This window comes from Oncorhynchus tshawytscha, linkage group LG12 (assembly GCF_018296145.1).
Source record: "Oncorhynchus tshawytscha isolate Ot180627B linkage group LG12, Otsh_v2.0, whole genome shotgun sequence".
NCBI lineage: Eukaryota > Metazoa > Chordata > Actinopteri > Salmoniformes > Salmonidae > Oncorhynchus > Oncorhynchus tshawytscha.
The window spans coordinates 64,535,205-64,823,562 of NC_056440.1; the positions used below are offsets into that span (position 1 = coordinate 64,535,205).

The window sequence follows — 288,358 nt, forward strand, 5'->3', positions numbered from 1 at the left end:
GAAGCCTGGTGCGGGTAGCTGCTACCGGAGGGCTGGAGTGTGGATGTGGCACAGGATGGGCTAGACCGTGAAGGCGTACTGGAGATCTTGAGAGCAGTGCCGGCACAGGACGTGCAAGGCTAGGGATGTGCACAGGAGGCCTGGTGCGTGAGGCTGGCACCAACTTCACCAGCCGACTAACACGCACCTCAGGACGAGTATGGAGCGCTAACCCAGGTGCCATCAAATCCCCGACACGTTCCGTCGGGCGAATTCCATGCAAAAAGCACCAACTCCCTCATTTCTCTCTCCTCCAATTTCCCCATTAACTCCTTCACAGTCTCTGTTTCGCCCATCTCCAACACCGGCTCTGGTTCTGGTCTCCTCACGATAAACAGGGAGAGTTGGCTCAGGTCTGACTCCTGACTCTGCCACACTCTCCCTGAGCCCCCCCCCAATACATTTTTGGGGCTGACTCTCAGGCTTCCTTCCGAGTCGCCGTGCTGCTTCCTCATACCGGCGCCTCTCCGCTTTCGCCGCCTCCAGTTCATCTTTGGGGCGGCGATATTCTCCAGGCTGAGCCCAGGGTCCTTCTCCGTTTAGGATTTCCTCCCATGTACAGAAATCCTTATAGCGCATCTCCTCTTTGGGCTGCTCCTGCCTGTTGACACGCTGCTTGGTCCGTTGGTGGTGGGTGATTCTGTTACGGTTTTCTAGGTGTGAAGGATAGTCGGACCAAAATGCAGCGTGTAGATTGCGATCCATGTTTAATGAACAACGTAAAACACGAATCAATAACAAACACTACAAAACAAAGAACTTAACGAAAACCGAAACAGCCTATACTTGTGTAAACTGATACTGATCCAGGAACAACGACACATAGGACAATCACCCACGACAAACTCAAAGAGTATGGCTGCCTAAATATGGTTCCCAATCAGAGACAACGATAAACACCTGCCTCTGATTGAGAACCACTCCAGACAGCCATAGACTTTGCTAGATAACCCCACTAGCTACAATCCCAATACATACACACCAAAACCCCAAGACAAAACACACCACAATACAAAAATCCCATGCCACACCCTGGCCTGACCCAATACATGAAGAAAAACACAAAATACTTAGACCAGGGCGTGACATCTACGTCACTACTCATACCTAATAAACGTTGTTCAAGATCAAAATACAAAAAATAAAGATGTTTCTATGTTAAATGCACATGCTTAATATTAGTGGATTGAATGCATATCTTTGCTTAGCTTTACTTCCTAAAGTGTTTCCATTCCCCTTTAAACAACAATGAGCCTTTTAGTGGGTCAAAGGAGTAAGTGAACCAGTATTTCCTCAGAGGGAAACATCCATGTTTTTATTTGTTTGTGGGGTAAAAAAAATGTTTTTATTTTTTTTACTGCTGACCAATAGATGGCAGCATTATCCCAGCTTAGTGATGACCCTGCATCTCTCAGTTTGATGTTACAGTACTTGGATAACATGATATAGGTTTGAGGGTTTTCCCCACCTGTAAACATGTTTTTTTTTAAACTGACTGTGGACACAATCATTAGAATATTCTATCACTCAGTGTATCTCCATTTAAAATATTGTGCCATTTGGATCTGGATAGAATGTGGAGTGGAATGGAACAGCAGCCAGCATTGCAGCGTTGTTAATAAAGTAGTCTCCTACAAGATATGAAAGACTTGATATTCTGGATCATATTATCACATTCCTATATGTGGACAATACAGAAGACATTCAACTGCTATACCCCCTCTTTTTTACACACACTCACACTCACACTCTCACACACACACACACACACACACACACACACACACACACACACACACACACACACACACACACACACACACACACACACACACACACACACACACACACACACACACACACACACACAACACACACACACACACACACACACACACACACACACACACACACACACACACACACACACACACACAAACAAATTGTATTCCATAGCAGTAATTGAGGTGAACACTGAATGCAATCTAAATGCTGGCCATGGGCCAGTGAAGAGTCCACTGATTCTCTGAATGGCAGTGAGAAAGTGTGTGCAGGTGGTTTGCAGCAGAGTGAGTAAGGGTACATCTCTTCAGTCCGCAGACCGGAACTTACTAATGAAAGTGACAGCTTGCAGGTCACAAGAGAAAGGGAGGGGGAATTGTGCTGACCGTGTGTGTGTATTGGGTTTGGAGTGGGGAGAGTTGGGAGCTGGGACAAGACTGCAGTTATGAGAGAAACCTGACTAGAGATAAAAACTGCAGGACGAACAAGTCTCTCTTCACTGACACTTGGCTCATTGGTATTGTGCCTACACCACCCCACCAGCCTCCCCCTCTCTGCAAGGGAGAAGGGATTACAGTCCTGGGGAGATTACAGAATAGAAAGAGGGTATTGTTGAGAAGTCATCGGGATATCCACATCACATCGCCATAATGGCCCGGAGCACCTGCCACTTCACTGAATGAGCGATTATTTCAGCTGTGGAATGGAGCAACTCAGCATGGGTCAGCCAAAACAACTACTTTGTGGACTTTGAAAAGAGTCAAACAAGAAAATGCACATTCAGAGGCAACGTTTGTTGTGGCTGGTGATTTTAATGCAAGGAAACTGAAATCCGTTATCCTCTACAGGATTGGTGGGTCCCACGCGGGACTGTTGAGCTAACGTAGGCTAATGCGATTACCATGAGGTTGTAAGTAACAAGAACATTTCTCAGGACATGGAAATATCTGATATTGGCAGAAAGCTTAAATTATTGTTAATCTAACAGCACTGTCCAATTTACAGTAGCTATTACAGTGAAAGAATACCATGCTATTGTTTGAGGAGAGTGCACAGTTATGAACATGAACATGTATTAATAAACCAATTGGGCACATTTGGGCAGTCTTGATACAAAATTTTGAACAGAAATACAATGGTTCATTGGATCAGTTTAAAACATTGCACATACACTAGTGGCCAAAATCTAAATTGCGCCTGGGCTGGAATAATACATTCTCTTGCATTTCAAAGATGATGGTACAGAAAAATACAAAAAATGCATGTTTTTTCTTTGTGTTGTCTTTTACCAGATCTAATGTGTTATATTCTCCTACATTCATGTCACATTTTCACCAACTTCAAAGGGTTCCCTTTCAAATGGTATCAAGAATATGCCTGTCCTTGCTTCAGTCCTGAGCTACAGGCAGTTAGATTTTGGTAGGCACATTTTTTTTTTAAGGGGCCGGATCCTTAAGAGGTTTTAAACAACATTTTTACCAGCATGTCACCTGTGCAACTAGAGGTGATAAAACTCTAGATCACCTTTATTCCACATACAGAAACGCATACAAGGCCCTCCTTCTCCCTCCCTTTGTGAAACCAGACCATATGTCTATCCTCCTGCTTCCTGCTTACAAGCAAAAACTCAAACAGGAAGTACCAGCGATGCGCTCAAAATGGAAGTTGTCCAATGAAGTGGATGCTAAGCTACATGACTGTTTCACTGGCACAGATTGGAATATGTTCCGGGAATCGTCCGATAACGTTGAGGAGTTTACCAAATCAGTCACTGGCTTCATGAATAAGTGCATCAACGATGTTGTCCGCACAGTGACCGTACGTAGATACCCCAACCAGAAGCCATGGATTACAGGCATTACAGCTAAAGGTTAGAGCTGCCGCTTTCAAGGAGCGGAACACTAATTGGGATGATTATAGGAAATCGCGCCGGCGAGCCAAACAGGCAAAGTGTCAATACAGGACTAAGAACGAATCCTACTATGCCGGCTCTGACACTCAACGGATGTGTCAGGGCTTGCAAACCTTCACAGATTGCAAAGGGAAACCCAGCTGTGAGCTGCCCAGCAAGGCGAGATTACTAGATGAGCTAAATGCCTCCTATGCTCGCTTCGAGGCAAGCAACACTGAACCATGCATGAGAGCATGAGCTGTTCCAGACGACTTGTGTGATCGTGCTCTCCGGAGCTGTTGTGAGTAAGACCTTTAAACAGGTTTACATTTAAAAGGGCATGGGGCCAGATGGAATACCAGGACACATACACAGAGCATGCACTGACCAGCTGGCAAGTGTCTTCACTGACATTTCAAGCAGACCACCATAATCCCCGTGCCCAAGAGCGCCAAGGTAACCTACCTAAATGACTATCACCCTGTAGCACTCGCATCTATAGCCATGAAATGCTTTGAATGGTTGGTCATGGCCCACATCAACGACATCATCCCAGACACCCTGGATCCACTCCAATTCGCATCCCGCCCCAACAGATCCACAGATGACACAATCTCTATTGCACTCCACAGTGCCCTCCCATAGTGGGGTGGCATGTAGGCTAGCGGTTAAGAGCGTTGGGCCAGTGAAGACACCCTGGTTTGAATCCCAGAGCCGGCAAGGTGGAAAAATCAGCCGTTCTGCACTTGAGCAAGGTAGTTTAACCCCCAACAACAACTGTTCCCCGGGCACCGATGATGTGGATGTCAATTAAGGCAGCTCCCCGCACCTCTCTGATTCAGAGGGGTTAGGTTAAATGTGGAAGACACATTTCGATTGAATGCATTCAGTTGTCTCTGAGTAGATATCCCCTTTCCCATTGACCCAGCTAGACAAAAGGAATGTCTATGTAAGAATGCTGTTCGTTGACTGCAGGTCAGAAATCGGGCTGTGTGGTGCCAGGACATCAACCTCTCGCCCATCGTCAGCAAGACAAAGGAGCTGATCGTGGCTACATGAAACATTGATTGGGCTGTAGTGGAGCGGTTCGAAAGCTTCAAGTTCCTTTGTGTCCACATCGATGGAGCTGTAGTGGAGCGGGTCCTCTCTGTAGTGGAGGAGTTCCTCTCTGTCCACATCACCAAGGAATTCACATGGTCTTCCAAACAGTTGTGAAGAGGGCACGACAGCACCTCTTCCCCCTCAGGAGGCTGAAAAGATTTGGCATGGGCCCTCAGATCCTGGCTGCACCATTGAGAGCAACTGGATGATCTACAGCTGCACCATTGAGACCATTGAGAGCAGACCTCTGCTACCGAAAGACTCCAGCCACCCAAGCCAAGTGGTACCAGTGCACTAAGTTTGGAACCAACCCTGAACAGCGTCAACCCTCAAGCTATATGACTACAAACAAGCTACCCTTCTTTTAACAAACTCCCTGGCACTGACTCTATGCACACCCACTGGACTCTACACACACACAGTACTTACACTGACACCCCACACACACACACCCACACACACACACACACACACACACACACACACACACACACACACACACACACACACACACACACACACACACACACACACACACACACACACACACACACACACACACACACACACACACTGCTGCTACAGCTCAGGCTATTATCTATCCTGTTGTACATCCTATATGTATATAGCTAGCTCAATTGCCTCGAGCCCATGCACATCAATTCGGTGCTGGTGCTCCCTGTATGTAGCCATGTTATTTTTACCCGTTATTGTTGTTTACTACATACAGTGGGGCAAAAAAGTATTTAGTCAGCCACCAATTGTGCAAGTTCTCCCACTTAAAAAGATGAGAGAGGCCTGTAATTTTCATCATAGGTACACTTCAACTATGACAGACAAAATGAGGAAAAAAAATCCAGAAAATCACATTGTAGGATTTTTAATTAATTAATTTGCAAATTATGGTGGAAAATAAGTATTTGGTCAATAACAAAAGTTTATCTCAATACTTTGTTATATACCCTTTGTTGGCAATGACAGAGGTCAAACGTTTTCTGTAAATCTTCACAAGGTTTTCACACACTGTTGCTTCTATTTTGGCCCATTCCTCCATGCAGATCTCCTCTAGAGCAGTGATGTTTTGGGGCTGTTGCTGGGCAACATGGACTTTCAACTCCCTCCAAAGATTTCTATGGGGTTGAGATCTGGAGACTGGCTAGGCCACTCCAGGGCCTTGAAATGCTTCTTACGAAGCCACTCCTTCGTTGCCCGGGCAGTGTGTTTGGGATCATTGTCATGCTGAAAGACCCAGCCACGTTTCATCTTCAATGCCCTTGCTGATGGAAGGAGGTTTTCACTCAAAATCTCACGATACATGGCAGATACATACATTTTTGGACTCACCTTGTTGTGCTTGTTGTGCTGTGCTCACTTGAACAGGAAGGAGGTGCGGCGGTCCTTCGTCTGGGATTCTCTGGATTTATAGCTTAAAAGGATAAACATTCGACATTGGCCATGCTGTCAATCCAACATGACTTCTATCGTGATCAAAACAACTGGAAATCCAGAACTGGGAAATCTCAGACTTCAGTGAGTTCAAGACAATTGGAAACTCAGAACTGGGAAATCTCAGACTTCAGTGAGTTCAAGACAACTGGAAACTCTGAAAAAAACAAAGACGAATTATGAGGTCAGTGATCTTCAGGTCGGAGCTCTAAAAAGAGGCCCGAGTTCCCGACTTGGAAGTCCAAATTGGATGACCGTTCAAAACGTATTTTCCCAGTCAGAGCTCATTTTTTTCAGAGTTCCCAGTTGTCTTAAACTCACTGAAGTCTGAGAGTTCCCAGTTTCCAATTGTTTTGAACACAATATAAATCATGCTGGATTGACAGCATGGCCAATGTTGAATGTTTATACTTTTAAGCTTGGGAAAGAGACCCTTAAACACAAACTTGGACCACACACCCACTCCACTGAATAGCAGGCTAGTGATTGCTTTGCAATGCTTGCAGATACCCACTGATTCCTTCCAAACCACTCATTGTGGAATTTGCGATTTCCAACTTGTGTAATGTTTATGTCCAATGGCCGATTGAGCATCGATAGGTTTTATCTATAATTTCTCTTCGTAATTTTCTTCATATGACAAGGATTGAAAAGGATTTGTCAGTAGATTGCTGACTTGATTCATGATGATGACTACTAGCTTGCTAGCTAAGATTTTGAAAGTCAGTCCAATCAAAGCTAATGTAGACATAACAAGATTTTACGTAATATTATCTGTGGCCAATGAACTTGAGCACCCAAGGGGCTTGAATATCCGAGCTCTCCCCGTAGATTTTGTGGTGACGTAATGTCCCAATCAATGACAGAACACTGAGCCAATCACGGCCCAACAAGAGAATATTACCAACCCATACACTCTGTATTTTCTGCTGGCTGCCCCACCACCACAGAAAGCACTGAGCTAGGCTGAAACACCTGCATTTTGGGCTGCCTTACTCAAGAAAGCAAAAAACGGACCATGTTGGTATTTTTTTACATTGTTTGCAAACTGATTTTTGACAGCAACAAATTACATATGTACCAGTCAAAAGTTTAGACACACCTACTCATTTCAGGGCTTTTCTTTATTTTTACTATTTTCTACATTGTAGAATAATAGTGAAGACATCAAAACTATGAAATTACACATATGGAATCATGTTGTAACCAAATTGTTTTTGAATCCAAAATATATTTAATATTTGAGATTCTTCAAAGTAGCCACACTTTGCCTTGATGACAGCTTTGTACATTCTGGCATTCTCTCAAGCAGCTTCCTGAGGTAGTCACCTGGAATGCATTTCAAATAACAGGTGTGCCTTGATAAAAGTTCATTTGTGGAATTTCTTTCCTTCTTAATGTGTTTGAGCCAATCAGTTGTGTTGTGACAAGGTAGGGGTGGTATACAAAAGATAGCCCTATTTGGTAAAAGACCCAGTCCATATTATGTTGAGAACAACTCAAATAAGCAAAGAGAAACAACAGTCCATCATTACTTTAAGAGATGAAGGTCAGACAATTCAGAAAATGTCAAGAACATTTAAAGGTTCTTCAAGTGCAGTCGCAAAAACCATCAAGCACTATGAGGAAACTGGCTCTCATGAGGACCACCACAGTAAAGAAAGACCCAGAGTTACCTCTACTGCAGTTGATACAATTATTAGAGTTACCAGCCTCAGAAATTCCAGCCCAAATAAATGCTTCACAGAGTTCTCAACATCAACTGTTCAGAGGAGACTGCGTGAATCAGGTCTTCATGGTCAAATAAACCACTACTAAAGGACTCCAATAATAAGAAGAGACAAGCTTGGGCCAGGAAACATGAGCAATGGACATTAGACCAGAGGAAATCTGTCCTTTGGTCAGAGAGTCCAAATTTGAGATGTTTGGTTCCAACCTCGGTGTCCTTGTGAGATGCAGAATAGGTGAATGGATGATCTCTGCATGTGTGGTTCCCACCATGAAGCTTGGAGGAGGAGGTGTGATGGTGTGGCGGTGCTTTGCTGGTGACACTGTCTATGATTTATTTAGAATTCAAGGCACACTTAACCAGCATGGCTATCACAGCATTCTGCAGCGATACACCATCCCATCTGGTTTGTGCTTGTTTTGTTTTTCAATAGGACAATGACCCAACATATCTCCAGGCTGTGTAAGGGCTATATGACCAAGAAGGAGAGTGATGGAGTGCTGCGTCAGATGACCTGGCCTCCACAATCACCAGACCTCAACCCAATTGTGATGGTTTGGGATGAGTTGGACCGCAGAGTTAAGGAAAAGCAGCCAACAAGTGCTCAGCATATGTGGGAACTCCTTCAAGACTGTTGGAAAATCATTCCAGGTGAAGCTGGTTGAGAGAATGCCAAGAGTGTGCAAAGCTGTCATCAAGGGAAAGGGTTACTACTTTGAAGACTCTTCAATATAAAATATATTTTGATTTGTTTAACACTTCTTTGATTACTACATGATTCCATATGTGTTATTTCAAAGTTTTGATGTCTTCACTATTATTCTACAATGTAGAAAATACTAAAAATAAAGAATGAGTAGGTGTGTCCAAACTTTTGACTGGTACATCTTTTTTTGTAGCTAAACAGGTGGGGCTTGAGCGGTGGTGTAATGTACTTCAGTAAAAATACTTTTAAGTACTATTTATTAAGTCTTTTTGTGGGGTATCTGTGTTTTACTTTACTATTGATATTTTTGACAACTTTTACATTTACTCCATTACATTCATAACGAAAATAATGTACTTTTTACACAATACATTTTCCCCTGACACCTAAAAGTACTCGTTACATTTAGAATGCTCAAGCAGGACAGAATTATGGCACCTATCAACATAAAGTTTTGTCATCCCTACAGCCTCTGTTCTGGCAGACTCACGAATACAAATACTGTGTTTGTAAATGATGTCTGAGTGTAGGATTGTGCCCCTGTCTGTCCATAATTAAAAATAATATGAAAATCGTGAAGTCTAGTTTGGTTAATATAAGGAATTTGATGTCGAGCATTTACTTTTACTTTGTACTTTTACTAAAGTATGACACGTGAGTACTTTTTCTACCACTATACTTAAGTACATTTAAAACCAGATACTTTTAGATTTTTAATCAAGTAGTATTAGTATCAGCAAAACTCAAAATTATGGAATTTCTGGTGGAATAATCGTGCCAAGGCGCTGTTCTGGTGGCTCATGGTCGCCCAAAGCCCTATTAAGAAACTTTATATTGGTGTTTCCTTTATTTTGGCAGTTAACTGTAGATTCAAATAAAGTTCCTATCTATTAAATTAGGCAGAATTCTGTTTTTTTGGCTGGTGTCAAAATTACCCCAAAGGACTGTTTTTTTGTGTTTTTTTTTTTTTTTTTTTTTTTTTTGGGGGGCATATTTTTGATTCAGAAACACTAAACAATGATTTAGATATATTATTAACAAGTTAATTGACAAAGTCAAGAAATTTTGAAGAATTTGGACTATGATCAAAAACGTGCCTCTGGGATCAAAATTACCCTAGTTGGTAGTATGAGTGTTAAATTAACTAGGCTCCTGGATATTTATAACACCTGAAATATTGTTGATATTGCTCTAATGTGCATGATGTACCTTTCACACAACAGTGACTGCTTGTTTGGAAGCTCTGCTGATTGTGCAACAAGAACAAACATTTTACTCACACTGTTAAACATAGCTGAAATGGTTAGAATTAGATTTATGCCTGCCTATTCATCTGTACTCACTGAACAGATTATCTAGCTCCCACGCAAACGCTTTTCAAAAAGTTCACAAAATACTTCAGGCAAGGCAGTGTTCTTCTGTTGATCTATTCTGATTGAATGTTTTTACTATATGGCCGTGATCATATTCAAGGGATTATATCCATAGCACAACACACATGCTTCATAGACAATCAAACTCTAACTTTAAACCATATGATGTGTGCTGCCATCAGCAGGCAGGCTTGTGCATTCTTTCCACTAAGGTCATTAGAGATAAGGGAATATTGACCTATTCATCCTCATAAAGGTTTACAGAGCATGAAAGTGGATGTGGTTGGAAGGAATCTTCTTATGAAATTAAAATAACCGTACACTAGTTGCTTGGGCAACTGCAGTCTAGAAGGCTGGACAGTGGTGATGGCATATGAAGATGACATGATGGATTGTCTTCATGTGAATACGTGATAACTAATTGGATTTGCTGTGTCTTACATTGAGAAATAAAGAGATCTGAAAGGGACTGACAACACACCCAAGCATACACACGCACACTCAGGCAGACTGTTACAATGATTACTCATCCACCTCTCAAAGAGTCAGGGAATCTTCTTCACAAAGAGGAGTAGGAGGCATTTTCTGCCCAAAGCCAAGAGCCTGCATACTTTAAATAGATATTCATCACTGTCTTTCCCTATACAAGGGGGAGATACATTAGGAAGGGGATCATACTGCATGTGTGTGTGTGTGTGTGTGTGTGTGTGTGTGTGTGTGTGTGTGTGTGTGTGTGTGTGTGTGTGTGTGTGTGTGTGTGTGTGTGTGTGTGTGTGTGTGTGTGTGTGTGTGTGTGTGTGTGTGTGTGTGTATGTGTGTGTGTCCATGTTGAATGTGAGAGGGAAATGAGGAGGGGGTTGACACAGGACAGAGAGTGGGAGAGGTAGTTGCAGATGATGGGAGATGACCATCTCGAAGTAATGGGTACCTTGTAGGCAAAATGCCTGTACCATTTAATAAAGGATAAGTGAGATCTGAGGAAAGACAGCTTTCTTGGCGCAGCCTTTGGTCTTTCTCTGTGAGTCATACACAGAGTGTGTGTGTGTGTGTATTCTCTAATGAGGCTACACTATTTAATGATTATTGAATTGATGTCTTGAAATGTCAGATGATGCTTCATTAATAACTTTATCTGGCTTTTTGTATCAAGCTACGTTTGTATTAGATAATATTGTCAACAAGATATCCGATGCTAATTAGCAGCAATGGTTTACTTTTAGTCCAACATATCCTCCCACGGACTCCCACGTATAGAATAGGAATAAAAGCTTAGTCACCGACTCCTCTGATTGGCTTAAAGGGCCGGTCTGTCATGTCAATGCAGTGACCCACTGTGCTAAGGAAATTCCCAGGATAAAGCGGGAATGGATCTCACGCACAAACCGCGTTCACATTGATGTCGGTGGAATATAAAAATAACATCTAAAAAATGACGCAATATGTTCTTGGAGGTAAGAAACGTAATTATAATTTTGGTCAGTTCTGTTGTACTTTGAAATTCAAGTTAAATTGATACGAATTATGTCTTATTGTGAATTTGCTTGTCTTCATCTCAAGATGGAAACAAATGACAAGCTTAATACTTTATGAAAACCAGATCTCAATTTATTCATTTATAATTCAACTTCTGTTAAGGTGGTGCATAGTTTGCATACTAATAGATACACAATTTTACGTGGCTTTGTAAATATTATTTGATGAAGACATCGAGGACCAACAGGTTGCAAACAGCAGGAAATACCAACAGCATGAAGATGACGTCTAATACAGTAACAATGTGGTACACCTTTTAATGGATTTAATTTAAATTCGATTGTGTAAGCTAAAAATGACTAGTGGAAATGTTCTGGTGTAGTTTATATACATCTGGTTATAAATGCATACATGTTGCTATATAAAATAATGTATTAAATAGTATTCATTTGATTTGTTTTTTTTTCTGCCTCTTTTTGATATGTAGTGGTTTAGCAGGCCATGTAATGCAAAGAGACACAGGAAATCTGTTGCTCTCTGTTTTAGAATTTATAGAGACCAACAGATTTCCTTGTAGTCATATTAGCATAGGAATTAGCTGGCGCAGTTCTTTATAAGAGGCATTGCCTTCACTTTAGAGATGTATGTAAACTGGCTAACAACATCAACCCTGACCCTGTAATGTCTAATAACACTAGCTTGAAGCATACTGTATTTCATTTGTGGTAACAGACTGCATAACAATTTTTATATTAGGCTAGTAGCTGTCTTATCAATGGCTGTGTTTCAGCAATGACTAAAATGGACCCGTGCAATAAATTACACCAGGCAATAATATTTTTCCTGATAAGGATCATCGGCTCACTGTCCACAGTAGAGAGCCTTCATCTTTTCCATCCACCATCTGGCCATGATAATGTCTCTGAATGGCTCATGCCCTGGTGAGTCTCGATCAGAGTGATCTCTGGTTCACATTCTCCTTGAAAATATATATATATATTTTTTAGAGCTTCTCATTCTCAATCAAACAGATTGGGCCTGATGGATGAGTCATAGTCAGAGACTGTCTGTCACAAAGTGTTTATGTTACAGGACAAGTTACTTTTTGGTGTCTGAAATGGCACCCTATTCTCTTTATAGTGCATTGATTCTGACTAGGGCCCTGATCAAAAGTAGTGCACTAAAGAAGTAATAGGGTACCATCCCTTGGTGTCCCAATTACATTGCTTATAAATCTGTAGTCAAGTGAGATGAGATGAGAGCTGATATCGCCTCCTACACATGTACTAAGCCTCAGGAAAGCAGGAAATGTGACTCCACCGCATTCAGTTCAGTCTGCTGCTCTGGTTTAAATCAAAGCCCATAATTTCCATTTCCAATAGAGGACAATTAGTTAGGATTAGGACCCAAAACATTTCCTGTTTAATCTCATAATGGATGACGGGTGTAGAAACATAATAAATTAAGGGCTGTATTGGCAAATAAATAAGGTAAATATAATTATGTTCAATGATTTATAATGAATAGGAGAAAATTGATGGTGGCCTCTCTCTCGCTCTCTTTTTCACTCTCTGTGTTTTTCAGTCACTAATGTAATTGAAACGTAACCCCTCCTGTGTCCAGTCCACCTGCAGATTCTGCTGGCAGTGGGTCTGGCAGTCTTCTGCTTCTGCCTGGTGCTGGGCTGTCTACTGTGTTGGCGGAGAGGGAAGTATCATCCACCAGAGGACAAAGAGGCAGCAATATCCCCTTCCTCAGCCACTTGTGAACGGGTTACCGTGTCCCTGACCCGCTCCTCTGGCACCTTACCCATCAAGCAGCAGTATGAGGAGCTAGACGGGGATGTCCTGGACCTCCCCTCCCCCAATAGCAGCTCCTCCCCCTCTGAGGATGACCTCACTGCCCTGCCCTTTGAACCTCGCCCCCGGTCGTCCTCCTCCCAGCTGAGGTCCTCCCCCAGGTCCTGCTTTCCCATGCGTCGCCTCAGCACCCCGAGTGTGTCCTCCTCCTCCCACTACAAGCCTTCAGGCCATGGCCGTGCCTCCCTGCCCTCTATCTCCAAACTGGGCCTAGTCTCCAAGACCCGTCGGGCGCTGGAACGCCGCTGCACCGTGACCGGTGACAACTTCCTGTACAGCGAACAGAGCCGCCTGACCAGCCCTGGCAATGCCATGCAGTCTCCTGGCCTTCAGGGGGAGCTGTCCCAGCCACAGTACGGCTCCAGCTCCCTATCCATCCCCACCAAGCCTGCTCCTCTCCTGCACTTCTCCCTGCTCTTCTCCCCGGCACGGGGCACTCTGACCACCAACATCATGGGCCTGTCCGGGGCGGCACGGCGGCGCAGTGGGGTGTTCGTACGAGCCAGCCTGCCCCCGCTCTGCCCCTCACCCCAGCAGGGGGCGTCTCGGCGGCTTAGCCTCAGCCCAGAGATACAGTGCCAGAGCCTTGTGCTACAGGTGGGCTCTGTGGAGGAGCTCCGTGCCTGCACCCTCCGGCTGGCTGTGTTCAGCAGGGACTTCTCAGGCCTGAGAGAGACAGCGCTGGGGGAGCTGGAGATGCCTTGTGGGGAGATGGACTGGGAGCCAGACACAACTGTCCCCTACACCAGGGAGCTCACCCCCACCAGGAGTAGGCTGAAAAAGGTAACACGTCATTTTACAAGCCTAGGGCACTATCATAGAAATAGAACAATAAGATAGATATACTGTAAAGTCATTCTATTTCTATGGGCACTATAGCCTCACAATCACTATCTATCTCCCCACCATCTTAGACCACTTTTTTCAGTTAACTTTAAGCACAGAAAAACTACACACACTGGGGCTATTAATAGTCCATATCGTGTTTTATCTATGAGGGAATGTGTCAGGCTAGTCTAATCAGAACAAGGTCTGGGCCATTAGCAGCTTTTCCACTGTTGTTGGACCTGGTGACATTGTAGTTTGTGACTGGAGAGCAAACATGTGGAGTGCAGTGAGCAGTGGGCCGTGTCCTCTGTGGTGCTGTGGTGGCTGTGCCAGAAGGCATTACTGACAGCCTGAGCTGGCGAGGGTGTGGGTGAGAGGGACAGAGCTAGGCCTCAGGCGCTGGGCTGAGCGAGCATGGTGATGTATGAATGGACATTATGTAGACACCATGTCTTATCAGTGGATCTCTGCGTGAGGCTGGGTGGCAGCATGCAGGCACCTCTGATCTCAGCTGCAAGGCACAGAGAGATGTCATGCATGCTGTACATGTATGAAGCTCAATGAGTTATCACCCAATGAGAAAACGAATAGAAGTAGAGAGATGGTAGCTGATAGGTGGTGTGAGGATGTAGTTGTGATCTCTAATGGTACTGTAGTGGTGCAATGAGATCAGATGAAAGTTGCCATATTACTGTAACCTGTTAGCATTATAACACTATTGTTGACATGATGTGGGAGGCCAGGGACTGATGTGGCAGGGTTTGGAGCTGGTGCAGAATACAGACAGGATGGTCACTTTAGTTTGTGACGTCCGGAATCAATGGGTTCGTCAGCCCACTTACAGGTTACTCAGCATTTGACTCTGCAATGTCATGCTTTAGCCTGATGGGACATACTGACTGAGAGACAGATCAAGTGATGTCTCCCTTGTTGGGTGATCTCCCATTAGACTCCACTGGTCTCACAAACACAGGCAGGCTTACAGCTGCATGCTCACTAGGTCTGGGCCCAGGGTGCTGTCGGCTCTAAATAAGCAACTAATGAGATTCGTTGTGCTTTTTATGTCATGAATCTCATGGAAACCTCATGGGGTAAAAGACGAGATTCTTAAGGATGATAATTTAGCGGCAACAACATGTCGTTCTTTTTACGCTGTGTGTTCTACTTTAGTTACCTCAGGACACAAAGAAGAACATCTGCTTAATAAAACAACAACACACTGTGCTCGTCTCTTCTTCTTATTAACTCAGCCTCTCCCCTCCCAGAGTATGAGTTCCCAGGAGACGTTGGGTCGTAGGAAGAGTTCGCTCTGTGCTGCTCCACGGGCCCTGGGTCAGCTCTTCATTCTGCTGCAGTACCAGACACTGGCCCACCGCATCAAGGTGATGGTCCGCAAGGCTGAGAACCTGGCCAAACTCTCCCGGATGCCAGGAGCAGCAGGTATGATAGGTCCATTTAGCTTTCATCCCAAGCAACATACAGAACTGTCGACATTGACAGTGATACACATGCAGGAATCAATACCACAACTCTGGTGTTGCCGGCACTATGCTTTAAGCCACTGAGCCATTATTTAGAACCACCCCAGTCAAGCCCTCAACCTCACAATCCCATATCCAGTCCCAGCTTTAGTCACAGTCATATTCCCAGGCCCCTGCAGCCCTGATTGAGCTCCTTATGAGATTACAGATACTGATGGGCCTCCTGTCATTTCCCCTCTCTCTCTCGCTCTCTCTCTCTCTCCATTTTTCATATTGATTGTTGCTCTCATGTCCCTACAGATCACTACGTAGTCATCAACCTGCGTCAGGATGGGAAGGTGATCAGTACGAAGGAGACCAAAGGGGCGGGGGGACAAAACGCTGTGTGGAACGCTCCCTTTCTCTTTGACCTGCCTGTTGGTGACATCACTCAGCTGCCTCTTGCTCTGGAGTTCATCATCATGCAGGTAGGAATGACTCAGTGGTGAAGAATTAGGAGAGTGCAACCACGGATAATGTAATAACAGATAATGTAATTACTTGTTTGTCCACAGTTTATTACATCCTCAATTATGTTACAAGTCTTCCATCAAATGTATCTTCTGTGCATTTGCGTCTTACAACTATCTGTATGTTATTTTTCTACAAAAGACATGTCTCAAACTACTTCACTGTATGGTCAGAGAGCAACCAACAAAACATCTATCTTTTCAACAGGGGCGGCTCTACACGAAGAGCAGCATGCTGGGCCGTGTGTTGATTGGCTGCGAGGCCCCGGAGGCAGGACAGGGACACTGGAGGGACATGTGCAGGCAGGGACAGGTGGAGACAGCGCACTGGCACCCCATCACACCAGCAGTCTTTTAGGACTTTATAGCTGACCTCTACCTGTGTCAGGAGGGTCAGGGCGTTGCTGGAGAGAGGACAGGTGATAGAGGGCTTGCCAGACTAATGGGACACGCACAAAGGACGAACAGCAAATGGACTATCAGTGGTGGCACCTGTAAACATATTGTGACGTCATTGCTTTTAGACTTGTAGTATCTGATACTTACTGTTCCACACTGCCCTAACAGTGAGATACAGGCCACAGGACGGACTGCCACTACGGCTGTATGATACGAGTTGCATGGATTTGTGTTATGTGTTGGTGCTGTTTGTATCATAGAGGACAATCTGTCAGTCCCACACATCTTTAAAGCTGGAATCCTTAATTGAAACAACAGCAAAGCGGACAACCCACCTGTGTTTTGGTAAAAGGCTGAGGGATGAGCCTGGAGAAAGATAACCGCTCTCAAATTCATAGTCACGACTGAACATCCATGATATCAAAATGATAGTTTTAACCATGTTTTGAGGCTATACAGTGTTTGTTTACATTTGCATTGTTTACAAACACTGACGTAAAATAAGCTTGTATTTTGGGTTATGATGGAGTAGGACAGTTGAAATAAGCTCATTGAGGCATTACCAAGTTAGATTTTTCAAGAATCAATGGGTATATACTGTATCATTAATTTATAAGTCCAAAAATGGGTGTAGCAACTAAGGATTCCAGCTTTAAAGACCATTGTCTGAATTTGCTCTACTGTCAATGATTATTAAGTCATGGCCAAAACACTTCTAGTTGTGGTTTACTGTGACGTTCTGTGTCAGTATTTGTCCCCAGCATTGATCTCTGTTTGCTTTGTTTGTGTTGTGGTACTTGTGGTCTGTGCTACTTGCATGATTGGGATCTTTGCCAGACATTAGCGTGATTGAAAAAGTGATATTGATCGTCATGCGCTATACTCTGTCATGGACTACTCATCCACCATCCACTGTGGCAGGATGATAACAGACATATGTGCAGTACTTGTATAGGTGTTGGCCTGAATCATTACATACCATATATCTTTACCTGGACATAATCAAGCCTGTACCAGAGAAGCCCTCTAAACACCTTCATGAAGACAGGAGTCTGAAAAGCCATTTGCGTACATCAATCAGCCATCAATTGATTACTGTAACTGTGTAGGCATGCTTTTTAAGGGACGTATAGTGTACACATTCTGTCATGGGACTTTCAATTCTTTTAATCAGCATTGACAAATGGAATGCCTGTCTTGTCTAGCTAAAACTGCATATTTCTGCTTTTTAACAGAGAAAGCTCTCACAGTTGACATGCATCTCTGAATGAAAGTGATGTGATGAAGATACCATAGGTTCTGTCATATTTATAGATAGTATATGTTCCATGCACTAGAATATTACATGCACCTAACATTATTACAAAAAAAATACCACCGTTGACTAGTGGAGTAAAATGCCTGATATGGAAAGACTTGTAGAACTCAACCTTCAGTCGTTGTTTCTTATGTATTTCTGATGGCCCTTTTGATGGTTATAAATATCCATATGTAACAGTGTTGCTGCCGTCCCTCTACTTGCTCCAACCTGGGCTCGAACCAGGGACCCTCTGAACACATCAACAACTGCTTCGCACGAACCATTGTTAGCTATCGCTCCACAAAAGCCATGATGTTTGCAGAGCAAGGGAAACAAGTACTTCAAGGTCTCAGAGTGAGTGACGTCACCGATTGAAATACTACTAGCGTGCACCGCTAACTAGCTAGCCATTTCACACTGGTTTCACACGTTGTGTAACTGCTGCCCTTTCTACTACTGTATGTGTCACTGAAATCATGGTCCCGGATATCAATTTATAGCTCAATCACTTATACAGCACTTATACAGTCCTGTCTGTCACATATTGAATGTGACAGACAGGACCTCTTTACTGTTGAATGGTCTATGATGGAGTAGGAGTTGAGAGTTAGAAGAAAATATACATTCTGTATGGGTTTAATCTAGTAGAACTAAAACATGCCAATGTAAACAGTGCGATAAGGTTTGATCTGTGATTTCTATGAAAGCCCTTCACGTGATACCACAATGGCACGTGATACCACAATGGCACGTGATACCACAATGGCACGTGATACCACAATGGCACGTGATACCACAATGGCACGTGATACCACAGTTTCATTTTAAAAATTTCTCTAATCTGCCACTTTCCCAGACAAGGTATCTTAATGGGTGTTTGATCATCTGTTCTCATTCCCTTAAATCTGTGTGAACCCTTGCTGATCCTGCACAGTATAAACATACTGTTGCCTGCACTACATCTAAACAGGAGTACAGGTTTCAGGATTATGGTCAAATTAGAGAGATTCACAGGATTTGAGAAAGTAGCATGGAATGCACATACCTCCAAAAGGTTTTGGATATCTCTGCTTATTTGTCAAGCCAGTATCAACTATTGCTGAAGGCTAAGTCACTGTCACCCTCAAGAGGGTTCACCCATTAAAACAGACAGCAAAGAAGGAAATGTCTTCAAATTTAGCTCATAAAATGTGTTATTCATGTGCTCTAAGAGTCAACACACTCATATAACATACAGTACGTCATGCCCACCTTTCAGTACTCTCACATTGCGAACATCACCCATATCTATCCATAGCAACATACCAATTATCATAATTTTGAGTTCTAGAGTGACCATAATAGGCTGTGGATCCAGTCCCTGGTAGCTGTCTGTCCATTAGCCAGACTCATACAGGCAATACAGACCGGCTGGAGCTGTACCATACTCTACAATTGTGGACAGGAGGTTTAGCCATCAGTGAAAATCAGAACATGATTCTTTTCACTGCTTGCGAACATCACGCCTATTGATCATGGTTATGAGCGAACGCAGAGCAAGGGAAGATCAATATCCTTGGCAAGGCGGGTAAAGACACAGAGGGAGGTGACTCACCTTGAGGGGACAGCTGTTTTTAAGAGAGTTTGCTCCCCCCAGAAAGAGGCTGGTGGATGGAAGTAAAGGTCAGTGAGTGAGACTCTCAGGGGAGACAGAGTTAGGCTGAATAGTAGAGGACGCGGTCCACAGTTTTGGTTTTTGGATATTAGGACCCCCATTAGCTACTGCAAATGTAACAGCTACTCTTCCTGGGGTACACATAAAACATACAAATACGTAACAAAGTACAGAAGAGTTATATATAGGAAAGACACCAAGAGACAGCAAACATTATATTTACACTCTATTCATATATACGTATTCATATTATTATATACAGTACAGTTAAATTAGATCTTTAGAAAGAGGTGCTATGATATGTTTTAAAAATATTTTTTTTAAAGCCAAAATAAATTTTTAAAAACTGCCACCTCTGATGGTTGAGCACTCCATGAGGACATGGCGACGCATTAAATACGTTTTTGGTTTATGTATGTGTGTCTGGTGGGGTATGTATGTGTTACTGGCCTCAGTCTGTAGCTGAGGTGGTCTGTAACAGTAAAAAGAACTTCTTTTCTGTTCTGGCGCTTAATTTATTCTGAAGAATGATGCGCGCGCTTGGCCAGAATTTGCTGTTCTGAACTACACAGCGCAACAGCGCCATCTATTGGCCTGATGTACTACTAACGCTAAAGCATGTAGAATATACCATTTAGATTAATTAAGACAAATACATAAAGAAATTGGTTTAAAAAGAAAAAAAATAATAAAGGAGTGTCTGTTTTTAGTGACTTTGTTTTCAGCTCATTACACATGTCTGTTTGAAGTATATGCAGATAGATTATACAAGCGGTTAGGCATTTTCAACACACAAATGTTTCTTAAAAAAAACTAGAAGAGAAGTAGTCAATTTCTCCTCAAACCTCAACCATGAAATACTATCATCCATGTTGTTGATGTTAGTTCTGTGTGTGCAGTTCAGGGCAGTAGCGGTGCATGGGTAAAATCACTGGGGAAGCCAACCTAGAAAGAAATGCCATATTAAAACCTGTGTTGTGATAATTGCGTTGTTTGATCTATAACCTGTTAGTTCATATGCTTTGCGACTGTGATATATAGGCCAAAGGCCGAGACAATGAGATGCAACAGAGGCAGAATCAATTCAACCACACCTTTGTTTCATCACAAAACCAGAGAGCAACCGTTGTCCAGTGAAGTCCACAAAGCATATTGCATGTAACAAACAGTTACACGACCTATGGTCAAGCAAGTTAGTGTTTCCGACATTTTGGGACTACTAAACAACTATTGATTTACAACCCCGGAGAGTTACAGCAAGTCGCAAAGAAAACAGGAGCTGCCTCCACTTTTCCAGCACCATTTCAATTTCAACATTTCAACATCATCAAGTCACCTAGGCTTAGCTTAATACAGTGACAACTAAAAGATACCAAAAACAATTGAGCCCAATCAATGTAAGCTAAATATGATGTTGCTGTCCATGGTTCTGATTTCTGTGGGTGTATGCGTGTGCAGGTAGAAAAACATGTTGACTCACCCTACTTGTAGAGAAACGCCAATGCCATCCTCCTCTTTTTCACAAGTACACACTTTTATTTTTTGTTGCCCTAGGCTACCTGGCTAAAATGCTTGCTCGCTAGCCTAACTTCCTTTAAGGGCAACGTTAGTTAGCTAACATTAGCCTTCTACATATAGCTACATATTGAACTTACCTCTCAGACCAGGGGCACAATATATGAATTAATGGTTGGATCAGAATCGCTGTTATACTGATTAGCCAGTACAGAGAATTAAGTAAAACCACCAATCCAAATCCCTATCTCCATCCATGGCAAATTTAGCAAAGGGACCATTTTAGCTAGCTAGCTACCCACTGGAGGACAACAACACAAAGAGATGCAACAATTCAAGTTCTTTCTGTTAATGACGTACACTCTCGATGTGATGTGATTGGTGTGAAGCCAAATCAAAACTGGCTTCCCTTGACACTTTATTTTGGTATGCCAGGACCATTCACAGTTGAGCTCAATGCTGATTGTCTATTATTTTATACTATTTTATATCAAGGGAGGCCAAATGCTCGCTGGCTTCCCTTTCATTCGATACTACAGGAGGCAAAGTCATTCTCTTTTTGACCAGACAGCATCAGAAAGATGGCCTACACATACAGAGACAGAGGGGTGCTGTTTCACTCACTCGGAAGCTTTCTCCAGTGAGATATATTCAGCCTCTTGTGAATTGAAGGACAATTCTGAAACACAGAGTGACAAAAGATAATAATAATTTTTCTTAGTGAATTTATTGGGGAAGCCTGACTTCCACTGGCATCCATGAATACACAACACTGGTTAAGGGCAAGGCATGCTGCTTGGTCTTGAGCCAGCTGCAGCTTTGCTAGGTCTTTGCTGCATCTGACAATATTACTGGACAGGAATCAAGATTGGACAAAATCGAAGCCTGAAGAACTAGCGCAGTTGATCTTTGTGTCAAAAACACAGATCATCTTGTTATAACAGACATACCTCCCCCCAGCTTCACAAAAATTGTCAATTAGACTTGACCATGATAACTAACCATCCAATGGTACTCATAGGAGTTCAGCTTCTTCAACTTGAATGGTCACACCATTTATGCACAACTCGATTTGAGGTTTAGGTCTAAGAGAATGCTTTGAACCAAATACAATGCTTTTGGTTTTAGGTTTATTTAGGACCAGTTTATTGTTAATTACCCATTCTGACACTGACTGTAACTCTTTGGTAACAGTCTCTGTGAGCTCACTGGCTGTATGTGCTAATGTGTACATTGTGCAATCATCCGAATACATAGTAATTTTAGCTTTATGTGCCAGATCATTTGCACAAATAGAGAAGAGTACTGGCCAAAGGCAACTGCCCTGAGTGATACCGCACTGTAAATATCTGATGTAAGAGAAGAACTCTCTGAGTTCTATTGGATAAGTAACTCTCCAACCATGTGATGGCAAGTGTTGTAAAGCCATAGCAAGCAAGTTTTTTCAATAACAAATGATGATCAATAACATCAAAGGCTTCACTGCAATCTAGCAGTACACCTCCAACTACCATATTACCGTCCATTTATTTTAGCCAATCATCAGTCATCTGAGTCAGTGCAGTACAAGTTGAGTGCCCTTCCATACATGGAAGCTGAAAGTCAGTAGTTAACCTTTTTAAAAAAGTAGCATTGTATTTGTTCAAACACAATTTTCTCCATCAGTTTACTAAGACCAAGCAGCCAACTGATTGGACGGCTGTTAGAGCCATCAAAGGGTGCTTTACTATTTATATATATTCTTTGCAACATCATGGATGGATGCTGCTTGCTTTGTTCTTACTGCAGAGTGGGGACAGTGTTACAACCCTAATATGCTTATTTGACAATCACTACATCCCACAAAGTTCCACAACCTCGGCACAAACTCGCACAGGGGACATAAAACATCTACTGTGTCTTTGGTGTGATACGAGTCTAATTGGCAACTTCTCCATACACATTTATTTGCACTGTGTTATCTGTGTCACTTTCATAGGGCATGCAATGAGTTTTCAGTCATGCCCTTTTTGGTATGCATTCAATTTCTCTGGAGTCGAGCAGTGGAGAGATGTTTAGTAGTCTGTTTAATGTCTAAAACACACAAGTTTAGTCTCATAGACATACTGTATGACAGGCAGCCCCTCTGTCTCAATGATGTGCTTGTACATGGAATGACTCTGCCAGACAGTATAAAGAGTGATTATGACTAATACATGATGACATATAGCCTGAGGAGGTCAAAGACAGGTTGGACGACAGGTAGCCTCTCCCTGTAGATCGAAGGCAGGACTCTGATGACAGCCAGAGGATTGAGGGAGAACTGATCAGAGTATATCAGCCAGTAAGTGTTCTTTAAAGAACAAAGCCATCTACAAAGAGAAAATGAGGTTCCAGCTGCCATCACTTACAGCAGGAGTGGGCAAAGTTTTTGGCTTGAGGGCCACATCAGGATTTCGAAATTGTCTGGAGTTTTTTAAACCCCAAATAATTATTTCTAAAAAACAACCACAAAAAAAAGTTTTCAATATTTATTTTGATACAAAATCCCTCGCGGGCCAAACTATGATTTAGTGTAATCCACAACATATGTCACAATAACTCACAATTGCCCATATATTGATCTTTATGTATTGTTTTGGATAGAATTGCCCCAAAAAATGTTATGACATGTTTTGTGAGGGGGAAGTGGGTGTACAGATCAGATCACACAGAATATCCCCCTTTTTAAAAATGGAAAAATATCTTATTTACTGACCTCCTTACAGTAAGTATTGTACTATTTTATAAAAGAGACCGCGGAAAATACAGATAGTAGTAGTAGGGATAAAGACAAAAGGTCTCGAAATCCCGTCACCATGGGGGTATGTGTGGTCCAGACTCAGAAACGTTACCTCTGCACAATACAGTAGAATCTAGATAACTTGGATTCTGTTGGATCCCCTAGCCCTAACCTCAATCACAACCCTAACTCTAACCCTAGCATCATGTCCACACCCCAGTTCAACCCTAACCTTAGCCTCAACCACAAGCTCCACCGTAAAGCTAACCCTAACCTTAGCCTCAACCACAAGCTCCACCGTAAAGCTAACCCTAACCTTAGCCTCAACCACAAGCTCCACCGTAAAGCTAACCCTAACCTTAGCCTCAACCACAAGCTCCACCGTAAAGCTAACCCTAACCTTAGCCTCAACCACAAGCTCCACCGTAAAGCTAACCCTAACCTTAGCCTCAACCACAAGCTCCACCGTAAAGCTAACCCTAACCTTAGCCTCAACCACAAGCTCCACCGTAAAGCTAACCCTAACCTTAGCCTCAACCACAAGCTCCACCGTAAAGCTAACCCTAACCTTAGCCTCAACCACAAGCTCCACCGTAAAGCTAACCCTAACCTTAGCCTCAACCACAAGCTCCACCGTAAAGCTAACCCTAACCTTAGCCTCAACCACAAGCTCCACCGTAAAGCTAACCCTAACCCTAGCTTCATGTCCACACCCCAGTTCAACTCTAACTCCAGGTAGCTGCAAGTAACTGCGCCTAACTTTTATTGGCTCAGAGTGAGAGTGTTGCTTGATATTTGCTCCTTTTATAATTGGTGAAACTGCTGAGAAAACAATTAATATGATTAACTTCTGTCTGAAAGTGAGCGGTAACTATACATAAATGTGTGATTGTAAAAATAAAAATAAATGTTGGTGAAAAGCATTTCTTGCTGCGACTCCATGAATACAAATGATCTGTGAGGCTTTGTGACCACTAGGTGTCATGATTGGCACAGATTAGCAAGCACCAGGCTCAGTACAACATGGAATCTAAATAAGACAATGGTCAGAACATGGTTTGTGTTCACTGAAGGTAGCAAAGGGATTTGTGTCATAAGTGATGACTTATGACCTGTTCTGAATGCTTTGAAATGTCTGTTTCTTGACAGTTAACCTATTATGTGTCAAAATGACTTCGATAATATAGTACCCAATATATTAGGGAGTTCACCTGCAGTTTGATTCATGGTTTTGCTTGGTCCTTTGGGCTGCAACTGCGACCTGGCTAAGATAAAGCAAAGCAGTGCGACGAAAAACAACACAGAGTTACACGTGGGATGAACAAAAGTACAGTCAATAACACAATAGAAAAATCTATCTATACTTTGTGTGCAAATGGAGTAAGGAGGTAAGGCAAATAATAGGCCATAGTAGTGAAGTAATTACAATTTAGCAAACGAACACTGTAGTGATTGATGTGCAGATGATGATGTGCAAGTAGAAATATTGGTGTACAAAATAGCAAAAAAAAGTAAATAAAAACAATATGTGGATGAGGTAGGTAGTTGGATGGGCTATTTACAGATGGGCTGTGTACAGCTGCAGCGATCGGTAAGCTGCTCAGATAGCTGATGCTTAAAGTTAGAGATATCTCTGAAGTCTCCAACTTCAGCGATTTTTGAAATTTGTTCCAATCATTGGCAGCAGAGAACTGGAAGGAAAGGCGGCCAAAGAGGTGTTGGCTTTGGGGATGAGTTTGATATTTTACTGTCCCAGCAAAACCGTGTGTTGCCAGAACATGGACCAGGCAATTACAGTGTGAATACTTAGGCTGGGTTGATGGATGAGATCAGACAGACTCAAATGGAAGAAGACTGAGGTTTACATTTTGTGACTGTTGATGGCTATTCCACTTTAATTATATAAGTCTATCCTACTGCCACTCTGTTGCTCATGTCGGCCATGTCTGAAATATGAGTCCTCTAAAATGTATCTTGGCCATTAATAATTATTGGAAAACAAACCTCTTGCTTTTATGTTCAAATTGGTCAAATAGAAAAATGCTCGGTATTATTTGCAACCATCTCATGACCTATTCCCAGACCCTCTGAAATCTAAGGGACACCAATGTTGCTTTTGAGGCTTGAATTATTGCTTGTGCTTCAAACAGAAGAGATATATGGTAAGTTCCCCAAACTACTGTATCCCAGGCATCAGTTAAAAAGCATGTTGACAAAGTTGCTAGTTCTCATAAACCATGGACAGCTACAATGATGCATCATTTAAGCTGCACACATGACATGCAGGGCCCAGGTCTCTTTATCAAGAATGGGAAGACGGGACAATAACATCACTGTGTTCCTGGCATCTGACAGGGGAGGCGCCCTCATACACACCTTTCTGCCCCCCTCTCTTCACTGGAGCGTCTCCTCCTTCCCGCCTGGAGTCAGCGGTAACAAAGAAGGACTATTAAACTATCTGAAACTATCATATGTGGGCATCAGATGCAGCCAGCATCCATGCTCCCAATGGGGGCCTTGACATCACGGGGCAAAACGCAGTACTTTTTGCCATATTCTACGGGAACAGACAGTTCATCCCAAGGCCAGAGGGTCAGGATTGACAACAATGACAGGCATCCAATGCACCAATCTGACAACTACTACTACCACAAGCCAGTCAAGGCCATCAATGGAGATAGGGACCTGCACTAGCTTGGGCAAAAGACAACACATAAAAATTACAGGCCTGTGCTCTCACTCAGAAACTGAAACTCCAGTTCTTGGTTGTCACATCAACCTGGAATGTGGCACATCAAAAGATAATGCAACAAGTTACACCAGCTCCATTTATGGCATGGTTTGTTTGTATGATTGGCCATCATTCAAATACTATACTTCAAGGCTTTGTCTTTCACAATGATGATGTTTGAATCAGATTGCTGGGTCCCTGTGAGCTTAACTTTTTCCGTAAACTTTTCTATTTTTGTCCTGAACACAATGACTGATAGGATCCAGCAGTAAATGGACAAACACCACTACACAGAAACATGTACTTCCTTAAATAATGTTTTACAACACCGTTTTTGGACCCAATGTTTAATTGCCTTTGAATATTAATACACTGCTCAAAAAAATGAAGGGAACACTTAAACAACACAATGTAACTCCAAATCAATCACACTTCTGTGAAATCAAACTGTCCACTTAGGAAGCAACACTGATTGACAATACATTTCACATGCTGTTGTGCAAATGGAATAGACAACAGGTGGAAATTATAGGCAATTAGCAAGACACTCCCAATAAAGGAGTGGTTCTGCAGGTGGTAACCACAGACCACTTCTCAGTTCCTATGTTTCCTGGCTGATGTTTTGGTCACTTTTGAATGCTGGCGGTGCTTTCACTCTAGTGGTAGCATGAGACGGAGTCTACAACCCACACAAGTGGCTCAGGTAGTGCAGCCCATCCAGGATGGCACATCAATGTGAGCTGTGGCAAGAAGGTTTGCTGTGTCTGTCAGCGTAGTGTCCAGAACATGGAGGCGCTACCAGGAGACAGGCCAGTACATCAGGAGACGTGAAGGAGGCCGTAGGAGAGCAACAACCCAGCAGCAGGACCGCTACCTCCGCTTTTGTGCAAGGAGGAGCAGGAGGAGCACTGCCAGAGCCCTGCAAAATGACCTCCAGCAGGCTACAAATGTGCACGTGTCTGCTCAAACGGTCAGAAACAGACTCCATGAGGGTGGTATGATGGCCCGACGTCCACAGGTGGGGGTTGTGCTTACAGCCCAACACCGTGCAGGACGTTTGGCATTTGCCAGAGAACACCAAGATTGGCAAATTCCCCACTGACGCCCTGTGCTCTTCACAGATGAAAGCAGGTTCACACTGAGCACGTGACAGACATGACAGAGTCTGGAGACGCCGTGGAGAACGTTCTGCTGCCTGCAACATCCTCCAGCATGACCGGTTTGGCGGTGGGTCAGTCATGGTGTGGGGTGGCATTTCTTTGGGGGGCCGCACAGCCCTCCATGTGCTCGCCAGAGGTAGCCTGACTGCCATTAGGTAGCGAGATGAGATCCTCAGACCCCTTGTGAGACCATATGCTGGTGCGGTTGGCCCTGGGTTTCTCCTAATGCAAGACAATGCAAGACCTCATGTGGCTGGAGTATGTCAGCAGTTCCTGCAAGAGGAAGGCATTGATGCTATGGACTGGCCCGCCCGTTCCCCAGACCTGAATCCAATTGAGCACATCTGGGACATCATGTCTCGCTCCATCCACCAACGCCACGTTGCACCACAGACTGTCCAGGAATTGGCGAATGCTTTAGTCCGGGTCTGGGAGGAGAGCCCTCAGGAGACCATCCGCTACCTCATCAGGAGCATGCCCAGGCGTTGTAGGGAGGTCATACAGGCACGTGGAGGCCACACACACTACTGAGCCTCATTTTGACTTGTTTTAAGGACATTACATCAAAGTTGGATCAGCCTGTAGTGTGGTTTTCCACTTTAATTTTGAGTGTCACTCCAAATCCAGACCTCCATGGGTTGATACATTTGATTTCCATTGATCATTTTTGTGTGATTTTGTTGTCAGCACATTTAACTATGTAAAGAAAAAAATATTTAATAAGAATATTTCATTCATTCAGATCTAGGATGTGTTATTTTAGTGTTCCCTTTATTTTTTTGAGCAGTGTAGATTTGCTGATAACGTTTATCCAGTTAAAAGTTATTGGATTTGGCTATTTCAGCTACACCCTTTGCTGACAGGTGTATATAATCAAGCACACAGCCATGCAATCTCCATAGACAAACATTGGCAATAGAATGGCCTTACTGAAGAGCTCAGTGACTTTTAACCTGGCAGCATCATAGGATGCCACCTTTCTAACAAGTCAGTTTGCCAAATTTCTGCCCTGCTAGTGCTGCCCCGGTCAACTGTAAGAGCTGTTTTTGTGAAGTGGAAACGTCTAGGAGCAACAACGTCTCAGCCGCGAACTGTTCATCGGGAGCTTCATGAAATGAGTTTCCATGGCGGAGCAGCCATGGAAACAGCTATGGAAACAGCAATGCCAACTGTCGGTTTGGGGGTTGTAAAGATTGCCACCATTGGACTCTGGAGCAGTGGAAACACGTTCTCTGGAGTGATGAATCACGCTTCACCATCTGGCAGTCCAACGGACAAATCTGGGTTTGGGGGATGCCAGGAGAACGCTACCTGCCCCAATGCATAGTGCCAACTGTAAAGATTGGTGGAGAAGGAATAATGGTCTGGGTCCGTTTTAAATGGTTCGGGATAGGCACCTTAGTTCTAATGAAGGGAGATCTTAACGCTACAGCATACAATGACATTCTATATGTTTCTTTGTGGCAACAGTTTGGGGAAGGCCCTTTCCTGTTTCAGCATGACAATGCCCCCGTGCACAAAGCAAGGTCCATATAGAAATGGTTTGTCGAGATTGGTGTGGGAGAACTTGTCTGGCCTGCACAGAGCCCTGACCTCCACCCCATCGAAGCGAGCCAGGCCTAATCGCCCAACATCAGTGCCTGACCTAATTAATGCTCTTGTGGCTGAATGGAAGCAAGTCCGCACAGCAATGTTCCAACATCTAGTGGAAAGTCTTCCCAGAAGAGTGGAGGCTGTTATAGCAGCAAAAGGGGGACCAACTCCCTATTAATGCCCATGATTTTGTTTGTAATGAGATGTTCGACGAGCTGGTGTCCACATACGCTTGGCCATGTAGTGTATCTAGCAAAGATGCAGCTGGCTCAAAATAGAGCAGCACACCTTGCCCTTAACTGAACATAGAGAACATGTGAAGCATGTAGGGACAGCAGACTTGGATAAGTAAATATTGAATATGTCCGTAAACACACCAGCCATCTGGTCTGCGCATGCTCTGAGGACGCGGCTAGGGATACCGTCTGGGCCGGCAGCCTTGTGAGGGTTAACAGTTTAAATGTCTTACTCATGTCGGCCACAGAGAGGGAGAGCACACAGTCCTTGGTAGTGGGCCGCGTCGGTGGTACTGTAATATCATCAATGCGGGCAAAGAAGGTGTTTAGTTAGTCTGGAAGCAAGACGTCTGTGTCCATGACGTGGCTGGTTTTATTTTTGTAGTCCGTGATAGACTATAGACCCTGCCACATACGGCTCGTGTCTGAGCCATTGAATTACGACTCCACTTTTTGTACTGACATTTCGCTTGTTTCATTGCCTTGCAGAGGGAATAACTACAGTTTTTATTCGGCCATAATCCCAGTCACCTTTCCATGGTTAAATGCGGTGGTTCGTGCTTTCAGTTTTGCACGAATGCCGCCATCTATCCACGGTTTCTGGTTAGGGTAGGTTTTAATAGTCACAGTGGCTACAACATCTCCTATGCACTTCCTTATAAACTCACTCACCGATTCAGCGTATACGTCAATATTATTCTGAGGCTACCCGGAACACGTCCCCACATGACATGCTACCAGGCATTTCTTCACCGTCCCCATGTCCAAAACTAATTCATGGCAAGGCACAGTATTATACAGAGCTATGAACGCATGGAACTCACTTCCATCTCCAATTACTCAAGCAAACCGCAAAATGACCTTTAAAAAAACCAGGTTAAACAACAGTTCATGGAACGGCGGAGGGGACACACACATTTTGGTGTATTGTTTGTATGTTGTTGTATTTGAAATTTGTGTGAACGTCGTTGTCAATCAGTGTTTTGTTACTTGTCATGTGTTGTGTTTTTGTGGACACCAGGAAGAGTAGGTGCTGCATCAGCAAAAGCTAATGGGGATCCAAATAAACAAATAAATCTAATATCCAGATGTGAAAAATGCAGGCAGGTGATTCAGCAGGGATTCAGGCCGTTCTCAGTACTCACCGTCGGGGAATGTTGGACTTCATCTCTTTGACTTAATTGCATTAGCCTCTACATTCCAAAAATAAGGCAAAAATATCTCTGACCCGTCTAACCCCGTCTAACCTCGGCCCCACGTGTCTTAAAGAACCTTAATACCCGCATCCAGCTTATCTGACGCCTGTCCAACAGATTCTCATCTCAATAGATTTGAAATGGGAACATTCTTTCGGATGATCTGGTAATGAATAAATCTCTTGCAGATGCCTGGTTTCTTGTTGAAATGTCTCCCCAGAGTGACCTCACAGCTCTGACTAGTGCACATGGTGGACCCTGGGCTCTGTAGGGTAGAAGTTAGGGTCACTAACAATGTGGGTGGATTGACATAAGTGCATGGATGGCCTCAGACAAATGACACCAAGTAGGCAGAGGAAAAGCCAACACAGAAAACTCGTCTTACCCCCCAAAGCCAAGGAGAATCTGCCTATCATGGCTATAAATTAACGTTAAAATCATGCTCCAAATAGGGGTCGAGGGGTGAGGTCCAGATAAGAACATTCCATGATTGTCCTAATGATTCACAAACATGATTTCCCTGAACTGGCTTTGTCATACTGAAATAGCCAGTTTTGGTTAGTAGTGAACTACTAGAAGAAATTTCATCACAGTTTGCTGTAGCTTTGTAGTAGTTGAACTAAATTTAAATATTGGTAGTGTTTTCAGTAATTCATACATTTTTTACCATGTAGCAGTGTAGCTGACTACTGGAATTACACACTACTTTTTTTGCAGAAAGAAAATAAAATATGGGTAAAGTAGTAGGCAAGATTTTATTTTTCTAAATCTGACCTGCCTAATTCTCACTTGAAACATTGTGTTTTTTATGCTAAATTATATATTCTATTTAACATCTGACTCCAGAGTGATCTGACCTTGCAATTTCAGATTTAGGTATGATAATTTAGTTTGGATGTAGTAAACTACTTTTTCAAAGTAACTTTAGTTTCTTAAGGGTCGCTTTAGTGTAGCTCAACTTCTTCCAGGACATGCTGATTGCTGATGTGCCCTGTAAATGAAAAACAGCCATGGGGACTTGGGGCCAATAAAAAAACATTTGTTTTGTATTTATCGCCAGTCGATAGGGAGTTATTTTTAGGTTCATAGTCCTACAATTATAACTTATATTTAGAATTAATTTCTTGGGATGGGAGCAAGAACTGTAACTTACGACACTAGATATGATCCAAATTAAAATCGGAATCTTGAACTTGCAGTAGGTTTTGATTTCCATTCTGATTCAAGGGATTATTCTCCGAAACCACCAGGACTAATTACTATGAGCTAATGTGGAAAACATTCAGAAAGCACAAAACTGTAATGATATCTTATAGTATTATATAACTTTACAATTAAACACCGTTTGTCTCAACAGTTGCAGCACAAATAATCATTTTTTGTTGTCGCACCTTTTGCAGTTACAGCGCCCCCAGACCCGCTTTTTTCCCGTTACAGCCTTATTCTAAAACTTATTAACCCCAATCTAATGACAATATGACAATGCAAAAACAGGTTTAGATTTTTTGCAAATGTATTCAAAATAAAAAACAGAAATACCTTATTTGCTATGACTCGAAATTGAGCTCAGGTGCATCGTGTTTCCATTGATCATCCTTGAGATGTTTCTATAATTTGATTGGACTCAACCTGTGGTAAATTCAATTGATTGGACATGATTTGGAAAGGCACACACTTATCTGTGTAAGGTCCCACAGTTGACAGTGTATGTCAGAGCAAAAACCAAGCCATGAGGTCGAAGGAATTGTCTTAGAGCTCCGAGACCGAGGATTGTGTCGAGGCACAGATCTGGGGAAGGGTACCAAAACATTTCTGCAGCATTGAAGGTCCCCAAGAAAACAGTGGCCTCCAACATTCTTAAATGGAAGAAGTTTGGTACCATCAAGACTCTAGAGCTGGCCGCCCGGCCAAACTGAGCAATCGGGGGAGAAGGGCCTTGGTCAGGGAGGTGACCAAGAACCAGATGGTCACTCTGACAGAGCTCCAGGATCTTCCAGAAGGACAACCATCTCTGCAGCACACCACCAATCAGGCCTGTATGGTAGAGTGGCCAGACAGAAGCCACTCCTCAGTAAAAGGCACACAACAGCTCACTTGGAGTTAGTCAAAAGGCACCTAAAGAACTCTCAGACCATGAGAAACAAGATTCTCTGGTCTGATGAAACCAAGATTGAACTCTTAGGCCCGAATGCCGAACATCATGTCTGGAGGAAACCTGGCACCATCCCTACGGTGAAGCATGGTGGTGCCAGCAGCATGCTGTGGGGATGTTTTTCAGTGGCAGGGACTGGGAGACTAGTCAGGATAGAGGAAAAGATGAACAGAGCAAAGTGCAGAGAGATCCTTGATGAGAACTTGCTCCAGAGCGCTTAGGACCTCCGACTTCTTCCATTTTAGAATGATGGAGGCCACCATGTTCTTGGGGACCTTCAATGCTGCAGACATTTTTTGGTACCCATCTGTGCCTCAACACAATCCTGTCTCGGAGCTCTAAGACAATTCCTTCGACCTCATGGCTTGGTTTTTGCTCTGACATACACTGTCAAATGTGGGACCTTTACAAATAATTTCCAATCAATGTATTTGTAGAAATCAAGTTGTAGAAACATCTCAAGGATGATCAGTGGAAACAGGATGCACCTGAGCTCAATTTCGAGTCTCATAGCATAGGGTCTGAATACTTATGTAAATAAGGTATTTCTGTTTTTTTATACTTTTTCAAAAATGTCTAATAACCGGTTTTCGCTTTGGTATTGTGTGTAGATCAATGAGGAACATTTGAGAATAAGGCTGTAACGTAACAAAATGTAGAAAAAGGGAATGGTTCTGAATACTTACCAAATGCACTGTATACTGTTGCATCTGGAGAATTGTGTAACATTAACCAGGCCTCATGTCCTGCTCAACCTCATGTAATAGATTATTTACTAACACAGACAATCTATTTGTGAAATAGTCATAGAACAGTCAATGAACTACAATCACAGCGGTGAACCAGTGAATTTGGATTCATCATCGGCCTGTTGAGTGAGTTTTAAACCACTAACTCTCCTTAAGGGACTGAGGAGTCACAACGGCTCCATTCCTGAAAATCCAACCGGAACCCCACTTCCGCCTCATCCCTCTCGTCATGGGCGGAGGCGTAAATCCACTCCTCCAGGGGGCAGCTAAATATGGAGAGACCTGCCAGAGAAGCGTCTGTCCAGATGTTAGCCAGCACTGCACCTGCTCGCAGTACAAGCCAGCTGGGAGAGAGTGCTCGGGATCAGGAACACGTCCACAATGTCTTCTAGAGAACTTCAGTTTAGGGCTTTCCCGCCTTCCTGCTGTGGGACAGGTCTCTTCAGGACCAGGAGTGCCTTCGAGTCTCGCCAAGCCGACGCCAGTGGCTCTGTGTTGGGTTTCTCGCCCAGTTCCTTACTCATTGTTGGAAGTGAAACATCCTTGCCAAGCCCAGTTTTTGGCTCGGGCCTTATGAACTATTCTGCTGGAGTGGTGTCTGCTTACCTTTCATGAGAAAAGAGAGACTATTTTTAACAAGAGGAGAGGTGGCTTAGGTGGCTTTCAAGTGGCTTAGGTTAGGTTCAGGTTTGTTCCCTATATCTTGTGACCTATTATCTGCAAATAAATGAGGTATTTTGCAACCTACAATAGAGACTTACTGGCGCCTGAGTATACTCTCATCCCTTTTAGATGTAGGTGGCATCTAAAGGGCTATTATTGTCAGATTGAAAAAAAAAAACACTCGTCAGAAGCCACATAATTCATCATTTGTAAATTATCTTAATCTCAAATATGCAGCCGTCATATCTACTGTAAAATAATCACACCAATCATCTGGCTAGTTCAAGTACTCTTGATTTATAAACAAAACCAAACATTAGTATCAATGCAAAACATGGTACAAAAGACACAGTAACATATAGCTTCTGAAATGACTTTGATTCTCTTCTTTTGCTTTGTTCTCTGGAAGGTGCAGACAACAGATGAAACAAACACCGTCTGACTGATTGATTTAAAAGTCCTTACGACAGAGCCTTTCTGGATATCCTGAGAAAGAGTCGACTCCTCTTCATCTAAAGACACAATGGCTCAGTCAGTCTCATCAAAGATAGGAAACAAGGTTGCTATATTGGCACATAAGACATGGTCTAGTACAGTCTCAGTTAGAAAAGCATACACACGTTATATATCAAATCAAATAAAAATGGAATATCACATGAGTATTTACATAAAACATTAAGCCACCACACTTTAACAATGAGTTACTCTTTTAATAAAAAAAATAATTTACATCACAAGAACAAACAAACTGTTATACATGAGTAAAAACATTCATAGTGTATGTTTAAAAATAGAGGACATCACTTAAATATAAAATGTCAGAAACATGTTTTGAACTTTATAGTGTTTTTTCTCTCTTCCAATTTGTCTTGATAAGGAAAAGGTCCTTTTATACATCGTTATAAAGTAATGCCTTTTGCCTGGCTGTTCGCTTCAGTAAGAAAATCTATCATTCTATATGGAGTGCATATTATAGAACTAAGTGCAAACAAATTGCCTTGTCATATTGTGCATTTTCAAAACCTCCGTTTTTGGTGGTTTAGACCTTTTGTCAAGCAGCAACACCTTTTCCTCATTGTAAAATATCTAATATAAATTCTCTTGTATGTTTTATATATTTTCGTTTATATATTGAACCCACAGTTTAAAATGGCCAGTGCTATTGCTTTTATCTATTTACAACTGAAATGGCATAAACTATCCTTAGTAGTGCTCAGCCATCTGTTTCAGCCATTTACTTTTCACTATAAGTGTTGATCCCTGTAGCAGTAACAAGGTACAGTACAGAGAGAGCTGACGGCAGAGACCAGGACACATTCATCAACTCCTGCTAAAGCTGTCAGGCAGACAGAGTGAAGACTGCCTGGGTCCTGCAAGGCAGCAGGATGGATGGATGTACGGCATAGCCTCCACTAACAGGCACTTAGATCACTGTGGTCCTCATGTTAAAGCCACTCCCATGGTGACTGAGCTGAATATGTACTGTATATATGTGCCCACAGTCTCTGCCCTCATCCACCTTGCTGCACTTAAGTGTTAATGCAGTGACCTGACCACATCCCGACCACGCCCTGGCTGGGGAGTTCAGAGATCACGCGTCGGAGATGCAGCTCTGGATCTTATCCATCCACTGATGGGCGCTCTGGGCATCCGAGGCGCAGAAGTTGTACACTCGCTTGGTGGTCTTCAGCTGGAATGACAACACCCAACCAATGGTTCAACAGTGACAGGAGAGGTGGGATGTGACATACAGAGCCTGATACTGCCATGGCTGAAGTGTATTCTACCACAGAACACAAGAAAAGATCACAAGATCACAAGCAGACAGAGGAATGGAGAACCAGAGAGACACTCACGTCAAAGAAGGCCTTCTCACTGATGTGTTTAGGAGCTCCTATGGTGGGGGTGGCGATCAGAGCTGACTCCACCTCCGCCAGGTCAATGTGGCCCCGGCAGTTAGTGTCCTCCCCCGTGTCGTAGTACCTCAGCTGGGACAACACACACACACACACATATAACACCGCTGGCATAGGAGTGGAGACATTGTCTGGAACAGACTGGTAGCAACATGCAACATGCTGTAATACTCACTTGGTGTTTTGTAATGTCCAAAACAAACCAGCGAGGTTTCCATCCTTTCAGCAGTGCTCCTCGTTTGTAAAGAATCCCCTCAAACGATCTGAATAAAACACCATTAAGATGAATTTAAAACATCTGCTTGGTAGAGAGATTCTGTCTGTGTGTCAACGCTTTACAGAAGAGTTGGGTGAGGAAACAGGACTAATTGGAAGTCCCGGTCCCTGTTTGCCGTCTCAGTGCTGGGAGTGGAGACCCACCTGTTTTCCTCGTTCTTGGGGGTGAACTGGTTGTAGAGTGTGGCGGCCCGGCGGTTGACCCCGTTAGTGGCAGTGGGGCTGGTGTCCTCCCCCAAGCCAGTGTCAGGCAGGTGCAGTATGGAACGTCTCTGGAACGCCTGCAGACTGGACGTGGGGATCAGCCCCGAGGTGGACGCAGACTGCTTGCGGAGCTGCAAAAAAGACAAGACAGATGGAATAAGAAAAGCCATGAAACATTAGACAAAACATCTTCCCGATGGTCTGTCACAGATTGACGAGTCAAACAGTGCTGTCTAGCTGAACCGTCCAGTAAATGAGCGGAGTTCAGGCTAAGTGAGGTTTATGGGAAACAGGAATCGGGGGAAGAGGAGAAAACATGGGAAAGTGTGTTGTGTTTGTCTTACATTTCCCTCCTGTTTGAGGTCCTCCTGGATACTGACTCGGACTCTCTCCAGAGTGGCCTGCCACCTCTCTGGTGCTTGGCTCATCTCCCCCTCCAGCCGCTCTATGTCCTGCAACAACAGGGCTCTCATCAGTGTCAGGCACATAGTCAGGCATGGATAACATCATCCCAACTCAGACTTTTAGAACTCACAGCCAGGAGCTTGGTGATAGCGTCAGGCTGGGCGCGCCCCACACTGCTGTAGCAGGGCCACACGATCCTCCTCTTGCTGGTGGCGATGGTGTCCGTCTCCTCCATGTTCTCCGACCTGACAGCCAGCATCCTCCAGTCATAGGACGGGCCTGTGCACAGGGTCTCCCCCGTGAAGAAGTCCCACTTCCTCAAAGCAGGGATGCTAATAGAGGGCTTGAGCACCGGCTAAATAACATATGAAACAACAAAAAACGAATTATGATAATCTGATATGTTTACACATGAGACAAATATCTATTTTGGCTAGTTTGAAATCAAGTGTGTAGTGTAGAGTTCTCTCCCCAATGATGTGAATCTGTCCAATCTCTCAGTGAGCACACCACTGAATATAGCCAGTGGGAAAGAATGTGGCCCACCGGACCTAACACTTCCCCGAACACTTAATCACGTCGGGGCCCGGGGTGTATAAACACGCAGGCTGTTTGCCTCCTACTGATTTATACGCCCCTGAAATAATGGGTACAGCCGCCGCGATCGCTGGCCAGTGGGAAGAGGATTTACGGTTCCCATGAACACAACTAACCCATTGGGATGGACTTTGAAGTTGAAGACCAGACATATGCCAAGACAGGGTTAAACAGCAACATCAGAAAGTCCCTGTCAGGGAGTTGGAAGAGGCTAAGCGAGACGCTTCCTTTACGACCACAGATATTAAAAGATCCCGAACAACACTGATAAGAAACTGCTAACAGAGTTCAGCTGGGCTCTCCTGGGCCTGTGACTCACGGTCTTCATCGACATCAACAGTCTGCTACAGAACATTCAGCAGGACTGGGAGAGGAACACTGGAAGGTCATCGCAATAAGGCATCATCTGGTGCAAGAGAGTGGCAGTCTGGCCATCCATCATTGTGGATGTCATCTGGGAGCGATCTGAAGTTTTAGCAGCTGGACTGGCTGCTCTGGAAAGTGTGAAGATCCCTGTGTATCTCTACTGAGGACGTCCAGAACAGGAGAACATGGGTGTGCGCAAGTGTGAGTCAGTGGGTGAACTAGAGAAAAGGCCATTGGGGATCTGGCTGACATACACAAACAGAATGAAGTACCAACGCTACGTATCAGAGATGGCAGCAAACTTGCTTGGGGAGTTGCAACATACAAGACAAACAATGTATACGAAATGCTTCAGTCTGATTTTAGACCCCATCATAGCACTGAGACAGCACTTGTGAAGGTGGTAAATGACATTTTAATGGCATCGGACCGAGGCTCTGCATCTGTCCTCGTGCTCCTAGACCTTAGTGCTGCTTTTGATACCATCGATCACCACATTCTTTTGGAGAGATTGGAAACCCAAATTGGTCTACACGGACAAGTTCTGGCCTGGTTTAGATCTTATCTGTCGGAAAGATATCAGTTTGTCTCTGTGAATGGTTTGTCCTCTGACAAATCAACTGTATTTTTCGGTGTTCCTCAAGGTTCCGTTTTGGGACCACTATTGTTTTCACTATATATTTTACCTCTTGGGGATGTTATTCGAAAACATAATGTTAACTTTCACTGCTATGCGGATGACACACAGCTGTACATTTCAATGAAACATGGTGAAGCCCCAAAATTGCCCTTGCTAGAAGCATGTGTTTCAGACATAAGGAAGTGGATGGCTGCAAACTTTCTACTTTTAAACTCAGACAAAACAGAGATGCTTGTTCTAGGTCCCAAGAAACAAAGAGATCTTCTGTTGAATCTGACAATTAATCTTAATGGTTGTACAGTCGTCTCAAATAAAACTGTGAAGGACCTCGGCGTTACTCTGGACCCTGATCTCTCTTTTGAAGAACATATCAAGACCATTTCAAGGACATCTTTTTTCCATCTACGTAACATTGCAAAAATCAGAAACTTTCTGTCCAAAAATGATGCAGAAAAATCAATCCATGCTTTTGTCACTTCTAGGTTAAACTACTGCAATGCTCTACTTTCCGGCTACACGGATAAAGCACTAAATAAACTTCAGTTGGTGCTAAATACGGCTGCTAGAATCCTGACTAGAACCCCAAAATTTGATCATATTACTCCAGTGCTAGCCTCTCTACACTGGCTTCCTGTCAAAGCAAGGGTTGATTTCAAGGTTTTACTGCTAACCTACAAAGCATTACATGGGCTTGCTCCTACCTATCTCTCTGATTTGGTCCTGCCGTACATACCTACACGTACGCTACGGTCACAAGACGCAGGCCTCCTAATTGTCCCTAGAATTTCTAAGCAAACAGCTGGAGGCAGGGCTTTCTCCTATAGAGCTCCATTTTTATGGAACGGTCTGCCTACCCATGTCAGAGACGCAAACTCGGTCTCAACCTTTAAGTCCTTACTGAAGACTTATCTCTTCAGTGGGTCATATGATTGAGTGTAGTCTGGCCCAGGAGTGGGAAGGTGAACGGAAAGGCTCTGGAGCAACGAACCGCCCTTGCTGTCTCTGCCTGGCCGGTTCCCCTCTTCCCACTGGGATTCTCTGCCTCTAACCCTATTACAGGGGCTGAGTCACTGGCTTACTGGGGCTCTCTCATGCCGTCCCTGGAAGGGGTGCGTCACCTGAGTGGGTTGATTCACTGATGTGGTCGTCCTGTCTGGGTTGGCGCCCCCCCTTGGGTTGTGCCATGGCGGAGATCTTTGTGGGCTATACTCAGCCTTGTCTCAGGATGGTAAGTTGGTGGATGAAGATATCCCTCTAGTGGTGTGGGGGCTGTGCTTTGGCAAAGTGGGTGGGGTTATATCCTTCCTGTTTGGCCCTGTCTGGGGGTGTCCTCGGATGGGGCCACAGTGTCTCCTGACCCCTCCTGTCTCAGCCTCCAGTATTTATGCTGCAGTAGTTAATGTGTCGGGGGGCTAGGGTCAGTTTGTTATATCTGGAGTACCTCTCCTGTCCTATTCGGTGTCCTGTGTGAATCTAAGTGTGCGTTCTCTAATTCTCTCTTTCTCTCTCTCTCGGAGGACCTGAGCCCTAGGACCATGACCCAGGACTACCTGACATGATGACTCCTTGCTGTCCCCAGTCCACCTGGCCGTGCTGCTGCTCCAGTTTCAACTGTTCTGCCTTATTATTATTCGATCATGCTGGTCATTTATGAACATTTGAACATCTTGGCCGTGTTCTGTTATAATCTCCACCCGGCACAGCCAGAAGAGGACTGGCCACCCCACATATGCTCTCTCTAATTCTCTCTTTCTTTCTCTCTCTCGGAGGACCTGAGCCCTAGGACCATGCCCCAGGACTACCTGACATGATGACTCCTTGCTGTCCCCAGTCCACCTGACCGTGCTGCTGCTCCAGTTTCAACTGTTCTGCCTTATTATTATACGACCATGCTGGTCACTTATGAACATTTGAACATCTTGTCCATGTTCTGTTATAATCTCCACCCGGCACAGCCAAAAGAGGACTGGCCACCCCACATAGCCTGGTTCCTCTCTAGGTTTCTTCCTAGGTTTTGGCCTTTCTAGGGAGTTTTTCCTAGCCACCGTGCTTCTACACCTGCATTGCTTGCTGTCTGGGGTTTTAGGCTGGGTTTCTGTACAGCACTTTGAGATATCAGCTGATGTATGAAGGGCTATATAAATAAATTTGATTTGATTTGACAAGACACACAAACAAACAAGCAGTCACCTCAGCCTCTGTGGGACTGTACAGGTAGTTGAAGAACAGTGGACTCCTCCGGTGCATTCTGCTGATACACTCCCAGATACAGACCCCCCTCCTGGCCTGCTTGTCTCCCGGCTTGTCCTCGAACAATGTGCCTTTTGAAGAGTGAGACAAAGACGAGGTTGTTCAACAGGCCGAGACACACTACCACTATTCACTGACAAATCCCTGATCTAAGATAAGAGATAGGATCTAGGTAATTTAGAAGTGCTTCACTGCAACATGTCAGTATCCTGAAATACCTGACCCATTACACTATCATTACACACTATCATTTCACAGACAGAACAGTAGTTTCAACACTCTGCCTGTTGAATCCCGCAACTCTGCCAAAGACTTTAAATACACGTACAGATGTTAATGGCCTTACTGTTAAATCATCCCTTTACACTGTATTTGTACTATACCGACCATGCTCCAGGCGTTCGTAGTCGGAGTCCAGGAGGAAGTTCTTGAAGCGGTTGGAGATGTAGTGGTATGCCAGGAACTTCAGATAGTGCTGATTAAACTCAAATTCCAAGGGGCACTGGTCCTGGATCTGCAATGAGGAGAAATGGCGAGAGAGATGGCGATGGCGAGAGAGAGGTGGCGAGAGAGAGAGAGAGAGAAAGGTGACACATTGTGATGGCTGGAGCATGTCCCTGTGTTATGACTACAGATGGGTCCGTTATGACTACATACACTCCCCATTACTGGCAGAATTAAATGGAGACCAGGGAGCAAAGGCCAGTGACTGACATCATCACTCTCAGACAAAAGCAGGGCCGAGCTAGAAGGCAGCGGTCCAGCAATGTGCAGCAGTGGCCAAGCGAGAGGACCTTGCCGCTCTTTTGCATGTTTTGGGCCACCTGGGCGTACTGGCGAAAACAACAGCTGTGTCTGAGATGAGGAACTTCTATTTTCAGAAACTCATCAAACTCCCTTTCCCCCTGTTTATCGCACTTCGGCCCTAGAGAACCTCTGTAGGGCCTCCTTGGCAGACGCCCCTCCAGTTACAAAAGACAAACTCAGAAACTATGTGTTGATGTAAGTGTATGGGAGTTGGCCTGCCGGACCCTGGGGGAGACAGAAAACACAACGTTCTCTAAAGTTAGCATTTGAGCATGTAAAACCCAATCCACTTCAGCTGCACCCTCCTCACCCCGCCTTCCGAGGAGAGAGACTTTTAATCCCCACAACTGCAATTTTCCCACTCGGTGCTCTTAACACTGAGGAAATGCATAGGGGATGGTGAAAAACACTAGCATGGAAAAGCACAGCACTGACCGTGGGGTTCACAGACCATCTGGGCAACAGCCCTGCAGCTGAAACTCCCCAGCGTACAACTCTGTCTAAATTACTTATCCGATGTGGGGATTGCAGAGTACAAAAAATCAACCGAGTCCATAGATAATGACAGCTGAGTCTCTCTCCTCCTCCGCCTCCTCTTCTCTTCTCTGAAGGAATGTGATGAGCTCACGGAGGAAGTATGGTGGGAGGGAAGGGGTTGAAGAGGGGTGTGGACGGGGGGTAATGAAAGGGGTGTGGGCCTCGGAGGTGGGTGTGCAAGGCTTGCCTGGTGCACGCAGTCCAGGAACTGCAGAAAGATGGGCGTGAAACCACTGCCCTGGCTGCTGGGGGTCAGGATGGAGCGCTGGCTGAACTTGTGGCCGAAGGACAGCCACTCCTTCTCCAGCAGCACCTGGAAGCCCTCCAGAGTCCGGTAGAACGGGTCACTCAGCAGCTGGACCAGGGACACCACCTGGAGAGAGGGAGAAAGAGAGAGAACATCGGCAAGAGAAACACAGAGAGAAAGAAAAAGAGAGAGAGAGAGAGAGAGAGAGAAAGAGAGACACGGGGGGAGTTAGAGGGTGGGAATGAAATAAAACTCTTGAAGTCTTTTAAAACTCCGAAGACTGACTAAGCTGCCAATGGCGTGACAAGGACTTAGGATTTCTGTGACAGAGGGGTAGGTGACGAGGAGGTCTCCATTGACCCCGTTTTCCAAACCAGTAACCTCTGTTCTCCCTGGTCTGTGGTTACACTACCTTTCCTGTCTATGGTTTGAATCCTCTCCCTCTATATGCAGTGGGACGGTTATGGCTGATATTTGTAAGAGCGTGTCGTCTGACTGCACACATGCTGCCGGCACTTGGCCTGGATCCCTCTCTGTGTCAGCTAACCGATGAACCCTGATGCATGTGGAATGAATGAGGGAAACAGATTGCACTCCCTCTCTAGAGCACCACTGTACCCTCAAAAAAACAGAGCAGGCTTTGCAGGCTTTCTAGAGTTGGTGAAAAGTCCTCTTCATCACAGCCCAGCGGTCCTCCCCAGTACAGACCTAAGCTCCTAAATGACCATAGCACCATCACTGAAGAGGGGGCTATTAGAAAAGAAAGAGGGGAGAGCGAGAAACACAGGGATCTGCTTCTCCTCTGCTGGGTGTCTATGAGTTGGTCAGGAGATGAAGAGCCAAGGCATATGGAGCCCATTTCCTGGAGCAAGGCTGATCAGGCCCCACCGTGATGAGTAAGATGTTCTGGGCCTGACACGTGCCAGGCACGGGAAGCGAGGCTACACCAGTGCTTTTACACGACAGCCATGGGCTGTAAACACATTGGGAGGCCACGCGCACAATGCCATCCCCAATAACACACGCTCACGTAACAGGTCGGCATGGAAAATGTGAGCTCACAGTGCAAAAATGTGACAAAACGCTGAGCGAAAAGGAAAAGAAAAAAAGATGAGGATAAAAACAAGCCTGTGTTTACTCTCCTAAAAAACAGAATCAAGCACTTTCACGATTGAAATCAGCATACAGTGACATAGGGCCCTACAGCCTCAGCATCGTTACACCACATTTCAGCATGTTGTACTAACCAGGTTGTCTGGTAGTGTAGTGCCAGAACAACTTTGGAAATAAGTCGTTGAAACTAAAGGCGTAGCTGTGTGTTAGACCTGATGACGTGATGACCTATTTCCTTACCTGTAAGTGTAGACCAGGGTTGTCAAACTCATTTTGCCATGAAGGCTGCATACAGTCTTCAACGAGGTCCCGGAGGGAAAATGTGTTATATTTAGTCAAAATTGGCCCCTATAACCATCGTGTAAAAAAAAATTCTACGCTCCCCGACTGTCTAGCTTTCATTTCATTGATTTACTACCGTTCAAAAGTTTGGGGTCAAGTAACATCAAATTGATAAGAAATACAGCGTAGATTTAGTTAATGCTGTAAATGACTATTGTTGCTGGAAACAGCTTATTTTTTTAATGGAATATCTACATAGACATACAGAGGCTCATTATCAGCAACCATCACTCCTTTGTTTCAATGGCACGTTGTGTTAGCTAATCCAAGTTTATAATTTTAAAAGGCTAATTGATCATTAGAAAACCATTTTGCAATTATGTTAGCACAGCTGAAAACTGTTGTTCTGATTAAAGAAGCAATAAAACTGTCCTTTCTTAGACTAGTTGCGTATCTGGAGCATCAGCATTTGTGGGTTCGATTACAGGCTCCAAATGGCTAGAAACAAAGAACTTTCTTCTGAAACTCATCAGTCTATTCTTGTTCTGAGAAATGAAGGCTATTTCATGTGAGAAATTGCCAAGAAACTGAAGATTTCATACAACGCTGTGCACAACTCTTCACAGAACAGTGTAAACTGACTAACCAGAATAGAAAGAGAAGTGGGAGGCCCCGGTGCACAACTGAGCAAGAGGACAAGTACATTAGAGTGTCTAGATTGAGAAACAGATGCCTCACAGGTCCTCAACTGGCAGCTTCATTAAATAGTGCCCGCAAAACACCAGTCTCAACGTCAACAGTGAAGAGGCGACTCCGTTATGCTGGCCTTCTAGGCAGAGTTGCAAAGTGCACTTTTTGCCAGTCCTGTCTGGTCCAGCAACGGTGGGTTTGTGCCCATAGGCGACATTGTTGCCGGTGATGTCTGGCGAGGACCTGCCTTACAACAGGCCTTACAAGCCCTCAGTCCAGCCTCTCTCTGCCTATTGTGGACAGTGTGAGCACTGATGGAGGGATTGTGCGTTCCTTGTGTAACTCGGGCAGTTGTTGTTGCCATCCTGTACCTGTCCCGCAGGTGTGATGTTTAGATGTACCGATCCTGTGCAGGTGTTACACGTGGACTGCCACTGCGAGGACGATCAGCTGTCCGTCATGTCTCCCTGTATCGCTGTCTTAGGCGTCTCACAGTACGGACGTTGCAATTTATTGCCCTGGCCACATCTGCCGTCCTCATGCCTCATTGCAGCATGCTTACGCATGTTCACGCAGATGAGCAGGGACCCTGGGCATCTTTCTTTTGGTATTTTTAGAAAGTCAGTAGAAAGGCCTCTTTAGTGCCCTACGTTTTCATAACTGTGACCTTAATTGCCTACCGTCTGTACACTGTTAGTGTCTTTAATGACCGTTCCACAGGTGCATGTTCATTAATTGTTCATGGTTCATTGAATAAACATGGGAAACAGTGTTTAAACCCTTTACAATGAAGATCTGTGAAGTTATTTGGATTTTACAAGTTATCTTTGAAAGACAGGGTCCTGAAAAAGGGATGGTTTTTTTTGCGGAGTTATATATACAGTATATCACAAAAGTGAGTACACCCCTCACATTTTTGTAAATATTTGAGTATATCTTTTCATGTGACAACACTGAATAAATGACACTTTGCTACACTGTAAAGTAGTGAGTGTACAGCTTGTATAACAGTGTAAATTTGCTGTCCCCTAAAAATAACTCAATACACAGCCACTAATGTCTCAACCACTGGCAGCAAAAGTGAGTACACCCCTAAATGAAAATGTCCAAATTGGGCCTAATTAGTCATTTTCCCTCCCCAGTGTCATGTGACTCATTAGTGTTACAAGGTCTCAGGTGTGAATGGGGAGCAGGTGTGATAAATTTGGTGTCATCTCTCTCACACTCCCTCATACTGACTGGTCACTGGAAGTTCAACATGGCACCTCATGGCAAAGAACTCTCTGAGGATCTGAAAAAAAGAATTGTTGCTCTACATAAAGATGGCCTGGGCTATAAGAAGATTGCCAAGACCCTGAAACTGAGCTGCAGCACGGTGGCCAAGACCATACAGCGGTTTAACTGGACAGGTTCCACTCAGAACAGGCCTCGCCATGGTCGACCAAAGAAGTTGAGTGCACGTGCTCAGCGTCATATCCAGAGGTTGTCTTTGGGAAATAGACATATGAGTGCTGCCAGCAATGCTGCAGGGGTTGAAGTCAGCCTGTCAGTGCTCAGACCATAAGCCGTACACTGCATCAAATTGGTCTACATGGCTGTCGTTCCAGAGGGAAGCCTCTTCTAAAATTATGCACAAGAAAGCCCGCAAATAGTTTGCTGAAGACGAGCAGACTAAGGACATAGATTGCTGGAACCATGTCCTGTGGTCTGATGAGACCAAGATAAACTTATTTGGTTCAGATGGTGTCAAGCGTGTGTGGCAACCAGGTGAGGAGTACAAAGACAAGTGTGTCTTGCCTACAGTCAAGCATGGTGGTGGGAGTGTCATGGTCTGGGGCTGCATGAGTGCTGCCGGCACTGGGGAGCTACAGTTCATTGAGGGAACCATGAATGCCAACATGTACTGTGACATAATGAAGCAGAGCATGATCCCCTCCCTTCGCAGACTGGGCCGCAGGGCAGTATTCCAACATGATAACGACCCCAAACACACCTCCAAGACGACCACTGCCTTGCTAAAGAAGCTGAGGGTAAAGGTGATGGACTGGCCAAGCATGTCTCCAGACCTAAACCCTATTGAGCATCTGTGGGGCATCCTCAAACGGAAGGTGGAGGAGTGCAAGGTCTCTAACATCCACCAGCTCCGTGATGTCGTCATGGAGGAGTGGAAGAGGACTCCAGTGGCAACCTGTGAAGCTCTGGTGAACTCCATGCCCAAGAAGGTTAAGGCAGTGCTGGAAAATGATGGTGGCCACACAAATTATTGACAATTTGGATATTTTTTTAGGGGTGTACTCACTTTTGTTGCCAGCGGTTTAGATATTAATGGCTGTCTGTTGAGGGGACAGCAAATTTACTGTTATACAAGCTGTACACTCACTACTTTATATTGTAGCAAAGTGTCATTTCTTCAGTGTTGTCACATGAAAAGATATACTCAAATATTTACAGAAATGTGAGGGGTGTATTCACTTTCGTGATATACTGTATATACACACAAACACACACACACTTTTTAAATCAAACCACCCGTGGGGCTGGATTGGACCTCGGCCCGTATGTTTGACACCCTGGGTGTAGACGTTTCACTTGTCAGTTTCAGCCAAGATGTCTCTCTTTTCCTTTTCTTCCCACTCTCTCCTACCCTCCCAGTCCCTCTCCTACCCTCCTACACCCAGTCCCCCTCTCTCTCCTACCCACCCTCCTATATCCCCAGTCCCTCTCTTCCACTACTCCTGCTGGGGGAGAGGCCGTGTGTGTGTGTGCTCGTGAGGCTCACCTGTGTGGTGATGTCCCAGCCATCCTCCAGACTCAGCAGGACGGACGAGCCACTGTCCAGCAGCTCCACCAGAATCAGGGCCAACTGCAGGAGCTTGTGAAGCTGCAGGGAAAACACACACACACACACACACACACACACACACACACACACACACACACACACACAGTTCACACACACACACACACAAGACACACAGTTCATGCCGTTAAGCTGTTCCTGTGAAGACTGTGTGGAGCAGGGCCAGATAATATTGTTCTGTAGTTTATGACACATTTAATGCAGGGCCAGATAATATTGTTCTGTAGTTTATGACACATTTAATGCAGGGCCAGATAATATTGTTCTGTAGTTTATGACACATTTAATGCAGGGCCAGATAATATTGTTCTGTAGTTTATGACACATTTAATGCAGGGCCAGATAATATTGTTCTGTAGTTTATGACACATTTAATGCAGGGCCATAGGCTGCGAGGGTCACTATGATAACAATTTGGTGGTTCTCCCATGTCTGTTTATATCATTATAATTTCCCTTGGAAAATAAGCTTATTGGATTCGGAGAGAATATAGGATGAGGTCAGAGTCACACAGAAAGAACATGGAGAGCACGCCGCTGGCTCGTTGTCACAGATCTCTCACTGAGGGTCAGTGAGTTGTTGTGTAAACCGTAGCAGGGTGTGTATTTGATGGGAGCTCACCTGAAGGATCCACTCAGAGTCCTCCAGGGCTTTGAGGAAGGAGTCCTGTGTGTCTGAAGACGTAGCGCTCGGAGCACAGGCCCTCAGCAGCTTCTTAAAGGCACCTTTGATCTGGCGCGTGTCAGCAAAGTCCACAGGCACCAGTTCACAGTTCAGAGTAGAGTCCAGTTTGAAGCCCTGACAAAACAGGAGAAATGTCAATAAAAAATTAAAAGTCCCCGAGAGTCAACTATCACAAGTAGACGCAGACATTAAAATAACACTCTGAAAGACCGATTAAAAGACACGTAAAACTGACTGACAAAAATTTAAAAATGTTTAAAGCAGAAGACAAAGATAGGGAACATATTAAATACTTGGGACGTACTGTATGAGGTAAAAATAGGGCTTCTGTTATGAAATGAAGTAGAAGTTTCATTTAAGAGAAGACTGTCTCTGTCAATGTGGCCACTGGCCAATCACAGCCACCCGCACAGCTGGCGACTCTACCACACTCACATTTATTTATAACCTCTTCTAGCCAAGGAAAATAATATCAATTTCACATTCAACACACACACACACACACACACACACACACACACTGCTCCACTCGAACAAGTCACTGAAACGAGCAGAACGTTCCAACAACAGTCCACATGTAATATTATCAGAGATGTGGGACTGTATTAATAATAAATCATCATTTTGATTAATTGCAATCAAGAGTCCCCTTATCAGTTTGGAAATATATTCTGCTGGAACAAAACAGTGGTTACACATTCTAGACTGGAGTGACCTGATTCCCCATCCTGTAAAAATGTACCAGCCCTCGCATAGACAAATACTCCATAACTCTGTGGCACAGTCTAGCCAGACCCCTACTGAGAATTTTACCTGAAGGTCCCAATAACAACAAAGCTTTACGTTGAACACACACACACACACACACACACACACACACACACACACACACACACTCTCTATGGACTCATCATCCCCTAAAAGTTTGGACCCAGCTCTTGTCTTACCCTGAGGTGGGACTTCTCTCCAAAAATGTAGAGGGCAGCCTGCTGTTTGAGGAGCTGGGCATGCAGGCTCTCGCTGCCTGCAGGGGGCGCCAAATCCTTCCCTGCCAGCCTGGCACCAACATCGGTTGCAGAAGGGTGCTGGCTGAAGCGGCTGCTGGAACGCAGGCTGGCCCAGACACCTGCAACAACACAGAGAGAGAGAGAGAAGTACAGTTAGAGTTGGCACTGCAGGCCTGTAGAGGGCTGGAACACACAGGCGCTAACTAGCCTGGTTCAATACTCAATACTCACTTTGACATGACAGTGTATGACCACAGAGAGGGGTTGGTTAAGCACAAACAGCCGAGACCACCATACCGGGGAAACAGATAACGGAATGATAATGACAGAATGGCACATAGCGACATGAAGACTACAGCATATTGACACATTGAAGAATAGAATTTGGACTCAAATCTACGGGCACAGATCTATTCATTCACTAATCCAAGGGGAAGAAACTGAAGGATGCTCATTTCTCTTTGACAAACCACTCCCACCAAGATACCTACAATAAAGATCTGTATATGATAGAACCTTTTGTGATAAACCATACTTCCTCTGCTTTGCTTATGCTGTTGTTACTGCCCCTAGGGGCCCTGTCTGAGCCAGGCTGTAGATCAGGAAAAGGACACCACATTTAGCGTTTAAGCAGCTTTGGCATGGAGTACATCGTCCAATTAAACTGCCGGATATCAATTACAACAATTTATAGTGAGCTCTCAACCAATCAAACCATCAACCAATAGACAGGTAACTTACATTCTAAATCCTATCTCGGCTTGAGACGGCTAGACACACATTGAATACACTGCAGAGGTTAAGCCACAGAGGCCTCCTTCCCGAGCTGCCTGTCATGACTGAGCTGGGCCAACAGTACCTCCCTTAGGGCCAAGACTGCTGACTGACCACATCCACAACTGCTGAGACATCACATTCAGTGACAAGTGGCCCACATTTACCCTGAAGTGGACCACAGTCAGATTATTTTCCAGCAGAGAAGAACCACAGCCTTGCCCAAGCGCACCAAAAGAGGAAGCAATGGGTGAAACTAGGAATCTCTACAGAGATACTCCTTATTACTCAAAAGAGAGATGAGCACACCGGACACAGGATACGTTTTTAACTGTTACAGAGGCATGAGTGTGGGTTACATAGAATCAATGACAAGGAAATAATAAGATGATGTTAATGAACAGGGTTGGAGAAAGAGAGGGGGGAGATCTGAAGAGAGTAGACATATCCACTATACCTTGATTTTGGATTCTCCCCTTAGTGGCAGGTTTTTGGTTTGAGTGAGTGAATAGCTTATCTCTGTACCCAAGCACTGGCAGGTAATGGATGCGGGGTGAGGGGGGCACAGAAAGATCACAACATCAGATGGACATAACATACCAGCACACACTCAATCCCCCAACCGTAGGGGCAACATAGTGCCACACACAGTCATAAGGTTACCTGGGGGGTTACATCAAGGGACCAGGACATGGGTTGACTATGTTTGTTTATTCCATGTGCAACTCTGTGTTGTTGTTTGTGTCGCACTGCTTTGCTTTATCTTGGCCAGGTCGCAGTTGTAACTGAGAACTTGTTCTCAACTGGCCTACCTGGTTAAATAAAGGTGAAATCAAATTAAAATGGGGAGCTAGGCTCCAGACTTAAGAGACCAACAGGGTTGGATGGTGGAAAGATATGAAAACCAAAGGAAAATATGAATTTGCAATTCAGTCTTGAGATGAACAGGATGGAGGTAACATGCATGACATTGTAGACCATTGAGTTAAACACTTTATAAACTAAACACGCTGAAAATAAACAATGACTTCTGCAGCATAGCACACGCAATCAAAATGTCGTGCCAACCAAGAGTTCCCTTCCAGAGAACTGAAAGAGCTGTCTTTATTTCCTCCTTCCTTACTGCTGATGCGCTCTTAAAAGTGGCAGCACATGTTGAAGGCTCCGTGCAGGGTTCCACCACAATGTTGCTTAAAAAACGATGATGAATATCCCACAGAAGCCATGCTACTGGAAATATTTGAAGATTATTAAGAAGACAAATCAAACTCCACTTAATGCTGCTGGCAATGATCTTGAAAGTCACCTTTGGGTATAGCAATCTTGTGTTTAAATATTACAGGAACTGTGGCAACTAACCTAACAATACACTTATGCACTTCAACTTCCAGAGAAGACCTCTCTCAAACCATGATGCAGACAGCTGCATGCCAATAACAGACATCTTATAATTTCCAGAAAATCTAGGACACATCTTCACTGGGCATACCAGACTACTAGGTCACATTTATTTGGTAAGATACAACTAGGCCATGTTCAATAAGAGTTAAGAGATCAACAGATGAATTAGCATGAATCAATAAACAGATCAACCTCCTTGTTAATATTACACTACGATGGGATGTCGGAGACCACAGCATGTGCTATATTTGAAACGGAAACTGCTCAGTGTATTGAACTGGGCCATGCACAGTCATTTGCCTAACGTGTCATTCCACCCCATACCATTACTGTAAACGGTCAGAAAACTCCAGTGAAATCCACGTGCATCATGTGCTCCTCCTATAGGATGTTTACCATGTTAAAGTGGAAATGTGTCAATCTGTTCATATGAAGTTGTGACCTACTAGCATAGTGCACGAGCGGGGCACATCTGCTACCCTAATGAACATGTAGCACACAGACCATCACCATGTGTATTAATGACAAATAAAGCTGAGTCATAGACCAAAAGGGGTCCAGTTTATTTCCAGAACTGCGGTTGCAGTGTGATATACTGGATTTTGAGGAAGTGACACGTGGGCACAACACTCACCTCCTCTGGCAAAGCTGTTGGAGAAGGGCATGTCCAAATGGACGGGAGCCATCTTTGGTATTCTAGATGTCCTCCTTTCACTGCCTGAAGAGGACACACAGGCATGAAACGGGGATAACACCACCATTCAGCTGTAACCAGGACAAACACAGTAACACAGACCCAGAGAGGACAGGGAATGAAAACCATGCCTGGATGACTAACCATCTATATTTGTCAGACACAGCATCTGAGAACATAACTACCCAACAGTGTGTCTCAGATACTTCCCAAAATGGACACAGACCTGGGAGATTAGGCCAGATTGAACGCAAGCAGGGATTATTTAAGAGTTAAATGAGGCGAGCAAACAGAGTTGCATTACCTACATTTAGGAAAAATACTGATTGCTGTGTTTCAAATTAGGCCTAAGCCTTGGGCTCACACTCGACAATCGTGTCCCGTTGCTTAAGTTCCAATCAGCGGATCTGAACATAATCAGAAAGTCTGAAGCTATCAAGCCTTGCGAATCCTATTTCTCTCTTTAAGACAATTTGATCCCTGCAGACGTAGATCTTAAAGCTGGAAGATGGATGCAATAGACATTGATTCAAGGTGTGTTTTGATCCAGTTCCCAGAGACTAAAGATCTATTGTGGTTACATGGGAAACAGAATCCCGCTGACTTTGCGTAGGGTATGTGCTGGTCACACAGCTCTCTGGACTTCCACTCGGCGGTGGGGTGAAGTCTGGGGAGATGGATGGAGGGTGACCCCTGGGTGTCCTGTTCCTCTTACATAACCACAACATTGTGCCGCAGTTCCTTCCAAACACAACGGATACAACATAAATAACAGGCAGCGGCCCAGAGGAAACCTCACTAAGATAATCAGCAGAATAAAACTGAAGGAACGAGAACAAACACACAAAAACAATAGTGACAGAGTGGGAAAAATACCACCAGTCTAGAGCAGGACAGAATCCAGAGCGGAGCCCATAGCAGAACAGAGCCCAGAGCAGAACAGAGCATGGGATACCTGGTGAGAGGCCGATGAGAGAGCGGTTGGACAGAGTGTTGCTGCCGTTCAGTTTGAAGTAGACAGGGATGGAGTTGAGGATGGCCTGTAGATACTTCTCCTGCTCCAGACTACTGGACAACTCTGAAGAGTTGGCAGGGGCTAGAGGGAGAGGACACCAATCATTAGACATATTCGTCATCAATGGTCAAAATTGTATAACATGACTGTGTAATGCAAGTCCTTTAAATTCCATACGGTGTACGCCTTACGAGAATGGTATCAAAAGGTTTCTACAGGTGTGTGTAAGTAATGTACAGTACCAGTCAAAAGTTTGGACACACCTAATCATTCAAGAGTTTTTCTACACTGTAGAATAATAGTTCTAATTCTAATCCAAGATGGCGTAGTCAGACGTCTTTTGTCTTGTCGTGTCCCGTGTACATATTTTTTCTACGCATATATTTTGTATATTTTTCTTAACGTCAACTTCAACATACTCTCCTGCAATCCGCCTCACCCAATGTGGTATAGATCTGCTATTTTCTTTAATTTTGAACCGGAACCCAACAGAAGCTAGCCAGCTAACTAGCTAGTAGTCAGCTAGCCACTGCTAGCGGTCATCAGCTACCTTTAGCCCGGACAACTCTCGCCAGTCTGCACAGCGCGACTCAAACCAGAGCAAATCTGACTTTTCTCCATATCTCTGGATTCCTACCGCAAGCTCTGAACCTTTCCACCTGGATCATCGCAGCTAGCTATCTGCTATCTGATTGGCTTCTCCTGGCTAACGTCTCTGTCCCGAAGCAAGAACCAATTAGCCTGGAGCTAGCCTATGCTAGGCCCATCTACCGGCTAGCCAACGAGGTCCATCAGCCACTCCAAGACTTCTTCCGTCGCAACGTCCCTCGGCCCGCTAGCTGTCTGAATTGCCGTGTCTCCGGCCCGCCGAGCAACTCACTGGACCCCTATGATCACTCGGCTACGCATGCCTCTCCCTAATGTCAATATGCCTTGTCCATTGCTGTTTTGGTTAGTAATTATTGCCTTATTTCATTGTAGACCCTCCAGCCCAGCTCAATATGCCTTAGTTAACCTTTTTGGGATAGGGGGCAGCATTTTCACTTTTGGATGAATAGCATGGCCAGATTGAACTGCCTCCTACTCTGTCCCATATGCTAATATATGCATATTATTATTAGTATTGGATAGAAAACAGTCTGGCGTTTCTAAAACTGTTTGAATGATGTCTGTGAGTATAACAGAACTCATATGGCAGGCAAAAACCTGAGAAAAAATCCAACCAGGAAGTGGAAAATCTGAGGTTTGTAGTTTTTCAACTCAGCCCCCATTGAAGATACAGGGTGATATTAGTTATGTTTCACTTCCCAAGGCTTCCACTAGATGTCAACAGTATTTAGAACCTGTTTTGAGGATTCTACTCTAAAGGAGGGGCTCATAAGGGCTCTTTCAGTGAGTGGTCTGGCAGAGTGCCACAGCCTCAGTCTGGAGCGCTCATATGAAAGGTAGCTACGTTCCACTTCATTTGTACAGACAAAGGAATTGTCCGGTTGGAACATCAAACATATCAAAATATAGTTTTTATTTGAGATTCTCTAAAGTAGCAACCCTTTGCCTTTGCACACTCTTGGCATTCTCTCAACCAGCTTGATGAGGAATGCTTTTCCAACAGTCTTGAAGGAGAGCCCACATATGCTGAGCACTTGTTGGCTGCTTTCCCTTCACTTTGCGGCCCAACTCATTCCAAACCATCTCAACTGGGTTGAGGTCGGGTGATTGAGGAGGCCATGTTGCAGCACTCCATCACACTCCATCTTGGTCAAATAGCCCCTACACAGCCTGGAGGTGTGTTGGGTCATTGTCCTGTTGAAAAACAAATGGTAGTCCCACTAAGCGCAAACCAGATTGGATGGCGTATCGCTGCAGAATGCTGTGGTAGCCATGCTGGTTAAATGTGCCATGAATTCTAAATAAATCACACACGGTGTTACCAGCAAAGCACCTCCACACCTTCTCCATGCTTCACGGTGGGAACCACACATGTGGATATGATCCGGTCACCTACTCTGTGTCTCACAAAGACGCTGCGATTGAACCAAAAATCTCAAACAGACTCATCAGACCAAAAGACAGATTTCCACCGGTCTAATGTCCATTGCTCGTGTTTTTTGGCCCAAGCAAGTCTCTTCTTCTTATTGGTGTCCTTTAGTCGTGGTTTCTTTGCAGTAATTTGACCTGATTCACAGTCTCCTCTGAACAGTTGATGTTGAGATGTGTCTGTTACTTGAACTCTGTAAAGCATTTATTTGGGCTGCAATCTGAGGTGCAGTTAACTCTAATGAACTTATCCTCTGCAGCAGAGGTAACTCTGGGTCTTCCTTTTCCTGTGTCTGTCCTCATGAGAGCCAGTTTCATCATAGCACTTGGTTTTGTGACTGCACTTGAAGAAAATTATTGAAATGTTCCGCATTGACTGACCTCCATGTCTTAAAGTAATGATGGACTGTCGTTTCTCTTTGCTTATTTGAGCTGTTCTTGCCATAATATGGGCTCGGTCTTTTACCAAATAGGGCTATAATCTGTATACCACCCCTACCTTGTCACAATACAACTGATTGGCTCAAACACAATAAGAAGGAAAGAAATTCCACAAGTTAATGTTTAACAAGGATCACCTGTTAATTGAAATGCATTCCAGGTGACTACCTCATGAAGCTGGTTGAGAGAATGCCAAGAGTGTGCAAAGCTGTCAAAGGGAAAGGGTGGCTACGTTGAAGAATCTCAAATATATTTAGATTTGTTTAACACTTTTTTGGTTACGACATGATTCCATATGTGTTATTTCAGAGTTTTGATGTCTTCACTATTATTCTACAATGTAGAAAATAGTAAAAATAAAGAAAAACCCTGAAATGTGTGTCCAAACTTTTGACTGGTAATGTGTGTCATGTACCTGTTGAAGATTGGTTCTGGGACTTAAAGAGTCCCACCACACTCTTGCCGTGGAAGCCTCCGGATCGCAGCAGCACAGCTTTGGTGCGGGGGTGTTTCCAACACACCACTGGCAGGCGGTTGTGTCTGTAACAACGGGCCACCTTCTGCAGGCTGCTGTCCTGCACCGACTGGGGAACCACCAGGAGCCCTGGGTAACTGTGGGTTACACACACCATCAGCCCATTCAGCATGGAGACCACTACTGGGACACCTATGATGGCAGTTTAATCTGATACAACCAATACATGAACATTGAATACACCTCTGAGCAATACACATTGCTCATGGCGCCAACTTCTTATCTGATTATGACAAAGTGCGTTGTGTGTACCTGCGACAGAGGGAGTAGAGTCTGTTGACTGCAGTGACTCTAAACTGCTCTCCTGTCTTAGAGCGGGAGGAGCTGGCTGTGATGGTGCCCAGGCCCAGCCGCTGGTAGTCACGGAAACACGCCCGCTCCACCAGCTGCTCCATGGTGGACTTCTCTGACGCCCTCAACGTGCTGATGGGGGGTGGCTCACCCTCATCTGACACTGGAACACACAAGCAGGTCAGGAAACTCTAGCTCGTCAAAACTCCTCTTCTTCCTTGTAGGAGTTCAACATCAGTCTGCTCCTACCTGAGATGTCATCATCCTCGTGCCAGGTCATCCGACTCCCTCTGTCGTTCTTCTTCAGCGTGGTCTGACTCTGACGGCCCATGGTGATCATCCCAGCTCTCTTGGCTCCTTTCACAATGGTCTTGGACAGCGTCCTGTGAGGAGGAGGAGGATAAAGAGGAGACCAGAACATCATTTATCATGTCTGATTCCAGCGTCAGATAAGGACGATTTCTAAACACTTTCAGGCAGTGTCTGTTGTGAGAGGTATTACAGGAACCTTTCAAACACATAATGGGATTTGCCATCCAAAACAACTTTAACAGAACATTGACGAGTTGACTAGAGTGCGTCACTGTGCGCCACTCAGACAGAGGTGGGACTGACCTGAAACCTGTGTTCCTCTCCTTCTGTTTGGGAAGGATGAGTTTGGGAGCGGTCTGGCCTGCGTCACTGTGCGCCACTCAGACAGAGGTGGGACTGACCTGAAACCTGTGTTCCTCTCCTTCTGTTTGGGAAGGATGAGTTGGGGAGCGGTCTGGCCTGCGGCGAAGGCAAATGTGCTGAAGATGGACTGAGGGTAGCGGATCCTCTGGACGTGTTTCCTGAAGACCTCCACCATCTCTGAGCTCACCTCCTCGTCAAACGCCACCTTGATCAACTGGAGGGGACACAGGACGCACCAGGGAACCTGTGAGCTCATTGCCTCCAGATTAAACATATGGCTTTCCATGGAATGGCTGGAAAATAATAATGCATTCATAAATCAAAATGTCTTGGCAGATATGCACATCTGTGAAGCCCCAAAAACTCTGCATATTTCTATTCACATGTTGTTGTTTTTTTCCTCGCAGGGAAGCAAATACTAATAATTGCAAATCGGAAACAGAATGTACGGAATGTTCACATATTTCACACAGACTGTCTTTCCAGAGTGAGGTCCGCTTCTCATTGACCGCCCTGACCCATCCATCCCTCCTCTCCCCATCCATCCCTCCCCCAACATCCCACCAGTTCCTGCCTGAGGAGAGGAGACCTAGCCCCCCCCTGCTCTCCTGTGGATCCCCAGCAGCCTGCAGCTCTCAATAAAGGCCTGATAATGCACCCCAGACTTAGACACAGCCCTCTGGCCAGGCTTAGCAACACACTCACACACTCTTGCTCGCTAATACACACACTCACACACCCACACGCCCAGCTAGGCCAAGTGACCCCCTCGCCACATAAAGGCCTGTTTTATTGTCCGTGTTACTAAAAAGATAGGAATGAACCACAGCAATTTTACAGCACTACATGAATTGTGAAAGACCAAAAACATGTGCACGGTTGCCTTTTTTCCCTTCAAATCAAACTCTACATAGGTTACTCATATAACTTCCAAGAAATGTAGTGATATCAGCCTGGATATAGGGCAGAGTCTGTAGCATATACATTCCTTTAATCTCTCCAAATGTCACAACTGATCAGTAATTCTGGCTTCTCTGTGAATCTGTTGTACATGTTCTGCATGAATGACACATGGGCGACACATTTCAGTTAATTACTACAGCTCCCGCCTTGGGCAATCAGTGTAATTTTGTAAATGGTGGATCTCTATGGCAAGACACATCATTCACCCAAGTTACGTCAAAATCGGCCCAGTGCGGTCTGAGATAGACTAATGTACGAATGAGCGGAGACAGATCCACGAACGGAGACAGATACCTCCACTATGAAATCAATAATGGAAAGGCCCATAGCATCATAATCACCTCTTCAATAATGTACCTTCATCATCATCAGGAGTAGGTGTGTGTGTTACCTGGAAGGATGCCGAGCGGAGCTGCAGTCCCTCCTGCATGTTCTGCTGCAGTTGGTTCTGGACGCTGATCTTCTTCTCCTTGGTCAAGGTGGACACTGGGAAGCTCCTGATCACAGCCTGCTCCCCCACTACACACACACACACACACACCACCTCAACATACACTTCTATGCTAATGTACCTCATCCACACAACATAGTCCAAAACAGGCTTCATCTCAAATGATACCCTATATACATTGGGAATCCCAAAGTGCACTATCAACTTCTTATGCGGTACCTCAAGAAGGAAAAATATAATTAGATGCTAGCTGGATGATTTACCTAGTGGGTCGTGTGGGGAGCCCTTGAAGATGATGCGGTAGGAGGTGAGGAAGAGTGCTCCCTCTGCTGGCAGGATGTGCGGTCCCCCGAGCATCCCCCCCGTAGCCTCCTCTCTGCCATCAGGGTCCAGGACCACTCTAAGACCCTCCGACACAAACTCTTCACCAGGGAGCAGCGCTGGGCGCAGGATCTTAGGCTGGGTGGCGTAGAGGATGTACATGTCAAACACACTCCATCAGAACATACTGTATGTACTGATACCTGCACGCACACCATGTACTTAAGCATGTCAACTAGGGCTGACCCCATTTAGTTGACTGGTTGATTGTCTGGTCGGTAGGCTGTTGGTTGAACGAGATTTCTTTAGTTGAGCAGTCACTATTTTATATTCTTCATGGTGGACAAGAAACCTGTCTGATTTGCGCCTGTCTCAGTGGACTAATTCATTGCGGAAGATACGGGATGGCACCGTCTATCACTCTAAGATATTTGATACTGAAATTGTATATGATCATATTAGTGCAACAATAATAAATCAATTGAATATTATTTTATAACAAATTCACATTCTCCCGAATTGGATACAGTCGCTGTCCGCGGTCCTGAAATAATCTTCAATGCAGAGTAGAATTGAAATGTGCCTCTTTATAAATCATCCATATATATCTACAGAAATAAGACAGGTCTTGCTTCTGTTGCCTGTTTGAGTGATTATTTAATAGCCTAATGATTCCCTGAGCACCAAGCCTCATGCAACAGCAAAATTTCAGATGAAGCAATTTCACAGATTCGGCTGTTTTTAATCTTTGCTGTGCTGTAATTTAAGCTTTACATTTTTTGGGGGGGTTAGTACAGACTGGTATTACTTATAATGTATTTAGTGTTGTTTACACTCTTCCAAACAGGCAGAAAAATGATATTGTAATCTAACAGCACCTGTTTGTCACACATAATATGTACCCTGCTCTCACTCCTGTAGCCTCCTTTTCCTTGATCTCCTTACTGTTATTATTACAATTATTATTATAATCATCATTATAATAATAAGTAATGTCGTTATCATTAGTGGTCTTGGTATAGTAGCCTTGTATAACCACCATCGAGCTGTATGCAAAAGAGCGAGTCCTGTTTAGTCTTAATACCATAACTTACTTAGGCCTATATTTCAATATACAGTATAGGCTATTGTATTAATCAATCATTCGTTCATGCCATCACAGCATATGATAACATTCATGTTTTGAAATGCAAAAAAAAAAAAAAAAAAAAAAAAAAAAAAAGCATTTTCGTTTTAAAATTAAATAACAAAGGAAGCTTTCAATAATTAGCCCAAACAACAAACCACAATTCATGAATGCATGCAACTGTTTTTAGTCTGCTGTAATAAAGGCTTGATACAGACTCTCTGGTCCACTTATTTAGTGTTGTTTACACTGTTCCAAATGGTTAGAAAAAATGATATTGTAATCTAGCAGCAACTGTTTGGCACACATAATACTGACGCAACACTAAGTCAAATGTCTTCCACAGATCTGACTTCCCCTTTCCCTCCTGAGCAGCCAGTAAACATTCACCCGCTTCTAAGTTATTTTTTCACGTCCTCCACATCCATTTTGCTGTCACATGTATTACATGCTCAGAGTTTGTTATAACCAAATATTATTGTGATTATGATAGGTTATAGGTCAGGCCTTATTGGTTGCGTGCATGCGATGCATACATTTTTCACACAAAGAGAGCAAGGGTTGAGGGAATGTTTTTCCTAAACAAATGAGGTATTTCGGTAACAGAACCTTTCAGTCAGAAACAAGAAAGAAACAAAATGGCTGTAATTATGTTGCAGCTTCAGCACAGACAGCGGCGATAAACACTTGCTGTGGTGCCTGTTCGCTGCAGCAGGGAGGAGAAAAAGACAACGTGCACCAGTCACCCAGGCACTCATCGTCATTTCATTTTAACACAGCGTGGCTATCGGGCTCCCTTCTTGAGTCATTTGTGTGTCTTATTTCATCAAATAGTTTAATAAAACACCAGACAAACTCAGTACATATACAATGCCTTCAGAAAGTATTCAGATTACTGGACTTTTTCCACATAACAGCCTTATTCTAAAAGGTATTAAATAAAACATTTTCCTCTGCAATCTACACACAATACCCCATAATGACAAAGTGAAAACAGGTTTTTAGAATTTCCTGCACATGTATTAAAAATAAATAGAAAAACCTTGTTACATAAGTATTCAGACCCTTGCATTGAGACTCGAAATTGAGCTCAGGTGCATCCTTTTTTCCATTGATCATCCTTGAGATGTTTCTATAACCTGTGGGAAATTAAATTGATTGGACATGATTTGGAAAGGCACACACCTGTCTATATAAGGTCCCACAGTTGACAGTGTATGTCAGAGCAAAAACCAAGCCATGAGGTCGAAGGAATTGTCCAAGAGCTCCGAGACAGGATTGTGTCGAGGCACAGATCTGGGGAAGGGTACCAAAACATTTCTGCAGCATTGAAGGTCTCCAAGAACACAGTGGCCTCCATTATTAAATGGAAGAAGTTTGGAACCACCAAGACTCCTAGAGCTGGCCGCCCGGCCAAAATGAGCAATCAGGGGAGAAGGTCCTTGGTCAGGGAGGTGACCAAGAACCAGATGGTCACTGATATAGCTCTAAAGTTTCTCTATGGAGATGCTAGAATCTTTCAAAAGGACGACCATCTCTGCAGCACTCCACCAATCAGGCCTGTATAGTAGAGTGGCCAGACAGAAGCCACTCCTCAGTAAAAGGCACATGACAGTCCACTTGGAGTTAGTCAAAAGGCACCTAAAGACTCTCAGACCATGAAAAACAAGTTTCTCTGGTCTGATGAAACTAAGATTGAACTCTTTGGCCTGAATGCCAAGCATTATGTCAGGAGGAAACCTGGCACCATCCCTACGGTGAAGCATGATGGTGGCAGCATCATGCAGTGGGGATGTTTTTCAGCAGCTTTCACTGGGAGACTAGACAGGATTAATACAAAGATGAACAGAGAGATGAGTACAGAGAGATATACTTGATGAAAACCTGCTCCAGATCGCTCAGGACCTCCGACTGGGGCGAATGTTCCCCTTCCAACAGGATAAAGACCCTAAGCACATAGCCAAGACAACACAGGGGTGGCTTCGGGACAAGTCTCTGAATGTCCTTGAGTGGCCCAGACTTGAACCCGATCGAACATCTCTGGAGACTTGAAAATAGCTATGCAGCAACGCTTCCCATCCAACTTGACAGAGCTTGAGAGGATCTGCAGAGAAGAATGGGACAAACTCCCCAAATACAGGTGTGCCAAGATTGTAGCATCATACCCAAGAAGACTTGAGGGTGTAAACACTGCCAAAGGTGCTTCAACAAAGTACAGAGTAAAGGTTCTGAATACTTACATAAATGTGATTTCCTTTTTTATTTTTTTATAAATTAGCAAACATTTCTAAAAACCTGTTTCTGCTTTGTCATTATGGGGTAGTGTGTGTTGATTTTGGTATTTTTTATTTAACCCTTATTTTACCAGGTAAGTTGACTGAGACCACATTCTCATTTACAGCAACGACCTGGAGGAGAGGAGATGAATGTGCCAATTGTAAGCTGGGGATGATTAGGTGTAGTTAGTGACCACAGAAAGTCAGGACACTCGTTTAACGACCCATCCAAAAGACGGCACCCTACATAGAGCAATGTCCCCAATCACTGACCTGGGGATTTGGGGTAATTATTTAGACCAGAGGAATGATTGCATCCTACTGGCCCTCCAACAGCAGCATCTGGTCTCCCATCCAGGGACTGACCAAGACCAACCCTGCTTAGCTTCAGAAGTAAGCCAGCAGTGGTATGCAGGGTGGTATGCTGCTGGCACTAAGGATTGATGAGGGAAAAAAATATATTTTAGAATAAGGCTGTAACATAACAAAATGGGGGAAAGGTCAAGGGGTCTGAATACTTTCCAAAGGCACTGTAGTTGATTTATTCAAACACATAGGGTGTGTCTATATATGGACAAATACACATTTAAAAATGTAGACCAATAGATAGACCAATAATTAAAAGAACAGATGACCCTCAGCCCTAACGTCAACATATCAGTGCATTAGATAAGGATAGACATCAACACAAACGTTGCACCTAAACAACAGCTGAGCATATCGAAGACAAACGTATCACACACACACACACACACACTATGACATAAAAGCAACACATCACCAACACACTGTGTGTTACACGGACACTCAGCATCAAATAGCATATAACACAGCTTCCTAGTTACTAATGCGATGCCAAGAAAAACAAAGCATGTGTTCCGTAGAGACTAATCATCAGTAAAACTCCCAAGTTAATAATTTGGTCCTACATTTTTTACTACTACAATAATTCATTTAGTTCATTTTGATATATGCATTGAGTGTAGTCTACGCAACATCTTTCCAGTGACCTTCTGAATTATTAACTCAACTTTTACCACACACTACTACTATATGTTGATTTACATGCTTCAAGAAATGCTGGAGGATCCAAAGCAAACCCCTCGTCAATGAGCACTGACAACCGCTGAACGTCTGCTTTGAGGTGCTTTGAAGGAACCTGCAAATCCAAACTCCATTCCACTGTGTTGGAAGTCGGTTTCTCATCAGCTCCCCAGCAGAGCCAGATCTGAAAGCAGCTGGTCTAACACTGCTTTGTCTCTCTAGCTCATCAAACTGTAGCCAAGTTGAGCACTCCTGTGTGAGGGGGCCTAGACAGTGAATGCCCTCTAATCAGAAGGGCATGGTTCTGTGCAGTGTTCATATCTTCCATGGGGAACAGAATGGTGTCACTGGTCCATCAGATGATCACAGCCTTGGTGTGTGTGTGTGTGGGGTGCGGTATTTTCTGTTTGCTCTCTAGCAGAGGAAAGCTCTGCTCTACCTGAAGGGACATCCATGCTAAGGTCAGGTAGGTCCAGAGGCTTTGCGGTTGAGTTCTGGCCAATAGATAAGAGGAACATGGTCCTGCTGGTGTTGGATGGCCCAGGGCCAGGGGCCAGTGTGTTAAAGGCCCCAACAGTCCCCTAGCACCCCAATGAGGCTGCCAGCTGGAACTCAAACAAAGTATTCACCCCTACACACACTAGACATTAGAGCCAGCGATAGCTACTTATCACAGTGACCATTTTCACTGCTTGTAGCTTGGAGTGCCCAAGGTACACCAGTACATCCAGCTCCCTTAGCTGATTGTTTAATCCCGACAGACCCAACAGCGCTACCTCCTCCTCCCCCTGAACCTTGGGCCAAAGCAGTAGCAGGTTCCACATAGAGGCAAGGAGAGCTCCAACTCTACGAGTCATAAATCTCTGTGCTGATGGCCCACCAGGGTCATTCCTGCGCTTGTTTACAGAGTTCATAGGATTGAATGTGCTGCTGGCAGCAGAGATGTGTACAACATGGCCTCAGCCATAAATGTCAGACAAACTTACAAATCAATTACACCTGACTGGGCCCGCAGAGACCTATCAAGAGCTGGCAGTGTGGTAAGGAGCACAACAGCATCCATGACTACTGGAGCCTGGCTTCACTGTAATAACCCCAGTCTGATGGTTGATGAGTGATGACAATCTGACGACTGCAACATTACTGGATGATAGGCACTTCAGCTACAGCACACCACTTCCAGGAGAATAGGGGTTCTAACACCCCTTCCAGGAGAAAAGGGGTTCTAACACCCCTTCCAGGAGAAAAGGGGTTCCAACACCACTTCCAGTAAAATAGGGGTTCCGACACCACTTCCAGTAAAATAGGGGTTCCAACACCACTTCCAGTAAAGTAGGGGATCTAACACCACTTCCAGGAGAATAGGGGTTCTAACACCACTTCCAGTAAAATAGGGGATCTAACACCACTTCCAGGAGAATAGGGGATCTAACACCACTTCCAGGAGAATAGGGGATCTAACACCACTTCCAGGAGAATAGGGGATCTAACACCACTTCCAGTGGAATAGGGGTTCTCTAACACCACTTCCAGGAGAATAGGGGATCTAACACCACTTCCAGGAGAATAGGGGATCTAACACCACTTCCAGGAGAATAGGGGATCTAACACCACTTCCAGTGGAATAGGGGTTCTCTAACACCACTTCCAGGAGAATAGGGGTTCTAACACCACTTCCAGGAGAATAGGGGTTCGAACACCACTTCCAGGAGAATAGGGGTTCTAAACCCACTGCCAGTAAAATAGGGGTTCTAACACCACTTCATTATCAAAGGACACAGGTTTACTTCAAAAGGCACAAAACAATTACTCCAATAATTAACCTCTTTGGGCTAGCGTCCCACCTCGACAACATCCGGTGAAATGACAATGATTTTGATGACAGATTACAGAGTTTCAAATTCTAAACACCTCTTTTTTAATATTTATAATTATTTTACCCCTTTTTTCTCCCCAATTTCATGGTATCCAATTGGTAGTTCCCGTCCTGTCCCATCGCTGCAACTCCCGTACGGACTCGGGAGAGGCTAAGGTCAAGAGCCGTGCGTCCTCCGAAACACAACCCAACCAAGCCGCACTGCTTCTTGACAACGCCCGCTTAACAAGGAAACCAGTCGCACCAATGTGTCGGAGGACACACTGTACACTTGGTGACCGTGTTAGTGTGCACTGCGCCCGGCCCGCCACAGGAGTCGCTAGACCTCAATGGGACAGGAACATCCCTGCCGGCCAAACCCTCCTCTAACCCAGACGATGCTGGGCCAATTGTGCACCGCCCCGTGAGCCTCCTGCGATAGAGCTTGGACTCGAATCAGGATCTCTAGTGGCACAGCTAGTACTGCGATGCAGTGCCTTAGACCACCGCTGTGCCTTAGACCACTGCGCTACTCGGGAGGCATGTTTCTAAACATGTCTACATTAATGTGGTTGTTACCGTGATTCCGGATAATCCTGAACGAATCGTGAATAATGATGACTGAGAAAGTTGAAGTGTTTAGAAATATTCTATTTTTATTTACAATACAATAAAATAATCCAAATGGTACTGATATTCATGGTTGATAAACTCCATTTATATTCAGACAGACATATTAGAGAACTCTGTGGCTCAGTGCAGGGCAGCACCTACCTTCTGGATGGGTGGCCCAGTGCAGGGCAGTACCTACCTTCTGGATGGGTGGCCCAGTGCAGGGCAGTACCCACCTTCTGGATGGGTGGCCCAGTGCAGGGCAGCACCTACCTTCTGGATGGGTGGCCCAGTGCAGGGCAGTACCTACCTTCTGGATGGGTGGCCCAGTGCAGGGCAGCACCTACCTTCTGGATGGGTTGCCCAGTGCAGGGCAGCACCTACCTTCTGGATGGGTGGCCCAGTGCAGGGCAGTACCTACCTTCTAGATGGGTGGCCCAGTGCAGGGCAGCACCTACCTTCTGGATGGGTGGCCCAGTGCAGGGCAGTACCTACCTTCTGGATGGGTGGCCCAGTGCAGGGCAGTACCTACCTTCTGGATGGGCGGCAGCCTCCTGCTCTCCCTGTGGACTGCCTCCAGAGTTTCCATCTGCATGGCCACGATGCCTGGGGTCAGAGGTCATGACCAGTTAGCACAATGTCATGCACACACAAAAACACGTCACCCAACCCAGGTAAACATAAACACATGCTTCTACACCCCTAATTACAACCCCAGGAAGCCTATATTTACAGATTTGAAGACCACCACCTACAGTGAGATACACAAGTACCGGGATGATACAATGACTATGAGGTTAAACTGTCAGCTTTAATTTGAGGGTATTTTCATCCATATGGCCTTTGGTAAATAATGTATTGTGTCCTTTTTTTGTATATAAGAACATGATGTTTCTAAACACCTAATTTTTAAAATTATTATTTTACCCCCTTTTTTCTCCCCAATTTCATGGTATCCAATTAGTAGTTCCCGTCCTGTCCCATCGCTGCAACTCCCGTACGGACTCGGGAGAGGCGATGGTCAAGAGCCGTGCGTCCTCCGAAACACAACCCAACCAAGCCGCACTGCTTCTTGACAACGCCCGCTTAACCCAGAAACCAGTCGTGTTAGTGTGCACTGCGACCGGCCCGCCACAGGAGTCGCTAGACCTCAATGGGACAGGAACATCCCTGCCGGCCAAACCCTCCTCTAACCCAGACGATGCTGGGCCAATTGTGCACCGCCCCGTGAGCCTCCTGCGATAGAGCTTGGACTCGAACCAGGATTTCTAGTGGCACAGCTAGTACTGCGATGCAGTGCCTTAGACCACTGCGCTTAGACCCCCACAGTGCCTTAGACCACTGCGCTACTCGGGAGGCATGTTTCTAAACATGTCTCCATTAATGTGGTTGTTACCGTGATTCCGGATAATCCTGAACGAATCGTGAATAAGGATGACTGAGAAAGTTGAAGTGTTTAGAAATATTCTATTTTTATTTACAATAAAATCAAATAATCCAAAGTGCTGGAGTACAGAGCCAAAACCACAAAAAATGTGTTACTGTCCCAATACTTTTGGAGCTCACTGTTTGTCAAAGAGTTAATCTGCTCAGAGGCTGTAGGACTCCACAGCGCTACAGGCCTGCACTCAGAATACACACTTCAATCAGCTTCCAGGGATACCTTGGCAAAAAGGGTTAACTGATAAAGCTCACAGAATTAGGACAGTGGGAGTTTGCTACTGAAGTCAGAGGTCACGGTGCTTGCTAGCTACAGAGCTCCTGGATAGAGGTGTATTGGGGTTTAATTGATGTTGTATTTGGTAGTATTGAGGTTGACTGGGGGTCGTACGGTACCTGGGATCATGCTATGCAGACTCTTGATGTGGTCCTGGCTGACGCCACTCTCTGTGCACACCTTGTCAATGAAGCGGGCGATGAACCGTACCACAGAGATGGCCACGTCGCTGTTCTCAGAGTCCTCAAAGCCACTCTCTGTGTCAAAGCTCTCCGCCACACTGCCTGCAATACTAAAAACACACATTTACATTTGAGATATATCAGATTTTAGTCTTCATTAATGGCATGAGAATAGAACAGGCTGCAGAGAGGGACGCTTGAAGTTTTCCCAGAGATGCACATGACGATATAGCGTGTCTGAGGTCTGTGAGCATGGCACACCAGCAGTCGGGCGAGAGGTCAGCTGTGATGCCAGGACCTCTCACTCGGTCTCTTGGCCACGCTACACTTTTCACATGGGACGGTGATGTAACGTCCCGTGGGGTTTACAAACACACAGATCCAGAAGTCTCTCTGTGAGAAACAAAATAAGTCTGGGGCAAGAACCAAAAGAGAGAAAAAAAATAACCAAATGAACACAGTGTGGCCATCGCCTTTCCCCCCCTACTCATGAAACTGGTGCCAAAATAAGAACTAAAGGATTCATCAAGGTGTAGTCTTCAACATTCTCCATGTAAACAACTTAAAGGGCCTAAACTCTCCAGTAATACACTTCAGAGGGGACTAGCTAGGGGGCTACTGTGTAGCAGCAGTGTATACACAAAGTGAAAGTGAGAAACTCTGGAGATAAGGCCTTGGCAGACCCTTCTCCATTTCTGAGAAAAGCCACACGTGCAAATTTTCCAAACTTGGTACACATTACATTACTCTTAGTGCGGAGCACTGGAAATCCCAATCTTTGTTTTTTTTGTCGCCCCCTCTGGCAGACCTGAGGCTAAAACTCCAGCAGGTGATCGGACAGCCAACAGGATGGACGTGGGAGTGGGCAGGATATGGCTGAGGAGGTGCTGTACACTGATCCGTTTTAGAGGAGAGGAGATCATGTACACGGTGAGTAATGCCATGTCCGCCCACAGACTTATCGTCACCTTTATGACAAAGAACAAAATACTCCCCAAGCAAGAGCGCTATCGTCCTAGAGAACAACCTTACATTTCAGCGCCTTTTCTCTTTCCGATCGAGTGCATTTCACTCTAGGTGGCCATGAGCTTCTGTGTACTGTGCCAAACTAACTGTTGATATAGCTGTGGTGAATAGCTAGGTGTCAGATTGAACTGACTGAGTATCAGTGGGGTGCAGTGAGGCGCAACCAGCTGCTCTGCTTGCCTGTTGGTGACGATGCTGTTGCTGCCGCTCTCCCAGTCAGCGACGGGGTTGGCTCTGAGCAGCTTGTTCTTGCTGGTGTCCAGGGGGACCAGCAGGTAGACCAGGAGGCTGGCGTAGTGGATGGCCTGGCTGAACACCGTGCTCTCCTCGTTCTTCACCAGCTCCTGCTGCTTCTCCTTGCTGAGGCAGGGCCAGGCGCGCAGCTGCTCCGCCGCCAGGTCCATGGCCGTGCGCTCCAAGGCGCTGGGGGCCGTCGGGGCATCGGACCTTGTTCCTGGGGGGGAGAAAGATATGGGGGTGTTCAGTGTCATTCTGCATACGGGCCTAAAAAAGTGAGAGAAGAAAGACCATTGTATGGAACCTCTCATTCTCTTACCTTTAGCCTGGCACTGATGCCTAGTTTGTCAGGGGCGGTGAGGTACAGGGCTCGGATCTGGTTCTGGACCTCGCTGTAGAACGTGGCCTCCCAGAACTGCTGATTGGTCCAAATGGGATGGTCCTGGACACAGGTGTAGGCAAACTGGCTCACACCAGCTGGCAGTTTCTGCAGAAACGAGGGAATATTTTGACAGTAAGAGGCTGAGGAGTCGACGTTTTCAACAGTTTACACTGAAGCGCTGACCAGCCAAACGTTCAGACCTGCTGACTGTCTGCTTTTGACTGAACGTACAAGAGAGTAGTTTGGGCTCAACGTCTCACAACTCGTGAAACTAACTGGGCTGTGGTGAGCATAGCTTGTAAAGACGACCATTAAAACCTGGGTGGAAATAGGAAAAGAATCCAAAGCTGCCAAAGGTTTCAAGTACAATCAATCATTTCTCGAGGGCTGTAAGTTTTTAACACATACAACACCACACCAAGAACGTCAGGCTCCCGCTTTCTCTCTGGATGAGCACTAAAAACAGGGCCCTGAGGGTTTTTCCACGGTATGAATAGTGAAGTGAAGCACCTGCACACAGCACCTAGAGGGAGCAAGCAGCTCTGCAAAAGCCATGAAGACTGTTCCTATGTCCCGATATAAACAAATGAATGTTTGGCAACAGCTGTAGCACCTACCAGTCCCAAACCCAAGAACACAACACTGTTTATAAATGAACATCCTTACACCCCCCACCTCTATGTTCCTCTCTTCCCCCTGGCCAAGTCTGAAGGCCATGTGTCTTTCTTTAGCAACGCTCAAGCCTCTTATTAGATTAGCTTCTGATTTCTTCCCTCTGAGCCTGACACAATACAACACGGCGCTGTTCATTATCGTCTTGGTTCTCCCTGAATGACCAGCGGCAATGGGGCTACTGTAGTTACGAGGAAGCAGAACTAAAATAGCTACAGTCCCGGCACCCTGCTGAGGCTTAACCGAGGGCAGGGGTCCGAGCACAGAGCCCTGGGGGAGTGAGAGAGCAGTGGGCGGAAGTTCAAAGGTGAGACTGGGGTTGGATGTGATTCTAGTGTACGATGGCCTGTGTAGCTCATCGTCTCTCCTCTCCAGAGAGGTTTGAAGGCCGTTGGAGGGCAGCAGTAGACCGCCTGCTCTGCTTCCTCCCTGCTCAGGACAGCCCTATCCCTCTGATGTAAATGATAAATCCACTCGTAAGCCTCCTGTCTAAACCACTGTCACAAATACATAATTCACCTCCAAATGTACGCAGTCCGTCAGAGTGCAGCTTTATATCGTTAGGGAAGTAAGGAGGATGACGCCAATGTCAAAGCTCGTACGGATAGTTTCATTTCCCCGGGAATGTTTTATACACATTACATCTTCACAGGAACACGGTGTCCTCCACACTCAGCCATTTACAGGGAGAGTAGGGGGCTGGTCTACCAACCCTCTGCCGACAGAGACAAATCTGACACGGCCGCAAGTGTTTTCAGGACAAACCGTGGCGCTAATAGACTTACAGATTACCTGATTGGATTAACGAATTTAGACTAAATGCACAGGGGTCAGTGTTAAAGGATGGAAATTAATGAACCGTGGCCATTCATGGAACATCGACCAATATGAAAAACAAGAACAGTAGACGCTTTAATGCAGCTGTTATTCTGGGACCTGCACCAGAGAACAATATTTACAATATTAGTCATCATGCTCTCATGTCATATGGTGTGGGGGTTTTGCAGCACATTGAGTGGAGGTGTGTGTGTCCTCTCCTGTTAAACACACAGCCTGCTCAGTTGTCTGGAGGTCAGGTTGACCACGGCCGGTTAGCTCTCCCTGCTCTGATAACAGAGGGGAGCCAGGGTCTAGGCTCCAGTCATAACCTACTACACAGAGCAGAGGGACAAGATAAGACAGATGGAGGTAGACGACCCTCAGAGGCCCATATGAATGTTCCACTTGCCAAATGTAGAAAAGGAATGCAGGGCTGGAAGAGAGAGAGACAGACAGACAGACAGACAGACAGACAGACAGACAGACAGACAGACAGACAGACGAGAGAGCAAGAGAGAGAGAGACAGAGAGACAGACAGAGAGACAGACAGAGAGACAGACAGACAGACAGAGAGACAGACAGACAGACAGACAGACAGACAGACAGACAGACAGACAGACAGACAGATGACACAGAGAGAGCAAGAGAGAGAGAGACAGAGAGAGCGAGAGAGAGAGAGACAGAGAGAGCCCGAGCCAGAGACCGAGACCCAGACAGAGTCGGTGACTCCAGACAGACAGAGGCCCAGGCAGAGACCCAGACAGAGTCGGTGACTCCAGACAGAGGTAGAGACCCAGACAGAGACGCAAACCGAGACCCAGACAGTGACCCAGACACAGACAGGCAGAGGATAGACAGACAGACAGGACACAGAGCAAGAGAGAGAAAGACAGACAGAGAGCAAGAGAGAGAGAGAGTAAATAATGCATGCAGAGCAGAATTAGGCCGATACCCACTAATTATCAAAATCCAGAAAAGAGCCGTTAAATTCTATAACCACCTAAAAGGAAGCGATTCCCAAACCTTCCATAACAAAGTCATCACCTACAGAGAGATGAACCTGGAGAAGAGTCCCCTAAGCAAGCTGGTCCTGGGGCTCTGTTCACAAACACAAACACACCCTACAGAGCCCCAGGACAGCAGCACAATTAGACCCAACCAAATCATGAGAAAACAAAAAGATAATTACTTGACACATTGGAAAGAATTAACAAAAAAAACAGAGCAAACTAGAACGCTATTTGGCCCTAAACAGAGAGTACACAGCGGCAGAATACCTGACCACTGTGACTGACCCAAAATTAAGAAAAGCTTTGACTATGTACAGACTCAGTGAGCATAGCCTTGCTATTGAGAAAGGCCGCCGTAGGCAGACATGGCTCTCAAGAGAAGACAGGCTATGTGCTCACTGCCCACAAAATGAGGTGGAAACTGAGCTGCAATTCCTAACCTCCTGCCCAATGTATGACCATATTAGAGAGACATATTTCCCTCAGTTTACACAGATCCACAAAGAATTCGAAAACAAATCCAATTTTGATAAACTCACATATCTACTGGGTGAAATTCCACAGTGTGCCATCACAGCAGCAAGATTTGTGACCTGTTGCCACGAGAAAAGGGCAACCAGTGAAGAACAAACACCATTGTAAATACAACCCATATTTATGCATATTTATTTTATCTTGTGTCTTTTAACCATTTGTACATTGTTAAAACACTGTATATATATATATAATATGACATTTGGATTGTCTTTATTGTTTTGAAACTTCTGTATGTGTAATGTTTACTGTTAATTTTTATCGTTTATTTCACTTGATATATTATCTACCTCACTAGCTTTGGCAATGTTAACACATGTTTCCCATGCTAATAAAGCCTCTTGAATTGAATTGAGAGAGTGAGAGAGAGAGCGAGACAGAGCGAGACAGAGAGAGCAAGAGAGAAACAGACAAAGAGAGCGTCCGAGCGAGCGTGAGACCGAGAGAGAGACCCAGACAGAAACAGTGACTCCAGACAGAAACAGTCACTCCAGACAGAGACAGTCACTCCAGACAGAGACAGTCACTCCAGACAGAGACAGTCACTCCAGACAGAGTCAGTCACTCCAGACAGAGACAGTCACTCCAGACAGAGACAGTCACTCCAGACAGAGACAGTCACTCCAGACAGAGACAGTTACTCCAGACAGAGACAGTTACTCCAGACAGAGACAGTCACTCCAGACAGAGACAGTCACTCCAGACAGACAGAGACCCAGACAAAGGCAGAGACAGAGACCCAGACAGAGACCCAGACAGACAGAGACGCAGACAGAGACCCAGAGACCCAGACAGAGACCCAGACAGAGACACAGACAGAGACACAGAGAGACCCAGACACAGAGAGACCCAGACACAGAGAGACCCAGACACAGAGAAACCCAGACACAGGACCCAGACACAGGACCCAGACACAGAAAGATTCCCAGACACCCAGACAGAGACACAGACCCAGAGATACACAGAGACCCAGACAGAGACACAGACCCAGACAGACAAACAGAGACAGACACCCAGAGAGAGAAGAGAGAGAAACAGACACAGAGACACAGACAGAGAGCTAGACACACAGCCAGAGAGCCAGAGACACAGCCAGACACACAGCCAGAGAGCCAGACACACAGCCAGAGAGTCAGACAGCCAGACACACAGACAGAGAGTCAGAGAGCCGGACAAACAGACAGACAGCCAGACACACAGCCAGAGAGCTAGACACACAGCCAGAGAGCCAGACACACAGCCAGAGAGCCAGACACACAGCCAGAGAGCCAGACACACAGCCAGACACACAGCCAGAGAGCCAGCCAGCCAGCCAGAGAGCCAGCCAGCCATCCAGCAGGAGAGCCATCCAGCCACACAGAGAGCCAGCCAGCCAGAGAGCCAGAGACACAGAGAGCCAGCCAGCCACAAAGACAGCCAGCCAGCCAGAGAGTAAGCCAGCCACACAGAGCGCCAGCCAGCCACAAAGACAGCCAGCCAGAGAGCCAGCCAGCCACAAAGAGAGCCAGCCAGAGAGCCAGCCAGCCAGCCAGAGAGCCAGCCAGCCACAAAGACAGCCAGCCAGCCAGAGAGAAGCCAGCCAGCCAAAGAGAGCCAAAAAGAGAGCCAGCCAGCCAAAGAGAGCCAGCCAGTCAGAGAGCCAGCCAGTCAGCCAGAGATCAGCCAGTCAGCCAGAGATCCAGCCAGTCAGCCAGAGAGCCAGCCAACCACAAAGAGAGCCAGCCAGAGAGCCAGCCAGCCACAAAGAGAGCAAGCCAGCCACAAAGAGAGCAAGCCAGCCACAAAGAGAGCAAGCCAGCCACAAAGAGAGCAAGCCAGCCAGTGGGTCAGCCAGTCAGATACCCAGCCAGCCAGAGAGCCAGCTTGCCAGACAGAGAGCCAGTCAGACAACCAGAGAGTCAGACAGAGAGCCAGACAGAGAAACAGCCAGCCAGACACACAGAGAAACAGCCAGCCAGACACACAGAAAGCCAGCCAGACAGGCAGAGAGAGCCAGACAGGCTGAGACAGCCAGACATAGCTCAAGGTCTGGCTAGGGGATCCCATAAGGACCTGAAGGAAGAGGTGGTAACTCTTCAATAATACAGTTTTGCCCATGGAGCTAGATAGACAGTGAGAGAGACATATACAGAGTGATCGCTCAGGGTGTGTTCATCAGCTCTAAAGGGAGGTATGATGTCTCATAGCTCTGCTGGTTGACATGTATCTATCGGGACACTGGAGGAAAAGTGTTGTGTTTGATCCCTGACCAGCCTTGGGCAACAAAATAGTTTGTCTGTTTTGGAACAAATCACTTGGCATCCATGGCCAAAAAATAGACATTTCTTTAGGCCCTTTGTGACAGAGACTCTGGGGGAAGAAAATATCCCGACTTGGACCAATCAATCTTTCTAGATTTATTCCTCATGAATCACTATTGTGTCAGAGGTATTTGCGTCCTGTAGCACTGAAGACGTCGCCATCCAAACAATGTATTTACACAAATGACTGAGTCAAACAAACAGACAACGTGGAAAAGCGTAGAACAAACAAGTCCATCATGCCATAAGTATTCACGCGGGATGTACTGTTAACATAAATGGTCTACGATGCAGAGTAAACAGAGACGAGTCCAGCTCTAGACGTCTCACAGGGACACAAAGGTCACGACGTAAATCATCTGCTCTCCCCAGGACCAAACGTAAAACAACTTGACAGCGAAAACCTTCCAATCCCTCCACGCATAAACTGGGGCAGAAAGAATTTAAACAGTCCAACGGTTTTCTGTGTTCAGTCCAGAATCATCAGCTGCCACGGCACATCCAACTAGATTGTTACCTCAGAGAGCCAAGGAGGTAGGCAGAGCTCTACTTTCGCTCTACATTCAACTGCAACAATCAAAACATGAATAAAAATGGGAGTTTATTAAAGGGCACAATAACACTGACCCAAACAGTGCTGACGCTTGTAGTAAAGAAGGGTTTTTATCAGAAGTAGTATATTTGCCTATGAATTCAGAAACATTTATACAGAGCAATACAACAACCTGTCACTGCTAACTGAGATATGGCCTGTACAAAAGGTTGCATGCAGTTTAGGTAAACTACTTACTGAGCACAAGAGAGCACGCCAACCCAGTTTAACCCAGAAGCTTCTGTCAAACACAGTTCAACCTGTTGGCTGCATTATGACGACTTCACCAGACACAAAGCCCTCTAAAGTAAAGAACATATGTTGTTCCAAGAGTGGTTAGTTTCGCAGACCTCACTGTGCAGCCTGCCAGACACCAGACAGACCGAGGGAAGGAAGGGGCAGAATATAGAATATAGGTCAATGAAAGGCGGCTCTTCAGTTTGAACATTTGCCCAAAACACAAACCAAAAACACACACGTCTCTCCCACAAACACTCTGTGGGAGCGGGCACATTGCTGGGAAGCTTCCCACATTCTGTAGTGAGGAGAGGTTGGGCAGCAGCACTGTGGGCTGAAGACAGTCCACTGTGGAGGGAACAGACTAGCCAAACACTGTGGGAGTGGGCACATTGCTGGGAAGCTTCCCACATTCTGTAGTGAGGAGATGTTGGGCAGCAGCACTGTGGGCTGAAGACAGTCCACTGTGGAGGGTCCAGACTAGCCAGGCTAAAGCTAAGAGAAAGAAGACCACCGTGACAGGTAAGTCTATATTCTTCAGATTAAGTTGAGAAAAACGTCTTTCATGAATTACCTTAAGAACTACCTTAAGACTTAGGAGATTTACTAGAAATTTGTGACTATAAAAGGGTCATGTTAATTTAGGGTCTGATTCTGGGGGCAGCCTTCAGATAGGGGCATTGTGATGATTGAACACATTACATACTGTGGTGATGAAACCCAGAAGGTGAAGCCCTGACCTAATTTCTTCCAGACCCGATCGTCTCGTTGTAGTTACTGCGGGCAGCAGAGGTTGACGGGCCGAGAGGCTCTGGAGAAGACGTCAATGAGGAGTGATGGATGACAGGTACAGGTGAAGCAGCGGTTTTAATAGGAAAGGGCCTTAAAGCCAACTGACCTTGTTGGGAAGGGTTGAGGGTGGAGGGGATGTAAAACTATATACTCCTGTGGACTGAGCATGAGGACTGGCTGAAGTGAAAAAATATATATATATAAAAAAAATGATACGGTAATCAGCAAAGCGCATGTTGTCAACGGCAACGCCTTGCCACCGCAAGACTGTATATTATGTACAGTTCACGATTTACACGGGATGGAATTACACTTAAGGAATGCAATAGGCCTGCACTACTCCAAAATAAGAACATGTTTATAATGAAACTACGCAGCAAATTCACGAGGCAAGCCAGGGTTACCGTGGTTACGGAAAAAGTGTAAAAGAGTAGCCTAATCACTCAAAGCCACTTGAGCACTGATTAACTACGTCTTTCTATGGAGATTACAGACAGGGTTTGTGTGTGTGGGAATCCCGCTGTCCAAATGCCTTTCCGGGGATACCTCTGGCCCAGTTTTAACTACCATTGTATTAAAGGTTCTCCTCCCCTGGCGTGACCCACAGGTAAAACACCTGTCAGATCAGCTTCACCTTCTAGGAAATATAAATGGGATCTACCGACAGCAGCTTGTCTTGACTTAAGGACAGTGTGCTGTTGTAGTAAGGCTGTGTTTGGAGGGCTTAGCAGTTTAGTACTGAAGCTAGGAGGTCAGGAGGACTTGGATGCAGATGTGTAACAAGTACCCGAAACGGGTTGTTTTTCTTGGTAGTGTAATAAAGTCCATGATGAATGATATCAGAGCTAATCTTCCATGAAAAGGTACAAATATAATCTTGACCAGAAGACCCGCGTCAAAACCATTGCATTGGAAAAGAAACAAAACGGTTCTGGTTGAAATGTTCTCTTTTTGGCTTCGTAACAAAAACACACGTACCACTGAAAACAGATTGCACATTTCATCTGCTATTTTGTCACGATTGTCACCTGAATACAGACAGAAGACACTCCTTCTGTTCCTTTACAAATGGTTCTCTCAGCAGTGTCCTACAGTAGACTGACATGGTCCTCTACTATAGCGTGGGGGTAAACCCAACACTTACAAAACCACTGGTTCCTTCATCTGCTGCCAGGCATGCTTTGAACAGCCCCATAACAGTCCGTGTGGTAAAGTCAAAGACTTTGGGGAAATGTGGCAGGATGGGGGGGGGTGGTAGGGTAAAGCAGGCAAGCAGACATTTTGCAAAAGGATGTAATTGACTATCGTGCGATGCTCCGATTATCCCGAGAATCTCTGCGGAGCGTTGTGAACCATCACAAGGTGCTCTGTTTTTTTGGGATACGTTGTTTTTCCAGCATTTTTTTCATCACACAAGAGATTACACAATATGGACCGTGGTGGATTCCTGTGCTCTTGCTTTTCGCCATTTGCGTGACCACACGCTGGACTCGACAGTTAATGCCATTCCTTTGGAAATCTGGGAGAAATCTGTTGCGTTCTGGAGCTCACGATATCATTCCTTCTCATTCCTCCCGTGCCAGAAACTGCTCCGTCGAGAATGAGACGCCTCTCAGGATTCGTGTCTCTTTCTGAAAACCTGGTGATAAAGGTCCTTTAACGTAATCCTTTAATCAGATTTTATGGTTACGTAAAATGGGGAAATGGGGTAAAAAAAATATACAGGAAATCCAATGCGTTTAGGCAATGGCTTTCAGATGTCTTAATGAAGAGGCAGAAAGCTGGAGCCTAGGGTCACAGTGTTGTGTTGACAACTTGACGGTCACAGAGAGACACTGTTACTCCGTTATAGCAACAAACCAAACTATCAACAATGTGGTGTAGTGGGGTCTGTGACCACTACACTTTACTCAGGTTGTGTACAGAGATAACTCTGCACACCTGTATCAACAAACAGAGACAATTCCCTTGGTTTTATTTAGATAACTTACTATAAGTGTACATTTCCAATGGTTACCCTGGCTGGGAAACAAGAGAGCAGGCTTATCTCAGAGCGTTACATCAGCCTATCCTGTAAGAACAGGGTGAGACATACGATGGCAGAGAGTGGGCGAGGTCCACATTCTGTCTCCTAGGGTCTTGTACCCAATGCAGGTCAACAGCTCACAGTTGTGTCGGTCACCGTGGCAACTGCAGAGCGTTGGGGACGGATTTGCGGTGCGCGCCGCAGCAACCGAGTTTGATCACGAGAGGTTGGAAACCACAAACCCACAGTGGCCCTCTGGGCTTTGGTGTGAGGTACAGTTCTCACCCTTTTACCCTCATGTGGCTCGTCTGAGACCAGCGGGACACTCCTCTGTCCCCTCCCCTGTCCCCGCCCCTGTCCCAGAGCTGCATGGACGGAGGCCTGGGAAGTCTCTTGTCCTGCCTGGAACACAGATCCTGACTTGAGGTCAGAGTATGCTGCATGCACCAGAGGCAACCTTCAGAACAGGACCAGCGCCAGGACAGCTGGGTAATCACACCCCATCCCTTTTCTATTATTGCCCCCCGTTATAAATACCCTCCATTAGGACGGCCAGCTTGCGGTGAATGCCAGGCCGTCCTGCCCTTGATTGAGCAATATAGTCAAAAGGACCTGCTGGCTGACTCTCTATCTGCTCTGTCTGTGTGAGAGAGGAGAAGAGCTCTGTGGAATGGAATCTCCCAGTCAGTCACTCACCCGGTAAAAGGCCGTCGTCAGGGGCAGCAGGGCAGAGGCGACCGTGTACTCTTCAGAGCTGGAGCAGTCCTGTGGGTCACACAACGGGGGAGAGATGAGGTCAGGACACAGCATGACAATGTTATATCGCTATGGGCCAAGAAGGTCTGGGCAGTGCACCAGTTATATCTCTAAGGGTCTCTCTATGGGTCAAGAAGGTCTGGGCAGTGCACCAGTTATATCTCTAAGGGTCTCTCTATGGGTCAAGAAGGTCTGGGCAGTGCACCAGTCTGGGTCAGTGCTGGGCAGTGCCAGTTATATCTCTAAGGGTCTCTCTATGGGTCAAGAAGGTCTGGGCAGTGCACCAGTTATATCTCTAAGGGTCTCTCTATGGGTCAAGAAGGTCTGGGCAGTGCACCTGTTATATCTCTAAGGGTCTCTCTATGGGTCAAGAAGGTCTGGGCAGTGCACCTGTTATATATCTATGGGTCTCTCTATGGGTCAAGAAGGTCTGGGCAGTGCACCAGTTATATCTCTAAGGGTCTCTCTATGGGTCAAGAAGGTCTGGTCAGTGCACCAGTTATATCTCTAAGGGTCTCTCTATGGGTCAAGAAGGTCTGGGCAGTGCACCTCTCCAAAAAACATAAAGTACGAGCAAAATCGGGTAGTCGATTGCAAAAATTACAAGTAATTTAGTGTAATTTTATCTTCAGGGTTTGCACCAGCCATACTTTCCCTATCAAGGCCACTGCAGCGTTGGGACATATGCTTCCAATAGGCTTATATAATCCTGACAATTGTCAGAATGTTCCAATTTCTCAATTTATTGGTAATTTCATGTTTTGCATTCCTGTTCCAGATTACATCCCGGAGTTTCCGGGATCAACATCTACAAACGTATTGAATGAAACCATGGGATTTTGTTGCATAAAATCAAATTGTCTTGGCTTTAAAATGCAACATCTATTAGCCAAGCACCATGGCGAATCCAAGAAAACTGACATTTAATTTCTGAAACAGCTAGAGCGCAGCTGACAATTTTTTTCTCCCATTTTTACGACACTCACAGAATCTGTACTGGGGTCTGTCTGAATATAAAATAAGTTGTATTCAATGGAGCATTAGAGATGAGCACGGCATTCCGGCAGATAGTACAATACATCCAGTAGAACTGGGGACTTAAGGGCCAAAATAAAATGGCTCATATTGAAAACAGAGAGACTGGATGGGAAAGGAGAAAATCTGAAAATGACCCAAAAGAGCTCCACACACAGGAAATTGGTACTTATCTCCATGAGCTTTGTTGGGATTTATTTGTTCAACTGGGAAAATCAGAATGGCCGCCGGAAACTTGATTTAAGTCCATGTCAAAACAGCAGAGCTGATCCTGATCTGGTGCTGTGTCTCATAACCCTCACAGGGACCCCAAGGGCAGGGAACATCATAAATCAAATACATGCACACACACAACCCTAAACACATCACATTCACAATCCAACTTTCACACACACACAACCCTAAACACATCTACATTCACAATCCAACTTTCACACACACACAACCCTAAACACATCTACATTCACAATCCAACTTTCACACACACACAACCCTAAACACATCTACATTCACAATCCAACTTTCACACACAACCCTAAACACATCTACATTCACAATCCAACTTTCACACACATACAACCCTAAACACATCTACATTCACAATCCAACTTTCGCTCACATACAACCAAACACTTCATAATCACGCACGCATTTGACAAACTTAGCATTTTCACAAAGACGCACACACACACACACACACAGATACACACACACACACACACACACACACGATCAGAGCCTCTCATTTTGGCAGGAGAGGGGGGGGGGTAAAGGGATTGTGACAGGAATGCTGGACTTGCCAATATTGGATAGGGGGCCTTTTTCATGGATAAATCCCCCATTCCCTCATACCTCACAAAAAACAGAGGAATGTACAGAGAGGAGCAAATGCAAAACATACGGTCTTCAGCTAAACATGAAAGACTGGCCCCCCATGGACCGAGCGATATACTTTGTTTTCCCCTTGCAGTTGGTTTTCAGTTATTTTGGGTTGCGGTTGAACGCTCCAGTTTGGAGAGCCACCAAAGCTTTGTTTACCGGCATCCTTGACAATGCCGCAGGTCATAGAGGTTCAAAGAACCCAGTGAAAACTCTCCAAATAACCCCAGGAGCAGAAGCGCAAGGGCAGAAAAATGGAAACATTTAACAGAGACGTCGTTATTCAGACAAAAAGACCACAAGGTCAGAGGAGCCAAGTCTGGGCTAACATTTCATAAAGCATCGTTCTACAACACTGTGCTGTAATGCCTTGAGCCGAGCCTGTCAACATCAAAAGGCAGAAGCATTGATTCAGAGCATGAAGAAGAGTCATAAGACCAAGCAGTGCTCTGCTATCTGTAGGAAAACAGACCCATTGTACATGTTCATATTTCATTCTGATACAATCCCGTTTACTTCAGGCGACCTCAGTATCATCTACAAACAGGGCAGCGCTGTAATCTGACAGGGAAAATGCTACGTTTAGGGAAGACATGATGTCTTAGAAGCAGTTATCCAGGTTGGCGCCATGATTTACTGTAATTCAGAACTTCCTAGGCCAATAGGTCACAACAAACCCTACTAAGAGTATAAAGACGCCGAACAGTCCGGCTGAAAGAAGGCAAGGAGTGAGGGAGACCCTTTTGTCTGCTGGCCTGCATAGGCTCAACCGCATGTGCTTGGGAGTTATTCCTGGTTTACCAGCAGCAGGTATGCCTGTTTACATTGAGACAGAGGAATGCTGCCGTTTATGATCCGGGACACTGCAGTCGCCGTAGCGCATACGAGCACATGCAAGAGTGCAGGGGCGGGGCGTGCGTGTATAAATGTATGTGTGTAAGCGTATCTGTGTACAGAAGGGTGAGGAGAGCAACGTGCACCCCTGCAGCTCCGCTTAGGAAGGAGGAAGCCGTCTCCCTTCCTCTTTTCTCCGTCTCTTTCGTTCTCTCTCAAGGCTGTGGTTCATGGATGACTCATGGAGTTTTGCCCCTGATAAACACGTAGGTCTATACTACGTAAACAAAGACCCTGGACCCGCACGTTTGACAGACCCCCATGACAGGAAGTGATCAGAGAGCATCTTCCTGCAGACTCCAGACACCTCTCTCCCTTGGCGCTTTCCAGGAACCGTCCGACTGAGACCGGCTTTTAAAGCAGAGAAGGGGAGCTGGAGGAGGCTTTTATGAGGCTGCAGTGCTGTGGAACCATAGAGCACGAACCATACTCACTCATCATAAGCTGACTCATTGACAAAACAAGCAAAATACTGCACACAGCCATGCACACAGACACATACCATACAAACAGACAAAGACAGACTAGAAACTATGGTACACTAATCAAATTGAATGTCAGAAGCATGGGATAAAATCAGTGTTTGCTTCCTGGCCTGTACTGTGTTCCCAGGCCATGTTTACCTGGTCCTGCTGGCTGACATCCAAGGGGAACGGCTTTATCTGTACATGAGAATGATGCTCGAGAGAACTTCCCAGTGCCTTCGTTATGTTAGCCTGTCCAACCAGTCCAGAGACGGACCCATCTGCAACCCCAAGCAGAGCAGAGGGAGAGCTTTTTCACAGCAAGAACCCACTACTCGTCTCACAGAGGATATTAAAGGAGAGCAGGAGAAGTGGGGGGCTCTAAATTAAACCTTAACCAAGTTACTGTCCAAGTCCTGGAGGGAGGTAGGCTGGGGACGCTGTGTGAGACTGTCAAACACACAGCAGACCTCCTAGTACAGAGGAGGGCAAAGAAAACAGCACATGATCTTGCATGAATGGGAATCTGTGGACACTGCTCTCTTTAGCAAAGCAAAGCCATGAGTGCTAAATATCTCTAAAAACGAATCATCTGCTCAACGCTAAAGCTCATTTAGATCTATTTTTGAATAATTTGGCGACTGAGAAAGTTGAGGAGACTAAACTGCTGGGTGTAACCCTAGATAGCAAGCTGTCATGGTCAAAACAAATAACTCAATGGTTATTAAAATGGGAAGAGGTCTGTCTATGAAAGGGCGTTGTTCTGCCTTCTTGGCATCTCAGTCGACCAGAGGGGTCTAAAGGCTCTAGCTGGACTACTGGACTACTGCCCAGCTGTGTGGTCATGTACAGTCGTGGCCAAAAGTTGAGAATGACACAAATATTAATTTTCACAAAGTCTGCTGCCTCAGTTTGTATGATGGCAATTTGCATATACTCCAGAATGTTATGAAGAGTGATCAGATGAATTGCAATTACTTGCAAAGTCCGTCTTTGCCATGCAAACGAACTGAATCCCAGAAATACATTTCCACAGCATTTCAGCCCTGCCACAAAAGGACCAGCTGACATCATGTCAGTGATTCTCTCGTTAACACAGGAGTGTTGACGAGAACAAGGCTGGAGATCATTCTGTCATGCTGATTGATTTTGAATAACAGACTTGAAGCTTCAAAAGCAGGGTGCTTGGAATCATTCTTCCTCCTCTGTCAACCATGGTTACCTGCAAGGAAACACATGCCGTCATCATTGCTTTGCACAAAAAGGGCTTCACAGGCAAGGATATTGATGCCAGTACGCCAGTGCACCTAAATGAACCATTTATCACATCATCAAGAACTTCAAGGAAAGTGGTTCAATTGTTGTGAAGAAGGCTTCAGGGCACCCAAGAAAGTCCAGCAAGCGCCAGGACCATCTCCTAAAGTTGATTCAGCTGCGGGATTGGGGCACCACCAGTACAGAGCTTGCTCAGGAATGGCAGCAGGCAGGTGTGAGTGCATCTGCACGAACAGTGAGGCGAAGACTTTGGAGGATGGCCTGGTGTCAAGAAGGGAAGCAAAGAAGCCACTTCCCTCCAGGAAAAACATTAGGAACAGACCGATATTCTGCAAAAGGTACAGGGATTGGACTGCTGAGGACTGGGGTAAAGTCATTTTCTCTGATGAATTCCCTTTCCGATTGTTTGGGGAATCCGGAAAAAAGCTTGTCCGGAGAAGACAAGGTGAGCGCTACCATCTGTCCTGTGTCATGCCAACAGTAAAGCATCCTGAGACCATTCATGTGTGGGGTTGCTTCTCAGCCAAGGGAGTGGGCTCACTCACAACTTTGCCTAAGAATACAGCCATGAATAAAGAATGGTACCAACACATCCTCCGAGAGCAACTTCTCCCAACCATCCAGGAACAGTTTGGTGACGAACAATGCCTTTTCCAGCATGATGGAGCACCTTGCAATAAGGCAAAAGTGATAACTAAGTGGCTCGGGGAACAAAACATTGATATTTTGGGTCCATGGCCAGGAAACCCCCCAGACCTTAATCCCATTGAGAACTTGTGATCAATCCACAAGAGGTGGGTGGACAAACAAAAACCCACAAATTCTGACAAACTCCAAGCATTGATTATGCAAGAATGGGCTGCCATCAGTCAGGACGTGGCCCAGAAGTTAATTGACAGCATGCCAGGGCGGATTGGAAAAGGTCTTGAAAAAGAACACTGCAAATATTGACTCTTTGCATCAACTTAATGTAATTGTCAATAAAAGCCTTTGACACTTATGAAATGCTTGTAACTATACTTTAGTATTCCATAGTAACATCTGACAAAAATATCTTAAGACACTGATGCAGCAGACTTTGTGAAAATGTATATTTGTGTCATTCTCAACATTTTTGGCCACGACTGTACTGCAAAGATGGTACATAAGTCAATTGCAGTTGGTCCAGAAAAAAGCAACACTTAGATGAACACGGTAACATGCGTGTCAGTCACGCCTGGCTCAAAGCTGAGGATTGATTGACTGCATCACTACTGGTCTTTGTGAGAGGTGTTGAAGGTACCGAACTGTCTGTTCAAGCAGATGGCACACAGTTCAGACACTCATCGGTACAACATAAGATATGCAATCAGAGGTCTCTTCACAGTCCCCAGGTTCAGAACAGAGGCTGGGAAACACACAGTACTAAAAGAGCCATGACTACATGGAACTCTGCCACCCCAGGTAACTCAAGCTAGCAATACAACCAGAAAAAAAGGGGCACAAAAGGGGACTGTGACGAGACACAGCCACTTAATATATCTTGTATTGTAATTTGCACTTTATTATTTAATAGACCTAGATAGACTCTGTACTGATACACTAGATGATCACAAGTATAGTGGGGCAAAAAAGTATTTAGTCAGCCACCAATTGTGCAAGTTCTCCCACTTAAAAAGATGAGAGGCCTGTCATTTTCATCATACGTACACTTCAACTATGACAGAGAAAATGAGAAGAAAAAAAGTCCAGAAAATCACATTGTAGGATTTTTAATGAATGTATTTGTAAATTATGGTGGAAAATAAGTATTTGGTCTAGAATGGATGGACCTACAACTTTTCTCCTTTGCCCAACAACCCCCTGCAGGTGAAGGAGCACATGTGTGAATTACATTTTGACAGTGTTTTTGAGCACTATAATTCTCTCTGATAGGAAATGTTTGGGATGCCAGGATGAATATACCCCTTTTCCACAGCAGGACTCTGCTCGCCTGGCCTTGTGCAATGTCCACTTCCAAACCTGCAACAGCTGGAGGGGGAGAGAGGGAGGAGAGGTGCTCTGCACGCACACAGAAACAAATAGGCCCCCCCATTAGTGCAAATACTCCAATTAAGGTCAGTCATGTCTTTTGAGTCATGCGGCTGTCAAGTAGGAGATAGGACTTAAAACAGCTGCAGAATGTTTACCACATACACAGATAAGATGCGTCCAGCACCGATAGCACTGGCATCCACTTTGGACAGTTTAGTCAGCATCTTACTGTAACAGTTGAGGTCAAATCATTTGAGGGATGGATGAGTAATGATTTGGTCAGAGCTCAGTGGTTTTCAAAGAAGTGGTGTTAAATGTGTTTGTCTACATGGTCAGGAAGTAGTAACACTGCATGGTCTTCATCTGATACCTCTGGTGATGGCTCAATCAGCCAATCAAATCACTCACACCACACAGACAGACCAGCAGGCCTCCAACGCACTGACGGAAGATCGTATCTCATTAAAATAACAATTGACTCAGAATGACAGTATGGTAAATATTTACTTTGAATATGTCAAATACTTGCAATAAATGAAAAAAAAACAGGGTACGGTATGTAAACAAACCTTGAAGCAATTAATGAGAGCAGGGAAAATGAGTCACTAACAGGTTCACTGTCTCTCCAGTAGGGACAAACATGGGGATGTTCTGCACCAGAGAATAACATTACCTCAGAAAAAAAGAAAAAGCAAATCTGATTTGTAAGAAAACACAAATTACAATAATGTCCAGTCTTTTGAAGGCTCACTTGGTCCTCCATGGCCTTACAAGTACATGAGGTGACTTATGTTCTGATTTGAGTGCACTGCTTCAGGAAAGTGTGGAGTTGAGGACGGCCAAGCTGGGGCTCAGTTAATGTACACAGACATCCACTGAGTTACAGTATAGCCTGATTTATAAACTCAGCAAAAAAAGAAAAGGTCCCTTTTTCAGGACCTTGTCTTTCAAAGGTAATTTGTAAAAATTAAAATAACACAGATCTTCATTGTAAAGGGTTTAAACACGGTTTCCCATGCTTGTTCAATGAACCATAAACAATGAATTAGCGTGCACCTGTGGAACGGTCGTTAAGACACTAACAGCTTACAGACGGTAGGCAATTAAGATCACAGTTATGAAAACTTAGGACACTAAAGTGGCCTTTCTACTGACTCTGAAAAACACCAAAAGAAAGATGCCCAGGGTCCCTGCTCATCTGTGTGAACGTGCCTTAAGCATGCTGCAAGGAGGCATGAGGACTGCAGATGTGGCCAGGGCAATAAATTGCAAAGTCCGTACTGTGAGACGCCTAAGACAGCGCTACAGGGAGACATGACGGACAGCTGATCGTCCTCGCAGTGACAGACCATGTGTAACAACACCTGCACAGGATCGGTACATCCGAACATCATACCTGCGGGACAGGTACAGGATGGCAACAACAACTGATCGAGTTACACCAGGAACGCACAATCCCTCCATCAGTGCTCAGACTGTACACAATAGGCTGAGAGAGGCTGGACTGGGGGCTTGTAGGCCTGTTGTAAGGCAGGTCCTCAACAGACATCACTGGCAACAACGGCGCCTATGGGCACAAACCAAACATCGCTGGACCAGACAGGACTGGCAAAAAGTGTTCTTCACTGACGAGTCACGGTATCGTCTCACCAGGGGTGATGGTCGGATTCGCGTTTATCATAGAAGGAATGAGCGTTACACCGAGGACTGTACTCTGGAGCGGGATCGATTTGAAGGTGGAGGGTCCGTCATGGTCTGAGGCGGTGTGTCACAGCATCATCGGACTTGTCTCAACGCTGTGCGTATCAGGGAAGACATCCTCCTTCCTCATGTGTTAACCTTCCTGCAGGCTCATCCTGACATTACCCTCCAGCAGGACAATGCCACCAGCCATACTGCTTGTTCTGTGCGTGATTTCCTGCAAGACAGGAAGTCAGTGTTCTGCCATGGCCAGCAAAGAGCCCGGATCTCAATCCCATTGATCACGTCTGGGACCTGTTGGATCGGAGGTTGAGGGCTAGGGTCATTCCCTCCAGAAATGTCCAGGAACTTGCAGGCACCTTGGTGGAAGAGTGGGGTAACATGTCACAGTAAGAACTGGCAAATCTGGTGCAGTCCATGAGGAGGAGATGCACTGCAGTACTTAATGCAGCTGGTGGCCACACCAGATGCTGACTGTTACTTCTGATTTTGACCCCCCCTTTGTTCAGGGACACATTACACATTATTACATTTCTCTTAGTCACATGTCTGTGGAACTTGTTCAGTTAAAGTCTCAGTTGTTGAATCTTGCTATGTTCATACAAATATTTACACATGTTAAGTTTGCTGAAAATAAACACAGCTGACAGCGAGAGGACATGTTTTTTTTTTTTTTGCTGAGTTCAGTACTACTCTGAGTGATGAAATCCCACACCTACTTCCATTAGAAAGGACAATCCCCTCTCTCACCTGGTTGTCTGTCAGTAAGCAGAAACTACTGTACTGTATACACACACTGCTTTGACTCATAATGTAGTACAGAGAAACTCTGCAGAACAAACACCGCACCCTGTGGACGAGTGCCCTTTCAAAACAGTTTGAACCGCTAACGCTAGCCTTCTAACAGTCAACAGAGCCAGAACAACACAGGGGGTGGCAGAGAGCATAGCCTAAGAGTGTTGGGCCAGTTACCGAAAGGTTGCTGGTTCAAATCGGGCCATTCTGTCCTTGATCAAGGCAGTTAATCCCCAACAACAACTGCTCCCTGGGCACCGATGACGTGGACGTCGATTAAGGCATCCCCCCGGTTATATGCTGAAGACACATTTCGGTTGAATGCATTCAGTTGTGCAACTGACTAAGTATCCCTTTTCCCAGTACGCACCCTTACGGTTAGCCCCAAACTGACATGTTACATGTGGCCCATAAACTCTTGATTGGCCTCAGGATGATGATATCATCAGGAATGTGAGATGTTTTTAGATCGAAAAACACATGCCTCCTGTCCCGTTCTAATGAGGCATCATTCTGTCACTGTACAGAGACTGTGGTGCATAGCACACTGTAGAGGTCAACACCCCTAGCTGTGTGGGGTGTTGAGGGATCACACACACATGCACACACACACACACACACACACACACACACACGCACACACGCACACACACACACACGCGTAGCATAATCATTGGCATCGGTGCAATCTGTGATATCTCCAAGGGCTTTTTGACAGGGAAGGGCGTTGAGAGGAGAGGGGTGCAAGTGAAATACGAGAGTAATTACTGCCGAGGCAATCTGCTATTTCTGTTCCTTTTACAGCCCATCTGAGACAAATCCATGGACCTGGGCTACGGACCAGGACACAGAATCAGGACCAAATAACTGCAAAATGGATGGACCTCTGGCCTGTTGTTGCCTTGGTGAAAATATAGGGGAGAAATAACAATACAGTATTACACCGTAAAGCTAAATGAAATTATAGAGAAATGCTCGCTATATTTTATCTAACCATTTGGCAAGGAAACCCTCGTTCTATTTTAAATACCAGCTCCATGAGTAAAATTGTTGCTTATTTGGTTTTGAGAGGCAAAGCAGAGATTAAATCAAAATAAGACAGGAATGTCTGGTGAAATGAGAACCCTGAAGGTTTGGAGATAATATACACACTGGCCTCCATCCATCTACCTTAAAAGGTGAAGTCACTAGGTCACCCGTAGTGCAGTAATATGCTGACAGGCAGTTCATCTCAGATGGGGATGTTTTGGTGTGGAGATGTCCATCTCTAATGGTGGACTCTATCTGCAAGTCACCATCTGTTGTTTGGGTTTGAATAGTGGTTGTTGAGGAGAGACAGGCGCCCCGGACTGATGCTGATCCGAGTCTTCGTGCCACAGCCAGACAGAACCCCTCTGCTCCCCTCTCTCTAGTCCGTCACCCTCTCCCTCTCCTGACATGTTCCATGCTGTTATGGGAAACCCTGCCAAGTGCCCCCTGGACCAAACACAGTCCTAGAGAGACAGTCTGTATAAGTCCACACGAAGTCACTCCGCAGCACTTGGCTCGAAATAAAAATCCTCTGGTCCAGAGTACACACACTCACACGTGGTTGTTATCCTGACTAATCAACTCTGAAGGTTGGCATTGAATGCATCTCACATGCTTCGCTTCATAGCATCTGTCTAGGGACTCAGTATTCCCAATGCAATGTCACTGAAAATGCTCACGTCCAGTTTGAGGGGGGAAAAAATCCTTTATCTGCAGAAATACTATTAATCGGTTCCTTGAAAAAATAAAAACCTCCACATCAGGATCCCATTTCGGGGAGAAACACAATACATGTCAGACACGCTCGTAGGCCAGCTATCAGATAACACAGCCACATTAAGCAACCTAATAGACAAGCATTTCTACATTGTTCTGTACATTCCAGAACAGTCCAGTATTCGCCAGACAGACCTTGCAACAAAGACGACTAATCTGCAGTTATTATACAGAGTGTCCGGGTGTCATTGTGGTGTCTTTCAACCACTCTGTACCACAGGGAGACTACTGTTAGACCAGCAGCTTCATCACATCACTACCTTGGCTTGGACAGAGTGGGACGTATAAATTACAGTGTCATGTCTAAATTACACAGCCACTGGTTGGCTGGCTGGCTCTTGACCTATTTTACAAGTGGGGAGGCCAGTGACACGTCCAGTGACCTCTGCACACCCAGGCTAAAGGCAGATGGTGAGATTAATTGGCTCGCCGGCCTCGATCATTTGGCCAGAAGAATGCGTGGAATCCAGAGCCACTCCATAAAAGTCACTCTCTGTGAACACTGCTCCGAATCATTAAATCCCCGTGGCAACGGCCATGTGAGGCTGTAAAACATGAGGAACTATCACTGAGGCCTCAGCTCTGAGCTCCGAGCCCTCCTCTCCGAGCCCTCCTCTCCGAGCCCTCCTCTCCGAGCCCTCCTCTCCCACCTGATTGATGGCAGAGTGAAACTTTATGGGGCGTGTGCAGCACAGGGAGAGCAGAATAAACCACTAATCGCTTTGTCTAATAACCGAAGTGATAGCGCAAAAACCCAATAGCACCCAAGTAAATCAGACACCAACCTTTTACTAGATATGTGGGGCGCAGCGAGCACTCACTCTTGACAATCTGTCAAACTACTGTAAATGAAGACTAACTTGAGCATAAATCACTGGGAAAAATACATGATTTGGCCATTCTTCCACCAGCAGCCAAGCATGACTAAGGTAAGGGAGAAGGGCAGTAAGAGCATGTATGGTGGAGTAGCAGCACGTGTTGTTGCCAGAGGCCTGTGTACCCTAGGCAGAGCTCTACATCACATTACCCTGCCAGAGCTGTCTGCTTAGCGCTTGGTTAGCCGGCACATTCTCTCGCTGACTCGTACTGTTTCCATTACAGACAACTTCAGACGCGCTAAATTAGAACCAGTTAAAGCCCATGAAAACACGTCATCGCATCCAGAGTGGGGTTGTTTTAAGGGTAGAGCCTGGAAACAAACTACTGCTTCCTGCTCCTCAAATATTTTGTGGTTTACCTGTTATTGCCTCTGCTAGGGAACACCCAAGAAAAAAGGCTGCCACTGACATCTGGATACTTACTGTACATTAGCTATTAGAGAACAGTGTTCCATCCTTTGTAAAAGCAGTACGTTGACATTCAGAGAGACTTTTAGGAGGGATGTTAACTACCTCGTGGAGGGACATACCGTACACTGAACTTTAATAACAGAGCCAGTTGATTTGTTCTGAAAGAGTCACATCACAGACTAGGACAGACTGGCCGAGCTTTGACCCACCTGGAGGGCACAGTTCATCATGCGGATGACGTAGTCAAACTGTTGGTGGTCCAGTATGGCCCGGTTCTGCTGGACGTGCAGACTGAGCTCCTCAGTCAGACACTGGCGAGCCGCCTTGCCTTTCAGAGCACGCAACGCAGCCGGCAGGGTCTGGGAACACAGCACAGCCTGTTTTTAACACAAATACCATGTCACACCACAACATACATGAACAAAAACAGTGGGGATAATCATCTTCTGAATTGATTTCTCAACTTCCCAGAACGTTATGTCCCAGAATTCTAGAACCAATCAGGCTACAGCCAAGAAACATAAGCTGGTAGCTCTGCAGGAGCTCAGAGACAGGTACAATAGCAGCTACAGTATTACCAGTCCAAACTGTGAATTGTTGACCTCTGGGAAATATTAATAATACGACACATTTCATACTAATGTCAAACAATGAGAAAATGTGATGGTCATGCGTCTGGGTAATGGTTTTCACATTGGCTGTATAATGTATATTGAGGTGAAGGGTTTATAGGCTCGGGGGGATTATAGCTGGATGCATGTCTGCCTTATATAACCTGGTTATTACAGCCAGCGGTTCAGGCATAAAGAAACTGGCTCCCTTCCCATTTCATATAGTGCACATGGGACACCCCCATCAATGTTCCTATGGGCTATAGGGGGTGCCACGGTGCGGGGAAATCAAAGAGCATCATTTACGTGTAAATGCTTTATGGGAAAAACAGAGAGCAAAACAGCTATGCCATTAACCTTGGTGTTAAAACAATGGGGTTATTTCTGCTGATAACGAGGAGATTATGGGGCTAGTCTAAGTGTTTGATTATCTGTCTCCAGTGTGGCCATGTCTCCCAGCTGGGAGGTATAATTAGCCTGATAGAGTTGAGTGCGCTAACTCCAGACAGACACACACGGTTGCCTGCCTGCTGTAATCGGAGGGATGGATGTCTGTCCAGATGTCTGGGCCATTACAGACGTGGCTGGTTACGCTGTGCTGAGAGACAGGGATTAGGGAGGATGCCGTGCGTCACCTTCTCCGTCTCCTGGGTCTTGTTGTCGAAGATGAAGGAGATGCAGCTCCTCACCACCTCCAGCCTACGAGCGCTGTTGAACACTGAGCCCATCTTCCCCATGATGGACACTGCACAGATGAGGGGTGAGCAGGTTAGGAATACAAGAGTGGTAGAAATACTAGCTACGCTAGTACAGACGCCATTCAATACTCAGCAACTAAGTACTTACAGCTATTAACACATTATAGACAGACTCCTGCCAAGCCATGTGTCTCACACAGGAGCAGACATAGAGTAGAGCTGATGTTTGTGTCTCACGTACCCACGGGAGGGCCGGCGGGCACCACACACTTCCTCTCTGCGCGGGTGGTGGTAGTGATGGCAGCGGCGCTGGGATGCTTGGCCAGGCCCTCCGCCAGCAGCCGCTCTACCTTCTCATCGTCCAGCAGGGGGAAGGGCAACACATGCACCCGCAGGTGGGAGCCCTCTGTGGGCCGAGGCACTTTCTGGAACGCCATGTGGGGGTTGGGATTCTCCTGTAACGGACCATTAATAAAACAATAATAAATAATAAATAATAAAACATACAGACAAGCACAACACTATCAACATCTGTGACGGCCATAGGCCATGCTAGAACACTAAAGAAAGTGCCTAATGTGAACACTATAGCATAGAGGCCCAGTTAACTCACGTTTTTGTACAGTTGGTCAGAGAGTTCCCTCATGTGCTTCTGCAGCTTGGCAGGGCTAGCCGCCCCCTCCTTAAAGCGCTCCATGTCAAAGGCCACCAGCTACAGAACCAACAACAAGTCAGTCAAGCTGTTCCCAAACGATACAATCTCTCAACAAGCCCAGTTTCACACACAACAGTGAAATTAGAAAAACTGTTGCCAAATCAGACTAGAGCTGCAAAACATACTGTCTGGTTACATTAGCCATGTCTGACAGTACCTCATCAAAGAGATCACAGGCTCTGTAAGGCGGACCCCTCTCGGACACGAAGCCAGCGAAGGCCATGCCATCCAGAACCTTGGTCAGGAAGTCATTCTCGATCAGGCCTCTCTGGCCCAGGAAGGCAGTCTGTAGGGGGACAGGGTCAAAGGTTAAATAATGGTAGGTACATAAAGATGTACGTTTAGGACTAACAGCTTTACTTTTCTGAGCTTCTCTTTTCTTTATTGTTATCATTTTCTTATCACAATGATCCCAGTCACAAAAGTAAAACCAATGACTGAAGATGGCTATATGCTGAATTAGCCCTGTGGTTCGTGCTAGTGGGTGAAAGAGATAGAAAATGGGGGGCAGGTTTTCATGACTCCCCAGTCATCGCCTCTCCGATAAAAAAAGCGCAGAGTTTCTGTAGATTTGTGATGAATTCCTGGCCCATAATCCGAGCCATGTGGGGTACTTTGAGGGGGACGTGCTGAGAGGTTACCACGGAGACGCCGCAGACACAAACAAATACAAACCCAGCGATTTTTTTTATTTTAATTTGATACATTTCATATGGCTCATCGCGAGGCCATTGGCCAAGGCTGACAGCACATAACACAAACAAGCAGATAGCATGGTGAAGAGTCATACGGTCAGTCACTAAAGCGCATCAAAAGAACACACACATGCTGAAACAAAAACACCTCCAAACAGCTTTATCAGACAGGATCAGACAGGATAGGAGAGAATCCTCTTGTTCTTGGATTCTCTCCAAACATTCTTTTACAGGTTGAGAGAACAAGAGATAAGATAAACATCAGCCTGCACCTATCAAATGTTAATGGGGACAAACAAATTGAATAAGAAAAAGGTAACCACCGTCATTGCAGTGATCAGTGAAATGTGATCTTTTCCTGGGATTACAGCAGCATATGGGTGACAAACGTGCGTCATAATCAGGAGACACATTGAGGGTGTGATGGGGCACATGCCTTCAGTTGGCAATAGGATTTTTGACCCACCCAGATTGAGTTGATCTCACCTTGTGAAAGTGGATAACAGGTTCGGAATGGATGCGGATGAGCTGCAGGCAGGACCTGTAGCCCTGGAAGAGTTGTGCAAACAGCCTGAGGAACACGGCTCGCACCTCCTTATCCTGAAAACACAAGGGAGAGAGGGGAGAGTCACCTCACAGACATGCCATGAATACCACCTTGATAATTCAGTCAGGTTCACATCTTAACGTGATTATTGTACCATCTGAAGAAATGGAAAACCCCACTAAAGTTCACATTTCTGTGCTATTCATAGGTCGGACAAGAGATGCGCGTGCTACAGGAGATATCTCAGAGCAGTGGTGTCCTCCTCATATCACAAACACATGATGTTCTGGGAAAAGGCTCCATCTATTACAATGAGACATGGCCAGGGGTAAAGGTTAAAGACACTGTGTTTACTGGAATGATGGGCCTTACCAACAGTTTGAGGTTGGAGGGGGCTGTGCGAGGGGGTGGGAAGGCATTGTCAGCTATCTCCAGATCAGGATGCAAAACCTGAAAATAATAAAAATGCCTCTTAGTCTTGACTTATTATTTTGTTCGTTCCTAAGTACACTTTTATTGTTCAGATTACATAAACAAATACCCATTACAATAACTTAGACAAGTTACATAAGGACATTCTACAGCTGGTTGCACCAAACCACATTCTCATTATGATCTAATGTGAAATATCTAATGGGGATTTGTTATTTACAAGGGTGAGCATTCAGCCTTTACAGACAGAGGCTGTGGTGTGTAACAGGTACGTACCAGAGACAGGGAAGTCTGTGTAGTGTGTAACAGGTATGTACCAGAGACAGGGCAGTCTGTGTAGTGTGTAACAGGTACATACCAGAGACAGGGCAGACTGTGTAGTGTGTAACAGGTACGTACCAGAGACAGGGCAGTCTGTGTAGTGTGTAACAGGTACGTACCAGAGACAGGATAGTCTGTGTAGTGTGTAACAGGTACGTACCAGAGACAGGGCAGTCTGTGTAGTGTGTAACAGGTACGTACCAGAGACAGGGCAGTCTGTGTGGTGTGTAACAGTGGTTCAGGGAGCTGGGACAGGTGGATGCACTCTGGAATCTTTATGGTTCCTCCATCCAGATCAGCTATGATAACGTCCAACTATAATACAGACAACACACATCACTAAACAATCCTTTCCAATTAGTTATATTCCGATTTTAGTTGTAGAGCACATTCTACATTACTATGGCAGAGCGTATAAGAGAAGCTAAGGCTGAAACCTGCCAAAACAGGCTCTTGGCCAACATAGTGGAGGAGTCACAACTCCCTGAAACTAAGGGACTCAGGAGGCCGTGTTAGTCGGCACTTCTCTGTATAAGGAATGTCAGCTCAACATAACATTTCCTTAAAATGTACAACGACTCATATATAAGGCTACATGATTCATAGGCAACATTGGGCAAGCTTTAAATGAATCAGTCTAAATAAAGGTATGTTTCCCTGGTGTACTGTATTGAATCAGGGTCAGAGGTGGTTCATGTCTGGAGAAGGTGCTAACGATCCCTCACCAGTTCTTGGATCTCGCTCTGGAACATGGAGTGGACCCCGATGATGAAGGGGGTGGGTGAGCTCAGCACCTCTAGCAGCCGTGACGGCAGGATGGGGATGTATGGGTAACTGAGTTTCAAACAGGAGACGACAGTGAGAAAACACACCATTTGCCAGGTCAAATTCTACATCTATGTGTGGTACTCAGTACACCAGAGAATAATCTTTCAAGTACATTTACATTCCAGTCATTTAGCAGACACTCTTATCCAGAGTAACTTACAGGAAGTGTATTCATCTTAAAGACATATGAGAACAGATAACCAAGACCACTTTGGGAGGTTGTTCTGTTTTGTCACAAAATGTCAAAAAGTCAGATGGCAACGCCATCAACATGAACATCTTAATATGTTTGAACTTTCAATGGACTCATAATCAAAGCCAGCCTAAGTGTAACAATTTTTACTGAGAAACAAACAAATAACGATAATAAGAAACATTATAATTTAATTTATACTTGGTGCAAGGCAAGTCGTGTCAATAGCCGAGGTGTAATGCAGACTCATGGGGGAATGTGGAGACTGACGGGCCAATCACGTACCTGTATTTGAGGGGGAACATGAGTGCCTCCAGGGCACGCGACGCCTCCCCTAGTCTCTGGTAGCTCGTAGAATGGAACAAAACCTTGTGTTCGGTCAGAACCGCACAGAAAAGACTCAGAACATTCTGGATTCCTGGCAGAAGAAAGTAGAGAGAATGTGTAATTAATGAGGTATTCGTTTGGACAAATGATAAAAAAAATTAAAAACTGTTGGGGGTGGATTTTATTTCTAAGCTGAGCAAACAATACTCAGTAAATGATATTTCTTTGGGATGTTAGAATGTGGTGTTTTCAATCATATGTGACTAGTTTGTTGAAATTATTGGAGTAAAGATCTGTTTTGCAGAAGAGCCCGGATCTCAATCCCACTGATCACGTCTGAACCTGTTGGATCAGAGGGTGAGGGCTAGGGCCATTCCACCCAGAAATGTTTGGGGGGAATGGCAGGTGCCTTGGCAGAATTTGCAGGTGCCTTGGCGGAAGAGTGGGGTAACATCTCACAGCAAGAACTGGCAAATCTGGTGAAGTCCATGAGGAGATGCACTGCAGTACTTAATGCAGCTGGTGGCCACAGCAGATAATGACTGTTACTTTTGATTTTGACCCCCCTTTGTTCAGGGACACATTATTCTATTTCTGTTAGTCGCATGTCTGTGGTACTTGTTCAGTTTATGTCTCAGTTGTTGAATCTTGTTATGTTCATACAAATATTTACACATGTTAAGTTTGTGAAAATAAACACAGTTTACAGTGAGAGGCAGTTTATTTTTTTGCTGAGTTTATTATACACAGGTGTACAAAACATTAGGAACACCTGCTCTTTCCATGACAGACTGAATAGGTGAATCCAGGTGAAGCTATGATCCCTTATTGATGTCACTTGTTAAACCCATTTCAATCTGTGTAGATGAAGGGGAGTAGACAGTATAAAAAAGGATTTTTAAACCTTGAGACACAGAGATTGTGTATGCGTGCCCTTCAGAGGGTGAATGAGCAAGACAAAATATGTAAGTGCCTTTGAACGGGGTATGGTAGTAGGTGCCAGGTGCACCGGTTTAAGTGTGTTAAGAACTGCAATGCTGCTGGGTTTTTCCACACTAAAACAGTTTCCCGTGTGTATCAAGAATGGTCCATCACCCAAAGAATATCCAGCCAACTTGACAACTGTGGGAAGCATTGGAGTCAACATGGGCCAGCATCCCTGTTGAGCTCTTTCAACACTTTGTGGAGTCGATGCCCTGACAAATGGAGGCTGTTCTGAGGGGTAAAAGGGTGTTCCTAATGTTTTGCACACACCGTGTATATAATTAATGATAAGTAAATACAATCTCAAAAATAGCCAGAGGAAATGACACGCTATGAGACAATATAAATAATATGTCAAATACCAATATGACAGTCCAGTCATTCTCAATTCTCAAGTTTACAGTTCCTGTTATTGTTTCCTATCAACCTAGTGGTAGACCCATCCATCACTCATTACAGAGATAAAGACAACGGCACACTGGCAGACATATCTGCAGTCCGCAACAAACTGAGGTCCCTGATTCTGTGTCTGCCTCCAGCTCAGATAGACCCTGATAAACAGGAATGGGAACATGAACATTGTCTGTTCCGTTGTTGACTGACCTGGATCTCTCACAGCGACATAGGCTGGTTACATTCTATGTCACCTCAACATGACTTCCTGTGTGGAAGTGTATAGGTCTGAGGGGACTGACCTGGTATTTTTGCACTTGGCAGCCAATTAGGTTTCACAATGGCCTCCTGAGGTAAGCAGCCTGGCTTGTTTAGTGCCCTTGAGGTGTTTACATATCTATGGGAAACAGCAACACATTTCCGACCCTAAAAAACAAGAGACAGACCGGGCCAAGACAAAGGCAGCAAACAACAAACAGCCCAGCAGCCTGTCCAGGGCCTGTCCATTCTATCCCTTTGGGGGCCACACTTCCTGTGCAGTGTGACATGTTGGACGGACATTCCTCTGGGATGACCTCTGGACACAGTTGTGGACATGCTACACGTTTCCTCACCACCCACTAGGTCTGGGCCTTTTCCCCAGGTCTTGTTTGGTCATAAGGTGGACAGAATAACTTAGTACCGGACAGGCTGGGAGAGAGACAAAGTCCATCAGCCTACTGTAAGTTGTACTGTATTTCATGTTATAACTCAAATCTGTGTTTAATCATTTGTTCTGACAGATTTGTTCTGACGGTCATGATGAATCACATGCATTTAGCATGTTACACTAAACACATGACTTTAAATAGACCCTCCAAGCAGAGGAGGAAAAGAGGACACAGGCCAGCCCACATGGAGAGCAAATCTGTTGCTGATTCATGGAATAGAATCATGGAAGTATGAGAGATTATGAATAATGAGAGAATATGTTCTGACATATGATCCGGCCTTTGGGCTGTGCAGCGGTTGCATCATCACGATACTCAAACACGCGCAGTGTTTCCCCTATCATTTTTTTCCGGCAGCAAAGGTCGAACGAATGTGAGAAGGTCACTAGTGATGACATTTTGAAAGGACATTCTACCCCAAAAAATGAGGAAAATAAAACATGTAAATGTTGACACCATCTGAAATAACCTTCAGCTCAACTGAAGTAGCATAGTGGCTTTAAAGCCCCCATGCAGTCTTTGAAAAAACAAATCAATCAATCACCACTGTATGTCTAATAAATCACTGTGTTTTTATTTAATAACTACAAAATATATTTATACGTTTTATCCCTGAGGCTCCTTTGGCCCTTGGTCTGAACGTGTGGATGTTAGGAAACAAATTTGACGATACTGTATTTACATACACAGCCCTGATTGGGCAGATAGGATGGTCTAGACTCGAGCCCCGCCCCTTACCTAGACGAACAGTCATTGGTCTATTATAATCAGATCACATTGTGATGTAATCATGTGGACCAAAAAGTTCCACCTGAAGACGCTGAAATTCCAGGAATATTTCCCCCCCAAACAGCTCTTACATAAAAGGCCATTATCATAATATTCACAATTTCAGAGTGTTATTTTACCTCATAGTGTGGAAATATATATATTTTAAAAAGGATAATTACATTTTTAACTGCACAGACCCTTTAAATGAATAGGCTGAAGCATGGGGTTGCCCATCTGCATTTACTTAATTGAAAAATCTCAAGACTCTAAATGCATCCAATGCTACTTGGTACAAATAAACATTGTAACTAATCACACTCCGATCTTAAAATTGCGTCTCGGCAAAGATAAAATCAAAAAACGTGGCGGCAACAAATTAACAGCAGCGGCCCGCCCCTGCTAAATTAATATAGGGGGATCACTGATTCTGCACTCAGAACATACTCTCAGCCTGCATTGTATAACAACAGCGGATGGATGGGAGATGCAAGGTGCTTCGCTTACATGAGACGCATGATCTGATCACTTCTGGTGCTGTTGGAATGCCTATCCTTCATATGATATCATGCAGTACTGATCAGTTCTTACAGGACATCGGTCACATCACCTGTAGCCCAAGAACATGACAGAGAGCATCTCTTAAGAGTTACATGCAGTCCTATACAAGGGTACTGTAAGCAAACAGCAGTGGCGTGAGGTGCCCAGGCCTCTCTGTCTGCCCGTCATCTTCATCGGTCAGGGGCCATGTTCAGATCCAGCATAGAGGGGAATGGACACACTACTGTACACATCACAACACACAGAGACATTCCTCCTGATGGTTGGACTGAGCTGCACAATAACAAGCCCCATGTCCTCCTGTGACTCCAAAAACAGCTGTCTAGACCTGAGGAGTTTAGACCTATCCTCTATCAATCTCCGGGTAAGTTCAAAACTTTGGAATGTCAAATTGAGAGAGAGACGTATGAATTGGGTCGGTTTTATTAGCTTTGTGGACTGTTCCTGGATAACATGTGCAGTATTTGGTAACAAAAACAAAGAAGGTGAGGACTGACACAAACCATGGCTGAGGACAATGTCAAGGTACAGGCCATCTCTGTGTTTATCCAGGTTGGCTACAAACACATGACTTGAACATGACCCTGCTCACTTGTGTAACGGTAAAGTGCCCCCCCAAATTAAACACAAAGGAGCATGCAAACTATTAATTGAATTCCTCAAGGGGTTCAGGGCCTAATGCTTACAAAACTAAATGGATTATGTTTCTTGTAACACATTCTTCTAATCACACTAAATAAGGGCCTATTTCCCCTTACAAAAAAAAAGCATCAGAAAAATTGGATTAGATTTCACTTATTTACGAACTCGCCCCCAACATCAGCCCCTGGAATGTAGACTTGACTTCTGCAGTGATTTGTGTGTATTAGAACCACATACTTGAGTCCAGTGTATGCACGAATGCAGTGAGCAGGAATTTGGGACAATAAGGTAACCACGTGAAGCCACCAACCCACAGCAAAGCTATGTCATGTGTACAAGAATGCAAACGCAAATCCTAGTAAAGGAGTATACATACAGTGCCTTGAGAAAGTATTCACACCCCTTGACTTTTTCCACATTTTGATGATACAAAGTGGGATTAAACTGGATTTAACTATTATTATTTTCAAAATTCTTCAAGCTCTGTCAAATTAGATGTTGATCATTGCTAGACAACCATTTTCAGGTCTTGCCATCAACTTCAAGCAGCTTTAAGTCAAAACTAACTCGGGAACATTCACAGTCTTCTTGGTAAGCAAATCCAGTGCATAGTTGGCCTTGTGTTTTAGGTTATTGTCCTGCTGAAAGGTTAATTCATCTCTCAAAGTCTGGTGGAAAGCACACTGAACCAGGTTTTCCTCTAGGATTTTGCCTATGCTTGGCTCCATTCCGTACATTTTTTTTACAGTGAAAATCTCCCCAGTCCTTAACAATTACAAACATAACATGATGCAGCCACCACCATGTTTGAAAATATGGAGAGTGTTACTCAGTAATGTGTTGCATTGGAATTACCTCAAACATAACACTTGCGTTCAGGACAAAATTGAATTGCTTTGACACATTTTTTGCAGTATTACTTTTGTGCCTTATTGGAAACAGGATGCATATGTTTTGGTATATTTTACTCTGTGCAGGCTTCCTTCTTTTCACTTTGTCAATTAGGTTGGTATTGTGGAGTAACTACAATGTTGTTGATCAATCCTCAGTTTCCTCCTATCACAACTGTTTTAAAGTCACCATTGGCCTCGTGGTGAAATCTCTGAACGGTTTCCTTCCTCTCCGGCAACTGAGTTAGGAAGGACGCCTGTATCTTTGTAGTTACTGGGTGCATTGACACCCCATGCAAAGTGTAATTAATAACTTCACCATGCTCAAAGGGATATTCAATGTATTTATTTTTACCCATCTACCAGTAGGTGCCCTTCTTTGCGAAGCATTGGAAAACCTCCCTGGTCTTTGTGGTAGAACCTGTGTTTGAAATGTACTGCTCGACTGAGGGACCTTACCGATAATTGTACGTGTGGGGTACAGAGATGAAGTAGACATTCAGAAATCATGTTAAACACTATTATTGCACACAGAGTGAGTCCATGTAATGTATTATGGTTGAATACTTATTATGGTTGAATATTGACTCAAGACATTTCAGCTTTTCATTTTTTATTTATTTGAAAACATAAAAAACATAAAAAATAAAAATCCACTTTGATATTATGGGGTATTGTGTGTAGGTAGGCCAGCGACCAAAAAAAATCTACATTTGATCAATTTTAAATTCAAGCTGTAACACAACAAAAATGTGGAAAAAGTCAAGGGGTGTGAATACTTCCTGAAGGCACTGCACATGTTCATTTGTACAGCATCTAACCCAACTGCTTAGTGGCTATTCAGTTTGAGAGTTTAAAATTGTGATTTGGACAGATGCTTTATTCATAACCATGTGATCATCCGCATAGTAACTCTAAACCTCTTAATGTTGGAGTTGGACCTAAAAAGGTTTAATACCATCAAGGATCAATACCGGATAACCTGTCATACAACTAAGCTACTTACTAAAATAAACAAAGAAAACGATGCAAACAATATGATTAAGAGGGATGTTCCTAATATCTGGTACTACAGTTCGTATTCAGCTGTCCGGTTATTTGAGCCGACCCGCGTAAGCATGTTACCAGGAAGCATAAGCTAAATTACAATGTGAGCTGTGTATACTGTGACTGTACGTGACCAACAGGCAGAGCAGCATAGAGCTACTGTACTGCAACTAAGTAGACCCGATGCAGACCAGACTAAATAACGGAAGGAACATGATGGTGCCATAAAGTGGAGTCGAGTTCATGGAGTTTGGGTTTGACTGGTGGTACTGTAGTGTAGTAATGAGGAAGCAGAAGCCTAGTGACATACCAAGTTGCTGGAAGAGCAGGGCCACACTCTTGCATGTAACAGGCAGGTTGTCATTCAGAGGGGTTTGGATTAGCTGTCGGTCGCCAGCTCCCAGGGAAAACAATTTCTGTGGGGAAAAACACCAAAGTGAAAAGTCATAGGTTATATGAAAAACCATTGGATGGGTCTATCATAGAACTAGACAAGACTGTACAACAGTTTCAGAGACGGATATTTTTTTTCAACAGACATCAAAACATGTTTTCATGGTAATGTATATATCATTAGGAAACTGAACAAGACTGTAACTCAAAACAAGGCCAAAGGTCATATACGCAAGGGAGAAATGACAGTACAATGGCAGTTAAGGGATCCACTGTGTGAGTGTTTTTTTGACGATCTCCCAGAAAAATGAATAAAACACGTGTTGTTGAACCCGATGGACATCGCAGCTGCATGACTGAATTAGCCTTTTGAATCAGTCCGGCTGCAATGGGAGAAACCTCAATTGCATGTTAACCTAAATTTCACTGGCACGGCACAACGCCTCTGCAATCCATTAGGGACAGCAGCGGCCGTCGCTGTATCCAGTGTGGCTGAGGGAAGAGAAGTAAGCGCACAGTGGAAACAGTGTGTTCGCATGAACACAATCAGTACGTCTAATTCAGCTAAACCAATGTTGAACATGATAGGGGGACAGACAGTGGTTCAACGGAGTTTGGCTTTTAACCTGACGAAGATCCTAGTGGATTGAAACAGTCAATGAAGGTCTTAATTGGGAGCATAGCCTTTCTGTTATTTTCAACTGAGTTTGAACCAGCTAGAGAACAACTCTGTTCCCTGATTCATGACATTCCTTCATGTTTGACAGTCTGTTGAAGGATGAGTTTGTTCCACTCCTGAGGTTTCTAACTCATGTTGTGTCACTACAGCCGAAAGCCCTTGGCTCTGCGGGGAGCGGCGATAGTTTGAGGAGGAACACTGGCATGTGTTGGTTGGTAAATTACATCAAAAACACTCAAATTACACTAAGGTTCAGGATGTGAACTTAACCATGGGTCACATTCCATCCCCTTTACAAACACAGATGAAATATTGTCCCGTTTTTTTAAAGCCACATTGATCACTATTGTCTAGACTTTAAGGGAACAGACCAGCGTAGGGTTTTGGTTATACTGTAGGACAGCTTCAGATGTGGTTTTTAATAACCTAGTGAGATGTGAAAATATAAAAACAGGCCCCCTACTTTGTTTTTTTCTACCCTAGCTTCACTAAGTAATGTCATCAGAAGAGCAGCTAGAAAAATAAAATAGTATTATGAGGACATTTCTGCGCGCGGTGGTACAGAAATCTATGGCACCATCTAGATGAGGAATGCATGATTGAATGGAAAGCAAACGCACATAGGCAAAAACATGACTTCCTTCCTCACTCACACTCTACTTGTAGGAGACTGAAACTATAATAAGCATGAGGCCGTCAGTGGGTAACCAAGCACCTTGTGTGGGTCTAGCAGCAATATTAACCCAGACTGACCCCTAGTCTTGGGTGGATTCGTGCCTCTGTGGAGAGCAGGCCAGAAGGGTTGAGAGATGGAGGTATTTGAGGAATTGTTTGCTTTAGTAAGACCTGTTTACCTGGGAGCCACCAGCCACAGGAACCATGCACGTGAAGAGGTTGGAAACCAGCCCCTCCAGGGGGAACGGCAGGCTGTCGACGTACACCGTGTAGATCAGGCCCAAGCAGCCCTGGGGAGGTCAGGAGGAGACAGACACACAACCAGGTCAATGAGCACACTCACATACAGATTTATCACAAGATACATACACCCAATCACAGTTTCGGGCCTAAATGGACAATCAAAGACACTGTGTTGGAATTTGTTATCTAATACAATCAGATTTATAGTATTTGATGTAATATTCCTAATATTCAGCTGACATGTGTGGTTTAATGGCAAATACCTGGGCAGAGCAAAGCTAAAAATAAATGCTAAAAGAATATTTGTGTCGGAGACATTTGAATGCCAAAGTTGAATACTGTAGTGGTCCAGTGGAGTACCTAGGGACAGGAGAGATGCGCTAAGACCCACTCTGTTCTTAAGTGAGGGATTGGCTGGATATCCTGTCCTTGAGTACTTGCAGATTTCACTCTATAAAGCCAATATGTTCATTCTCCGCACACAGGATCCAACATGATGCATTCTATCACCATCATGAGACAATCGATAGCGCAGAAATTAGTGCATTGACTACTGTTTATCATGCCAATGCTAATTAGATAAGATAAGTAAAGTGAACAGTCACAAACCTCATGAATAGGACCAAGAATGTTCCTGGCCAGGTCAACTATAGATAGCAAATAAACCCGCAAAAACTGAAATGACCACTATTGCATGGTCATCTGACATTTTGAAAGGAACCTATTTTAGTCAGGAATGAATCAGATATTATCATGTTACCCGGAATATTTCAGGATAATCGAGCCTGGAGACCAGAATGAGACTTTTTGGTGCAAAGACTTGAGCGGGCTGGATCAAGCCATCCTCTTCCTCATCCTCATCTGCATCGGTGGTCTTTGTTCCCTGAAAAAGCAAAACAGAAGAAGTTATTCAAATGGGGGAGTTCAACAGTGATATGGGGGTGAGTTAAGACCCTGTGCAGTGTAACCTAACATAGCAGGCGTAAAAGAAACGCCTGAGCAGGGACAGAAAAAACCTTTTCCTGCTAACCCGCTGAGGGAGGCTCTAGTGTTATCTACTGTACATTCTACAGTACATCACATACTGTAGCCTATGTTTGGAAACATGCAAGTGATAATTCTGATTTATTTATTTTAATTTTATTTTTTTACCTTATTTAACTAGGCAAGTCAGTTAAGAACAAATTCTTATTTTCAATGACGGCCTAGGAACAGTGGGTTAACTACCTGTTCAGGGGCAGAACAACAGATTTGTACCTTGTCAGCTTGGGGATTTGAACTTGCAACCTTTCGGTTACAAAAAACTCAAAATCCTGTGTTTGCAACCTTTATATGCACAAAAAAAACAAAAAATCCTGTGTTTCCTCTGCAATGGGATACAGATTTGAGTTGTAAAAAATCCTCTCCAATGTGTAGTACCCAGTAAAACAGATACTCATCACATTTGAGGAGTTGAAAGGGCAATGAGGATTTTCTTCAAATCACCATGGGGTTCATAAAAGATTACTAAGCCCCCAAAAAATAGATCATAAAACATTATTTTCATGGAGAACGTTTGAACGAAACCCAGGAGCTTAAGAGAGTAGTGTTATTTCCCCTCCAGAGTCACATACTGACAAAAGGCCAACCATAAATCAGCAGTGAGATGTACAGTATAAGAAATCAAGTCAACTATGCATCAAGTCACATTATTCGGTTTACTAAAATAGTTGTGAAAACTCTAACAACAGAGTATGAATAGGCTACGTCCAGTCTGGACTTTACCCATACTGCTTTCTCATCTGTTCAGTTGTTTCTTCACAAAATAGGGTATTTATTTTAAAGACTACAATGTCATAACTTTGGTTCCCTGAGTTGATGAATAATCTTTTGTGGTTTGGAGATTATTCTAAACTACGGCTACAAACCCAGAACTGGAGGTTTGAAATTCAAATGACATTTCCTACAAAACCGAGTCACAAGATGTAATCAGTATAGAAATAGCTGTAATAAACCCCCTGAAGCCTGAGTTCTAAGTATTCAACTATGTTTTTCTCCCATAACAGAGAACCAAAGATAATTCAAGCAAAAGCTGCTCGACCTCCGACACCTCTGATCCAGTAACCACACTGGAGATAGACCTAGGCCTACCTGTAGGATATTAATCATTCAGAACCTAGCCAAAATACGATGCAGACATTTGGGTTGGAAGGACATGGCGTAATGTACTATAAATAGCAATTGAGTGATCATGTTAAACTAACAGCATATGGGCTAAGTCATTAAGGTGAATGATTTGAACAAAGATACCTCCCCACTCCTTCCCAAAGTGCTCCATTGGGACACAGAGGTCAAATCTCAGTGGTCTCTTCTCAATCTGGTTCCAATTGTCCCATACCAGGAGCCGTCAGTCCTATCAGTTTACAGAGATAGCAGCATAGCAGCCTCACAGGGCTCGTTCCTGGCTAAACCTTTTATCAGAATCACATATATTCCTTCAATGAAAACATGCCACAAGAGCTCTGGCATGCTCCAAGCAGGGGACACAGGATCTAAATATCCCGTCAGATGGGAAACACATTTCTACAGCATTCTGAGGATTTTGTTCAATTATCAGCAAAAATACATATCTGCCTCTCGAATCCAATCACAGAATAAAGCCATGCTGGTTTAAACACAACAGGGTAAGGCTCATGATAATGCCCACGTAAATTTAAAAAATAATTTAAAAAAACGTATGCTGGCTTACAAGGGTCTACGAAAACCATGTGTGCCCTTTTCAGTAAAATGCTTTGCAGACTAGGCCCAATATACTGTACTAACCAAGTTAGGTGTATTTGAACACAAGGCACCTCAAACTAGTGTTGTCACGATACCAACATTTCACTAACGATAAGATACCAGGCCAAGTATCATGACAGCACAGAGAATTCTGATTGGCCTTGCGTCCTGTTCGACCCGTCCCCCAACAATTCTTCACATTTTGTAAACGTTATGCGTGTGGTACACAAAAACCTGTCACTGATATTCACACTTCTACTCAATAAAACAAATATTGAATTTAAATTCTCACTGTTCACTGTCCACTGCATAGAATGGCTAAGTTCCTCATATTTTCAAAGGTCTAGCTGTGATTTGGCTGGAGGAATGGGAGGAAGGAATATACATGCATAATGATCTGCATGTCATTGTGGCAGTAAGGGGAAAACACTGCATGAAACCTTTTCTCTTCGGTTAACAGACAAGACACACACACACACTCCCTCGGGCTCCCTCAAACACACACCACTCTCTCTCTCTCCCACACACATGTACACACTGCTCTCTCTCTCTGTCTCCCTCATAAAACACACACACACACACACACACACACACACACACACACACACACACACACACACACACACACACACACACACACACACACACACACCACACACACACTGCTCTCTCTCCCTCAAACACAGACACCACAACTCTCGCTCTCCCACAAACATGTACACACTACTCTCTCGGTCTCCCTCAAACACACCACTCTCTCTCCCACAAACACATTCCTCTACACTTTAAAAATGTTAGGCACCAAAACAGAATGGGGCGGCAGGGTAGCCTAGTGGTTGCAAGTTCAAACCCCGAGCTGACAAGGTACAAATCTGTCGTTCTGCCCCTGTTCCTAAGCCGTCATTGAAAATAAGAATTTGTTCTTAACTGACTTGCCTAGTTAAATAAAGGTTCATTTAAAAAAAAAAATTTTTTTTAAATGTAAGGAGCACCAGAAAGAGAGATTATGAATCCTAATTTTGAAGCAGACCCTTTTCCTTTCTTCCTGGGCCAATCAAATTTGCCTTAACCTACTGTCAAGTTACCAGGTCGTTAAGCTAGCTAGGTAATAGGACTGAAAAACATTGTTATCAAAACAATAATTAGCGGCCTGGGATTAGTTTAAAACGGCCCGCGATTTGGTTTGTGAAATTAGAATGAATAGAGCGCAAAATAGTGCAGGAAGGAAAAAAGGCTGGTCCGGTAAGAGCTGCTTATTTGCTGTAAAACTGCAAACACGACTGTTACAACGCCGTTTCTACTCTCTGTTCCTGCTGCGTGACAGTGAACTTTCAAAGCCTATCAGACTGGCCTGTGCTCTTCGCTACTGTACATGTAACAACAGCAGACTGATCCGGGTCTGCATCCCCCCTCGCCATCAAAGCTAAATTATAGTATTTTAAACAGACGGAGGAATAGATGAGCAGGAAGAGCGGACGGAGAGGAGAGAAGCAGGTGAGTGATGGCTGGAAGGGGATGTGGCTGGCCGATTACAGCTGCCACAGGTGATGTGCGCATGAACGTGAAGTGGACATTATTGCACCTGCGCATACAAGAGACTAGCATTGCTTAAATTCAACTGAATGTCTAAACAAAACTGACTTCATAAACATTTGATAATTTTTGTAGTATTATATGACACGGTAGTACGGTATTCTAAAATGTTGGCATCATGATGTTTTGGTACTGTGGTATTACCGTGATGCCGGTATACCGTGCAACACTACCTCAAACTACTTTAGCATCTTGCTTACCTTGTTAACAGTGTAAATGTGAATATTGAGAACATAGGTCCTGGCTCTGGTGCAAACCTTTGCAGTGGATGGTATACTATATCAAGCTGGTCCCTAAACCATAAGATACAGCAACAGTCACCTACACAGTGAGAAACCAGCCCCACATCTGTCCAGTGTGTGATCCAAACTCTTATCCTTATCTGAGCCATTACCAAGTGAACAAAAGGGGTCTGGGAACAGTTCCTGGAAAGAAATCAAACCAAAACAGAGAGGTGGGGCCATGATGAAGAGGCAGTGAGGTGACCGGCCACATTTAGCCCTGTAATCAAGACCTCTAACGATCCTGTATTAAAGTCTGCGATGACACTGCACTGATCGTTATGGGTGGCCTTCGCCTCTTCTCCCTCAGTAGACCGGCCGGCGTGTGAGGAGGACAGAAAACAAATAAGGGATGATTAAAGTCTGGACACGGAGGAGAGGGTCCAGAGTCCTCCGGGGGGGTGGGGGCGTGAGCAGAGTGGACAGCTGCAGGACATCACCGAACAGCGCCTGACAGGGGAAGTAGTCAGACTATTGCAGGGTCGGTTACGTGACCATCCAGCCCAGGCATAGACCAAGCCCGGCTAGAGACCCAGTCACAGCTAACCTAGCCGTTATCCCACGTATTTAATGAAGGATGTGGTGGTTTATACCTTGTCAGGCCAAGGCTTTGTTTGAAACCCACATGGAAAATCAGTGGTTCTGCATCCAGGCACAACAAGGGATGTTTGTGTAAATTGGTCTGATTCATACAGTACACTGTGTAATAATAAAGGTTAGAATTCCACCAGAATTTACGTAAGAGGATATGATCAGATTTCAATTCCCTTTTTCAGAAGACTCCTTGAATAAACATGACTAATGGTCAGAAGAATGGGGCCTTTCGAAGAATGTCAGATTTTCGAAGAATGTGACTAATGGCCATGGTTGTCATGTGTTTTATAAGTGGCAGGGGACATGTCCTGTTCTTGTGACAAAAAGCAGCACTTCAGAGACCGTCTGGAGGGTGATGTCGGGCCATTGTAAGGAGTCATATTCTTAAACACAATTAGACATCCAGCCAGGCATTCTGTGTAATGTATCAGGGCAAACCTTGAGAGGATTGCGGTCGTTCCAATAGTTTATTTCAGGGGTTTGTGAACTTGTGCGGAAGAAAAAACATCAAAGACAGAACTGAATTCATATGAGGATGGGTGCATCCAAGAGCCAGTGCTAGAGGGGATGAGATGTCAGCTCATTGGATACGTCTTTTGTCCCATCACACTAAAACCCTTCAGTATGTGAAGTGTTGTTCAATTCATCGCAATTCATCCGGAATGCTGTTATTTTCCCACTTTAGTGGGTTCTGGAACACATCATGCCGTGACACATTCCTAATAGTACAAAAATGTGCCATGCAAGAAAACATGTCAAAAACAAAAGAATTACAACACAATGAAAAATATGAAAAAATACGAAGAATTAACAAATAGCCCCTGCTGGATGCTCGGAATCAAGTATTCATCCAGAGAGAGAGAGAGTAGCTGGAAATGATAAAGAAATTAACTGCTTATCAAGAGAAGCATCATGCTGTCAGCCGAGGCAGTAGGCACTATCTGCCATAGCGTGGTTCACTTATTTTGCCATTATGACCCAGATCCTAAACAGGACGTAGTCCTATTCAGCATGTGTGTAAGAGTTTAAAAGGCATGAAAAAAAAAAAAAAGTCAAACCATACGTACAGTGGCTTGCGAAAGTATTCACCCCCTTGGCATTTTCCCTATTTTGTTGCCTTACAACCTAGAATTAAAATAGATTTTTTGGGGGGGTTGTATCATTTGATTTACACAACATGCCACAGATTCTCAATTGGATTGAGGTCTGGGCTTTAACAAGGCCATTCAAAGACATTTCAATGTTTCCCCTTAAACCATTCAAGTTTTGCTTTAGCAGTATGCTAAGTGTCATTGTCCTGCTGGAAGGTGAACCTCTGTCCCAGTCTCAAATCTCTGGAAGACCAAAACAGTTTTCCCTCAAGAATTTCCCTGTATTTAGCGCCATCCATCATTCCTTCAATTCTGACCAGTTTCCCAGCTGATGAAAAACATCCCCACAGCATAATGCTGTCAACACCATGTTTCACTGGGGATGTTGTTCTCGGGGCGATGGGAGGTGTTGGGTTTGCGCCAGACAAAGCGTTTTCCTTGATGGCCAAAAAGCTACATTTTAGTCTCATCTGACTAGAGTACCCTCTTCCTTTTGGCGAACACCAAACGTGTTTGCTTATTTTTTTCTTTAAGCAATGGCTTTTTTCTGGCCACTCTTCCATAAAGTTCAGCTCTGTGGAGTATACGGCTTAAAGTGGTCCTATGGACAGATAACCATGAAGGAGCTCCACAGCGGAGATCGGATTATCTTTGGTCACTTTGTTTCCTCTCTGATTAATGCCCTCCTTGCCTGGTCCGTGAGTTTAGGTGGGCGGCCCTCTCTTGGCAGGTTTGTTGTGGTGCCATATTCTTTAATTTTTTTAATAATGGATTTAATGGTGCTCCGTGGGATGTTCAAAGTCTCTGATATTTTTTTATAACCCAACCCTGATCTGTACTTGTCCACAACTTTGTCCATGACCTGTTTGGAGAGCTCCTTGGTCTTCATGGTGCCCCTTGCTTAGTGGTGCCCCTTGCTTAGTGGTGTTGCAGACTCTGGGGCCTTTCAGAACAGGTGTATATATACTGAGCTCATGTGACCGATCATGTGACACTTAGATTGCACACAGGTGGACTTTATGTAACTAATTATGTGACTTCTGAAGGTAATTGATGGCACCAGATGTTATTTAGGGGCTTCATAGCAAAGGGGGTGAATACATATGCATGCACCACTTTTCAGTTTTACATTTTTTTTATTTTTTTTTTAAACAAGTAATTTTTTTCATTTCACTTCACCAAATTGGACTATTTTGTGTATGTCCATTACATGAAATCCAAATAAAAATCCATTTAAATTACAGGTTGTAATACCACAAAATACAAAAAATACCAATGGGGATGAATACCTTTGCAAGGCACGGTATATAACGGATTGCTTTGAATAGGGCAACTATGGGTAAGCTGTAAGAGATATACATTAGATTTGCTATAATATTTTACATAATGCCCTTGTAAGTGGCTTTGGCTATAACACTAAGATATGCATGTAGGGGGGTTGGGGTTGAGGAGTACAACAGGCCATCTCACCTGCAGGTTGACCTCTGCCTCGTAGAAGGTGAGGCAGGAGCAGTAGTGTCTGTCTGAGTCGATGTCCGTCAACACCACCGTGAAGAAGGTGGGAGCTTTCCTCTCTCGGGACAGCCTCCATCCTCCTGGCTGGCAGAACTGGAAAAAACACAAAGTATAACACACATACATGAGCACCTGTACTGGAACTCTAAACAGGAACACAGTCTGCCCTCAGGTGCAGATGAAATGGGCACAGGCAAAATACAGGGCAGGCAGAGTACAAGACACCCAGTGGCTTTTCCAGAGTGGTTACTGGAAGCCAGTGTTGTTGTGTTGAGAGCGGAGGCCGTATTCTAGCCGGTGTCCCCAGGAGAGCCGCTGCTGGTAACCCTTCAGTGTGAATAGGAAGGTATTACGTTAGTTAGGGGGCCATTGACGCCATTGTGGAGAGGATGCACAGGATGTCCTGTTTCAGTGCATTAGTGCTACTGCTGAATACTCTCACCACAGAGAGGGAAATGGCACTGGTTCACGTTCCTCACAGAGAGGGAAATGGCTCTGGTTCACGTTCCTCACAGAGAGGGAAATGGCACTGGTTCACGTTCCTCACTGCTCGTCAGAGGGGTTTGATATCAGTCTGGTTCTAGGCAGAAAGAAAAGTATGACAAAAAGGTACTGAAACCAAAAGTACTGACTTTTACTGTGAAACAGTAGGCTGCTATGTACTCAGTTGGATAAGCATAAAAACGTTTAGGATAAGATGAACATGACAAAAGTAGGATTGTATTGGATAACACTGGGATTAACATGAAGAATGTAATAGTGGATACTTAAGCCAACTCTGGTTGTTCAAGCAGGAAATCCCATTTTATCATTAAAACATAAACAAGATAATGACTAATTGACATAAAACTACCATGTCATAAAAAAATGCACCACTTCTTCCTTTTTCTGGGATAAAACGTATCAGTTCGGGATCATGTTGTCTTAACTTTTACTCCACTACTGAACCATCTCAACTTGATTTATAAACATTAGAAATGACACAGCAGAAAATATATGTAATCTAATGGGAACATGAAGTACTGGTGAGCAAGAGAAAGGGAGAGGGGACAGAGGGGGGGGGGGATATGGGAAGATTGAAAGAAGAGGAGTGCAGAGGGATAGAAAAGAGGTGTGAGGACAAAAACCATACAGACCTAAGAGGAAAACAGAGAAATGATGAGGATGATGGAGTGTCGAGAGCAGCATGTGAGGCAGGCAGGCAGCCAGAGTGAGTAAATCTTGTGTGTTTGTGCTGGAGGCCGAGCTGGCCTGGCTGTGGGACAGTATTTAGACTGCTCCTCAGGCGTTTCACTGGAAGAACATTGGACTGACAGAGGGAGAGGAGAGAGGAGCAGGGGGGGAAGAGAGGATGGATAGATGGATGGATGGACGGAGAGAAAATCAAATGAAAAGAGAAGGTGGGTGGGTGGTGTAAGACAGGATGAGAGAGAGAGGAAGAGAGAGAAAGAGAGAGAGGGAGCTGTGCTTGACACCCGGGGGCTTGAACCAGGATGCCACCTTCCACCAACAGACACAATTGACAGCAGGAAATCTGGAAAAGCTGCATTGTGGGGGAGTGTCATACATACTGGGCCAGGGCCCAGACAGGACCCAAGGACAATTGCAGATAACTGTGAACACATCCAAAAATATTCAAAGTATATGTCATTAATCACTGTCGGAAAGGAGATAAACAGCTTTCGGACCGCATACCTTGGGAGATAAGCAGAGATATGCTAAAATGGGGGATGGAAGCAGAGGACTTGTGTGTGTGTGTGTGTGTGTGTGTGTGTGTGTGTGTGTGTGTGTGTGTGTGTGTGTGTGTGTGTGTGTGTGTAGGAGGAGGAGGGGGTCTTGTTTTGCTTAAACAATACCAATGGCCATCTTCTGCAAAGTTGTTATGCTCACGCTACCACGGAGGTCTGAGGAGAGGCTCTGGACTGGGTTCAAAGACACTTCATTGGGTCCACAGTTTACTTCTACCTCCCCCTCCACGTGCCCGGTGCCTTAGGTAGGCTGAATAACAGCCAGACAGTCTACTAAATAACACCAATGAAGATATCCTATCCATCTTCACGTGCCAGTGACTGACTGGAAAGCAATCATGTTTTGAAGGATTTCTCTCTCTGCAAATATTAGCTTAGACTCAAGTAGCTAGGCTTACTAAGAAGTCTGAATAGAGAACAACCGACTGAGTAAGAGTTGACTGACAGGGACTTTAGTCACAACACCGGAGATGCTAACCTGATACACTAATATCAGCACCAGTCATACGGGTGGAGAGATGTGGAATGAGGAGAAGGGGGAAATTGAAGAAAAAGCAGAGTAGATGAGGACTAGTGGGTTCGATTCCTGGGACCAACCATAGGTAAAAAGTATGCATGCATGACTAAGTCGCTTTGAATAAAAGCACCTGCTTAACGGCACTGTAAATTACATTATATTATTATATTAACCAGAGGACAGGGAGGAGGATGACTTGCATGAGAGACACAACAAAAATAAGTCCAAGGACCAGTAGCTGTCTGTCTAACTGAAAGGAGCTGAAAACTTACTCTACTGTCAATCATCCCATAGTAGGAAGTGCATCCAAGCATGCCCTGAACATGTTGTCTCTCCTGCTGTGTGAGGGCCTATCTGCCAGACACACACACACACACACACACACACACACACACACACAGAGAGAGAGAGAGGGAGCAGAGCAGTGATTCTAGGCACCACTCCAGGTAGCAGCTCCAGGGAGCCCCTGCCTGCCGCCAGCTGTGACTGACACACACAGTACCAGCAGACTGTTTGGAGAGATCAAGCAAAATATGTTCACTGCAGTGCAACAGGTGCGTGGCTTGTCAAGAAACATACAGTGCAAGAATAAACACATACGCATGGTGTAAACGTACACAACTACACTTACACACCCACGTAGCCCATATATATGCATGGTGAACAGAGACACACACGTACACACACACGCGGAGTCACGGCGAGGACAGTCCCTGGTCTCAAATTAGACCACAGTCAAGTGACAATGGAACTCATTGGCTAACCGACTCTGGGATCTTTGTCCTTTTGCACATTGTTGCCCTGCCACCGACTGAGCTCTCTGCATCACGTGGCTCTGTGTGGCGTGGCTCCCCCCTAGTCCACCCTTTCAGATAGCGACACTAGATCTGCAACTTGACCTGCTAAGAATCGGCACAGAAAAGCATGGGGAACAGTCCCACTGAACTGAAGCCTAGTTTGTGGTCAGAGCTGTATTCTAATACTGTGAAAATGTACTGTATGCCGCTGTAATAACTGCCCAGGGGACAAACAAACAGCTATGCTGTGGGAACGGGGGCTGAAACTCCAGACCGTCAGTCAGGGACACACACACTGGTCTTTATAAGACACCCCTAGAAAGAAATCTGATGCAACCATTTACCGGTGTCCTCCAGTTGAAAAATGGGGAGTGGAGTTAATATAGGCTTATGACATGGTATGAAATGGTACATCGCCACACCACAAATTCAGATTTTAAAAAAATACAGGTTTCATAGTTTGATTTCCTAAGTTGATCAGTTCCAAAATGACATAGCCAAACAAACAAACATCAAACGCACTCTTCAGTTCCTCTGTATGGTAATAAAATGTAGACGTCTCCTCCCTTCTGAGCATTAACAAATGTGATGCAAGACTGAGCTGGGTGAAAGAGAAGGACGTCTGGAACTGGAAAAAGGACACATTGATGGGAAAACACTTTCCCAACTCCTCCGACAGGAATGAAGAGCATTCCCAGGGTGGAATCTCTCCAACACAACATTCTCTCTACAGTATGTCGCATTAGATTTAACACGGGTTTATCTGGTCGGTTCTGATGAATGATAATACTACACAAGAGCAACAGCTATTGAGATCAGACTCTGTCTGAATTAAAGCCTCTGAGGAGACTTTGTTGACCAAACACATTCAGTTCTATTCTCCAGAAAGAGTGGCTGACTAGATAGGTGAATCATGCACAGTGGAAAGGTTGCAAGGCAACAAGGTATTTGTAATGAAGGACAACATCCCATTCAGACGTGCCTACTCAAACGTAGTAACAGTAATACCACAATGCTGCATGAACACAAAACATGTCTCCAAAACAAAGTGCATCCAACCGATGCCAGTGAAGTGCTGACACAGTCTGAAAGCAAAGTGATTGCCAAGACTTTGTGGTCAGGACAAAAACACGACAACAGATGTGTTGTGTTGTGTACGCTCCCCTCCCTTGCTCCCTCCCTCTCCATCTTCGAGGTCCATCTTATCCTCCTCTCTCTCTTTCCGCTTCACTTCAAGGGCCTGTTTCTCAGGAAGACAAGACAATGACTTGCAGGAAAGTGGTGTCTGTGGTGGCGGGGTTGGCAGGGGGTGAGCGGGTCATTACCGGGCTGCAACCTGGCCGGCCTAGACATCTGCTGCTTTATCAACTCTGGAGGATGGACAGGACAGTGGATAGAGCTGAACTCCAAACATGTGCCAGGGCTATTGGAGTTTCCCCAGCAGCCGGGGCAACACAGAGCAGCCACATGGTAGGAAGTCTTGAGCTGAGATGGAGGCTATATTCATAGGAGGCCAGGAGGAAGCCCAGCAAACAGGAGGCACACAGACGACACTTCCTGAGAACATCTTCAGGGTCAGTGTGACACAAAAAAACAAAACAAAGCTAGCCAGCTTCAAACCACAGGTACCAGAGTGCAAAGTGGAAAGTAGAGCGCAGGCAGCCCTGTGATGTACTGTAGGCCAACTGGTCTGACTGGAGAGCTCCATCACACAGCAGACGACTGCCGACAACTGGCATCTCACATCCATCCTTATTTCCCTCGGTCCCCACAGCTCTGTGGTTCCCTGTGATGTGTTATGCAACCCGGAACATATGGTTCATTTTAGAGACGGATATTTTTAGCTGGTCATAAAGGACTGCAATAATTCAACAGACAGCTTAGGCCAGGAAGATGGGGGAAGAGAGTAATAAGGAAGTCGATGTCTAAAACTGCAACGCAAACAACGTGGAGAATTTCAGGGTCCATATTTCGATCATTTCTAAAAGTGTATGGGGGGGGGGGCAAAATGTAATTTGTTGTGCTAGAATAATATGAAAATACAGACAGCTCTGCAGAGTTCCTAACATCCAAAGTCTCCTGGGAAGATTTCTTCACTTGGGGGTAAATACTTTGGATTTATTTTAAAACACAATAAATTAAAAACATACGGCTGGTTCAACACATGTAACTTATTTCAATCTGAGATGCATTAAAACGCAAATAGAAAAAGGATTAGGCATTCCTTCTCTTAAACCAATCTACTGTCAGTTTCATTTCAGCTTAATTCTGCTCCAATCACTGCAACCTCTCAAACCCAGCCTTGAGCACTCACATGCTATTCACTACACTCAAGGGTGTCCCAAAACCAAGGGGTGAATGTTGGTGACCAGATATGAACTTTATTTGAGTTTCATTTCAGAAAGAGTAGGCTAAGTGGGTTAATAAACCTAGTTAACTAAAGTCGCCTTAGTAAGATCTTTCAAACGTGTTCCTTGGGTCCAAGGGTAGAACTACATGCATTTCCAACATGTGACAAGCGGATGGAGTGGAAATTCAGAGAAGACTCGGTCTTAAACGCAGGGATGGATGCTCTTCAGTGCTGAAAACCCCTTCCACAGTCCAAGAAGGCTGCCGCTGGCGGGATAAGAGCAGGGCCTGGCTTTGCCATCATAATCCAAACCTGACATTACTCTACCTCTATTGTTATGCTGCATCCTCACACACTCTCCCACACACACACACACCCCGTAGATGGCGGTGGCCTACAGGTGGAGCGCTGTACCCTGTTCTCTGACCTGTGAGGCCCCCATTCATTGGTTTGTAACATATTAATTAACACACTGAGTTACACATTCATGACACGTATAGTTAACTTTCAAGAGCATTACCGCACTTGAAGAATTTACTCATCATTATATAGTTATTAGTTTGTGCAGTGCTGTTTACAATAAGTAAAACCGTATTCTATGCAGTCGTGTGAAGCAAAGCAAATACAAAAACAACAGGTCGGCCCATTTGAAGAGTACAGTGTGTTTGATGAGGAGACAGCAGAGGGTAAACAGCTCTGTCCTGGACCGTAGAGAAACACAATGTGCTTATGCGTCAGCCTGTGGAGCCCCTGCCTGGGAGCCCTGTGATAATGTCCCAGGGACAGGTGCTTCCTGCCGGGCCCAGGCCCACTCCTCTCTCCCTATCGCTGTCACTAAGCCACCCTCCAACCGTGGCCTTTCTTCTGCCTGTTTTTAGATCTCCGCTTTTGTTTTTCACCTGAAAAAACAGTGAGGCCCCCCAAACTTCATATGACTGGCTCACAGAGTTATACACCCCTCACGCGGACCAGTAGCAATTTCTACTGTTGTTGTACCACTCCAGACCAGGAAGACAGTCTGTGTGTTATGCTATATCCCTGATAGTGTGAAAAGTGCAACTGGAAAAACACACCAGGACAATGGCAGTGCATTACACAGGGGACACTGGCCTTTAGTTTTCCAGCTGACTGCCTATCCAGGGCTCTGGGTCTACGGTACTGCACTCTGCCCGCCACACAGGATGAGGGCTGTGGGAGGTCAATGACCTGGCATTGGAGAAAGACATGGCCTCACAGACAGGGTCAAGGACGGGTGCCGTTTCATACTTCATTTTAATGGCAATACAGGACTGTCATGACATGCTGCTCTTAAACACAGCCATTCAGATAAGTCAACAATACAGCATTTATAGCGGTCTATCATATAGCACTGTTAGCTGGTTAGGCACAAGAGCTGGGGTTAGCACCTCATGCTAAAGCAGTTGTCATTAATCGGCCTTGGTCTATCCTCAGGATCAATCCAGCTCGAATATGTCTCCTGCCCTGCCCTCAATCACTAAGTCAGTGTGGACTGCTTCTGCTATGACAACAGGGAGCCCCAAAACGGGGCTGGCATATGTGAAACATAGGTCTCCTCTGCAGTGCCACTGGTGAACTTCACCCAACAATGGTCTCTGCGAAGAAGCTCTTGTGACAAGGGGAATGGTTTGAGTAAAATGTCTGGGTGTCGTGGTTTCACCCGTGGACCTCTCATACAGAGTGGAGGCAGAGAGAAGGTGTGGGACAAGACACCGTGATTTACAGGTGGGTCATGTCAAGAGAACGGACATTCCAGACAAATTAGGACATCTCTTAGCACTGCGAAAGGAATCTCAGGTATGTCCGCAGGCATTTTGGTCTTGCAGTCCCATCGCTCCACGTAAACAGAGACGGTGACTGGCAGGGGAGAGCCACCATGGAGCTTGGCAGTGAGAAAGGGGAAGGCCACAGGAGGCTATGTGGCCTCTGAGCTGTGCTCCTGTGCCAAAAGCTGCGGCTGGCTCCCCTCCTGGCTCCTATCCACGCATTTTACAGTTCCAGGGCGGACGGAGAGGTGGACAGTGGACGGTCTCACAGCTCAATGGCTTGTTTTGATTCATTGGAGCTGGAATGAAGTCCTTGTGAGTATATTTCCATTTTATGGAAAACAAGGAAATAACAGTGATTTTTAGTGCGTGCGTGCGCGCAAAAGAGTGATTATAATTACTTCAACAGAGGGGTTAGTTCTGCCAAACTGTGTAACATAACTATGTGCTCCCAGAATAAGGATATTAGCTTATTCTGGGAGCACAACATATTAGCTCCATGTATCCTGAGTATTCACATTTCCTGATGAGCTCACTATGGTTTTCATCATGGACAAGGCTGCCATGTACTCCAGCCCACTGCCAGTGCCGTTTCCTGGGGATTTTCTGTTTCGCTGGCAGCCAAAGCATTGATTACTCATGAACATCTTCCTGACAAACACATGATTCTATTATCCCCGACTTGGACGACATCCTGTATGTGGAATGCACTGTTGTATTTAGTTTTACAAACATCACAGGAACGACGTGCTGTGCGACATGTCAGCTTTGGTCACACAGCCTGGTGATACAACCAGCCAGCCCAGCACCTCCCCCGGGGTCTCTGGACTGGCCAGGAGGAGACAGCAATACTGTGACGTGGCAAGCGTCCTAGTCTGACCCAGATAGTCTAAGCATGCTGTTTCAGACCCTGACACCATGAAACAATAACACCCAGAGATGCCAGTCCCCCCAGTCAAGATCACTCCACTAGAGCGAACCTTAGTCACTGTCCCATCCACTGCCCACTCCGCACCAACAGTACACACAGTTTGAATAACTCCAGCATCCTTCCCGGAAGTACGTACCACATTCCACATTACAACAGGGATTTGGGGGGAGACAAGAGAAATGAAACAAATGTTTACTGGTCAAGTCTGGTCAAATTCCTTCATTAGAGGAAGTCAGGCCCCAAGGAGGATTTTTTTGTTTCATATGTACACAGTTTTGTTAAAATAAAAACAAGCAGAGGAAGATTATCACGGTTTTGCCATTGGGGACTTCAAAGAATGTGTCACAAATGTTGTTTCACAGTCATGACCAGATTCATTCTGCTCTTATGTACACAATGAATTCCGCTTTGATTTAAACTCAGGGGCAGATTATATCAAGCAGCACGAGGCCTGGTAATCATTGCGGGGGGGGTGGGGGGCAACCTTTCTATCAATCTGTTTATAGTATTGAGGCAAACAAGTGGCAATGAGTGTCAGCTGGAAACAGAACCTGCTTCATAATTCATTAATTCCCCACGCAGCCAGGTGGGAAAGGAGGAAAGTAGGCAAGTCTGCACATAGACCCCTACAAACCTATCAGACCCTATCAGGCAAACTAAACATCGCCCCTATGGATTAGGCTATGCAAATAGTCAAATGGAAATTCTAATAAATTATACCAATCCATTGCTAGCACAAAATCAGCCATTAAAATGCAGAACATTTTAATTTAAAAAAATATTTAAAAATAGGCTAGTTGACTTACACACATGAAAGTGACCAGACAAAAAAATTGAAGCAAATTTTTTTTTTTTTAATTCAATAAAATGTAAAAAATAGGGGGGTGATCTTAACTTTTTGCTTAATATTTAAAGAGTCTCTCACCATTTTAGAATGACATATCCACTTGGTCCTGTGCAAATTCTCCACTGAAAAGTACATCTTCAGCCAAGACTTGAACCAGAGACCAAACAGAGAACATCACACAGACACATGTCGAAGATCAAACTATGTTTTATTTCCATGACAAGACGTTGCTGTACTTACAGCAATGTTCATTCAAATGATATCCATCAGGCTACTAGGATATGGTTAAACATACCGACAAGGGCTTTCCAGGTAAGACCTCATGAACATTGGAACAGTACAACAAATGATATCCATCAGGCTACTAGGATATGGTTGAACATACTGACAAGGGCTTTCCAGGTAAGACCTCATGAACATTGGAACAGTACAACAAATGATATCCATCAGGCTACTAGGATATGGTTAAACATACCGACAAGGGCTTTCCAGGTAAGACCTCATGAACATTGGAACAGTACAACAAATGATATCCATCAGGCTACTAGGATATGGTTAAACATACCGACAAGGGCTTTCCAGGTAAGACCTCATGAACATTGGAACAGTACAACAAATGATATCCATCAGGCTACTAGGATATGGTTGAACATACTGACAAGGGCTTTCCAGGTAAGACCTCATGAACATTGGAACAGTACAACAAATGATATCCATCAGGCGACTAGGATATGGTTGAACATACCGACAAGGGCTTTCCAGGTAAGACCTCATGAACATTGGAACAGTACAACAAATGATATCCATCAGGCTACTAGGATATGGTTGAACATACCGACAAGGGCTTTCCAGGTAAGACCTCATGAACATTGGAACAGTACAACAAATGCAAAGTTGTACAACGATGTAGACCTCAGGATGTAGAGTGCTGCTACTTTGACAGGAATCAGATTCCCCTTTATTAACCCAGTGGGGGACACCTGACTGACACTTGGTCCTTCAATTTCACAAATTTCCAATATGCAGGGCTTCAGACTGCGACCCTTTGGTTGTGTGAGTAAAATAAAAAAATGGAATTGGTCACACTGATGCAAGTTGCACATTCTACCTGGTCACCACAAAATCAAATCATTAGGGCTGGGACTTGCCACGGAACTCACGATACAATATAATCATGATAGGTGCCGATATAATATGTATTGCGATTCAATACTGTGATTTGACTGCGATTTAAGGTTCCAAACATATTGCTCACTATATGTCTGCTGCAGAGGGACAAGAGAGAGCCATGAGAAAACGTGTTTTGATCAGTCATGGAAATAAAAGTGCTGAAAACATGTTGGCTCACTATCCAAAAAGAAGATGGAGAAAAAGCTATAGGCGCAGATACAGCTGACTAGGGCTAGCTGACGCTCCCTAGCGAAGTCAAAGTTAAGGCAAAAGTATTGATATAATATTGTCCAAAATGTGTTACTGTATAAGTGTTTTCCCCCATCCCTACAAAACGTCCTAATTTTGGGGGCGGATAAACCCATGAATTTGTCAAAGAGTAAAGTGTTATACTCGTGATTCCTGTAATAAAAGTGTCGACCCTGTCGCTGTGCTTGCCTATCGTTACGTTGGGGTTGGCTGCTGTAATGAGCGAGCCTCTCACACTCCCTCCCTCCCTCGTGTGCCCCTCGTGATGTATAACATTTCAACATGAAATTGCAGGGATAAAAATGACCTTGGAATCAACCAGTTGTCCATATTAAAGGAGCGTTTTAGCTTTCTGTAGGTATACGTTCTATTTCTCAACGATCATTGAGATCAAAGCCCTGTTTTACAATCAAGATATCTGATATGGCTTTGAAATAGAGAGCGTGCGAAAATGCGCATTGTAGATTAATACATGGCTAATAACAGTAGGTGTTGAATTAGCACCAATTTAATTAGGCCTTTATATAATATTAGTACACAAAGATGAAGGCAAATTCATCTCTATTGAACAAAATAATGACATGGCAGGTATTCATCCACATCTTAATCAATGGAAAGGATAAACGGTTGAGATTTATATAATTTAAAAGCTTACAGACTCCTCATACTATTTTATAATTTATTGGGAATTCTTCATATAACATTAAAAACGTCAATTCTCTTTTTTGGACCCCAGGAAGAGTAGCTGCTGCCTTGGTAATAGCTAATGTGGATCTTAATCAAATGCATACACTGGGTTTTTTCTCTTCCTATTCGCGTCTGTTGTAGCTTTTCCCAGTGGTTCCCAACCAGGGGTACTAGGACCCCTTGGAGGGTACTTGGTCTATCCACAGAGGGTATCTTGAGAAGACTCATGAGACCATAGGGTTAGTGGTAAAATGCACAAGGGGAAACTATTTTATTTCACCAGGTAGGCTATTTACAACTGCAGCCTGGCCAATATAAAGCAAAGCAGTGCAACACAAACAACAACAACAGAGTTACAAATGGAATAAACAAACCTACAGTCAATAATACAATAGGAAAAGTCTATATACAGTAGGTGCAAATGAGGTAGGATAACGGAGGTAAGGTAATAAATAGGCCATAGTGGCAAAATAATTACAATATAGCAATTAAACACGAGTGATCGATGTGCAGAAGATGACTGTGCAAGTAGAGATACTGGGGTGGAAAGGAGCAAAATAAATAAATAGATAACAGTATGGGGATGAGGTAGTTGGATGGGCTAATTACATGTGGGCTGTGTACAGGTGGAGTGATCTGTGAGCTGCTCTGACAGCTGGTGCTTAAAGCTAGTGAGGGAGATATGGGTCTCCAGCTTCAGAGATGTTTGCTGTTCGTTCCAGTCATTAGCAGTAGAGAACTGGAAGGAAAGGCGGCCGAAGGAGGAAATCGCTTTCGGGGTGACCAGTGAAATATACCTGCTGGAGCGCGTGCTACGGGCGGGTGCTGCTATGGTGACCAGTGAGCTGAGATAAGACAGGGCTTTACCTAGCAAAGACTTATAGATGACCTGGAACAGTGGGTTTGGTGACGCATATGAAGTGAGGGCAAGCCAACGAGAGCATACAGGTCGCAATGGTGGGTAGTATATGGGGCTTTGGTGACAAAACGGATGGCACTGTGATAACTCAGCAAATTGGATGCAGTCTGAGGGTTGGAGGCTATTTTGTAGGATAGTCCGTTTGAAGAGGGTATGTTGGGCAGCATGAGTGAAGGATGCTTTGTTGTGAAATAGGAAGCTGATTCTAGATTTAATTTTGGATTGGAGATGCTTAATGTGAGTCTGGAAGGAGAGTTTACAGTCTTAACCAGACACCTAGGTATTTGTAGTTGTCCACATTCTAAGTCATAGCCGTCCAGAATAGTGATGATGGACAGGCAGGCAGGTGTGGGCAGCGATCGGTTGAAGAGCATGCATTTAGTTTTACTTGCATTTAAGAGCAGTTGGAGGCCACGGAAGGAGAGTTGTATGGCATTGAAGCTCATCTGGAAGTTAGTTAACACAGTGTTCAAAGAAGGGCCTGAAGTATACAGAATGGTGTTGTCTGCGTAGAGGGGTACTCCGGGCAGAGTAAAATTCAGTTGGTGGTACAGTAACCGAAAAAGGTTGGGAACCATTGGCTTAGACCCTATTTATAGGTTTTTGAGTTGTGCCCGCCATCGGTTGATTAACAACATGCTCTTGAATATGGGCCACTCTGGGTGGCATATTTGGGAATAAAATGGACATTTCAACATTCAAATGGTACCACATAGATGGTTGGAGGTCCACAGATCAGAGAATGTTGACTTGAATAGGAGTCTGTTGTTTAAAAATTATACTGTCAATCCTTCATAGGAAACCTACGGAAACGAGAGAAATATAGATAATAGAATAGACCATTTAAGTTGACATTCGACGGTGGGTGGACCAGCAGCTATCATTGTGACAGTAATTAGAAGTTAAAATTACAATTCATTTCAAATTTCAAAAATGGTGTACCAGCTAAATTGCAGTGGTCTGAAGGGATGGGTCTATTCTATTAATTATATTTGTATGATTGAAACTACACCGTAAATGGAAAGAGGGGGCTCGTGGGCAGATGTCAGTAAGAGCTGAGAGAGGTGACATTAAATGGCGAGTGAGAGAGGAATGGGTGGTCAAGACTGTTATAACACTCTTTGTTTGAAAACCAGACAACAGAAACATAAAGAAAACAGTTATGAGCTGAACATAACAGTATGCCAGTGGAAGGGAGGACAGTAGCAGGTGACCCAACTGTGTCGTGACTATTATGATTTCCCATTGTAGCCAATTCAGTTCGATTTTTTTGTAATCCAGTTATCAATTTGGCATAACCAGTTTTAATCACTTAATTCATAAACAAAATTGTTATCAGTAGAAACACTATAACCAATTGGTAGATCTACCTTCACTTGTTACTTCTGTGAACTTTCATTATCCTCCCTCATGAGGGAGAGAAATGAGAGAATATCTTAAACATATGTGGGTTTTTGGGGGAATATTTCATAAACTTACAGAAGGTATACAATTTCTCCAAAACGAAATATAAGGTGTTGACGTTAGTTGGCAGGGCTTTTCATCAACATTGTGTTTTTATGCATTTCTGATACCTTAAGACTTTTTTGGAAGATGTTTAAGACCCCTTTTCCATCTGTTTATCCAGAAATCAAAGCCTTCACTTAAGTCAATTTTTTATAATAGAAAAATATATATTTTTAAGTACCTTTATGTCACCAAAAATCGACTCTTAGCTTTAATTTGACATGCTCCTATGAACTTCACTGTTGTGCCTATGGGTACTTTGATGGAAATGCCCCTCTCCTTTAAGTGAAGGGTGGTATCTAAGCCTCCAAACAGCCTACACCATTGACTGCCTACTCACAGCTGTTGAGGTAAGGGGTACAAAAGGAAATCACAGCCTGATCTCTTTGGTCCAGAAGTGAAAGTATGCAAGATCATTTGAAAAATGTGTTATCAATCTTTTTGGTGTTTAAAGGAACATTACTCTTACCTTGCATTCCTGTATTGACAGGCTCCCACATCGCAAGGCTAATTTAACTTAATATATCAAACAGATAAAAGCTGTTGTATAACATGTCATATCCCTAAATTGAGAAGAACCAAATGCACTGCGATGATATGGGCTAAAAGTACTTTTCGATATTTCACAATGGGCTTGCGTTACAGCTGTGTATTGAGGTACTAGAGCTGAAACCAATCCCAAAATGAGTTCATATCCCACCACCTGACCAAATAGCAGGCACACTATATCCTCACAATCTTTTTAGAAAAACACTGAACTGGGAGACAAACATGACCATGTTGTCAACACTTTATTTTTGACAGGGATCCAACTTCTATAAATCAAGAGGCAGCTGCTATGCAGCCTTTATGAAAATACCTCACCATTAACTAAAAGCTCACCGAGTCTTATTCAGGCCCTCCAGGAGTCTGTGAAGTGGCCATTTCTTTTGTTGCAAAATTAATGATTCCTTGCATAATATGCAATCACCACACTATTTCCTCATAAAACAGTCAAATTATCACAATATTATCAAAGTACAAAGGAGGGCTTGCAATTTTAACCAATCACCGCACTTTTACCGCATAATGTGGTTCCTAAGGCCAGCAGGTAGTCTAGCGGTTTTTGAGTGTTGGGCCAGTAACCGAAAGGTCGCTGGTTCGAATACTCGAGCTAACAAGACACTTAACTGTAAAGCACATACATTTTAACAAGCCACACGTCAAACTTTTCCCTCGTCAGTGCATTTTCGGGCCAAATTGGAGAAATGTATTGCATATTGCCATGCAAAATGTCTGAGTTGCCGTAGCAAAAAAAATCAAGCATTTTTAGGTAATGGGGTAGTGTTTTAGGTGAGAGTCCAATGAGAGACTAGCTGGAATCCTGAGGAATGAGAGGAGCTCTAACCATGTGGATCTATAAATCTAACAACACCTCCTTGCATATCTGAGTAAACGTCAGGATAGTAAAGCAGAGGAGAGGCCTGGCGAGGTATGACAGAGACACAGAGGAGAGGCCTGGCGGGGTATGCCAGAGACACAGAGGAGAGGCCTGACGAGGTATGACAGACACAGAGGAGAGGCCTGGCGAGGTATGACAGACACAGAGGATAGGCCTGGCGGGGTATGCCAGACACAGAGGAGAGGCCTGGCGAGGTATGCCAGAGACACAGAGGATAGGCCTGGCGGGGTATGCCAGAGACACAGAGGAGAGGCCTGGCGAGGTATGACAGAGACACAGAGGAGAGGCCTGGCTGGGTATGACAGAGACACAGAGGAGAGGCCTGGCGGGGTATGCCAGAGACACAGAGGAGAGGCCTGACGAGGTATGACAGACACAGAGGAGAGGCCTGGCGAGGTATGCCAGAGACACAGAGGATAGGCCTGGCGGGGTATGCCAGAGACACAGAGGAGAGGCCTGGCGAGGTATGCCAGAGACACAGAGGAGAGGCCCGGCGGGGTATGCCAGAGACACAGAGGAGAGGCCTGGCGAGGTATGACAGAGACACAGAGGAGAGGCCCGGCGAGGTATGCCAGAGACACAGAGGAGAGGCCTGACGAGGTATGCCAGAGACATAGAGGAGAGGCCTGGCGGGGTATGCAGGACACACAGAGGAGAGGCCCGGCGAGGTATGCCAGAGACACAGAGGAGAGGCCTGGTGAGGTATGCCAGAGACACCATAGAGAAGAAGCTTAGTCTGACTGGAGCATGGGAGTCAGTCGGACAGGGCTGGACAGGACTCCCATTGTTTACTTGGTCAGCATCTCGCCCACAGCACAACAACTACAGTCTAGAAGTGACATTTTCAGGCAGTGTTCAGTTATGTCACTGCAAACAAACACTCTGCCTTATCCTCCATGTCGCATGAGGTGAGGAGGGTGGTCTTTAAACTCAACCAAAACAAAATGAAGACTGAGTCAGAGGGAGAATGCGTGATGGTTGTGAGGTGTCAAAGTGTGGAATGTGTTGGGAAGCCAGGGCCTTTAGCAGATCCGTTGATGAAGTGCCGCCTGCTTCATTGATTGGGCTTAGAAGGGTAAAATGGTATTGTGAAGAGTTTCCAGGTTTACACCGATGGACTTCACCAACCAACGTCACAAGCATCCTTGAGAGCAGAACATGGTTCTATTTACCCCTTTTTTTGGTTAGCTGCTATGTTTTGGTTAGCTGCTATGCTACAATGTAGTCCTTTCAACCTCATTGTACTGTATTGAAAGCTTCTTCTTTACAGAGTAATAGACCTCCAACCTTTTGGAAACAATATGACAGCCCCACCCCCCGTCCTACGCCCTTATCTACAATCGGTTCTTTCAGTCTTGTTAAGATGGACAGGGGCAGCACAATGTCAGTCTGAAATGCTCCAAATTATATACAACAATGACAACAGGTACTAAATTATGTTTGGTACCCAACTGTCACATATTTCCATAGAGGAGGCAAGACAAATTGTGCCTAGTAATTAAGTGACCCTGACGTTCAGTGTTGAATGCTCTCTGGAATGTGCGTGATTTCTCGCCAAGTGTTTTGCCTAGAGCTCAAAAACACACAAGTTAACAGTGAGGTGTCGACATAAGTGAGAAAGAGAGAAACAAACAGAAATGGGTTCATGTTGGCCATTGTTTAAGAATCATTCAATGACCACATACAGTTGAAGTTGGAAGTTTACATACACCATAGACAAATAGATTTAAACTCAGTTTTTCACAGTTATTGACATATAATCCTAGTAATAATTCCCTGTCTTAGGTCAGATTGGACCACCACTTTATTTTAAGAAATGTGAAATGTCAGAATAATAGTAGAGAATTATTTATTTCAGCTTTTACTTTTTTCATCACATTCCCAGTGGGTCAGAAGTTTACATACACTCAATTAGTATTTGGTAGCATTGCCTTTAAATAATTTAACTTGGGTCAAACGTTTTGGGTAGCCTTCCACAAGCTTCCAACAATAAGTTGGGTGAATTTTGGCCCATTCCGCCTGACAGAGCTGTTGTAACTGAGTCAGGCTTGTAGGCCTCCTTGCTCACACAAGCTTTTTCAGTTCTGCCCACACATTTTCTATAAGATTGATGTCAGGGCTTTGTGATGGCCACTCCAACACATTGACACCATTGGAAAACCCATTTGCAACCAAGCTTTAACTTCCTGACTGATGTCTTTAGATGTTGCTTCAATATATCCACATATTTTTCCTACCTCATGATGCCATCTATTTTGTGAAGTGCACCAGTCCCTCCTGCAGCAAAGCACCCCCACAACATGATGCTACCACCCCCGTGCTTCAAGGTTGGGATGGTGTTCTTCAGCTTGCAAGCTTCCCCCTTTTTCCTCCAAACATAACGATGGTCATTATGACCAAACAGTTCCATTTTTGTTTCATCAGACCAGACCCATGTGCATTTCCAAACCGTAGTCTGGCTTTTTCATAGTGGTTTTGGAGCAGTGGCTTCTTCCTTGCTGAGCGGTATGATGGCTGCATGGTCCCATGGTGTTTATACTTGCGTACCATTGTTTGTACAGATGAACATGGTACCTTCAGGCGTTTGGAAATTGCTCCCAAGGATGAACCAGAGGTCTACAATTTATTTTCTGAGGTCTTGGCTGATTTATTTAGATTTTCCCATGATGTCAAGCAAAGAGGCACTGAGTTTGAAGGTAGGCCTTGAAATACATCCACAGTTACACCTCCAATTGACTCAACTGATATCAATTAGCCTATCAGAAGCTTCTAAAGCTATAACATAATTTTCGGGAATTCTCCAAGCTGTTTAAAGGCACAGTCAACTAAGTGTACGTAAACTTCTGACCCACTGGAATTGTGATAGTGAAATAATCTGTCTGTAAACAATTGTTGGATAACTTGTGTCATGCAAAGTTAGATGTCCTAACCGACTTGCCAAAACTATACAGTTTGATAACAAGACATTTGTGGAGTGGTTGAAAAACAAGTTAATGACTCCAACAAAAGTGTATGTAAACTTCCAACTTCAACTGTAAATACCTGATATAACAAACTTGTATCAGATTTAAAATACTTTAAGACTGATGTGAATGGATATGGGCCTGCAATTAACTTTCATCAAAGCATTTTACAAAGGGTCCACGTAATTAAATTAGCATACTCTCAATTTTGGTTACAAACCAAGTCAGTCTGATCATTTCTCTGGCATGTGTGTGGCAGGTTTCATTTCCTCATTGTGGACTTGATGGTAGTAAATTCAAATACCGTAGTGATAAAGGCGCTGGAAGTGTCCGATTACAATACAAATGTAAAACACTCACGATAACCATCACAACACACTGAAATTATTTCAGCACATTGATTCCATTACCCCTGAATCCCAAGGCAGGATGGAGTAAAATAGTCAAACGATTTGTGATTAGGCCTTTCCTTTGGCATCATCAGAGAGCAATTCCTTAACCAGACTGATGTTGGAGCAGCCAGAGCAGAATATACCTGGCATCTACTACCATAACCTGTTCAAAAGGCACTTCAATCTTTTGTCTTGCCTATTGACCCTCAATGGCACACATACACAATCCATGTCTCAATTGTCAAGGCCTATAAATCCTTCTTTACCCTGTCTCGGGGCCTTCATCGACACTGATTGAAGTGAAATTAACATCAATAAGGGATCATAGCTTTCACCTGGATTCACCTGGTCAATCTGTCATGGAAAGAATCCAGTACTGTATATAATACTGTTTTATACATTGTAGATTAATAGTGAAGACAACAAAACTATGAAAACACAAATATGGAATCATGTAGTAACCAAAAGTGTTAAACAAATCAAAATATATTTGTATATAACTTTTGACTGGTACTGTGTGTGACTCACCACCTGGATTCGGTCTTATGAAGCAAAATTTGTAATTGTGTTTTTTTTTACATTGGGTAAAAGTAGAGACTCGGAGCTACAGAATGGTATTTCATACACTGCATTGTAGAGGAACAACGGGAAAGTAATTCTGCTTTGAAAGTTGATAAACTCACTTTGAGAAAATGGCCTTTGAATGGTTTGGTATCTAGTGAAGCGCTCTTCTTTGTCTACACCCATTCAGCATCGTTTACACCCTCTTAAGCATTAGCCCCAACCATCTCATTTCGCCCTCGGAGTGCACACTTGACGCTCTGGCCGATTTGTTTACCTATGGATAACATGAAGACAGCCAAACCAGCTCTGCTGGCAACAATTTCATTACGCTTTTTTGCAGACGTTTACTGACACCGGCCATAGTCAACATATGTTGTACACTTCAGTTTAAGACATGTAGCTAGCTAAGTAAACAACGTAAGATCACACACGTCACGTTACCTAGTTAAACAACAATGAACATAGTGCCAAATCATGTCGTTACTATCCTGCATGAATATTCTGGGAGCTAACCATCCAGGTTCAATGTTAGCTAGTTAACATTAGGCTCTAACTAGCGAAGCAAACAGCTGTGGGATATGAATAATAACGTCAGCTAGGGAATCAGCCAGCTAACAGTACACTTTAGCTTGAAATGAAACCACTTTGTCAAAATTAGAAACTAGTAATATCTGAAAATGTAGCTAGCTAACGCTAGACTATCTGTATACTTCATCATGCATGATGGACGCGGATGGCATGCCACAGTTACCCTTAGTTTGAAGATGTAATCCGGAGACCGGTGTTTTCTCCATCCATCTCATCATACTCTAGTTCCACTGATTTCAAAACTTGATCCTCCAGAAAGTGGAGATTAACACTTAGCTATGCAGCTTCACAACACATTTTTAAAAAGCAGCGTTCGAAAGGATTACCAACACAGACTGACCAGCTCAAATAGACAGAAGCCTTCTATATGGCAGACCAATCCAAACTCCTCTCTGGGCATGTCTAGCCCACTCCTTATAATCAGCCAATCACGGCTAGTGGGAAGGTTGCTCCCTTTTTCTGTGGCTTAACCAGCAAGGCTCGTGATTTAACAATTGTATTCATATATGACATAGAAGTGTGTTATTAAGGCACATGAAGGTTCACGTTTCAGAAGGCATTTCTGCCAAAAAACACATTTTGATGAATTATTAAGGCACATGAAGTCGTGACTTGCAACATATGCCTAGTTTCCTGAAACGGGTCACATATGTAGGCTATATTTTCTCCTAGTTTCAAAAGAAAACCGTAGAATGTCTAGGTGGGGCTCTCCACTTAAATCTTTGTGCATGAAAGTAAAAATATGTGAAGTGAATTATAGACTCAATCCATATCGAAAGGGAAAATTTCAGGCAATCTAGGGTACATCATACAGTGAATTGATGAATCCTCATAGGGAATAATAGGTTCTCAATGGATGAATTGCAAGCAAGTGAAATGGAATCAGCCTTGACTTTCTGAATGCTGTAATCCATGTCAGTGGTGCTGTGGTTAGTCTCTGGTCACAGAGTTGAGGTGTATCTATCCAAAACTGGCCAAATGTCACTCCTGTTTATGGGATACATTTTGTCCTTGTGTTTCCGTAGCATCTTTATCCCCAAGTCACAACATGGACCAGACTCTTCTGAATCTATGACATTTCACTACCGATGACACCACTTAATGCTGACTGTCTGTGTACTTCCCCCTTACCATCTCCTCTTCCTGTGCCTCCATCCATGCATCCCACTGCACAATCAAGAGGTCAATGCTACAGCTGGGAATTTCCAGGGACCTCACGATACAATATGTATTGGGATTATCACAACGTTATATGTATTGTGATTCAACACTGCGATTGTTTTTGCAGATTTGATGTTCCAAACATATTGCTCACTATGGACAAAACATTAGGAATATCTGCTCTTTCCACAATTGAGACATGGCTGTGTGTGTGTGCCATTCAGAGGGTGAATGTGCAAGACAACATTTAAGTGCCATTGAAGAGGGCATGGTGGTATGCAAGGCGCACCGGTATGAGTGTGTTAAGAACTGCAACGCTGCTGGGTTTTTCCACACTAAAACAGTTTCCCGTGTGTATCAAGAAAAGTCCACCAGCCAAAGGACATATAGCCAACTTGACAACTGTGGGAAGCATTGGAGTCAACATGGGCCAGAATCCCTGTGGAATGCTTTTGACACCTTGTAGAGTCCATTCCCTGACAAATTAAAGCTGTTCTGAGGGGAAATGGGGGTGCAACTCAATGTGTGTTCCCAATGTTTTGTACACTCAGTGTATGTTTGATGCAGAGACAAGAGAGCATGAGAAAACAAGTTTAATTCAGTCAGGGAAATAAGGGGTGAAAACATGTTGGCTCACCATTTCAAAATATGGAGAACAAGCTATAGGATGGAAAATACCCGAGTTTTGGCGCTGTTCAAGGACAGCTTTTTTCCATCTATGTAACATTGCAAAAAAACTGAAACTTCCTGTCCAAACATTATGCAGAAAAATGAATCCATGCTTGTGTCACTTCTAGATTAGACTACTGCAATGCTCTACTTTCCAGCTACCCGGATAAAGCACTAAATAAACTCCAGTTAGTGCTAAACAGCTGCTAGAATCTTGACTAGAACCAAAAAACTTCATCATATTACTCCAGCGCTAGTTTCTCTACACTGGCTTCCTGTTAAGGCTAGGGCTGATTCCAAGGTTTTACTGCCAAACCTACAAAGCGTTACATGGGCTTGCTCCTATCCATCTTTCCGATTTGGTCCTGTAGTACATACCTACACGTACACTACGGTCACAAGAAGCAGGCTTCCTAATTGTCCCTAGAATTTCTAAGTAAACAGCTGAAAGCAGGGCTTTCTCCTATAGAGCTCCATTTTTATGGAATGATCTGCCTATCCATGTGAGAGACGCAGACTCGGCCTCGACCTTTAAGTCTTTATTGAAGACTCATCTCTTCAGTAGGTCCTGAGTGTAGTCTGGCCCAGGAGTGTGAAGGTGAACGGAAAGGCACTGGAGCGACAAACCATCCTTGCTGTCTCTGCATGGCCGGTTCCCCTCTCTCCACTGGGATTCTCTGCCTCTAACCCTATTACAGGGGCTGAGTCACCGGCTTACTGGTGCTCTTCCATGCTGTCCCTAGGACGGGTGCGTCACTCGAGTGGGTTGAATCTTTGACGTGATCTTCCTGTCCGGGATGGCGACCCCCTCGGGTACATGCCATGGGGGGAGATCTTTATAGGCTATACTCGGCCTCGTCTCAGGGTAGTAGTTGGTGGTTTTTAGATATCCCTCTAGTGATGTGGGAGCTGTGCTTTGGCAAAGTGGGTGGGGTTATATCTTGCCTAGTTGGCCCTGTTCGGGGGTATAGTCGGACGGGGCCATAGTGTCTCCCGACCCCTCCTGTCTCAGCCTCCAGTATTTATGCTGCAATAGTTTGTGTGTCGGGGGGGCTAGGGTCAGTCTTATATCTGGAGTATTTCTCCTGTCTTATCCGGTGTCCTGTGTAAATTAGTTTGCTCAGTCAAATTCTCTTCTCTCGGAGGACCTGAGGCCTAGGACCAGGTCTCAGGACTACCTGGCCTGATGACTCTGCTGTCCCCAGTCCACCTGGTTGTGCTGCTGCCTGCGGCTATGGAACCCTGACCTGTTCACCGGACATGCTACCTTGCCCCGGACCTGCTGTTTTTGACTCTCTCTACCGCACCTGCTGTCTCTAACTCTGAATGATCAGCTATGAAAAGCCAACTGACATTTACTCCTGAGGTGCTGACCTGTAGCAATCTCTACAATCACTGTGATTATTATTATTTGACCCTGCTGGTCATCTATGAACATTTCAACATCGTGGCCATGTACTGTTATAACCTTCACCCGGCACAGCCAAAAGAAGACCGACCACCCCTCAGCGCTAGTGCTAGCTAAGCCTACCTAGAGTAGCAAAAAACAAGTAAAATATCGATAAAATAACATCCAAAAATAATATTGCAATATGCATCTGTATCCATTTTCTCCCACTTCAGTAGTCAATACAACAGTAGAGGTAAGCATGTGTGTTGAGAGGCATATGGCAACAAGTGAAAAGTGGCCTGCAGTGAACAAATCTCTGTGTTTGGGACAATAGCATCCATTTTGACACACATAGGGACTTCCTGAGTGAAGTCGTCTGTAAGACCACAGGCTCTAGGCCTATGCAGAGCAGGCCAGCCTGGCAGATGAGAGGAGTGGAGCTGGGTGATATATATATATATATATATATAGCCTAATCGTCACTTGCCTGAAAAGATTTGAAAAGATTAGAAACACATTTTCAGAGCTTGAGTTGTAAAGGCTTTTTCTTGGTGCATTCTTCATCTGTGGTTATTTAGTTTGCTGGGGGCCTGTTTTGACCACAAAATGCTTTTCGTGCTCAGCCCCATCCGCTTTTTTTCATTCAACAGATGTATTCCAACTGTTAGTAAACGACTCATTTTCTTTTTTTATGGCGTGGAGGAAATCTGCAAATAATAACAATTTACATACCAGCTAAAACTGGAGCCAAATTGCTTGGTGGGGTATGTTAAAACACTATGGTGTATCTTCATTAAAAAGTTCAAAGCTAGAATCCCATTAATTTGGCCTTTGACCAAAGTGTGTCACCTCACAGTGGGGACACCAGGACTGGCCCCCTTACATGCTGCCTCACTTCTCTGGACTTTTTCCATTTGCAAAAATAAATATATCAACATATGAATGCTATTGATTTCATCTAATCCTCTAATTGTCTTGCACATATTTTAGAGGAATCACACAATTTAGAAAGCATTATGTGATTTAGTCCAAATGTGGCTGTTATAAATGTTCAAGTTTACTCAGCTGTTGGTTGCTTACTGTAATGCAATCTAATGTGTCACATATGGGCCAGTATATCTTCTCTCCAGTCTCATCAGACAAAGACTGAAGCTGCTCTTGGGGGTCCACCACACGCACAATGCCTCCTAAATGCCACATCACCACAAATCAATATGGAAGTGTTCACACACGGACCATATATTGGAACCCAAGCACACATGGGTGTCCAAGGACATCTGTAGACATGAGTGATGTTTGGCTGAACTAGTGGTACTGCTTCTATATTTAACTACCACCCTACTGGGGATGGATGTTTGGAGGATGATGCTGTCATAGCTCATTGATCCCTAGGAGATGGAGCGTGAAGATGGCTCTGCAGTGTGATACATTAGTGCTATAACTCACAGAGCAGCACAGCCATGATGGCCACCAGCAAAGCGGACCCAGTGACTCACACAGGAAGAGACCACAATGCCCCTTCAAAATAAGTATATTTGTTCTTCACTAAGGGCTTGTGTCTCTTTCGTAAAATCCCATAAATACCCAAGCATAAACAAGGTCGCTGGAATGTTCACCTAAAACCATTGACACTGCCCAGAGACCGTCAGACTTCCGCTGCAGCTCTTCATGGCATTCATGCAGATCTCTGTCATTCATTCAATCACTTTTTTAAATTTTATATATCATTTTAAAAAGTCCCAAACAGTCATTCTGATTCACATGTAAAATAGCCTTGAGTGACAAAAATATCACACATAATATTTTGGGGGGATAGAAATGTTCTATATTTGAAAGAAATTACTCTCTCTCATGGCTAACTACAAGGAAGTTTGAAAAGACAGGCTGAGTGGGCGGGAAGCTTATATTAATGAGCTCACCTTGACTGACAGCTCTTTGAAACACGTACCTATTAAGCCCACTTCCAACTTTGGATTCAAATTTTAAAAAAACATTTTCTGCTGTTTAATGTTTCAACTAATTAATCTTGTTATATCCATATTTTTTTGTTATTCTAAGCCAATCAGATGTTTTATTAAGTTAGACAATTATGTGTAAGTTCTCACTAGTGGCCAATTTCAAAGCTACAAAATAACTTGTGTTGAGGCTACCCTCAGATAAACAAATTGTTCTGATATTTTTAGTACCTTAACAGAGGTAGCGGGGTGGCAAGGTAGCCTAGTGGTTAGAGTGTTGGACTAGTAACCAAAAGGTTGCAAGTTCAAACCCCCGAGCTGACAAGGGTGTCGTTCTGCCCCTGAACAGGCAGTTAAACCCACTGTTCCTAGGCCGTCATTGAAAATAAGAATTTGTTCTTAACTGACTTGCCTAGTTAAATAAAGGTAAAATAAATAAAAGATAAGTGAACATACTTTTTCTAAAATTGAGATTTAAATCAAATGTTATTTGTCACATGCGCCAAATGCAACAGGTGTAGGTAGACCTTAGTGAAAGGCTTACAAGCCCTTAACCAAGAATGCAGTTAAGAAAATACCTAAAAAAAATAGATAATAACAACATAATTTAAGAGCAGCAGTAAATAACAATAGCGGGGCTTTATACAGGAGGTACCGGTATAGAGTCAATGTGCTGGGGCACCAGTGTCGAGGTAATTGAGGTAATATGTACATGTAGGTAGAGTTATTAAAGTGACTATGCATAGATAATAACAGAGTAGCAGCAGTGTAGAAGAAGGGGGGTGCAAATAGTTTGGGTATCCATTTGATTAGATGTTCAGGAGTCTTATGGCTTGGGGGGGTAGAAGCTGTTTAGAAGCCTCTTGGACCTTGACTTGGCACTCCGGTACCACGCGGTAGCAGAGAGATCGGTCTAGGACTTGGGTGACCGGAGTCTGACAATTTTTAGGGCCTTCCTCTGACACCACCTGGTATAGAGGTCATGGATGGCAGGAATCTTGGCCCCGGTGATGTACTATGCCATACGCACAACCTCTTCACAATTGTCTTGGTGTGCTTGGACCATGTTAGTTTGTTGGTGATGTGGCCGCCAAGGAACTTGAAGCTCTCAACCTGCTCCACTACAGCCCCTCCTTTTCCTGTAGTCCACAATCATCTCCTTTGTCTTGATCACGTTGAGGGAAAGGTTGCTGTCCTTGCACCACACGGTCAGGTCTCTGACCTCCTCCCTATAGCCTGTTTCATCATTGTCGGTAATCAGGCACACCTATGTTATTAATCTCCCCTACCACTGTTGTGTCAACAGCAAACTTAATGGTGTTTGAGTCGTGCCTGGCCACGGCTGGTTGTTTGTTGTATCGGTTCAGTTGCCAGAGAAACGACCAAGTCGTCCAGTCTTTATGGATGAGATCTATGTCATTCGTTATAAAACGTTCCAATGTCATACTGGCTTGCTTGCTAGCTAGCCTACTACAGCTAACTTACAGTCACGATAAAAAGCCAGAATAACAGCAAAGTAGCTACATTTGCTTAAACTGTTTTCTAGTGAAATTTGGATACATCCATAACAAAGAGCTACTGAGGAGTGATTTTGTCTTGCATAGAAAATGTGCCTAATTGTCTGTTGTTCAGAGGAGCAAGCCAACAACACAGCCAACACAATCATTTCAAACTGAAGCACTGCAAACTAGCTGCACATTTTACCTTATTTCAATTGACATTTCTTTGTATTTATCCATAAAAATGATGCCAGCCGATTAATGATTTTGACTGGATGAGAAACGCTGCCTGCCTGTCTGTCTCGTCCCGACTCCTTCATTACTATGGAACAGCTGGAGATCAAATTTGAATATTGAAACAATGTTGCAAATGTCGGAGAGAGACAAAGGTTTATACAAATCTCTGCTGTTGAAAACAAAATGTGAGTCTAAAAGAAATGTTAGATAATGTCTAGAGGCTTTTTATAGTGGAGATCAAGTTTGTAAATTGCTTGGCTGGGCTGATGAGACAGTGGATTGCGTATTCAGGTGGAACAGAGTAAATAAGCATTTTAACATCATAGATTTAGCCGGTGGTAACTTGTGGAATATACACCGGCTGCAATGTGGTTTGAACCAAACAGCATTCAGGATTAGACCCACCGGTCTAACAAGATAATTTTGTCTTATTTTACTGTAAAAAAAACACAACTGAAATATCACATTTACATAAGTATTCAGACCATTTACTCAGTACTTTGTTGAAGCACCTTCCTCAAATCTACTCACAATGACAAAGCAAAAACAGGTTCAGAAATGTTTGCATATTTATTACACATTAAAATACTGAAATACCTTATTTACATAAGTACTCAGACACATTGCTATGAGACTCGACATTGACCTCAGGTGCATGCTTTTTACATTGATCATCCTTGAGATGTTTCTACAACTTGGAGTCCACCTGTAGTAAATTCAATTGATTAGACATGATTTGGAAAGGCACACACTTCCTTAAATTAGGTAAGAGAATATCATGTTACCATTGGAGTATTCAAATTAGTCACCTATTCACTTAATAATCCCACCTCCTGAATCCAAGTGTTCGACATGGGGGAGGGAACCATTCATTTTATGATCAAACATTTTTTCAATGTAGAAGCAGTCATTTGTCATACTTTGGTCATCATACTTTGGTCTGGTTTCATCCAATTTCATGGAAAACAAGACTGACTGTTCATGACCTTAAAGCGAACAAAAAGATGTGGGCAGTATATTGCTGCATCCATACAGGTCTCTATGTTTTTCCTTGAAAATAAACATGAACCATTAACGGAAGCGCTGAGGTTAACAAATATTTCCCATTCCCACTGTGAAAAAAATAGGCTCCACTCTCAATCCATTCTGGCTTCCACAACATTGACATGGATTATGCAACAGGTTGGCTGCTCACGGGCTCCTCCACCTGCCGATCTGGTACGGTCCCGTCTGGTCTATTTCACTGGACCTATTGAAAGGCCTGGATGGAGACTGACTGACTGCTATCAGTGGTGATGCATGACTACTCTGACATGCAAAGCCCTTCTCTAGACAAGACTGGAGTAGGTACAGGAGCAAGCTTCAGCTTAGCACTGAGACTCGAGAGCATCTTAGTAACGCTACCAAATCTCCCCAGTGTACTTTCATCTAAGCCAGGAGGAATGTGCCTGGGCTTACCAAGAATCCACCTGACTGCATAAAGAAATGGAAAGGATTGTAATGTCTACGTCTACTTCAATGTCAAGAGAAAAACAAGAATGACTTGTAGGCATACAGAGTGAGGTCTATTTATTCTGAATGGAATGTCAATGTTACATGAGGTTGTGTGATTAAGTCAATCAAAACACAAAGTTTCCATTTCTGAAGTAAGACTTTCCCCTTTTTTTTTGTTGTTACTCAAACCGAATAGGGGCCATGTATACCCCAGCCAGGCTAACAGCTAGCAGGAAACCTCATTCACCAGGGGAAATCAAGTGTGGACTCTCAGCACTGAGGTGAGCAGGGCTTGACATTAAGACTTGCCGGGGGGAAAGTTAAACAATTGTGGGACAACCAGAATATGGATTTCAGTTGTCCGAATAGATAAGTTAAAAAAAAACATACCAAACAAGTACTCAGAACACTCAGCGCACAGCAGAACAGTGCATAGTTGACGAGTAAATTGCCTATATTCCTATAGTCCATTTAAATAAATGTTATATTTACACAAAGCAAGAGAACAATGTAGACAGCTAGTCTCACCAAAGCAGAAAAAAAAATCAGATGATCTAGGCCAATAGCCAAAGTCTATTTTTATAGCAGACACCAATGTTCCCTCAAAACAATTTCGGCACTGAGCAAATTTCTGGTCTGCTGTGCGCAAATTTCTGTGCAACTTCCAGCATGAGTTCACTGTGAACACTTGAGGCTGTACCCGCTTTAAGTTCATTTTAACAGTGGCCAAGTAGGCTACTGTGGCTATTTGATCATAATGTAGGCCTACCAGAGTGGCCTATCATCAAAAACAATGTACAAAATGAATCCCATAACTTTTTAACATGGAAAAAGCAGTTTGATCATTCAGCCTACAGTGGCAGCCAATGTGTGGCGTTCAATTTAGGCTTACATTCTATGAGACTTTTGAGAAAAAAACATGCAGGGCTAAACATTAACCTGTTTATTCTCTTGTCCTACTGACAAGGAGGTGACTGAAAATGTTGTGTTGTTTGAGGCAAGAAACCACTTTACAAAATAAAATGCAATATTGATCAAATACCATTATTACAGAGAACAAGAAATTATGCTACCCTCTGCCTATTGGCTACTTAGCTTCCAAAGTGGCACAGCGGTCTAAGGCACTGTATCTCAGTGCTAGAGGCGTCACTACATAATTGGCCTAGTGTCAGCCGGGTTAGGATTTGGGCTGGGTAGGCCGTCATTAGAATTTGTTCTTAACCTCTCTAGGGTATGTGGGATGCTAGCTTCCCACCTGGCCAACATCCAGTGAGATTTCAGGGCGCCAAATTCAAATACAGAAATACTTATTATAAAAATTCAGAAAATATATTTGACATAGGTTTAAAGATGAACTTCTTGTGAATGTCAGATTTTAAAAATGCTTTACGGCGAAAGCATACCTTATTATTTGAGAACATAGCCCAGCAGACAAATCATTACAAACAGTAACAAGCCAAGTAAAAGAGTTACACAAGTCAGAAATAGAGATACATTTAATCACTTACCTTTGATGATCTTCATAGGTTGCACTCAGAAGACATTCATTTATTCAATAAATGTTCCTTTTGTTCGATGTTCCTTTTGTCGTGCGCATGAAAAAGCTCTGTGACACGGCAGGGTCCACTCATTCAGACTGCTATTACTCCCTCATTTTTCAGAATACAAGCCTGAAACAATTTCTAAACATCTAGTGGAAGGCATAGGAACTGCAATTTGAGTCCTAAATCAATGCATACGGTAATGGCATTGAATAGAAAACTACAAACAAAACAAAAAATACTACTTCCTGAATGGATTTTCCTCAGGTTGTCACCTGCCAAATCAGTTATGTTATACTCACAGACTCTATTTTAACAGTTTTGGAAACTTTAGAGTGTTTTCTATCCAAATTTGCATATCCTATCTTCTGGGCCTGAGTAGAAGGCAGTTTAATTTGGGCACGCTTTTCATTCAAATTTTCGTTCTAATTAAATGGCTCAAGTAGTGACTGGAATCTGTCCAAAAATATGGGGACATTAGGTTCTTCGCAGGACAGCGGCATTCAGGAGGTGCCTCGCTCTCCTCGCTGTTGACCGTGGGACAAGAGCATCTTAATTCAAATCATTTAGTATGTCCAAGTAAACAAACAAATAAACAAACACGCAGGTGGGCAGGCCCCATTGGCCATGTGCTTGCCGGAGTACGCTGTTGAACTGTGGGAGGTTGCCTGGGCCTGTAAGTTTACTGCTACTGTTGCCCTGGGTATTGACTTCCAGATCTCTCCAGACAAGCAAATATTTGGTCACAATGAGTGCAAAGATTTGTGCACAATGGTAACAGGCCCCATGTCTCGAGTCAAGTCGCCCTCGGAGGAGAGGAGGGTAGAGAAAGAGAGTAATGAGAGTGACAGAGAGAAAGAGGGATGCAACTCCCTAATGCAACCAAAGAAAGAAAGATGGGGACACCGAGCAGAGGGAGCAATAACAGGCTGGACATAGCTGAGGATTCTGGGAGGTGGGTAGGAATGTTCCAATTAGTGGAGGCGGAAGGGGTTGAAACAAACTCTTAAATAAACAATCATTATGCATTTGTTGACACAGGAAATGCCAATATTAGATCGGCACACTCCAGAAGAACATGCGTCCTGGGAACATGGGAAGATGTCTCAACTGTTGCTCCACTCCTGGGGTTCTTGTCAGTACGATACGGCAACAGGACATTTCACAGTGCAAAATAACTTGGGCATCTCTGTCAGCGGAGAGGATAGAAAAATATATATATATATATATTTTTTTTTTAAGGATCAAACCTGTCCCGGCAGGTCAGCACTGAGAAAGGATTAACCAGGGGAATACTGCAAAACCTGTACAAATGACACATTAACTCCAAAATGTTCAAGAAGAGCTACCAGGGAGAGCTCCCTTAGTGAACAGAGCGCTCCAACAGCATGATTGGTTGTAGCACAGTAGCTTAACAAGCCCATTTTCCATTGCAGACAAAATAACCACTAAAATGGTGCTCACAGTCACAACAGGAAATTATGCAAACCTCTCTACATTTTTGCTTTGTCAGGCAAAGCCCCATGTGTCCATTAGGTCAACTCAAGTTCTGCGAAGAGAAACCAGAGCCATCTTCAACCTTGGCTTGCAGTATTAAACTCACACCCATCAAACATGCAGACTGAGGTAGGTAGGGAGATTAATGTGGGGAAGCAAGCAACTCAATACCACTGCTATCACACAGGGTGCGTGAATAAGTCAGTGTTCTCTCAACACAGTCAGTCTCAGGAAAATGTTATGAACTCACCATCTCCACCCCCTGGGGAAACGCTGTGCCCTCCCAGTCCTTTTTGGGGAAGCGCTGGATGATCTTCCCACATCCTTCTCCTGCACCTGGAAACCAAACAATGGCAATCAATGGCAGGGAAAACCTGGCATGGCACTGATCTGATGTCAATGTGTCCTCTACCTAAGGAGTACCCTGAATGACATTATCTACAAGATTATGGAATTCATCTAGAACAGGGCTCTAGGGCCTATACCACCCACAGGAAGAGGGAAGATCCTCTAGTTAACAGACAGATGCATTGTGTACGGTGAATGATGCATGGGTCAAGGTAATGTTCTGTAGAATGGACACTGTACACAAAAAAAGTCAGCTTTCCACATTGTTAAAAGGACATACTGGTTGTGAATGGCCCTAAACTATTTTTCCAAACAGTAGAGGTGTAGGGGGCATTCGAGGACGCACAAATCATTGATGTATGATCACATTTCCAGACTTCCTAATTGGCACAATCGGTTTGGAGCATTCTTACAGGTCCACTGTGATGATTCTCCATACATTTTCCAGCTTTCTCTTCATGCTGTGGGAACACTTTGACCATAACTTACAAGAGGAAAGCACAGATGAGTAGCACTACAGGGTCATAACGACAGAACATTCATCCTGTGCTTCTCCAGAGGTACTATGTGAGGGACTGTGTTGCTCCTGAGTGCTAACAAATAACCCAAGATTGCCATGTTAAAGGGATACTTCTGAATTTTGGCAATAATGCCCTTTATCTACTTCCTCAGAGTCAGATGAATGTTAGAGGTAGCTTTGCGAGCCAATGCTCAATAGCATTAGCACAATTTTTTTTTTTGTACCTTTATTTAACTAGGCAAGTCAGTTAAGAACAAATTCTTATTTTCAATGATGGCCTAGGAACAAAGGGGGTTAACTGCCTGTTCAGGGGCAGAACGACAGATTTGTACCTTGTCAGCTCGAGGATTTGAACTTGCAACCTTTCGGTTACTAGTCTAACGCTCTAACCACTAGGCTACCCTGACGCGCCGGCAGTCTATGGGTATCTGCTAGCATACACATAGAGACATATAAAACGGTATCCACGAGTTGGTATCCGACTCCGGGTGAGTAGATAAAAGGCCTCATTGCAAAAAATCCCACAGTGTACCTTTAACTGTAAATGGTGAAGCAATCCTACAAGCCAATTTCCAACCCACTCTAAGGGGAAGACAAACAGATACGCTAAGTTTGTTTCCATATTATTTGCATCTGCACTAGCAGATGCTGAAATAAATTAATAGGCATATTTCCAAATCAGTGAGCATGAGCCAAAGCCCTAATGTAGCCAAGTCGCCATTGAAAAATGCTCCATTCAAAACAAACTTGAGAGCATCCAGAACCAACGTGCAGGGTGTGTAAATGAGTTCACTTACAGTGAAATTGAATTCAAATGTGACTACCATCGACGGAAGAAACAAACACGAATAGAGGTTAAAAGAATGAAGGCGAAATGCATCAGCAGATCTGGAATCAGTCACGGCCAATAAATAAATTACACGGTTGGATTAAATCAAGATGTTTCACCGAGAATGTGGCCAAAGATTAAGTGCGAGAAAATGAACCCGGACAGCTAACACAAAGCAAATTACAGAAGTGGGGAGGACATCCATTTGGGAGTGATCCACTCTGACAGCATGATTCAGTGAGATGAGGATGAGCAGCGAAAGAAGGAAAAGGGGAGAGAGCACCCTCCTCCTCCTCAACCCCAGCATCTGTCAGGTAGGTCACCAATCAGACAGCTCATGGAAATATCAGCAAACAAGGAGGTCAGATCAATAGATTGTGGTGACACAGAGAGATGCAGTACACGGCTGATCTGCTGAACACCGTCATCCCTTTATTATCAGTTCAGTATTCAATGCACGATTGAACAGACACTGCCACAGCATGGACTGCATAGATTCAAAGTGTTGTCTGGTCTATTTTAAGAGCCAACTTACCATGAAAAAGAACACAGGGTCACTGTCTGACTTACATATGGCTGACTTACAATTGTTTTAAGGAATTTTTAAACAAATTGGATGTAATTACTCGTCAACAAAATGCAATGAGTTACAACAGACTGCAATCTATTTAAGGAGGTGATTGTTCTTTCAAATCCTCTTCAATCTGGAAAGCTAAGAAAATGGAAAAATAACCTAATTAAGAAACTTAAAAGAATACCTTTCTTCGGCATGCCAAGAACAACATCTAGAAATGCTTTCCTTTCCAAAGTGCCATTTGTCAAACTATTGTCTGACACAATGACATCATTTAGATGTTATTTTAAGCTCTCAGTCACACATTCATTTAGCACACAGTTTTCCTTCCATCACTGTTGAGAAGAAACCTATCAATTGAACTCCGGTGCATCCCGTTTCCATGGATCATCCTTGAGATGTTTCTACAACTTGATTGGAGTCCATCTGTTGTAAATTCAATTGATTGGACATGATTTGGAAAGGCACACACCTGTCTATATAAGGTCCCACAGTTGACAGTGCATGTCAGAGCAAAAACCAAGCCCTGAGGTTGAAGGAATTGTCTGTAGAGTTCCGAGACAGGATTGTGTCCAGGCACAGATCTGGGGAAGGGTACCAATTTATTTTTAAATAAAATAAAAAGTTTTGCTTTTTCATTATGGGGTATTGTGTGTAGATTGATAGACATTTTAAAATAGGGCTGCAATCTAACAAAATGTGGAAAAAGTCAAGGGGTCTGAATACTTTCCGAAGACGCTGTAAATAAATGTGTGCACAATATTTGAGAGAAATAAGCTTGTTGTGCATATGGAGTATTTTTGAGATCTTTAATTTCAGCTCATTTTACATGTTGCGTTTATATTTTTGTTCAGTATAGTTCAACATATCAATAATGTTCAGTGCAGTACACCACTTTACACTTCCCATCTGCTAAATCCTTCTTCCTTGTGTCTCCTGATTCTGCCTCTTCGACCCTACTCTCTTCCATTTTAGCATCCTATGACTCGCACTGTCCCCTTTCTTTCCGGCCGGCTCCGCCCTCCCCTCCTGCTTCGTGGCTGAGTGACTCATTGCGAACAGGACTGCGGGCAGCTGAGCGAAAATGGAGGAAAACTAAACTTGGATGACCTATCATCCTTTCACTCCCTCCTCTCTACCTTCTCTTCCTCTTTATCTGCTGCTAAAGACACTATCTAGCGTTACATTTCAAGCTTCTGTCTCTAACCCTAGGAAACTCTTCTCCCACCTTTTCCCTCCCCTGGACGACTTTGTCAACCACTTTGAAAAAAAAGGATGACAACATTCGCTACTCAATCACTCAGCCAATTGAGTCCACTGGTCTCACACACCTTGACCACCTCCTCCCCGTTCTCTCCACATGACATCCTGCAACTAGTGAGGTCTGGCCGGCCAACAACCTGCCCGCTCGAAGCCTCCTTCCTTTTCCAGACCATCTCTGGTGACCTTCTCCCATTCCTCACTTCCCTCATCAACTCACCTGCCCATTGGCTGAGTCCCCTTTGACTTCAAAATGGCCCGAGATGCTTCCCTCCCCAAAAAAGGTATATAGTCAAAAACTATAGAGCTGTATCCATCCCTTCTTTCTTTACTTTCCAAAACACCTGAGCGTGCCGATTCTGACCAACTTTCTCGTTATCGCTCTCAGAACAATCTTCTTGACCCTAACCAGTCAAGCTTCAAGACGGGTCACTCAACCGAGACTGCTCTTCTCTGTGTTACGGAGGCTCTCCACACTGCCAAAGCGGACTCTCTCTCCTCATCCTCCTAGATTTTTCCGCTGCCTTTGACACGTGAACCATCAGATCCTGATCTCCACCCTCTCAGGGCTGTGCACAGTCTTGGATTGCATCCTCCAGGTGACGTGCCGCTCCTTCCAGGTGACGTGGAGAGGATCTGTGTCTGCACTAGAGGTCGACCGATTATGATTTTTCAACGCAAAACCGATTATTGGAGGACCAAAAAGGGCGATACCGATTAATCGTCCGATAATTTAAAATGTATTTGTAATAATGATGACAATTACAACAATACTGAATGAACACTTATTTTAACTTAATATAATACATCAATAAAATCAATTTAGCCTCAAGTAAATAATGAAATATGTTCAATTTGGTTTAAATAATGCAAAAACAAAGTGTTGGAGAAGAACGTAAAAGTGCAATATGTGCCATGTAAGAAAGCCAACGTTCCAGTTCCTTGCTCAGAAGATGAGAACATATGAAAGCTGGTGGTTACTTTTAACATGAGTCTTCAATATTCCAGGTAAGAAGTTTTAGGTTGTAGTTATTATAGGAATTGTAGGACTATTTCTCTCTATACCATTTGTATTTCATTAACCTTTGACTATTGGATGTGCTTATAGGCACTTTAGTATTGCCAGTGTAACAGTATAGCTTCCGTCCCTCTCCTCGCTCCTCCCTGGGTTCGAACCAGCAACACAACGACAACAGCCACCATCGAAGCAGCGTTACCCATGCAGAGCAAGGGGAACAACTACTAGAAGGCTCAGAGCGAGTGATGTTTGAAACACTATTAGCGCGGGCTAACTAGCTGGCCATTTCACTTCGGTTACACCAGCCTGGCCGCTCAAAGACCTCTCCATCACGGTTGACAACTCCACACAGTCGCCTTCCCAGAGGGCAAAGAACCTTGGCGTGACCCTTCACACCCTGTCGTTCTCCGCAAACATCAAAGCAGTGACCCGCTCCTGCAGGTTCATGATCTACAACATCCGTATAGTACAAACGCACCACACAGGAAGTTGCACAGGTTGTAATCCAGGCACTTGTCCTCTCCCGTCTGGACTACTGCAACTCGCTGTTGGCTGGACTCCCCGCTTACGCCATCAAACCCCTGCAACTTATCCAGAACACTGCAGCCTCCCTGGTTTTCAACCTTCAAGTTCTCTCATGTCACCCCAACTCCTCCGCAAACTCCATTGACTTCCAGTCAAAGCTGCAATCCACTACAAGACCATGGTACTTACCTACGAAACAGCAAGAGGAACTGCCCCTCCCTACCTTCAGGCTATGCTCAAACCCTACACTCCAACCAGAGTACTCCATTCTGCCACATCAGGTCTCTTGGCCCTCCCACCCCTACAGGAGGGCAGCTCCTGCTCAGCCCAGTCCAAGAACTTCTGTGTCCTGGCACAACAATGGTGGAACTAGCTTTTCCCTGATGCTAGGAGAGCAGAGTCCCTCCCTGCCCATCTTCAGAAAACATCTGAAACCCTACCTCAAACAGCTTCTTAAATAATCCTCCTCCTACTCACCTCGACCCCCCCCTTGAAAAAAATCTAACCAGCACTTGCACCTGACCCCCCCCATCCTACCTTTGAGTAGCTTTAAACAGAGTAACCTCGCTGACACCTGTTGACGTGTAAGAGTGGCATTAAGAGAATTTGCTGACAAGACGGTCTACTGTATATCATGGCACGGTTTCCTTCAAAATAGATCTCTTTCCACAATATACTTTTTATCCCCACATTGACGTCGATTCTGCTTCCTGTAAACATGTCAGCCAACTGGAGAGCGGCATCGCCAAGTGTTTTCTCTCCAGATCTATTTTTCAGGAATCTGCTGGCTCACAGAACACGTTAATGGCTATGTTGGTCACTGAAATTGTAACCAGCAGTAAAACACTGTCACTAAACCTCTTATTACAAGAAAAATAAAATGACAGCCTAGCATTTTCTTTTACAGTACCTAAAGTACCATGAAGACTAGCCCTAAACTACTGTCTAAAACACACATCTTAAGTACCATACTTTGTTTCATCATGGTGGAGCAGCGGTCCATGAGTCAGGCAGGTCATGTAGAGGGGAGCAGGAATCCAATAGGAGGGACTCCTACACCTAATCACCAGTCTCATTTGGCTGCTGCCCTCATGTCCTCAGCGGCTCAAGCCAGCTGCCCCTTAATACGCAGACCTCTGTCAGGGCTTTGGAGACAGGAGGGGAGTTAATCTTCATGAGGGTTCTGGGCCTGTGTGGTGGGCAGAGTAGGGCCCTGAGGAGCCTGTCCCCTGTCCTGACCATCACATTTCATCAACTGTCAGCAGTATGTGCCCCTTCCCTGATTGAGATCACATGCTTAGAATTTTTCAGCATTCCAAGCTCTACTTTCTACTCAAGGATGACAATAAATTACAGAATTCCTAACATTCAGTGAGGCTACACTCTACACTCTCTACACACAATTAAAAGCAGTCCACACTGTCAGATATTACCCCCTAGACAACAATAAAGCAGTCGAACGGCTGTGGTTAATAGAAGACAGGCCAGCCTAGAACAGAAACATGCTAATTTCAGGATCCTCTTGTAATAACAGACAGAGAAGAATTCCAAACAACTGGTAGATTTTCCACTCTCTTTTTCACATTGTAAACCTGCTTGGGGGTCATGACAAAAAAAAAATAAACAAGTGAATAACATTTAGTTTATAGAAGTGCCGAATAATAATATTGATCACTTTCTGAAGGCCAACTTCTTGGTTTGTTAAGTAACACCTATTCACTCCGTGTTTAACAAGGATTGCAAAAAGCAGGCTTTGTCAAACAACTTTATTTTGGCACTGAGTGTTGATTGAACAGGGCCCTGAACTAACAGTAGCAATACACAAGTGATTTAAGCCTGTGCCTAGCATGTTAGACCACTTGAGAAATCAATATTTTTCTTATTTGTTTTACATTAACAAAATATGTTATGTAGTATAAAAAAGGTTCAAAGATATATCATTAAAGAAAAACGTGTAAAACTTAGACACAAAGCAAATGTCTAACGCACAGAGCCAAACTCTGTAAAATAAACCATTAAACAATGTTTTTCCCCGAATACTCCACATAGGTCTCCTGTGTGTCCTAAAAAACTGTTTTTAGTAGACTCAAGTGTTAATGAGTTGGCCAGGGTATTTCCAAAGTAGAGTAATGACCAGAATAAGATAGAGGTTATCACTGGGTCTGCTGAGTGTTTACTACACATAGCCTGTTAGTGTCACACATTATCAGAGCTGGAGGTTCCTGCTGCATGCATTCCACAGCTAAAACACATTTTTACAATTTTGGCATGTAGTAAGATACACAGAAAATGTGACTGTACAGCAAATTTGGGACAAGAGACAAGTGCGCTGAGAGTACACTTGCATCACAACAGCTTCAATGAAAACATGCTCAAATGAAAAAACACCAAAAGAGACAAAAGACAAATGAGGGCAGGATGGTCGTTGGTCTCTCTTGCTATACTCGCTCTTGATTAGAGCAGGTGTTTCTTCTACTGGGAAAAGGTTCATCCATCTTCCTGGCCTCTCTCTTCCAGCAGAGCTCCTCCAGAAATGAGCTCTAGGAGGCCTGGGCAGGCCCTAGGCCGACTGCTAGCCTCCAGCTTTCGTCATCTCCACGTCAGCTCCTAACCTGCATCTGGCCCAGTCTGTGGACAGGTGTGCCGGTTGGACGGAGACAGGTTGGCAGGTGCTACCAACTCTGTTTTCCTCCGTTCCACAATAATTGTTTGATTAAAATCCCCCACTGCTGCTCCACGTACTGAAACCCAGTTAGTGCCTAATGCTATTTTTTAAGCTAGAGTTATTACGTAAAGCCCCTCATCACTCCAACAATCTGTCCAAAAGCTTTCCACCGCCCCCATCCTAGAACTAAACACACTGGACTGGATGTTCCAAAGTGAAGATACGCAAAGGAATATGCCGTGGTTTGCATGGGAAAGGGTATCAAAGATGATCAAATTAATGATGTCATAGAGATCCAATTCCAGGAAGCATTCCAGTGTCTGAAAGCAGCTGCAGAACTAGGAAAATATTTGGAATGATAAGGCATCAGGGCATCACAGGAAAAGATGGACCAAAATGCACATCAACCATCAAAATAATATGGTTCAAATGAATGAAGAGCCGTGGAAGGTTAACCATACAGCCACTGACGTACCTAGCACACATCATTTGTGAACTTGTCCTTTATGGATGACAAATGGTGGCCATAACATTTGGCTAAGTAAGTGGTTTTGTTTGAGTTTCATTTCCCTAAAAGAGCAAGGCATTCAAACCTCTGGCATCCATTACAACTAGTCTATAGCTATGATCTTTATGGGAACATTGACAGATATCTTATAACAGAGATTAGGCAGTTACTGATTAGGGAGTGGGACTTGCCATGGCTTCCTTTGCAATCCTTCCTACAGTACCACACGTGTGACAATCAGCAACCTACTCTTCTTTTTCCATCATACAATACGCAAATGCTTTTCCTAACTGATTACTTGACTTACATAAATACTTGAATGGAATGTTTATCTTAATGGAAAACAGAATCTCCATCTACATAGCTGCTCTGAAGCAGTGTAGTCGGTGGAGTTTCCCTGGACAAGCTTTGGCTATCACCCCTCCTGCACTCTCCACTCTGATGAAGAAAGGAAGGAACTCCTCCATTGTGGGTCAGGATGCCTCACCACAAAGCGCAAAACCAAACGGGAAGCTGCCCAAAGTGCATCAGCCAATCAATGGAGGCAACAGATCCCTGGTGTTCAATAACATAAGAGACATTTCCACATCTGACATCTTGTAAATTCTATAACCACCACAACCAGAGTCGCTCTATTGGCCAAAAGCAGAAGTAAAATGAAAGATACGGACTTACTCTTCTGAATTGGCGCATCACAAATTCCTATAAAATATGATTGAAATAATATTAGGTAAAGATAGTCATAACACTAAGGCCTTGCATAAGCTACTAGAACTATAACAAGAATTAGGGCTGGCACAATTACTGTATAAGTGGTAAACTCATAGGTTCACTTGCAATGACTGCCTGGGATACAATCATTTTCATGGCAATGTAGAATCTTCATTCAAATGATGTGGCTCTGGCAAAGGAATGTAATTTTTGTAATGTCAGCTGAATCAACAAATCACAGCACATATTGATGGGTAAATTTCCTGCTTTGCGCCTGTGGGTACACTGGCAATGGCCGCCAGTCTACCCATTAATAATAATCATTTATTCAACTTTTATAGCATTATTCATTCAAATAAAAAAAATCTAAGCCCTTAAAGCAACAACAAAAAATGACTAATTTAGAAAAACAACATTCATGAGAAGGGTGGTCATGAGAGGGTAAGGAAATTTAATAGCTTGAGGGGTCATCGGAGGAAGGTGGTCATAAGAGGGAGAGCAAGCAAAGCTGGTCTGTGTCATCAAGGTGTCTTGCTGTCTCTGCCGTCTGTGTGGCTTCTCCATAGCAGGACTCGGATGATGTTCGAGCTCAGCCACTGCAGTTCATGGACTCCAGATTAGGTGCAGCTAGCTACTCCTTCACTGCTACCAAAATGAAGCTACATGAGTCACGTGGTGCCAGAAAGCACACCACATTTCAATAATAACTCAAAAGTAGCATTGTAACGTAGTCCTCCCTGCGATCCTCATCACCCCACACCTCTGCTGTGACGTCTTGCTTTCGAGGCTTCGCCATCCTCAACCTCCGGACACTGGCTGGCATTTGAATCAAAACAATAGCCAGCTATCATTAACTAGCCAAACAAATGACTTGCCAGCTTCAGTCTTAAAACTCTGTGATGGAATCTGATCATATTAGTTAGCTATATCTCTTCTTAAAGCAAAAAGTTTGCTCTGACTCAATACATGTATTAGCTAGTTAGCCAGCTAACTAGAGATTAGCGGCTAACAAGATTTAGGCTAATGCTAAATGACAAACTAGCTGTTTGCATATGTAAGAAACAAACTAATAGTGTAATTACAGAAAGCTAGTGGAATTATATTAAGCAGCGAAGTGAAAACAGCATGGTTGTCATCAACATTGTTGCATGTGCTGCATTGACCATGCAGACTGAACACAAGTGTCTCGTGGTCCAGGAACAACAAACAGGGCGGGGCTAAGTCTGTGTGGAAAGCGGCATCGAGAGAGTGGAGAGCGATGACTCAAGTAGCGAAGTAAACGGAAAGGCTCCAAGATGGCAGCTTGAACGCATGCTTCCTACCAAGCTCTGCATAACAACTTTTGAAAGATAGTGAAGTGTATTATTTTGAACTACAAAACTAATACTTTGCTTGCTAAAAAACACCACGTTTAAGATGATATTTTTCAAAATGTCACAGCACGCTGACAGAAAGAGAAATCTTATGGCTAACTCCTCAGCTAGCATTGCTCAGGCATCATCCAATGTCGTTACACAGGAGGTGAATGCTTTGATTGACAATTGCCACAACTATACTGGTCTGACAGACTCTATGACACTTACCGTGTCAGACGGGGATTTTCCTTCTTTGCCTATAACCTCAAGCAAACCTCCAGCTTCCAAGAAAGGCATGTTTGAACTGGGCCCAGATGCCACTGCCAATAAGGATGTTAACGCCACTCTTTCCAGGCTCATCAATGCAAGGTCCGATGCCATAGAGAAAATGGTTGGCGACAACGCTAGGGGGTTAAGAAATAATGTACAGCGCAAAGCATTATTTTTATTTGTCAAACAGATTTGTTTTTTTCAAGTCTCATTCAGTTGCTACCGACGTCAACCTCTGGAGATCTCAGTGGGGTATTGATGTAAGGCTCTCTCATGGTTCTGAATGCTCTGCTGGAGTTATCACTCTAAAGAATCATTTCAATGGAAGTATTTTGCACTCAAGAGTGACCCTTTTGGTCACTTTCTTTGTCTTGTTATCAACTGTACCTAAATCATCATTATTGTTACCAACATTTATGGTTACAATTCCAAACTTTAAAATGATCACTTACTTGAATCTTTAGAAAAGCGTATTCTCCATTGGCTACCAAGTTCCCTAATGCTTTGCTTATTGTAGGTGGGGATTTTAATATTTCTCCAAATAATTTAACTTATAGATGGCCTCCGGGACAGTCCACTTCTATGAATACAAGTTTGAGGCAGTTTGTGGAAAGGCTTGGTATTATAGATATTTGGAGAGTAATGTTTCCTAATGACAAGTCTTAATAATAAGGCACGCTCCAGACAATCATGCATAGATTTTTGGCTGGTGCCTAAATGTTTTGATAAACAGGGTATTTCTGTTAACATCCTTGCCACTGATCATAGAGCTATTTATATTGATATTAAACTTTTTATCTCTAATGATGGACTTGGCAGAGCATCCTACTGGAAGCTTAATAGCTCTATATTAAAAACATGAGTTGGTCAAGATGGAGATAAACAACTTAATTACACACTTTTGGAACAAAGCTATAAATTACAATGCATACAGTAATAACTGGGAGCTTTTTAAATATGAGGTTGGAAAATATTTAAGAAAATATGGGAGTATTCTTGCCAAGACAAAGAAAGCTGAAGAAGAAAGTGCAATTACAAAGATCACCTGTCTTGTTCAAAAGCCTGTTTAAAATGTCTCTCAGAGGAGGACAAATCTGTTCTGTTTGAGCTACAAAACAAGTTGGATGATATGTATAAACTGAAAGCAGAGGGAGCCTTTGTCAGATCTAGGAAGAAGTGGCTAGAGGAGGGTGAACAAAATTAATCTTATTTTTCAGGTTAGAAAAATACCACTAAAAATAATACAATTCAACAATTAAGGAATATTAATGGTCTCGAACTTTAGTTGCAACTTCGACAGGAATTTATATAGTTAAGTATTGTGAGGTTTCCTCAACTCTTTTTTTTTACTCTGGGGGATGTGAAATCAATTGGGGAGGCTGAGAGGGAACAGTGTGGTGACCTTATTATAGAGATAATTTAGTCTATTGAACACCTGCAAAATAATACGTCTCCTGGGACTGATGGTATATCTGCTGAGTTTTAAAAAAATAAACATTTTCTCAACAGTTGGCCCCTTTTCTGTTGGAGGTCTTTTCTGAAAGCATTGTAAATAATGCTCTCCCTCACAGTTTGACTCAAGGTCTGATTACAGACCTAAGCCCAAGAAAAACTTGCTTCTACTTGATAATTGGCGTCCAATCTGTCTGCTCAATAAAGACTACAAAATATTAGCCTCTATATTTACAAAAATAATGAAGGCAGTAATTGGACTCAATTATAGAAGAGACCCAAATCAGGCTTCATGAGGAATAGACATATCTAATCATATCTGACTGGTGTTAGACCTTATTGACTATTCTGATTGAATCTTCGATGATAGTATTGTCGTCTTAGACTTTTATAAAGCCTTCGATACAGTGGAACATGAGCTTCCAATTTTCTCCCTTGAGAAATTTAGGAGGCCTGGGCAGGCCCTAGATTTGATTTGAAAAGAGGAACTAGGCAAGGTTGCCCAATGTCGCCTTACCTCTTCCTGCTTGCAACCCAACTTCTAACAAGTGCTGTTAAATCCAGTGATATAAAAGGGATCTCTAATGCTGACAGAGATATTATCATAAGTCAACTTGCAGATGACACAACCCTTTTTTGAAAGATGCTGACCAGATTCCTAGAGCAGTCGCTGTGATAAATATAATTTCCAAGCATCTGGTCTTTTCCTAAACCTTAATAAGTGTGAATTGTTTGCTGGTAAAGACTGTGTGATACACTCTATATGCAATATTCCAGTCAAGGAAAAAGTAACATACCTTGGGATTACCATATCTAAGGATCAACAGGAAAGATGCTCATTGAATTGTATACCTATTATTGAAAAAACAAAAAGAAGTTGAACCATTGGTTGCAGAGGGATTTATCCTTGAAAGGTTGAGTATTGCTTTCTAAAGCTGAAGGTATCTCCAGATTTACTTATGCAGCCCAGTCCCTAAATCTTGACAACAAAATAGGTAAAGCGGTTGACCAGGTGCTTTTCATCTGGAAAAATCGTACACATTATATTAGGAAATCTGTTGTTATGAACTCACGAATATGGTGGTCTCAATTTTTTTTATTTTTTGAATAATACTTATGATAAATTGGGCAAAACATTTTTTAAAGAATCCTACATCAATTTGGAATTTCATCCCTCATTATATCTTCTCCCGTTTTGTTGGCCTCAATTTCCTGTTACTTTGTAACTATGATATTGATAAGATTCCTGCAAAATGACCTGCTTTTCACAGACAAGTATTCTTAGCGTGGTTGTTAATATATAAACCATTTTCCCCCGCGTATTTCATTTGGAACAATAAGGACATTTTGTATAGAAACAAGTCTTTATTTTTGAAAAACTGGTTCAATAATCATATCCTACTGGTGAGTCAACTTTTTAATGGAGAAGGATTGTTACTCAATTATGAGGAATTTTTATCTCATTACAATATCCCTGTAACACCTAGAGAGTTCGCCATAGTCTTTGATGCTATTCCATCTGGAACTCTCATGTTATTTAGAGGTGTAGCCAGACCTCACCTTCTTGACCTACCCTCGCTTAATCCAGTTGACTCTCCAATAGGAAAATCCCTCAGAACAACAGATCTATATGTGCATTATTTCAAAGGGATATTGTATCCATTCCTTATGTCTCAAGTTACTGGAATACATTGGTCACCAATCTGTTGGAAAAAAGTATATTGGTGTGGTAATAACCACTTGCTTGTTAACAAGGTCAAAGAAAAAGCTCTTTCAGAATGATCCATAAGTATTACCCTGCAAATCATTACCTGAAGAAAGTCAAAAAAGACATTAACATTGATTGTACTTTTAGTTTGGAGCATCCAGAAACCATTTCACATTTATTTTGGAATTGTCTATATGTAAAACAATTATGGAAAGATATCCACAGTTTTATAATTGTTAATATTCTTGATGACTTTAGTTTTTTTATGGGAGAATGTGCTGCTCGGTTTTCTTAACCATAATAAAGAAAAACAATTTTACCTCAAATCTAATTGTGCTAATGGCAGAATGTCATATTCATAAATGTAAATTCACTAATAAAAAAAAACACTTTTTTCTAAAAGGAATTCGAGCAGTACATTAAGACCATTCTACATTCTTCTAATAAGAAAGCTGTTAATCAATTAGAGGTCGACCGATTAATTAGGGCTGATTTCAAGTTTTCATAATCGGAAATCGGTATTTTTATTTTATTTACACCTTCATTTAACTAGGCAAGTCAGTTAAGAACACATTCTTATTTTCAATGATGGCCTAGGAACAGTGGGTTAACTGCCTTGTTCAGGGGCAGAACGACAGATTTTGACCTTGTCAGCTCAGAGATTCAATCTTGCAACCTTACGGTTAACTAGTCCAACGCTCTAACCACCTGCCTCACAAGGAGCCTGCCTGTTACGCGAATGCAGTAAGAATGTTTCACTTCTCTTGCAACAGAGTCAGGGTATATGCAGCAGTTTGGGCCGCCTGGCTCGTTGCGAACTGTGTGAAGACTATTTCTTCCTAACAAAGACAGCCAACTTTGCCAAACAGGGGATGATTTAACAAAAGCGCATTTGCAAAAAATGCACAATCGTTGCACGACTATACCTAACCATAAACACCAATGCCTTTCTTAAAATCAATACACAGAAGTATATATTTTTAAAACTGCATATATAGCTAAAAGAAATCCAGGTTAGCAGGCAATATTAACCAGGTGAAATTGTGTCACTTCTCTAGCGTTCACTGCACGCAGAGTCAGGGTATATGCAACAGTTTGGGCCACCTGTCTCGTTGCGAACTAATTTGCCAGAATTTTACGTAATTATGACATAACATTGAAGGTTGTGCAATGTAACAGGAATATTTAGACTTAGGGATGCCACCGGTTAGATAAAATACAGAACTGTTCCATATTTCACTGAAAGAATAAACGTTTTGTTTTCGAAATGATAGTTTCCAGATTCTACCATATTAATGACCTAAGGCTTGTATTTCTGTGTCTTATTATGTTATAATTAAGTCTATGATTTGATAGAGCAGTCTGACTGAGCGATGGTAGGCAGGCTAATAAGCATTCATTCAAACAGCACATTCGTGCGTTTTGCCAGCAGCTCTTCAATGTTTCAAGCCTATCAACTCCCGAGATTAGGCTGGTGTAACCAATGTGAAATGGCTAGCTAGTTAGCGGGGTGCGCGCTAATAGTGTTTCAAACGTCACTCGCTCTGAGACTTGGAGTAGTTGTTCCCCTTGCTCTGCATAGATAACGCTGCTTCGAGGGTGGCTATTGTCGATGTGTTCCTGGTTCGAGCCTAGGCAGGAGCAGGGAGAGGGACGGAAGCTATACTGTTACACTGGCAATACTAAAGTGCCTATAAGCACATCCAATAGTCAAAGGTTAATGAAATACAAATGGTATAGAGATACTAAGTACAACCTAAAACTTCTTACCTGGGAATATTGAAGACTCATGTTAAAAGGAACCACCAGCTTTCATATGTTCTCATCTTCTGAGCAAGGAACTTAAACGTTAGCTTTCTTACATGGCACATATTGCACTTTTACTTTCTTCTCCAACACTTAGTTTTTGCATTATTTATTTGAGGCTAAATTTATTTTATTGATATATTATATCAAGTTAAAATAAGTGTTCATTCAGTATTGTTGTAATTGTCATTATTACAAATAAATAAATTTATTTACAAATAAATAAAAAATAAATAAAATTTTGAAATAAAATATCGTCCGATTAATCGGTATCGGCTTTTTTTTGGTCCTCCAATAATCGGTATTGGTATTGAAAAATCATAATCGGTTGACCTCTACAATCAATATGTATGCATCTTTTAAGGTCTTCGTATAATCTGTAATTTGTTGTACCCCTAGCAAATGTTATCATTGTCTGTTTGTGTACTTCGTTTGTATACGGATTTTTCTTCAATCATTTTTTTTAAAGTAGCGAACTATAAAAATGGACACAACGTACCACATTTACCAAATCTAACATTCAAATACCGTTATAGAAGGTAAAGTAAAAGCAGTGTATCGTTAACAAATACGATCGTGTGAAGTAGTGACACGATCGACATAAGCGACATAAGCCTTGTTTAATGAAACGAGGCGATCAACTGTTTATACAGTTTTTTAATTTTAATTTTATTTTACCTTTATTTAACTAGGCAAGTCAGTTAAGAACAAATTCTTATTTTCAATGACGGCCTAGGAACAGTGGGTTAACTGCCTGTTCAGGGGCAGAACGACAGATTTGTACCTTGTCAGCTCGGGGGTTTGAACTTGCAACCTTCCGGTTACTAGTCCAACTCTTTTTTATTATTTTTTTATTTCACCTTTATTTAACCAGGTAGGCTAGTTGAGAACAAGTTCTCGTTTGCAACTGCGACCTGGCCAAGATAAAGCATAGCAGTGTGAGCAGACAACACAGAGTTACACATGGAATAAACAATTAACAAGTCAATAACACAGTAGAAAACAAAGGGGGGAGTCTATATACAATGTGTGCAAAAGGCATGAGGAGGTAGGCGAATAATTACAATTTTGCAGATTAACACTGGAGTGATAAATGATCAGATGGTCATGTACAGGTAGAGATATTGGTGTGCAAAAGAGCAGAAAAGTAAATAAATAAAAACAGTATGGGGATGAGGTAGGTGAAAATGGGTGGGCTATTTACCAATAGACTATGTACAGCTGCAGCGATCGGTTAGCTGCTCAGATAGCTGATGTTTGAAGTTGGTGAGGGAGATAAAAGTCTCCAACTTCAGGGATTTTTGCAATTCGTTCCAGTCACAGGCAGCAGAGTACTGGAACGAAAGGCGGCCAAATGAGGTGTTGGCTTTAGGGATGATCAGTGAGATACACCTGCTGGAGCGCGTGCTACGGATGGGTGTTGCCATCGTGACCAGTGAACTGTGATAAGGCGGAGCTTTACCTAGCATGGACTTGTAGATGACCTGGAGCCAGTGGGTCTGGCGACGAATATGTAACGAGGGCCAGCCGACTAGAGCATACAAGTCGCAGTGGTGGGTGGTATAAGGTGCTTTAGTGACAAAACGGATGGCACTGTGATAGACTGCATCCAGTTTGCTGAGTAGAGTGTTGGAAGCCATTTTGTAGATGACATCGCCGAAGTCGAGGATCGGTAGGATAGTCAGTTTTACTAGGGTAAGCTTGGCGGCGTGAGTGAAGGAGGCTTTGTTGCGGAATAGAATGCCGACTCTTGATTTGATTTTCGACCACTAGGCTACCCAGTATAGCGGGTATTTCAAAATACCAACGTTATGATTTAAAACGGGGGCAGCCCTGCCTTACAGGGGGTGCGTACTATGTCATTGCTTATAAACTACAGCATACGTTAAAGATGCACTATTGAAAAATCACTTACATTTCCTGGTTGTTTGTGACAAAACAAACAAGTATAGTGCAGAGAATCATTATACCATCTAAACCGCTGTGAAATACACTATATACAGTACCAGTCAAAAGTTTGGACACCTACTCATTCAAGGTTTTTTCTTTATTTTGCCATTTTCTACATTGTAGAATAATAGTGAAGACAACAAAAGCATGGGGGAAAAAAACACATATGGAATCATGTAGTAACCAAAAGTGTTAAATAAAAACACATTTCCTATTTGAGATTCTTCAAAGTAGCCACCCTTTGCCTTGATGACAGCTTTGCACACTCTTGGCATTCTATCATCCAGCTTCACCTGGAATGCTTTTCCAACAGTCTTGAAGGAGTTCATACATATGCTGAACACTTGTTGGCAGCTTTTCCTTCACTCTGCAGTCTAACTCATCCCAAACCATCTCAATTGGGTTGAGGTTGGGTGATTGTGGAGGCCAGGTCATCTGATGCAGCACTCCATCACTCTCCTTGGTCAAATAGCCCTTACACAGTCTGAAGGTAATAATAAATTGCAGACAGCGTCACCAGCAAAGCACCCCCACAGAAATCACACCTCCATGCTTCACAGTGGGAACCACAAATGTGGATATCATCCGTTCACCTAACTCTGCGTCTCACAAAGACATGACTGTTGGAAACAAAAATCTCAAATTTGGATTCATCAGAACAAAAGGACAGATTTCCACTGGTCTAATGTCCATTGCTCATGTCCCTTGGCCAAAGCAAGTCTCTTATTCTTATTGGTGTCCTTTAGTAGTGGTTTCTTTGTAGCAATTCGACCATGAAGGACTGATTCACGCAGTCTCCTCTGAACAGTTGATGTTGACATGTCTGTTACTTGAAGCATTTATTTGGGCTGCAATCTGAGGTGCAGTTAACTCAAATGAACGTATCCTCTGCAGCAGAGGTAACTCGGTCTTCCTTTCCTGTGGCGGTCCTCATGAGAGCCAGTTTCATCATAACGCTTGATGGTTTTTGTGACGTCACTTGAAGAAATGTTCAAGTTCTTGAAATTATCTAGATTGACTGACCTTACCTTAAAGTAATGATGGACTGTCGTTTCTCTTTGCTTATTTGAGCTGTTCTTGCCATAATATGGACTTGTTTTTTTACCAAATAGGGCTATAATCTGTATACCACCCCTACCTTGTCACAACACAACTGATTGGCTCAAACGCATTAAGGAAAGAAATTCCACTAATGAACTTTTAACAAGGCACACCTGTTACTTGAAATTCATTCCAGGTGACTACCTCATGAAGCTGGTTGAGAGAATGCCAAGAGTGTGCAAAGCTGGCATCAATGCAAAGGGTGGCTACTTCGAAGAATCTTAAATACATTTTGATTTGTTTAACACTTTTTTGGTTACTATATGATTTCATGTGTTATTTCATAGTTTTGATGTCTTCACTATTATTCTACAAAATGTAGAAAATAGTACAAATAAAGAAAAAAAAACCTGGAACGAGTATGTGTCCTAGGAAGAAACCTAGAGAGGAACCAGGCTGATGGGTGGCCAGTCCGCTTCTGGCTGTGCCGGGTGGAGATTATAACAGAACATAGCCAAGATGTTCAAATGTTAATAGATGACCAGCAGGGTCAGATAATCACAGTGGTTGTAAAGGGTGCAACAGGTCAGCACCTCAGGAGTAAATGTCAGTTGGCTTTTCATAGCCGATCATTCAGAGTTAAAGACATCAGGTGCGGTAGAGAGAGTCCAAAACAGCAGGTCCGGGACAAGGTAGCACGTCCAGTGAACAGGTCAGGGTTCCATAGCCGCAGGCAGACAGCCATGCAATCTCCATAGACAAACATTGTCAGTAGAATGGCCTTACTGAAGAGCTCAGTGACTTTCAACATGGCACCATCATAGGATGCAAACTATCCAACAAGTCAGTTCATGAAATTTCTGCCCTGCTAGAGCTGCCCCGGTCCACTGTAAGTGCTGTTCTTGTGAAGTGGAAATGTCGAGGAGCAACAACGCTCACAGAACGAGACCACCAAGTGTTGAAGCGGGTAAAAATCATATGTCCTCGGTTGCAACACTCACTCCAAACTGCCTCTGGAAGCAATGTCAGCACAATAACTTTTAGTCACAAAGCGAGGTCCATACAGAAATGGTTTGTTGAGATCGGTGTGGAAGAACTTGACTGGCCTGACCTCAACCTCATCGAACACCTTTGCGATGAATTGAAACAAAGACTGCGAGCAATGCCTAAATGCCCAAAATCAATGCGTGACATGACAAATGCTCGTGGCTGAATGGAAGCAAGTTACCGCAGCAATGTTCCATCATCTAGTGGAAAGCCTTCCCAGAAGAGTGTAGGCTGTTACAACAGCAAAGGGGGGACCAACTCCATCTTAATGATTTTGGAATGAGATGCTCGACGAGCATGTGTCCACATACCTTTGGTCATGTAGTGTACATTTTCAATAACCCAAAATATTGTATTTTCAGCTGGTGTACAACACCGAAAGACGCAAAAATTAAACTTAAGAACGGGAAACATAGAAATAGCACACATAGAAGAGACCTACCTTCAATGAGAAAGATATATTAGTTATAGATCTGTCAATTAGAATTTTATACTTTGAACTTAAGTATAAGAAACCTTAGATTTGTCAAATTATATCAAGATCAGGGCTCCAGCTATGCATTTGGTTTGCTAACTTGTGGCTAGATGTCAAGATCAAGCTTCTTGGTTACAGCAGAGACATTCACTCATCTTCTGGATCAAGATCCCAGTTGCCTAAATTGTTTTGTACGTAAAAAATATTTTTATTTGTAATAATATTATTTATTTTTGTAGAAATAGCGACCTTGTGTGCACATTCGGTAATAGCGTGTATCCCGGTATGATACAGAAATAGTATGAAAATCTGGATACCGCCCAACCCTAGTGTGTAAGTAAGTGTACATCACTTGGTAGATGCCTAGTGACAGCTGTTCAACAGTCTGCTGGCCTAGTAAAATAAGCTGTTTTTTAGGCTCTAGGTCTTTAACTGCTGCCGTTAGCCATAGCACCGGAGAAAAGCAGTATGTTTACCTCTGCCATGTGCAATTGCATTACTCTGATCGAGAGTCAATACCAAATTCCTTATTTTAATTACATTTATATATTTAAATGATATTATTTGAATAGTAAAATCATTTTAAATGCCCATCTCCACCATCATGGTAACATAATGAAAGTATAAGACAATAATTGGTGAGGATTTCAACGACAAAAGCATTACACTGCAGCAAAAAGGTTCATGTGACAGGATCCTTCATTTGCGGTCAAACCTCTGCAATGTCAGAAAAGTATTATCGTTACCAATGCTACAGGGTTGTAATAAAAAGTGTGGACAGTTAAGGAACAATATATTTTTTTAACATAGCCTATTACAGTGTGTAGGCCTACAAATCCTTGGCCAAGTGGATAATCCTGGCCTGAGTCACTAGTCATAAAAGCAAAGTGTTTGATGTAATATGCCAACTCTTTTCCTATGTACTTTGAAAACAGCTGGTAAACATTTCCTCTACACCTTTGGATGTCCCTGGTAAAACAGTCAAATAACACCCTCCAATGATTCATGATTCATAATTTCAGCAATAACACCTGTCAACACCTGAGATGCATGTGTTGTACTAACACCACATTTGACCAACAGGAAACATGGAATGCCAGTCTCTCAAACCATGTGTAAAAATATCCTGTTTATACGTCTGCAGAGTGGAGCTTGATCTGATAACATCTGTACTGTATGCAGAAAAATGTTGATTTAATGTAGGCTACTAGGCTATTATGTCATCCCTGAGTAACTAGAGGACTAATCAAAAAGCTATAGCTAGTTCTTATCTCCAATCCTGTAAACAAAACTTTCACCCTAAATAAATAAGTAAAGGATGAAGCGGCTCTAATCTGAAGACATTTTTTTAAGCCTTTGCTTGTAGCCTACACAAACTGTAACTGGGGGGGGTAGTGGTCAGTATAATAAATCCTTTGTCTGGTGTGTATGTGTGTGTGTGTGGGGGGGGGGTATTCCCCACAATCTGTCCATATTTTCCCTCTGTGATTTCAATCAGGTCCTATTCCATGCTCCACAACTGGGTCTGAGATAACAGTGCATGCATTCCAACACTCACTCACACAGACTGGGGGGGCATTCACCCATCTACACGAGAGGCAGGTAACTTTCAGGAGACAGGAATCACTAAGCAAATCGATCACACTCCCTTACCATATAATTGCTACATTGCCACCCATACTATGATTTGCTTGTAATGTTCTGCATGAGAGCAATGTCAGAAGCTATATTAAAATCTCTCTTTACTTTTTGCATGATACAGCCTGGTCCGGAGATTCATTCAATACAGTCCAGGTAACAGCCTGTCTGTGACACTAACCAAGCTCATGATTTTCCCCTAAGTGGATTACAGTATCTGATCCTGACTATTTATCATAAATGGCATCTGTGATATCAAATTATCCAAGTCGATAAGAAATGAAGATGCAGGATCAGCCTCATATTTCTCTGACGGTCTACCAGAGCACACTAAATAAGAGAAATGAAAATCAGACCATTTAGACGCATTTTGAGACCCTTTAAAATTGGCTGCGTGAGTTGCATTTTTAATTGTTCGCACTAGTTTGAGCTGCACATCTACCTGGTCACCTCAATCAAAACATCCTATTTTTTGGAAGGATAAAACCATGCATTTCTTAAAACAGTAAAGTGTATTATACTCATGATTCCTGTAATAAAAGTGTCTGCCCTGCCACTGTGCTTGCCTGTTTCATTGAGGCCGGCAGCTGTAATGAGCGAGCCTCTCACGCTCTCCTCTCTAATGCGCCTCTCGTGATTGTATAGCATTTCAAAATGTGACTCGTTTCAGGAAACTAGGCGTATGTTGCGAGACACTACTTCACAGGAGAGCCATTTTAACTTAAACTAATTTTATTTTATCAAAACGCGTTTTTTTTGGCAGAAATGCCTTCTGGAACATGTGAACTTTCATGTGCCTTAATAAGGCATGCGTGGCATCTGTAAATATAAATAAAATAGTTCAATTACGAGCCTAGTTGGTTCAGCCACGGAAGAAGACAGGAATATTCCTGCTGCAATGATTGGATGAAATAATAGGTGGGCTGGACATGCCGAAATATGAGTTCAGATTGGTCTGCCATGTAGCACACATCTGTCTATAACATAAGCTGGTCAGTATGCGTAGATAATCCTTTCTAACGCAGATTGTTTTAAAGATATCACGTAGTAGAACTGCAAAAAGTGTTGCTCTCCACTTTCTGGAGGACTGAGATTTGAAATCAGTTGAATGCCCGGTGGTATTAAGAGTACGATAGCAGATGGAGACAATTCTGACGTTTGATTGAAAAAAATGCAGAGGGAGTCGAAAGAGAACACAGAAGGCTGTTGATAAAACACCCATCTCCGGATTACATCTTCAAACTAAGGGCAACCATGGCATCTGTGACAGAGAGGGAGAAGCGTCCATCCATGTATACCGGTAAGATAATGTAGCTTGCTAGACTTTCAGATATTACACGTTTCAAAATTGTCAGAAAGTTGTTTTCCTTTCAAGTTAAAGCGTACTGTTAGCCAGCCGGCTAACGTTACGTGTATGATCTGTGTAGTACTATAAGCTCTACTTTTATGCTAGTCTCTACTTTTATCCAATGTAAAAAATAAAAAAAATTAAAAACACTATTTCCAATTATGCTACATCAGACTGAATCGAGCCGGTGTGTCACAAACGTAATTGCGGGGGAAAAAACTTAGTAAGTAGTTGTTCATACTAAAAAGAGGGTCTCTAGAGGTCGACCGATTATGATTTTTCAACGCCGATACTGATTATTGGAGGACAAAAAAAGCCGATACCGATTAAAATCGGTCGATTGAAAAACATTTTTTTTGTAATAATGACAATTACAAACAGAGAAGTAAAAGTGCAATATGTGCCATGTAAAAGAGCTAAAAGAGTTTTTTTCTTGCAGGTTTGAGTCACAATATGTAAACCATTTCCTGTGTCCACAACCTTAATACAAAGGTGCAAGGTCTATCATAAAGCCAATATGGGCCAGTAATGCCTCAGAAAACACATCCCTGTAGCTCTAATCGGAGGTGATCATGGAGGCAGGCAGCAGGGCAAATTCCTTCGTTTCACTTTGCAAATTACGGTTTTTGGCGCACAGTAAGTCAGAGAGCATTTACGACAGCTCCGACGCCAATAACCAGAAACAGTATCCCTCAGTAAGGAGAAAGACACACTGCTTACTCAAGTCTGCAACCAAGCACACTTTTTTTTATTCCAGCTCAATGCAGCAAAATAAATCCAAGGTTCATGGATCAAATGAGACATTAGTCCCCAGGGAAACAAAGCACTAGTACAACCTCTGGAGGTACAGTTTAGGTTGTCAAACTTTATGTACCCGGGATGTGCATCTTCCACTTTCAAGATGATTCGATACATATCTAGATACATGGGTTGCGATACAATACAGGAACGATTATAGTTTGAAACGAGTCGATGCTATTCGGTTTGATACATTCATTTTCCATTGTAAATAAAAGAGCCTGGCCTCCCTGAGCTGGATCTGTCTGAGCTAACTTCTGTGTGTGTGCGTGTGTGTGTGTGTGTGTGTGTGTGTGTGTACAAAGGATGTAAAGTGCATTCGGAAAGCATTCAGACACCTTGACCTTTTCCACATTTTGTTCGTTACATTACAGCATTATTCTAAAATGTATTAAACAAAATAAAAATTCCTCATCTACAAACACCACCGCATAATGACAAAGTGAAAACAGGTTTTTATAAATGTTTGCGCATTTATAAAAATAAAAAACAGAAATACCTTGACATACAGTACCAGTCAAAAGTTTGGACACAGCTACTCACTTTATTTTTACTATTTTCTACATTGTAGAATAATAGAAGACATCAACACTATGAAATAAAATTAAAAACTTAAACAAATCAACATATTCTATATTTGAGATTCTTCAAAGTAGCCACCCTTTGCATTGATGCCAGCTTTGCACACTCTTGGCATTCTCTCAAACAGCTTCATGAGGTAGTCACCTGGAATGAATTTCAATTAACAGGTGTGCCTTGTTAAAAGTTCATTTGTGAGGCCTCCCGGGTGGCGCAGTGGTCTAATCGTTCCTGTGCCACCTGAGACTCTGGGTTCGAGCCCAGGCTCTGTTGCAGCCGGTCGCGACCGGGAGGCCCATGGGGCGGCGCACAAATGGCCTAGCATCGTCCCGGTTAGGGAGGGTTTGGCCGGCAGGGATATCTTTGTCTCATCGCTCACTAGCAACTCCTGTGGCGGGCCGGGGGCAGTGCACACACCAGGTCGCTAGGTGTACGGGGTTTCCTCCGACACATTGGTGTGGCTGGCTTCCGGGTTGGATGCGCGCTGTGTTAAGAAGCAGTGCGGCTTGGTTGGGTTGCGTTTCAGAGGATGCAGGCCTCTCGACCTTGCCTCTCCCGAGTCCGTGTGGGAGTTGTAGCGATGAGACAAGACAGTAACAACTAACAATTGGATAACATGAAATTGGGGAGAAAAAAGTTCATTTGTGGAATTTTTTTGCTTAATGCGTTTGAGCCAAGTTGTGTTGTGACAAGGTAGGAGTGTTTGACAAAAACAAGTCCATATTATGGCAAGAACAGCTCAAATAAGCAAAGAGAAATGACAGTCCATTACTTTAAGACATGGAGGTCAGTCAACATGGAAAATTCCAAGAACTTTGAAAGTTTCTTCAAGTGCAGTCGCAAAAACCATCAAGTGCCATGATGAAACTGACTCATGAGGACCGCCACAGGAAAAGGAAGACCCAGAATTACCTCTGCTGCAGAGGAGAAGTTCATTAGAGTTAACTGTACCTCTGATTGCAGCCCAAATAAATGATTCAGAGTTCAAGTAACAGACATCTCAACATTAACTGTTAAGAGGAGACTGCATGAATTGGGCCTTCATGGTTGAATTGCTGCAAAGAAACCAGTAAAGGGCACCAATAAGAGGAGACTTGCTTGGACCAAGAAACATGAGCGATGGACATTAGACGGGCGGAGATGTGGTCTGATGTGTCCAAATTTGAGTTTTTGGTTCCAATCGCCGTGTCTTTGTGAGATGCAGAGTAGGTGACTGGATGATCTCTGCATGTGTGGTGAAGCATGGAGGAGGTGGGGTGATGGTTTGGGGCTGCTTTGCTGGTGACACTGTCTGCACTGTCTGCACACACTATTTTGATTTCAAGGCACACTTAACCAGCATGGCTACCACAGCATTCTGCAGCAATACGCCATCCCATCTGGTTTGCGCTTAGTCGCACTATCATTTGTTTTTCAACAGGACAATGACCCAACATCTCTCCAGGCTGTGTAAGGGCTATTTGACCAAGGAGAGTGATGGAGTGCTACATCAGATGACCTGGCCTCCACAATCAGCCGACGTCAACTAAATTGAGATGGTTTGGGGTGAGTTGGGCAGCAGCGAAGGAAAATCAGCCAACAAGTGCTCAGCATATGTGGGAACTCATTCAAGACTGTTGGAAAAGCCCAGGCTCTGTCGCAGCCGGCCGCGACCGGGAGGTCCATGGGGCGACGCACAAATTGGCCCAGCGTCGTCCAGGTTAGGGAGGGTTTGGCCGGCAGGAATATCCTTGCACACTAGCGGCAGGGATATCCTTGCGCACTAGCGACTACTGTGGCGGGCCGGGAGCAGTGCACGCTGACCAGGTGTACGGCAGGTCGCCAGGTGTACGGTGTTTCCTCCGACGCATTGATGCGGCTGGCTTCCGGGTTGGATGTGCATTGTGTCAAGAAGCAGTGCGGCAAGGTTGGGTTGAGTTTCGGAGGACGCATGGCTATCGACCTTCGCATCTCCCGAGTCCGTACGGGAGTTGCAGCGATGAGACAAGACTAACTACTACCAATTGGATACCATGAAATTGGGGAGAAAAAGGGGGTAAAAAAAACTGTTGGAAAAGCATTCCAGGTGAAGCTGGTTGAGAGAATACCAAGAGTGTGCAAAGCTGTAATCAAGGCAAAGGGTGGCTACTTCGAAGAAAATCAAATATATTTGATTCCATGTGTGAGTGGAATGAGTGGTACTGGAAGTATTCAGACCTTTTACCATGACTCTTGAAATTGAGCTCAGGTGCATCCTGTTTCCATTGATCAAACTTGAGACGTTTCTTCAACTTGATTGGAGTCCACCGTTGGTAAATTCAATTGATTGGATATCATTTGGAAAGACACACACCTGTCTATATAAAAGGTCCACAGTTGACAGTGCATATCAGAGCAAAAACTAAGCCATGAGGTTGAAGGAATTGTCCGTAGAGTCTCGAGACAGGATTGTGTAGAGGCACAGATCTGGGGAAGGGTACCAAAAATATTGCACCATTGAAGGTCCCCAAGAGCACAGTGGCCTCCATCCTTCTTACATGGAAGTTTGCTACCACAAAGTCCCTTACTAGAGCTGGGCGCCCTGCCAAACTGAGCAATCGGGGGAGAAGCGCCTTGGTCAGTGAGATAACAAAGAACCCGATGGTCACTCTGACAGAGCTCCATAGTTCTTCTGAAAGGTTCTCCATCTCCAGAGGGACAACCATCTCTGCAACATTCCACCAATCAGGCCTTTATGGTCGAGTGGCCAGACGGAAGCCACTCCTCAGTAAAAGGCATAACAGCCCGCTTGGAGTTTGCCAAAAGGCACCTAAAGGACTCTCAGACCATGAGATACAAGATTATCTGGTCTGATGAATAACTCTTTGGCCTGAATGCCAAGTGTCACGTCTGGAGGTAACCTGGCACCATCCCTACAGTGAAGCATGGTGGTGGCAGAAACTTGCTGTGGGGATGTTTTTCAGCAGCAGGTACTGGGAGACTAGTCAGGATAAGATGAATGGAGCAAAGTACACAGAGATCCTTGATGAAAACCTGCTCCCGAAGGTTTACCTTCCAACTGGACAACGACCCTAAGAACACAGCAAAGACAAGGCAGGATTTTTTTTAACCTTTATTTAACTAGGCAAGTCAGTTAAGAACAAATTCTTATTTTCAATGACGGCCTAGGAACAGTTGGTTAACTGCATTGTTCAGGGGCAGAACAGCAGATTATTACCTTGTCAGCTCAGGGATTCAATCTTGCAACCTTCCGGTTACTCATCCAACGCTCTAACCACTAGGTTACCTGCCGAATGAGTCGGGACAAATCTCAGAATGTCAAAGCTCAGACTTGAACCCGATCAAACATCACCAGAGAGACCTGAAAATAGCTGTGCATCGACGCTCCCCATCCAACCTGACAGAGCTTGAAAGGATTTGCAGAGAAGAACTGGAGAAACTCCCCAAATACAGGTGCGCCAAGCATACAGTGTCATAGACTTGAGGCTGTAACCACTGTCAAAAGGTGCTTCATCAAAAGTACTGAGTAAAGGTTCTGAAAACGTGTGTGTGTGTGTGTGTGTGTGTGTATATATATATATGTATATATATATATATATAAATATAATCACAAAGTTGAGAATGACACAAATATTAATTTTCAAAGTCTGCTGCCTCAGTTTGTATGATGGCAATAATTAATATACTCGAGAATGTTATGAAGAGTGATCAGATGAATTGCAATTAATTGCAAATTCCCTCTTTGCCATGCAAAGGAACTGAATCCCCCAAAAACATTTCCACTGCATTTCAGCCCTGCCACAAAAGGACCAGCTGACATCATGTCAGTGATTCACTCGTTAACACAGGTGTGAGTGTTGACGAGGACAAGGCTGGAGATCACTCTGTCATGCTGATTGAGTTTGAATAACAGACTGGAAGCTTCAAAAGGAGGGTGGTGCTTGGAATCATTGTTCTTCCTCAGTCAGGATGTGGCCCAGAAGTTAATTGACAGCATGCCAGGGCGGATTGCAGAGGTCTTGAAAAAGAAGGGTCAACACTACAAATATTGACTCTTTGCATCAACTTCATGTAATTGTCAATAGAAGCATTTGACACTTGAAATGCTTGTAATTATACTTCAGTATTCCATAGTAACATCTGACAAAAATATCTTAAGTCACTGAAGCAGCAAACTTTGTGGAAATTAATATTTGTGTCATTCGCAAAACTTTTGGCCACGACTGTGTGTGTGTGTGTGATATATATATATATATAAACCTGTTTATGCTTTGTCATTACTGGGTATTGTGTGTAGATTGATGGGGGGGGGGGCAATTTAATCCATTTTAGAATAAGGCTGTATGTAATACAACAAAATGTCGAAAAAGTGAAAGGGTCTGAATCATTTCTGAATGCACTGTATATGTCTATGGTGTCTGTAGGCACCTGAGCTGAGCCATAAGGGATACTGGGCATCTACCACCACCCTTTCATTTCAGGGGAGAAATGTTTGCTTTTTGATCTGAAAACCACCGTCACCAACTAATTAATTGGTTATTTTTGCAGATTAATTATTACAGAGAATCAGACAAATTATGCTACCCTCTGCCTATGGGCTACTAAGCTTATTCAAGCCTTTCTCAAAATACAACACTGGCCCTTCAAGACAACAAAAAAAAGCTCTTTGCCTGACTTGCTTTTCAAATATGTCTAGAAATGTACACATTTGTGCTCTTGTAAGAAGCAATTACTCACCTATTGCTGACTACGTAGTATCTATAACTGTGCTAATAACTCACTAACTAGCAAAGGTTATGAAGAAAATGTGCACACGGGGCTAGACGCAGCTCTTGCTTTGATCTCAAAACAAGCTCAATTACTCACGACCACAGATGTAAACAGTCCAGTTCAAAGCAAATGGCACAGATCAATATATAGCAATGGTCTATTTGCATATTGGCCTACTGCAGCTCTGATTGGTTATGCCGCACTGGTCTGTGTAGAGTTTGGGCTGAGTCGTGCACAATAGAATCTACTCCGATGCCTTCAACAACATTTCTTGCATAGTTTTTTTGGTATGTTGCATTGATTCGATCACAATTGCCACAGTAAAGGGAAACGCTGACAGTGTTAACTAACAGGGAAAACTCTAGAATGTTGAGTGAAGTTCAAGCTTGTGCTTCTCTCCTTGGGCTGATATTTATTCTGCACTCTGCGCTGGCAGTCCCAGTGAGCTGCGCTGCAGTAGCCCGTCCACAGTTTAGAGGGAACATTGGTCATAGCCAATGAATATATAGCACAAGTTTGGATTTCACCTCACCCCAGTCTCATAATCTAATGTTTTAGACCGTTTGGGAGTTGACAGACTCGGAGTGAGCTTCTCGGGACGTCTTTGTCCTATAGCGACTCCTGTGGCGGGCCAGGCGCATGCACGCTGACACAGTCGCCAGTTGTACAGTGTTTCCTCCAACACATCAGTGTGGCTGGCTTCCGGGTTAGGCGAGCAGTGTGTCAAGAAGCAGTGTGTCAAGAAGCAGTGCAGGGTCGTATAGCTCTCAACCTTCACCTGTCCCGAGTGAGTAAGGGACTTGCAGCGATGGGACAAGACTAACTACCAATTGGAGATCACAAAAAAAGTTATGAGAAAAGGGGGTAAAAAAGTACACAAAAAAACTCTAAATAATGATATCTAATGTAAGCTCCGGTCAGCATATAGCCTACCTATAACCAGATGAGAGTTGTGTCTCCAGGGGTAGCTTAGCCTACTTTATTCTGGTAAAACATTCTCCTCAACATTGCATTTGATAACCTAGCAAATTACATTGGTTGTCACTCAACTAGTAAAGCTTAATATTGCGCAAGTAATTTACAAACATTTGAATGCTGAAGGTGAGAAAGCCAGGCATAAAATGATGAAGACTAGCATTGTCATATAGCCAATCAAAGGAAAGAGAAGGAAATATAGGCTACGTTTCTTTAAAACAGATAAAATGCAAGATAGTTAAAGTAGTGTCCGTTGTAAAAAATAATTAATACGTTTAGACTATAGCCTAAAACCCATGCATCCGACGAGGGGGTGGGGGTATATTCTGACAGGAATTCTCAGCTCTTTCTGGCCTACATTCCTCTCTGGCGTTATGTATAAAATATTGAAATAGGTAATAGCAAATAGGAATAGGCAAATTACTCAGAATGTCACTTGTGTGCTGCCCTGCTGTGCTCTACCAGACTGTTCAATACTGTGGGGCGACAGTCAAATCGGCTTAACCATCGTCTGTCACATCACGATGAAGTCACCCTCAACGCGTTGCTGTCAATCACTGTCAATAGACGATGCTATCGTAATATCGTCCAACTCTAGTGGAGTTCTTTCATAAAATATCACTGCCTACTTATCCAAGTGACCACAGTTTTGGGGCGCCGATTTCCGATTATTTTTTTTTTAAACATTTTTTTATACCTTTTATTTAACTAGGCAAGTCAGTTAATAAGAACACATTCTTATTTCCAATGACTGCCTAGGAACTGTAGGTTAACTGCCTTGTTCAGGGGCAGAACGACAGATTTTCACCTTGTCAGCTCAGGGGATCCAATTTTGCAACCGCACAGTTAACTAGTCCAACGCTCTAACCATTGCACTCCACGAGTAGCCTGCCTGTTACGCAAATGCAGTAGAAGCCAAGGTAAATTGCTAGCTAGCATTAAACTTATCTTATAAAAAAACAAGCAATCATAATCACTAGTTATAACTACTGATCCAGTTTAGCAGGCAATATTAACCAGGTGAAATTGTGTCATTTCTCTTGCATTCATTGCACGCAGAGTCAGGGTATATGCAACCGTTTGGGCTGCCTGGCTCATTGCGAACTAATTTGCCCGAATTTTACGTAGTTATGATATACATTGAAGGTTGTGCAATGTAACAAGTATATTTAGACTTGGGATGCCAGTCGTTAGATAAAATACAGAACGGTTCCGTATTTCACTGAAATAATAAACGTTTTGTTTTCGAAATGATAGTTTCCGGATTCGATCATATTAATGACCAAAGGCTCGTATTTCTGTGTGTTATTATGTTATAATTAAGTCTGATTTGATAGAGTGACTGAGCAGCAGCAGGCCCGTAATCATTCATTCAAACAGCACTTTCCTGCGTTTTGCCAGCAGCTCTTCGCAAGCACAGCGCTGTACAGCACAGCGCTGACTTCAAGCCTATCAGCCTAATTAATGGCTGGTGTAACCAATGTGAAATGGTTAGCTAGTTAGCTGGGAGTGCGCTAATACTGTTTCAAACGTCACTAGCTTTTAGATTTGGAGTAGTTATTCCCCTTGTGCTGCAAGGGCTGCGGCTTTTGTGGAGCGATGTGTAACGATGCTTCGAGTGTGGCTGTTGTCGATGTGTTCCTGGTTCGAGCCCAGGTATGGGCGAGGAGGGGCACGGAAGCTATACTGTTACACTGGAAATACTATAGTGCCTATAAGAACATCCAATAGTCAAAGGTTTATGAAATACAAATGGTAGAGAGAGAAATAGTCCTATAAATACTATATTAATTAACTACAACCTAAAACCTCTTACCTTGGAATATTGAAGTCTCATGTTAAAAGGAACCACCAACTTTCATATGTTCTCATGTTCTGAGCAAGGAACTTAAACATTAGCTTTTTTTTTACATGGAACACATTTTTACATGGCACATTACTTTCTTCTCCAACACTTCGTTTTTGCATTATTTAAACCAAATTGAACATGTTTCATTATTTATTTGAGGCTAAATGGATTTTATTGATGTTTTATATTAAGTTAAAATAAGTGTTAATTCAGTATTGTTGTAATTGTCATTAATCCAAATAAAAATATATATATATATATTTAAAATGATTTTTTTTTCTTCTCCCCTTTTTTTTATTTTTTAAATCGGCCGATTAATCGGTAGCGGCTTTTTTGGCCCTCAAATAATCGGTATCGGTGTTGAAAAATCATAATCGGTTGGACTCTAACAACAACCTGAATATAGTGGGTTAATGTTAGCTAGGTAAGTGCTTTTTAAGGTCTCCAAGGAATGTAAACTACGGATCTGAAGAGTGTGTGCTTTTCTAGGTTGAAAATACATGAAATGAAGCCTGGACAATATGTGGATTGTCCTGTTGGCTTTGTGTCTTTTCTGACCAATGAGTCTTTTCCCAATCTTCCTACAAGGAGGGAGACTCCCATTAGTAAAATATCACTGGAGTAAAAATAGCCTAAACTAACTAGCTCATGCCATGGACTGGCTGGGCTGCTCTCTCAACAGATGACAACTAGTATCAACATGATTTTTTAGGAGTCACTGATTTTGGAACAGGAACCACAATGAAGTAGGGAAGTGATCATGACTTCTGTGTGGATCCCTGGTTGGACGAGCAAGGTGGAGAAAAAGCAGCTGCTGTCTGTCTACTCAGCCCACCGTCTACGATCATGCTTCACAAAAGAAGGGCAAAGCAATTAAGTGAAATGCATCCTCAGAGAGACATGTTCTTATTTGCGAGAGTGTATCAACTCAAAAACTAATTTCCGGTTTTCTAGTAGAGTAGAGAATGCAACTCCAGTCCCCCCCGTTCCAAACAGCCCTGGATGTACATAATCCCACACCTCAGTAACACATGAGAAGAGGATGGGAAAATAAACCTCACTATGGATGGACAGAGATACTTTTATTCTCTGTCCCTACTAGAGGCGTATTCAATTACCCGTGGCTGCAACAGACACATCCTCTTATCAGGGAGGTCCATCACTCTCGCAGTCCATTCATCACTATCCATCCCAGTCAGAACGGGTTTTTGTGAGGATGGCGGTCTGAATCCATCTAGGCTCCGGCAATGCCAGGAACATTTTGTTCCTACGGCACAAAAGTTGCTTGTCAGTTGAGTGACATTGGGGCCACTATTTACCTATTCATGTGGCTGCCTCTAGTGAGCGGATTCAGCTGGACTGGGTGGTTGTCTCCCTCTCACACATGAGCCTGGAAAGATGTCACTGCACTCGGGATGTGTCTTTACTCCCTTACGGGTGGTCTATACATTCCTTCATCATTCTTCAAATGCAGGCCATACTTTGGGATCAGTATAAACATCCTCTTTCTTGTTTGCTCTTCTTCAGTAGGTTCCTCTTTCAACCAAGCCCAATCAAAATGAATGTTCCAACTGTAGGCCAAGTAATTTTATTACAAAAGTACAGCATAAAAATTGTTATAGCTGTATAATAGTGGATGGAATATTTCAAAACTAGCTATGTAGGAGAACTGTAGAACATCTTGGGTTGGAATTATAGCAGACCAGAGCATGGGTCTGGTTTGGGAACCTCAGTTCGGGGCCCCACTTTTGAGCCCTCCCCCAAAAAATACAGCAATACCAAGTAATAGACCTCCCCTATCCCCAACCCATCTTGTAGGAACGTTGGATAAAACCATTTTGGGATAAAACAGGAAGTTAGGATTTCTATTCGCATTCTGCCGGTGTCAAACAAAAGAAGATATCCTTCAGGTTGCAAATTCCATGAGACTAAATAAATCACAGCAGCTCCTGACTAATGCAAACCTTACAGCAGAAAATCATGACACCAAAACTGCTCCCGGTGCAAACCACGCACGTCACGAACTACAATTCCAAAGGCTGGATGTGTCACATCAACAGGATGTTACAGTGCGACTCAATGAAACTCCAGTTTGTGGTTTAAATATCTACAACACACAGCCCCCCCCGCCCCCTTGCATATATTTAAAAACCGTCGTATGTGCATCAGAAATTCTACATCTACCGATAGTCTGCAGACTGCTTCAAATCTCAGATATCAATGGCTAGCTGCCTAGTTAGTCTATGCTAACCAGCTAGCATTATAAACACTGACGGCCTGGATAATCCCAAGCATTTGAAGCTCAATTTAGCATTCGTGTTCCAAGCGTTACATTCAAAAACTCACCGGTTTTGTCCTGATCTAATCCCACGACAATCAAATAATCAGCCAATCTCGCCATGTTTGCTGCTTTTTCCGAAATCTACCAACACAATTCAGCATTTTTCTTTCTTCAAAAGCACAGCCATGTTTGACAGAAGGAGTGATATTGCGCCTGCGTCTAGGAGTAGCGACATGCATGGGCGTGGGCGCTTGGTTTCCAAATAGAAACTGTGGCTGCAAACGGGGTCACACCCTGCCACACCGCTAGTTGGCCCGCACGGAAAACCATCTGATGACCACTAGAATCCCTTTAGCATGCACATTCAAAAAGTTACCTACCATTATCGAGAAAAAAAAAAGTGTGTGGGGGGGGACTACAAAATAAAATAAATAAAAATAAGTTACCCAAATATTTTTAAGCCCATTCGAGAGTAGAGAGACAAAATAGAGGAGTAACTAGGCTAGATGCGAAAAAATAGTAGTCTCATTTTCTTTGCAAGAATGTGGGTTATAATATAATAAACTAAATTAAAAGTATTGCAGATTGTGGCATACAGTGTTTCTTAAAAATATATTGAATTAATTGTATAGGATATTTAGTATGCTAGAAGTACTAAACAGAGAGTGCTGGTGGAAAAATCAGTGTCAATAGCATGATTATTATTTTCCATAATCACAATGCTCCGTCAAACTTAAACATCCCCCCCCCTCTCTCTCTCTCTCTCTCTCTCTCTCTCTCTCTCAGACACACGCGCACGCACACTTTTTAATGTCTATGGCGCACACACACACACAAACACACACACCGGGGGGTGTTTGGTTCACTCACACACGACTTGGGGGCAAGGGCAGGCAAAATATGAAAAAAGAGCGCACAGCTCCACTCACTTCTGGAATGCTGTGGACAGTGAGTGACCTTTCCTGCCAATAAATAGGGGAGGGAGACGCTGCGGGGTGGAAAACACCGGTGCGCGGGAATTCTTCTCTTGCGCTGTTTTTGCCAACATCTCAACGACTTGGACTGAACATATTCCACAACGTCATGGTCCCTAGCATACGAGGGAAATTTGAGAGAGAATCTCTTCATTAACAAGTAGCCTATTGTTAAGTTAATTTTGATGATTCCTCTCCGCCAACTATTATGCTTATGCTATCAGCTGCTTCTCTCCTGTAAGGTGTTATCATATCTGTCATGACAGGGTCTTCACTTCAACACCAGACATGTAGCCTAGTTATATTTTGCACAATAGCATAATATTTCTGAATATAAATTATTTGACAATAAACCAATATGTCTGCCGCTCAGTCTGCAGTTGAAATAATAAATCATGACTTTTGTCATCTACTCTACAGAATTTGGTATCTGAGTTGTTGAATTGTGTTGTTGTTGAAATTGTTCCACATCAATGGGGTTCAAGGGAGCAGAATGAAATAATGAATGACTATACAGGTGAAAACCCCAGGAAGCTTCCAGGTCTATCAAATCACCATGACAACTTTGTGGAACATTTCCATAACATATCAATATCTTGGTATGTGTTCATCTATTCCTGTATATACCTTAGAAGACATAGCTTCCTAGCATACGTTCCTTCCCACCTTACCTGTTACATTAGCATTCCACAGCTGTGACTGAACAAATATCAGTCATGTCTTTGACACCTGTCTTACGAGAAGCTAACAAATGATTGCTCCATATAAGGAGCCACTGTACAATGATACTGTCATGGTTGTATAATCTTCTTCTCTCCATATTAGGAGATTTAAATGACTTGAGTACTTGGGGAATACTTGTATGGTGGAGGTAATTATCATTGCAAAATGGTTACAAAATGTTTGCTGGTTTACAACACGTGTTTCACATTTATGTATTTACAGTAACACAAGGGACACCAGGTAAGCAAGGAAGCCGTAAGAATTATGAATAGAATGCTGCGTAGGAGAGATTTAGGTGACTTTCTGACTGAATTACTGCACGTGATCTAGATACAGCTATGTTCCATTCAGCACATACAAGCTTCTTTATCAGTTGTTTGAGAGACATTCTGAGCACTGAGAAAGCATTTCACATGGTGTTCCCAAAATACGTATGTTTTTGCTATTAAAGACATCACACATTGAAAGCCACAAATTGTGATTATCTGACCACATCAAGGCTTACATGTTTTTCAGAGTGTTCTTGAGACTTAAGACCAAGTCTTGGGGACCACACAAGCGAATTTCAATGCACTGTTCCCTGTTCCCAGTCCCAGACATACCCTGACCAGACACCAGCTTTGGGTCAGCTGTGTGGTCGATTGGAATGAAAAACTAAAATTGTTGCACCCTGTGCTAATCCTGATGGCGTCTTGTGCATATATCTGTCCCCAGGGGCCTGTAATCAACATCTGCCTTAAGACCCTCGCTGACATTGTTTTGACCCCGCTGCATATCTTGCTTTATTTCACTGCCCATACTTTGAAATATGTCTCACCATTCTTCGGAATGGTTTAATTTAGCTAAGCACATATGAAAAGTAATGTACTTTTATTATGGTCAAAGGGCTAAAGGGGTTCAGTGCAATCATTGTACTTTGGTTTGAGATGAAGTCATAAAGTCAGTGATTGTGAGGAGCAGATATCAGTAACACAGGGATCTGAGTCACGGAGGCAGACAGACTTGCTGGCTCTTGTGACTCAACCTATTATCCCATTTAATTTCTGTATGAGCATGTAGAAGTCATCCTAATTGTTTTTAAAATACCATGTTATTTGGAGATTATGTAAAGCCAACAGATATAATCTTAGGAAAAAGAACCCTCTTGATTTATTTGATATAATTACTAAATTCCTCTAAACATTTGTCCAAAAAATATGAAAATAAATCACACATTTTTGCAGTCAAATATTTGCCCTAATGTTTAAACAAACGCAGACATGGAGAATGTAGTGGTTATAATTTGACACACTTACTATTAATGAATAACTGCTTCGTGTTCTTTTGTTATCTCATGTCAAACCTACTAACCAACTTTACCTCAAGCTGACTAAACTTGTAATCAGATATTGCCTTGAGAGGGCATTGTGTCAACATTGATGAAATTGTATATGACAAAAATGTGCCGGAATGCAGGTGGACAAAAGTTAATAACCCCTTGACCTCAAAGTTCAGTTATGTCCAAAATGTCAGAGGACAAAATTATTTTGTTTAGAATGTTCCCTGCCTCCTCCCCAAATACCAAAGGAATGAGTACTTACAACCTTCTCTGTTCGGAGTGTGAATCATTATTTCTTAATGTGTTTGTGAAGACATAACAAACAAATGTTTAAAAAAAATATATATATATCTGTATATAAAAATAAATATATATATATATATATATATATATGCAATCTTTATGAATACATTTGATAAAAAGAAGGTAGGTAAAAATGTGAATTTCACATCACAAATAAAGATTCTGTCAATGAAAAGCAGAGATAACAACAACAACATTCCTTAACAAGTATTACAGTAAATCACTCTCATATGACCCAAATATTTATTGAATTACTTCTGGTTTATTTCAACTTTATTATTCTCCTAGGTTTGCTATGTTGTTGTATTATCCCACTGATAAAGCAGGCTTCCAGCAGTGCTGGGCTGTGTGAGGTGGAGTGGGGGGACTGGGATGAGAGTCTGTGTGTGTCAGTCAGTGAGCCCCTCCCACCTCCACTATAAAGGCTCATCGTCTGGTGTGTACAGACTATTAGCACAGTGTCACAGCTGCCTTTCAGCACCAACAGCAACTTCAAGAAGCCTTTGGAATACTCTCTCCACATTGACTCTACTATAACTTCTTTATCACCCAAGTGAATTATTGAAGGATTTCAGGTATGTACTTTCAATTGAAGCAAATATTGACTGTTGCTCTGTTTGCTACAGATGGCTTTATCAGGAGCTCAAGTGCGTTAGACAAGGACAGGTTATCAATCTTATTATATAAGGAGTGCTGGTCTTCTTGTGCATGACTGTGGGGGGTTGTGGACATCAGGCAGAAATACCAAATAAGTCTTATCTCTCTCTATCTAACCTTAAGTTTACCGGTTCTTTTTGGGCTATGGATTTAATTGACTGAATGGGATTGACTTTGCTCAGGGGAGCTTAAAGCTTACTCTATTTGAGGAAACCCAGTCTTCTATAGACTGTGTCCTGCTTTTCACTGGTCAGGGCCTGCAACTTGGTTGTAAGTTTACTTAAGAGAACAAAATGTGACCTTAGTGTGACATTTTAAATAAATGAATGATAAGTGCAAATAACTTGGCTTTTGGACTCTTGTGTAAGCAATAGCAAGAGGTTGATGGGGTGGGGGGCTCACTTGGAATGATAGGAGGTAACTAAGTAAGTTATCGTTAATAAGTAAATAACTAACAAGTGTTTTTCCACTTTCCCCACAGGTGCCAGTCAAAATGAAACTGATCCTGCAATCTTTCCTCTACGGCTGTTTGCTGGCCACCATTGCACAGAGCGTGGCTGGATTCAAACTTGAAATTAGCCCAGAGCTCAAAAAGAGGTGAGCTAATTGATGAGCTATTTGTCAAGATTAGTCTGCTACAATGTATGGTGACCATGATATCAACACTTACTGTTGTGTACTTTGTGGACTTCTTTGAACAGTTTTTAATGAGTTGGATTTCTTCTTTCCCAGGTTAAGCATATGGATGCAGAGCAGATCGAGACAAGATCTAAACACTTTTTCTGCAGAGAGGATAGCAGAGTCTGTACAGTTTGTCAGCCCAGAAGACGTCAGGAACAACCTGATTCCTCATTCCAGGTAAAAGCCCATACCATACATTTACATAACTCAATGTGCATGGTGCTATTTCGTTATCCTTGTGAAATCAAGATTTCAAATGGAATTAAGAGATTAATCACCATTGTCAAACAAGGCTCATTAAAGTAAGCAAGCTGCGGAGGGGATCTCTGAGCCAAGTTGTGTCTTCTCAGGAATGCTGCGCATTAATTAATGGTCCTCTCCCTCCTCTCTCTTCCAGCACTGACATCAGCATCCGAACCAAGAGGTCCAAAATTTCAGTGAACCAGGCCTGGAGACCGGGCTGCTCTCTGGGCACCTGCACTGTGCACGACCTGGCCCACCGCATCCACCAGCTCAACAACAAACTAAAGATTGGTAGTGCACCCATCGACAAGATCAGCCCACAAGGCTACGGCCGGAGGCGTCGTTCCCTCCCTGAGCGCAGGGCCACACTGAGGCTGGAGGGGGGCAGGCTGAGGCCTGTGTGGGGCAATGCAAACTCACATGTTCACAAGCTGGAGGAGCTGCTCAGACGGACATGAGCTGGACTTGTACGGGGGAGGAACAGGGGAAGAGAGCAGCAGCCGAGGCTTAGTGTCTCTGCCCTGTTCTAAAATTCTCCAAATGCCTCAGACTTTTGCCAAAAGTTCTCCAGTGCATTTTTTCCAGACGCGAGTACTGAGCGATAGCTGCAGCGGCTCTGGAAGCTGGACTCAGCAGAGGCATTGGCGATGCAGAGCGCCAAAACAACAGCTGGTCTACAGGCACTGGATGGCACCGTGAAGAGAGAGAAGGAGAGATGCTGAGGATGGTGCTATCTCTGCCCAGCTGTGGGAGAGGAGCAAGGTCAATACAGCGGTACAGACTCAGAGAAGAGTCCACTGCGTAAATACTGGGACTCTATAAACCTGTTATGCAGATCCTGAACTTTGAGTTTTACCCTGTGGATTACAGGAGCCAATTTCACCAAACCCTCTATACTCATCTGCACTTTTCAGTCCCAGCCTTCTCAGTCAGACATCTACGTGGACCTAAAATACATCCAAAGACATCTGGTCCATGCCAAACCGGAAGATAAGACATAAGGAGATGGATTTATAATACAGAGCTATGAAGCTGAAGTTTTTTGGACACTGTACGAGGGAAATGCCTTAGAGATTGTATGAAATATCTGTGCCAGTCCACAATGGATTGAACTATACTTGAATATGTTTTGTATAAACACGTGCAATCTATGTATGTATATTTTATTTGGCAATTTGTATATAAGATATTTCAGATATCATTATTTAAATATTATATAGGTTAGATTAGATTCAACTACTTATGGAGATAGAACTATTTTTGTACAGGAAGAAAATATAAGGGCATTGTGACTATTTGTTGTTTCCACTATTGTTTGCATCATGGATGTTATATGTTTCAAACTGTGGTAATAGGATAAATGGTTTTTTATAGCTATGGTATAATATATTTGTAAATGTGGTCTATTTTATTTGTGTCGAAGCAATTAACATTGTCATACAATAAACATTTTGCATATAAAAGTTGACTCTGTCCAGACTTTTTATTTTCCACAGGAAATTACTGTTGTAAATTGAAAGTGGCATTCTATTGTCTGGCCAGTTCCAGTGAAACACGCAACACCTGGTCTGGGTTAAGTGATTTCAGGGTCTCATTAAATCCACCCCCCTTCCACTCTCCCTGTGACCCCCTAGAGGGCAGACGGGAGTGCCAGGCGCATTCCTGCATAGTACAGTGCATATTTGCTGGCTCGCTCCACACCGCAGCGTGGCCCTTGAGCCATTATGGGAGGCTGAGAGACCCAGCGCCATCTGCACACAATGGTAGAGGGTCTGGACATCAGGATGCAGCGCTATGAGGGGGACGGGGGGAACTGGGACGGGGGGCCTGTGTAACATTCCTGAGAGGCACGCAGAGAGCATCGTAAAAACAGCCCTAGCGAAGCGTGTTCATGAGCTGTGAGGACAGACAGACATACAGACAGACAGACAGACGGACGGACGGACAGACGGACGGACGGACCAGACAGACAGACAGACAGACAGACAGACAGACAGACAGACAGACAGACAGACAGACAGACAGACAGACAGACAGACAGACAGACAGACAGACAGACAGACAGACAGACAGACAGACAGACAGACAGACAGACAGACAGACAGACCACATCTGACTGGACAGGACAGAGATGCTGCTGACTTCTCCCTCCATCCTTTGGGAATGTGAACCTTAGAGTATCTAATTGCTGTACATGTACTTCTCAGAAACTGAAAATTCCATTCATTCATATAAGATACCAACATCACTACCTTGCCAAGAGGTTGACGCATTGTCATGTTCATTGTCATGAGTTGTTTGCATGGAGTAGCCTAGGCTACAGCAAATCCAAGCTCCCTGGTTCACAGTCTATTATGATCAATAGGTAGGGAACATAAAGCTAAGGGCTTGATCATTTAACCTAGGCTCCAGGTTCCTCTGCCTGCATCTGGTATGGATTATTAATGTGGCTTTGACACGACTTTCCATGCTAGAACACTCCTAACCACAAAAGTTTGTCATTGCTATTAATCAACCACAGGAAGGTTACATTCACTCCATGGATGTTTGAAATATCAAAGCCTGTAAAAGATATGTCTGTTTATTAAATGTGCCCATCAATTATCAAGTAATTATTAATGCCAGTTAACAAAATTCTATTTGTTCGCATTAAACTTTACTCTTCCACAGGCAAATTCAAAACTCAACTTTGAATAACATTTAAGGGTTTCCAACAACTGTCTGTGGTATACACTACCTATTTTGGTTTGCTTACTGACCAAATCTATTGAACATGTTGCTGCACAGGCAAGTGAAGTGTATACCAGAACTCTATTTGATTGGTATGCCAGATACAATTTGGATGAATGTATGGTTCAAGAAGAGGCCATTGCACTTCCTTCCTGTCTTAGTCAAAACATGGCCATTAGTAACTCCACTGGACCAGAGAGAGGTTATGGATTGTCTTGGGTCATTGTAAAAGTCAAGGATAGGAGCCAATGGAATTGCAATGCAGATGATTATTATCTGATTGTATAAGAAGGCATGCGCTACAAGACAGCTTGCCAGAGACATGTGTAATTACATTGTTTTGGCTCTAATGCCATCTAGTGACTTAAAATGTCACCAGCTTGACAAAGTGATTGCTTTGGCCACCTAAACTATTTTAAAAAAGCACAATTTGGTGGTATTAACGGAAAATACATATGTCACCTGTTTAATCTCCAGAAATGTTTTTTGAAATCACTAAAGAGTAGAGAAACATCTGGGCCTGTTCCAGTTGGACCACATCAGTGCTGAAATCTAGACAGGCAACATTGAGGAAAAGTAGCCGTCTATTTATTTTTAGTTATTTAACCATTATTTAACTAAGCAAGTCAGTTACGAACATATTCTTATTTACAGTGACAGCCTAGGAACAGGGGGTTAACTGCCTTGTTCAGGGGCAGAACAATATATTTTTTATACCTTGTCAGCACGGGGATTCAATCCACCAACCTGGCCCAACACTCTAACCACTAGGTTACCTGCCGTAAGGTGACATATGAGCTAAATGATGAGTATACTCAGGTAAATGTCTGCCTGTTTGGACACCTCATCATCAATACTCCTTCCTTCAGGGGACAACTGGACAGTTGGAGACATTGCAATCCTATAAACCTGGGGGCCATGCATCTCAAGTTCATTGCTTTCCTTCACGTAAGGAATGGAATTTTTAAGTATGAGAACCGAAAAGCAGTGGAAATATGCAGAGGGGCTAAAACATGCAATGGACCTTTCCATCTTCAAAGCCTCTGACAGTAATAATTAGAGTTGAAGAGTGAGAATCTCTTTGATTTTGAACAGGGTGATCTGGCTACAAATATCACAGGATAGACGGTGCAGCAGACCTTATATGAGGCATTATGTATACAGGTCAAGAGTGATCAATAAAAATGTGAGAGTTGTCAAATACTAATCAATTACATTTTTATTGTGAAGGGATTTTAACAAATTCCACCATGGGTCACCAAGGAGGCCCTGCTAGCCTAAAGTTCAAAGCTTTTCCTGGAACTATGCAGACAGAACAAACACAATACTATGACTTCTGGCCAAGTGAGACAACAAACTACCTAAAATCTACCCAACCCCAAAAGTTGCAAGCTATATCAACAGTTTCCAGGAAAATAATCCAGAAAAAAGTAGGAACTAAGACATGTGGCCAAGTAGAAGTTCAGCTTATGTAAAACCATCAAGCCCAGACAGTTTTCAATAAAGGCAAAGCCAAGAAGTGACCCATCACACAGTAAGATGGCACAGTACTAATGCCTTAGGGCTGTTATTAATCAGATAACTGTACTGTCCATCAGAAAGGAATAACACATGTCTCATACTGTACTGTAGAACATAGAATATACATGACAATAAGCACATGTTCATATTAGCTCACACTTCGGATTTATTTCAACAGTATTAGGCCTTAGGCTCCGCTCTATCCATAGACGTAGGTAAATGACGCTACGGTACTACGCTCTTCTTTCTTGGTGATTCTGCCACCTGGTGGTCGGTACAGTATCTGACGCTTGCCATACTCTGCTCTACAGTCAGTTGAATGAATGCTTGCAAAGGAAAATTGTTAATTGTTCAGTTAAAAATCTGAGAAGAAAATGAAATAGATAGATTTGCTTTACCACAAGGACACAAGGAGTCATCCAGTGGTGTGATAGCGTCTACAAACTGACTAGTGCAGGTCTCCAATCAGTCAAAACTAATAACTCCCCCAGGCCCTAGATGCTTGATAAGAGCCCATGGATTTGTAAGAGATGTGATTCTTGTGTTCCTCTTAGACGGTTATCACAAAGTCACAAGAGGGCCATTCTTTCCATCACAATGTCATCGAAGATACTGATTCTCAACCACTAAATGTCATTAGATATCAATGCATAATTGAATAATCCAAATGAATGTAATCAATTTGTCAGCTCAGCATGGCATGTGTGATAAAACCACAGTCTGAAGCTGTCAGGGAAGCCAAACATCAGTATTCAATAAGATCACATACCAACGCTGTTTATGGACGCAGCCAGATCACTTCCACAGTCATATCAGTGGGACGCCATCTCCTTTCCTATGCTTCACATGGAGACATGATGCAGTTTTCCATTCTGGTTATGGAGAAAGTGAAGCCCTCTGGCCAACTGTGACATGCTGTTCTCTACACCAGACGGACAGCTATAGAAGCCCAGGGCAGATTCATACAGTAAAACCCATATCATTCTGTCCTGCTGTCTGTCAGTCATTCAGGAGCAGCAGACCGATGGCTCTGTGAGTGAATCTTCTCCAGCCAACTCTAAAAATTCCCTGATAACTGGAGCAGGTTAGGATTAGTGTTGTAATCCAGCACAGTGCCAGGCTAAATCAAGCACCATGGGGCCTGTGGCGGAAAAGGGCACAGTGGCAAAGCTGGATCTCCTCCTAGGCCCTGTGGAGGGTCACACCACTGTCTCATGCTAGCTAATACACTCTCTGATCATCTATGACATACATGTGGTAAGATGCATATGTGTGTTAAAGATTACCTCAGAGTGGGGATATTATCCAAAAACATCTATAATTCATGAGGTTGTAGTTAGAGTTACAGGAAGGTTGACATATTGGCAACATCAGTGGTTAGATGAAGCAGATGCTAAGCTACAGGACCGTTTTGCTAGCACAGACTGGAATATGTTCCTGGATTCTTCCGATGGCATTGAGAAGTACACCACATCACTCACTGGCTTCATCAATAAGTGCATCGATGATGTCATCCCCACAGTGACTGTATGTACATACCCCAACCAGAAGCCATGGATTACAGGCAACATCAGCACTGAGCTAAAGGGTAGAGCTGCCGCTTTCAAGAAGCGGGAAGCTTATAAGAAATCACACTATGCCCTCCAACGAATCATCAAACAGGCAAAGCGTCAATACAGGACTAAGATCGAATCGTACTACACCGGCCCCGACGCTCATCGGATGTTGCAGGGCTTGCAAACTATTAGAGACTACAAAGGGAAGCGCAGCCGAGAGCTGCCCAGTGACACAAGCCTACCAGACAAGCTAAATTACTTCTGTGCTCGCTTCAAGGCAAGTAACACTGAAACATGCATGAGAGCAACAGCTGTTCTGGACGAGTGTGTGATCACGTCCTCTGCAGCCGATGTGAGTAAGACCTTTAAACAGGTCAACATTCACAAGGCCCGATGGATTACCAGGACGTGTACTCCGCGCATGCGCTGACCAACTGGCAAGTGTCTTCACTGACATTTTCTGAGTCTGTAATACCAACATGTTTCAAGCAGACCACCATAGTCCCTATGTCTAAATGACTACCGACCTGTAGCCATGAAGTGCTTTGAAAGGCTGGTCATGGCTCACATCAACACCATTATGTCAGAAACCCTAGACCCACTCCAATTTGCATACAGATCCACAGATGATGCAATCTCTATTGCACTCCACACTGCCCGTTCCCACCTGGACAAAAGGAACACCTATATGAGAATGCTATTCTTTGACTACAGCTCAGCGTTCAACACCATAGTGCCCACAAAGCTCATCACTAAGCTAAGGACCGTGGGACTAAACACCTCCCTCTGCAACTGGATCCTGGACTTCCTGATGGGTCTCCCCCAGGAGATAAGGGTAGGTAACAACACATCTGCCACGCTGTTGCTCAACACGGGGGCCACTCAGGGGTGCGTGCTCGGTCCCCTCCTGTACTCCCTGTTCACTCATGACTGCACGGCCAGGCACGACTCCAACACCATAATTAAATTTGCCGATGACACAATAGTGATAGGTCTGATCACCGACGATCACAGCCTATAGGGAGGAGGTCTGAGACCTGACCGTGTGGTGCCAGGACAACAACCTCTCCCTCAAAGTGATCAAGACAAAGGAGATGACTGTGGACTACAGGAAAAGGAGGACTGAGCACACCCCCATTCTCATCGACAGGGCTGCAGTGGAGCAGGTTGAGAGCTTCAAGTTCCTTGGCGTCCACATCACCAACAAACTAACATGGTCCAAGCACACCAAGACAGTCGTGAAGAGGGCATGACAAAACTTATTCCCCCTCAGGAGACTGAAAAGATTTGGCATGGGACCTCAGATCCTCAAAAGGTTCTACAGCTGCATCATCGAGAGCATCCAGATGGATTGCATCACTGCCTGGTATGGAAACTTCTCGGCCTACAAGGCACTACAGTACATCACTGGGGCCAAGCTTCCTGCCATCCAGGACCTCTATACCAGGCACTGTCAGAGGAAGGCCCTAAAAATTGACTCCAGCCACCCTAGTCATAGACTGTTCTCTCTGCTACCGCACGGCAAGCGGTACCGGAGCGCCAAGTCTAGGTCCAAGAGGCTTCTAAACAGCTTCTACCCCCAAGCCATACGACTCCTGAACGGCTAACAAATGGCTACCCAGACTATTTGCACAATATGGTCTTTGCAAAATGTCAGCACCTCTTTTTCAGTTTGTCTCAGACCGAAGAGGGAACTGCTAAACTGAGGGGCAGCAGTAGAATATACAGAGAGGGACGGTGAGAGGACAACAATGGTAGTGTAACCTGTGTGAGTTATGACCAACTCATACTCATTTGCATTCTGGGTAAGTAGTAAGAATGAACACTTTACTTTATGTCATTTTCTATGCAGCGGCAGTGAAAGAGTTAAGGATGGTGTCTTGTGCACTGGAGGGCGATGAGTGAGTTATCTCCTTACCACCACAGGAGCAGATAATGACTGTGGGTTTTCTCTCAGGGAACTTCCAGAGTTCATATAGTCTGCCTGACTGCAGAAGGTACGGAGGCACGGAGACAGAGAGGTGAGTGAACAGCTATGGTCTAAAGATGTTATTGTATCTCACGAAGACTCAAATGATGGATCATTGACATGTGATGGTGATATGCTACATATTGAATGTGCATTGTCTTTCTTACATAGTCTTACTGATTCAGCAGCTTGCTGTCTTCTCCAGTTTCTCTGTCTAAGATCGTATCAAAGTGATAAATTACTTTCATGTTTATGAGCATCAATCTGTCAACGCTATGAGACTAATGTAAATGCATTAAGGGCCCATCCAATTGTGTCTGAGGAACACTCTGGGTGAAGTTGCGTTGCGCTCGTGCATGACTGCACCATTTTGTTTTTCTCTCCCAGCCCCAAACACTGTGAGGAAGATGAGGAGAGGAGACACCCCTCTGCTAAAGCAGCAGTCAAGCCCCTGTTTGGCAAAGGGTAAGCTTGCTCCCGACCTTCCTCCCCCTCATTCCTTTTCTCTCCCTCTCTCAGGCTTATTCATTCACTCAATCTCTCACATGCTCTCTCACTCATACATGTAGACCCTCAGTCATGCAGACATCAGCCCTATAGATAAAACAACACCACTCCAACCAGTGCTCATAAAGGTTGACCTACTGTACTGTACTCTCTTAAAATATCTTTAGCCAGGGTGATAAGTGTCTTTCTCATACACAGACTGACAGAGATGTAGTTTACCTTCTCTTATAGAGGTGTCTTTGACAGAAGGTACAGTCATTCAGGACTGGACCCCCACCAGAGACAGCAGGCTGGTGTCTGAGAGAGCCCAGAGAGGACATGATAAAAACAGTGTGTGACAGCTGTGTCTGAGGCAAGAGAATTACTAATGGCTGGAGTGATCTCTGAACGTTCCTGCACAGGGACAGGGGGCGCTACAGTAAATGATCCAACACTGACAGGAAGATAGCAGGGATACAATGACCAGACCACTAGGAAACAACCCATCCAGGAGAAGCTCAAATTCCTTTTTGCCCCAATGTGCTAACATCATTGTATCAAAATGCAATTTGCAGACTCACAGGAGCTTCCTGGGACGTACAGAGGCTTAGAACAACATATTAACAACTGATCATGGCTCAGTTCTCTCTCATTCTCTCTGTCTCTCAGTCCCCACATCCCGCTATCATAAGTACATCAGTGCGGAGTGGGAACCATTGAGATCAGACTGTGTCTGTGCCTACATTCATCTCCTCTAATGCTCTCTATGGAGCTGCAGCAGAAATCCCCTCAGTCACATGATCTAATGCTCCCAAAACCAGATGTGCAGATCAATAATAGGAAGTCAGCTCCAATGCAGAACAACATTATTTCTCCATGTAATGAAGCGCTGAATCTGAATGAAATATAGAGCAAGCTGAATGACATTGTTGCTGTCCAAAGATAAATCATTCTGCTGTGAGGCATTTCGAGAGTCAACCTCAACAGGCCAGGTAAAAATACACATGGATTGTTAATATTGCGACCTGCAGGTTGGTGTGTGTGTGTGTGTGTGTGTGTGTGTGTGTGTGTGTGTGTGTGTGTGTGTGTGTGTGTGTTGTGTGTGTGTGTGTGTGTGTGTGTGTTGTTTAAGCAGAGGGGGCTGGACAGGCAGCTGGGATGTGAGTTGTAGTCATGTGGGGTTAATCAGAGCTGCAGCAGTTGTCCATTGGGGGAACAACAGGACCTTATCGACAACACTGAGTTTAATCTGCCCTACATCTCTCTTTCTGGAGGTCTACTAGGAAACGCTGAACAACACCAGTACCAGGTATAACATGGAGTCCTATGTCATGTGTTTGCCGCATACACTACAAGCTATGTGAGTGTCTCTGTCAAAGCCAGTGGCAGATAGGATCAGCCTGGACTGAAATCACACAGATCAGGGTAGAGGGTCCTATAAGGTTTCAAATTGGCAGCTTTGAGCATGATCATGAAGGACAGTGTGTGCACGGGTAAACATGGGTTTGTGGGTCACTGTTGTGTCATCACCTATTCTAATGTGTGCGGTAGTCTGATCCTTTACTGAGGATTATTACCCATCATCTGACTGACATGATGCCAGAGAACTACAGCAGGATTATTCATTCTAACACTATGCACCTAAACCAAGGTCAGTAAGAGCTGAGATCATGTGTGCGGGTGGGTCTGTCGAGGCTCTGAGGCAAAGCAGTGATGCATGGCTGCGCAGCGGCAGTCCTCTCAATCAGGGCTGCCTGGGTAATGTTTACAATAAATGCAACAGCTGCATAGCTTGCTATCTGGCTCCTTAAGGAGGAAGGCTGCGGATGTATCACTGTCCCAAAGGTGGAGAGGAGTGTATGAGGAGTGTTTGTGTGTGAGTGAGTGTGTGTGAGTCCATCCAGCTGGGAGGAGTGCTGGTGGCTCGGCTCTGGGCTCTCTCTTTGTTGACAGCCAGTTGTAACATATCCCAAGGATTAGTGGCTCTGTCGACATGATGCCATTGGCTTCTTAAAATAGATAGAGAAGGACACTCAAAGAAAACAGAACCGTGGTCGTGAACCACGGCAGGCTCAGAGTGGGACTGACCCACATCACAGCCAGCCCGTCAGAGTCAGGCGACCAGCCTGTTAGCCAGTCTCTACCGCAGAGAGACTGTACAGAGACACTGTGATCCTAGCTGAGATTTCCATCATCAGGACTCCCAGTGGAGACTGTACAGCACAGAAAGATGGCTGTGAACAGACCGGAAGGTAAGGCACATAGCAGATAACAAGTATAGGTACACTATAAACTGTTCTAGCAGCTAGAGACTCGGAAACTATTGTGTTGCTGTTTGAGAGAATGTGATTAAGTCCATTACGTGTGATGGAAATGAGATGGCTATTACTCTGGGAGGAATACTGATGGCTGTTTGGTGTCTCTGACTAAGAAAATTGTGTATAACTGATGCCGAGGCAGCAGTATAAGCAGAGAGAATGAGAGAGAGAGAGAGAGAGCGAGAAAGAGAGAGAGAGAGACTGTGTGCGCGTGTGTGTGTGTGTGTGTGTGTGTGTGTGTGTGTGTGTGTGTGTGTGTGTGAGGCAGCAGTATAAGCAGAGAGAGAGAGAGAGAGAGACAGTGTGTGTGTGTGTGTGTGTGTGTGTGTGTGTGTGTGTGTGTGTGTGTGTGTGTGTGTGTGTGTGTGTGTGTGTGTGTGTGTGTGTGTGTGTGTGTGTGCATGTGCGTGTGTGTGTGAGGCAACACTCCAATTCATTGAGAGGAAGAAGCGGTGCTAAATTATTTATGAGAACCCATATTTTAATCAATGCTGCTGCTGCTTCACAGAAACCCTCTCAGCTTTCAGAGTTCACCTGTGGTCTTTGCTGTAATGTGCTGCTCTCTCTGTCTGTCTGCAGTGCAGTGGGAAGTGGGCAGTGGGCAGTGGGCAGTGGGCAGTGGGCAGTGGGCAGTGGGCAGTGGGCAGTGGGCAGTGGGCAGTGGGCAGGCGCTAGTTTCATCCACAAAGCTGTTCTTGGAAGTGGCTTAGGGTGAGCAGTGGGGTGTTTGTGGCACAGAATTTTGGCAGGAATGGCAGCCCGCTTGGAAAGGCTTGGCAGAATGGAGCTTTGACATTACTCTGTCACTGATGACACTATAGCTTTTCTCTCAGGGGCACCAGGTCTGTATGGCAACTGTGCTGTCTGGGTGGATTGGGTTTCGTGTCATTGGGGTATCAACAAACCCCTCGTGGTTCGGTCACTTGATCTGTGGGTGCAGACCTGTCCCTAAATGGGACAACTGTGTGGTTAATGGACCAGTGACTGACAATCAGACACTGGGCTATAAAGTCTACAGTTCAACCATTACTGTCACGGTTGCACAGGGGATTATGATTAGGACCATAAACCTGAAAGGAATAGAGCTGGTATGTGTCTGGAGACAAAGTCGAGTTTTCCATTTTGAAAATCACATTGAGCCACTTAAGACAGCAGATTTTTTCAGTGTAATCTGCCAGCTCAAGATTTGTGTCCCTCATCTTGATACATGACGAACAAACATGTTCATGAAACCGTATAAACAACATCGTTGCAGCCTGAGTGTAAAACTGCAGATACTCTGGTCTTCAGAAAATGAAGAGAATGATGGAACAGCTGGGAAATAAAACTTAATTAAATTCCAGGGGTAATAAGATGATCTCTGACAGTACAATTCACTCAGCAGACAGTCTCTGCATTAGATAAACACTAACCTGATGTCATTCTCTACCCTGTCTCTATGTTGTCCTCAGAGAGGACAGTACGGGGCCTGGTGTTGACCCTAAAGGTCATGAGTGAAAATAGCATATTGTTTCGGAGGCAATGTAACGTGATCAGTTGTCAGTATTTATGTCGGTCACAAGTGCTTAAGGATCTGCTTACCAGAGTCATTTCAAAAGGAGATTGCAGTATAAGCGCAGCACAATTTGTCAATCTGTCATGGTGGTTGTTTTGCCATGCCTCGAGGTAACTCTGCTAAGCAAATAAATGAGTATATGCTAATAGATCTAATATTAGCTAACACATTGTGCTAATAGTTCTCTGTTAATACTAGGTGAATATGCAAAGCAATGCTTTTAGCAGAGGGATGTCATGACAGTGAGGTGTTGTGATGACAAAGCAGATATGAGTTCTGAGTGGACAGAAATGCTGGAATTGGCAGCGATTTTTTGGGGAAGAATTAGCTCCACCTCCTACAATAACAAAACTCCAATCTAATGCTTCCAAAACTAAGTGTCTACATATCTGTACAGTGTTTATACTAAGCTGCTACACCTGGTGTTTTTACAGACATGCCGAGACAATTCCCTAAGATCACGCTGAGTGAGGTGGATGAGGAGACACGTCTGCTGGCTGAGAAGGTGTACGCGTCAGCGCTGAAGGAGGAGGACACAAACGATGCGCTGTCCATGTTCACCGTCCCTGAGGACTGTCCCATCGGCCTGCACCAGGCCAAGGAGAGGGAGCTGCTCAAAGAGCTGGCAGAGCAGCATTCAGAAGAGAGTGCCAAGAGGTGAGTCTGGGCCTCGACAATACAGGACCTCATGGAATCGAACCTAGCTGATCAGTTAAGTACTGGAGTGTCGGGAATTCATAAGAACGTTTCGTTTCCAGGAAGAAGAGTTTCAAGATGATCCGTTCGCAGTCTGCGTCCTTGCAGGGCCTGCAGATCCCTGTGACTGCAGAGTGGGCCCGTTCTGTGGTGACCCCATTCCTCTCACCCTCCTCCACCTGCTCCTCACTTCCAGAGAACTGCCCCGAGTACCAGAGGGTCACCATCAGTGGAGACTACTGTGCTGGTGTAAGTTCTCCAAGCAGGTGGCATACAGTTCATGCTCAACTCATACAGTATTTCACTTCATACTAGAAGAGTTGCAATGAAATTGGACAGTAATGATTGTGTTTAGCTTTTCGTGTATTGATGTGAATACTGATGTGTATATTGATGTGTATAGTGTATATTTATGTTTTTGTTTCGTCTGTAAAAAAAAAGAACTTGGACTCAGCATGACTCCCTGTCAAAATAAAAGTTAGATAAACAATTTAAATAATAAAAGTGGTACTTTGGTATGACTTTAAATCCCCAGGTGGTTAACAATAATCTTGTGTGTAGAGAGTCCACAGGATGAAATGGAAAGCCATGTGATAAGACTAGTAATGACAGCTCTCTCCTCTCCCCAGATCACAGTAGAGGACTATGAACAGGCAGCAAAAACCCTGATGAAAGCCCTGTTCATTAGGGAGAAGTACTCCAGACTGGCCTACCATCGCTTTCCCCGGACCGTCGCTCAGTTCCTCCGCAGCGCTGAGAACCAGACGTGGAAGGAAGAGGACGGGGTTCTACCAGGTATACACTGAGTGTACAAAACATTCAGAACACCTTCCTAATATTGAGTTGCACCCCCCTTTTGCCCTCAGAACAGCCTCAATTCGTCGGGGCATGGGCTCCACAAGGTGTTGAAAGTGTTCCACAGGGATGCTGGCCCATGGTGACTCCAATAATTCCTACAGTTGTGACAAGTTGGCTAGATGTCCCTTGGGTGGTGATGCACACAGGAAACTGTTGAGTGTGAAAAACCAAGCATCGTTGCAGTTCTTGACACAAACCGGTGCGCCTGTCACCTATGACCATACCCCGTTCAAAGGCACTTAAACATTTTGTCTTGCCCATTCACCCTCGGAATGGCACACATACACAATCCATGTCTCAATTGTTTCAAGGCTTAAAAATCCTTCTTTAACTTATCTCCTCCCCTTCATCTACATTGATTGAAGTGGATTTAACAAGTGACATCAATAAGGGATCATAGATTTCACCTGGATTCACCTGTTAGTTTATGTCATGGAAAGAGCAGGTGTTCATAATGTTTTGTACACTCAGTGTATACTCAAACAGTGCCCATAAATTAACTATATGTCCATAATGTGTTCTTAACGTCCTGTACAAGTAGAGTCCATTGTATTAGAGTCTATGTCAGTCATACTGGTCTCCCCACAGATGTCTGCCCTTGCCCCAGGGAGGGGGAGGACCCGTACAACATTGAGAATATCCCAGACAACCTGAGCTATGAGCTGCAGACGAAAGATGGCATAGTGTATGTGTATGAGAACGCAGAGGCTCTAAGTCAGAACAGGCCCCGCAGCCTGCCCTACCCTGACCTGGAGACCTTTGCCATAGACCTCAGCCATGTGCTGGCCATGATCATTGATGGACCCACGTGAGTGACCACCACTTCCTGAACTCACCACTGTGTAATGGAGCTTTATTTTTGTCTCTGCATAACTAACGTGCTTTACAGGAAGACCTATTGTCACAGACGCCTGAACTTCCTGGGCTCAAAGTTCTACCTGCATGAAATGCTCAATGAGATGGCTGAGCTAAAGGAACTGAAGGGTGTTCCACACAGAGACTTCTACAATGTCAGAAAGGCAAGTTTCCAACACTTGAATGTGAAAGCTACATTTATAATGTGAAGTGAAAGTCCACCGTTTAGATCTGATGTGGCTACTTTCCCAGAGGCTTTGTGATAAAAAGCCACAATCAAACTGTGACGTCTCACTTTCCCCAGGTGGACACACACATCCATGCAGCCGCCTGCATGTCCCAGAAGCACCTTCTGAACTTCATCCAGACCACCTACAAGACGGAGGCAGACCGTGTGGTGCTGGAGAAGGGCGGGCGGAAGCTGACCCTCAGAGAGGTGTTTGAACACCTCAACATGGACCCCTATGACCTCACTGTGGACTCCCTGGATGTACACGCTGTAAGACCCTCCCTCTCTCTATCTATTTCACCTGACCATCATGCAATACCCTTACAAAGAAAAACAAATGAAAAAATCATGGGGATAAACATAGTTTTCAGACACGTGGGAAGTTCCACATCTTATTTTCCATGTATTTTTCCCTCGTGAAAATATATAACACTATTACTCCACCATCGTTTCAGTAAAAAGCTACGGTTTGGGGCTGGAGAAATGCAACCACTCTCAAATCCCTACACTACGCTATGGATGCAAGGACTGTCCATCCATGATACACTACATGACCAAATATATGTGAACACTTGCTCGTCGAACATCTCATTCCAAAATCATGGGAAGTAATTTGGAGTTGGTCCTCCCTTTGCTGCTATAACAGCCTCCACACTTCTGGGAAGGCTTCCACTAGATGTTGGAACATTGAATCGTCTACAATGTCATTGTATGCTGTACCATTAAGCTTTCCCTTCACTGGAACTAAGGGGCCTAGCCCGAACCATGAAAAACAGCCCCAGACCATTATTCCTCATCCACCAAACTTTACAGTTGGCACTATGCATTGAGGCAGGTAGCATTCCCCTGGCATCCGCCAAACACAGATTCGTCCACCGGAAGGTGGATGGTGAAGCGTGATTCATCACTCCAGAGAACTAATTTCCACTGCTCCAGAGTCCAATGGCAGCGAGCTTTACACAACTCCAGCCGACGCTTTACATTGCGCATGGTGATCTTAGGCTGCTCTGCCATGGAAACCCATTTCATGAAGCTCCCGACGAACAGTTCTTGTGCTGACGTTGTTTTCAGAGGCAGTTTGGAACTCGGTAGTTGTAACCAAGGACAGACGAACTCTGGAGTGTTGCAACCGAGGACAGACGATTTTTAAGTACTATGCACTTCAGCACTCGGCGGTCATGAGGCAAAATATTTTATATTCTTCAAGAATCAATTGGTAAATATCATTAATTTATAAGTCCAAAAATGGATGTGGTCACTAAGGATTGCCCCTTTAATAACAGTTAGTGATTTTCATACAGCAGACCTACACTGAGTGTACAAGATATTAAGAACACCTACTCTTTCCATGACATAGACTGACCAGGTGAATCCAGGTGAAATCTATGATCCCTTATTGATGTCACTTGTTAAATCCACTTCAATCAGTGTAGATGAAGGGGAGGAGACAGGTTAAATAATCATTTGTAAGCCTTGAGACAATTGAGACATTGATTGTGTACAGTATGTGTGCTATTCAGAGGGTGAAAGAGCAAGAACAAATATTTAAGTGACTTTGAACGGGGTATGGTCGTAGGTGCCAGGCGCACTGGTTTGTGTCAAGAACGGCTAGATTTTTCACGCTCAACAGTGTCCCATGTGTATCAAGACTGATCAACCACCCAAAGGACATCCAGCCGACTGTGAGAAGCATTGGAGTCAACATTGGCCAGATCCCTGTGGGATTCCCTCATCAATCTACACACAATACCCCATAATGACAAACCAAAAACATGGACTTATGTAAATATGAAATATCACATTTCCATAAGTATTCAGACCCTTTACTTAGTACTTTGTTGAAGCACCTTTGGCAGCAATTACATTATTGAGTCTTCTTGGGTAAGACACTACAAGCTTGACACACCTGTATTTGGGGAGTTTCTCCCATTCTTTTCTGCTGATCCTCTCAAGCTCTGTCAGGTTGGATGGGGAGGACAACGACCCTAAGCACACAGCCAAGACAACGCAGGAGTGGCTTTGGGGCAAGTCTCTCCAGAGATGTTCTATCGTGTTCAAGTCTGGGCTCTGGCTGGGCCACTCAAGGACATTCAGAGACTTGTCCCGAAGCCACTCCTGCGTTGTCTTGGCTGTGTGCTTAGGCTCATTGTCCTGTTGGAAGGTGAACATTCGCCCCAGTCTGAGGTCCAGAGCGCTCTGGAGCAGGTTTTCATCAAGGATCTCTCTATACTTTGCTCCGTTCACCTTTCTTCAAGCCTGACTAGTCTACTAGACCCTGCCGCTGAAAAACATCCCCACAGCATGATGCTGCCACCACCATGCATCACCGTAGGTATTGGTATTGGCCATGTGATGAGCGGTGCCTGGTTTCCTCCAGACGTGACGCTTGGCAGTCAGGCCAAAGAGTTCAATCTTGGTTTCATCAGACCAGAGAATTTTGTTTCTCATGGTCTGAGAGTCTTTAAGTGCCTTTTGGAAAACTCCAAGCGGGCTGTCATGTGCCTTTTACTGAGGATTGGCTTCTGTCTGGCCACTCTACCATAAAGGTCTGATTGGTGGAGTGCTGCAGAGATGGTTGTCCTTCTGGAAGGTTCTCCCATCTCCACAGAGGAACTCTAGAGCTCTGCCAGAGTGACCATCAGGTTCTTGGTCACCTCCTTAACCAAGGCCTTTTGTCCCCCAATTGCTCAGTTTGGCTGGGCGGCCAGCTCTTGGAAGTCTTGGTGGTTCCAAACTTCCATGTAAGAATGATGGCGGCCACTGTGTTCTTGGGGACCTTCAATGCTGCAGAAATGTTTTGGTACCCTTCCTCAGAACTGTGCCTCGACACAATCCTGTCTCGGAGCTCTACGGACAATTCCTTCGACCCCATGGCTTGGTTTTTGCTCTGACATGCACTGTCAACTGTGGGACCTTAAATTGACAGGTGTGTGCCTTTCCAAATCATGTCCAATCAATTGAATTTCCCACAGGTGGACTCCAATCAAGTTGTAGAAACATCTCAAGGATGATCAATGGAAACAGGATGCACCTGAGCTCAACTTTGAGTCTCATAGCAAAAGGTCTGAAAACTTATGTAAATATTTTTTGTATTTAAAAACAAAATTCAAAAAAACTGTTTTTGCTTTGCCATTATGGGGTATTCTGTGTAGATTGTTGAGTTTTTTTTCTTCTATTTTAGTTAATCCATTTTAGAATAAGGCTGTAACGTAACAAAATGTTGGAAAAATCAAGTGGTCTGAATACTTTCCGAAGGCACTGTATGAAACTGCAAATGTGATTTTCACATGATTGAATTTCACACGTGAACTTGCATTTCCACATGAGAAAATAAGCTTTTCACATGTGAATGTTTTTCACATGTGAAACTGCATATCCGATTTTCAACTGGAAATTTCACAAGTGAAACCGCAATTCACATGTGAGGTGAAAACATGTTACTCTCCTCACATATTACAAGGTGGTGTTGACTTGTGAACTCTTAATTGAATACATGTGAAAATATGGTTTCACATGTGAAATTTAAGTTCAACATGTGAAAACAGGCATTGCTTGTTAGACATGTCTTTTTGTAAGAGTATATCATACATACTGTACAGGAACAGATGTTATGCCATAAAACACATATTTATTGTGTAACCATAGCTGTTCAGTTATATCTATAGCTAGAAACACATTTCAGTGTTGGAGATCTGTTAGCACCATCCATACGCTAATATTAGATGTGTGTGTGTGCCTCATCCCACAGGGCAGACAAACCTTTCACAGATTCGATAAGTTCAACTCCAAGTACAACCCAGTGGGGGCCAGTGAACTCCGAGAAATCTACCTGAAAACAGACAACCTCATAGATGGAGAGTACTTTGCACGCATTATCAAGGTATAGTTCATTCATACAGAAAACATCCTGATTCTCTGAAATTGATAACACACGTTATGTTGCACAAGCTATTGTTATTTTGCAACAACAACATGTGCAGCAACACATTTGAGGAAAAATACTCTGATGGATGGGCGGTGACAGAGACCCAGAATAATGGTCTTGTTTGGAGATGAGAGAACTTTCTACCACGTCTTGCCCTTGACAGGAAGTGTCCCATGACCTAGAGGAGAGTAAGTACCAGCATGCTGAGCCTCGTCTGTCCATCTACGGACGCTCTGCAGACGAATGGGTCTGCCTCTCCAAGTGGTTCATCCAGCACAAAGTGCACTCTACCAACATGCAGTGGATCATCCAAGTCCCCAGGATCTAGTAAGTGCTGCTGCCTGAGTGACAGCTGAAGGCAAAGAGCTAAATTTAACTTTCAACTGCAGAAGGTATGTAACATGGCTACTATAAACGATAATACTCTTTTCATGAGATGTTTGTCATGCTTAAAAATCTTTCACTTCTTTCAGTGATATTTTCAAGTCAAAGAAGTTGATCACTAACTTTGCCAAGATGTTGGAGAACATATTCCTTCCTCTGTTTGAGGCTACAGTCAATCCACAGAAGCATAAGGAGCTACATGTATTTCTCAAATATGTGAGTATAATTCATTTGGATTTTCCTGCAAAAACTATCCTGATAGTGTCAACCATTCACCATTCAACCCCTACTCTTCCTGTGCAGGTGACAGGCTTTGACAGTGTGGATGACGAGTCCAAGCACAGTGACCACATGTTCTCCTACAAGAGCCCCAAGCCTGAGCAGTGGACAGCAGATGAAAACCCTCCCTACAGCTACTACCTCTTCCACATGTACGCCAACATCATGGTGCTCAACAATCTGAGGAAGTACGTACCTGTTGATATCTGCCCCTCTCAGGCCTCTGGTAATGGACCCAAACCATTACATCTCATTCAAGAGAAACATAGACTTCCAACTGTCCTTCTGCTGATGCTGCTGAGGGGAAATGTAGGTGTTACACCCATTGTTCAGTTGCTATTATTCATTGAATTTACAGTAAGGCACTTCAGAATGTCCAGAGGGCAACCAAGGGGAGCAGAACAGGTGTCTGGTTGCAGTCATGCTACATTACTGCACAGTGTAATGCACCAAGGCATCTATAAAGAAATTCCCTGTGATAATACAAAGGAATAGAATTACAGACTTGAATTACTGGCACATGTGGTCAAGGAGCTCCTCCAAGGTCACTGAAGATGCTACTGTAGGTCCTACATAATGCACTTGTGTAGCTCTGTTTGTGTATGTGCAATGTGTGTGTGTGTGTGTGTGTGTGTGTGTGTGTGTGTGTGTGTGTGTGTGTGTGTGTGTGTGTGTGTGTGTGTGTGTGTGTGTGTGTGTGTGTGTGTGTGTGTGTGTGTGTGAATATGACCACTGAATATTTCCCTGGGTCTCTTCCAGAGAGCGGGGCTTGAGCACCTTCCAGTTCCGTCCACACTGCGGGGAGGCTGGATCCATCACCCACCTGGTCTCTGCTTTCCTCACAGCTGACAACATCTCCCACGGCCTCAACCTCAAGAAGGTCCTTTACTACTAGACTGAATCCTGCATCAACTGTCCTCAACACATTACAGCCTACACACATTTATTTGCCATCAATGGACTAATATAATTCCTCAACACCCCAGCATGTTTGAGTGGAGCACTCTCATGCTGATCTCCCATGTGATACGGTAGGTGCTACTCACATGAATAGTGGATGTCATGAGATGACCCTAAAGAAATGCAAAGCTATCTAATATTCTCACATGAAAGCACGCTGTATAAATGCAAGCCATTGTACTGTAATACAGTAACAGTGTTCAGCCATTCAGGGCTTCCTGTTTGCTTCATTTTCCTGTCTTTCTGTGGGCCTAACCAGCACACAGACAAGGAAAGGCCCTGTCTACCAGGCCTGCTCCATGCAAATACAGCCACTGAAAATAACCGAGCCAACCACAGGGACAGGAGCTAGCTTTCAACTTTTGACACATTTTAACATCCACCGTGTCTGCTGATCAGTAAGCAGAGACCCTGTACGCTGAGCAGGTGACAGCGAGGTGTGTGTGAGTCTGTGTGTATGTACTGAGTGTGTCTGTCTCTCTCTGTCACAGAGCCCTGTCCTACAGTACCTGTACTACCTGGCCCAGGTGCCCATTGCCATGTCTCCTCTGAGCAATAACAGCTTGTTCCTGGAATATTCCAAAAACCCTCTCAGGGAGTTCCTACACAAGGGGCTGTGCGTGTCTCTATCAACAGATGATCCTATGCAGTTCCACTATACCAAGGTAAACTGTTGGAGAAAATAGTAGCTCAAATCAGCTCCAGCTGAGTGTTCCATAGCTATATTGCAGGGCAGTACCAGATGACAGTGTGTCCTGTCTGTAGGAGGCACTAATGGAGGAGTATGCCATCGCGGCCCAGCTGTGGAAGCTCAGCACCTGTGATGTGTGTGAGATTGCCAGGAACAGTGTGCTGCAGAGTGGCCTGTCTCACCAGGTAGAGCTCTGGGCACTGATATCTACACTTTTAGAAAAAGGGTTCCAAAAGGGCTCTTTGCTGTCCTCACAGGTGAACCCTTTTTGTTCCAGGTAGAATACTCTTTGGTTCCAGGTAGAAACCCAAAAGTGTTCTACCAGGAACCAAAAAAGGTACTTCAAAGGGTTCTCCTATGGTGACAGCCAATGAACCCTTTTACATTCTAGATAGCACCTTTTTTCTAGTGTATAATAGCATGAATGCAAAATAACATGAAATATCCTTCCCCTGTCCCCCATCTAATGGAGTGGTTATACCTAAGGAGCGTACATGATATACAATCTCTGGTAATACTGTATAACTCATTTTGTGCAGGAGAAGAAGCACTTTATTGGGGCCAACTACTTGAAGGATGGACCTGAGGGGAACGACATTCGGCGGACCAATGTGGCTCAGATCCGCATGGCCTACCGCCACGAGACCCTGTACAATGAGCTCAGCTTCCTAGTGGATGCAGTGAAGACTGAAGCGGCCATTGGCACACAACCAGAGTGACCACAACAATATGGGACTCAATCCATGCATGTAAGCTCTCAACCATCACAACGATATCTCTTGCATTCATGGGAGAAAAAGCCCAATGGTTTGAATGGATAAGTGTGTCTCTTGTTTCTCTGGCTGCATGTGTGCTACTGTGAAAGCAGATAACAAGGGGTGCCATTGCAGTTAAAGAGATTCTCCAGTACTTTTGTATACTTTTTGCCAGTGGTTCTGAAAGTAGTGCTCAAGAGCCAAAAGTGGTCCCCGAAAATGGTGTACTATGTCACATACTGTATGTGCAGATATATGCACCATGCCATTGCTCTCTCTCTCGCTCTGCTGTGGGTGCATCATGTGCATCTTGCTAGTTGTCATATGGCGAGGGGCTGAAGCTCATTGGTTGAATTCGAATCCTAAGTGGCTGGCCCACATGGAGGAATATGTAGGCCAAGCACAGCTTCCAGAAAAGTAGTTGCTTTAAAACTAGGCATTTCATGTATAACTGAGGTAAGGTAGATTATGCATGTATGAACTACACATTGACACATCCAAATCGGAGGTTTAATAAATACTTATTAGTCACCAAAGTTCCAGAGCATGTCTTTAACAGTATAAAAATAGTTTGGAGAGGTAGCAGTAGGAGCCAACTACATCTTAGTGTCTAAATGATGTAGGTCCACAGTACAAGGGTTTCCTTCTGCAGTACAGCAACATCCTCTGCACTAAGGCTGGCTCCCTCTGCAGAGCACTTACTCACAGTTCAGTAATGTTACAACATATTTGTGGTTTCAAGTGCAATGTCTGGGAGAAAAAACACTGTCCACTTCTATTTTGATGTCCAACACTCACTGCATCATGCCTTAGTGATGGGCGTTCCCAGCTGTTGACAGAACCTGACAGTGTTCATCTCTGGAGCTGGAACACTGCTTTAGCTGTGATGAATGAAGTCTGGTACATTTCCACTGTCCCTTTCCATGTGTGCTTGTTTTTACAGGATGTCATGCAGTAGGTTCCAAGGAGGACACTGAAGTCATTTGTGGGACACTGTAGGTACAAAACATTGTACTTGCATGCTCTGTATGAGATCTGCTTGAAGTATTTGTGTGAATGTTTTGTTTCAATTTGAATGAAAACAGGCATTTATATTGGTCAGAGTATGCTATATTTCATTTGAATGTACTGTATCTATAACGTACTGTGCTGTGTCTATAAAGCAACATTGAGTCAATTGAGTTGTGAAAGTTTGGACAAGAGAGAAAAATGAGAAAGCATATAAGATGTCCAAAGATGTTACAACGCTCTATCTCACCTCTTCCTCGTTAATGGTTGACAGAATGCTGTAAAATAGCCTGTTTTTAATTATGTTACTTTTGTTATCAATAAAGATATTTTAACATGGATAATTCCGTTTTTTTGTTGTTGTCATGCAGCAATTTAAAACTGTGAGATGATGGAATACATTGTTTATTAGAACATTAACCCAAATCATGGCATTAGTCTGCATTTCCAAAAAAAGGCTAAGAAGTAACTACAAGGCAGGGTATACAAAAAGTTTGAATTTATTGCATCAATTCGAGATTGGCATTAGTTTAAAAACATGATTTAAAATGCAGCAGTTAGCAGTGGCCCTGGCATACTGACTAACCTTTTCTGAAGTCGGAAAATCAATTATATGTATAGCAAAAAATATGAAACCATTTTCAATTCAGCTACTATACTAGTCCTAAAATCAACTCATCCACGTTGCAGCACCATCTAGTGGTTAAAATACAGGACGCTCTCCAGAACAATCTATTGTGAACATGAACAACAAAAAACAAGGAGACATAAAATAACCTTCGAAAGCAAAATTGGAAAGGCATCCCATGCTATAAATAAATGCATTTGAATAACATTAATGCACACTTTATACAAACTACTAAACAACATAACTTCCATAAGCAGGAACATAACTTTAAAAAAGCAGCCAGACCTTATCTTTGGTCTTACCAAATCTAAAGCATCAAGGTTCTGTCTCTGATGCTGAATCTGCGTTGGTCTCATCACTGATGTTTACACTGATGTCATTGGCTGTCTCTTTGCACACATCCTCCTCAGGCTCAGCCTTAGCTTCAGCCTCAGTCTGAGCTTCCTTTGTGTCCTTCATACAGGTGTGTGCTGCACATTCCTTTGTCTCAATGTACTCTTTCTGCTGCTCCCCATCCCAGCAGGGGAGAATAGTCTTGAGCCCATTGTTCCTTTATAAAGAGGAAAAATAAAATGTGACGTGCAGGCTGAACATTAGTTAACACAGTATCAACTTACATCCCTAAAGTCACTCTGCCTCTGCTATAAATCAAACGTATGCATGACCATGTCAACGGGTATATGTTATAGTAATTGTGCTTAATGAATTACCTCGATCTAAATAATGGTTTTCAATTCAAGGGATCTTACATATCTACTTTTCCCCTTTTACAAAGAAAAGGTAGCAAAAACACTTACGTTCTAAAGTACAAGAGAATGGCCATTGCGGTCAGAAGAAGAACAACGGCCGAGGTGATAAGTATTGCGCTGCTCATGGACTGGGGTAGTTCTACCTCTACCCCTGGGCTATCAGAAAAACTACTGAGAGAGAGAAGAGAGGAGCGAGAATGAGAGGTGGGCCGGGCGGACTGTGTGGAGGGGACAAGATGAATGATGGCTGGAGAGAGGGAGGTAGAGGGGGGTGAGGCCGCTCCTGAAGGAGAGGGATGTGCTCCCTCCTGTTGCTTCGGCGTGGTCAAAGCGGTATCAGCTGTGGTATCCTCCAATTGTATCACTGTGGTAAGTAAATGAGAGTAAGTTAGCAATGCATTCACATTCAATTAAATTAATAAATTGATATCCAGCATTACCATCACAGTAGCTGTTTGCCAAACATTTTAATTTCACTCAATTCCTAAAACTTGGTCACACCACCCCAGGGATAGTTCAGGAAGTTGATGTAGGATGTTTTTCACACTCACACCTTTTCCTCTCACGTTCATACAATTGTTAGTCTCACAAAGGAAAGGAAAGTAAGTGATTTGACTTTCTGAAAAAATCCCAATTACCTCAGAGTTTAGGGTCAACAGAAAGGCACAGAGCAATTAGCCTATGAATTCATGAATCACCATAGCATAACATTTCTCTACTGGATCCATTGATCCAGTGACACAAGGGCACGAGGGCCCCTCAGGGGTGCGGGCTCGGTCCCCTCCTGTACTCCCTGTTCACTCATGACTGCACGGCCAGGCATGACTCCAACACCATCATTACATTTGCTGATGACACACCAGTGATAGGCCTGATCACCGACAACGATGAGACAGCCTATAGCGAGGAGGTCAGAGACCTGGCTTTGTGGTGCCAGGACAACAACCTCTCCCTCAAAGTGATCAAGACAAAGGAGATGATTGTGGACTACAGAAAAAGGAGGACCGAGCACACCCCCATTCTCATCAACGAGGCTGCAGTGGAGCAGGTTGAGAGCTTCAAGTTCCTTGGTGTCCACATCACCAACAAACTAACATGGTCCAAGCACACCAAGACAGCCGTGAAGAAGGCACAACAAAACCTATTCCCCCTCAGGAGACTGAAAAGATTTGGCATGGGTCCTCAGATCCCCAAAAGGTTCTGCAGCTGCACCATTGAGAGCATCCTGACTGGTTGCATCACTGCCTGGTATGGCAAATTCTCAGCCTCCCACCGCAAGGCACTACAGAGGGTAGTGCGTTCGGTCCAGTACATCACTGGGGCCAAGTTTCCTGCCATCCAGGACCTCTATACCAGGCAGTGTCAGAGGAAGGCCCTAAAAATTGTCAAAAAGACTCCAGCCACCCTAGTCATAGACTGCTTCTAAACAGCTTCTACCCCCAAGCCATAAGACTCCTGAACATCTAATCAAATGGCTACCCAGACTATTTGCATTGCCCCCCCCTCCCCACTGCTACTCTCTGTTCTCACCTATGCATAGTCACTTTAATAACTCTACCTACATGTACATACTACATCAACTAGCTGGTGCCCCCGCACATTGACTCTGTATCGGTTCCCACCTGTATATAGTCTCGCTATTGTTATTTTACTTTAATTACTTATTACTTTTATCTCTTATTCCTAGCTGTATTTTTTTGAAACTGCATTGTTGGTTAGGGGCTCATAAGTAAGCATTTCACTGTAAGGTGTTTTATTTGGTGCATGTGACTAATACAATTTGATTTGATTTGCATTGAGATTAAGATTTTTTTAAATCCTTTACTGTACCTGAAGCATTGAAGCAGAACACATCAAAAAGTTTGGTGACAGAGGCTCTCCATTTGATGACACCAGTCTGATTTTGACCACAGGTTTTACTGGCCTCAATACGAGGGATCACTGCAAAATGTTCATCAATCCACCCAAACCTAGAGACACAGCCAATTTAAATTGGATTCATTTATTCTCAGAGGTTATCTATTATGAAAAGGATCACTAGCATACAAAGAAGAATCGAATCCAAAAGCCATTTTACCTGCATGTTTCCAAGCCCAGTCTCTGAGCCTCCTCAACCTGGGAATTGGAGGCCATGGTTACACCCAGATACCAGCACACCTCCCTGGCCTCAGAGGCATTGAAGGCATAGGTAAACTGGTTGAGGTCATTTGTGCAGCTGACCAGAAACACCCCAGCTATTTGTCTCTCTGGGAAAGCTGGTGTTAAGGGAATTGAAGATAAGTTTGTGCATGTTTTCTGGTTTTAAAATGATTTCTAATTAGTCAAGTTTATCAATTTGAAAATCCAATAATAAGTCAAAATATTTTCAACTAATGATGTTTTTCTTCTTTTAGATCATTTAGTGAAAGTATCACTTAATGCATTTGCATGCCTTGTATTATTTCATATATTTTTTATATCAACGTTCATCAGTAATCATTAATGAAGATAACAAAATCACTTCAAAATGATGTTCAAAATCTTTCTCCAAAAGCACAATGCATATTTGAGAACTGATTTTGAAGGCAACATCTTTGAGCTTTGAGACACATGCAGTATAAAAATAATAAATACAAAAATAATCATCTTACCATTGATTTTGCTAGGATCAACGTGTAGACCAGAGAATGACAGTGTGAGAGGCAGCAGTAGTGAGAGGATCCAAACCTGCATCATGGTTACCAATGGTCAGTGACACCGGACTGGGAGCTACTGGGATGTGTTCCACTGTGTGTTCCACTGTGTGTCTGTGAGCCAAATGAAGGGGTTAGTGAGAGGTGATTCTCTTCATATTAGAAGGGTGGGTTCATGAAGTGTACAAAGCTGTTGTATAAATGTCCAGTCATACGAGGTGGTGACAAGGTCACGGAACCACCGGGAACAGGAAGCAGGAAGTACGTTGTACAGCCCATTCAGTATGGGCACTTTAGGATCCAAACAGTTCCAAGAATAAGATAAATGTAGCAAGATGTTAACATAACATGGTGCAGAAGCATCGGAAGTGTGGCATAAACTGCTGAAGTAGTGGTAATATATTTTAAGAGGTTAATTAATTGAGAATAAGATGAACAGCTCTTACTCATAATACTGTGTAATAACACATTATGCTTGAAAAGACAGATGGAGGATTCCATCCGAAACTGATCTTCCAGCCTCCTTTACCAACTTCAGGAAAACATTTCTGAGATGATCATTTCTGATTTGACCTCAAGGATCCCTTCTGTTAAAACAACTAACATTAAAACATTGAACCTTAATCAAATTTGTTTTAATAGATAGGCACATTAGATTGGGAGTCTGCCTAAAAAAACATATGGATGCAGAATAAGTATGAATCAAACAAGCTAGTCCTTAAGTTGTATTCTTTCGAGAGAGTACATGAGGAGTGTTTGGCACAGATAGATGTTCGGAAAATTGTTTCTTTTTTATTGACTTTGGCACCTCACACAATGATTTCCTCCCTCTGCCATTTGCTCAGTCATTAACAAGCTCGTGATCCCTGGCATCCTCTGATGACTCTGACACACAGCGAAATCCCACTTCCAGCAAAACACCTCACCCCAACTTAGTACAGCAGGAAATGACGCAGACAGAACTGAAAAATAAGCAAAAGTAGTTTTTTGACGTATGAGAAGAGTCAGTGACATTTAAACGTCCCAAAAGAATGGACATCTAAAGAGGACATCTATATTTTCTTTTGTGACATTAATTGAATGTTAAAACGGAGAGAATCACTCAAGCTGTCACGTTCTGACCTTAGTTCCTTTGTTTTGTCTTTGTTTTAGTATGGTCAGAGCGTGAGTTGGGGTGGGCAGTCTGTTTGTTTTTCTATGTTGGTTTCTGTGTTCGGCCTAGTATGGTCCTCTATCAGAGGCAGGTGTTGTTAGTTGTCTCTGATTGAGAATCATACTTAGGTAGCCTTTTTCCACCTGTGTTTCGTGGGTGTTTATTTTCTGGTCTGTGTTCTGTTGCACCGTTCAGGACTGTTCGTTTGTCGGGTATTGTTTTTGTTTCAGTATTCATTCTTTATTCAATTACAATGAATACTTACCACGCTGCACCTTGGTCCTCTCTTTCTCCCGACGACAACCGTTACACAAGTAGCCTTGACACACTGCAGCTACAGCTTAATGGAGCCAATTAGATTACATAAGTGGTTTCCTGAGAGATATGAAAGATCTTTCATTTTCATAAGTGTAGGGCGGAAGGGAACAAGCACTGTGTTGAAAAATACAATTACTGTGTCACATTCCACCGAGGTAAGCATGAGAATTCTGCCAATACACCTGTTTGCTTCATGTAAACTGCACCTGTTTGTCTGACATACATTATTCACTATGAAAATGAATGCTGGGAGTTAAGGCACCTTTATTCCAAGGCGAAGTTGACACAACAGAAAATCCTGGCACACAAGTGCGTGGAAGATAAAACATTTCTTATGCTGTCTAAAAGTGCTCTCGTACATGAAGGAAATCTTTCAGTGCTCGGAGGACGCAAACCAACACAGGAACAACACATACAAACAAGAACCATCAGCTGCTAAATATTGCACTTGAGGAACTACTTTGGAATGTGCTTGTATTATAGATTTTCCAAAAAAGTATCTGCTTAAATTCCACAAATATAGATATAAAAAAAAAAAAAAAAAAATTGAATTAAAAAACATCTCTTTAAATATCTCTGTAAATCTCTTCAGGGGATGTCCGTTTACTGGACCTGAGAGAATGAACATAAAAGTAACAGAGTGGTAGATTAATGTACGTTAGTCTAATGTCTACTGTGACATTTGTCTTAGGGAACTCATCATGAATCATCCATTTTCGCCCAAGGGGCCACATTCAGTCCTCCAGGATGACATTCAGAGTAGGACCAGGAATAAGAACAATACATTGTGAATATATACAGTGAGGTCCAAAAGTATTTGGACAATGACAAATATATATTTTTGGGGGCTCTGTACTTCAGCACTTTGGATTTGAAATGATAAAGACTATAAAGTGCAAACTGTCAGCTTTAGTTTGAGGGTATTTGGTCCCATATTCATAAGTGTAGTATATGTGTAGTATTTGGTCCCATATTCACAAGTGTAGTATATGTGTAGTATTTGGTCCCATATTCATAGCACACAATGATTATATCAAGCTTGTGAATACAAACTTGTTGAATGCATTTGCAGTTTGTGTGTCAGATTATTTTGGGCCAAAGAGAAATTAATGGTAAATAATATATTGTGTATTTTGGAGTCACTTTTATTGTAAATAAGAATAGAACATGTTTCTAAACCCTATTTAAATTCATGTGGATGCTACCATGATAATTATGAATGAATCAGGAATAATGATTTGTTCCCCTCCAAAATGCTACCCTCCCTGTTCATTGTGTCATTCAGTTCACCTGATATGGATGGAAAAGCCCTCATATTAAAGCTGACAGTCTGCATTTTCACATAATAGTCATTGTATCATTTCAAATACAAAATCCTGGAGCTCACTGTAGATAAGAACATATTTAATCACACTATTATACTTGGCCCCCTAAGCAACAATCATATATCAACATCAGAAACAGTCAGGCAGCTTTCCTAACACAACATAAATATGCCTTGATAAAGTTTATGATCATTAGAAGACTTATCCTCTGAAACCAATAAAAAACTAAATAAATGCTCCCAAAGATACATCTCCATCTCCCCCCCAAACCCTAGATCTTCAAAAGCCTATATTCAAGTTCAGCTCTTGATGTAGCATGGAAAAAAAGAGTCTTTGGACTGAGAGAAGTATGAGACAGGCTCTTTGTTATTCTGGAGTGGGATTCTTTGGCTGTACTCCTACATTCAGTCCAAAGATCTTCTTCTTGCCCTGGACCATGGCTTTTTCTGCCGACATGTCCCCATGGTTGTTATAGCGATCACTAAAGTATGTGAAAACACTGACAACCAGAAACGTGACCAGGAACAACGTCAAAACAATCCAGAGAAGTCGGTTACGGCGGAAAATCTTGGGGCAAAGCCGGTCAAGGACAACTAGGACCTCTTCAACCTTACTGTAAAGGCCAAATTGAGAGGGGATTCAGAACAATTCAAGGTATACACCCAGTCATTATACAGTGGCTAGTATAACTACATCATCATTTATTTACAGTTGATCTACATGAAGTGAAAATTACCTGTTGAACTTTTCTTTTCTGCTGACTTCTTTTCTTTCATCCTTCTTTTCTGGATTTTCCTCTACCTTCTCCTCCTCCTCTTCCTCCTCCTCCTCCACCTCTTTGACTTCTTTACTTCTCTTCAGTCCCTCTTGGTAGCTGTATTTGGAACATCACACTTGTTTTCTCATTAAAAGGCACATGAGCTGAACGTAGAGGAAGTATCATAAGGCACCAGGGGCACATTACATATAAACTACTTCACTTTATTGCAATGCTGACTGTACTGAATGTACTGTAATATTTTGTTGATTCTTCATACTATTATGTACTGACACTATTATGTCAGTACAGCCACTCCTCTGTTAGCGTGCACAGGGTGTGTGACTGTGGGTATGATTGTGGGTGGTCAGGGTGAGTGGGTACATAGAAAAGGGCCTCACCCTTTATTGTAGGCCTCCTCCTCGATCTTTGCCTTGATCTCTGATCTGATCTCTGATCTGATCTCCTCTAGGTTGACGGAGGGCTTGGCTGGGGCAGATGGCTCAGCTTCCTGCTCTGCCACACTCTTTCCACTGCATTGTTTCATAGCGGAAAGAACACATAGAACATTTTACCAACAGACATTATGATGAGAGTGAGGAGTGCATCATGGTCATTAGGCTTTCCATCATAACACTGTGGCCTTGTGTTAATGGACAGGCTGGAACGCAGTTGAAGGCAGCGTGCGGGGATGGCACCATCACTGCCAGGCAAGCTTGCGTAAAAACCAAAAGTACAAAGGCAAAATGTGTACATGGGGACTCTTAAAACGTCCCTGGCTTTTACTGAGCAGACACTTGATACAATTGTTATTGTCTCTCTCGCTCCGAGAGATCCTGAGATTTTGGCATGGGGCAAACTAAGAGAGCACACCACTTGAATGCTCTCGTTCTCTCTCAGACTCCCCTTATTACTAAGCCAGGGATGGAGTCTCTGGCCTGGCTTTTGTCAAGCTCCCCAGCCCAAATGTTTAGATTACATCTCAGAATATCCCATCAGCCAGTTGCAGTTGGGTTTTTATGGAATGTTGCACAGTTATTTTGGGTGCATAGACAATCTGGGAGTTGCATAAGGGTAGTGCAGTTATCTGCTGTATATGGCCCCTGGTATCCGGATGGCAATGGTTAATCAAGCTACTTCCTGAAGGTCAAGTACACAAGGCAAAGATTCTGATACAGCACAAGATGTCTTCTGATAAGGGTGTACATATATTAAGGCCCCGCATCGACCCATTGTTTCAAAGTGCTGTGAACTGATCTTGGGAACCAGGCAATACAGGCAAGGAGATAGATTGTGCTGAGAACAGTATGTACAGTATATTCGTGGGTATGCATTAGGTCAACATTATGACAGAGGATGGAGGAACATACCTCTCAGCTATAGCTGGATGTGTAGGTTCAGTGGGAAAGTTGCTTTTCATACTGTTGGCTTCACACTGTAATTAACAAGATCAAACAACATGCATGTAGACAAAGCAGACTGATAATATCCTGTCTATTTAAGTTTACCACTTAATCATGTGGTCAGGTTGACAGGCTGAGAAGGCCATGATTGGGTAGAAAACATACCAGGACAGGAAGTGCTTGGCCCATGGTGGGTTGGGGGCTGGGTCCCATGGCAACGCTGGGGCCGGGTCCTGCCATGACCGGGGTCTGACCAGGGATGTTCAGGAGGTTAAATTTGGGGACTACCGCAACACTGACCCTCCGCCTGGGCAAAGCCTGATAAAGATCCATTGGAAGGGAGAGAGGGTGAGAGAAAGAGGAGGGAAGAAAAGAGAGGGAGAGTTCAGTTGGGGGTATTATCCTTAAAAATATATGGTCTATCACATTGAGAACTGTTACCCTGATGTAACCTGTCAAACCCAGTAGAAACACTCTGTTCAACACTACAGCACCAACCTTTCCCAGGGTCAGGGACATAGACCTGGATGGCCGTGGGACTCCATCATCTAACCAAAGAACACAGGAGAACGTAGTTTAAGTCAATCAACATTTTGCAACAACTTGCCCTTCATGTACTGGAGATAAAGAGTTTGTGCAGGTGTACCTCCAGTGTCTATGGATCCTCCATAGCAGCGACTAGAGTTCTGGTTGGCCAGCTTCTTGAACTCCATCAGCTCAGCGTGGTCCTTCTCATAGGTTCTCTTCAGATTCTCCACGTACTGCATCATCACCTCTGTGGCCTTGTTCATACGTTTCTCCTATCACACACAGGGTTCCAAAAGGGTTCTTCGGCTGTCCCCATAGGAGAAACCTTTTGGGTTCCAAGTAAAACCCTCTGTGGAAAGGGTTTTACTTGGAACCCAAAGGGGTTCTACCTGGAACCTAAAAGGGTTCTTTAATGGGTTCTCCTATTGGGACAGACAAAGAACCCTTTTAGGTTCTAGATAGTACTACCTTTTGTTCTAAGAGTGCAGAAACAGCAGGGTCATTACTGTCTATGGGCAGGAGAGTTAACCATACAGTCACAGCAGAGAGAGAGAGAGAGAATATCATTTTGAGAGGGACTCCAACACTGTGGAAAGCCATCATGTCAGGTCTGGGGTCAGGTCTGGGGTCAGGTCTTGTACAGCAGCAATGTTGTTAGTCTATAAATCACAACGGACATACCCCTGAGTCCTTCCCTAGTCATTTATTGGAGTTGGCTTTGGTGTGAACGATAACCTGAGGGAAAGCATAACAGGCTAAATCTTTCACAAACATATCTTATTTGAAGAAGAAAAAAAACATACCCATGCCCCTGAACATCCCAAAGTCTTTTTCTCATGACAGTGGAACATGGAAAAGTTTTCACTTTCACGCAATATTTTCTTCTCTCATTCAGGGGTTTCATCGAATCATGAGTGTACCCTGTGGATGGCCCATCCTATCCTATCTGATTTCCAGTACCTGTCTGACTGCTCCAACCATCTCAGCTCTGCTGGAGAGCCTGGTGGCCAGACGGTGCAGTACTGCTACTGTCTCTATGAGGCACTGGTAGGACTCGCGCTGCTCCATGTTACTCCACTGTGGTGCCGTGCACTGAGGAGGCAACAGCAACAAAACAAAGGGCCTTGATAAATGAGTGAATCACAACTGATTTCATATCCTGTGTCATCATGGCCGACTAAAGGCTGACCTTCAGAGAGCCTTTGAATTCTTCCAGTTCCTTCTCCGTGTTCTCCTCGGTCAGGGTCCGCTCCCGCTCCGCCTGTTTGAGCCGTGTCTCTAGAGTGTAGTTGTCGTTCCGGAACGCCAGCGACAGTTGAACAAACGCGTTCTGTGGGGAGGATATGACTGTGTTTAATGTTCATGAAACGGTCCCCGGGGACACATTAGGTACCATTATTAAGGACTGAGACACGTCAACTCACTGGACCGCCACACAAAGTAGATCAGAGGGGTCAAGTCAATTAACGTGCTGCCCAAGAAAACATGAATACAGTATGGGACTGAATAAACACATGTAACACTGAACATCCTTGATAACATGTTAACATAACATAACTGTTATGCTAGCAATGTACAGTATGCGGTAATGTAAAGCACAACTACACCAGCTGGCTACCCAGCTACCATATAGAACAACACCAGCTGGCTACCCAGCTACCATATAGAACTACACCAGCTGGCTACCCAGCTATCACTGGCTAGTTGGCTACCCACCAACTAGCCAGTGTGTTGACAGTGCTGCTTGCTACCAGGCCTGAGATGAGCCTATAACGTGCAGCGATGATGACAGATGACAGACTCTTGATGCCATGCTGTCATGATCAAAGGGTCTCTGCTGCAACATTCCAAACATCGTCCCAGAGTACTGAGGCAAGTGTTGAGAGGAAATCGGTGAACTCGACTGTCCTAGCGCACAACATGTATCCCCCTGGGAGGGACAGGCGTCTGTGCAGGCGGGGCTAAAGCCTAGTCCAAGTGCTCTGCACTCAAACAACACAGCCATGTTTGCATTTTCTCCTTAGAGACAGGAAATTGAGGCTCCCATTAGTCTCAATCATTGGTAGAGACTAGGGGCTTCCTGTACATTACATTCATGAGGCCACAGACAACGGGCGAACATGCACTATAAAACTGGTTACTACTGTATAATACACTCTACAGAGTAGATACTCACCTCAACTTCTTTTTCAGTGAGTGGAGGTGCACTGCAATAGAATCAAAGAGGAAATATAGGTTCAGTATGTAAGTAGAAAGACCAAAATATATTGTAAAAGGTAATTCCCTGTCAGTCTAAATACTGTGATACCCACCAGCCTGGTAGCCCTCTGTGCAGTTTGAGTTTCCTCAGCATGATGTCTGAGATGTTGGGCATGGCGTCTGACTTCTCTTTAGCATCCTCATCAGTAGGAGACCCTGCAGGGGGCAGAAGAGAGGGACCTGGCCACAAAAACAAACACACACACACACACACACACACACACAAGACCATTAGATAGTTACAACGTGGCTATCTGGTCTCTATGGGAAAACCTAATTTATTTAAATAATCAGATTACTATTTTGATAATCAACCTACTTCTGAGCAACATTGTACTGCAATCTTCTTGGATCACAAACTATTTCACTGATGTCTTTTCAATGTTTTGGCCAAACAATATTAGCTGACTGGGTTCTCTCACTCACACCATCTGCTGGTGCAAACTTAAAATAAAATTTCAGGTTGCCAATAAATTGCAGCTCTATGCCAAACTTAGAACAGAACATGCCCTCAGTTCTAAGGAAAATCTCTCGGGGTCAGTAAGGACTGTGACGTAGCTGGGAGCCTTGACTCCTTTCCCCCTCACTAGATAAAAGTCTACTGTCTACTCCAATGGTCTGTTACACAGCACTGTCTCCTCTCCAGGTCAGACACGGGGTAACACAGTACCTCTTTCCTGTTCAGCTGTTTCACTCAAGTCTGCCAACTTTGACCCCACAATGCTTTGGTTCCGCATCAGCTTGTGCTCCTGTATACAGAAGAACAGTGCAAATGTGGATTTTTAAGAGCTTTTATGTTGTAACTGTGTCGTACCAAGATGTTTACGAGACCAAAATATTACAAGAACAAAACATTCTCTCTCATGATTTTAGCATTTACCATAAAGGCTCTTAAATCCCCAAAACATGCAATAAATGTCACATTAATGCTATCAGGTTCAAGTCAAGGGATGAGCCCCGGTAGTTAAAAGGCTCCCATCGTACCTCTCTTATTTTGGACAGCTTCTGCACGTTGACAGGCTGTACAGGGAAGTCCTTGTACCCAGAGGACTTGAGCAGGGCATCCTGGGTCTTGTCTTGAAAGGAGAAGGTTTCCTCGTTTGTAGAGGGGAGACTTGGTGCCCCATTTCTGGCGTTGAGAGTTCCAACAGTGTCCCAGGACACAGCTCTCATTAGGGGAGGAAAGGCCCCGATGGTCTTGATCTCTGCTGTGCAGGGGGCCTGCTGAGTGGGGGGCCGAGGGACAGGCTTGGCCACCCCAGTGGCAGGGGCCTGGTTGGGGGCTCGGGCCAGACCCTCTTCTGGCTTATTGACTAGTACTGGTGCTGGGCAATTCTTAGCTGTTACCCGGGGGTCAAAGTTCTCCTTCTGGCCCCCACTGGGCTCCCTGGGGGGTGGGGGAACAGAGTAGCGGGGAGCCAGGGTGCCTGAGGACACCTTACGCTTCTCATTGGGCTTCCAGTCCACCAACTTCCTGGTGCTCTAAAAACAGCAATATCACAATTCTTTAAACACTGTCAATTCAGGAGAAACTAATTGGATTTTCTTGGAGAGGGGGCGCAAGAATGTTAACATTTACAATTTTCTACCGTAAATGAATTATTGTATCCAACATAGCTATGAGCATAGCTATTCTGGAGTGTAAACTAACTACGTATTGCATTTTCATGTATGACTAACTGTTCCAGGGTGCCTCTTGAGAATGAGAGTGGTGGTGATTAGTGCTATGCTACCTCATGCTCCGGTGTACTGGTATCAGCCTGCTCCCTCGCAGACAGAACCTCCAATCGCTGCCAGAGAGGAACACGAAACAACACACATCAACATACTGTTAAAATACCATTACGTAGTGCTATCAGAAAAATATCATTCCTATTGGTCTTACCAGGCTGACAGGCGACGAGGGGTCATAGTTCACCTCTGTGGCTACAGCTGAAAGAAAAAGGTTTACAACAAAAGCAGAATAATGAAATGTATTTTTATGCAGGGATTTTCATGCTCCCCAGCAAAGAGAGTGAATATCCTCTAACTGACAGAGAGATGGACGTACCTATTTGAGGGGCTGTGATTAGAGAGCTGCTTCTGGACGGTGCAGGTGAGGAGGATGGTGTGTGGTTAGGAGAAAGACCTGTGGGTAAAACATACACATGTGTTTTATGTTTGGACAATGAAAGTACAGTATACTGCATCAGCATCGCTTTCCAGATAACAACGCAACAATAAAACTATAGTTATTGGGATTTCATTTGACATCTGCCACTGTAGTCTGTTACGTGATGGAAGACTGGACTTATCTGGCGTGCATTCAGAATGCTGCAAGACGAAGGCATGAAGGGCACGTACGTGATGTTCAGATAACTCCGGAAGTCAAGATAGAAACATACAGCAATTACAATGACTCACTTAGGCAACTCAGCTAGCAGACCTGAGGGTTTGTTGGCTGCTCACTGTATTTCATAACCAGCGTTAAGAGTCAAAATATTGTTCAACCAAATCTACACTCCAGCAGCTGATTAAATCTCTTCTGTGTAAATAGTGGTCTTAAACTGAATAGCTTAATACTGACATACTGTACACTGTACAGTAAGACTTACCATAAAGTACTTGTCCATTTCCCTGTTTCACTTGTATACCAGTCTGTAAACCAGTGAGTGTCTCTCACCTGTGGGGGATTCAGAGAGGCTGCAGGTGGACTTTCGGCCCCTGCGGCTCAGGAAGCGGTCGCTGACTTTCTTGGCCTCCTGCAGCAGCACCAGGTTCTTCTGACGGTCCTCCTCCGAGAGCTGCAGCTCAGGCAGATGGTCTTTCACCAGGTCTATCACATTGCCTGTACTGTCTGAGAAGGATACACACGCGCACACACACACACACACACACACACACGCACGCACATACACCAGGGTCGTAATTAAAACACAAACAGAGACAATAAGAGACAAATGGCAACAACCAATAGTCTTCTCTCTGAGCTCAGCACAGAGCGACAGGCCAACATCAATAGTAATCAAAGCAGAAGCATCCCGGCACTGAGAGCTTTGGCTCTGATTCTCGAAGGACAAAGGGCCCCAGTTCTGTATGCTGTCAGACACTGATGACCAACCTTGTACATTTCAATAGATGGAATTAAATTAGCCATACAATGTTATGAAGAAAAAAAATCAGAAAGGAACTCACATTTTGAACAATGGACTTATGTAAGTTTTGTTAACACAAGGCTATATTTAGCCTTTAAGTATTTGATTGTACCCACCGACTGTAGTGATTGGTCCTCCCAGGGCGTTTCGGGACAAGCGAGGTCTGGGACTGTGTGGTCTGGGAAAGAGAAACGTTTCAAATTAACAGACGCCGTGTTCTTAAGACGCTGTCTTTATTTACATTTAGCTACTCTAAACACTTGAAGAAGGATGGATTTTATTTTCTAGAAACATCTCGATCCTGGCTTGGTTAAAGTGGATCATTTTTCCAGAGGTGGTTTGCTCTCAATCCATCTTGACATGAACAGTCCTGTTCTCAGGATGAAATAACACATGTACCTGGTCTGTTCCAGAGGTCGACCGTCTGCTTGGACCACGGTCACGGTCGCTTGCTTTGGGAAGACAATGGTGGGAGCAGGCATCTCCACGGTAACTGCTCTACTTTCAACTGGTGTATACTAGATAGAAAAATATGTGAGAAACAAAAGGTTTAAAATAAGTTAGGAGAGGTGTAACTTTAGTTATGCAGCAAGACCAGAACTAGACTGCATGAAAAGGGTTTTGAGAGGACTTTTGAGGGACCGGGATAATAGAAATGGTATCCTGCCATAGACAATCTAATATTGTCTCTCAAAAATAAGGCAAAATCATAGATATGGATATTGTTACTGCAATGACGTAAATTTGGGGGACATTTTCATTTAAATCTTTTGAAACATAAAATCATGCAAAACAAAGATTACAGAGACATTTGAGTAAACATGTCTCCAAATGGCTTGTGTCACTGCAAAGGCACCAAAACTTTCTCATGCTCTACCCTTTAACCTTCCTGCTTATGTACACATCTATAAAATCTTTTGTACACACTTTCACAGAGATGTTTGGTGACTTGGTTCCCCAAACTGGAGACTTGCTGTTTTCATACACTTTTAATGTTGATATTAGTGTGAAGACAGAGCCTAACATACACCTTAATGTCTCTCTAGACCCTCCCTGATGTTGACCATGGCTGGGGCTGTATGGGGAACGTGGTGGAATCAGCAGGGGGGAAAAGACACTTCAACTTCAACGCACAACCATTTCAAAGCACTTTTAAGGGAAAAATAAATAAACTTGTGGTCCTCTGTTAACGGTGGGTATTTCAGTGAGGCACTTAGCTCTGTTGACTAGCAGGTGGTCCCTGGTTTCCAGCAGCAGCATTTTTAGCTCAGCAGCACAATGTCAACAGCCTGAACCCCTGAACATCAGAAACTCTAGACAACGTCCCTCTGGACTAAACACATCCTGAACTCACTGGACCTCAGCATCCCAGGAGAGTGGAAGCACAGAATGAACACTCACCTGAACCATGTGATCTGTAACTAAGTCAACCATGTTAAGTATATTTTCAACATTAAAGGTCAGGCTTATATTCCCCATTCATGTTTTATTTATATCCTAGTATCTAGTTCTATCCTGAGAGAAAGTATGCAAATAAACAGGGAGGCATTAAATGATACTTCACTGAGACCTTTGTCCTGGAAGAAATTGCTAATAAATGATATCCCTATAAAACTAAAACTGCTGAAAGGCCAGGGCTATTGTTTAATAAAGGAGGATCATTTTATACGGCTGCCATACCCCCAGGTTAGATTACAGAGGCTCATTGCATTCCTCAGTGAAGTCTTATCTAGGCCGTGTTTATGGCTGACTGGAACGGATGACAGTGTACTCCTAGGAGGAGTAACTCAGTGGTTCTGGTGAGGCAGCCATCTGCTCAACACAAATCTGTTGTGTCTCTACAGTGTAAACCAAACAGCTGTATATAGCTCCGGACTGTACACAGGCAGCTTTCAGGAAGCCTCTACTTTTTTGTCTAAGTTTCAATGGCATGTTTTCTGGGAGACGTACTGGACTAGGCAAAGCCAAATTCAGAGACTCATAATACATCCAATCTATCCACTGCTCTGTGCAAGTCTACTCAACTAAATTAACATTAGGGTGGGGAGTCACACAGGATCTGAACAGGTGACAGAACAAAACAATGAGAGACAGTTCAGTCTTCAGAGTAGAGCCAAGATCTAGAGGGGTCTGGACACAATGTGCAAACCTTGTCTTGACCACCAGCGCAGTGCAAATTACCTCATCAACACAAAAAAAACACAGGGTAATAAGAGGCGCTGGGGGAAAAAAGTTTGTGATCTGGACAGAAGAGGAAAGAACATCCTGCTCATGATTTTGCTGGAATTAATGACATATTTTCACTGCTGAGCAAAGCTTTGTTCCTGAGTCAAAAATAGAATTGGGTGAAAAGCAGGGAGTCATTGTTACTAAAGGTACACACATCCATAACACACTAACATGTATTAGCAATGAATATGTGAGTAACACTATGCGCGTAGATATGAGTTAATCCTAATGCTCATATGCTATTGTTGCTCACATATTCATTGCAAAACCGTATAGCTTGCCAATACTGAACCTTAGGTTCTAGGTTCAGTGTTAATGAGCGAGTGCCATATATAGCTCTGAGTGCAACATACCACAGCTTTAGAGTGAAGGTTTAATGTAATGGATAGGTACTCACTGTGCTGGGTGAGCTGGAGGAACTGTCGAGCTCCTCAGGGGAATCCTCCTCTTCTTCAGGGAGGACGGGCATTACGGGGGGCTGTGGGGCTCGGGGTCGTGTCAGTGGGAAGAAAAAGGGGCTCTCAGCTGGAGTGGGTTGGGTAGGGGATTCCTCTAACTGCTGTTCAGTCTGAACCCAGGGAAAGCAGTACAACTCGTGGCCCCCTCCTTCCTGGAACCAGAATTATATGCATGCAAGCAGGAAGTCACACAGGCACAACTGAGAATACACAGCCTCTGATAGCTTCTAACTATCAGGGAAACCACAAAGAAGCATGACACTTCCTCGAATAGGATAAGTGTATAGAACATTTGTCTATGAATGGGTGTGCCAACTGGTGGTGGCTATGTCTGTTTGAACTTTGATGCTGGAAGACAAAACCTATGATATCATAAGGAAAGTACTTCTCCTGTCCTATTCGGTGTCCTGTGTGAATTTAAGTGTGCCCTCTCTAATTCTCTCTTTCTCTCTTTCTTTCTCTCTCTCGGAGGACCTGAGCCCTAGGACCATGCCCAGTCCACCTGGCCGTGCTGCTGCTCCAGTTTCAACTGTTCTGCCTTATTATTATTCGACCATGCTGGTTATTTATGAACATTTGAACATCTTGGCCATGTTCTGTTATAATCTCCACCCGGCACAGCCAGAAGAGGACTGGCCACCCCACATAGCCTGGTTCCTCTCTAGGTTTCTTCCTAGGTTTTGGCCTTTCTAGGGAGTTTTTCCTAGCCACCGTGCTTCTACACCTGCATTGCTTGCTGTTTGGGGTTTTAGGCTGGGTTTCTGTACAGCATTTTGAGATATCAGCTGATGTACGAAGGGCTATATAAATAAATTTGATTTGATTTGAAAGGGCCTTGTAGACATACATTGAAAGTCTGTAAATAGTATTGCAGTTGCACTATTCTGGTCATCTCCATGTAAAAGGACCAACATGTGAAGTTTGTAGGAGCATATCACATTTGATGTCAAATGAAAGCTAAGTCTATGTTTTTGGGACATGAAGGCATAGATTTTTCAACCATTTTCAATTCTAAAAATGTGGCATAAGTAAAGTTTTGATTTGTGGATAAACAGATGGAAAAGGTGTCTTAGAAAACACCTACCAGAAAAAGTCTTAAAAGGTTTCAGAAATACATCAAAACCCAATAATGTTGATGTAAAGACCCCTGCTAACTAATATCAACACTTATATTTAGTTTTGGAGAAATGATTTACCTTGTGTAAGTTTAAGAAATATTGCCTAGTGTCTTGTCATTCTGTTACCAAAAACCCACATATCTAATAAGATATTTTCTAATTTCTCTCCCTTATGAGGGAGGATAATGAAATCTCACAGAAATAACAAGTAAAGGTAGTCCTAGCAATTAGTTATAGTGTTTCTACTGATAAAAATGTTGTTAAAGAATTATTAAGTGATTAAAATGCATCACTCTGTTACCAAATTGGTAACAGAGTGATTGAAAAATCTGCAACATAATGACTGCAATTGAATTCCTCACAATGGAAAATCATAGTAGTCACAAACCACAGTTGCAGTACAGCACAGTATAGTAGAGCAGAGTACATTGTAATGGACTGGACTCTACTGTACTGTACTGTGCTCTACTGTACTGAAATATACTTTACTCTATTTGTATTTTCTTTACTGTACTGTACTATACTGAATTCTACTCTACTGTACTGTGCTGTACTGTGCTGTACGATGTCCAAACTTGTGAAACATAGACGTCTATGATTGGTACTAGCCCGTGTGTAGAATAATACCAAAACATGCAAAGGAGGATATTACATTTTTCTACCTTTGTGCACCTATTCAGGATGTATCACCATGAATATACATTCATAATTGCATTTCTGTATAGTCCAGATTAAGCACCCATGATATGATTTCTGTTAGCATCATTCATCTACCGGGTGTTGATCCATTACCGGGTGTTGAACCACCAAAATATACTGAACAAAAATATAAAAGTAACAGGTAGTGTTGGTCCAATGTTTCATGAGTTCAAATAAAAGATCCCAGAAATGTTCCATACATACAAGAATTGTATTTCTCTCAAATTTTGTGCACAAATGTGTTTACATCCATGTTAGTGAGCATTTCTCCTTTGCCAAGATAATTCATTCACCTGAGATGCGGCATATCAAGAAGCTGATTAAACAGCTTGGTCATTACATAGGTGCACCTTGTGCTGGGGACAATAAATGTGTAGTTTGTCACACAACATAATGCCACAAATGTCTCAAGTTGAGGGAGCATGCAAAAAGATGCATGCTGACTGCAGGAATGTACACCAGAGCTGTTGCTAGAGAATTGTATGTTAATTTCTCTACCATAAGCCGCCTCTAACGTTGTTTTAGAGAATTTGATAGAATGTCCAACCGGCCTCACAACCACAGACCACATGCCAGTCCAGATCTGGCTTCTTCACCTGCGGGATTGTCTGAGAGCAGCCACCCAGACAGCTGAAGAAATTGTGGGTTTGAAAACCAAAGAATTTCTGCACAAACTGTCAGAAACCGTCTCAGGGAAGTTCATCTGCGTGTGTGTCGTCCTCACCAGGCTGTTGACCTGACTGCAGTTCGGCATCGTATCCGACTTCAGTGGGAAAATGCTCACCTTCGGTAGCCACTGGCATGCTGGAGAAGTGTGCTCTTCACGGATGAATCCCGGTTTCAACTGTACCGGGCAGATGGCAGACAGCGTGTATGGCGTCGTGTGGGCGAGTGGTTTGCTGAACAGAGTGTCCCATGGTGGCGGTGGGGTTATTGTATGGGCAGGCATACGCTACTGGGCAACAAACACAATTGCATTTTATCAATGGCAATTTTAATGCAAAGAGATATCATGACTAGATCTTGAGGCCCTTTGACGTGCCATTCATCCGTCGCCATCACCTCATGTTTCCGCCATGATAATGCACATGATAATATACGGCCCCATGTCGCAAGGATCTGTACACAATTCCTGGATACTGAAAATGTCCCAGTTCTTCCATGGCCTGCATACTCTCCAGACATGTCACCCAATTGAGCATCTTTGACATGCTCTGGATCAACATGTATGACAGCGTGTTCCAGTTCCTGCCAATATCGAGCAACTTCACACAGCCATTGAAGAAGAGTGGGACAACATTCCACAGGCCACAATCAACAGCCTGATTAATTCCATGCGAAGGAAATGTGTCACGCTGCATGAGGCAAATGGTGGTCACACCAGATATTGACTGGTTTTCTGATCCACGCCACTACGTTTTTTAAAAAGGTATCTGTGATGACAGATACATATATCTGTATTCCTAGTCATTTTAATTCCATAGATTAGAGCAGCATTTCCCAACCCTGGTCCTCCAGTACCCCCAACAGCACACAGTTTCGTTGTAGCCTGTCAGTCTGTTACCAAACTTTGCATCTGCACTGTTCATCTAGTAAATGTGTTTTAGTAACATTTTCAGTAGCAATTGTTAAAAGTAGACTTCTGTGTATAGGGGTACGGTTTGTTAAAGGCTCAGTGCAGTCAAAAACTCAATTTTCTGTGTTTTGATATATATTTCCACACTATGAGTTTGGCCTATTACTGTGAAATTATGAAAATGATAATAATACCCTTTCAGTGTAAGAGCTGTTTGAAAAGACTGTCTGTAATTTCAGCCTGTTTTGGTGGGATTGAGTTTTGGCCTGCCTGGTGACATCACTAGGCTGTAAATGTGTTAATATTAAACCAATAAGAAAGAGAGTTCCAAACCTCTCTGCCAATGACAGATAGTTTTCATTTCCCCCTCCCCACTCAGACAACTCCCAGACAGTCCTAGCAAAATTCTTGCTTGAGCTGTTTTTTGTTTTCTTTTTGACCATTTTGAATGAAAAGAATCACAGTGGCTAAGTTTCCATCCAATGTGCGACAGATTTTCATGCGAATTATCTGTCACGTTCTGACCATAGTTCTTGTGTGTTTTACTTGTTTTAGTGTTGGTCAGGACGTGAGCTGGGTGGGCATTCTATGTTGTGTGTCTAGTTTGTCTGTTTCTGTGTTTGGCCTGATATGGTTCTCAATCAGAGGCAGGTGTTAGTCATTGTCTCTGATTGGGAACCATATTTAGGTAGCCTGTTTTGTGTTGGGTTTTGTGGGTGATTATTTCTGTGTTTGTTTCACCACACAGGACTGGTTCGGTTTTCACATTTATTGTTTTGTATATTTGTAGTGTTTCTCGGTATTCGTCTTGATTAAAGATGTTTAACCCTAACCACACTGCGTTTTGTTCCGCCTCTCCTTCTCAGGAAGAAAGCCGTTACATTATCAAAAATCTGTATAAAACAATATGCCCAGTTTCCACCAGAGATGTGTTTCCATCAAACAGACCTTTTGTGGATGTAAGGCTGTGCACGATGATGTAGTGCACATAAGAATGACTTTTGCACATGTGGTTTAACCAACACCTTGCAGATACAGTGCGTGTAGGATACCTACATTATGAGATTATTATGGATAAGAGCGTTAGTATTTGTATTTGTCAAATGGCAGCCAAGCATCGATCATTATGAAACGAGAATAAGACACTCAATATTTATCGGAAAGGAGCATCAAGCTTATCACCTTGCACATTAATCACCCTGTGAAGTCCATCATAACTTATTTCATCTGTAGCTTAATAAAGTGTATGCTTTCCCAAGTCGTAGTGGGAGGACCACACACCATATCACTTGACTGCAAGTTTACTTCGATATGATGGTTCTTATATCAATACTTGCCCATACATTTCCACCGCCATTTTTCAGATAATTAATTTTACCCACACAAAAAGATCATGTCAAATGAACAACTTGTTTTGTCTAAAATTGTACCGGCATTTTATGTTTCCATCAGCCCGGTTGTGACTTTCTTTCATGCGTTAGGGAACTCATCCGCATGAAACGGTTGGATGGAAACGTGGTTAGCAAGGTACTTAATTGTTATGCAGAAATGATTAGATGATTAGATGTTGAGGTAGAAACGGCTGCATTGGTCCTTTAAACATTTTAAAGTGAAAGAGAGAGTCTCAGCGTCACTCTTTTACAATGGAATCGAACCTTCGCTCAAATAACTTGGTTATGATGCAATGAATTATCATTGCAATATTCCAGATGCAGCACAACTCTCTAGCGGCATATTACTGTAATAACGTATCAGACAAACCATCACACAGACATGTCAGCTGCTTCTCTCTAGTGTTAGACCTGACTAACAAGTCCTGGAGCTTCCAGAGCAGTGCATAAACAAATGTGACCTTTCTCTCCCCAGAGGCGGGGGCGGATGAGCCAAGTTAATCTGGGAGAACGGGAATCCCCAGAGGAACGCATTCTTCCAGATATTAAAGTTAGATTTAATTCTGAGAATGAACAAAGAAAAACAAGATACCGTTGTCTTGTAACGCATCTAAACATCTACGACAGGCAAATCAAACGTGGAGACAGCGAGGTAGCACAATGGAGGATGAAAGGTCAGAAGGGTTGCAATTAAATCGTCACAGAGCAAGGTTAGCTTGAACTACCATATTTACACAAAAACGAGCATATCTAACCACACAATCACAATCTGATTCTAAAGGGGAAACAAACACAATTATTTATCCTGTCCATTTCAACATGCCTATGGAAATAATACTCTGGGAAAATGTCATACAGCAGAGCCAGAATCATCCAAATCAGACATGCCATCAGTCAGAGCTCTGTCGGGGTTGACGGAGGTCACATTCTAACTGGAGTCTCCCTCTCTGAGCCTAATGGTCTTTGCCAGGGCTCACTCCAGGATCCCCTGCTCCATTCTACCCCCCCATCCTACCCTGCCTCTCTGACCATCAGCCAACCCGTGCCCCCCACAGCCAGCAGACAAGCACCACTCACTCTGTTCCTGGGTATGGGAGGGGGTGTTTGTGTAGGAAACCATGTCTTTGGAAGGATGTGTACACCTTAAATGGGTAAAATAACTTGCTTATGTTTCTGTCTCTGCCCATTTAGAATAGTGTGTGTGAGTGTTCTTTTTTTTAACTACAATGATTTGGGAATCACTCAAGTATTTAATCACAAAAGAGGCTATCCTCATTAAAGATATTAAAAAGTATTCAGTCCTAACTTACCTTATCTGAGCCTGTTATTAAAACAGTCGGTAGATCTCGAGAATGGAAACTCCCACAATGCTCAAGATCACACCCAATATCTGTTGGTTGTAATGCGTTGCTCCTCCCACGATCTTCTGGTTCAGAGGCTTTACTACCAGCACTGTCTCCTGGGTTTGATGGCTGACTTCTCCCACAGTCTCCAGGCGGCAATGCTTGGCCACTCCCACAGTCGCAGGCCTCTGACTGACAGTGGTCACGGCAACTGGGATCCTCCGATCTGAGACTGATCAAACACATCAACACACTGTTCTTTATCCATAATCAACAGTTAAATCTCTCCAAAATCATATCAAACACAATTGTAACCCACTGCTTCCTGCTCTGTGAAATACCACCACCTCCTCATTCTAAACCCAGAGAGGTGGGCCTTTCCTAACACACTTTATGCAATCTTCTGACAGTTCCCGCTTCCTCCTAAGAACATACTGAGTGCCCTTGTATATTATTGGGGCGCTGGTGTGTGACCATGTAAACATTGGCATCCCTGCACAGTCTCACCTTAGCCTAGCTCTTCAGTGTGGGGGATGTTAATCTAAACACATGCAATATCCTCTTCCTGTAAAAGAGAGAGAATATAAACACTAACCCTGCTACATTCTCCTCAGTGTGAGCGGTAGCGTGACTGCAACAGGCAGACTGAGGGGGTGTTTCCAGTGGGACGGTAAGAGGAGGTGCACACTCGTCCTGGAGGAAGACTTGTGATGGGGACACTGGGGGCGTTTGTGTCTCTGACACTGGGATGAAACCTATGAGAGGGAGGAACCAACACAGACAGGGAGGTCCCAGTCACACTAACAACATGTTGTAGGCAGAGTAGCAGACGTGTGAAAACAAAACACATGAAACCAGCAGATGGACAGGAGATAGGAGCAGAAATGACATGCAAATGAATGGTAGCACTATATGATCTGCCAAAAGGAAGTGGAAGAAATGGGAGGTGCACATGAGCATTTCGCTGCACCTACAGTATTATACCTGCTGTAAACTGTGTATGTGACGAATACATTGGATTTTGATTTGAAGACGACAGTGGATCTATTACCTAAAACTGCAGGTGCAGGACCATCACTGCTGGTACTGTTGTGCTTTTGGTCTGGGACAAAGTCAGTACATTGGACTTGGCTTGGTTTGTTGTCCTCAGTGCAGGGTGGCTCTGAATCATCACAGCTCTGACAGAGAGAAAACAACATCTTCCATTAATCCATTCATGAACTATGATGTGTCATCCACACTCATCATCTCCTAGTCCCTACCTATGTTTAGTGTTTCATGGGGCTGTTAGCCGTATCAGACCTAGCCTATTTAGACATTTAAAAAGCGAGAGAGAACGCATCAATGGATTTTTCTGACATGCCGGCAATGAGAGATTCAGTGTCATGTGTTCAGTATTCACTAAGCAGAAGGGAAAAACAATAAGCTGTAGAACAGAACACATTCACCCTCTTATCTTTGCTCATAAGTCATCCAGAGTGTACATTTCATTGAGGAATGGCTTCCTGAGTCCAGACACAGTACAGTAACAGTGTATGCTGGTAAATGTCATGACCAACATGGCTGACGTGGCTAGAGGATGCTGGGAACGTGAGGCTAATAGACCCATCCCTCACAAGGGAGGAAGTCGACTGTTTAGCGTTCTCCTATGTACAAGAGGGATATTTTGACCAGGCCTCAGTAAGATGAAAGTACTTATGTTCTTATTGTCTAATTGTTTTTATAGAATTAAAAAGCACATTGTCCACACCCAGGAACAGCAAATGTGAGCTAGAACAAAACCTTGAAAAACTATTTATTTTCAGTTTGAAATACTTATAACATAACTGGAGTTGATTGGCCCCTTTGTAAGGACATGGCCTTTTATTTTCCATAATCACATTGAGCCAATGAGCCAGGAGAACCGTGTGCCATTCTCTGATAAGAAAAACAAGACCCAACACTGACGAAATTAAATCACTGTCCTGTTATGGCCTTCACAAAACACAATGTCTAGATAGGCCAACTTTCTACAACTGGAGCTGTGATGAACCACTCATAGACAACACAAAATGCACCCGGATCTCCTGTCTAACATACTACAATAAACAGACAAATGATTTGTCATAAAAGTTCATAACAAGCTGTTATAAATCTCTAGTGCATTGTCAAACATCAGAGAATGCTGCTATTTCCATTAGCGTGAGGGTTTAGTGAGTTCAGGTTCAGTACCGAAGGTCTCCTCCTTATCAAGCCTGCGTATTTACTCCTACACACTCCTATATCTGCACATGATGAAGGAGATGACATAGACAGAACACTTTCAAACATTGTTTTTATTTATGAACAGAATTTATTAACTATCATCTAAAGAACAGTCACACAGTGACAAATGAAGGCTGTCCAGAAAGACTGCTGTACCGTGGCTGTGCAACATTGCAAGGGTTTTCAGACACTGTAAATGTTTACACTAAATATTATTAAGTAACTGGTTCCACAGCTTTTTTTTGTTGGTTTACTCAACTTTTCGGTCAAAGCGTTACCTGAACTTAAAAAAATGTGTTGGCCCAATCTTAGCTGCAACATTAGAAAACGTAGGCAAAAATTCAGTCAACTTAAAACAATGTTTGCTTAAATTGTCTCATATGTTCAAGTATAAATTATTATTTGGGTGGTGTAGCAGGAAGATCGGAATGCCTTGAACCAAGAGGTTGTGAGTTCAACTTCCAGGTGAGGACATGTTGAACAACAATTACCGTGTAAATGAACATACACACTGCAATCATGTATGTCAACGCGTGTCAAATATGTATGTTGAAAACATTGTACTGTATGTTAACAGCACTCTGTGTGTAACTAGTTCTATAGACTTTATTTAAGGTAAGATGCCCAAATAATATTTTTTAGTTGAATGAGCATATGGGAAAGTTAAGCACACATAATTTCCAGTTGATCAAGTTGATCAAAGTTTTCTCAAGTTAGAGTTTGGTTTGGACCAAGTTTGGACCAACTATTTTTTTGTTGTCGTTCAAGTAACACTTGGACCGAAAAGTTGAGTAAACCAAAAATATTGTGGACCCAGTAACTTAATAACAATTTATTGAAATAACTAGATTTGTGGGTGTTGTTTAATTTTTTTTTTTTTTACAGTGCAACACTGCAATTTAGAAGCAATGTCCTGGGCTGAGATAGTTTCTGGGAGTCCACAGTGAGAGTCAATTTCAAAGCAAACAGAGACAAGGGGGCCAAGCTGAGCTGCAGGAGTCTAAACAGAGAGACAATGAGATGAATATTGCAGTGTAATTGAATCACTCTGATTATTTCCTGCCGGGCCCGGGAGTACATCCACGCCTGCAAGGATCTGTCCACTTGACACAGGGCCTCTCAGCCTCTCTCTCCCCTGACCAGAGCTATTTTTGGGAACCTCCAGCCTGTCCCCTTTAGCAGGCAGGTCCCTGAGGGCCACAGAGTTACCTCACGGCAAGGCAGAGGGCTGGCCTCGCTGCTCCCTCATGATAAAGTGAGCTGAGCAGAGCGTTCGCCCCGACCCCATTCTCCCATGTTACGTAAGCCCTCTCTCTGCCTGTTGCCAGATTTGTTTAAAATTTGGTTGTGTAAAGCACAGGGAGTACAGAACCGGCAGAGGAAGTGGTGGTTACACAGCCACCATCCCAGATAACAGGATATGGAGGGAGTGTGAGAAAGATGAGAGATGGACGGGAAAAGATAGAGGGGGAGGCAAGTGAGCTTGTTCAAAATACCAATGCCATTTAGGCGATCATGGCTATATACAGTATCGCAATAAAACAAAAAAATCATTAGCATCTGCTGGTCATGCATAGAATCCCAGTATCTGCAACTTTCAACCAAGTCTTGTAATTATTGTTCTCCCTTAGCAAACTATTGCTATCTTCCCAATAAGTGACAGCCTAATGACCCTCAACAGAGATATGCATATTCCAACAAATTCATAATAACCCCAAAGTGATGATGAACAGTGTAAATGTTTACATGGCTGTCAACTCGATGCACATAGCCAACGATACGAATGATAACGTGCATATCATGCAGCTGCAGACTCTCTAATCTCTAAACAAATAAAACGTGTGTACAATACATCATGTCTACCTGTCCACAGAGCAGAGAATAGATCAATAGCTGTACCTGTAACCTCCTGTGAGAGATACCACCTTCACTGCTTAGCTCCACATAAACTCCACATAAAACACCCGACAGAACATTCCCTCAGTCAAACTGTAATTCCCAGATTTTTTCACAGAAAACCTAGCTATCCCTGGCTGTCTCTTTTCCTTTCCCCGTCTTTTTTTCCCAGCACCAGCCTCTCTTTCACTCCTGGGAGCTTTGACCATTTAAGGAGAAGGCTCTGTGTGCCTCTCTGGGCTGCTGCTGCCTGTGTATGTGTACAGCTTTTCTCCGAGGCTGCCGCTCCACTCCACTCAGCCCTGACTGATCACATCTCCTGAATTACACTCCAACTCTGAGCTCCAACTCTGAGCTCGTACTCTGCCTGTGAGCGCCAAGTTGCTATTTTTTCCTCTCTGTGATCATTCTGTGGGGGCAGAGGTCTGACCAGGGAAGGGTAGAGTTTGGACGTGTGTGTGTTTGATCAAAACACCTTATAACTCAAACTATCATTCCTCCATCCCCCACCAGATTGGAGTCTAGGACACGGTTTAGGGTGTAAACAGTGTTCCAAGCAATCACATAAACTCAAGAAATGAAGGATGGGTGGGTAGCTCCTACTGAGCACCTAAAATAAAACACACAGACATACACGCACATACCTACTCATGTACACATCTGCATCCTCTGTTTTCTAGATACAGAGGCACACAGACTAAAAAAGCTCTCATGATAACCTTCTCAAATGTTATGGATTATCTGAGGTTATACGCTTTTTTTACAGGTCATTAATAGACCATAAGACCATAAGAGACAGTATGAGAAACAGGGGATACTACACATCACATAAAGTAAGTGGAAGGTGGAACCAGTAACAGCAGACACATTATGAAACCTGTTTCCATTTTTAATCAGATCACAACAAAGAGAAAAGGCCTTCTGTTAGTGTGTGATTATTAAATGATCCAATAATGACACAGCTAGCCTGTATCTCACTGTTCTGGGAGCAGCGGTACAGTTTGCTCTAATATGGGCTGACAGGCCTGTGCTACAGTGTGAGGATAATTGTTTATCTCAGGTTTGGGTGTTTGAAGCCCAGAAAGGATTAGAGAGGAAAGGAGAAAGGGCTGTAGAAAACATTCTAGATATTCCTCTCGTATTTTACTCAATTAGATCAAAAAGCAAAGTTCCATTCAGAGGCACAGGCTGTCAGCACATGTGGGATCATGCTACTGAACAGATACAGAGAACAAAGAGCCTAGTCATCCAGGTTATAAGACAAACATAGTAATGATTCAGGCAGTGAACTGTCACTACAACAGGAAATACATGACATCGATCAGAATTGTAGGCAAAGTGGGAAGACGTGTAGTAAAATATGAACTTGCAAACAATATTTCTTCTTTGTTACGTTAGCCTATACAACACCAAAAGTACCAACAACAAAAAATAATATACATATATCTTACCTTGCTGCCACTGTTGTTGCCTCCTCCAGTTCGTGAATAAATGGCACCTGTTTGAACCAAACCAGAGAATGTGAGAAGGGCTCAATTTGCATCTTACTGGTACTGTACTGTATGTCATGTAAATTAATGCCACTAAATTGAGGAGTATTCCTCTGAGGATGACGCACCGATTGAGCTGTCTGTCTAATTGGTGGACCGGACAGTATTTCAGAAAGTCCTCTACCTCACCCCCTACCTCCATTTCTAGGGGCAACAATAACCTGGCAACCAGTTTCATGGGACGCTTGATCCTCTGGTTGAAAGCACTTGGCCCACGGCAGGCCTATTGTGTCATATCCTTTTGAACCTCTCCTGAAAGACAGTGTCGTTCCGTCATTGCGAACAAACAGAAATCTAAATGACACCAATGCTACATGCTACTTGAAGCATCCTTATCACTGGAAACGTCCTCATGGCTTTCAGATCTAATTACAGGGGGAAATAGAATGATCACAAGGATCTATAATTCATTCATACTGGGGTCAGTGGCAGGTTGAGAAAAGAAACCACATCACAGCTATCCAACTCCAACAGTGGACAGACAGGAAAACATCCGATTGCACTTCACGTTGGCAAAACATCTTGGAAGCACTTCATTCTTGTCTAGTATTTATTTTACAACGTCGCCACCGAGAGCTCTCAGGCTCAGAAAAGCATAAATGGTCATAAGAGCCCTTTTGCTTCTGACTATAGTAGAATTGTCACATTTGCTCCTGCCACTGCTGATTTCAGTAAAACAATTTCAATATCTTGTTACATGTGTATGTGAATTGAGTCAATCTCTTGATAGTGACATACACCTGCTCCACAAGTCTTTGCTCGAGTCCTATAAGTATTGCTCATGTAAAAATCCATAAACATCTGTACAAGTGATACTGTACATAATGATAGGGCCTACAGTACAGTATGTACAATATTGCTTTAGTTTACCGTACTACTAAATACACATGTTTTGGCACAAAATGTTCAGTATGAACAAAACATACTTGAATTCTAGTTAATATCTTCTAATAAACACAAGCCCATATTAAACTGCCCTGGTTGGTATGAAACCAATGTGCAGGGGATATAAAATAGCTTTTAGGGTTTTACGGGTAAATCGGAGTAGAGGGACTTAGTAGAATGTTGATAACAAGGTAAACAGACGAAGACTACTATCCTACAAGCTTATTTCAGGAGATGGTACAATAGGTGTGTTGGAATACTGGCCTTTTACTAACACCTTAACAGGCCTACATTTGCAAAGTATATTCCAAATATCCTGTTTGCGATAGGGGGCAGTATTTTCACGTCCAGATGAAAAGCGTGCCCAAAGTAAACTGCCTGCTATTCAGGCCCAGAAGATAGGATATGCATATACTTGCTAGATTTGTTAAAATAATGTCTGTGAGTAAAACAGAACTGATTTGACAGGCAAAACCCAGAGGACAAACCATCCAGGAAGTGTTTTTTGTTGAGTTCACTGTTTTCAATTCAATTTCTATGGGAACCTAGATTTCTGTGGCACATGGTTGCAGTTCCTATTGCTTCCACTAGATGTCAACACTCTTTAGAATTTGGTTGATGGTTTTCTTTAGAGAAATGAAGTACGGCTATTCAGAACGAGGGTCCAGCCTAGTGTACTCTTGTTTGGGGCGCGCAACCTGAAGCTCGCTCCACTTTCATTTTAGTCGCAATTGAACACAGTGTATTCCGTCTTAAATGTTATTGTTTATTTACATTTTAAAATACCTAAAGTTGGATAAGGAAAGTTGTTTGAAATGTTTGGACCAAGATTACAGGTAATTTATTAGATAAATGGTTGTCATGTTGAGCGAGTTGGAACCAGTGTTTTTCTGAATCAAACTCACCAAATTAATGGACATTTTGGGGATATAACGATGGAATTAATCGAACAAAAAGGACAATTTGTGATGTTTATGGGACATATTGGAGTGCCAACAGACAGAAGATCTTCAAAGGTAAGGCATGAATTATATCTTTATTTCTGAGTGTTGTGTTGCGCCTGGCGGGTTTGTTTGATGGGGTGCTGTCCTCAGATAATAGCATGGTTTGCTTTTGCTGTAAAGCCTTTTTGAAATCTGATGGTGGCTGGATTAACAAGAAGTTAAGCTGTATTTTGGTGTATTGCACTTGTGATTGTATGAAAGTTAAATATTTTCAAAATCTATTTTGAATTTCGCTCTCTGCAATTTCACCGGATGTTGTCGAAACGTAGCCGTAAAAGGATATCTTAATTTCCATGCGGGGAGGGCTGGAGGTTAATCCTGTCTTACTGGATGGATTGCATTTGATTTTGAATACCAAGCTAGAGCCGATGCTGGCATCCAGAGCTCCTTTTAGTTCCTTCTAAAGTGAAAGCCGCCAGGAGTCACATCAATGGGGTTAGATGACTAACAGCCCACATTCAGAGGTATTACATTAGCCTGGTGCTGGCTTTCAGTAGTCCACATATCACATATCCCACCTGCGTTGCCTGCAGTACCTACATGCAGTATGTGCCATATTTTATGGGTTTGTGAGAATGCCTGCCAGGTGAGAATGCGTAAGGTAAGTGTCATAATGTTATTTGAGCATCAGAGGATGCTTCTGGCATATTGCTGTTCTCATGGCAGATGCTTCATTTGTTAAGCAAATAGAAGACTTCTCATCACCACAAATAGCCTGGCAGAACAGGTGCAAGGGTCAGGTGATAAACTACACTGTACTGTAGAACTAATGTAGTGATCTGATCGCCAACACACTACAAACACTGACCAGTAGGCCTGTTCATAACAAACAACTTCCACTGATCTACAGCATTCTCAAGATTTTCTAAACTCATCAACTTGACCGAACAATAAACAATGAGGCTGTGACTTTGCATAGATGGACTCTCCTCATGGAGGTCACATGAGCATGGCTCCCTTTCGTGTGAACCAAACAGAGCTGGTCTTCCCTCTAGCTGTGAGAGCAAACCACACCAAATGTTCACTGTTTACATCCTGGTGTTTCTACTGAGGGGCTTCCTCTATTCCTCCCCAGATAATAGGGCTTGGGCTCCTGAGACACAGAAAAAAAGGGCAAGGCCCATGGTGGTCACAGTAAACCCTTCATGATGAGTGACACTCACCAAGGGGCCTTCAGCCTCTCTACGCCAGCTGCTTTGTGTACGTTACAGTCTGCTGGGTCTATTTCAGTAACATCCCCAGCGATTACTAATAAAAAGGAATGTGGCTAACGAATTTGTTTCCCTCTGTGTTTCTCCTCTTACAGTAGCGTAGGCTAATTAATACTGCTACAGTCAGTGACATACAAATGCTGTGTTTGCCCTGTATTTCAGGAGTAGTAGTCTCATCATACCGCTTATAAGGGGCCATCGAGACTTGCTGTAGCTTTCGGTCACAGGCTCTGGTGGAGAGGGGTTCCTGGATCTGTCTCTGCCTAAAGCTTCAACATCAGGCTGGGCTGTCTGCCCTACAGGACCTGGAGGAGAGGGGTTCCTGGATCTGTCTCTGCCTATAGCTTCAACATCAGGCTGGGCTGTATGCCCTACAGGACCTGGCAACTTCGGAACAGAAGAGAGAAAGGAAATGCAAATTAAACGGCTATAAATAACTTTTAAGAGTTTTACAGGAGGAAAACAAACACAGTCTAGTAGATCACTGGTAATCATTGCAAAAGCAGACATGTGAGCATATATGTGGGGTTGCATATTCAAAATGCACATTAATGAAAATTCAGTGCTTATTTGAGCTCACTATTCTTCTAATATACAGAAAAGACTATGCAAACTGACCTGAGGTTTGGCTGTGACCCTGGCCTCCAGGGAACTGAGCTGACCCTCTGTGTCCGCTGCTCTGGTCAGAGCTTCCTCCATCTTCTGAGTGATGCTCTCCATCCTCTCCTTGACCTGGCTGACCCTTCGCTGACTCTCCCTAACCAGCTCAGCTGCCTCCAGGGCACTGCTGACCATGGCCTCCATCCTCCTGAGGGTCACCAGCAGACCCTCTGAGGTCACAAACTGGCCTGCTACCTTCTCTGATCTACCTGGGTGCTCCACAGGGTCTGTAGCCACAGCCACGTCCTTACGCTCCTTTGATGCCTCCTCCCCAGTCCAGCCAGGTCCCTCTCTCACCGTGTTGGTCTCCTTGTCCTTGTGAAGAACTCCCACCCTGTCCTGAATGTTTTTGTGCTGAGCTACGCCCTCCTGGGCAGTTCTCAGAGCCGCCTCAAGGTGGCATACCTGTTCCCTAATCTTTGTGATGGTGTGCTCTGCCTGTTGAAGCTTGGACTCTGTCTCAGTGAGGACCTGGCTGGGCTGGGTCAGGGTGTCTTCCGGCTTGGCCTTGGTCCTACTCCCCTCCACCTTAAGGGTTCTCCACCAGTTCACCACAGCTGCCTTCTTGGCCTGGGGCTTCTGCTTCTGCTGCTCCCGTAGCCTCCGCTGTTCCGCCACCTTCTCCTCTCTCTCCTCCCACAGAGTCGTCTGCTGCTCCAGTTCCTTCAGTCTGGAAGAACAGCCTGGACTTTATAAACAACTCACTCACACATTGTTACATCTTGAAGCAACCGAGGATCCTAAAACTGCCCTTATCTCTAACATCTTAGACAGTAACTACTACGGATGACATAATAGTAGTCCATATAATTGCTCTGGCAAGTAGCAACACAGGGCTTTTTTATTATCAGAATGGGTTTCAATAAATAGCAATCATTGTCGTACTTTTATTATGTCAGTAATCACAACAGAAGAGAGAAGGGGATAAAAACTCACATACACATTAACCAGCTGCTGCTTGATGCTAGGCTGTGACTGTTGACTGTGGGGATATGGCCTCTCCTGGGTCTCAACAGCACAACCGCCAACAGAATCCTGAGTGATTGAACAGACATTAGACCCTCAAAACCCTTCCGACAGTGTTAGTATTTATGTATGTGTGTGTGTGTGTGTGAGTTCTCACTCTCTCTGGGTAGTGTGCGTGGAGAAGGTGGGCCAGCTCAGCAGACTTGATCCTGTGAATTATGTTTTGGATGTCGTCCCTCTGAGTGTGAGAGGTCCGAACCCCACATACTGGACCAGTCATCTCCTCCAGAACCCCACGTTGCTGAGGGAAATACATTGTTATAATAAACCTATAGTAACGCGATAGGGCTTTTGATAACCAACTGCAGAACTAAAGCCTTTGTCACCTGCTGAATGTCCTGGATCTCAGCATGCAGAGAGCGGTGGTTAGGAACACCTCCACTCCTTCCCTGGAAACCTGGTGGACTGCTACAGTACATGTCAAACCTATGAATTACAGCAGCACACCAGGTTAAACACACTAACCCCACTGACCCCTAGCATGTCCCATTGTGATGATGTCACTCACATACATTCTCAGTCACGAATGAGCTCCAACAAATATGTCACCTGAACAGCTGTTGGGTGAGATGTTGGTAACAAAAACAATGACGAGTAGCATATGGACATAGAAATGATTGACAGCACTTACCTCAAAAGAGCTTGCTGGGAATGCTCTGATAAATGCATAAACTCTGACTGTAGCCCCTTCAATTACAGGGAAAAAACAATCAGAGCTACTTTCTGCTAGTGCACAGGCATAACTACAGGAACTTGAAATGATGAATGTTAATATGAAGATACCTCAATGATTCTGTGGTTCTCCAGATGAGAGTTCTTCAGCTTATCCATCAGTATGTCTTTCTGGAAAGGAACAGAAAAATAAGAGAAATCTACCAATGCAGTCATTGTAAAACAGAGAATGAACCCTTTATGTGTGAAGGTATGGTACACTAACCTTAATGAGTTCCCTGTCTCTTACAGTCAGCATGACAAGGGTCTCTTCAAGTTCCTCCTGCAAAACAAATGAGAGGATCTCCATTACTGCACTCTTATCTCAGTGACAGACAGAGATGTTCTGGCCAACAGTTCTTACCCTCATCTCAGCATTAACCTTCCTCAATTTGTTGAGACAATCTTCAGAACAAGTCCCCTCGAGTGTGAGTTGTTCATTCTGCAGATATGAAAGGGATTGTGTCACACACATATAGTGGACAGTTTGTGGCATGACAAACGTTGTACATACATTATAAAATAATAATAATAAAGATCAAAGTTACCTTGTCTTCAAGCACTTTAATGTGTGCTTTCAGACAGTCACATTCTTTGCTCTAAAATTGAAAAAAAAGGTACAATGTACATGGAAATGTATACATTCCAATAAAATCATCCACACTCTGGCCTAAGCCATTTGTATGTAATTTCCTTATATGTCATTTCCTGCTAAGAGCTGAGTGCAGTACCAGTTTGCAGCTGCTAGCCTGGGATTGGCTGGCTCTCTCCTTTGCCTCCCTCAGGGCTCTCCTGGCCTCCTCCAGCTCCTCTACAAGGGACCTGGTTCTCCTTGCTGACCGCTGGGCACTGGGGATGTCACACAGACAGTTTTACAACAGCAAATCATCAGAACTACCACGCCTTGCAATAATGAATCCATATAATGTTCCACCATATCAAAACAACATATTGCTCCATCCTCACAGACAGTACCTGGCCAGCTTGGCACTTAGTTCAGTGATCTCCACTGTGAGCTGCAGGTTGGTGTCCTCACCCTGAGATACAGTCCTCAACAGGCTGTTGTTCTGCTTACTCATTCTGCGGTGCGCATGCTTAAACTCAGACACAGTGGCCAGCAACTCCCTGGAGTCACTAGAGCCAAAGGAGAAGTCAGATTTATAGCATTAATACATTTACATTTTAAATTGTAGTATTTTAGCAGACACTCTTATCCAGAGTGACTTACAGTTAGTGCATTAGATAGAGGGACAACCACTTATCATAGTGGGACAACCACATATCACAGTGGGACAACCACATATCACAGGCATAGAAAGTAACATTTTACTCAATAATATAGCTGTCAGTAGAGTCAGAGCTAGAAGGTGTGTGTGTGTCTTTTTTGTATTGGCGGGGGGGGATACTGTTTGAAGAGGTAGGTTTTCAGATGTTTTCGGAAGATGGGCAGGGACTCTGCTGTCCTAGCTTCAGGGGGCAGCTAGTTCCACCACTGGGGGCCAATGCGAGCTTCAACTGGAAGCCAGTTGAATACAGTAGAATACAGAAATAGTACTGCATAGAAAGAGTCAAATCATGAGTGACCGAGAAAGCTGAATAACTTACCAATGACACTGTTCTCTCTCTGAGAAGGCAGCTTCAGGACCTGAGAAATCCATCCCTGAAAGAACAACACAATCAGTGCTGCACTGTAATCTGAGACGGATTTCCAGGCTGCCTACAAAAGTAAAACCTTACCATTTATAGACACTTTACAAAGGTTTTCCCCTGAAATATGTTTGTCGTCCTCATGCATGCTGAAAGATACAAACAATCATTAGTTTCCAATTATAGGTACACAGCAGATTAGCAAGATTAACCAATGTTTTATCAAAATAAATCACACAAACAGATGCAATCAACTACAAATTTGAGTCATTTTTAATGGCAAAACTTCTGAGGCATGTTGTTGATTATAAGGCTGCTGCAGATGAACATTCTATAGCAGTTAGCTGTCTGAAGGTTTTTCTTTACCCATCCTGGCTGCACTGGGCAATCCACTCCCTCATGGTGGATTGGAATTTGGCCCTGCTAATAGCGGGATCCTGGCACTCAGGGTCCAGCATACGATTCAAAGCATTCAGCCTGTCCTGTTCTGGGCTCTGGCTTGTCATCGTCTGCAGGTACTGCATGATCGTGGAGACCAGAACCTCTCCTATGGAGAACAAAGACTTAGGAAGCATGCCAGTACACAAAGAGAACACTAATGTACCGCTGTTATTACAAGAGGTGATTTGTACCTGTGCCAGCGGTATTGCATGCCTCAAATGTTATATCAAGAAGCTCTTCCTCAGAAAATGTACTTGTGTCCATGGTTTCTTCAGTAGAATCCTCTGGTCCATAGCTGCTCCACACTAAAACATCCATCACGCTTTGTCATGTACAACTTCAAATAAGCGAAAGCAGAAGTCAAAGTGCAGTGGTGAAAGTAGTTTTAAACTTAGATGTCTATACACATCTTTAAAAATAAAAGCATTCTGTTTGCTGCTCTGAAAAAAATAAATGCCTGGTTATCAAGATGTTCTGTATTATGATAAGGTTTTATGCCATTGACAATAAGTCAATAGTAATATCAATGCTTACTTTCATTGCTTTCCGGCAGCTGGTGATGGTCTATGGAACTAACTCCAGAGTCCCTTGAGAGAGCTGGTACTGTGCATCCCCTTCTGTCCTCTCTCATCGGCCTGGTCTGAGTTGATGGCCTGCTGCTTTCATGGTTCTCACCCTGGCTCCTCAGAAGATTAGATTCAGATTGTTCCCCATGAAAGCTCTGATCTCCATTCAGTAAGTTCTCCGAGGCCATAACATCTCTCTGTATGAAGAAAAATTTGACAATGCATATAAGATACTTGTCATATTGGTTTACAAATTAGTCTGAAAAAGTCTGAAGTTGGAGTTTCAAGAAATTGTTAGAATCGAAGTGTTGTTTCATATATTTCTATTTGATTGTGGGTGGAAAGTTTGAGTTAGTTTGTTAAGGACTATTCTATCTCTGTAGAAGTGCATTACATGCATTATATATAATACCATACTTACATGCACGTAATGTATTAAGTGCCAGTTAGAATGTGAATGTTCTTTTGTTAACTTATGTTTCCTGAACTCATGTGTTTTTTCCTTTTGGGTCCCTGGTCAAGAGAAAGGAATGACCACTCAGAACTTTAACCTAACCAGGGACTAGATTTGTGACAGTCATGTAACTGAAACTGCAGGTCAGTCAACAGCACACGAAGCAAAGAAAGACAGTGGAAACATTACATAACAAAACAGGGAGAGGTTGTCCAAGCTTACTAGATGACAAGTAGCCCACATGAGATATTTACAGCTATTAATGAATCAAGATTGCATTATGAAGTTATACAAGACATATACACTTACCCTAAGAATGTTAGATATGTTAGAAAGCGGTGAGAATACAAAAGAATAAAGTCTTTACCTTCCAGTTGAGGAATATTCCTTTGAAAGCGGCAGAACATGTGCATATGAAAACGTATAACAACTAGCTACATCTCAGCTACATCTCATCACACAAGCTGGTCAAAAATGCACACTAATTTTAGACAATTCTATTGCTGCCAGTTTGCAGTGGGAAACCCTCAAGATGCTCTTCAGTGAGTGTAGCCTTCGCCTGTTTTGATCATTCACTGCCACACATCAAAACCAGCTGACACCCCCACCCCCTCCCCTCAGCTCCACCAATTGCTGGCTCAGGCCAGCAAACAATAAACATTAGTCAGTTTAACATATCAAATGATTCTAGATCATCTGCATAACATCTCCTGTATAAACCAATAGGAAATCCCCAGTAGCAATCAGATTCTTTAGGACAGGGCAGGGTCAATGAAGAACTGGGCACAGGTCACAGAAACACACCACAGACGATTATCACAATTAATACAGCTTTTATTATTGTCTTATTTTCCCCTCCCTTAATCAATCGTCACTCAATCAACCAATCAATTTTGATTGATTGTCCTTCCTTTCCTTCCCATTCTTGTATTTTATTATTTGTAGATCAGTCAGTCACAATGTACCCATGATACAGTACGGTTTTGATGTTCTCAAACACGACCACTATGGAGCTTGAATTGAAAGGCCTACTGGCGCACTGCATAATGTACAAATTCTAGTTCCCTACTTTGCACATGTTAAAATAGTGAACACAACACATTTTATTATTAACAAACATTTACAGGTTTCTAAACAACAAATAGACCTACTACTTTTGAAAATAAAACAAAGACTACTGTGAAAATACAGAATGTTTCTCTTTCAGTTGAAAGAAGTTTGGGCTGCCAAGAAGAGAGAGAACAACAGTTCGATTAGTCAGGAGGACACTTTTATTTGCTACCGGTATTACACCAGTGGGTCATTTTATTCCGACCAGTCGCTCGCTGTCCTACCCGGACATTGTTTTGTGAACATCCATGTATTTGTTGTAGAGCGGAAGTGGAGCCAGATCCTCGAGACCACGGCGACAGCTGAACGAATCTTGGGAATATATTGGTGTAGGGACGTGGATTTCCATCAGCCAAGATGTCTCGGGGATCAATTGAAATCCCCTTACGGGACACCGATGAGGTAAGGACTACCTACGCTGCTTTGTTTGACCGTGGATTGCTACAGCTAGCCTACAACGTTAGCTAACGTAGGATTGCCCTGTGCTTGTTGACTAACGTCAGCCAGATCGCTAACAACTTCTGAGATTTAAAAATTTATTTTTTTACTATCAGTCATGAAAATTATGGGTCATATCCAAGATTTGAGTTGTAAAGGCCACCCTGCTCTACACCATGATATTGTCTTTCCGATCATTCAGTAAGCTAACTAGTAAATGCAGCCACTTCTTGTCCCCAGTCAAAACATTTCATAAAGTAACTTAGCCTTTCTGATCAAGCTGTTTAGCCATAGGTTAAAGGTCACATGTCATGTTGTATGTGTACGAACTGGTGTTCACATAGACATTTGTTCTGCAGGTCATTGAGCTTGATTTCGACCAGCTGCCAGAAGGAGATGAGGTCATCAGTATCCTGAAACAGGAGCATACACAGTTGCACATATGGATTGCTCTTGCTGTAAGTATGAATACATAGACTGGTATGATAATTAATTTAATCCTTAAGAAATTAAATGGTTGAAATGATAGTTGCACATATTACTCTGTATGAGTGATGCATCAAATACAGTTAGATTGTAATTTCTACTGTTACCTGTAACTCCTCCCTGTAGCCCTGCAGGCTTGCCGCCATTTACAGTTATTTTAACAGTAACATTCCCTCTTAGGGCATACCATTGGAGAGGCGTGTGAGATATTTGCTGACCTGTGCCTGTTTGGAGACACTTCCTATGTTGGAGAGTATATCCGTGGACGGTTTTGATTAGGAAATTGTTGTCTGCATCGCCGAAGGAAATAATTGAATCCATTTGTTATAGGCTACCAAGGCAAAACCAAACATGGATGTCAATGTTTGCGCACACAGACACTGTTCTACTACCCGTCTGCAGCAGCATGCTGCCCAATTGTGAGGCTGATTAGACAAACAGGTGTGAAACACAGAGACAAAACATGGAATGTTTTGATTTGGAGGGGGGTGGTAGCATCTAACAATTTAATGTAATTATTTCCTGGGCACAGTCCGGCGACACAAACAACAATTTCCTTATCAGAACTGTCCACCAACCACGGATATACTCTCCAACATGGGAAAAGTGTTGCCAAACAGGTACGTGTCGGCAAATATCTCCCACGGTGTCTAAATGTTATACAGAACTCAGGAAATGGGCTATCCTCCCTGGTGAGTTATGTAGTTGCATTCCCACTGACTGATGGTTTGTTTATGGATTGTTTGTCACCAAAATAAACACAGACATATTTTTCTTTTAGCTGGAGTATTACAAACAGACGAAGACGGAGGACTTTGTCAAGCTGCTGGAGGCGGCCCGTATCGATGGGAACCTGGACTACAGAGACCATGAGAAGGACCAGATGACCTGTCTGGACACCTTGGCAGCCTACTATGTCCAGCAGGCACGTAAAGAGAAGAACAAAGATGCCAAGAAGGAGCTCATCACTCAGGCCACCCTGCTCTACACCATGGCAGACAAGATCATCATGTACGACCAGGTAAGATAATCAGCTTAACAATTTATTGGATAATGTGAAAGTTAATTTCCCCAACACAAAAAATCATAACCAAGAGTAATCTATTTGTTTGTAACAGAACCACTTGTTGGGAAGAGCCTGTTTCTGCCTGCTGGAGGGGGACAAAATGGACCAGGCTGACGCTCAGTTCCACTTTGTCTTGAACCAGTCTACCAATAACATCCCTGCTCTACTTGGTAAGTAAAACACAAAGGGAAAGATCTACCATTACAACTACAAAGGTTCACTTCGAAATGGGGCCTAACCATTATACATTTCATTTCAACAGGTAAAGCTTGCATCTCCTTCAATAAGAAGGATTACAGGGGAGCATTGGCCTACTACAAGAAGGCTCTACGCACAAACCCTGGATGTCCTGGTAAGCATTTCACTTGTACCTGTCATATTAAAATGAACAATATCCCTGGTCTCTCATAATATACCGTCACTATTTCTCTTACCAGCCGAGGTGAGGCTGGGGATGGGCCACTGCTTTGTCAAGCTCAGTAAGCTGGAGAAGGCCCGTCTGGCCTTTGGCCGGGCCCTGGAGCTCAACTCCAAGTGTGTGGGAGCCCTTGTGGGCTTGGCTGTGCTGGAGCTCAACAGCAAGGAGCCCGACTCCATCAAGAATGGAGTGCAGCTCCTATCCAGGGCCTACACCATCGACCCCAGCAACCCCATGGTGCTCAACCACCTGGCTAACCACTTCTTCTTCAAAAAGGTGAGAGGGTTGTCATCTTATTCCTGGTATATAGTAGCATGTCTTGACCTGAGCATCGTTTATCATTCACATTGATGTACTTTCTTATTTTCAGGACTACAGTAAAGTGCAGCACCTGGCTCTCCATGCCTTTCACAACACAGAAGTGGAAGCAATGCAGGCTGAGAGCTGCTACCAGTTGGCCCGCTCCTTTCATGTACAGGTAAACGCTAAGGCCTCAGTTTATTTTTCGGGGAGACTCTTGCTTTTCTAATTGAATGGGCATTACATCTCTCCTTCTTGTGTGTTTCAGGAGGACTATGACCAGGCCTTCCAGTACTACTACCAGGCCACCCAATTTGCCTCGTCTACCTTTGTGCTGCCTTTCTTTGGCCTGGGGCAGATGTACGTGTACCGTAGAGACAAGGAGAATGCAGCCCAGTGTTTTGAGAAGGTCCTAAAGGCCTACCCCAACAACTATGAAACCATGAAGATCCTGGGATCTCTTTATGCCACTTCAGATGATCAGGAAAAGAGAGACATTGCCAAAGTAAGTAAAACAGCTATGCAAAGGTGAACCTCACATGAAGTATTCACTTGTAACTCTGTAGATGTTAATCAGCACTATTGCTAAAATCAATAAGATGTAATGTCTTTGTGTTCTGCAGGGTCATCTGAAGAAGGTGACCGAGCAGTACCCTGATGACGTTGAGGCCTGGATCGAGCTGGCTCAGATCCTGGAGCAGACCGACATCCAGGGCGCCCTCTCTGCCTACGGCACGGCCACCCGCATTCTGCAGGAGAAGGTCCAGGCTGATGTCCCCCCTGAGATCCTCAACAACCTGGGGGCTCTCCACTTCAGACTGGGGAACCTGGGAGAGGCCAAGGTACAGTTTAGGAGGATGGCAGAGCTTCCTGACTAGATTTAGACATTTGCATGTTGTAGCAATGAATTCATTAACTACTCGAATGGCTATTTGTAGTTTACTAACTTGCCTTTGTGTTTGATGTTTGACAGCCATTGTCAGTAGTGACGACATCGTGATGTCACACGGTGGTCTAGCATATTTTAATTTGACTGCACCTCTGGAGTCTGGCAGCGCAGAACAGCGCAGTGCAGAGAGCACCCAGCAAGGCGACATGCCGGATAGCCTGTTCCCTATTTACCATAGCCTAAATGTTCAATACATATGAGGTAGTTAGACTATTAACATAATGCAAGAGAACAATGTAGATTATTGATAGAGCGGAGAGCACCAAAGCAGCGCAAAATGTCAAATGGGGCCTAAATGTGTTTTTCTCCCCCCCCACCAATGTTGGATGATCATAGGACTTTGGCATCACGCATTCTGTTGTCGGGCTTATTGTTTTAAACTTTAATTTCCCTTTTCCTCCCCAATCCCCACTCAATTGTAACGTGACTTGTTGGCCTAGGCATATCCTACTGTTTCATGATCAACCATGGAATGAATCTATAGGTGTAGCAGAGTTCCAGCTGTTGTTTGTGACGAGCTGAAATAAAAACATAGTATTAACGAGGGAGAGAACAAACCATTTCAAGATAGACTAATCAAATAGGAAGTATAAACAAACCTGCCACGTTTATGCTTTACTTGACCAAAGTGTGGGCTAAATAAATTGTCAACAATCAGATAAAAAAAAAATATTATTTAGCCTAACATTCTTTATAGCAGATGGATGAACATTGGCTTAGGCTATGCCTTTTGCCTATCGACCTGTAAAAATCCTAAATGTAAAATTTAGATAAAGAAAATTATTATTTAACATTCTTTATAACACTTAAAAAAACGAATGAACATAGGAATGAACATAGGCCTATTGGTTTTTAGCATAAGCCAATTAGGATATGCCTCTTGCCTATCGAACTGTACAAATCCTAAATATAGGCCTACAATATAAATAAAGTAGCCTAAACAAGTGCAAAAAAAGTATTTCAAGCTTTGATAGGCTAGAATATGTCATTTGAGTATGATGCATCTGGATTTGAATATAGGCTACATTTTTAAAATTAAACAAAGTACAATTAGGAACCATTTGTTTTTTTTTCTCTCTAGCTAACCAGCATGTTCAACTTTTCTGCCCCAGAGTAGCGAACTCAGCAGGATGATGGACTTGTAAATGTTGACGGAGGTTTGCAGTCTGTCGATCCTTTGCCCTGATTGTCTTTTTACATATTCTGAAAGTGACTTAGGTCAGGTCTGCTGGCTCACCTTTATTCAGGTCTGCTGGCTCACCTTTATTCAGGTCTGCTGGCTCACCTTTATTCAGGTCTGCTGGCTCACCTTTATTCAGGTCTGCTGGCTCACCTTTATTCAGGTCTGCTGGCTCACCTTTATTCAGGTCTGCTGGCTCACCTTTATTCAGGTCTGCTGGCTCACCTTTATTCAGGTCTGCTGGCTCACCTTTATTCAGGTCTGCTGGCTCACCTTTATCATTCAGCCTGAAACCAAAGAACTGCCAAAAAGGTGAAGACAGGCTTTTCTTTCCCACCAAGGAGCCAGAGTTTTTTTTTCTTCCTGTTTTAGCATACGGCAGACTGTACTATAGTGAAATCCCATCACGCCTTTTTTATTTTTGTCTGAAACTGTCGGAAAGTCGCCTAATGAAATTACAATATACTACAATTGATACGGCTGTAATAATTGTTTTTAGCTCCTATCGGAGTATTTTTATGAACAAGAGAAACATTGCTCTACCAATTTTGTAAATCGTTCAACAGCCTAGACTAGATAAATAACTAGGCCTAGCAATGTGTCCTTTATAGTCCTTCTTCCCGCCAATTGACTGACCTCTCCGTGCTCAACGCGCACCCCCCAGATTATTATTATTTATTTTTTTACAGTACAATCATATATCAATGATGTTTGGACAGGACGATGTGTCATTCCAGACATCGCCCGACCCTAGTAGACACAACAGAGCTATAAATAGATTTCAGGGGTTTGTTCTGTCTGTCCATGTTTAGAAATACTTCCTGGCCTCTTTGGAGCGGGCCAAAGCTGAGGGAGAGCATGACGAGCATTACTACAACGCCATCTCTGTCACCACCTCTTACAACCTAGCCAGGCTCTACGAGGCCATGTGCGAATTCCACGAGGCGGAGAAACTCTACAAGAACATCCTGAGGGAACATCCCAACTACGTCGACTGTAAGTACTGAAGACACACTATACTTTTTGGTTAATCTCCTTAGGGTGTGTGCGTATCAATTGGTCCTTTGTTGTTGCTTGCAGGTTACCTGCGACTTGGCGCAATGGCTCGTGACAAAGGAAACTTCTATGAAGCTTCCGACTGGTTCAAAGAGGCTCTGCAGATTAATCAGGATCACCCAGACGCCTGGTCCCTGATCGGGAATCTCCACTTGGCCAAGCAGGAGTGGGGTCCGGGTCAGAAGAAGTTTGAGCGTATCCTCAAGCAGCCGTCCACTCAGAACGACACCTACTCCATGCTGGCTCTGGGCAACGTGTGGCTCCAGACCCTGCACCAGCCCACCAGGGACCGGGAGAAGGTACGGCAGAATATCAGTTGTTTTGATGTGGAGCCATAAATCATCACTGTCAGAAACGGTGCCTTCATTATTTGTCTGTGTCTGTGGTTGTGTCCCTCCAGGAAAAGAGACATCAGGATCGAGCCCTGGCCATTTACAAACAGGTCCTACGAAACGACTCCAAGAACCTTTACGCTGCCAACGGCATAGGTTTGTTGGCCTTCACTCACTCATTGTATTCACATAAATGCTTGATACTCAGACTTGACTGTGTTTAACTTTAAGCATGTATTTACCTCAGATAACTATTAGCGTGTAAATACCTCAGCGTTTGCTGTCTTTTCTGTCCAGGTGCCGTCCTGGCCCATAAGGGCTACTACCGAGAGGCCCGTGACGTGTTTGCCCAGGTGAGAGAAGCCACAGCTGATATCAGTGATGTCTGGCTCAACCTGGCCCACATCTACGTGGAGCAGAAACAGTACATCAGCGCTGTGCAGATGGTAAGGCTCTGTACTGGCACATAGTACACACTGCAGAGTTCTTTTACATTCCTATTTTTTTTACTTGAGGAGTTCTATTAAAATGTCTTATCCACTCTTTGTGGCGTTTAGTACGAGAACTGTCTGAAGAAATTCTACAAGCATCAGAACACTGAGGTGCTGCTGTACCTGGCTCGGGCACTCTTCAAATGCGGGAAACTCCAGGAGTGCAAACAGACTCTGCTGAAGGTGAGATTTGTGTGAAAGGAAGTGTCTCTCATTCCTTTTAGTAACCGTATGGCTGGGATTCATTTCCCTGAGCTTGTTTATGTGAAAGCAAGGTGACCCTTGTGTGAATGTCCTGTTACTAGGGTTGCAAAATCCTGTGAACTTTTTTTTTATTTTTGGAGGATTCCTGGGATCAAAAGGGAACAAACAGGAATTTCAGGATGCTTTCTGGGAAACTAGGGAATTTATTGAAAGTTCCTGGAATTTTGCAACCCTACCTGTTGCTCACTGATGTGGCTGGCTGTGTCCCCAGGCACGTCACGTGGCCCCCAGTGACACGGTGCTGATGTTCAACGTGGCCCTGGTGCTGCAGAGGCTGGCCACTCTGGTGCTGAAGGACGAGAAGAGTAACCTAAAGGCTGTACTCAGTGCTGTCAAAGAGCTGGAGCTGGCCCACCGGTACACCCTAGACTCACTTTAACACTTCTCCTAAAATAATCCTTCACTTTTCTCAGCCTAATCTTCTCTTTTCTGTTCTCTTTTGTCTCAGGTATTTCAGCTACCTTGCCAAGGCAGGTGACAAGATGAGGTTCGACCTAGTGCTTGCCTCCACTGAGGCCAGGTCAGTTTGAACAAATATCTCCCCTCTAAAATCCAAATGCAGGCCAGTACTTACTTCATAGCCTTCAGTAAATCAATGAACCACTCTTAGCCAAAATTCTCATCACACCTCAGAGGAATTTAGAGGGATGACAGTTGAGCCCAGCCATCAGATGTCAGGCTAAGCCTGGATTGTGAGCTGTGTTTGTGTGGGGGTCATTGCAGGCAATGCTCTGACCTGCTGAGTCAGGCTCAGTATCATGTGGCTCGGGCCAGGAAGCAGGACGAGGAGGAGAAGGAGATCCGGGCCAAGCAGGATCAGGAGAGGGACTTCCTGCGCCAACAGATGCATAAAGAACAGGTCTGTCTATGGGATGTCACATCTCCACAAGTCCCTCATCCCTTCTATGTTGTACTTGTAAACCATAATGGATAAGCAATTTAAGTAAACAGACCTTACTTGAGGCTGGGATGTCTTGAATAACATTTTTCTTTGGTTCACTGTAAATGTATTCCTTTATAACGGTGTGACTAACCCACTGACCTTGTTTCCTGCTGCACCACCAGGAGGAGAAGAGAACCAAGCTGGAAGAGGATCAGAAGAAGCTGCTGGAGCAGAGAGCCATGTACGTGGAGAAGACCAAGGGTCTGCTCTCCTTCGCCGATGGAATGAAGGAGGAAAGGAAAGAGAAGAGGAAAGGTGGCGGCCGAGTGAGTGCAAATATGTAGAGAACAGCTAGTGCAATGCAGAGGTTTGTGTTGATCAATGATTAGCTCATGGCACATCAGATCGATATAAATCTCAAACGATCTAGGGTGCAGTGTGACTGTATTGTTCTTGTTTCGTTCTCCCCAGCGCAAGAAAGGGGACTTTGATGAGTTTGTCAACGATGGCTCTGATGAGGACCTGCCAGTGAGAAGGAGGAAGAAGAGGAAGGGTGGCAGCGGGAGTGAGGAGGAGGGCCGCAGGAAGAGGAGGAGGTGAGACTGCTGTGGAAAGTGTTTTATTTGTAGTGACCGGTAGGAAAATGGCCTGGTGTGAGTGGCACTGTGACTGTGTATTTCAGACCCAACAAAGGGGGTGACGATGGCAGCGATGACGAGGAAGGAGGCTCACGGCCCAAAAAGCAACGCAAACCCAGAGCGGGCGGCAAGAAGATGCAAAAGGTCAGTTAAATCTAGGTTATCTAGGTTCTAATGGTATTTTTAAACCCAAATGACCGGCCTTAGGCCCAGAGTTGTAACAGTTCTGTTCTTGTCTAGTACGAGCCTGTGCCACCATCTCTCAAAGGCAAGATCAAGTCGAAGGCCATCATCTCATCCTCCGACTCTTCATCAGACGAGGATGGACTGAAAATTGCTGAAGACAGGTGAAGGCATAAACTCATTCGTACATGAAATGCTACATGAAAATACAACTCTGAAGGGATTTGTGCCACTAATTCATAATTCTTTGTCTGTTGACCACCCAGAAACCCCAGAGACAGTGGTTCAGGCTCTGATATCGAGGGCGGCCACAAGAAGCGCATCGCCTCCGACAGTGAGTCCGACGGGGGCCGGAACCGCTCTGGCAGCGAAGCTGGAAGCCCCCAACGCTCCGGAAACTCGGTTAGTGACTCCGGCAGCGACCGTCCAGTGAAGAGGAAGAGAGTGCATCAGCAGTCTGACTCAGAGCAGTCTGATAACGAGAGCAAGAGGAGCCGCTCTGGGTCGGAGAACGAGTCCCGACCTGGCTCACCGGCCGCAGCCTCTGGCTCTGAAGCAGGTTCTCCGGCGTGCTCCCCACACCGCTCCGACAACGGATCAGAACCAGGGGCCTCTGCCAAAGAGGCCTCCAACCACGGCTCTGGCTCTGACAGTGACTGAGGCCTCAAACTCAGAACTGACTTTTTTCCTACAGATTTTTTATTATTTTTTTTAACAGATTTTTGTAAAGGCTTTTTTTCTTCCGTCTTGGTTTGTACCATGAAATTGAACTGAGCACATATGCAGTGTAGCGTTGTAGCCCTTAATGTGGGTTGTCTTTACTAGTTTTTGGTCACCAGACTAAGACTTTTGCATTGATGCTGTACCTCATGTCCTTTTGTTTTGTTGATGATGGATGGAAAATTTTACTTGTAAGTAGTCTGACAGCTGATTGGAAGAGGTGATGTCACAGAAAATTAGTAAATTGACCCAGAGTTGGGACAAATTATATGTAGATAATAAACAAACACAAAATAAATATTCTTTTTTTTTTCTATTTCTGATGAAGATGCTTGTAATGACATTGGAAAACAACTTGACACTTATCTTCTGATTATGGGGTAAATGTGTTGTAATTGTTTTGGCTGCATTTTCCTTGTTTTCTGTATCAACATGACCTCTGCCATTCAGAAAAATATTTTGGGAAAACCTCATGTCAGTCATGCTGTGGTGAATAAAATGCCATATTACAAGTTCAGCTTCAATAGTGAAAGTGTATATATGTGCCATTTTTTTATTTAGGTCCTCTATATGGATACAAGAAGTGCTAAGTAATCTGGCGGCACGCCTAGGTGATGCAGTTGTAAATGTATTCGTAGAGTTTGAGACTCATTGAGACTCCAAATACATGGCCCCATTCCGGAGGTACCACAGTGGGGTGGATGAGGCAAACACATGTTTGTGAAGAGGTCCTGTCTGACAACACCAGATCAGGGTATGTCTGACGGGGCTGACCGAGCCTGTCTGAAGAACGTATGTTGTAGCGCACTTGTCAAACTCGTTCCACAGAGGGCGGAGTATCTGCAGGTTTTCGCTTCTCTCTTGTACTTGATTAGTAAGGAACTCCCCTCACCTGGTTGTCTAGGTCTTAATTAAAAGGAAAAAACAGAAACTAAGCCCTCCATGGAATGAGTTTGACACCTGTTGTGGCGGTTTTCTCAGAGTTGTCACTGTGTCGGTAGCCTAAACATGGTTCTGAATATGGGTTCCAGTGTAGCTCTGTTCAAAGTGCAGATGTGCTGCTTAATTTAAGAATAATAAAAGCTCATAAGGAAATGGGACTATACAAGTGAACAACTAGGCCTTGGCTATAGCCTAAAGTGCATTGCAAATACTCATCACAATTCTGGTGAATACCCCCAGCCCACTAAAGACACTGATCAAGTGCCTTATTTTGCTGTGGACACACTGTATTAACATACAACTGCTACTAATGGGCCTTATCTTCCCCTTGCAACCACTTACTGACATGCAAAAATGCTACAGTACTATATTTAAGCAATAAGGGCTGAGTTGGTGTGATATATGGCCAATATACCATGGCCAAGCATTGATGCAACGCAGATTGCCTGGATACAGTCCTTAGCTGTGGTATATTGACCATATACCACAAAACCCAGAGATGCCTTATTGCTATTATAAATCAGATACCAATGTAATTAGAGCACTAAAAATAAATGTTTCATCATACCCGTGGTATACGATCTGATATACCACAGCTGTCAGCCAATCAGCATTCAGGGGTTGAATCACCCTCTTCATGCTGCGTTACATCCGTCCTTTGCGACCTACTTCAAGAAGTAAGTTTCTCTCTAACCATAAGTTCTTACAAAATGCATACCACATGTGGGCACTTGAAGTGTTCTCCGTAAGGATCAGTCCGTTGCAATAAAACCATTCAGTAGGGGAATAGTCCAACAAATAATGGTGTGACAATGTGCTATATTAAGACAACTCCTTAAAAATCAAAACAGTTAACTTCCATGGTAACCGGAATTTCTGTAATTGTTGGGCATTTCTCGTAGGCCTAGCAAGAAACAGAGGAACTGTTTGAGAGCTTGCCTTGGTCATTGGGGAGTTATACATAGCAACTACGCACTAATACAGTAGTTGCAGGACATTATAAACCATATTAAATGGCCTGTTGGGTTCACAGTTACATATCTGAATCTAGGTGAAATAATACACAGGACAAGTGTTTAACTTTATTTAAAAGTTAAGCAATAGTGGTACAATAACATTCTTAGCAGTTAAAACCTTACAGTAACACTTTTACAGAAAGTTGTACTGTACAGATTATTAGATCATAATAAGTTGAGAATTTTTAAAATCTTGATAAAAACAATCAATAAATATCTGGATCAGACATTATGGCAAACAGGCTTCAATTTTTCACACGAGGGGGGTTAAAGTGTAACAAAATCAAATTCATTTCTCATGTTAACTTTATTCACCAATTAAAACATGTTGCACTTGTGTAGTTTGAAAATTGTTGCATGAGAACAGACCGTTTGCGAGTTAATTTTGCATGGCCCGATGCCCCAGGTGGGTTAGTTTGCAAATGTTTAGACCATTCAATTGGTCCTTAAGTGAAATCACCCGTCAGCTGGGGGACCGAGCCAAGCAAAACCAACTCACACATTGTTTGGTTGTTCCCCGTAAAGAAAATTCAAGTATCACAATGTATGACAGATACATAGGGAGGTACACAGCAATGAGGGTTGATAAATTAACAAGGCCGCATAATTTCATCTCTCCCAGGCGATGTGCCATACATCCACAAAAGCACTTAAAAAAGGTCTGAATTTGAATTCTTACAATCAGGATATTGTGCAAGTAAAAACGTTTTTTTTTTTTTATTACAGACTTGTGCATTAGTCCAGACTAAGTGTTTTCACTTGAAATGGAGACATTAAGCAATTCAAACCCAACACATGAAGCCCATAATGAGGAGGTAGAAACACAAGCAAATATAAACCATTAATGTTATGGTAACCAATGATTACAGTTGAGGATTCTTTGTAACAATCAAGGGATGAGTGAATATTGCAACGACTCATGTATGACGTTGAGCAAAGTGCATCTCTACAGTGTTGCTAATCGGCTAACAACAAGCATAGCATTCAGCAGCAGGAACAAGGCCCTTGCAATTCAATTGTCTTGGAGAAAAACAAAAGTCTAGATTCAAAGCAGCTGATACCATTGATCTTAAAAAGGGGCTCTTAAAACAGATGGCAAACCATTATTACGCTTAAGCGCTAGAAAAAAGCCAAAGGGGGGGGGGAAACTAAACATGCATTGGCTTAATATGGCCAAAAACTTGATAGCGGAATGAAGTGTTGCAGTGGTTAGGTATGCATATCATATTGGGACAGGGAAGATGGGAAGGAAACAAAAGCGGTATTATATCAATAGCATTTCTGCACCACTAGGCTTTTGGCTGGTTCTTCAGTCAGCTTCCTCCTCAGACTCCTCTTCCTCAGCAGTCTCCAGCCAGGTCAGCCACTGGTTCACCTTCACAGGGAACATACCATGAGCCAAAACAGAGATGCATTACCCATTTATGTGGTGTATTTCTAGTCTAATAAAAAAGCCAGTTTAGTATGCACCTGTAATGGTGTGAGTTGCAATACAAATTGTCTGGGAGTAGAAATGTAATTACCTGGAATAATGCTTTCCCCTTCCCAGGAAACTCTTGAGTTATGTCTTCTTTCCATGCAAGGAAGGCTTCTTCTTCAATGATTTCCATATCATAGAAGTGGACAAAATAGCGCAGTAACATTCCTAGAGAAATACAAATCTATATTTTAAAAAAATTGAACAAAAACCCTTCTAGGCAAATGCGCTTGCATAAAATTAACCCAAGTAATAATTTGACCATGTGACCTGTACGTACCTTTAGGGAAAGTTTTAGCATTGCAGTGGACCTGCAGTGCGTAGAGGGCACCGACTTGCAGATCCTGGTGATCATGCAGGAACTTCTGCATCACTGGCTTGAAGGCCAGCAGCAGCTGCTTCTCCTGGTCCAGCTGTTCTTTAGTAGGGGCTGATAACTGGTCTTCTTCCTCACTGGCATTTATCTCTTGGGCAATGTACTGCAAGAAACTGGAGGGAGGGTGAGCAGAATTCAGACCTAGTCTTAATAACATGCACCTCAAGATGCATAACCACAGAACTCTGCTATGTGGGCATTAGCCCTTTTCCCATACTTGGTCATGAGGATGTTGACGAAGCCCTTGTCGGTGTGGAGCTTAGGGGAGATGTTGTCCTTGATCCACTTGTAAATGCACTGGGGAGAGGGGTCTGCTTTGATCTGCTTCAGCAGTTCCTTTTCCAGCTTCATGAGTGGGAATAAGAAGCTCAGGCCTTTGCCCTCCAAGATCTCCAGCATGCGATCCTTGTTTTGGTCGATTTCTGCAGATTTTGGCAAAATCACAACAATCTTGTTAAAATGTGAAAACTTGACAGAGCTTTCTAGGCTAAGGGTTTAGGAGAGGTTGACATACCAGGCAGCATCTTCTGCATGTTGACCTTGCTTTGCTGGAATAGATCAGTGAGCCACTCACGATCCTTCAGCTTGGCAGTCTGTTGCAGACAAAGCAGGAAGAGGGGAAAGTGGGTGCCATTCTCCAGAGGGTGGGCTAGCTCGTCCATGCTCACCAGCTCTGCGATGATGGCTCGCGCTGCAAACTGGGCCAAGTAGGACTTCACCAGAGGAATGTCCACTTCGATCTTGGGACACTGGTCCAGAACACTGAGAAAAGCCTGTAAAAAAAAAAAAAAAAAAAAAAAAAAAAGTACACAGGCATGTGGTGAGTAAATTCACTGAACAGTAGAACCTTTGATATCTTACAACAAAAGCTCTTTGCCATGACTGGAAGACTGACCCGCATGAAGCTCTCCCCAGTAACAAGGCCCTCTGTGCGGAGTGTGTGGATCAAGGTGCTGGCATGCTCCTTGTCTTCGTCTGGGCAGTCAAGAGAACAGATCACGATCTTGCTCAACATCTCAGGCAGGAAGTGTTTGGGAGCCTTCATCTCTCTTACACTGTTCACAGCTTCATCAATGTTTTTGCTGTTCAGGTAATCGGTCACTATGGTCTCCTGATAAGATATAATATGGACAAAGACTGTTAGCGCTCGGAAATCCTTCTATGGGGCAAAAGGTACAACTTGAAGGAGTTCCTTGAGATTGTAAAATGGAACATACGGTCATCTTAAGCAACTCTTCCTTTGCAGGAGGCGGTTTCTTGGTGGTCTTTGGAGGTTTTTCCTGAATTGGAGGAGGGTTGGTTTTCAGACCAAGCAGAGGAGGCTGAGAAATGATAAGACCGTTTAGAGTGGGCAGACTTTAAATACACATCAACTCCAGCTGAATGCTATAAAAGCGGTATGCGTGTTTGTATTTACCTGTCCCAGTGGTGGGGTTTGAGTGCGTGGAGGTTGAGCACTTGGAGAAATCATTGTTGGTATCTGCGGCTGCAACTTTGGCACTTGGTTTGTGTTGAGAAGGAATGACTGTGCCGGCCTTAGACTGATCTAAGACGGGGAATAGAGGGTATTATGCATCGTTCTCATCTTTTGCATTAAAGTATTTTGGCTTGTTGCCTGTGCAAATGGTGGTTTAAAAGAGTGGGTATCTACCAGGTGTTGTACCTCATCAGCGTTGAGCGATCCTTTCTTGATGAAACGCGGTGCCATGTCCTTAGACTGAGCCTGCTGTTGCTGGTTCTGGAAAATTGGATTCTGCCCCTGGAAAAATGTTTGAAATTACTTTAGATGCAATGCCATATCCATCAAGATTTGAGCAGTCCAAGAATATTCAAAAGCTACTGCTTTTAGTAAAGTGTGCAACTGTCACCTGGTTAGATTTGATGAAGGGCTTGCCTCCCATCTCAAACTGAGACTGGGTAGCAGGGGCTGTGTGCCCGTTGAAGAGTGGGTTGGTGCGGTGACGGCCCATGGTGGGCGAATACCGGTCCTGAATCACTCCAGGGCCTGTGCCGATCCCACTCCCTAGTAGTCAGGACACACATTAAAATGTTGGACAACAGGACAGCAATAAATTCAAACTACTCAGGAGCGTCAGTCATGGATGTACCTGGCATCTGTCCAAACATATCCGCCAACCCGCCAAGAGTTTCCCTGTCAAGTTTCAACCTAGGCATGAAGGGCCCCTCCAAAAAGAAGTCAGTTCTCATTCCCTGGGCCATTGGTGGAATAAAAACACCAAAATCCTGCAAGACACAAAGCAGAAGTGTATTAAGACACACTGTGGCATTACAGATTCATAAGATTTGGCTGCACTTAATAAAGAATGGTTAACTAACTTTTACTGCTTCCTGACGAATCTGGTTAATCGTCTTTGGTCCATTATCGATAAAAGCTTTGCGAGCCACCCAATTGTTCTCTCGCAACTCCACTGAGTCCTGCACCAGGAAACGAATCCTTGCCGGCAAGTCCTTGTTGTTCATTAAGGATTTCATACGGCCAAAGTACTGATCCATTAAAGACTGCAAGAGAAACAAATTAGTCACGCCCAAATGGAAAAGAATATTAAGAAACTAAATAAAATGACTCGAGTGTATATGCTTACCCTAGCCTTTTCATGATCGAGTCTAGGCCCCACTGTTCTCATTATCTGACAGAGGCACTCCAAATCTTCCCCCATATCTTTAAGTTGGACTCTCTTCTTCTTTTCCAAAAGCTGAAATAAAGACGAAAGATTAGTTAACGTGTATTTCATATGGTTTAAACTTGTAAAAACAGTACTGATGTATTCGACTTACTGTTTTGATGCACTTATGAAGGATAGATTCATGGATAAGATCGAGTTTGCCAAGTTCCCCAATGAATTTGATATTTCCCAGCATCTTAAACTTGGCAATGGCATGCTGCTCTTCTTCCTCAGAGGTAAGAGGGTTGTCATGTTTGTCATAGACTGAGGGAATAGAAAAGAGCAAAGGTTAGCACACTCAACCACACAGGGCACAGAAAATAGGCACATTTTTTCAAATGTTCACTCACTTTCAACATTTCTGGCGCGGTTCTCAAATTCATCTTGAAGCTTAGAAATCAAAAGTCTCCTGAATGTCTGCAACACACATTGTTTCCAAATGAAAAGATTAGATGGGGTGAGAAAAAAAAAACATGATACCATTGTCTATAATAGTAGTAATCAATCTGTGAGGAGGATGACAACGATGCTTACGGTGCTTTGTTTTTGTGACGTTTGGATCTCTGGCGATGGGCCGTCAAAGTTCGGTGCGTCCTCTGCCAAGCGCAGACATAGCTGAGCATAAAGCGAGCTATACTTGGGCTCTTCGAGGGCTTTGTCAACAATCTGTTTGAAATGAGGTGATGTACACTGAACAGTAAAGCCATTTTCCACTCGATCAATAAACATTAATGCACACAGAGCTAAGAAATAGATTTTAAATTACCAGCAAGATCACTCCTTTTAGGACGAGTTTTGAATCTACGCCCACATTCAGGAGCTCAAGGCATAGCTTGTCAAACTTCTCGGGGGTCAGTTTATTAAGTATGCTGAGGATGGAAAGAACAGGAAACGTGAAAAATACTGCATTCTGAAGACAAGGCATTATCTGGTGTTAGAAAATGGCACCACTAACACACATTCACTGAAATGTTCTGACTTGCAAATGGCACAGTCATTTCTAATGGATAAAAAAAAAAGCTATGGGGCACCAACCAGATTCAAGGTGGCAAACAGCCTACAAGATAACATTTTTATTTGAATCTAATGTGTGTAGCCACAATTTATTAGGGGATTACATACCCTCTCACTTTCCTAAAGATTGCATCATGTCGTTCTTTTTCATTGGAGGCATTGGCATCTCGTCTAGTGCTTCGTGAAGGAACCCATCTCTGAACGCTAGATCCTGGGGCTTTCCCCAGGAACTCGCTGCAATTAACAGCATTAGTGGCATCTTAAGTAAGATTGTTTGGAGTAACATTACATTTTGGTAAAATGGCTTGAATAGTACCTGTTGCCGACAGTCTTGGGATGGTACTGAGAGGCACCCCTACCTCCTCCCCCACCCGAAGAAGCACTGTGGAACAAATATTATTTACTTGAAGAATAGTGTGAACAAAATGACATAGCTAGGACTATTAAAGGTATAATCTATTCTACACTATGTATCAGTAGGAAGTGAAACAACGGCCTGAGGACTAAATTGCATTTAGCCCTAAACAAGTTACAATCTTACCTGAAACGAGAAGCACCCCCTTCTGCAATCACACTCTCCACTTTGGCGGCTTGACAACGATGAATTCCCGAAAATAATAATATTCAATGGGTGGGGGTAGGCAAAAGCGACCTGAAGAAAATGCATTTTAGAGTACAAAGTAAATGAATAGATTGACGCATGGCATACACTTCCTGCTAAAGCACAGAGTTGGCTAGCTTCACTCGCAGCTAACGCTACACATCCTTTGTTGTAAATGGCCAGTAGCTAACTACTGGTAGCCTGACTCATTTAACTAACTAAACAACATGACAAGGACATTGTAATGCTGAGATTCCGAATCCATGGCATGTTTAGCCATCCATGTCTATTCTGATCAAAGGTGATCTGTTTATTAAATTATAACTAACTAGCTAGCTAATTAATGCTACCGGTAACTAGCTCATCATTTCCTCTCTGCCTGTTGGTTGTGGTGGACTAGTTAACTACGTTAGTTAGCAAGCAGTCATATCACTTTCAACATTATTGTCAACTGTCTTGTGATACAATATCAACATTTACAAAGTGTATTAGCTAGCCAGATAGCTGCCATCATGTTACATGAAAATAACAATATGCCGGTTCTGTGTGGCAAGTGCTTAATATTAGTAGTATATTACCAATGGCAAGACTCCATGTTCTACTAATGTGTCGTGATAAACTGCTAGTTAGGATATAGACTACTATCCAGTTAGCACACGCAGGAAACGCCACATTGGAAATCTAGCCAAGTAGCTAGGCTAACAATCGGAAGCCATTTTAGAACAGTTAAACGGCCAACTAGCCAAACCTAAAGTTAAATAGAGACTAGATGTAACGATCATACCTTCACCGAAGGAACGTCAGTTTTGTAGGTTGTGTGGTTTCCAAATGTGAGAAATAAAAATAAAGAAGGAAGGACCCTGTTTGGTCTTGATTAATTAACTGGAAATACTGAAATAAAAAGCAGTGCGTTCCAGGGCCAGACCTCGCACTGGTGAGAAGAACGCTGACTGTAATCTACGTCATACGTTGATGAGACTTTATTTACTGGGCTGCCAGCCTTTGTATCACACGTAAAACAGAATCAAATACTCCCTTCTCAAGCTCACCCACATATATATATATATATATATATATATATTTTAAATCCCTAAATAAAAAAGGTAACGTCAGTTTACTGGGGGAAATACACGCATTATGTATTTGTGTTGTATTCCTGGACTGAATTCATGAACTGCATTCTCTCTCAACTGTTATAAAGACTTTTATCTAAGGTACCACCCAAAATCCGTAAACACAGGCACCCTCATAGATATCATCCTAACCAACCTGCCCTCCTGTCTTCACCAGGATCTCAGCGATCACTGCCTCATTGCTTGCGTCCGTAATGGATCTGCGGTCAAACGATCACCCCTCATAACTGTCAAACGCTCCCTAAAACACTTCAGCGAGCAGGCCTTGATAATTGACCTGGCCCGGGTATTGACCTCATTCCGTCAGCAGAAGATGCCTGGTTATTCTTTAAAAGTGCTTTCCTCACAATCTGAAATAAGCATGCCACATTCAAAAAAATTAGAACCAGGAACAGATATAGCCCGTGGTTCTCTCCAGACATGACTGCCCTTGACCAGCACAAAACCATCGTGTGGCGTACTGCATTAGCATCGAATAGCCCCCGCGATATGCAACTTTTCAGGGAAGTTAGGAACCAATATACACAGGCAGTTAGGAAAGCAAAGGCTAGCTTTTTCAAACAGAAATTTGCATCCTGCAGCACAAACTCCAAAAAGTTATGGGACACTGCAAAGTCCATGGAGAACAAGAGCACCTCCTCCCAGCTGCCCACTGCACTGAGGCTAGGAAACACTGTCACCACCGATAAATCCACGATAATTGATATAACTTCAATAAGCACTTTTCAACAGCTGGCCATGCTTTCCATCTGGCCACCCCTACCCTGATCAACAGCCCTGCACCCCCCAGAGCAACTTGCCCAAGCCTCCCCATTTCTTCTTCACCCAAATCCAGATAGCTGATGTTCTGGAATAGCTGCAAAATCTCCCTACCCTGGTCAACAGCCCTGCACCCCCCAAAGCAACTTGCCCAAGCCTCCCCATTTCTTCTTCCCCCAAATCCAGATAGCTGATGTTCTGAAAGAGCTGCAAAATCTCGACCCCTAAAAATTTGCAGAACTAGACAATCTGGACCCTCTCTTTCTAAAATTATCAGCCGAAATTGTTGCAACCCCTATTACTAGCCTGTTCAACCTCGTCTGAGATCCCCAAAGATTGGAAAGCTGCCGGGCATCCCCCTCTTCAAAGGGAGGAGACACTCTAGACCCAAACTGCTACATACCTATATCTATCGTACCCTGCATTTCTAAGGTCTTCGGAAGTCAAGTTAACAAACAGATCACCGACCATTTAGAATCCCACTGTACCTTCTCCGCTATGCAATCTGGTTTCAGAGCTGGTCATGGGTGCACTTCAGCCACGCTCAAGGTCCTAAACGATATCATAACCTCAATCAATAAGAGGCTGTACTCATAGACTTGGCCAAGGCTTTCGACTCTGTCAATCACCACATTCAGACTCAACAGCCTTGGTTTCTCAAATGACTGCCTTGCCTGGTTCACCAACTACTTCTCAGACAGAGTTCAGTGTCAAATCGGAGGGCCTGTTGTCCAGACCTCTGGCAGTCTCTATTGGGGTGCCACAGGGTTCAATTCTCAGGCCGACTCTCTTCTCTGTATACATCAATGATGTCACTCTTGCTGCTGGTGATTCTCTGATCCACCTCTATGCAGACGATACCATTCTGTATACTTCTGGCCCTTCTTTGGACACTGTCTTAACCAACCTCCAGAGGAGCTTCTATGCTATACAACTCTCCTTCTGTGGCCTCCAACTGCTGTTAAATGCAAGTAAAACTAAATGCATGCTCTTCAACCGATCGCTACCAGCACCTGCCCGCCTGTCCAGCATCACTAGTCTGGACGGTTCTGACTTAGAATATGTGGACATCTACAAATACCTAGGTGTCTGGTTAGACTGTAAACTCTTCTCACATTAAGCATCTCCAATCCAAAATTAAATCTAGAATCGGCTTCCTATTTCACAACAAAACATCCTTCACTCATGCTGCCAAACATACCCTCGTAAAACGGACTATCCTACCGATCCTTGACTTTGGCGATGTCATTTACAAAATAGCCTCCAACACTCTACTCAGCAAATTGGATGCAGTCTATCACAGTGCCATCCGTTTTGTCACTAAAGCCCCATATACTACCCACCACTGCGACCTGTATGCTCTCGTTGGCTGGCCCTCACTTCATATTCGTCACCAAACCCACTGGCTCCAGGTCATCTATAAGTCTATGCTAGGTAAAGCCCCGCCTTATCTCAGCTCACTGGTCACCATAGCAGCACCCACCCATAGCATGTGCTAAAGCCAATTCCTCATTTGGCCGCCTATCCTTCCAGTTCTCTGCTGCCAATGACTGGAACGAATTGTAAAAATCACTGAAGCTGGAGACTCATATCTCCCTCACTAGCTTTAAGCACCAGCTGTCAGAGCAGCTCACAGATCACTGCACGTGTACATAGCCCATCTTTAAATTGCCCACCTCATCCCCATACTGTTGTTTTTTTTTTTCTTTGTTTTTTCTTCTCCTTTGCACCCCAGTATCTCTACTCGCACATTCATCTTCTGCACATCTATCACTCCAGTGTTTAATGGCAAAATTGTAATTATTTCACCACTATGGCCTATTTATTGCCTTACCTCCCTTATCTTACCTAATTTGCACACACTGTATGTAGGCTTTTTTTCTACTGTTTTATTGACTGTATGTTTTGTTTATTCCATGTGTAACTCTGTGTTGTTGTTTGTGTCGCACTGTTTTGCTTTATCTTGGCCAGGTAGCAGTTGTAAATGTGAACTTGTTCTCAACTAGCCTACCTGGTTAAATAAAGGTGAAATAAAAAAATCTAAAATAAAAAAATAATTCCTTTAATCCATTATGTCAGAGTTAACTGTCTGAAAAAAAAATCCAAAATGTATATATATATATATATATATATATATATATATATATATATATATATATATATATATATATATATATATATGTATATATATATATATACTTATTTGTGTCCGAGCTATTGTAAATGTGAGTTTGTCTTTTTATATCATTATTAGTTGCAATATCTGGATACAAAAACAGCAACATCTGTGGTGGTCTCCCATGGTTAAACCACTCTTCATTCAATTTCTGTAAAGCCCTGGGTAGTATGCAGTCTTATTGGCCCGAACCAAAGTGTACAGGATGTCGACCCAGACAATGTGCTCATTTTCCAGTGCAGTACATTGATTGACTGGGGGTCCGGTACCTCCAGGCAGTATGTTTAGGTTTAGGAGACTCACTTACACATCTCTGATAAAAATGTTTTGAAATCGCTGAAAGAGAGTATTGGTTTCATGTAGCCTATTGTTGTGAGTTTTAAGGGATTAAACTTGATTCAGTGGGCTATTTTACGATTGTCCTGAATTTCAGTATTCTCATTCAGTGATTTTAAAACATCAACACTTTTTGATTTACAGTGTAGTGTATTGTACAGAACGTTCTACTCCAGGATTTCACAATAGTCATGATGAACTGAGAGGAGGGCCAGACTATGTTGCTGAAAGAAGTTCCTGGAACTTTCTTGTTGACACCATTGCTTGTTGACACAATTGATAAAAATGCTCATAAGGTCATGTTGAGTCAGATCCTCATGCCTCCGGTAAATGGCTACTGGTTCTTTTTCTTTTTCACACCAAACATACAGTTCTTGACTTATTCACTGGCTGTACCTCAAAGCCCTCCACCAGGGGCTGAAACTTAAATTCATCTTTCTCTTGTCAATGTGTCTATTGGTTTTATATACCGTTTTGTGTTTGTCAAGGTTCATTCGATTATATCACGGTCGTTTAGAGCACTCTGATTACACACTGTGTAATCTGTTTTCTAAACAACTGGTCACAGAAGTCAATTCAATGTCTATGACACCTTGGTTGCATGTAATTTCATTGAAATTACATTGAAACAGTGTTGATTCAACCAGTGAGTACCCAGTGAGATGGAGCATAGCCCTGTATGAAGGTTTGAATTATCAAGGAAGTTCACTGAGCATTGTGTTTCTCCCAAGTATATTTACTCTTGGAAGCAGAGGTTCTTGAGACCGGCATGACTCAAGGCTAGACACATTCCATTCTGCCAGTCTGTACCTGTCTGTCTCTCTTATAGTGTGTCATCAGCCCAGCCCAGCCCCATTGTCTGTCACAGTAGGCATTAGGCAATGTCAGAATGGAATAAACAGACAATGATAGACACATTTAAGATTTCTTATGCTTACTGGCAATCATTAACATTGAGCAGGAAGTGTCACGTTCTGACCTTAGTTCTTTTATTATGTCTTTGTTTTAGTATGGTCAGGGCGTGAGTTGGGTGGGTTGTCTTTGTTAGTTTTTCTATGATTTGCTATTTCTGTGTTTGGCCTGGTATGGTTCTCAATCAGAGGCAGCTGTCAATCGTTGTCCCTGATTGAGAACCATATTTAGGTAGCCTGTTTTCTATTGTGTTTCGTGGATGATTATTTTCTGTTGTCTGTTGTGGCTGCACCAGGCAGAACGGTTTTCGGTCGTTTTGCGTTGTTATTTTGGTTATTTCTGTGTTCATTCTAATAAATATGGACACATACCACGCTGCACCTTGGTCCTCACCTTCTTCCACCAACAACGGCCGTTACAGGAAGCTGCTTTTCCTACATATATTCTGCTAATTAAATTGCACTCCTGTCAGTGGTGATGCTGCTTTCAAGCATGTCTATTGAAAAGAATCGCATCAGGTGTTAAATTGTGCTGATGTGAGCCATCTGAAATGTATGGTGGATCAGAAGACCTTGACACAGTATCTGGAGGCTTTGGGGAAATGAAATCAGTTTAATCAGAGCTTGTCTATGAATTATATCCACGCTGACAGACTTGCTTGACATCTGCCAAGTTTTTCTATTTCCCTCTCTGATGAAAAGCCCATTATCTCCAGTCTTGATAGATTCCTCAATGGAAGCACAATGGTTCCATCAGGGTTGGGTAGGTTACTTTCTAAATGTAATCTGTTATAGTTACTAGTTACCTGTCCAAAATTATAATCAATAAGGTAACTTTTTGATTACACAAAATCAGTAACATAATCTTTTGGAATACTTTCCCCTTAAGAGGCATTAGAAGACAAAAAGGATCTGTCAAACACATTTGGTGTGTCATCATAGTGGTCTCTGACTTGTGGTCAGACTTGCTCAGGTGGAACAAACTTGAACTTGCATCTGTTTTCAATGCTGAATTAAATGCCATTAAGAAAACAGAAAGGTGGCATGTTTTTATTTTGTTGCAAACATCCTTTCTGAATTTAAAAGTAACCCAATAATTAATAATCTAGTTTTTCAAAAGTATCTAATCTAATTACAATATTTTTGGTGATAACATAATTGGTTACAATTTTTTGTAATCAGATTACATGAGAGCATTGTGAGCTAATGTCATTGTGAAGGAAATGTTTTACTTAATAAAAAAAATAATTCAAGACAATGACCAATGCACATCACACTAACACGTTTAGAGAACCTTTCAAATTCTATGATCAATAGGCCCGAGATTCCTTTGTCAGTGTGGAAGCTGGCTGCTTCATGGTCAGTTTTATTCACACACTCAAATCCTTTTCTTTATCTTTCATTGTGGAGGTTGTACAGACTTTCCCTCACATTTCTACATGCAGCTGTGTGACTGTAAGGCTTTCTTAAATCATTAATCACGGGGAAATAGACCAGCTGTCTTGCTGTGGGCAGCCACTGCTGCTAATAAGGCCCAAAGTGATGCCATCAGAAGGCCATTTGTATAAGCTTGTTGCTAGCGAGTTTACAGTAGGCCCTATGTATGTATGTGTGCACCAGTGCCTGTGCTAGTGTTTGTGAGTATCAGCAGGTTTTAGTTTGGGGTCTTCAATATACAGTAGCTATTTACAATACGAGAACTACCTTGCCCTCTTTTATCTGCATTTGACATTTTAACAGTGCTTACATATCAGCAAATATATTACCATCTGTGACTTTTCCTGGTGCGTTGTCATTTCAGTTTCATATGCAACCTCCCGCCTTTCGTTCCAGTTCTCTGCTGCCTGTGACTGGAACGAATTGCAAAAATCCCTGAAGTTGGAGACTTTTATCTCCCTCACCAACTTCAAACATCTGCTATCTGAGCAGCTAACCGATCGCTGCAGCTGTACATAGTCTATCGGTAAATAGCCAACCCAATTTCACCTACCTCATCCCCATACTGTTTTTATTTATTTACTTTTCTGCTCTTTTGCACACCAATATCTCTACCTGTACATGACCATCTGATCATTTATCACTCCAGTGTTAATCTGCAAAATTGTAATTATTCGCCTACCTCCTCATGCCTTTTGCACACAATGTATATAGACTCTCTTTTTTTCTACTGTTATTGACTTGTTAATTGTTTACTCCATGTGTAACTCTGTGTTGTCTGTTCACACGGCTATGCTTTATCTTGGCCAGGTCGCAGTTGCAAATGAGAACTTGTTCTCAACTGCCTACCTGGTTAAATAAAGGTGAAATTAAAAATTTAAAAATATATACTGACCGGGGGGGCATATGCATAGAAAAGGTGAATCTAGAAATATTTATGAATCATAAATGATAGGTAACATATCTTACCCATAGTCATCTTTATCTGAGCTTCTATGTCTGTTAGAATGTTAGGCTATCAGTACTCAATATTTCTGATAGGCTATCAGTACTCAATATTTCTGATAGGCTATCAGTACTCAATATTTCTGATAGGCTATCAGTACTCAATACTTCTGATAGGCTATCAGCACTCGATATTTCTGTCAAGGACTCCGATTATTTACTTGCTCTATTTCAAATGACCAGTAGATGGTACTGATGAGCTCTTTATGATTTGGAGCCTCTGCTAGTTTCTCTTCTCTACCTCACATGCACATGGAGTGCTCAAAAAAACAAGCTGCAAGATGTGCCAGGAATCCAGCCTAACTCTTTGAGTGACTAAGTAGATCACATATGCATATAGTTGTCAGTTTTTTACTAGTTGTTTAGTCAAGTGACTAAACAAACGGTCTGATCAAATCCTAGTGTAAAGTGAACTAATGACACCCCCGTGTGGTTCATTGGGGATGGAGTGTTTCAGTGTTGCAGTATGGGACCCCTTTTGAGGACTGAGGCACACTTGTTGATGACTGATAGGCAGGCTCTCTGACAAGCTGCACACAAGCTGCACTGTCAACCACCTGACAGAAGTGACCCATCTTACCCCAGTCTCACGAGAATCCCCTGACTACAGTGTGCAGTTCGGGGTAGGGCTCAATGTGGGTGGAGTCAAACATGTTTAACCTGAACCCTTCCCGTCTCCTTCAAGGTCCCCCAAGTTGAAGTTCACGTTGAAGTTATCAACATCAACAAAAGCGAAAACTTAATTGAACCTAACCTACATGGATAAAAACATAAACCATGGAAGTAAGTGAGACTGTCATTATGCATAATGTACTTTGTAATATTCATGTTATACCAGTGCCGTGATATATTTTTATATAACCAACTACCGTACCGATGTTAGCACAGTGTTAATTAGCCCTCATTTGCACGTGAGCTAGCTAATTAGCAATAGCACCCTTTTGCACGTGAGCTAGCTAATTAGCAATAGCACCCTTTTGCACGTGAGCTAGCTAATTGCTTACAATGAGGGAACCTTTAAAAAAAATCTTTTTACATGTACAGTTACAGTGGCAAGAAAAAGTATGTGAACCCTTTGGAATGACCTGGACTTCTGCATGAATTGGTCATCAAATTTGATCTGATCATCATCTAAGTCACAACAATAGACAAAAACATTCTGCTTAAACTAATAACACACACAGTTATACGTTGTCATGTCTTTATTGAACACAGTGTGTAAACATTCACAGTGCAGGGTGGGAAAAGTATGTGAACCCTTGGATTTAATAACTGGTTGTCCCTTCTTTGGCAGCAATAACCTCAACTAAACGTTTCTCTAGTTGTGGATCAGACCTGTCAGGAGGAATTTTGGACCATTCCTCTTCACAAAACTGTTTCAGTTCAGCATTATTCTTGGGATGTCTGGTGTGAACCACTCTCTTGAGGTTATGCCACAGCATCTCAATTGGGTTGAGGTCAGGACTCTGACTGGGCGTTGAAGCCATTTTGTTGTTGATTTACTTCTGTGTTTTGGGTTGTTTTCCTGTTGCATCACCCAACTTCTGTTGAGCTTCAATTGGCGGACAGATAGCCTTACATTCTCCTGAAAAAAAACTTGGGAATTCATTTTTCCTTCCATGATAGCAAGCTGTCCAGGCCCTGAGGCAGCAAAGCAGCTTCAAACCATGATGCTCCCTTCCCCATACTTTACAGTTGATGAGGTTTTGATGTTGGTGTGCTTTTTTCTCCACACATAGTTTTGTGCGTTCCTTCCAAACAACTCAACTTTAGTACAGTAGCGCTGTGGAACATCCAGATGCTCTTTTGCAAACTTCAGACGTGCAGCAATGTTATTTTTGGACAGCAGTGGCTTCTTCCGTGGTGTCTTCCCATGTACACCATTCTTGTTTAGTGTTTTACGTATCGTAGACTCATCAACAGAGATGTTAGCATGTTCCAGAGATTTCTGTAAGTCTTTAGCTGACACTCTAGGATTCTTCTTAACCTCATTGAGTATTCTGCGCTGTGCTCTTGCAGTTGTCTTTGCAGGACGGCCACTCCTAGGGAGAGTAGCAACAGTGCAGAACTTTATCCATTACAGACAATTTGTCTTACCGTGGACTGATGAACATCCAAGGCTTTAGAGATACTTTAGTAACCCTTTCCAGCTTTATGCAAGTCAACAATTCTTCATCTTGTGTCTTCTGAGATCTCTTTTGTTCAAGGCATGGTTCACATCAGGCAATGCCTCTTGTGAATAGCAAACTCAAATTTTGTGAGTTTAACCAACATTTTCAATCTCGTCGCAATGATTGTACTCCAGGTTAGCTGACTCCTGACTCCAATTAGCTTTTGGAGAAGTCATTAGCATAGGGGTTAACATACTTTTCCCAACCTACACTGTGAATTTTTAAATGATGTATTCAATATAGACAAGAAAAATACAATCATTTGTGTGTTATTAGTTTAAGCAGACTGTGTTTGTCTGTTGTTGTGACATAGATGAAGATCAGATAAAATTTTATGACCAATTTATGCAGAAATACAGATATTTCCAAAGGGTTCACATACTTTTTCTTGCCACTGTATGTAATCGATTTGATCGTTGATTTTCTGTTTCTTCAATGTATGCCTTGTTGTGTTTGGCTGGCTCTAAATGTGTATCGTTGATGCCGACGGCCATTCCCTAAGTTACACATAGCGAGTCTACACATACACTACACGTATATACAATAATGAAGTGAAATTCCTATTGCTTATTTTATGCCTTTCTAATTATCATGCCTTTTATGTCTTTGATGTATAGAGACACGTTAGTGTGTTATTGGAGGGCAAGAGTCCCAAAATAAAAAAACACAGCAGCAGTCAACTTCATCACGTTTCTGCACACTTTTAAATGTTTTATTTCACCTTTTATTTAACCAGGTAGGCAGGTTGAGAACAAGTTCTCATTTACAATTGCGACCTGGCCAAGATAAAGCAAAGCAGTTCGACACATACAACAACACAGAGTTACACATGGAGTAAAACAAACATACAGTCAATAATACAGTAGAAAAATAAGTCTGTATACAATGTGAGCAAGTGAGGTGAGATAAGGGAGGTAAAGGCAAAAAAAGGCCATGGTGGTGAAGTAAATACAACATAGCAAGTAAAACACTGGAATGGTTGATTTGCAGTGGAAGAATGTGCAAAGTAGAGAAAGAAATAATGGGGTGCAAAGGAGCAAAATAAATAAATAAATACAGTAGGGAAAGAGGTAGTTGTTTGGGCTAAATTGTAGATGGGCTATGTACAGGTGCAGTAATCTGTGAGCTGCTCTGCTCTGGTGCTTAAAGCTAGTGAAGGAGATAAGTGTTTCCAGTTTCAGATATTTTTGTAGTTCGTTCCAGTCATTGGCAGCAGAGAACTGGAAGGAGAGGCGGCCAAAGGAAGAATTGGTTTTGTTGGTGACCAGAGAGATATACCTGCTGGAGCGTGTGCTACGGGTGGGTGCTGCTATGGTGACCAGCGAGCTGAGATAAGGGGGGACTAGCAGATAAGGGGGGACCTAGCAGGGTCTTGTAGATGACCCGGAGCCAGTGGGTTTGGCGACCAGTATGAAGCGAGGGCCAGCCAACGAGAGCGTACAGGTCACAGTGGTGGGTAGTATATGGGGCTTTGGTGACAAAACGGATGACACTGCGATAGACTGCATCCAATTTATTAAGTAGGGTATTGGAGGCTATTTTGTAAATGACATCGTCGAGGATTGGTAGGAAGGTCAGTTTTACAAGGGTATGTTTGGCAGCATGAGTGAAGGATGCTTTGTTGCGAAATAGGAAGCCAATTCTAGATTTAACTTTGGATTGGAGATGTTGATATGGGTCTGGAAGGAGAGTTTACAGTCTAACCAGACACCTAGGTATTTGTAGTTGTCCACATTCTAAGTCATAGCCGTCCAGAATAGTGATGTTGGACAGGCAGGCAGGTGCAGGCAGCGATCGGTTGAAGAGCATGGATTTAGTTTTACTTGTATTCAAGAGCAATTGGAGGCCATGGAAGGAGAGTTGTATGGCATTGAAGCTCGTCTGGAGGGTTGTTAACGCAGTGTCCAAAGAAGGGCCAGAAGTATACAGAATGGTGTCGTCTGCGTAGAGGTGGATCAGAGACTCACCAGCAGCAAGAGCGACATCATTGATGTATACAGAGAAGAGAGTCGGTCCAAGAATTGAACGCTGTGGCACCCCCATAGAGACTGCCAGAGGCCCGGACAACAGACCCTCCGATTTGACACACTGAACTCTATCAGAGAAGTAGTTGGTGAACCAGGTGAGGCAATCATTTGAGAAAACAAGGCTATCGAGTCTGCCGATGAGGATGTGGTGATTGACAGAGTCGAAAGTCTCGGCCAGGTCAATGAATACGGCTGCACAGTATTGTTTCTTATCGATGGCTGTTAAGATATCGTTTAGGATCTTGAGCGTGGCTGAGGTACACCCATGACCAGCTCGGGAACCAGATTACATAGCGGAGAAGGTATGGTGGGATTCGAAATGGTCGGTAATCTGTTTGTTGACTTGGCTTTCAAAGACCTTAGAAAGGCAGGGTAGGATAGATATAGGTCTGTAGCAGTTTGGAGTGTCAAGAGTGTCCCCCCCTTTGAAGAGGGGGATGACCACAGCTGCTTTCCAATCTTTGGGAATCTCAGATGACACGAAAGAGAGGTTGAACAGGCTAGTAATAGGGGTGGCAACAATTTCAGCAGATCATTTTAGAAAGAAAGGATCCAGATTGTCTAGCCCGGCTGATTTGTAGGGGTCCAGATTTAGCAGCTCTTTCATAACATCAGCTGACTGGATTTGGGAGAAATGGGGAAGGCTTGGGCGAGTTGCTGTGGGGGGTGCAGTGCTGTTGACCGGGGTAGGGGTAGCCAGGTGGAAAGCATGGCCAGCCATAGAAAAATGCTTATTGATATTCTCAATTATAGTGGATTTATCGGTGGTGACAGTGTTTCCTATCTTCAGTGCAGTGGGCAGCTGGGAGGAGGTGTTCTTATTCCCCATGGACATCACAGTGTCCCAGAACTTTTATGAGTTTGTGTTGCAGGAAGCAAATTTCTGCTTGAAGAAGCTAGCCTTGGCTTTTCTAACTGCCTGTGTTTATTGGTTTCTAGCTTCCCTGAAAAGTTGCATATCACAGGGGCTGTTCGATGCTAATGCAGAACGCCATAGGATGTTTTTTGTGTTGGTTAAGGGCAGTCAGTTCTGGCGAGAACCAAGGGCTATATCTGTTCCTGGTTCTAAATTTCTTGAATCGGGCATGCGTATTTAAGATGGCGAGGAGGGCATTTTAAAAGAAATAACCAGGCATCCTCTACTGACTGGATGAGTTCAGTATCCTTCCAGGATACCCGGGCCAGGTCGATTAGAAAGGCCTGCTCGCTGAAGTGTTTCAGGGAGCATTTGACAGTGATGAGTGGAGGTCGTTTGACCGCTGACCCATTACGGATGCAGGCAATGAGGCAGTGATCGCTGAGATCTTGGTTGAAAACAGCAGAGGTGTATTTAGAGGGCAAGTTGGTTAGGATGATATCTATGAGGGTGCCCGTGTTTACGGCTTTGGGGCGGTACCTGGTAGAGTCATTGATAATTTGTGTGAGATTGAGGGCATCAAGCTTAGATTGTAGGATGGCTGGGGTGTTAAGCATGTTCCGTGTTGACATATAAGGTCAACAACCACATCAAAGGTCATGCTTCAGTGAGGCACAGAGGTACTATTTCTTTCTTTGTTTATTTAACGTTTTTTTGATTTGCACTATTTCTTCAGTTACATCAGTGTATTTAATTTAATTTTATAACTTCTTACTTTACTGTTATTCCTCTCATTCAGAGTTCACAATCATAAAGTGTGGCTTCAGTTGTGGAAATGTGACACACTTTCATTGCTGCTATTGCATGGCATCAATACTGTGTGTAATGCTGAAGGCTTGATGCATGGCAAGATATACAGTGCGGCTTGCGAAAGTATTCGGCCCCCTTGAACTTTGCGACCTTTTGCCACATTTCAGGCTTCAAACATAAAGATATAAAACTATTTTTTCGTGAAGAATCAACAACAAGTGGGACACAATCATGAAGTGGAACGACATTTATTGGATATTTCAAACTTTTTTAACAAATCAAAAACTGAAAAATTGGGCATGCAAAATTATTCAGCCCCCTTAAGTTAATACTTTGTAGCGCCACCTTTTGCTGCGATTACAGCTGTAAGTCGCTTGGGGTATGTCTATCAGTTTTGCACATCGAGAGACTGAAATTTTTTCCCATTCCTCCTTGCAAAACAGCTCGAGCTCAGTGAGGTTGGATGGAGAGCATTTGTGAACAGCAGTTTTCAGTTCTTTCCACAGATTCTCGATTGGATTCAGGTCTGGACTTTGACTTGGCCATTCTAACACCTGGATATGTTTATTTTTGAACCATTCCATTGTAGATTTTGCTTTATGTTTTGGATCATTGTCTTGTTGGAAGACAAATCTCCGTCCCAGTCTCAGGTCTTTTGCAGACTCCATCAGGTTTTCTTCCAGAATGGACCTGTATTTGGCTCCATCCATCTTCCCATCAATTTTAACCATCTTCCCTGTCCCTGCTGAAGAAAAGCAGGCCCAAACCATGATGCTGCCACCACCATGTTTGACAGTGGGGATGGTGTGTTCAGGGTGATGAGCTGTGTTGCTTTTACACCAAACATAACGTTTTGCATTGTTGCCAAAAAGTTCAATTTTGGTTTCATCTGACCAGAGCACCTTCTTCCACATGTTTGGTGTGTCTCCCAGGTGGCTTGTGGCACACTTTAAACAACACTTTTTATGGATATCTTTAAGAAATGGCTTTCTTCTTGCCACTCTTCCATAAAGGCCAGATTTGTGCAATATACGACTGATTGTTGTCCTATGGACAGAGTCTCCCACCTCAGCTGTAGATCTCTGCAGTTCATCCAGAGTGATCATGGGCCTCTTGGCTGCATCTCTGATCAGTCTTCTCCTTGTATGAGCAGAAAGTTTAGAGGGACGGCCAGGTCTTGGATTTGCAGTGGTCTGATACTCCTTCCATTTCAATATTATCGCTTGCACAGTGCTCCTTGGGATGTTTAAAGCTTGGGAAATCTTTTTGTATCCAAATCCGGCTTTAAAATTCTTCACAACAGTATCTCGGACCTGCCTGGTGTGTTCCTTGTTCTTCATGATGCTCTCTGCGCTTTTAACGGACCTCTGAAACTATCACAATGCAGGTGCATTTATACGGAGACTTGATTACACACAGATGGATTGTATTTATCATCATTAGTCATTTAGGTCAACATTGGATCATTCAGAGATCCTCACTGAACTTCTGGAGAGAGTTTGCTGCACTGAAAGTAAAGGGGCTGAATAATTTTGCACGCCCAATTTTTCAGTTTTTGATTTGTTAAAAAGTTTGAAATATCCAATAAATTTCGTTCCACTTCATGATTGTGTCCCACTTGTTGTTGATTCTTCACAAAAAAATACAGTTTTATATCTTTATGTTTGAAGCCTGAAATGTGGCAAAAGGTCGCAAAGTTCAAGGGGGCCGAATACTTTCGCAAGGCACTGTAATAGTTGTGATGACCTTTTGAATAGTTATAGATATCCCTGAAAACCCCTTTAGTAATAGTGGCTTTTGTTTGAATGATGGTATTGTGAAAGTGAGGTGTAATTTGTCTTAATCACACAATGAAGCACTACTCTTAATATTTATTCTTCAAGGAAGCAGATGTTCTTCTAAGGGACACCCTAGAGGCAGCAACATTTTAAAGGCACCGTTTCCCTCCCTAGTGTAATTGGGATGGACGGGGAAGACCGCATTACAACCCTTAAAGAACTACAGTTGTATAATGGCCTGGATGAAGAGCAAAATATTACCCTCAAGGAACCATTCATGTTCTCATTCCAGTTACAGAGAGATGATGAGATGTTCTATGTGGAGGCAATTGACAACAAGAAAATGACTGTCTTCGTCTCGTTTGAGGAGCAGGAGTGAAGCCATTTTTGAGGAGTGGTCAAATCTTGTTATTGTCTGCTGTGTTAATGATTTCCTTTGTAAATTGTGTTATGTTGTTTCGTAAAGATGACGTAGAAGTCACCCCGAGTCTCTGATCTCTGTACTGTAGCTGGTATAACTTAAAGTACAAAGCACATTCAGCTTGTCAGTATGTCTATGTGGTATAGTCTGTCTCCATTCTCATGAGGAAAGTAAATAGCATTATAACTCAGGATAGGTAGTAACTGTATATATATGCTCAATGGAATAATATAATTACAAAGTTATAATATTTATCAACACAATTTTAACAGTACATTATATATTATATATATTATTATATATTATATATATATATATATAACAAGTCTGTTGTTTACTGCAACAATAAAGCTTGTCTCAAATATAGCATGAAGCAAAAAGTGTTACAACACATCTGTTGGTACCACTTTCTATAGTATTTCTTACGAACTTCAAAAATAAAATGTTTGTATTCAACATGTGCCTTGCACAAACATGTGTGTTTGCATTCAGTGTGTGACTGTCAATCCTCAGATGGACAAAAAAACGAAGTGGGCAGGGTCAAATGTGTGTGGACTCAAACATTTGACTCCAACCCACATTAAGCCCCGCCCCAAACTGCACAATGCAGTCAGGGGTACTTCACTTACATCCCCTTAAAGTTATTCATCTGTGGGAAAACTCACTTCTCCCAATATTTAGGTTCAATAGCACTTAAGGTTGTCATCATATTTCAGAGGGAATTGCTGCAAATTCTGAAATGATCCATGATCTGTGAATAATAAGCAAACAACATTTTCTGTTTAAGTATAGTTGACTGTATCCAAGAATTGGAAACCGTGTCATGCCAGCTGATATGAATTGTTCATTCCCAGCTGTGTTGGAATGAAAAACAGAGCTCCAAACGTTGCATAGTATTAATTCATTTCAATCAAATCATAATGAGAGTGCCAATGTAATGATTTCATGGGTAAAGAGCAAGGTACTTTTTGTTTAGCTGTAGTCCTGATACCCAGGACTGGCGAGTACAGTTGAAGTCGGAAGTTTACATACACTTAGGTTGAAATCATTAAAACTTGTTTTTCAACCACTCCACAAATGTCTTGTTAACAAACTATAGTTTTGGCAAGTCGGTTAGGACGTCTACTTTAGCAATGACACAAGTCATTTTTCCAACAATTGTTTACAGACAGATGATTTAACTTACAGTGAATTAATTCTATCACAATTCCAGTGGGTCAGAAGTTTACATACACTACGTTGACTGTGCCATCTTGGAAATTCCAGAAAATGATGTTATGGCTTTCAAAGCTTCTGATAAGCTAATTGACATAATTTGAGTCAATTGGAGATGTACCTGTGGGTGTACTTCAAGGCCTACCTTCAAACTCAGTGCCTCTTTGCTTGACATCATGGGAAAATCAAAAGAAATCAGCCAAGACCTCTGATTTGTTTTTTAGACCTCCACAAGTCTGTGGATCGCCTGAAGGTACCGTGTTCATCTGTACAAACAATAGTACGCAAGTATAAACACCATGGGACCACGCAGCTGTCATACCGCTCAGGAAGAAGACGCATTCTGTCTCCTAGAGATTAATGTACTTTAGTGCGAAAAGTGCAAATCAATCCCAGAACAACAGCAAAGGACCTTGTGAAGATGCTGGATGAAACGGGTACAAAATTATCTATATCCACAGTAAAACAAGTCCTATATCGACATAACCTGAAAGGCCACTCAGCAAGGAAGAAGCCATTACTCTCTGTACTTTTTGGAGAAATTTCCTCTAGTCTGATGAAACAAAAATATAACTGTTTGGCCATAATGACCATCGTTATGTTTGGAGGGAAAAGGGGTAGGCTTGCAAGCCAAAGAACACCATCCCAACCATGACACGTGGGGATGGCAGCATCAAGTCCCTCCTGCTTTGCTGCAGGAGGGACTGATGCACTTCACAAAATAGATGGTATCATGAGGCTGGAAAAATATGTGGACATATTGAAGCAACATCTCAAGACATCAGTCAGGAAGTTAAAGCTTGGTTGCAAATGGACAATGACCCCAAGCATACTTACTGGGGCGGCAGCGTAGCCTAGTGATTAGAGCGTTGGACTAGTAACCAGAAGGTTGCAAGTTCAAATCCCCAAGCTGACAAGGTACAAATCTGTTGTTCTGCCCCTAAAAAAATGCCCCCAACTTATTGTGGGAAGCTTGTGGAAGGCTACCCAAAACATTTGACCCAAGTTATACAATTTAAAGGCAATGCTACCAAATACTAATTGAGTGTTTTAATTTTTATTTCACCTTTATTTAACCAGGTAGGCTAGTTGAGAACAAGTTCTCATTTGCAACTGCGACCTGGCCAAGATAAAGCATAGCAGTGTGAACAGACAACACAGAGTTACACATGGAGTAAACAATTAACAAGTCAAATGCACAGTAGAAAAAAAGAGAGTCTATATACATTGTGTGCAAAAGGCATGAGGAGGTAGGCGAATAATTACAATTTTGCAGATTAACACTGGAGTGATAAATGATCAGATGGGCAGTGTATGTAAACTTCTGACCCACTGGGAATGTGAACAAATTAAAGCTGATATAAATCAATCTCTCTACTATTATTCTGACATTTCACATTCTTAAAATAAAGTGGTGATCCTAACTGACCTAAGACAGGGAATGTTTATTAGGAATAAATATCAGGAATATTGAAAAACTGAGTTTAAATCTATTTGGCTAAGGTGTATGTAAACTTCTGACTTCAACTGTATCGGTTACAGACAGACAAAAACCCTGACCCTACTCAAATGAGCTGCTGTTATGCCACTGTATAACATTCCCAACCAAATCCCTCAGGCTTAGTGAGACAAATGGCCGTCAGATTGGTGGAGCCAAATTACTTTGGCATTCAGGGAGGTGTCCTGTCAGGACTGAGCGATGTGGGTGCTTTATCTCCCACTCTGATACACACTATGAATTAACGCCTGACTAAAGGACTGGTCTATCTATACAGGCCAAGCCACCTAGGCCAGCTGGCCAAGAGAGAGAAAAGACACAGGGTAAGGAGTATTTCATTATAAAACTTTAAACATAGAAGGTAGGCTAGATTGGTAGAATTGCAGTTTGGTTTTCTTGATCCCCTTTCAATATTTAGATGGACTTCATTGTCTTTAGAACTTTTAGAGATGCTAATAGGAGAGTGTAATCCTCTGATGTACACATGCTGACATGAAGAGAAATGTGTCCACCATCTCTGTCCACCAGAACTCAATACTTGGCCGTCAAGTGGTGTTTGATGGGTATTAGCTGTGGACTGAATCTTATGACAGATGCTAAACTCTAGGTATTGATCGAGAGAGGGCTTGCAGCCGTGTGTGGAATACTGAGACTGCAAGCAGTCTCACTCACTGACTGAACATACTGTACTTTATGTGATGTGTGATTTTCAGCCATATTCAGATTATTCATATTCAAATGAATACTGAAGTCATGCAGCAGTGACATTCTTAGGAGTTTTACTGACAGATTTTTGTGTTTCAGAATATAAAAGCATATGCTCTTCTTGTTGAGAGCCTTGCAGCTGTTCATAGTACACTATTTCAATAAATGCTTTCTCGCTACACTCACTGTCTTATATGGTTTTAACATGCGATGTGAAGACATTTACAAATGTTTGAGCACAGACCAAGTAAATATGTTTATCTGAATTTAAAATCCACAATGAAGTTTGAGACATCCTCACTGGAGAGGGTTGTGCTGGGGTTTTCAATAGGTGGCCTTGGATAAAGATTTTAAAAAGGACTGTCGAGGCTTGGTGAAGCATTGTCTGAGGCATGAAGAATGCAGGCACACACAGCAGAGAATAGAAATGAAATGCTTGTGTGTGATGGCACCAATTTTCAGTTCAAGTGAAGAACAGCTCAAAGATGATTCTGGGTGTCTCCATCATTTTGGAAAAGTCAGTAGAAAGTTACACTCAGTTCCCATGTTGCTCATTATGAAGGAAGTGTCAAGGCTGTCAGCTCAGAGATTTTCAACACCCAGCAAAGGCTGAATTTAAAGTGGGCTTTCAGGAGATTTTTCAAATACAGTGCATCCTTGATGTGATGTTTTCATGGTCGTTTGTGATTGAAATTCTCAGGGACAATATGCAAACATTTTTGCCAAATATGATGAATCTAACTATTGACAGTCATATGACTTACATCCATAGATTTTTTCAGAGTAATCTTCATCCACTTTTCATATCAGCGTTCTTTTCCACGAGATCTCCATGAGTGAGATATTTGTTCTGCTGTAGCAACACCTACAGAACAGAGCATATATCACATCCTCAAAAGCACTCTCTCCAGAGTGTTTTTACCATCAGTAAACAACTTCTGTGCCTCACACATATATGTGAGAATCGAGACAGGATAAGGCCTGGCATTATCTTGAAAGTGTTCACACTGAGATGTGCCTAGATGTGCTGTTCATCTTGGTACTGGCTTGATATTTGCTCCCAAAGGTGCTCTTCTTGTTTCATACTGCATGTGTGTGAGTGTGTTTGCTTGCTTGCCTGCAAGCATCCTCAGGTCCTTGGTTTCAATATGTTGTTATGAAGGACCTGCGATGTATTCAGCAGTGGGGGAGGATCTGTGCCAAGATTCCAGGAAGGCAAGGCTGCGATCTGCATGTCTTTGATCATGTTTATCTATCAGGCTACAAATTAGTTTAGCCAAAGCTGACCTCATTTTCATGGGGGCAGAGTGCATTTGCTCTGCATCCTGAATCTCATGTACTGAAATATCTATGATCTTTGTGTCCCAGAGCCCAAATCTCCATCTTCTGCATTTAATATTCCTTGATGAGGAGATGAGACCAGGCTTAATGGTAGTCTTGGTTTCTGTGAATCACAAGTGTGGTCAAAGAGAGCATTTTTACTACACTGAACCACAACATAAACGCAACATGTAAAGTGTTGGGGCCATGTTTCATGAGGTGAAATAAAATAACCCAGAAATGTTCCATATGCACAAAAAGCTTATTTCTCTCAAATGTTGTGCACACATTTGTTACATCTCTGTTAGTGAGCATTTATCCTTTGCCAAGATAATCCATCCACCTGACAGGTGTGGCTGATTAAACAGCATGATCATTACACAGGTGCACCTTGTGCTGGGACAACTCTAAAATGTGCAGTTTGCCACACAACGCAATGCCACTGATGTCTCAAGTTTTGAGGGAGTGTGCAATTGGCATGCTGACTGCACAAATGTAATATTTTCTACTATAAGCCACCTCCATTGATATTTTAGAGAATTTGGCAATACATCCAACTGGCCTCACAACCGCAGATCACGTGTATTGCGTTGAGTGGGCAAGTGGTTTGCTGATGTCAACGTTGTGAACCCCCCATGGTGGCGGTGGGGTTATGGTATGGACAGGCATAAGCTATGGACAAAGAACACAATTGCATTTTATGTATGGCAATTTGAATGCACAGAAACACAGAGACGACATCCTGAGGACCATTGTCGTGCCATTCATCCGCCGCCATCACCTCATGTTTCAGCATGATAATGCACAGCGATAACATTCCACAGGCCACAATCAACAGCCTGATCAACTCTATGCGAAGGAAATGTGTCGCGCTGCATGAGGCAAATGGTGGTCACAACAGATACTGACTGGTTTTCTGATCCACGCCCCTACCTTTTTTTAAGGTACAGATGTAGGGCCTAATGAATTTATTTCAATTTACTGAATCCCTTATGTGAACTGTAACTCAGTAAAACCTTTGAAATTGTTGCATGTTGCATTAATATTTTAGTTCAGTATACAGACTGTAGAAACTTAATTTTGAGGTTGTCCTTTTGTTAGCAAACTGGGCTCCACATAAAGAAAAAAACATTTGTATACGCACAACCACCAATTTCAGACTTCTCTTTTTCGTCAATGTGTTGAAAATATGTCTACCCGGATGAGTAATGGGAAAAAATCGATAGAGGTCAGTATTTGAAACCTTAGATGAAGACCACAGTAAAACGCAGCATGTAGCCTAGTGGTTGAAAGCGTAGGGCCAGTAACCGAAAGGTTGCTGGTTTGAGTCAACGGTTAAAATCTGTTTTTGTGCCCTTGAGCAAGACACTTAACCCTAATTGCCCTGGATAAGAGGTTCTGCTAAATTACTTAAATGGAAATAGAAATTGTGTGAAAGTGGGGCAAGACGAGGAGAAACAGAGCTCTTGAATGATACTGTGCAGCTGCCCTATGTCAATGCAGACTGGATATGTATAGAATGTGAGCAATGGAACTCAGTAGTGTTAAATTAAATGGATGAAAAATGCTTTCTGTTCTGTTAATGACTTTCTCTGCCTGTGCTGTTGACCCCCCCCGCCCCTGAATGTTTTCAGAGGAGTATAACCAAATGTCTTGAAAAGATTTCTCATCATTCAATCCCAACCGTTTGAAAAGCCTACATGTGTGTAATTTAGAGGAACCACATTGTTCAAAGTGTCATTAAGTGTCATTAATAATTAATAATGGAATGCATTTTCTATTACGCTTTTCAATAGTCTCAAAATGTTTACATTGTATGGATAGCACCCGCCTGGGTAATACATGTCGGCCTCACATCGCCTTCCAATGGGAAGAGGCCAGTGGGGGTTTTGTGTCCCTGCCACTGTCCTTGGGCATTGGGTTTCCCTCCACCACTTGGATGACCTCCCATTAAGGTACCCACCAGGTCTAACCCTGCTTAACTTAACACAAAGTCAACAGAGGAATGCATGACAGCTGACTGCCACACTAACACACATTTCTCTTCAAGCCACGGGTGTTATTTACTCTTCCATATGCAATTACACACTTGGTCCAAGGGAGGAAAGCTGTCATTCTCTTGATGGCATTTTTATGTGCCAGTCACTTTTATAGTGGTTCTCCAGAGAGACATTTTAGCGAGTGAGTATTCAGTGTGCTAAAGCTCATGCTGGTGTATTTCATTTCAAGGACACATAAATCATTACCTGCCTTTCACTGAAATCCCTTTTCCATCCGTTGAGCCCACCCAAGCACTCCATTGATGATTGGCAGGAGGTATTGCATACATAGAGCTCAGAGTTATGAAATGAACACATGAACACCGGTTGCACTTCTCACCATCCAGCCAACTCCTTAAATTCCAAAACTGGTGACTCATACAAAAGAGGGGTATAATTTGAGGGAAGAGGTGTCGGAGTGGTTTATGTTTATAATTAGACTGAATCCATTAGAGAACAAGTACAGACAGAAAAACTTTTAAATGTAATTATTTTAAGTCGCTCTGGATAAGAGTGCTTGCTGCTAAATTACTAAAATATGGTGTAAATGTAAAATGCATTTTCGTTATTCTTCCTTGATTTTAAACTATACTGAACAAGATGAAGGAAAAAGGAAACCGCACACTGCTCTTGATAGTATCACTGATCTTTATTATGCTTACGTATCGGCCTAACGGCCTTCGTCAGAGCTTTTTTCCTTAATCTTGTTACCATGCACCTGTAAAAAAGATTGCTCAGATGTGCGAGTGCCTTTTGAATTTAAACTATATTGAACAAAAATATAAACGCAGCATGTAAAGTGTTGGTCCAATGTTTCATGAGCTGATATAAAAGATCCCAGAAATGTTCCATATGCACAAAAAGCTTATTTCTGTCAAATTTTCTGCACACATTTGTTTACATCCCTGTTAGTGAGCATTTATCCTTTGCCAAGATAAGATAATCCATCCATCTGACAGGTGTGGCATATCAAAAAGCTGATAAAATAGCAGAATCATTACACAGGTGCACCTTGTGCTAGGGACAACAAAAGCCCACTCTAAAATGTGCAGTTTTGTCACACAATACAATGCCACAGATGGAGGGAGCATGCAATTGGGAGCGTGCAATTGGCATATTGACTGCAGCAATGTCCAACAGCTGTTGCCAGAGAATTGAAAGTTAATTTATCTACCATAAGCCACCTCCAACATAGTTTGAGAGAATTTGGCAGTACATCCAACTGGCCTCACAACCGCAGACCACATATATAACCATGCCAGCCCAGAACCTCCACATCCAGCTTATTCACCTGCAGGATCGTCTGTGACCAGTCACCCAGACAGCTGATGAAACTGCACCGCCGAAGAATTTCTGCATAAACTTTCTGAAACCGTCTCAGGTAAGCTCATCTGAGTGCTTGTTGTCCTCACCAGGGTATTGACCTGACTGTAGTTCAACGTCGTAACTGACTTCAATAGACAAATGCTCACTTTGATGGCCACTGGCACACTGGAGAAGTGTGCTCTTCACGAATGAATCCTGGTTTCAACTGGACCGGGCAGATGGCAACGTTGTGAACATTGTGTACCATGGTGGCGGTGGGGTTATGGCATGGGCATAAGCTACAGACAATGAACACAATTGCATTTTATTGATGGCAATTTGAATGCACGGAGATACAGTGACGAGATCCTCAGGGCCCATTGTCGTGCCACTCATCCGCCGCCATCACCTCATGTTTTAGCATGATACTGCACAGCCCCATGTTGCATGGATCTGTACACAATTCCAAGAAGCTGAAAATGTCCCAGTTCTTCCATGGCCTGCATACTCACCAGACATGTCGATCACTGAGCATGTTTGGGATGCTCTGAATTGACATGTATAAAAGCGTGTTCCAGTTCCCGCCAATATCCAGCAACTTTGCACAGCCATTGAAGAAGAGTGGGACAATGTTCCACAGGCCACAATCAACACCCTGATAAACTCTATGCGAAGGAGATGTGTCGCGCTGCATGAGGCGGATGGTGATCACACCAGATACTGACTGGTTTTCTGATCCACGCCCCTACCTTTTTTTTATGGTATCTGTGACCCAGTCATGTGAAATCCATAGATTAGGGCCTAATGAGTTCATTTCAATTGACTGATTTCCTTAAATTAACTGTATCTCTGTAAAATCTTTGAAAATGTTGCATGTTGTGGTTATATTTTAATGTAGCTCCAGCTGCATGAGGTACATCTTGAAAATTGTCAAAGGCCAGCTGTGAGTATGGTAATGTCACGCACTGACCTTAGAGAGCTTTTTATGTCTCTATTTTGATTTGGTCAGGGTGTGATTTGGGGTGGGAATTCTATGTTCTTTTTCTATGTTTTGTATTTCTTTGTTTTGGCCGGGTATGGTTCTCAATCAGGGACAGCTGACTATCGTTGTCTCTGATTGGGAACCATACTTAGGGAGCTTTTTCCCTCATGTTTTGTGGGTAGTTGTTTTCTGTTTTTCACCTGACAGGACTGGTTTGCGTAGTCACGTTAGTTTTGTTTAAGTGTTCAGTTCAATAAAAGTCATGAACACTCACCATGCTGTGCTTTGGTCCGTTTCCTCCTCATCCAATGACGACACCCGTTACAGGTAATGAATGTATAATTGTGCATTCGGTTGTGTTTGCTAGAAGTAAAGAATCTTTGTGTATGATGATATGGAATAAAGTGCTTTACAGCTGCTTTGAGACCTATTTTCTGCCAAAATGCCATATTGGTTTGAGAATGAACATCCCGCAAATCATTTGAACCCAAATCACATGATCATTTCTTCCTCGTTCACCCACATTGAAATTATTCTGTTCAAGCCAAATCATGGTTAACATCTGCTAGTCATTTAACTCTCATCCTAATTAAAACAAAAAAATGTAACTGTGTAGTCAGTGCATGCTATAGATTTATATTTACACAGAAACTATCACAGTGTACCCCTGTCTCTTCTGTGAACCTTTTCATTATGGCGTTTAATCACACGTCAGAACTTCAACGATAGTCGTCATGGAAATGAGTAGAGTAACCCTTCATCTCACCGCACGTCTCATAGATTGGCAAGGTGGCTTAAAGGTATCTGGAATCAGATTCTCAGGATTAATGAGGCTGAGGCCTCCCTCTTAGGGTTTCACCTTGCCCACTGTCCCTGTGCTAACACACAATACTAATTAATCATGCACCCTAGCAGTGGTGGTGTACTGCATCATGACAAACAAGCAGATCTCCACACACTGGGGAGCCCTGCCTGCACTGAGGGTGATCGTTTGATAGTTCCAGTAGGACTTCAGACTAACTTGGGGGGTAATGAACTCAATCACTCCTACCAAGATCCTAAATGGTCATAAACCACATTTAATGTAGTGTAAAACTTTGAGGGCTGGTTTCCAGGACTCGGATTAAGCCTAGTCAAATGGAGAATTTTAATAAATGCTTTTTAGTACAGGAAGATGTGTAATCTGTCTCTGGGAAACCAGCCATTTTACAATCCCACTGGGTGTCACTTTACAGAAAGTGTCCCTAATACCAACATGGTCTCAGAGAACTGGGGTGGCAGGTAGCCTAGTGGTTAAATTGTTGGGCCTGTAACCGAAAGGCTACTGGATCGAATCCCTTAGCTTACAGGTTAGAAATCTGTTCTGCCCCTGAAGAAGGCAGTTAACCCAATGCTCCCCGGTAGGCTGTCATTTTAAATAAGAATTTGTTCTTAACTGACTTGCCTAGTTAAATAAAATCTGTGACATTACATTTAGTTTAGGTTATGAATGGAAAGCGATCATACAATTTAGAGGACGTATAGTACCAGATGTCTTACCCGGTGGGAAATAGCATACAAATTAGATGACATTATCATACTTCTTGGAGGACCTATGGTATTGCACGTCTTTATCTGAGACCAGATTG

General features: G+C 43.4%; 8 protein-coding genes across 9 annotated transcripts in view; 4 read left to right on the forward strand and 4 right to left on the reverse strand.

Annotated features, from left to right (window-relative positions):
• Positions 1-11,429: 11,429 nt before the first annotated feature.
• LOC112264055 (synaptotagmin-5) lies at positions 11,430-18,197 on the forward strand. Its single transcript, XM_024440658.2, has 5 exons — positions 11,430-11,518; positions 13,164-14,182; positions 15,493-15,667; positions 16,009-16,175; positions 16,426-18,197. The coding sequence occupies exons 1-5, from the start codon at positions 11,497-11,499 to the stop codon at positions 16,573-16,575; spliced, it is 1,533 nt and encodes a 510-aa protein (XP_024296426.2). The 5' UTR covers positions 11,430-11,496; the 3' UTR covers positions 16,576-18,197.
• A 16,407-nt stretch (positions 18,198-34,604) lies between these two features.
• Positions 34,605-177,734, reverse strand: LOC112263665 (myotubularin-related protein 13-like). The gene is made up of 41 exons (XM_042330916.1): positions 177,579-177,734; positions 143,485-143,570; positions 112,294-112,431; positions 105,265-105,387; positions 104,441-104,551; positions 102,825-102,930; positions 96,478-96,610; positions 95,897-96,005; positions 95,373-95,486; positions 94,791-94,868; positions 94,358-94,471; positions 93,334-93,462; positions 93,075-93,173; positions 92,703-92,916; positions 92,399-92,508; positions 91,362-91,511; positions 78,942-79,010; positions 69,200-69,367; positions 68,824-69,056; positions 67,555-67,727; positions 66,251-66,324; positions 58,748-58,943; positions 58,425-58,552; positions 57,109-57,284; positions 56,645-56,778; positions 56,357-56,558; positions 55,985-56,181; positions 53,032-53,172; positions 52,017-52,100; positions 49,148-49,326; positions 48,138-48,314; positions 47,436-47,537; positions 42,512-42,697; positions 41,368-41,494; positions 40,921-41,051; positions 37,258-37,482; positions 37,067-37,174; positions 36,663-36,853; positions 36,418-36,505; positions 36,183-36,314; positions 34,605-36,016 (listed from the first exon to the last, which is right to left on the reverse strand). The coding sequence occupies exons 1-41, from the start codon at positions 177,631-177,633 to the stop codon at positions 35,918-35,920; spliced, it is 5,589 nt and encodes a 1,862-aa protein (XP_042186850.1). The 5' UTR covers positions 177,634-177,734; the 3' UTR covers positions 34,605-35,917.
• Positions 177,735-181,273: 3,539 nt separating this feature from the next.
• LOC112263666 (pro-adrenomedullin) lies at positions 181,274-183,878 on the forward strand. Its single transcript, XM_024440156.2, has 4 exons — positions 181,274-181,406; positions 181,970-182,085; positions 182,221-182,346; positions 182,567-183,878. Exons 2-4 carry the CDS (start codon positions 181,982-181,984, stop codon positions 182,868-182,870), a joined length of 534 nt encoding a protein of 177 aa, XP_024295924.1. The 5' UTR covers positions 181,274-181,406; positions 181,970-181,981; the 3' UTR covers positions 182,871-183,878.
• An 8,598-nt stretch (positions 183,879-192,476) lies between these two features.
• LOC112263668 (AMP deaminase 3-like) lies at positions 192,477-205,528 on the forward strand. Its single transcript, XM_042330917.1, has 16 exons — positions 192,477-192,926; positions 194,982-195,204; positions 195,306-195,492; positions 195,873-196,038; positions 196,690-196,909; positions 196,991-197,120; positions 197,261-197,455; positions 200,934-201,065; positions 201,274-201,437; positions 201,584-201,710; positions 201,798-201,961; positions 202,533-202,653; positions 203,225-203,398; positions 203,499-203,609; positions 203,964-204,173; positions 205,123-205,528. The coding sequence occupies exons 1-15, from the start codon at positions 192,905-192,907 to the stop codon at positions 204,141-204,143; spliced, it is 2,316 nt and encodes a 771-aa protein (XP_042186851.1). The 5' UTR covers positions 192,477-192,904; the 3' UTR covers positions 204,144-204,173; positions 205,123-205,528.
• Positions 205,529-205,664: 136 nt separating this feature from the next.
• Positions 205,665-209,596, reverse strand: LOC112263669 (lymphatic vessel endothelial hyaluronic acid receptor 1). Its single transcript, XM_024440157.2, has 5 exons — positions 209,195-209,596; positions 208,642-208,819; positions 208,395-208,534; positions 206,613-206,928; positions 205,665-206,365 (listed from the first exon to the last, which is right to left on the reverse strand). Exons 1-5 carry the CDS (start codon positions 209,277-209,279, stop codon positions 206,131-206,133), a joined length of 954 nt encoding a protein of 317 aa, XP_024295925.1. The 5' UTR covers positions 209,280-209,596; the 3' UTR covers positions 205,665-206,130.
• A 1,355-nt stretch (positions 209,597-210,951) lies between these two features.
• On the reverse strand, positions 210,952-239,036 carry LOC112263670 (inositol 1,4,5-triphosphate receptor associated 1). 2 transcript variants are annotated; one of them, XM_042330918.1, is made up of 26 exons: positions 238,336-239,036; positions 237,900-238,104; positions 234,519-234,565; positions 229,979-230,105; positions 229,523-229,682; positions 228,895-229,159; positions 222,740-222,952; positions 220,513-220,631; positions 220,230-220,291; positions 219,642-219,815; positions 219,030-219,107; positions 218,865-218,911; positions 218,713-218,769; positions 217,964-218,461; positions 217,650-217,728; positions 217,033-217,159; positions 216,897-216,927; positions 215,910-216,050; positions 215,681-215,812; positions 214,839-214,992; positions 214,691-214,740; positions 214,358-214,510; positions 214,160-214,224; positions 213,191-213,322; positions 212,769-212,906; positions 210,952-212,645 (listed from the first exon to the last, which is right to left on the reverse strand). In XM_042330918.1, exons 1-26 carry the CDS (start codon positions 238,519-238,521, stop codon positions 212,399-212,401), a joined length of 3,687 nt encoding a protein of 1,228 aa, XP_042186852.1. In that variant the 5' UTR covers positions 238,522-239,036; the 3' UTR covers positions 210,952-212,398. The 2 variants fall into 2 exon arrangements, with proteins under 2 accessions (XP_042186852.1, XP_042186853.1); XM_042330919.1 differs by lacking the exons at positions 234,519-234,565; positions 237,900-238,104; positions 238,336-239,036 and adding an exon at positions 233,071-233,086.
• A 5,534-nt stretch (positions 239,037-244,570) lies between these two features.
• On the forward strand, positions 244,571-254,253 carry LOC112263671 (RNA polymerase-associated protein CTR9 homolog). The gene is made up of 22 exons (XM_042330920.1): positions 244,571-244,734; positions 245,130-245,228; positions 246,038-246,277; positions 246,375-246,492; positions 246,585-246,674; positions 246,760-247,016; positions 247,111-247,218; positions 247,309-247,545; positions 247,664-247,882; positions 249,982-250,165; positions 250,250-250,524; positions 250,626-250,713; positions 250,855-251,003; positions 251,115-251,231; positions 251,524-251,669; positions 251,761-251,832; positions 252,036-252,171; positions 252,378-252,521; positions 252,667-252,791; positions 252,878-252,977; positions 253,074-253,180; positions 253,283-254,253. The coding sequence occupies exons 1-22, from the start codon at positions 244,690-244,692 to the stop codon at positions 253,674-253,676; spliced, it is 3,450 nt and encodes a 1,149-aa protein (XP_042186854.1). The 5' UTR covers positions 244,571-244,689; the 3' UTR covers positions 253,677-254,253.
• Positions 254,254-255,748: 1,495 nt separating this feature from the next.
• Positions 255,749-288,358, reverse strand: part of LOC121847864 (eukaryotic translation initiation factor 4 gamma 2-like) — a 48,749-nt gene continuing 16,139 nt past the window's right edge. The window contains exons 3-22 of the mRNA XM_042331109.1: positions 261,787-261,863; positions 261,562-261,627; positions 261,354-261,479; positions 260,998-261,100; positions 260,766-260,897; positions 260,582-260,648; positions 260,344-260,495; positions 260,151-260,261; positions 259,885-260,067; positions 259,656-259,791; positions 259,416-259,570; positions 259,211-259,306; positions 258,965-259,093; positions 258,765-258,869; positions 258,443-258,658; positions 258,062-258,320; positions 257,765-257,969; positions 257,452-257,660; positions 257,218-257,339; positions 255,749-257,069 (exon numbers count right to left, since the gene is read on the reverse strand). Coding sequence (XP_042187043.1) covers positions 257,004-257,069; positions 257,218-257,339; positions 257,452-257,660; positions 257,765-257,969; positions 258,062-258,320; positions 258,443-258,658; positions 258,765-258,869; positions 258,965-259,093; positions 259,211-259,306; positions 259,416-259,570; positions 259,656-259,791; positions 259,885-260,067; positions 260,151-260,261; positions 260,344-260,495; positions 260,582-260,648; positions 260,766-260,897; positions 260,998-261,100; positions 261,354-261,479; positions 261,562-261,627; positions 261,787-261,863 — 2,715 coding nt within the window. The 3' untranslated portion in view covers positions 255,749-257,003. The remainder of the gene's footprint in view (positions 257,070-257,217; positions 257,340-257,451; positions 257,661-257,764; positions 257,970-258,061; positions 258,321-258,442; positions 258,659-258,764; positions 258,870-258,964; positions 259,094-259,210; positions 259,307-259,415; positions 259,571-259,655; positions 259,792-259,884; positions 260,068-260,150; positions 260,262-260,343; positions 260,496-260,581; positions 260,649-260,765; positions 260,898-260,997; positions 261,101-261,353; positions 261,480-261,561; positions 261,628-261,786; positions 261,864-288,358) is intronic.

Coding starts and splice junctions, on each gene's coding strand:
- LOC112264055 (XM_024440658.2), top strand. CDS start 11,497: ATGACGCAATATGTTCTTGGAG. Junction 15,668..16,008: donor CCGGATGCCAGGAGCAGCAG/GTATGATAGGTC, acceptor ATGTCCCTACAG/ATCACTACGTAGTCATCAAC. Junction 16,176..16,425: donor TGGAGTTCATCATCATGCAG/GTAGGAATGACT, acceptor TCTTTTCAACAG/GGGCGGCTCTACACGAAGAG.
- LOC112263665 (XM_042330916.1), bottom strand. CDS start 177,633: ATGGCGAGATTGGCTGATTATTTGATTGTCGTGGGATTAGATCAGGAC. Junction 92,509..92,702: donor GCCCGCCGGCCCTCCCGTGG/GTACGTGAGACA, acceptor TCATCTGTGCAG/TGTCCATCATGGGGAAGATG. Junction 91,512..92,398: donor AGACCCAGGAGACGGAGAAG/GTGACGCACGGC, acceptor CTGTGTTCCCAG/ACCCTGCCGGCTGCGTTGCG.
- LOC112263666 (XM_024440156.2), top strand. CDS start 181,982: ATGAAACTGATCCTGCAATCTTTCCTCTACGGCTGTTTGCTGGCCACC. Junction 182,086..182,220: donor AGCCCAGAGCTCAAAAAGAG/GTGAGCTAATTG, acceptor CTTCTTTCCCAG/GTTAAGCATATGGATGCAGA. Junction 182,347..182,566: donor AACCTGATTCCTCATTCCAG/GTAAAAGCCCAT, acceptor TCTCTCTTCCAG/CACTGACATCAGCATCCGAA.
- LOC112263668 (XM_042330917.1), top strand. CDS start 192,905: ATGGCTGTGAACAGACCGGAAG. Junction 201,066..201,273: donor ACTTTGCACGCATTATCAAG/GTATAGTTCATT, acceptor TGCCCTTGACAG/GAAGTGTCCCATGACCTAGA. Junction 203,399..203,498: donor TGCAGTTCCACTATACCAAG/GTAAACTGTTGG, acceptor TCCTGTCTGTAG/GAGGCACTAATGGAGGAGTA.
- LOC112263669 (XM_024440157.2), bottom strand. CDS start 209,279: ATGATGCAGGTTTGGATCCTCTCACTACTGCTGCCTCTCACACTGTCA. Junction 208,820..209,194: donor TGATCCTAGCAAAATCAATG/GTAAGATGATTA, acceptor CCTTAACACCAG/CTTTCCCAGAGAGACAAATA. Junction 208,535..208,641: donor CTGGGCTTGGAAACATGCAG/GTAAAATGGCTT, acceptor CTGTGTCTCTAG/GTTTGGGTGGATTGATGAAC.
- LOC112263670 (XM_042330918.1), bottom strand. CDS start 238,521: ATGGAGGCCATGGTCAGCAGTGCCCTGGAGGCAGCTGAGCTGGTTAGG. Junction 214,741..214,838: donor AGGATCCATAGACACTGGAG/GTACACCTGCAC, acceptor TTCTTTGGTTAG/ATGATGGAGTCCCACGGCCA. Junction 212,907..213,190: donor GAGGAGGCCTACAATAAAGG/GTGAGGCCCTTT, acceptor TTCCAAATACAG/CTACCAAGAGGGACTGAAGA.
- LOC112263671 (XM_042330920.1), top strand. CDS start 244,690: ATGTCTCGGGGATCAATTGAAATCCCCTTACGGGACACCGATGAG. Junction 250,714..250,854: donor TTACGCTGCCAACGGCATAG/GTTTGTTGGCCT, acceptor TTTTCTGTCCAG/GTGCCGTCCTGGCCCATAAG. Junction 253,181..253,282: donor CTGAAAATTGCTGAAGACAG/GTGAAGGCATAA, acceptor TTGACCACCCAG/AAACCCCAGAGACAGTGGTT.